This window comes from Anas acuta, chromosome 5 (genome assembly GCF_963932015.1).
Source record: "Anas acuta chromosome 5, bAnaAcu1.1, whole genome shotgun sequence".
NCBI classification, from domain to species: domain Eukaryota; kingdom Metazoa; phylum Chordata; class Aves; order Anseriformes; family Anatidae; genus Anas; species Anas acuta.
In genome coordinates, this window is record NC_088983.1 from 3,650,693 (window position 1) to 3,876,406 (window position 225,714).

At 45.6% G+C, this 225,714-nt stretch overlaps 5 protein-coding genes and 3 long non-coding RNA genes across 30 annotated transcripts; 3 read left to right on the top strand and 5 right to left on the bottom strand.

Annotated features, from left to right (window-relative positions):
- Nucleotides 1-10,047: 10,047 nt before the first annotated feature.
- BMP4 (bone morphogenetic protein 4) lies at nt 10,048-14,064 on the bottom strand. Of its 2 annotated transcripts, none has more exons than XM_068682309.1 (3): nt 13,549-14,064; nt 12,091-12,470; nt 10,048-11,129 (listed from the first exon to the last, which is right to left on the bottom strand). In XM_068682309.1, the coding sequence occupies exons 2-3, from the start codon at nt 12,461-12,463 to the stop codon at nt 10,288-10,290; spliced, it is 1,215 nt and encodes a 404-aa protein (XP_068538410.1). In that variant the 5' UTR covers nt 12,464-12,470; nt 13,549-14,064; the 3' UTR covers nt 10,048-10,287. The 2 variants fall into 2 exon arrangements, with proteins under 2 accessions (XP_068538410.1, XP_068538411.1); XM_068682310.1 differs by lacking the exon at nt 13,549-14,064 and adding an exon at nt 12,812-13,004.
- A 2,697-nt stretch (nt 14,065-16,761) lies between these two features.
- LOC137856696 (uncharacterized) lies at nt 16,762-46,402 on the bottom strand. Of its 2 annotated transcripts, none has more exons than XR_011096701.1 (16): nt 43,033-46,402; nt 41,548-41,913; nt 40,908-41,061; nt 40,483-40,614; nt 38,848-39,042; nt 36,458-36,554; nt 33,510-36,338; nt 29,262-33,404; nt 25,616-28,026; nt 25,211-25,467; nt 24,697-24,834; nt 23,291-23,482; nt 20,956-21,042; nt 20,399-20,532; nt 19,777-19,938; nt 16,762-17,709 (listed from the first exon to the last, which is right to left on the bottom strand). It is a non-coding gene; the product is annotated as an uncharacterized lncRNA (long non-coding RNA). The 2 variants fall into 2 exon arrangements; XR_011096700.1 differs by lacking the exon at nt 16,762-17,709 and adding an exon at nt 19,009-19,360.
- A 10,292-nt stretch (nt 46,403-56,694) lies between these two features.
- Nucleotides 56,695-167,260, bottom strand: LOC137856699 (uncharacterized). 17 transcript variants are annotated; one of them, XR_011096708.1, is made up of 10 exons: nt 167,070-167,258; nt 112,832-113,002; nt 77,584-79,989; nt 70,301-73,966; nt 69,354-69,569; nt 69,105-69,172; nt 62,016-63,547; nt 60,127-60,452; nt 57,930-58,003; nt 56,695-57,510 (listed from the first exon to the last, which is right to left on the bottom strand). It is a non-coding gene; the product is annotated as an uncharacterized lncRNA (long non-coding RNA). The 17 variants fall into 17 exon arrangements; XR_011096717.1 differs by lacking the exons at nt 56,695-57,510; nt 57,930-58,003; nt 60,127-60,452 and having other exon boundaries at nt 61,124-63,547; nt 70,301-71,474; nt 71,893-71,984; nt 72,669-72,709; nt 73,682-73,966; XR_011096714.1 differs by lacking the exons at nt 56,695-57,510; nt 57,930-58,003; nt 60,127-60,452 and having other exon boundaries at nt 61,124-63,547; nt 70,301-71,474; nt 71,893-71,984; nt 72,669-73,966; nt 167,070-167,259.
- A 4,051-nt stretch (nt 167,261-171,311) lies between these two features.
- CDKN3 (cyclin dependent kinase inhibitor 3) lies at nt 171,312-177,634 on the top strand. Its single transcript, XM_068683286.1, is given in 5 exon segments — nt 171,312-171,751; nt 171,915-171,970; nt 173,409-173,453; nt 173,549-173,760; nt 174,095-177,634. Coding segments are annotated over 5 exon segments (606 nt in total). The 5' UTR covers nt 171,312-171,719; the 3' UTR covers nt 174,356-177,634.
- Nucleotides 177,635-178,702: 1,068 nt separating this feature from the next.
- On the bottom strand, nt 178,703-184,514 carry CNIH1 (cornichon family member 1). Its single transcript, XM_068682316.1, has 5 exons — nt 184,332-184,514; nt 184,180-184,248; nt 181,117-181,229; nt 180,039-180,182; nt 178,703-179,523 (listed from the first exon to the last, which is right to left on the bottom strand). Exons 1-5 carry the CDS (start codon nt 184,410-184,412, stop codon nt 179,496-179,498), a joined length of 435 nt encoding a protein of 144 aa, XP_068538417.1. The 5' UTR covers nt 184,413-184,514; the 3' UTR covers nt 178,703-179,495.
- Nucleotides 183,299-187,012, top strand: LOC137856700 (uncharacterized). The gene is made up of 2 exons (XR_011096719.1): nt 183,299-183,993; nt 185,360-187,012. It is a non-coding gene; the product is annotated as an uncharacterized lncRNA (long non-coding RNA).
- Nucleotides 185,448-204,540, bottom strand: GMFB (glia maturation factor beta). Of its 4 annotated transcripts, XM_068682312.1 has the most exons (8): nt 204,417-204,540; nt 203,123-203,219; nt 202,534-202,583; nt 201,533-201,584; nt 200,380-200,460; nt 198,555-198,628; nt 187,663-187,788; nt 185,513-185,641 (listed from the first exon to the last, which is right to left on the bottom strand). In XM_068682312.1, exons 1-7 carry the CDS (start codon nt 204,417-204,419, stop codon nt 187,705-187,707), a joined length of 441 nt encoding a protein of 146 aa, XP_068538413.1. In that variant the 5' UTR covers nt 204,420-204,540; the 3' UTR covers nt 185,513-185,641; nt 187,663-187,704. The 4 variants fall into 4 exon arrangements, with proteins under 4 accessions (XP_068538415.1, XP_068538413.1, XP_068538416.1 ...); XM_068682314.1 differs by lacking the exon at nt 187,663-187,788 and having other exon boundaries at nt 185,448-185,641; XM_068682315.1 differs by lacking the exons at nt 185,513-185,641; nt 187,663-187,788 and adding an exon at nt 190,886-191,137.
- A 1,080-nt stretch (nt 204,541-205,620) lies between these two features.
- CGRRF1 (cell growth regulator with ring finger domain 1) lies at nt 205,621-218,768 on the top strand. Of its 2 annotated transcripts, none has more exons than XM_068682324.1 (6): nt 205,621-205,802; nt 210,764-210,903; nt 212,187-212,364; nt 212,559-212,706; nt 216,013-216,120; nt 217,482-218,768. In XM_068682324.1, exons 1-6 carry the CDS (start codon nt 205,699-205,701, stop codon nt 217,827-217,829), a joined length of 1,026 nt encoding a protein of 341 aa, XP_068538425.1. In that variant the 5' UTR covers nt 205,621-205,698; the 3' UTR covers nt 217,830-218,768. The 2 variants fall into 2 exon arrangements, with proteins under 2 accessions (XP_068538425.1, XP_068538424.1); XM_068682323.1 differs by having other exon boundaries at nt 205,627-205,802; nt 217,479-218,768.
- Nucleotides 218,769-225,714: the final 6,946 nt, after the last annotated feature.

Genomic DNA, 225,714 nt, shown 5'->3' on the forward strand with positions numbered 1-225,714 from the left:
CTGCCGGATTTCGCTGCCTTCCCTTGCCATAAGGATGAAGTCATGGGTACCCTGCGCTCCGCGCGAGGCGCTCAGACTTTCCTCCCTCCCCACCGGCAATGGAAAGTTGTTGGAGTGAGATGGGCAGCGAGCTCCCTTTTGAAAGCCTTTCCTTCTGCAAACACATGACTGCGCCACTGGACGCTGTTCAATCCGGCGGCGGCGTTAAGTCAGGTCGCCTGAGCAGTTTTGGAGCTGCTCTGTCCCACCAGGGCAGCATTACCCAACATCAGCAGTACCCAGCAAAGCTGAGGCATCTTCCCCGGGCAGATGGTCTCAGTATGTGTTTGTGCTCCCATCACTGGTGTGTGAACACGTTCCCAAGACAGGACGCTCAATAGGGCTGATGTGCCACAGCCTGAACAGCAGCCTTTCTTTCCACCTCACCTGTCCCCAAAACAAGATCTTTTCAGCAATTTCTGATGATTGTAACGCAGCGGTGACCGCTGAATAAATAAACTGGAAGCCCTTAGTTCTGATTATATTGCTCAAGAAAGCAAAAATCTCACTTACCTGAGCATCCCTCCTAACCCAGCCCTTCGGGAGACCCCCGTTTGTATCAGTTCCCCCAAGTACCGCTCCCATCTCTGGTGTGGTTCTTTGAGTGGCCTCCCTGGGGTGTCCCGGTGTGGGACAGAGCACGGGGGGCTAGCACTGAGCACAGCCTGGGGCATCAAAGGTGTTGTCCTGCACAGGGATCCTCATGGGGGCACAGCCCCTTGCCCCAGTGCAGCTCTGCGCCCCCTCGGCTCCCCACCCGCAATCCCCGAGTGCCGCGCGCAGCCGAAGGAAATCAGAGCACGGGCTTGAAAGGCTGCTTGGAAAACATTAGCAGCTCATTACTGATCATCTGTTTAAAAATCCCCATTAATGTATACACATACGTCCCTGGACGGCACGTTTACCCCCAGCTAATGGCACGGAGGGGAAGCTGGAGGGATCTGTGCACAGCGGCTGCGGCGCGCTCCCAGCCCGCCCTCATTTACAGTTTTCCCCGCACAGGCTCCTTCTGACCTCTTCAAATCCCATCCCAATTACAGCCTCCCACTTACCCTTCAATGTAAATAAATCCTGCGTGGTGGGACCGCTGCTACCAGCGCAGATAAAAGCCGTGATGTTGATGGAGGAAAAGCACAACCTGCGGCCAGCTCGCAAGGCGGGCAGGAAAATTAAGCACGGGGGACATCGGGGCTGATGGAGGGGATCGGGGGTGATGCCCAGAGCTTGGGCACGATGGGATCAACATCCAGGGATGTTGAAAGAGAAGCTCCAAGGCAGCAAATGGCTGTCCCTGAGATGGACAGCAGGGAAATCCTGTGGGATACCCACGCACCTGGGACTTCTTGCTCAACATACGGGAAATCCGCCTGGGGGACCACCTGTTTTCTCTGCTGAGACTTGGGGGGAGTTGAGATAACCCCATCCACCCACCACACGTGGGAGGATGGAAACCCTTTGAGAATCTGCATCAGATGCAGTTTTCCCGTATGTATTAATGAGGTCTCGAATGAAAGGAAGCATTTGGGACACTTTTAACTCACTGCTGTGCCGCTGACTGTGCCGGTGTTACACCGCTAGAGCCCTGGACCTTTTCCCCTTGGGAAAAAAAAAAAAAAGATTTCTCCAAAAGTATCCAACAGGCCTGGAGACAGAAAAAGCTGCATCTCTGCTGGCTCCTGAGGATGTCAAAAAGCTCTGAAATCTCGTTTCCAAATGGATCTTCCCCAGCCACGGGCAGCCTGCCCCAGGTGGGACGCCAGCATCTCACCGCGGTTCCTGCACGAGCCACCACAACGTCTTCCAGTTTGGTGCCATGGGGTGTGACAGCAGGTCCTGGGCTTTGGTCTGCTGGGTTTGGGGGCAGAGGAGAGGGGTGTCGTGTTCAGTTTGTTGTTTTTTTTTTTTTTCTCAATCGTGGTCTTAAGGTGGGGGCTCTTCTACCGATCATTAAATAATTACCGTGTGGTTTGAAATTGTTTTTAGCGAGAAAGGACTAAATGATCTTATAACGTCCTGAAACTGTCAACATGATATATGGGGCTGCATTCAGCATAAATTATAGGCAGTTTCCATGCCACAAAAGCCGCACAAGCTCACGGATCCAGCCAAAACATTCAGCAGAAAGTTCTGCCAGGCCGCAGGGCCCGCTTTGCCAAGCCGTGCAGGTGTGCACCGCCGAGAGCCGCCCCAGCGCCGACCCGCGCCGCTCCCCCTCTCCTCCCACCCTGCTGCGCTCACCTCAGCTCACCTGAACCACGGCGTTACGTGAGCCCAGGAGCCACGGGAGGGATTTCCAGCTCGGAGATGGCACGTGCTTTCATTTCACCTGCAGGTGCAGGAGCTGGGGATGGAGACGTTCACAGATGCTCTTGGAGAGGTGTCCAACCCCAGCGCACAGCACCGGGGCTTTGTGCGGCTGTGGTGACCCACGGCCATACATTTTCTTGGTGCTCCTGTGCTTGTGAGGCAGCATCTCCTTGGCCAGGTAGCTCACATCCTGAAATATCATATATATATACACACACGTGGTCCTGGAGACAGGGTGCCCAGCTCACACGCGTAGCAACACAACCTCCACGTTGGGCAGTCCCTCAGCAAAGCACAGGGTCACCATTGCAAGTCCCAGAATCATGGTGCCCATCACATCCATCACTTCATGGGGCAGTACCTCCAACCTAATTGTGTTCCCCAAAACACCAGCAGAGGCTGAGGCAATCACGTCTGTCCTCTGAGCACTGAATTCCCCAAGAGCTGAAGGGTTGCAGAGAGCCCGTTCTGCTCCCCCAGAGAAGGATCGAGTGAACCCTCCATTGGTTTGGTGCACCAAGGGGGCTGCTTCTCTGCTCAACCCAGGGGGTGAGAACATGACATGACCCAGCTGAGCCCAGTGGGATGTCCCCGTCTGTGCCACCAACAGCCCTGAGATGGGACAGGAGTGAGAATCCAGAGAGGACTTTGCCTGGCCCTGCCTTTTCCAGGGCGCAAAGGAAGACACCGGTGTCATCGCGCACGAGCAAGGTCAGGAAATTCTTGCTCTGTCCCTGCTCCTGGTTTTGCTGAGTCCGAAGCGAGTTGTTCAGAACAAGATAAGGACCCGGCGGCAGCGGATGCGGGCAGGAGGCCGCGGGCTCCGTGCAAAACATCCTGTTGGCCTCCGCACTGCACCGCGGCGGGGACAAACCTCTTGTAGGAGGTACAAAATCCTCACCCTGTGCCCTTGTTTGGGTGGCCTTCATCACTGGTTTTGGTGTTTGGGGCACTTGGATGAATGCAATGATTTGGAGATGTGCGGCAGGAGCAGGGAGGGGAGGACCTTTCCCCCCGAGCACCAGCTCACAGTAGGATCTCCTGGATGTCCCATTCTGCTCCGCAAACACCCTTTTCCTACAGAAAACCCTTCCCGGCCCTTCTCTTCAGCGCTGCTAATCATCACTCTCCCAGCCTCTGGATCAGGCCCAAACCAATCACATCTGCACCCAAAAAAAGAAAAGCGCCCGCTTGTGTTTCATTTACTTTTATGGGAGCGTTAACGGGTTTCAGTCACATAAAACCTTCACCTTCAAAAGGGAAAGGGGAGAGGCAGGAGAGGAAAGCCCGGCACGTAAGGCGGGCGGCTTAGCCCCAATTACAAACCAAGTGGCACCAGCACCAGAGGAGCTGACCCGCTGCATGGGGGCTCCCCGCACGGGGTTTAGGATCAAGCACGGGGCCAGGGATGATGCCAAGAGGTAAAAGGATGGGATGGGGACCAACGTTGTGGCCCCGTTGTCACCAGAGCGTGGGGACGTGCCACCAGCAGCACAGCCCCGGGCAGCCCACAGCTGCGCGCAGCTGCCCTGACCCCATCTGTGGGGTCTTCTGCTGGTGGCTTGGGGTTTCTCCGCTGAAGATGCTCCTAACCGAAACCAGATTTGGTTCCCAAATAGCCCCAAACCCCCTGAAAGCTTACAAATCTTCCACACCTGTGTTTGCTCATTCCTGCTGCTCAGCCCTGCCCTGGGAAAGGCGATGTTTATCCCGCTCCTCCGCAGTTATTTACAATGGGGTTTTCGGATGGAGATGGAGCACATATTTGTCTAATGGCGACAGGGCAGCGAATTTAATTCTCCTCGTTAACAGTCATCAGCTTAACGGGAAGCAATAAAAGATTTTTTTTTATTATTTTTTTTTTAATAGCGGGTGCTCGAGAGGGGTTATTTCTTGCAGTTGCTGTCAGCGGGATGAGCGCATTCCTGGGCTGCGAGGGGGGAAACTGAGGCACGGGGCCGTTTGCTGGCCCACCCGGGACCACACAGACGGAGGTGGGAAGAAATCTCGGCCCTGTGCTGCCCCCGGGCCACACAAGCCCTGTTATTATTATAAGCCATTATTCGACCCGCAGCCAAAGCAATTTGTGCAGCGTGCCGGGGAATGGCACCAGCACCCGGGGGGGCTGCTGCAGGGCCCCCCACCCTGCTCCTCCCCGTGTTGGTCACCTCCAAATCTTCTCGTCTGGTTGAGGACATCCAGGAAGGGACAGGTTTTGGCCCTATAGTCGCACAGGCAGCTACGGGGGAAATCCTCGCTCTGTCTGACCCGGGTTGTGTCCCGGGGGATCCGAGCTGGTTTCTGAGCAGCGCAGAGCCCAGCTCTTTATTTTCTGCCATGTCCAAGAGCTGCTGATCCCTGCTCACCCTTCACCCCGTCCTTACCCCAGCTTCACAGGTCCATCAGACCGAGAGCAACGGGTCCAGCTCCGAGGTCGAGCTCCGAGCTGCTGCAGGTGATTTTGTGGGTCCCAGCAGCTCGAGGGGACCCCAGCAAAGGGCTGAGCTCCCGCCCAGCCCCAACACCTCCCTGATCCATGGGGAGAGCTGCACCGAGCAGCAGGGCTTGGTGCCTGGGGAGCGCGTTGTAAGAGCATCACAGCCACGACCTCCTTCCTTCCTGAGCATGCAGGGGGATTAGAAGGGATAAACTCAAAAAAAAAAAAAGGAAAGAAATTATATGAGTGGCTCCCCATTGCAATCTCTACTCCTTTTGCCTCGGAGGTAACTGCTCAGCATGGTGTCCAAGCTGAGCATCACTTCCACGTGCATGATTCCCTATGAGAAGTGATGCACCCCGTGCCCAGCGAGCAGGAGGCAGCCCCTCGTGAGCCCCAATTTCCAGCAACAAGCAGCCAGGGGAGCAGAGAAAGCAGATGGGAAACCCTCTCCAACGCCACAACGGAGCTGCCATCAGCCAGGCCATTCCCAAACCCCAAAGTGTAAAGCGATGTTATTTCTGTAGGCACGGATGCGTGCGTTACAAATGTATTTTTGCAATTTCTGCAAGCTGATTAACGCTTGGTTATGTTATGGTACCAGTGGTCTCCGTCCTCCACCGCTATTGCCCAAATCCTGCTGGCCTCCTGGGCTCGGCAGAGCTGGAAATAGCACCGAGAAGGGTAAGGACCAGCAAGGGGCAGCTTCCATGGAAAAACAGAGACCTAAAGGCCAGGGCACAGCAGAGGAGGAGGGCAGCAGGCATGTAGGAACAGGGCAGAGGTGATCTCTGGGTCAGAAGAGGCAGCTCGCTGTCCAAAACCACAAGACCTGCTGGGCATGGCGATGGATTTTTAGGTTTTGCTTCCACAGCCAAGAGGAAGAAACAGCTCAAAAGGGATATTCGGGTAAGCTGAGGAACTCACTGGCATAGGATCTAAAAAAAAAATAAGGTTTGTAAGGTAATTCTGTACTTCATTTATGGAAGTAAAATCCAAGCCAACCTATTAAATACAGCAACCCTAATTTGGGCTCAGGATGCCGGACCTGTAAAGAGTCGGATGCTGGTGGGTACTTTGGATGAACACCACCAGTGGCTCGCTGGGTTCCTGCGTGCTCCTACAGCATCCTCAGAAAGGAAGCAGCACCAGATGGTCCCCTGGAAAGAGTTAGCACGGACTTTTTGTGAGTGTAGAAGAGCATCAGCAGCTTTCCATCCTTACCCTGCTAAATGGGAGAGTTTTGCAGCTGAATCTCAAGGCAGGGGCTGAGGTGGTCCCATAGCTCTGCTGGCTCCCCACATGCACAACCCAACGTCTCCACCCGAGACCCTCACCCACAGAGGGGCAGCAGCATCTCCTCGTACCCATGGGGGTCCCACGGCTCCAGGCTGGGACCGTGGCTCCTTGCGTGCTCGTGCAGTGCCTCGCACAGTGTTGGATCTTCAGGTCCACTGCCACGTGGAAAACCCCAAGGTGAGGAGCACAGAGAACCTCCCAGTGCCCAGGTGCAGCAGTTTTTTAAGCCACCAGAGCTGGGCCACGCTAATTATTTTCAGAATGGGTCAAAAAAATCTTGCTGGAGGTGTCCGAGCAGAACAGGCACATCAAGAAGGGTCTTCCTTTGGTGGATCCATAGCACAGCCTCTGAGCTCGTCCCACAACAGCGATGTTCAAGCCTTGGTGCTCCTCTTCCAGATCAATTTGCATTTTTAGAAGCTAATTTGCAATGCCTCAGACCCTGTGGCCACAAGCAGAGCCTGGCTGAGCTGCGCTCCTCCCATGGCATCTCCAGGGCAGCGCCTTTCCCAGAGCGATGCTCCAAGGCTTGACCTGGGGCTGAGTTTGCACCTAGAAGAAGAAAGTCCTGCCAGAAGGCTCTCGGGATCCTACAAGCCAAGAGAACAGGGGTTGGGGTGAGACCAGGGCGAGCCCAGGTCTCTGGGGGGAGCTCCTGGCACGCGGCAGAGCCCCTGCACCCTGACCAGGTGCTCCAGGGACCGCGTTACCACACTGCGCCCGGTGGTACCCACCAAAAACCACAGCGAACAAGTGGCAAAGGGTGACCAAACCCTGCTGAGATACTCTGCTCATTTCCTACACCCGTAAACCACACGGACCGGAGCAAACCACTACTTCTACCAAAAGCCACAGCCTGCTGGAGGTGGGCACGAAGACGGAGACGCATCATGGTGAGTTTCAGGGCATCTACTGTCCAGCTTGTGCTCCTGGGATGCTAAATTTTGGGTCACAGCTGCCAGGAGGACACTCAGCATCTGCTGAGCAAGAGGGGGGATTAAATCGACGAGCCTTATCTCAAACCTCCGTGCGCCGGGGCTCCGGAGATTTCGGTGCCAGCCCCCGACGGCGAAGCGCTCGCCCGCTCCGAGCCGAGTTGGGTCTGCGAATCCATCCCACGGCGCAGGGGAATCGTGGAGCTTCCAGAGCAGGTTTATTTGTCACTCTCTGTAAACACGGCTAAACACTGGCTGCCCGAGACTAAACCGACCTCCAGCTCTTTGCCACGTGAGCAAGGTAAGTTTCCAAAACGGATAAACCAGGGAGGAGCCGAATCGGCGTGTCCATGGCAAGCAGAGCCCTGGTGACAGGGACCTGGCCACCAGGCTGACTCCAGAGCACACAATTGCTGCAAGAAATGCTCAAAACAATGCCCAGAAATGCTTCCTCGAATTCCTGGGTCTCCCCACACCAGCGCTTCGCTCGCAGCTCCCCCAAAACCACCTCTCGGCCCTCTCCCGAGGGGAGCTCTGATCAGCACCAGCAAACAAACGATGGGGAAGAAACGCCTCCGGTTATCAGCTGGAAGCTGGAAAGGGGCCCGATTCTGCCTTCCCTAACAACTTTGTTGTAGTTTCCCAGTTTTTAAGCAATTTATCTGATTCCTGACTTCGCTAAATAGCTCTGGGATCAGAGGGGGCCGTGAGACCGCCTGCCACCCACGGGGGACAGAGGGATGCGGGCGCATGGGAAGGGAAATCCTCGGCCCTGTGCTCGGTTTGTGCAGCACGCAGGAGTTTGGAGGTGTCCCCTGGGTGCACCCAGGAATATTTTGTTATGTGCATCACTTTCAGCACCAGCTGGTTTACACACACAGTTTAGACCCCTAATATATATATAAGAAATTGAAATGTCATGATTTAAAATGATAAAAATAAAAACAAAGCACAAAAAATCAGCAGTTTCCTACAGTTTCTGGGCAGAACAGCCCTTGTAGGATCTCACCCCTGCTCAACCCTGTGCCAGGGTGGAAAAATCAAAGGAAATGAGGAGCTCCTGAAGCCACACGCGCACCAGGACGCCTCCCCTCGCAGCACCTATGGCAAAGCAGGTGCCTCGGCCTCCACGGGGCTGACGCTTTGATTCCATCATGGAAACACAATGCAAAAAAATCAACACCCAAATAAACAGACCCAGAAAGCGGCAGGAACGCAGCAAAGCAGTCGGAGACGTCTCACGGCGCTACGAGAACGATGGAAAGCTCAGAGCTGCCTGCACACGGGCTGCTGGGCTTTGGGGCACCATCGGGATAACCCGGGGTGCACCAACAGGCAGGGAAACAAACCTGGGAGAAGCCTCTTCGACCTTTTTTCTTTTTTTTTCTCCCCCTTTTGGGGAAAATCAGAGCGATTTCCTCGAGGCAGGTGCCAGGGCTGCTGCGGGTCCCGCGGGGTTACCTGCGGCGGGGCCGAGCGGAGGCACGGCGCCCTAATTGCCCTGTCAGGCAGCTGAAAGAAGCCTTTAGCTGATGCCACTTCAAAATGAAATTCTTTCTCTGGCATGGCTATGTCTGATATGCAGGCATCAAAGGGGAGGCAGCAGGTCGCCGATGCCCCGGGCCACGCATTTCCCTTCTAAAGGCAGGAATGAGAGCCTCAGCTCGGGCCGAGGGGGCCCCCCTGGAGACACAGCAGCAAGAACCACCGCCCCTACACGCTTCCCAGGTTGTGGGGCGAGCCCCCCCTGACCCAGCACGGCCCCACAGGCGCCGTGCAGCCCACCAGCAGCAGAAACCCAGTGCCAGGAGGCTGCGCAGACCCGGCTCTGGTGGCCCCAGGGAGGCACGGAGCCACCTGGAGGCTCTCCATGAGCGCAGGGGACACCACAGCTTGTCCCCGTGCACCGGTGCCCGGTGGGACAGTGGGGTGGAAAAGCCTGGCTGGCACAGAGGGGCTCAAGGGGTGGTTTTTGTGTGTTTTTTTTTTTCGTGTTGTTGTTTCCAAGAGAACCGCGGGGCCATGCTCGCCTCCCCCCGCGGCTCCCATCTCCTCTCTCCACCTGCACTCTTCAGGGAGCCAAGGCTTTTGGCAAGCTTTCCAGTCCGGTTTTTATTGGTTTCAGCTAAGCTGCCCCTTTTGGAGGGTTGGAGAGCTTCAATCATTAAAAGAAGGAGAAAAAAAAAAAAAAAAAGAAAGAAAAAAAATGCATCATGCACCCTGCCCCCGCTCCCCTCCCTTCCCACTCCCACAAGGGCTGAGCCCCGTGCGCGCACCCCGCGGTGCCACACGGCCCAGCTCCCCGTTTCCCAAAGCAAACACAGCCCCTCCACGGCGTTTGAGCCAGGAATTTCGGGCCCCAGTTACCTCTCCAACCATACCTGTTTGGCTCTGATCACCTTCCTGCTCGGAAGCAATTTGGAAAGGACGCAGCACAGGTAGCTATTAGCTAACACGTATTTAACTGCTCCAGATATCTTTTTTTTTTTTTTTTTGGCATTGTAATGGGGCGATTTGATCTTCAAAGGACCCGTGCAAACCTTTGAAGCTTCCCAAAGAAGCCAATCTCCAGTGGGGAGGGGAGGGGAGTAGGGGGGGGGGGAAATGTTAATAGTTTTAAAACCTGGGGAATCCTGAAGATGGACGAAGGGTATAAAACCCAGTGGGTTTAGCATAAAGCCCTCAGGTAAAATCTTCACCTTCTTTTCAAATGCATTTTTGGTGGGTTGCTTTGCAAACGCTTGGGCCAGGTTAGCAAGGTCGGCTCTATTCCCAGCGGCCGGGAGCAGCAGCTCTTAATCTCCAGGGACCCTCATCTCCCACGTGGCGCAGCCCCAGCACAGGGGGATCCACGGTACCTCGGCGAGAAATAGAAAGACTGAAATTTGCAAAGCCTTTTTTAGGGGAAAAAGGGAAAGGGGGGGGAAGGAAGCAGGGACAGGGGGGAAGGAAAAGAGGAGATACATCCCCTGCTGCACTCCTGGCCAGCACAGCCTCAGCAGCACCCTGAGAGGTGAGACACAAAATGCGTTTACCTTTAAAATAATGACTCATTTTATTTTTTTCTTTTAATATGTAGTTATAAATATATTTTGTCAAAATATATGATCATTATTGTCAAAAACATTTGCACATAAAGTCATAAATAAGGTCAAGGTGAACGTTTAGTTTAGAGAAAAAAAAAAAGAGTCCAGCTATAGCAAGCAGTTCTGGGGTGGGACGGGAGGGAGAGAGAAGGGGAGGAGAGGGCGGCGGGGAAGGGGAGGGGGGTCAGCGGCACCCGCACCCCTCCACCACCATCTCCTGGTAGTTTTTCAGGACCACCTTGTCATACTCATCCAGGTAGAGCATGGAGATGGCGCTCAGCTCCGTGGGCACGCAGCAGGCCTTGGGGATGCTGGAGTTGACGGAGTTGACCAGCGTCTGCACGATGGCGTGGTTGGTGGAGTTGAGGTGGTCGGCCAGAGGGAAGGGGCAGTCCCCGTGGCAGTAAAACGCCTGGTAGCCCGGGGGAGCCACGATCCAGTCGTTCCAGCCCACGTCGCTGAAATCCACATAGAGGGCATGGCGGCGGCAGTTTTTTTTGTTCTTGCGGGAACGCTGGTGCTTGGGGCTCCGGCGGGCTCTGCGGGTCAGCGCGTGGCCTCGCCCGTCGTGCCCGAAAGTGACCAGGAGCGGCCTGAGCTGAGCCCAGTCCCCGCGCCCTTGAGGTAAAGATCGGCTAATCCTGACGTGTTTGCCCTGATGAGTCTGTGCGTGGTGGAGGTGGGTCACCTCGATCACCAGCCCGTGGTTCGGCTGCTTGTCCTTGGTCCACCGGATCACGGCCGGGCTCACATCAAAGGTCTCCCAGCGCGTCACGTTGTGGTGCACCAGCCGCGTGTCCAACAGGCGCGTAATGGCCTGGGCGCGCTCCGACAGCGGCTTCATCACTTCGTAAATGTTTATCCGGTGGAAGCCCCTCTCCCACGCCGCGCTCGGCTCCTCCACCTGCTCCCGGTACAGCCGCAGCTCCGCCGAGGAGATCACCTCGTTTTCCGGCACGCTGCTGAGGTTGAAGACGAAACGGATCCAGGGAGCCTCGCTGGGGCCCGGGACGGTCTCCAGGTGCTCTGGAGGGGAGCAGGGCAGGGGGAAAGCGGTACAAAAAAAGAAAAAAAACAAGAGTATGTCAGCCTCAGGGCACCCAGCCACAGCTCCCCAGCGCGGCCACGGCTCGAATCCGTGCTTCACCTGCCCGGCACCGCTCCGCTCCCCCGCGCATCCCTCCCGGCGGTGCTGGCACCGCTCGCTCGCCCTCTGCACGCTTGTGCCCGGACGGGGTCTGCCCTCCCTGCCTCTCCCTTTCATATTCAGGGAGGTTTTTCCCCTTTTGCTCCCCTCCCCAACCCAGGGCTCCATCTCCAAAATCATCTCCTCGGAGCGGTGCTGTGCCAGGGAGCACAGAGGTGCCTTGTTACGGGGCGCAGGGGGCAGGGGGAGAAGGAGAAGCAAATTCCAGCGCCGTAATGATGCGGCTGGATTAATAATTCAGATTTACTTTGGAAAAGAAACATCCGCTAGGAAACATTTGGATCAGATTACAAGGGCCTATTGAATAAACCTTATAAACACACAGCTGTAAGTATTAAATTCGAGTAGGGGTTTTTGGGATTTTTTTTTTTTTTCTTAAGAGCAAAACCAGGCAGCGATCGCTTTGATAGTTCAAAAGAAACACACCAGGGGCGAGAGCCCGCCCTCGCTTTACTCCCGCATCCGATCCAGAGCCATTAAATCCACGCGAGCCCGGGGAGCGACCCCGAGGCGGAGGGACCGAAGGAAACTCGCTCTTGTCAGCAGAGGCACGGGCACCTCAAAATATCCCCAAAACTCGGGTTAAGCACAGGATGCTGGAAAAAAAATACGGGGCAGCGTGCCTGTCAGCCACACGCCCGGCAGGCTTGGGAGGGAGTTTTTCCTCCCGTAAGTTTAGAGCCGGGCACGTCCTGCTTCTAAACACGTTCGTGAGCTTCCAAACACATGGAAATCCCGATCGCTACCGGGGCTGGGAATCTACCTCCTCCCATCACTGACCTTCATGGTGGAAACTCCTCACGGTGTTTGCCCGGCTGGTCGATCTCTCGGGGTACTGCAGGCTAATTTCCTGGAGGCTTTCCTCCTCTTCCCCGGACTGGAGCCGGTAGAGATCCAGCATGTAAGTAGGGATGACGGCTGACTTGCTGGGCTGAGGCCGCCTTCGCAGCCCAAACATCTGCAGCAGAGTTGTTTCGAAACCCCGCAAGAGTTCATGGCTTTGGGCAGAGCGGCGTCCGGATCCGGCTTGTTGTCCCTGAAGCTCGGCGACTTTCTTCCTGCCGGTCTCGGGTATCAGGCTAGCATGGTTGGTACCTCCTAGCAGGACTTGGCATAGTAGGATGACCATCAGCATTCGGTTACCAGGAATCATGGTGTCTCTGGGGTGGGAAACACGCAACAACAAACAACAAGGAAAGTCAGGGTGAGAAGCGAGCCCCCCCACCCGAAGAAGAAGAAAAAGAAGAAGAAGAAGAAGGAGAAAACTTAAAAAAAAAAAAAAAAGAAAAAAAAAAAAAAAAAAAAGGGTAAAAGGGAAAGGGAAGGGGAAGAAGCCCCCGGTGGGTTGGGGGCTCCGGGGCGCATCGCGGGGCTGCGGCTCCCGGCCGCGGGTTCGAGTCCCGCCGCCGGCGGCTGGAAGAAAAAAGTTGAACTCAAATAATTAAAAAAAAATGAAAATCAAAATTAAAGCCACGGCGAGGAAGAAGAGGGCTGTACTCACTGACAGCAAGCAAGGCATATCAGCACAGTCCATGATTCTGGAGAGCCAGAGCCGGCCCCAGCGCGCCGAAAGCCCCCGGGGCAGCGGCTGCCGAGCGCCTCCCGCGATCGCCGCCCGGGCGCTGTGCGGCCGCCGCCGCCGCCGGCCCCGGTTTTTCTCCCGGCCCCTCCGTCACGTGGAGCCTCGCACACCCCCCCTTTAGCCCGGCCCGGCACGGCCCGGCCCGGCCCGGCCCTGCCCCGCCGCCCCCCGGCCCGCCCCCGGCTCGCCCGGCCCCGCGGGGGGACGGCCCCGGCCCGGCCCCGCCGCCGCCAGGCTGAGGCTGAAGGGGAGGGGGGGGGGGTGGATTTTGGGGAGGGTGTGAGGGGTAATGGGGGGGACAGCGCTGAGCACGCAACCCCCAGGGAAAGCCAAGGGGTGAGGGGCTGAGGGGTTGGGAGTTTGGGCTCTGGATGTGGCTCTGCCTTCGTGTGAGGGGAGCGTGGAGCTGCTTGGAGATGTAGGGAGAGCCCCCCTGTCCCCCCCTGCTCGCACCCTTTGGGCACAGCGAGGTGCCCCTAGGGATATGAAGGGGCCACAAATGATCCCTGTCTTCACTCCCCACCTGCCCTGTGGGTTTTCTCTCCCTTCTCTTTCCCCTGTGACAGCCAGGCAGGTTCCCTGACCCCACAAGGACACCTTCACGAGCCACCCCGGGGCTGCACGTGGCCACCACGGAGGGCTACCGACAGGCTCACCTGGAGGAAGGATGCTCCTGCCGCACAGCTCAATGCCTGCATTGCCAAAGATCACTTCGCAAGGCCAGATTTGGGGTTAGGAGTGTAAGCCGGGCATCCCAGGGCTCAAGGTTGTTCCTTGGTGGGGTCTGGGTCCGTCACACATCAGCTGGGCACGCTGTGAGCAAGGCGTGGAGACGGCAGCTCCTGGGAGAGGATGGGAAGCCACAAAGTGACAAGAGGCAGAGTGAAACGACCCTGTGATAAAAAAAGAGAGCTCCACCAAGGCGTTAAAATACCATCCCTTTGCCTTGCTGAGGTGCCCCTCTGGGTTGGACAAGGCATCATCTGCAGAGGGAACGGTTTGTAAAATTGTAAGACCAAAAGACACGGTCAGAGGGTTGGCCGTGGGGACTCCCCAGCTGGCAGATGAACCACAACCAAGAGCCGGCTGAGAAATGATGAGTGGAAAGCAGCAGAGTCCCACAAACCACCAGGCTGCCGTGCCCAAGCAGGGAGCGAGAGCTGGGCAGCGCTCGTCAGCTTCCTCACAGCCCCGAGGCACTGCCCCGGAGCTCACACAGCCAGCAGATAGGACTTCCTTTCATATTTCACTTCTTTTTTTAAAAGCTCAGACCTGACCCGTGCATTACAAAAGCCCGGGGATGTCACTGAGAGGACACACGCAGATAAAAGGCAGTGCTGACACTGTAATATCTCTGAGTTATTCCTATACCACTCCGAGTTTAAAAGAAACATCTGTTAGCAAGGTATTTGGACTATGAATCCATCAAAATTTGTGAAATATTGCTATCACCATTTCAAATGTATCACACTGTGTGTTATTCTTAACAAGGGAAAACAATTTTTGGAGTAGCTGCTGTGCAACTTTTTAAAGTCGAATAACATTTTCATTGAAAATATTCCAGTCTAAAAGCAAAGTTTACGCAAGGGCCTGCACAACGCTGCTCTGAAAACAGACCTCTGGATAGGGAAAAGCAACTCGCTGCCTCTTTGTGGGAGCAGCAGCGAGATGTGACTCTCCTCGCCTGAAGACCTCAGTCAGATTCGGGTAGGATCAGACAGCGGCTGCGCTGGAAACGTTTTGTCGCTGAGGGATTCAGTCCCACAGCATCCAGTGCCTCCTCTAGGAAGCCGTCCCGTTCAAGCGAGATCCAAAAAGTTACTTATGTAATGCTGGTTAACCATGCCTCTGTGCAAGGAGGTGGCCAGCTGGGGACAGAAAGCCAGCGGAGAGCGATGTGGTTTAGGCTCTTGTAGGAGGCAATGGTGTATTTGAGTAGCTTATTGGTTACTAAGAAGTGTTAGTCATGGGGAAAGCTGTAGTATTTATTCCGTAAAATGTAAATACATAACCCAAACCACAACGGAATAACCATGGATGGAAATAGTGTAGCATTTACTGAAGGAGCTGAAACGCGTTTCTACAGAAGCTGTATTTCCTTAGCCCCATAGAGAGCAATTTACCTTGAACGTAGCTTCTGCTCAAGCCCGTGGAGTTACACATAGGCTGAACTCGGTCCAGGCACGCTAAATAACTGAGTGTGTTATATATTCCAACCAAAAAAAGTCAATGCCAAAATGGAGCTAAAAATACAAATGTGGAAGGTTTGAAAAGCAAACACTGCTTAATTCAGTGGTAGATACAACCTCGTATGTTTTAAAGATCCAGCAGATCAAAAATAGAGAAGGTTACGTCTCTGCTCTGCGCAAGGCACACCTCAGCCAGCATCACATCTTGCGGGGGCGAGGGGGCACTGCTGAGGTTCTCGCCTGTGATGGGTCCCAGCCGTGCTCAGGGCTCTGCAGCCAGGTTTCTCCCTCGTTGATCTCCACGAAAAACCTTCCAGGGGCTTCTACAGCTGGACAGCAAGGCTGCTGGGCTCCTCTGGAAGCTGGGCACCAGCTCACCGGGGATGTCACCCTATAAAAAATGGCCAGACAAGGTGATTTGTGCACGTACAGTCTGCAACTGTGAGTGAAGTCTTGTTTTGTTGGTGGAAGCAAGAAGCCCAGGGGCTAGCAGGTCTCCTGGAGCCTGGGTGCCCTGCTCTGCTTGTGGTGGACACTAGCTGAGGGGCAATTAGTGTTCTCTTCTTGGATTTGCCCAGATGTGTTCCTGATAAAGTCCCAGCCACTAAAATTTGCCCCGTTCCCAGGTTTCTTGTGCTCAAGACTTACCAGCGGGCACTGCAGGTCGACGTTCGGCACCTCTAGAAATGAGGCCGGCTCTGTTTACAAGGCAAACTTCTCCCCTCATGGCAGCATTTCAGGAGATGCCTCTGGACTCGGGCAGAGCGAAACCTTCCCAAACCAGTTCTTGTATCCTCTGTTATTTTTAGAGCAGCTGCACCTTTTGGGCTCCAAAGTTTGCAAACAACCTGCCTTGGGAAAAAAAAAAAAACTTGTCTCACCAGATTTGTGCTTGAGCAGAAACAAGCCTAAAACCATAAATAAATAAATAAAGTCATATGTCAGAGACGTTTTAATGACATGAATTACAGGAGGAGATGCCCATAAGTGTGCTAAGATCAGTTCCCTCCTACCCTTTCCTTTCAACCGCCTAAGCTTGTCAATTAAAACAAAGGGAACCGAGCAAACAACTCCAAGGGATTACATTTTCCAAAGTAGCTCTTCACTAAAGAGCCAGACTCCAGCCGGTGAAAACAAGTCCAGCTGCCTGAATGGCGAAAGGAACATTTCTTACAGCCACACCGAGATTTTTAGGATTTCTCTGAATGCTCCAGAGCTGGCCTGTTCTACCAGTGTTTGCAGCTTTCTCTTGAAAAAAGAAATTTGTACCTCTCCTGAAATACAGGACCGGGCCCAGCCTGGAGTTTCCTTCAGCTTTATATGTAAGTGTCTCTCCTGAGGTCAGGATCACATCTAGAACTGCTCCTGAGAAAACAAGAGAATCAGGTTTAGGGCTGCTGTGCTATTCCATACAGCTTTGCTGTTTTTACAAATAAATATAAAAACACTGTGTGGCAATATTAAAAAGTATAGGAAGTATAAAAGTATACAAGTATAAAAATATATAAAGGCGGTCTTTGGTAATCAGATACACAGCAGCTGAAGCAGTAGGATTATCCACTTCTTTCTGGTTTTAAATTTGAAGGATTAATTTTATTGTTTTCTAAATCCACGAGAAGGTTGGCTGTCCCACGCAGGGAGAATGATTCCTGGTTTCACTTGCTTTGTTCACTCTGCCACTTTTGGAAGATGCCCAAGACTGAGCAAGCCTAGAAACTTCACACCTCGCTTTCCCTCCATACATTGTCTGTCTGCTCCATGAGAGTGTAAGGCCTCTGCAGCTAAATATTGTCCTTATGAGATGCTTGTGTAGTGCATCAAAACTAGGAGGCCTGGTCTTGGGGAAGTGCTTCAGGAATATAATTCATGAAATAAAGCTGAAGCCGTTTTAATGGTCGGTTATTAAAGTTCTCCTGATCTGTGTTATGAGCGCCTCTTTAAGCCAACTGTTGAAACATCATTTATACATTGACTGGTCTCACCCCTGAGAAGCAAGAAGGACCTCCAGAGGATGAGAAATGCATCCTTCCTGTTCCGAAATTGTAGCTGCTCCTAATAAAGACCGTGGCTCTCCTAACGAACACCAGAAGGCCATGTGGATATCTCAGATAAGCAGGTTCCTTGCAGATCTGTTGAGTCATGAATACTTTTGGAGCACACCACAAGAGCTGGCAGCTCCCTCAGCGTACAAACCACTTCAGTGTGTCCCCGGCACCGATACGCGGCTGTGTCTGACTTCGGCTGTGACTCTGATATTTCAGATGCTTTGCTCTTCCTCGCTGTCTAGCAACACTGCCAAATCTACCACGCCGCACAACCACATGGCACCTCTGAGGTGTTGACATCTGTCTTTGTCCTTTAATTGTATCTCGAGATCTGCTATCATCAGGAGCTTTAATGATTGCAAACACTAGCACGAGGCATAAATAAGCAGAGCAGGACAACTGCTGCAGGAACAGTTGTAAGAGAACACGCTGGGATTTAAGTGAGTTTGTTCCGAGTGTGTTCACATCTGCTCTATTTGATTCTCAGCAATAGCAAAGGAGTTCAGGGGTAAGCACTATCACCAGTGCTCAGAAGCGTCAGCACATCTCTGGATTTCATATTCCTTAATGTGAGCATCCTCCCCTGAAAACAGAGAGGAGGAATGCTCTTAGGGATTCCCATCTGACCCCAGGTGGGAAGCATGGACATGCCTTGTGGCTTCCACCTCCAGCAATGAAACTGTTGGGGCTTTGTACCTTTGTACCAGCTGCCTGGTGACTGAGCACGTGCTCACAGGCACTCAGCAGGCCAAGGATCACTCTTGGAAAGTACTCACCCAACAACCTTACACTGTGAACGTGTATGAGGATGAGCTTCCCCCAGGTACGTGATGAGCAAGAGATCAGTGCAGAGGGAAGGGCTGCTTCCCCACAACCTCTATACAAGGCTGCAGGTTGGATGGACTTTTTAGGTCAAGCTAGTTCCATCTGTCCTAGTTCCAACCAAGTGCCCTGTGTGCTTTTATAACCTACTATATTATATTATAACCTTTTATAACATATATAAACATGCACACAGATGCAGGGACACACACGTATCCATCGCACTTGGCTAAAACTTACCAAGTGCAGCAGGATCTGACCAAGGCCCTCAGTGGCTTCTCCTAGCACAAAACAATCCATGTCAGTGCAGCACCTTTGTCAGGGCAACCCAGTTGACTACAGATATCCTACAGGTTTGCTCCCTGTGAAAGGGGTAATGCCCTGTATACCAGAAGGAAGGAGCTAAAAGAACCCCCGATCCTTCCTGATGAACCTTTTAGCAGGCCATCACTACAGTGCAGAAAGGCTGTTTTATTATTGATAAAGTCAGCCAAGGAGTGAGGTGTTCTCTGGGTTTATTTTCAAGGTAGAGGCGTTCTTACTTACTGTTACCTGCTCTGGGGCAACAGAAGACACTTGTAAGTAGCACCAAAGCCCGCCATAGCCTTTTTGTAAGTAGCCATTACCCAAAAACACCTGAAAAGGAGCACAGCTTGTCTCAACAGCAGCGAAACGTAATTTAATTTTTGGTGTTTTCCTCCATAGGCAATTAGCTGTTTTCCCCTTCACTGCTTCCATCGCATACAGACACTGACTCAGCAGCCTAAAGCAGGCCTTTAGCTCCCTGGGAAGTTCAAAGGCTCGGTGCAGTGCTGCAACTGCTGGGATGCCTAGAGGAAGGCTGGCCTTATGATGAAGGAGTTGATTTGGACTTCAGAAGGTCTAGGTTCAGCTTTGTGTTCCTGTGACACTGGCTGAGCCACCAGGAACCTACTTTAGCCAAGTGGCTAAGCATATGCTTATCAGCAAAGAGTAATTAAAAAAAATGAGGAAAGGAGAACATTAGAATGAAAGGCACGTCAGAGCCTCCCTTCTGGAAGAACAAGAGTGCTTTGAACCATTCTCAGAAATAAAGCAAAACCAAACATCAGTTCTAAACAGGTCCTCACACTCCAGCTCAGTGAAGAGAAGGCTTTCAATCTATTTTGGTTGGACTCCAACCCTTGGGAGCATATTGGGAGAGCAACAAGACCCAGGGATGTTGCCTGATCTCTCATTTACAGCACATGAAATAAAAGTGGTGTTGCTGTCAGAGCATTCACTGCCCCATACATCTGGTGCACCATCGTGGAGGGACATCCTCACATCTCTACTGGAGTAGAAAGCCCTGGGCTGATTCTCCCTTGCATCGCTCTGGCTTGAGAAGAAGAGCAGAAGGGAAACGTTGCTGGGAGATGGAAGCAAAATCTTCCCTGTAAGAAAGAAGCAAAAGTGAATATGCCTGGAAACCAGGAATAAAACACATTGTACTCAGAGGTGGGTTTCCAGCATTTTCCAGAAATAGTCATCAGGGCTTTAGATTACTGGCTGGCAGCCACGCGGCCCCTGAACTGAAGGGAGGCCAATTTCTTGACCTGCCGGCCTCAATGCAAAGACAGTCTGTGCTCCCTGATACCTTATCCAAATGATGTGGGCAAACCAATGCTGTACGTGTGCACCGTGCGTGGCTAATCCCCCAGGCAAACCAGGCTTTCTGCTAAAGGCCATTTGCAGGACCTACTGATGGTATTTTGAAAATCCCAGTGACCAAACAGAGTATGGAGAAATAAAACTGAAGAACGGGGTCATAAAAAAAAAATGGGAGAAGAGAGACTTTGAGGAGAATTACCTGAATTTGTTTGAAGAAAGAAGAGAAACTGCAGGAAGGCAGCACATCTGAGGACATCCCATGCCTCACTTTTTCTTGTACGATGGGACCTTGGGCACAAGGGGCTGCTCATCCATGCGGAGGTTCATCCACTTGGGCAGAAGGGTTTGCAGCGCCAGACCCCTGAGGATAAGCAGGAAGACAGAAGAGGAGAGAAAAGCGATATGGGAGAGAAGTGAAAACCAAGAAGGCAAATTCAGTCTGGGCAGAGGGCCAAGGCAAGGCCAAGTGCAATTCTAGAAAATGGGGCCGAAGCCAAAGGCACCAAGGTGTCACAACAGGCAGCGCGGCTCTGCAAAGGCGACCCAGAATGGCACAGCTGGCAGGTGCACAGCATCACCCAGCCATGAAGAGATATGGGCTGAAAACTTGGTGTTTGAGCAGAGGGCTCAAGACGAAGGGTGTAAAACGGTGATTTCTGTGTCACAGCCACAGGTAACACTGCTGTGTCTCAGCACCAGCCCCCTGGGCAGGCTGGTGGTACACTTTGAGGCACAGAAAAACAGTATTGAGCTAAAAATGTTTTGGCTGCCAAAAACACTCATCTACCCCTTCTCCAGTGGCCCTCAGCAAATCATTTCACCTTCCATCTCTCTTTCTCCACGCAGCAGTTAGGTGCAGAGGCAAGGCAGGGCAGGAAATCCTGCTGCCTGTCCACTTCACACCAGGCTAAGCATGCGAAGGACAGAGGTAGGGCTGCGCAGGTTTGGGACTTGACTGCAAGGAGAAAATGGAGTGGATTAAGACACACAATTGGAGAGCGGAGCATAAAACGAGAAGGCAAAGAGGACTGAGAGCCACTATTGACTTGGGTCAGGGATAGTGTACCCAAACCTCTACCCAAAACACTTTTTCAGAGGCTCCCCTGGAAGCCACCAAGAGCCTAAGACGAGACCACAGAGGAGGAACCATAAAAGGGATGGCACAACTAAATCACCTCCACTGTCTGCTTACTCAAAGCAGGTGTGTGAGTGTATTTACAGTGCTGAGAATGGCTACACCTGGAGGCAACACCACAGTCACCAGAAAATTGGAGACCTAACTGGTCTGTCTGTGCCTGCAGGAGCACAGCTCTGCTCTTTCAGAGATAGCTCCCAACCCCCTCTCAACCTTTTTCAGGATATGGAGAATTTACCATACCTAGCACCATCCCTTTCCACGCAGGATCACCTTCCCCTGCTGGTCAAAAACTCCTTTCACCCAAAACAGCAAAACTCCAAGTCCAGTCTGCAAACAAAACAAAACAAAACAAAACAAAACATCCCACCACAGGCATTGGACAAAACTATGAAAGCATTTTTTAACAAAAATAAATAAATAAAAGCAGGGCTTTGGTTTCTGTTCTGTTGCTGGACGCATGTACTTGCTGCGTTTGTTCATTTCTGACTCTTCCCAGCTACAGAAGTCCCAAAGGACTTTGTCTCCACAGGGTGAGCAGCTCCGTGTCTCCCATGGCAGAGGGCACACATGGTGATCTGGCTCGCGTTACTGAGCAGGATCAGATGATAGGTGAAGATCCGTGATGCTGAGCAGCAGGTGCAGCTGGTCAGCAGCTCACAGGTCAAAGCCTTTTCCTTCTGTCTGAAAATCCTCCTGCACCTTTCTTTTCTGAATTTTCCTTCTCCAAAGACTTTTGTTGCTGTCAAGCTTTATACATTTACACATCACTGCATGGATTTTAGCACAGGGCATCGGCACTGTATGTTTCAGCTCGCATACACTTGTTATAACCAAATGTTTTGTAAAATTGTTCGTTTTTACTGTGCCATGAGAGATGAGTAACACAGCAAAAACTCTGCCTTCAAAGCCCTGGGTCTTAGGAAATGTAGGTTGTCACCGTTTGCTGCCTTTGTATGCTGTTAGATTTTCTCCAAGTAATTTTATGCTGCTCAGCCACCTAATGACCTAAGTGGTCCCAGGAAAGGGGAATTGGCTTCCTCTTTGAAAAGCCTGCTGTTTATCTGCAATTTAGCTTACCTGACTTGTTTAAAGTGTTATCAGAATGCATCCACCTACTTTCTTTTATTCATTTTCACTTGATATCCAAGATTTGCTTGAATTGAGAATGTCTAAAGCCTCAGGCATGATCCTGGGTGTTCTCAAGTCTTAAATGCCACTGCTTAAAGAGTTAAAGATCTAGATGGCTGCACTAAGAGGATGATAAACTAATCACTCAGTCACTGCTGGTGAGCCTGGTGTCATTTACTGAAACATGGAATGCATTTAACAATGTAAGAGAAACTCCATGCAGTGCAAAAGCCAAAGATGATTGTTAGATTGTCAAGGTTTACTTTGGAGAAAGTCCTCAGTCTAATTACCTACGTTTAAGCAACAGAAGTATTTTTCCACTCATTGAAGAAGTTAACATTTTCTTTTCAAGCCAATGTGATTTTTCTAACGTGACTGAGGACCAAAGATTCTGTTCAGAGGACTACAGAAAGTTAAGACAGGGACTGGGTTTCTCACAGTAAAAAAATAAACTCTTCTAGGGGATAAGTAAGAAATGTGTCCTATCTTCATAATCTCAGATATCATAATTACAGTGCTATGACTAAACATTTACCTATTGATCTCTATCTTCTAGTTCTGCAAAACAGCTTGAAAGGAAAGGACAGCTCTCAGCACTCAGCAGAAATAGTTTTCTTTTTATTTAAAGGCCAGGCTCTGTTTTGGTGTTAGAAGAAGGAAATGCTTCAAATCATTTTCCTTGCAGTCTCTGAACCATGAAGGAAAAGAAAGGCCAGGTCCAACTATTTGGTTTTGCATTTCGGAGTTTGGAAAACATTGTTGTGTTTTTTTTGTTGTTGTTGTTTTTCTCTAGCCTTAAAATGGGGTCTCAGTTAAAGATCAAGATATCAAATATGAATAAAACATCAAAGGAGTTTTGGGGGCTCACCCACTAAGCAGCCAAGCTGCAAATAATATCGATTTTTTATCTTTTGTTCTATTAAACTTAATTCAGAAACACCATTGTGCTAAGCAGCTGGTACAGGACCTTTCCCACCATACCAAATCCCAGAGCTACTGTCAGTGGATTCCACCAAAAGTCTTTCATTGATGAGGAAGTAAGGCCTGGGGTGACAGAAGGTGTTCCTCCAGAGTAAAATGAAGGTGTCACCATGGCACATCTTGGCAGATCAGTGTCAGTTTGGCCTGGCAATATTAGGCAATGCAGGCACATGGGTTTTGCACGTACTAACAGCTTAACCATTCTCCAGAGACCCTGGCTGGGTACTCTGATGTGGCTGTAGCACATCCTTGCAGACCTGTGTCAATTTGACCTAGCAAACACAAGTAATAAGAGAAAATGAAGCAATATCAGCTTAGCAGTGCTAATTGCTGCCCAGTTCTCCAGAGACTCGAGATGGGCGCTGTGCTTGCTAGCTTGAGCAAAACTTTTCCCGTGGCTCTGGTACTGCAACCCAGATGCCTTCCTCCAAAGAGGCAGAAGCACATACATTATAATCAAATCTACCTTCATGACGTGCCTGACAAGGTGGCACAGGATCACTTTCCCCGCTGGGTTATGGCTGATGGCTCAGGTGTGTCTGCTGATGTTGGGGGCAGTCTCTGCAGAAGCAAGGAAAGCTTCAGCCTGGCCCACGGGATCAAAACTCAGGTGGAAATTCAGCAGATCAAATGCAGAAATGTACAGCATCCACTCATCCTGAAATAAACATCAAAAATAGATCAAAATGCTCTTGAAAGGTGGCTATTTCCCTGCATGCCTAAAAAGGGAAACCAAATGAATACTCAGGTGTTGCTGTCTACACCGTAGAGATCTAAAGGCAAAAAAAAAAAGATGAATGCTATTCAAGGGAACCTGCTGTTCCTGTTGCATAAACCTTTCTCTCTACAAAGAGACAACGTTCATGCTAGGAGCTGTCTCGCTAGCTTCACTGCACTTCATGAGAGAAGGAGAACAAACACTTTAAGATCAACAGGACCAAGAAATGGTTCTACTGACAAGAACTGGGACGCTTTGAAATGTGCTCACAGCTCCAGAGACCGTAATCGACACTTCAAACTATTTCTACCTTGCCTCTATATGCACGCGTTTTAGGAGTTGAAAAACTGCCGCTCTAGTACTTCTCAGCAGCTAATAAAAATCCTTGTTAGCAACATCTGGATACAAGATAAGGGAACCTTGCAAAGAAACATGAGGTATTCCGCAAGTTTCTGCGCTGGGTTCATCATCAGTCCTCTGAGGACTTTGCTCCAATGTCCACTGAGGTGTCGGGGTGTTTTTCCATTGACTTCACCGGGCTCTGAACCAAGACCTAAAGCCTCCCTGCTGTGTTTTGGACATTTATTTGTGTTTGATCTGTAATAAGATCTTTCATTTTTCTTATTTCTGTAAAAACAAATAAAGCCCCAGTGCAGGAAAGCAACTAAACACATGCTTATCTTTAAGCGTGTCCCTAAACCTAGTCACTTAAAGTCCTTAAATCCTACGGATCCCTGAGAAAGGAAAGCACATGCTTAAAATTAAACACGTGCTTAGGGGCTTTGCTAATTAATGATAGCCCCATGTCTTACAGGGCCCTAAGCACATTTTAAAGCATCTGGGGTTTTAGGGCCCATATGGGAAAAGTCGCATGGAAACCATCTCAGAAGTACAACTTTTAGTATTTTATCTGATGCTGGAAGCCTGTCGTTATGAAAGGTGACTGCTATTAGACCGATTCTGCTACGGTACCGTTTACAACCGGTTAAGAGAAGTGCTGTTGCTGGGATATTTGTCAAAACAAGGCTATCTAAAACCAGAACCTTCTCTTGGCTATTACTACAATACAGCTCCACCACGATGGCCAAACTCATCAGAGCAAAACTGCTTTTTGGAATGTGTTTACTGGCATCTCACGAGCAAATGCGTCCCACCTCAGGCACAATGTTGTCCCTGGCCTCCTTCACTTTGCTAGAGGAAGCGCTCGGGCATCCTCTCGAGTCTGGTTTTTGGCAGATAAGCGAGCCTTTGCCATTGGATCAGACAGCGAAAGGAAGACCGGTCCCAGTAATCTGCAAGGAGCAAAAAGCATTTTTTTCTTCACCACACCTTGTTTATTTTGGACCTCTGCTAAAGAATTTTAGAACTCTCAGCTATCTTGATCACAGATAGGGCCTCAAATTTAACAGCTTTGACAGGTCAAATCAGTGTCGTCTCTGGTGAGAGAACATCTGGGAAGTTTCTTTACAAAACAGTCCTTTCAATACAGTTTTTCTTCAGAACTACTTGCTCTTTCTACTGATTACTTCACATTCACATAGGTACCACACACCAATACAAAACGACACAAAACCTTTTGTAGCAACACAAAACCTTTTGCCTTTACAGCATCATCTGTGCAAGGACCAAGACCTGCCCTTCTGTCACCTCTACACTCCATCTCCTTACCTTTAAACATATCTTCTTGAACTTCTTTTTCAAGACCCATCAGTGCACTTCCCTTTAAGATGCTCTTGGCCCTCCATCTCTTTCTATAAAATTTTATGCTGTCCCACGTTTATAGATTCATTGTTCCGCGAGCTGAACAATGAGGCCATGTTTCCATGTCTATTAACGAGGAATCTGGATCAGATGTTTGCACACACAATTCAAGTTAGCCAAAGCATGCAGTCTGGTGCTCCTGCTGGCTTTACTATTTATACAGACTGGGGAAAGAAAGACAGGTGATATCTGAGCCCAGCATAAAGCCTTCAGAATAATTTTTTTCAAGAAAAGTGATTGTTTGAATGCTTCACATCATGTGGCTGCAGTGTCTTTGATGTGAGACTAGATTTACCACAGCCTCACACTTACCTTTGAGTAAAAGGCTGAGTCGATGCATCACTCATCCCATGCACCACGAACAAAAGGATGCTGCAGGCTTCACCTAGAAGCATTAGCAGGATAGGACACCTCAATCCAGCACCTAAAAAAAAAAAAAATAGTTTCAGTCCAGCCCATAATACTTTAGAGGACAAAAAAGAGTATAAGCTCAGGAAACTTTTTATGGATCCTTCTGCAGCCCTGTTTTTACGTTAGCAGTGGTAGGCTCCTAACTCCTTGCTTCTTCAGTGTCAGACACAGCTTACAAGGACTCTACAGAGAGATGAAACTTTCCTAAAAGAGTGATGATCCAGTTTTAAACTGCTTTTTGAGGACCACCTACATCACTTGTTGGAGAGCAAGGATTGGTACCGCTGCAGGCAAGTGGATTTCAGACAGTTTGTGTGATGGACATAAAACACGGGTCAAAATGCCCTCACTGTGGTATTGTCCCTGATGCTTTTCCACAGACCACCTTCCACACAACCTGTGGAAATGAAACACTGTCTTTTTTTCTGGTAGCAGACACACAGAAGATTTTTCCCAAGGAAACTTGGGGAAAAAATGTTGTTCGGTGTACTTCCTGATCCCAAAGAACGGACGGCTGAGCTCTGAACAGACCTCAGCAAATTCACTTCTTTCACCACCAGATTCCTGTTCCCTCCGCTAACTCTAACCTCTCTGTTTCCCTTCCTTTCTGCACAAGATTGATTCACAGAATTTGATTTAAAGGATGTTTATTTCCATAACAAAAATGATCAGGGGTCTAGAAAACATGACCTATGAGGAAAGATTGAAAGAATTGGGTTTGTTTAGTCTAGAGAAGAAAAGACTGAGGGGGAGACATGATAACAGCCTTCAACTATGTAAAAGGTTGTTGCAGATAGGAAGGTAATAAATTGTTCTTCGTGTCCACTGGGTATAAGACAAGAAATAATGGGTTTAAATTGCAGCAAGGAGGATTTAGGTCAAACATTAGACACGTTTCCTAAGAGGAAGGACAGGTGAGCACTGGAGTAAATTAGTCGGGGAGCTGCAGAGGCTGTCACTGTTGAGGCAGATTTGCCAGGAATGGCTCAGACCTGGCAAATCTTGCCTTGGGGTAGGGGGATAGATGATCTCCCGAGGTCCCCTCTGGCACATTTCCTACTAGCGTGTATTTGTAAGAGCCAATGTCCTCACAAGTACCTTTGTTCCGTGGTAGGGAAAGAAAAAACCTTTCTTGAACACTCCCAGAGATTTTTGCTGCTGGTTTTATCTGCAGCAGCAGTGCACTTGAAGACGTCCACAGTTGTTTCTATCTAGACAATTAAAGGATGATTTTTACAGACCTGTCCCCTGCACGTGTTTTCTCTTACGGTTCATGCTATAAAATGCCATTTCTGCACCCCATTCAAGAGCTTTTCTCCAGATAAGAGGTGCGGGGCTCCCAGACAAATGGATCCTGGCCTGTCTGGGAGCGATGCCTGCAGATGCAGGCAGCATGAACAGCGTCTGGCTGGGGGGCTTCGTCCTCCTCACCTCCTGCTGGGTGACTCCGTCCCACAGCGCGCACAGGGTTTGCATTTTGAAGCCCAGCTCTGTCAGCACCAGTTGTGCCAGCCCAGCCAGTTCACTCCCAGTGCAAAGGGCAATGGAATTGCTTTCAAAATGCATCACAACTTCCTGCCACTGCAGGCAGTCCTTCACCATAAAAGCCATTTGCTGCCTCTTCAGCCCAAGCTGTATTCAATATACACGAACAAGGGGATGCTCCTCTGCATACTCAAGTATTCAGGGACATCGTCTTCTTAGATATACAGCTAGAGGAATAAAATCCAGTCTGATTAGTGAAGAAAATACGAATATAATCATTCAATGGTGAAAGAAATTTCCAATTTTCAGCCTCAAGCAAATCAAGATTGTTTCACAAGCTCATGGAACATGAAAAGGTTAACAAATATGTTACAAAGAGAGACTCTCATTTGTTTTCAGATCTTTCTTTCCATCTTCCTTCCATTTACATTCTCCCAGAAACAGGGGCTGAGGCTCGGCACAGCAAGGGAAGCATTTTCTTTTGGTGTTAAACTTTATGGAAGCAAAGTAGTTCAGGATCCATTCAGGACTTTTTTTGTGTCATCTGGAGAGCAAGATTTGCCAACCTGAGGCATCTTTTCTGCCATTTACAGCCTGAGAAAGCTGTTGTCATTTTGTTTTCTTGCACTGCTGCAATTTCTTTTCAAATGGCATTAAAATTAACTTACCTGTGGAAGTCTGGGTTGATTTCCTAATTCAGGAAAACCACAACCATCACGCTTCAGCCCGATTAAAACATTTCAAACAACCATCCCATTCACCAGAAAACACTTCTGGTGTGATCAAGTCCAAGTGTTAACCTGGGTCAAGTTTGGTGACAGCATTCCCTCTACAAAAAGGAAAAAAAATCAGTAAAATGCGAGAATATTTGGGTAAATCTTGTTTAAATGTTTTGATTTTTCATCTGAATAAAGGTAACGTAACTGCACTTTTCATCAAGGCATGGACACACATATGCAACCCAACCAAAATAAGTGAAACATTCCTGGCCAATGAAACATCCAGTATGGTACCAAAGGATTTTGCTTTTTTTTTTTAAGAAGACTTCTTCTATCCTTACTTCACGCTATTCAGCATGTACAGACTTAATGGCACACAACACCTCACCAGAGTTCCTCCTTCGGGTTTCCAGTTCAGGTTCCTATAAAAAAGCAGTGATTCCTTCAGGTCTTGCTAGACCAGGTTAGTCTGATAACAGGGTTTGTCTCCCTCTGCTGGTGTTGTTTTAGCTTTTAGAGTTATGAATGGCTGGAAAATACTAATAATATTTTCAGAAATATCTGAGAAATCCAGGAGATACTCCTCACCCTCACTCAGTTCGCTAATTCCTAACTGTTATTACTGAGACCAAGTAATGCCTGAAGGTGCAATTAAATCAAATCACAATGATGCATCAATGTTGATTAGGAATTGGTATTTCTCTCCACACACTGGTTTAAGATTCTTTGTTTGCCATTGCTCAACCTCCTCTTTGAATCAGAGGCTAAGGAGTTTATACCCTGGGGTACAACCTCTCCATCCTCACCACCCAAGTCAGATGACAACCAAACAGCCACACCACGATGTGCATGGGTCTGCTTAAACCAGAGAGCCAGACTGAGGGCCTTAACTCAAGTTCATCTTCACATTTTCCCACTCTGTGAGAGGGACAGCTGAACTCCAAGCTCGGTTCATGCATGAGTGGACAATGCTCTGCTCGTGGGAGCTGCCATCCCAGCTAGGCAGCACAAATAGCTAATAAAGAGCAGAGAGGAAATGCTGATCAGTTTAAGACAGGATATTCCTGGTCCTGAAGTTGGACAGCTACTGTAGGTGATCCTGTAGGGGAACTAGGTCTCAAAGCCATGAAGCAAATGCATTTCTGTTCAGGATTTGTTCCTTTTGCATTGGACTGGTAACACTGTCAGCATTAAACAAAACTATTTCCCTCCACTGCTGGAAAAGTGTGAGAACTGCAGGGATGGCTACCTACCATTTTGCCACCTAAAGCTCTGAAAGGCAAATCTCATGCCATATTCCTGAGCTATTAATTGCAACCCCTAGGTCCATACCCATTGATTACCTGTTGTCTTCTGGATGTATTTGGCTGCTGAAGGATCTATCCCAGCGTGTCTCCTCCCAAGGCACAATCACATGGAGCAATCTGGCAGCACATCTAGGAGCCAGGGGAAGCTGACACATGATGCCGTGGATATATCACACGGCAGGATTCATCTTACCTAACTCTATCCATCTGAAAGACAAGCATCAGGTCTAAGTTAGCCATATTAGCTCCCTGAACAGTCAACAGTGACACGCATTGCCAGAGGGCAACTTCTTCCATGACTTCAAGCCACCTGCCTTTGGCGAGATAAACCCAACCCCAAGACAACGTTATCACCTACATTTTTCACTCCAGAATAGAAGATCCTTGTCAGCCTTCCTGCCTGGCAAACAGCAGGCCCGTTCTGTTCTGTACTCATCATTCACCTGACGGACACATGAGGCTTTGCAGAAGGCAATGGGAATGCCCTGAATTACTGCAGTGGAAAAATCAGTCATAAGAACAACTACCAGTGGTTCCCTGGATTGACCCCACAAAACTTTTGCATCCATTTGTGTATGCAAAAGATATTTTAGGGAAAACTAGTCTGGGCATAGCTTTGGTGGATCAAATCTATTGCTTTCAGTACGAAAACAGGAGCTGCTGCAGCTAAATCTCCCGTCTAAAAAATGAAACATTACAGTTGCATGTTAAAAAAAATGATTACCAGAATGTTTATTTCCTGGACATAGGAATTGGGTGTGCATGTAGAGTATTGGTGCTTAAAGAACTTCCCCCTGTTACTTGTTCCAGCAGTGATTCTAACGATGATTACCATTTAAGTCACGTGCCAGATCCTCACGCAGGCTGCATTTACTTGTACATTTAAATGCATCCACGCACATAAAAGCGGCCATCAGAGTGCCATTACATCAAGAATATAGCATTACATCAAGATTTATTTAACTGAATCCCCCATAATTAGGTCATAACGTATGATTAAGCAGTTGTTAACTGTGTCGTAAGGAAATCTACAAAGGGAATGAAATATTTAAAACAGTAATAACATACCTAGCCCGCCTTGCTATTTACGCACAGTTACACACATAAAAACAAAGGAGCAGCTCTTAATTACAAGGACAATTTATTTCGCTGACCTTCTTATTGGGACACAGGCCAACCCCACTGGGTTGATTTGGTTGATTTTGCAGCACAAATATTCCGGCCCCATTGTTGGAGCCTCTGCAGTCGTCTGCCCGGGGAAAGCAGAGCGCTTGGCGCTAATTTACAGCCGTCACAACTGGTCAAGGACAGCGGGGAAGTACACAAATTACAGTTAAAAATAGAGATGGCTTTCTGAAATCTCGTCCTGAAAGGTGAGGGGCCAGGAACACGTCCGTCTCATTCCGCGCTGCCTCTAAGTCCATTTTCGTCTTTTTACTTTTCCCCTTGGATCCTGAGCTCCGCTTCAGTTTTGAACTTACATAGGAAGGCAGGAGGTTAAACCAAACTGCTAACTGTGTCTCTTCAAAACTGACATTTAATACAGGGTATAAATCACTGTGGGAGCCTGTTATTCCTTCAGGAATGCAATTACATAGGGTCAAATAAAACATGAAAGAACCCAACAAGTTTTAAAATGTAGTATGTTCTCAAAAGCAGGCAAGAAGGAATGCAAAGCAGTCCAAATATGCTAACATCCACATGTTGTCCTGTATGAGGGGGATTAGAAGGAAAGGTTTCTGTTCTTTAATGATTATGTTGTTAAGCATAGGTATGTATGCAGGTTCAGGGCTCTCGCTGAATACCAGTCCATTCAGGAGCTTTGGGCAGATTACTGTATTTATTTAAAGCAGGTGTCTTTTATGTATCTCATTATTTTAATTGCCACTGTAGCCCTATTTAAGATACCACTGCCATTTAGCACACAAATGGGATATGCAAAATGGACATTCACCTTTTCCTCTAAGGCTCTGGGCGCAGACCCTACCTGCCTTTCATGTGTGCCTTAGCACTGGCGTTGTCGGGAGAGAGACCATAGTATTGCAAAATTATCTCTTTGATAAGCAAATGCCTGCCTCGGTCTGATTTAGGCCACTTCAATCTCTTTCAGTCTCCTTGGCTCGCCTTTGAAACAACGATGGAGAATAAGAGGCAAATACATAAATAAAACGTGGTGCAGCCTGTTAAAATCTGCACAAAAGACAGATTAAGCAGGTTCAGCACCTCCTATAAAATCACTCCCTGTCACCATTCAAGTTTCACTCCTAGTTCTCCGAGCACAGAACGAACCTCCTGCTTTTATATTTCAGTTACGTGGTTAAATAGCCTAGAAAGAAATGTTGTGTGGCTAGAAAGTCCAGCAAATTTTAGGGTCAACTTTTGCCACCGTCAATTTCACCAGGCAGTATTTTACACCTCGAATAGTTAAAGTAAGCAAACTTTGAAGTTCCTTAATTGAAAACCTGGGATTTATTGAAGGCAACAATTTTATCTGAAAGTCAATTTTTTTCTGCCCAATGGGATTTTTTTTTGAATTCCAAATGAAAGATTTTATAGAAAAATAAGATTTTGAACATCTTAATTTGAGAATTGTTGGAAATGTTCCCTCTTCTCATTTAAAAAAGGTGACTCCTCCCTAAGAAGGAGTCATTTTTGAAATGCATGTATATATGAGAAAAACTATTTCCCTTTTAAAAAGTCTTAAACTTTTAACTTGCTTTAACCTTGAGTTTAGATTTTGATTTTCACTTTTGAAAATAAAACTTTCACTTGTTGACCCTCTCCCTTTCTAAGCAAGTAACACAAATAATACTTTGACTCTTTTTTTTCTAAACCAAAAATATGTACATAAAAACAAGTACATGAAATAAATCACTACTCTTTTTCTTTTATAAGCAAGCAGAAAGAGTGAAAATAAAAACAAAAATTGGGTAAAAAATAGGGATTTCCTCCAGATCTTTTTTTTTTTTTTTTCCTAAAGCAAATTTCCTTATGGAAATATTTCAAGTGGGGAATTTTTCCTATAAAGAACCCATAGCTCCAGCTAGCTGGAGTCATTGATTTTACATACATTAAGACTGCCAGAATAAAATCTTAGATTTCTTTCATTTGTTTTATAGCAGCCCACTGCATTACTGTTACGTGGGTCACCGGTCCTGCCAACACTTCCATATATTCTCTGAACAGTGCCTGTGAATAAGGTTTAGCAGAACAAAGGCTTTGTTAAAGGCACAGATAGCTCTGCTGCCTATTACAAAGATTATTAAATACTTCCTATTGTAAGAATATGGCTTTAGTTGCTTAAAACATTGCCCTACTCCAGGCATGTGAGTGAAATAACTCACGCTAATCGTGTGCCTTAGGGTTGGTTTGTGTGGGGGAAAGAGTTTTTTCATTATTATTTTTTAATATCAGCCAGAGTGACTCACCTGTTGCAGAGAAGGAGGTCTGGGAAACAAACACTGCTCAAGGGTTTTCTCAAATAATCTCTGAGCCCTTCAGTTTACAAAGTTGTAGTGTCTTGATTCTTTGCAACAAGGCGTAAAAATTGCTAGCTAAAATTTCTCGTCAGATAAAGAACAGACCTTTCACTTATCTCGTGATAATGTCCCCAGATACAACCGAATTTTAAGTGTTTGTAAGACTGCAGCTTGCACTTCCAAACGAATTGAATGGTGTGACTGTACGGAGCTGGGGATCTGCAGCACCACTTCCCAGGCAGGGGAAAGATTTGCAGAGAGCAACTCTAGAGGAAAAAGAATGAACTAGAATAGCAGATAGTAAATACGAATTTCAATTATAATCTGACATTGTCCTTCACATTTAGAGGATTCCCCATTCCTAGTACTGCTGCTCAGAAAAATGCTTACAGTGAATATGTCCACACCCTCACAGAAAGCACCCCCAAAAGCTGAGGACACACTGTTTTTGCCAGTTCAGGGCTGTTGCTGTCAGAGGTGTAGAGTTTGTGTGATGCTGATGACTGGAGCACCATGTCAGACTCCAGTCCTGGTGCCTGTGGCACTCTGAGAGTCTCCCACTCTGCTTCCACGTGAAATGAGCCTGGGAGACACTAATAACCTGGCAAAAGTTTCACCATTTATCATCCTCTCCAGAAAGTCACCACTCCTCCACCTGCGAAAGGTTATCTCCTTCAGGTCTAGTTTCTTCAGCTTTCCTCTGATGAAAAAAAAAAAAAAAAAACAAACCTAAACCAACATACAAAGTTACAACAAGTAGAGATAACATCCCCGCACCTCAGCGATAGCTCCAGTGTGTTCATACCGGGTTACAGACTCTCTTCATGTCTGCAGAAGGGTTGCCCTGGATCTCAGCCATTCCGTTTGCCAATTCGTGACAAAGATCCTTTCATAACGGATCCCAGCTCATCATCCAGAGAGGTCTGATGTCGAAGGAGGCTTATTACAGCCATGCTTTCAAATTAACATTGGTTTGCCTTCCTCCTGCAGCGTGTCCTGGAAAGGTAACAGTCTCTTCACATGCTTGACTTGCAGTATATGAAAACTGCAGATATTAAAACCCCTCTTTAGCAGGAAAGTGAAAGGTTTCCTTCTCTAGAGATGGAGCTAACAAAAACATGCTATGTACATACATTTTACCTATGCCTTAAGCCTGTTTTAAAACATCTACACACAATCTTGGTGACAGCGGACATGCTGCTGAGATACTTAACTACCTGACTGTAGAAACCCCACATCCACAGCATGTCTCTAGAGAATAAAAAAGTAAAAAAAAAAAATAAATGTGTGTGTACAAAGTTAAAGATCCTTCTCTTTTAGCTGCACTTGGTACATCCCAGACTGCAGCAATCCCTCAAGGAGAAATATAGAAGTCACTCACCCAAGCATAACTTAAAAGCTGAATGTGCTTGAGCTGGGAGGAAGCAATGTCAATCCAGCTCTAAATACTGAAAGTCGTAACACATGGAGTTACAAACCTGATAATAAGATTTATTATGCTGAAACCGATAATTTAAAGAAGAGGAAAAGCAGTGCCTTTATCTAAGGAGAAAAAAATGACTTGATCATATACAGGCTCACAACAGCAGTATCAATATTATATAAAGCTTCAGAAGAAACACTGGGTACAGGACAAAGAAAGCTATGGCAAAACGTGACCTAAGGGACAAACTTCAGTCCTGGATATAACAACAGCAGCCATTTGTGCCAAATCTATCCAAAGACCAGGGAAACCCTTGTTATGTTGCCACACAAAATGACTAGTTAAACTGGAGACAATGGGGATAAGACAAGTGCAGTAAGGAGGATAATAAATAGGCTAAAATGGAGATGAGAGCAAGTTGTACTGTCAGAACAGCTGAACTGAAGGGAGGTTACTGGAGGAATTCTCAATATCAGCCGTGGGATGTCTGCATTTAACACTGCCTCGACCAGTGTTGCTGCAAAATGTAGCAGCATTTCTAACCAAACGTGCTGCAGCACAGTTAAAAGACATTACCAGTACCAGGAAGAAGGGAACAACATCCTACGAAGTTCTCTAGTTTTCCAGTGCTGCTGGGATGGCAGAGCCACCCTGCGTGGACACAGACAGAAAGTGGCTCCTCAGGAGTCATTGCTGTTGTAGAGGGCACTGGTGATTCCTCAAGTCTTCTGTGATCATTCCTGTTTGAGTGAGATTCATTCAAACTGGGAAACAAATGGAAAACAGGTGAAAATGCAGCTCGGGGAACAGGAGAAACAACTAGGCAAGGGTCAGCTACAGCGGTCTAGCTTGGTGAGGTGGCTCAAAGACTTGAAAGAGTCACCTCAGGGAACAACCTCGAGACAGCAGAAGGATGGTGTGAATGAAAGGTCAGTGCTGGCACCCGTGGCAAGGAATAAAGGGGGAATAAGGATTTCTATGGATCATGGTAGCAGGGTTCACAAAGAGCACCCCGAGAATAGCACCAGAAGTCTCAAGCTACAGCCTGATCGAGTCAGGAGCAGAGTTATAAAATAAGGTGCCTGCTCTCATTTCTGGGCAGTTCAGCCAGCAAAAGGGCAAGACATAATCTCAAAAACCTGATAAAAACAGCGCTAGGTGCAGGTTACTCAGCAGGAAGAGGAGAGTGTTGAAAGGAGGAACACGATCCAGCAAGCACTTAGAGATGAGTATCTGTGCTCTGCTGATAAAGTTATGGCTCAAACTCTATTGCCCATTTCTGAAACGCTTTGAGTGAGCACACTCTTCAGAGCAACAATCAGATTCCAGAGGCACTGCATGTTAGATAGGATTTTCATGCCCTGGAAAGAAACCAGCGTTGAATTAGAACTGCCCCAGAGATCAGCAAACGCATGAATTACCAGGCACTGTCATCTTCAGATTTAAAACAAGGTTCTGATTTGGAAAATCCAGGTCAAATTCAGGATTTCCGAGGAAGTCCCACACCACGTGTGCTGGCAGTTACTGCGTATGCCAGATACAGAGTCTGAGCTGCAGGGGCAGATCCTGAGGTCTGTACGCGGTGCTCTATCTGTCTTATATCACTGGTAAAACTGGCTTTTGATTAAGTATTATGCTAGGGATCCTCGCTACACACACACACACACACACACACGCATGCGTTTAGGCAGGCAGTCTCATAAACTTTAACTACACACAGAAAGCCCCACATTACCTCTTGGATGGGATCCAACACGTGAAGGGCACGCTGGCGGACGATCAGTACCCGCCAGGTACAAAGCTTTCTCTTTTCTCCCTGGGTTGAGTGCTGTCGTGATCTGCCCTATTGTCTTTGCAATAAAACTCATCAAATTCCACCAGGATAAAGTAACGAGCTGTAGCCCTTCTACCAACCTCCATCTGCTGTTTAAACCAGGCCAAGAAAACAACCAACAATGTCAACTCTTCATTCTGTTCCTCAGATCATCAGCTCTCTGAAAATAACAAAATCTGAAAGGCATATGGACCTTCTCATAAAAACAACAAACACACAAACAAACCCTCAGATGAGTTTCCCAAGTCAGCAGGATTTGTCTGCTAATTATTACCGTGCAGAGGGTCCAACAAGCCCAGAGCCAGGAATTCCCCAAGAAGAGGGCAGAGTTCTTCACCCGAAGAGGGACAGTTTGAGCAGGCTGAACTCCTTCATCTCTGGGGGAGGGGGAAATGCAGGGGATGGGGATTTAGCTCCCCAAATCAGCACAGCCACCGAGACCTGGAAGGCCAGCAGGGGACTTGTGGTGAGCAGAGAGAGCTGCTTTTACCCTTACCTTCCTGCCAGTGCCCCTCAGAGGTAGAAGGACGGGCTCTGCAGTGGCAGGGAACCCCACTCTGATTTGGGACTTCTCCTCGAGGAGAAGTTTTGACCTGATGGAAAGAAATACAGATGGATGAATTATATCAGGTCTGGAATTCTAGGGGAAAAAAAAAAAGAGGGGGGGGGAGCCTGTAGGTACTGAATATTTGGGCCCTGAAGTGCTCTCTCCCTCACCAGCCCTCTCTGACAACTTGGAAAGGTGTCCATGGGGCATGGGAGAAAGGAGACAGGGACAACGCAAGCTACAGCATCATACACAAACATCTTCCCCACAGACCTGCTGGGACCTGGTCTCTCCTCTTGGCAGAAGGGAATGATGAGAACCAACACGGCAATCACCTTCAGCCAGCGGACCCCCACGTCTCAGCTCAGAGCTGCTGCCAGCCCTCTCTTCCAGGGAGAGGACAGAGCTCACCTCCCCATCCAGAAAAAAAAAAGAAAAAAAAAAAGAAAAAAAAAAGTAGCATCTGTGGGAGAAAGACATATGTCTGGCCTCCACCGTGAACCCTGCGCCTGGCAGGAGAAAGCGATGCCGATTCCAGCCCCAGCTTTTCATTCCTGTTGTAACAGTCATAAACGCCTGCTGAAACCTAAGAAGAACAAGACTGTAATCCTAATAAAACAACATTCTGGAACCCTGAAAACTAGATGGAGGCTTCTCAGGCCAACTTTAAAATTATATTCCCCTCTCCAAAAGCTGCGCTTTTCTGTGCGCCGGCTGGATGGATGCTGTTGGGCTGACCCCAGGAAGCACTGTGATGTGATATTGCAGCAGGGGAGGCACAGAAGGCAGTCTCAGCAGCACAGCAGCCATCCTGTCCCCAAAATATAGAGAACCTACTGTGCCCGGACTCTCAAGGTCCCCTCCTAAAAGCAAGGCAGGATCTTTGTCTCCAAACCCAGCTTTCTTTTCCAGGTGCCCCTGAAGCCTGAGCAGCAGAGCAGGCACAAGCTGTGCTTGTCTGGATGCAAAAGCTGGTGGAAAGGCACAAGTTTTCCATGCTGAAATCTTTCCCTTCTTATTTAGACAGTTGCACTGATCATAAGCCCTGGGGCTTTCCTCTGTGCACCGGCCACCCCTGCAGTGAAGAGGAGCAGGGAGGAAGGCTTCAGCTTTCCCTCCTCTCCATCATGCAGAGGGGAGCTCCCCAAGGAGACGACTGATGTCTGTGCTCACTTAGCTGGTACCTGCCTCCAGCAAGGTATCAAAGCAGCTAGCGCTTCTCTGTGGTCCCAAAAACACAGAGGGGACTGACCAGCAGCGAGCCTGAGGGTGGCAGATCCTCTGCGGCTGTAAATTCGCATCCTTCCCCTGGCATCGGCGGAGCTGGAGCAGCACCAGCGAGGGAGCTGCTCTCTGGAACGCCTGCGTGGCGAGCTGTGCCAGCCCTTTCAGAAGGAAAAGCCCTCTGTTGCCAGCTCCTGTGATTTTCCTGTGAATCTTCCCCGATGTTATATGAAACCCAAGCTCCCGTGGTGCTCTCTCCAGCACTTTCGCTTTAAGAAAAAAAATCTGTGGTCCCTACGGTCTTCAAGAAAAAACTTCAGGAGATGGCCTGAACACATGCGAAAGGCTAAAAGTAGCAGGCACAGAATAAACCCATCTCATGATTTTTTAAAAGACTCTTGGCATTCTGGAGGCCCGGCTTGTGATCTGGGGACTGGCTGCAGAGAGCCCAACAACGAATTGGGAAAGTGCATCGTCGTCTGATGACAAAGCCTTGGGTTTTGGTGGTGGAAAGCACTTGACAGCCCTCTGATCAGCTCTCCAGCAACACATAGCAATGACACGAGTCATCCCCTGCAGGGAATAGTACATTCCAACTGCAAATGACCACGGGGTGCTAGTAATTTATCCGGTAAACAGCTTTTTTCTATCCTCACGTGCTCTTCCAAGCATCAATTAATTAATGCTGCTAAGTCCCCAGTCAAGCAGGAAACTATTTGCAGGCGGTGGCTGGGGAAGCTCTGCAGGTGCAGCGATGCTGCGTGGCCCATGCCCAGCCTGGAGAGGTTATCGGGGTCAGGGCTGGCTCCTCTGGAGCTCTTCAGCTGCTCTTCAGCAGCAATTCCCCGATTAACCCCCTTCGTACTGAGCTGCTGCAGCAAGCAGCCATATTTTCAGCAGAGCACAGCACCTCTGTGTGCACTGAGCTCTGAAAATCTCACCCAACCATCCCCTGTGGGAAACGAGGGGCTGAATATCTGCTCCCAGCCCCAACGTACTCTGAAGGGCTCATCCTGGTGCCGACACCGAGGGCCTCTTTGGCCTCGGGTGAATCATTTAACACCCACATAAACATACCCAGCCACGCAGCTCCTCCCCACGCCACAAGCCCTTACCTACTCATTACATTAAGCTCGCTCTCGATTTCCTCGCTCGGCCCTGGCTGTGGGTGCTGAATTCTTAGAAATCTGGCCCGGAGCTATTTTGGATTGGCCCCGCAGAGCGCAGCAGGAAAGGCAAACCTCAGCTCGTGCGTGCAGCGTGCAGGGCACAAAAGGGGGCAGATCCCGACGGATTCACAAGAGCCTCAACTGTGGAAGAAAAGGGAAAAGTTATGTGGGCATTAGGGCACTGCTTCTGGTTTATTTTGAGTCTTTGCTGAGTGGAGTCTTTAATCTCCGCTGAGTAGAGCTTTTGTGAAGAGGGTCTTAAAGACTGGGAGAGAAATCGACAGACAGAGGCAACATCACAGACCAAAATCATAGCATGCGTTACCACTGGTCATAAAAGAGTGAGCATTGCTAAGCGTGATACCCAGATGGAGGAGATTCGGCCAGCAGTGCCTCTCACACACCACATTTTTCCCTCTTAGCCAGTACAGGCATCTCATCTCCCCCGTGCTTCTTTCTCAGGATCATTTCTGCACTGGAAAACAAGCCGTGGAAGTCACATTCCACGTATTGAGTCAAATCAGCTAAGTAGGATATTGCACGGTGTTTCAGTCCAGAGAGAGGGAAGAGAGAGAGCTCTTTACACTGAAATAACTAAAAGCTTCTAGCGTGACACAAAGGCAAACTTCACTAACCTTTAATTTTCCCCACTTCTTTACTGCGCACAGATCCAATGAAATCAAATGAGATAATCCCAGCCTGGTGCAGCCTGGAAGCAGAGGTGAAAACCTCCCAGAGCTCACACAATCAGAGCGGAGCTCGGACATTGTCGACTTCCCCCTCAACTATTTCCAAATAAAACACTTTTGTTGCTTGCTTGCTCCTGCCAAATGAGCTAACAATAAAAGAAGGAACTTGCAAAGCTCCTATCCACAGGAAAAAAAAATAGAAAGGGAAAAAGAAGTTGAGGATCTTAGGAAAAAACAAAAGGAAAAAAATATTAAAAAGAAAAAGAAAACAAGAAACTAGAGGCCAGATCCTCTGGCTGGAGTAAAGCAGCGTAGGCCCAGCTCTGTTGCTTTACCCCAGGCAAATTGTGGCGTGGTGCTATTCTGCATTTCTCAGGGGTAGGGGGTGGTCTCCACTGGAAGATTGCGACACTGCAGGATACTTTTCCATATTAAAAAGGCGCTTTGGAGCGTTTTGTCTATTGCCAGGTTTTGGGTTTATTGAGGACTCATTTGGCAGAGCCATCCTGGAAGAACAATACAGATGTTTTATGGAGAAATAAACTGGGACTTGGGCTGGATTCTTTCAGCGCTGAATTCCACCTAATTTTGAGGGAGGAATGGCTCTTTTAATGAAGGGTGCAATCAAAACCTGTAGGAAAAGCCAATATGCCCTGGGCAAAGAGAGCAAGAGATATACTGCCCCTCTCTGCTTCAGCAGCCCAGTAAATTCTGGTCTCTTTAGCAGAGAGAAAGCCTCCCTTCTCACACCCCTCTTCACACAGGGAACCGGAGTCACCTCTTCCCTCCACAGCCTCAGCTGAGCCTCATAGAGGGAGTGCTGGCCTCTCAGCAATGAAAGGTCTTTGCGAATTACCTCTGCCACATCTTTACGTGGAGCTGATCCATTCACCTGTGTAGAACACAGGGCTTTGTGAGCTCTCCCTCAGCAGGGATCCACAGTCCTCGTCTTAATTGGCAGCATTTTTCGCTCAGCAGCTCCTGGAGCACCCAGGGATGATGCAGGACCTTCACTCATGAGAAGCTGCAAGGGAAGGGCTGAAAAAGTTGAATCTCCACTGACAGACAGCTATGGCTGGGCAGGCTGGACTCCCTTCCTCGCTAGGAAGGCAATGCCAGAAGACTGAAATCTCTGGGATTGTTGTTTACTGTCAGCTATTTCTTTTCATCAATTGTGCCTAATAAAAACATCCAGCTTGATTCACTGCCTAATCCACTTTTTTTTAGTCCTCACTCCACGTAGATGGAAAGGAACACAACGTGAGTACCTGTTCAATTGTGGCAATTGCCATCTACAGAAAAAAAGCGTTTGCCCACCTTGTGCTTCAGGTCAGCTCAAGTGAGAGGAAAGCTGCAGGCTACAAAGCCTTCTCTGGCTTTTCTTTGGCTTCCTCGTTCCTTCACATCACACAATTTTTGCTCTTTGCATCACTCATCTCTTCAGATCTTTGTGGGGAGCTCAACGCTTCGGCTAGCAAAGGAAAGGAAGAGAGACGTGAGTGTTATCCTGACATGCTTTCCCCAGGGTTATTAGAAGTGGCCAGATGTGCTGGGCCATGCTATGGAAATGGCCACAGCGGAGGACTCCAACAGTGAAATATGGGAACAGAATTCACACAAGCTCCTAAACACGGTGCTGGGGGAAACTGCAAGGTACCAGAAAATAACCTACAGATTAGGCAGCTCCAAGTATTTGATAGCTTGCAAGTCGGGGAATTGCCTGATGGAAAGACAGAGCTTTCAGGAATTGCTTTGGGCCAGCATCTAGCGAGGTGGCTTAGCCTGGCTCAGCTCCAGGAAGCCCTGAAGCACATGCGTAACTTTAACCCTGCAAGAGCCACTGAAATCAGGGCAACAATCAGCACCCGCAAGCTGCACGGACAGCCGGGTGCCTGCTGATTCAGGGAAGCCTGGCTGGCACTTTCCCAGCTGAGCCAGAGCAGTGAAACCAGCTCACCTTCCCTGCTGGAGGCTTGTTCCCTGCTGGGATGCCTCAGTGCATCAGGCTGCATGGAAGGACAGCAATCTCCTTTCCCGAAACCATTTCTAACTTCTTCTCATTTGTTTCACTCTCTTTTGAAGTTTCTCTTCCTTTTTTTGGTTGGTTGGTTTGGTTTGGTTTTTCTTTTTTTGGACAGCACGCGGGTTTTTGGAAATCCTTTGGAAATTGAGTTTAGAGGGTAGATATTCGGTTTATTTCTCAGCTCTGGAGTAGAAAATGCAACATTTAAGGCAAGGGTAGAAGGTTCCTTTGAGCTCCATGGAAAACTTGTTCAGAGGACGAGGGACACAGCAAAAACAAGGCATTGCTTTTGCCTAGCAGCTGAAAAATGACAATACTCAGAACTCATATTTATCTGTTACTGCTACTTCAGACCTAAATACTTATTTTTAGTCACCAGTGACAAGCTAACAAGTGCACTCCCCGCTCACTACTGGGTTAATAGATCCCATTCCCTGTTTATCTGACAAATGCAGTGATGGCCAGTTGTGCGCTATGCAATACGCAATTTTTGGCCAGGCCTTCCTTTGGTGTCTCTGTTTGCATTTGCATTAACCTGAGGGTATTAACCGGGTCACGTAGACACCCAGGAACATAAACCAACCCGAACACCCGAAAAACACACACCACACACAGAATGAACACACAAAACCACAGGATTGGGTGCAGTATCCATTGACACAACCAGATTAATCACATACACACCAAGGGAGTCAAAATACAAACTGTCTGATTCCCACCCACCTCTTTCCGCACAAAGCTGGGTAAGGAGTAAAGCACCCTGAGACATCACCAGTTTACTGCCCCTACCAGGTAACAGGAGCTTTAGTCCCTTGAAAATAAGGTCCTGTCCAGGTAGGGCAATTCCTAGCCCTAAAAAGACTTCTGGTATGACCCCTGGTGTAAATCCCACTGAAAGCCAAGTCCTTCGAGGCTCAGCACTCCCCAGGAAACAGCCCCCAAAGTCTGCATCCTCCAAGCCCAGGTGCTATCATCCTTCCCACAAACACACCAAGTTCCTTCTTATAATAAGGTGCTATTTGTCCCCAGCTCCTCCTGGAAGGCTGTTTTCCAGCCTCTCTACTCCACATGGTCCCAAACCTTCCTCTAGGGATGGGGCTGGGGGCAGCCTGGTCTATGGGGAGGTGTCCCTGACGAGGCAGGGGGTTGGAATGAGATGATCTTTAAGGACCCTTCCAACCCAAACCATCCTGCGATTCTCTGATTCTCTCAAAGACCTCTCCATTCTCTCAAAGAGCTCTCCATTCCCCCAACATCTTCACCGTCTTTTTCTGCATGAGCCAAACTCACACTTCAGGAACAAGGAGACCAGAGTCATCCACAGGATGCCACGTGAGGCTTTGCCAGTTCCTGGAAAATGCCGTACCTACCTTCTACAGGAAGAAATACCTCCCAGGATACATTTGAAGTTGCACATACCTTTTCAAAGGCCCCATCCTGCGATGGAGCAAGCCACACGTGTTTCTTCTCCTTTGTCATTTACAGCTGACAAGTCTCCAGTTTATAGTGGAAATTCTTATTACTCCCTAAACTCATGACTTTGCATTTTGCACTACTGGATTTCATCTCATTTCTATTACTCCAGTCTTCAAGGTCATCCAGTTCTTTCCGTATGGCACGCCTCCCAAGTTTGTGTCATCAGCAGGCTTCAGCAACACGCTCTGTTTTGTGCCAAGGCCATTCATGAAAATATTAAATAAGATCCGTCCCCAAGATGAATCCTTGAAGCACTACGCTCATATACCCAGCCAGATAGCTTTCCTTCTTATGCTACTTACTGTTGTCATGCAGTCAGTTGGACTCACACAAATTATTCAGGTTGTTACCTCACTCATTCTGCCCATGACTTCTTCTGATGTCCAGTTTCCTCAGGAATGGCAGATCCACCGGCCTCAATGGAAACTCCACGATGTAGGCACCCTCTCGCCAGCTGGTCTGGGGCTGTGGAGCTCATTTCCAGCAGGAGCAGAATGATCGTGAACCTCAGTGCTACTGGAATGAAAAGAAAATAAAAAACAAATGCAGTCTAGCCCTTAAATACAAAAACCATTTGGACTATCCCAGACCAGCACTCCCAAGTAAAGCACCTCACAGTGAGACAGTCCTGATATGACACAAAGACACGATGAGGACAGTTTCACTACAGTGGGTGGTAGGGGGATGGACCAGCTGATCTTGAAGGTCTTCTCCAACCTTAATTTTTCTATGTTTCTACAGTCTGGTAGGCAAGATCCTACACCTGCCCTGTTGTGTCGTGCCAGGCTTTGAGGAACCATTATGCCACTGTGCATTAAAATTAACACTGTTAAATGAACCTCGTTAAAGCACGAAGCAAATACCTCTAATGAAAGAGGTGTTAGCTGAGTTACTGTAATTTTACCTAATGCAGTAACCCCGTTACGAAGGAGGCATATGGTTTGATGCTTGTGCACATCGCTGCCTTTACGTGCTAGCATTTTATTATTGATCAAATCCACTGGGGGATTTGATCAATAATAAAAAGTTGCACGTGGTTTTGTCTCGTTTTAAGCAGGGAGGAAAAGAAAATGGGATCAATCCAAAGGGAATAAAGGTGATGTTGCTTTCCATTGATGACGCTGAGAAATAAGCAGCTTGCCATTCAGAATTCAGAGATATTTCTGTAATAAACACGTTTCCTGATGTATGCATGTGATTGTAATGAGCACGGTACAGAAATGACACTGTAATTTAGGAATAAGACAAACGCAAGTGATGTAGTTCAAAGCTCCACGGCTCTCCCTGGATTTTTGTTTGGTTTTCTGTTTTGTTTTTAACTGACTCTCCATGCCCACAAAAGCAAGGATAGCCTCAAGGGTTACCCCAGCTGAAAAGCATCTGAAGTGATCCCCGCTGACCTTTCTTTCTGATAGCACCCCGCCTGCCTTTTAACGGAGGCCTGAACCGAGTCAGAGGTGAAACAGATAAATGACTGAAGATCCAAATGTTTTCTCAACGGGCAAGTTCCCACATGCTCAATTTTCTTTTCCTCCATCAAGGACAAGAGGGGAAAAATTGCAAGTGATTAGCTAATGAACATCTGTTTCGCTTTATTTGTGCTTCCTTGCAGCCAGGAGTTGCATTTACTAATTTTTATTTCCTATTAAAAACAAAAAAAGGAGCTTTTTTTCTTTTTTTTTTTTTTTTTTCCAAAGCCCGTCGAGGAGCAGGGCTCACAAGTGTGGCCATTCTTTCCAGCGCTGTGATTACCTGGCCCGCATGCCACGTCCTGTGTGGTTACCTTCTGTCCTGAACTTTTCATGTGGTTTGACATGTCTTTAATTTAGACAATCAGACCACGTCTAACCTGAAACAAAAACACTCTTTGGAGATCCTGAGCCCTTTTTGAATTCTACAGATGTCAACCCAGCGGGATGCGATGTCAAACCGTTAATTATATGCGTAAACAGGGCCGGTGGTAATTACACACTAAACACAAATATTGGCTGATGTAAATATAGACTGATTGTGCCTCCGCACTACTAACTATTAAAAATAGCTGATCTAAGGCCAAGCTCTGCACCAACTTCAGATTTGGGCAACGCCATTGATTCACATTGACCTGTGTGTGCCCAATTCAGCTCTTGAGTTTATCTCCCTGCTTCTTTAATTTCAAGGCTTTTCACAGATCTGAACACTTGATCTTGCACAAGAATAACCAGAAGTGGTGTTTATGAACAAGCATCTCACCTGGAAATGATGATTTGGTGATCTGTTTGCCATCCAGCTCATAGAAATCAAGTTTTCCAAAAGGGCTTGACCACTCACCTGAACTCCCCCAGTCCTTCCAGCGTATTGCAAGCAGGTTCCCAAAATCTATCGCTGCTTTGGAGAATTACAGCCTTGCTTTGTGTGCTCACTTCAGTTTCAGAGGCAACTTTGGCTCCTTCATTGTTCACTGTTGCCCAGCCTTGAACCAGGGTGAAGGAAATAAATTCCTAGCCGTAAACCTTTTAAAAACATGTTCCAGTTTCTTCCTCCTGCTCCCACAGATTTCCCTTCCATTTCCTTTGCCATTGAGTTGCACGCCCCAGCCTGTCTTCACAGCAGTCACAAAGACACCCAATTCTTGATGACTTTTACTCAACAGAACTAACTCCAAAAATATTGCAAGGACCATTTACGGCACATCTTGGAGCAAGATCCATAGCCAAGCTGCAGCAGTGTAAATCTGGAGGGACACTCGTTTGACACTTGTAACTGATATCATACTCTGCCCCATTTTATCACCCCCATCTTTCTTTATCGTCAAACTATCCGACCAACTTGTTCTCTAGAGAAGGATCATAAACCCACAGGTAATTGCAGGATGGCCACACAGACAGTAAAAAGAAAAAGCCTGCAGACGGGTAGTTCAAAGAGAGATTTCTCAAAAAAACACTAAACCACTGAAAGGAGCCAAGCTGTGTCTCATTTGCAGATGTACTGGGAATCTATAAGTTTATTTAAAATCAGCCATAGCTGCAATACGCAACGCCTATCAAAATCAGACATTTACCCACAACTGTGGCTTTTGAAAGACGTGATTTACATCAGAACTGAAGAAGAAATAACAGGGCTTTTAGGCAGACTAATAAATGTATGGCCCAGATACATTTCCAGTAGCATATTTATTGTCCAAGGCCTCCAGTCAGCAGCACACTTAATTTTAAGCACATGCTTAAGTGCTTTACTGAACAAAGCTGAAATGGGGACCTACCGGGCAGCTCAAGAAAGGTACTTTCACATTAATTATCCTTCACGAGCAGTGATAGCAACCGAGCTTTTTACCATTGTAAAAATTTGTATTTTTGTAAATTTGTGCATTGTATGCACAGGCCAAGCTTAGATGCAGCTTTGTCTCTTGGAGCTGGAATCTAGCAAGGAAGGCAGCAAGCTTGGAGTGTGAGATGAGCCTTCCTTGCCTCTTAGGCAGCTCCATATGGCCCCTGGATGATCCAGCACAGAGCCCTGGAAAGGTTTCATCCAGTGCTGCGGGGGCCTTCTTTCAGAAGGTGCGCAGCTTTCAGAGCAGATGGTGGTACTGACTTACAGAAAGGTAAAGGAGGCAGGATTAAACAAAACTACAACAGCACTGTTACGCCAAATGACTTCACGTGCCTTGACACACAGCTGACAAGATGAGAGGCTCACCAAGTCTGAATGTTGCTTAGCATCCAATCCACCCCGGCTATTTAGGTAGGGAGTCAAGGGAAAGATCGAGGGTGACCACATGCGTTACAGATGTGTAAAATCCTCCTTGCTGTCCTTAGTGGAAACACGAACACCTTCCTGAGTGAATGCACTGGGTTAATGTTCTGCTCCAAGGATCGTATTTGGAAAAGACACTGCCAGGAACTCTGCAATCTTTAAAAGAGAAAGGAAAAGTAATGGTATCAAGTGAAACCCTTGTCAGTCAGAGGACTGCGGGGCTTATTCTGAGGTAAGAGACAATTTCAGAGAAGTGAGATGTTGCCAGGAGATAATGATTTCCTGCCAGATTGAGCAACACTGAGTAGTCACAGCTCCTCAAATAGCACGTGAGGCAGGTAGGAGGATTCATTTCCTGAGGACAAGACTTTGCACAATAGCGGGCAACTACTGGCGCGAGCAGTCCCACAGACTTGTCATTACTCTGACCTCGCTGGGGTCACTTGCACAAGAAATTGCTTGATTTTATATGTCTGGAGATCCCCAGAACGACTCTCAGAGGCTGCAGACTGCCTCTCTTCACTGAAGTGCACACACACGTAGAAGAACAAGCAGCTACATTAGCTCTGGGCCTCAGGAAGCCTGGGTCTCTTTAGGATGATGCTCTGTGGATGACTGAGTGCTTGACCAAGTCCTGCCTGCAGCGTGAACTTGCCCTGTATAAGACACCAGAGAAGCATCCTGGTCTCCCAGAGAGGAGTTCCAGCTGAAAGAAAGTCATCACCCACTCTGCATCATATTAAACACTAGAGAATCCACACAAAATTACTGCTTTAATTGAAGGGTGGATTCTCTGGTACCTACTCACATCACACCATGATCTCACGTTTTCACCTTTTCTTGCTCTTCTCCATCTTCTGATGGCTTATAAGGGTTGAGTTCAGATTTCTCTGTGCTAGGAGGAGTAATTAGGTCTCTATCCAATGTTTGGCCATTGATTGGTTTTGAGACTCTCTCAGATTTTGGTGAAATTGGCCTATGGACAGAGATTGATAGGGCAAAAAGCAGAGCCAAGGACCCCACAAACCTGAACAGTCATCCTGAGCATGACTGCATAAAACTTTGTTTTCCCTTAGGAAATCAGGCTAAAAACATGGACCAAAATGAAGAATTTGTTATTGTATTGCACTCCCACATTTAGCACAAGACTCTGTGACAAATCTGGCGTGTGGCAGTGCTGGAAGGACTTGGCTGAGACAAATCTCATGCCACAGTCCATGCACACATACCAAGAAAACAGTTTTATTCTCACAATTTTTTAGTCTAAGGAAACTGGACTGGCAGAAAGTTGAAGAAATACAGGATTGCTGCCCCCACTTTCAGAATAGGTAAGGGTTCAGATCCACAAAGATGTTTAGATGTTTTGTTCCCATTTATCTCAGTAGGAGCCCAGCTGCACTGTACATTTGCAGATTTGGGCTCAAGTCACTTGTCCAGTGTTGCTCTGCAAATCCGAGGGAACCCAGCACTTTGCATGTGCCGCTTCAGAGCCTTCATTGCAAGAGCAAGTCTTTTTTTCTGAGCCAGTCATGTTCGGCACACCAGAACTGCAGAAACCCTACAAACACCTTAGTGCTAGTGTGGACTGCTGCAGAGTAAACCTGAGCCTTCTGACAATTTTCTCCGTTGACTTTTAGAGACCCCACAGGGGCAATGTGCAGGCCCTAGAAGAGCGACCAGTTATAAAACACCGTTCTTTATGCTCCAGAGCCCGACTACAGCTGCTCCTGGCCTGCCCTGGTTTTAAAAGCCGCACAGGACATGCCGGCTGCTCAATGTGTCGCGTGGGGCCCAAACACTTCTGCCTGACCTGGCTTTCAAGCCTTCCTCCCACAGGTGAGGGGCAATCACAGGAAATAAATTCCCCAGGCCCAGTCATGTGTGCAGCTATGGGATGGCGGAGTCAGACCTTCCCAGTCCAACTGGGAGCCTCCGAGCAAGAGACTCGCCTGCTGTCCTGTCCTTTTTCTTTTTTGGGTTTCTTAAGTCCCCTATAAATGCCATGAGGCAAGGAGAAAGATGGCAATTTTAGTGCCTCGGGTGCCCTGAGCCTGTCTGATTTTCAGGTCCCCTTCCTGCGTGTCCCACTTGCCTCTGAGGCACGGGGAGAAGGGGCTGAGACTCACCAGGATCTGCAGCACCAAGGAGATGGGTGCTGTCCTCAGGGTGTAACGAAACCCCAGGGGCCTCAACAGAGGTCTGGGGACTGATTCGAGGTGAATTAAATCAAAATCTTCCTGCTGGTTCTGGTGGCTTTTGGATCAGAGGCCTACGGGCCTACTCCGCCACTCAGCTCGCAGCAGGGCCGAGGAGAGATCCCAGAACTCCCAGCCCCCAGTAATGCCTGCAAAACTTAAAGATTTGCAGAGTTTACTTGCAAAGCCTTTTAGAAGCAGAGACGAGTAAACAAGAGTGAAAAGTTAAACAAAGGAAATACATTTATGCTTGTACTGTTTTCAAGTTTATGCAAACAATCCATTTCTAAAGCTGTCACTGACACTCCTGGCACGTTCTCATTCCCCAGCTCAGAGTCATGTTGGAAACTGAAATCACAAGCATTTCTGAGATGCTTTGGGCAAAATACCTCCCTCAGCTCCACCAGCCGAAAATCAGTGAGTCCACTACAGCCGTGGAGCCGTGGCAACGTCCTTGTGCACTGACTGACTCTGGAAGGAGAGAGAGAAGAGCGTGAATTTCTCTGCCCACAGTGGCCATGGAGGAAGTTGGTTTAGGGTTAGTCAAATGAATTATGAAGATCAGTTGAAGCAGTAACAGCAGGAAACCATCAGGCAGAGCAGGAATTAGAAAATACTACTTTCTAGCTGGTCAGGCAGTAAGTGGATCTGCCACCAGCGTAACCTTTTAGACGTGAGTTGAGCAGGGGAAGGAGACGAGGACAGCCTGCTCTGCACTGGCAGAGCCCTCCGAGCTCCACGTAGGAAGGAAAAGGCACACCACTGGACCAACGTGCTACCATGAGAGTCACTGCAGAGTGTTAATTTCTCTAATAACTCAGAGGCATTTTCCTGCTCACATGAATTCACCTCTGGATGCTGGATTCTGCAAACGGCACAGCAGACAGGGCAGGGGGTGCGGAGTGCTGGGGGTCCTGTTTGGAAAGATAGGGGTGTCCCCACAGAAATCCAGAGGGGTGAGGAGCAGCCAGGGCTGGACTCCTTCCAGCCTCCCCAGGCAGCCTTACAGGGGAAAGAGGGAGCAGTCCCTCTGTCAGCGTTCACAGCAAAAAATAAAGGGTCACTTTCTGCCCAGGCTGCCAGGGGTAGAGGCCGCTGAGGTCAGCAAAGCCACAATTTCCCAAACTACGTCTCCAAACGTGGTATGGGTTTAACTCAAAGTGAAAGCATGCGCATTTATGACGGGCAAACAGCACAAGTGGCACTTCAGCTAGAAGACAGCACAGTTGCCATTCAGACATCTCCTCACCCTTCTTCCTCTCCTCCATTCAGCTGCACGAGCCAGCGTGTTTAACAGCTGATCCATCTGGAGGAGAGCCTACAAAGTTAATTTCTAGCTTTGAGATGGTTACTGGTAATTGTAGGTAATTTCAAATATAATTGCAATCGAGTTGAAAAAGCTCTGTTTGCAATGTTTATGCTCATCACTCTAATTTAAGACCTCGAATGCTGGATACGCTGCTCTTCAATACACACCCATTTTTCATCTTCCTGATTTCACCACCAGTGATTATAAAAACAGCCCCAGCAAACCACAGTCTGCAATGCAAGACCAATGTTTGAAAAGTTGCATATAAAGTTTCAAGCCAAGCTGCTTGAAGGTTAACGACGGAGCATGTTAATGATTATCAAATAGACGGGGGAAGCCGCAAAGCGCTTCGAACACCGAAACGCAAGAGCCCCTCCGAATGACTGGTGGCTAACCTTGTTTAGCATAATGCTGCTCTTCAAAGAAGTGGAACTGTTGCATGTCGCAAATATGTCCACATGTCGTTTTAATACAGGAATAATTACCCATGGCATGTTTGTTAGTGGAAAAAAGCAAAGGTCTCCTGTTACTTACACATAATAAAACCTGCATTGTTTACCACGAAGGAGTTATATGAGACTGGTAATAAATAAGTGTTGTAACAAACTTTGGTGCCCAGGCCTACAGACTGAGCTTAATATCTGCAGTTTGGTAGCACCTTGAGGCCCCCGGTAAGATCTGGGCTGCTGGGCCTGCTGCAGAGTAAGAAATTGCCTCTGTTATGAAACACGTCAAAGATGGTACAGGCAGAATAACAAGATTCAAACCCCTGAGCAGGGTGACTCTAAACACGCAAGCATCTCCAAAAAGCACAGCAGAGAGGGACGCGCTGCAGGTGGTCTTGCTGCTCCCTCCACAACATCCCCTACGTTGTCAGCCACGTGGGATGAAAGCAGGCAGGGGACAGAGCAAAACCAAAGAGCTTTCAGCGCTGTGTGGATGCTACCAAAGAGGCAAATACACCGAGCTGCTCAGATCTGCAACTGCTCGCAGGCTTCAGGCTCTAATGTGACCATTTTAAAAGCTAGACTACACCCTTGAAATTAAAATCAACAGCTGCATGCTGGCTTTGTACACTTAAAATAAAAAATCTGGTTCTTCAAAAATACACTTGGTTTTCTACAGTTGACAAAAGTGCTTTGTAGTTTTAAGCTTTTTAGTGGCTAAAGTTGTATCTGCCAAATCTATGCATGGATCAGAGTATCCCTGTCTGTATCTATAGCCATAGCTAATCTCTGTGAAAACGTGACTGCTTAAAAAAAAAAGAAAAAAAGAAAAAAAAGAAAAAAAGAAAAAGAGAAAAAAAAAGAAAAAAAAAAGAAAAAAATAAAAAAATAAAAAAAAAAGAACCTCAGCTTGCTATGTTCCTGACTCAAAACACCAAGATAGCTAAAGGAACTATTTAAAGGTAGAGCTGCTCAGGAAACGATTTGTTTTTCTATGAAAAATTTAGAGGAAAATGAAAAAAAAAATGTTTTTCCTCAACATTTTCCTACTTTTTGTTTTAAAATGAAAAAGTATCTTTACTTAAACTGTTTTTGTTGGGTTTTGGCAGCCATCGAACCATTTGAGAAGTGTTGCAACAGAAAATTATCCCGCCAGCCCTACTGAGAGCATCAATTCTGCAAAGATTTGAGCACTTGCTTATTTTAATGCAACCCACAAAGGTAAGCCTCTTTGGAGAGCTAGGACTGAAATGTCCTTAAAACAAAGTATATGTAGTGTATCTGAAGCAAACTTTAAAAACCTGCTTTAGTAATGAAATGGCCTTATTTTAACTTCGCAGTAAGTTGCTTTAAATAGAGGAGGACGCAGCTGCAGAAGAGCTGGTAGAGGCTGCAGATGATTTGTAGCTCTGCACCACTTGACCCAAGGCAGATGTCGCTCCAGGCAACGTTAACTGCTCCTTCATTCACTCCCAAAAGTGCAAGCCAATTTTTCTCTTCCTTTCTGTTTCTTCACTCGAAGAAATAAGGAGGACAATCCTTGACCTTAGTCTCAGTGGAAGTCCTAGTCACTTCGTTTTGGGTGGGAAGGTTTACTAAAGCTGAGGAGCTTTAAGGAAAAACAAAAGAATAAAGCAAAGGAGAAAAAAATCAAGGGAATTATTTTCATGGCAATCTTACAAGTCAGCAAGGCTGCTCCGGACTTCTGCAGGAGACAGCCCAAATGTTAGTTAGCTTCACATGAGGTCCTGATTTCACAGGCATCAAACCCTCCCTGCTCACGTCCTTCCCCAGCTGCTTGTCTCAATGTGTTAGACCCACAACCCCAACCAACAACCCGATAAAGGTGGAAAAAGGAAAATCTGAACGATTTACGCTCAGGAGTCACGCTGGTGGCCACCAGGACCCAAGATTCATCAGCAGAAACTCCCTCACCGCTTCACTGCCACTGAGCTCCAGATCCTCCTCCGCAGCAGTCACGGGCAACCACACAGGAGGACTGAAACCTCCAGCTCCTGGGGACCAGACCCACTCTGTTCCTTCAGCCTTGCGAAGTCTGTGCAGTGCTATCTGTGACTACACCATCAAATAAGGCTTCACTGAGAGGGCAAAATAATAGAGGGGCCTCAGAAACATGATAATCAAAGGCAGCTGCACGCAAGGCATTACGCTCCAGCTCTAAGAATAACCATTAATTGTTTGCACGGGTCAAAAAAAAAGAGCTCCCATGAAAACTGAATATCAATTCGTGCCTAATGAGAGGCTGATTAAACATAATAGAGAAATGAGAGCAAGGGAGAAAATTTCAGGACCTTGATTCTGACCACCTGGCGGAACCAAAAGTGATGGTGAAACTGGCTGAGACAACGAAGCCTGGTCTTTAGGAGCTCAGCCAGTTGTGTTCGTTAGTTCCTTTGTGTTATACAACACCTTCCTGTTATATAAGGGTGGCTGGAAAAGCCTACAGTGTTACTCAAGGGAAAGGGAGCAAGGACCATGAGTCCTTCCCCAGGATTGCAGAGGATTTTGGAATGGGATAGCAAGAAGAAATAAGGAAAAGGTTTTTTTCTTGCCAATTTTGTACATACTGAGCGTCCCAGAAAAATCTCTCCGAGAACACAGAGAGCAGTGCTTTGCAAGGAGTGTCTTCAGCTCACTGATTCGTTTTCTCCCTCTGTACTGTGTTCTGTCTTGCCATCCGGGCTGAAGGCACTTCTGCATACCCTGTGAGCCAAAGAATAACCTTTATCCATCCACAGGGGTCTACGAAAGGCAGAGAAAAAACAGCTAGAGCTACCCTGCCACCTCAGGTCATGTCTTCAGCACGGCTGGCAGAGTGTTTAGCCCACGGTGATAAACCTGCAAACTTGTCAAGACAAATCTGAAGCTACCTTGCCTTTACCTCCTAGCCTGCCAAGCACTCCTGAGTACAAAAGAAAGGCAGAAAGGATCAAAATCTGAAGCACAAAGTGAACCTACTGTAAGGGGCATGCTTTTTCCCCTTCTAAGCTGCAGCAGCACACTGAAATGGAGGGCATTAAAATTGTCCTGCCCCAGATGCTGCTGCCACTTCTGCCGAAGGCTGGGACACCAGCAGATCCAGGTCTGTGCTCCTTGTTCTCTGGGAAGCAATTAGCCCTGAAAGATGGCCACATCTGATGTCCTTTATGATCACAGCATGGTCCAGATGGCAGCAGCTAAGGAATCCCAACGTGTCCTGGCTTGCTTTGGTCGGAGGCGGCCGACAACACCACAAGACCACGAGATGGGAAACGGTCTCCTCTTTATCTGTGTGTGAATGAGGATCTGGTAGCCACATGCCTGGGAGGAGGACGGCAGGGACAATGCGAAACCACGCACCGTTTGAGCGAGATGTTACTGCTCCTCGCTGGAGACGGATGAAACCAGCCAGGGAACTTGTTCCTCTCGTGAAACCTCCCCATTTCAGCTCCGCCATCTGGTCTCTGAGAGAGGCAGTGGGTAATGGATGGGTAATCCCCAAGGAGCACAAGCCAAGTTCCCAGACTTATTTTTCAAATGCTTTGCATTTCACTGTGCAAGTTGGAACACCAGAAAAAAGACCTTTCTTGGTAGCTGCTCTTCTATTCCTGGAACTTGGCAAAGAGACACTCAGTGATGCTAGAGATGCTCTAGCGTTCCAGAGGCCAATAGGCAACGCAAAATATTCGGAGAAATGCAGCAAATGCAGGGCCAAGGAAAAATATTTCTGGTGACAAAAATCAACCCTAACCTTTGTAAAATGCATGTCAACAACAGCATTGTTTATTATTACCAACTATAGTCCGGTTGTTACTTTTGAGCTAAGAACTGGTCCTGATTCATATTCCATCTATGCTGTTCTGCATCGCAAGCCTCCATCCTTCTGCCTTCTGTTCCACTTGGGAAACTTCCCTCTAGCATTTAACAACTAACTCACTGTATTTCGGGTCCTCTTTTCATCCCGAATCACGTGGAAAAAAAGAAAACCTTAACCTGAAAAACCTGTGGTCAGGCTCTGCAGTTTAAGATTTACCAGAATTATGCAGTGTATTGCATAAATAGCCTTGAATTATAGATGTGACTTCAGCTGATCCCCGCACCTATTAATCCAGATATTTGTATTTGCTCTGTACTCTGAATCACTTGACACAAGCTACTGTTTCTGATTCGGTAACTAAAGCTATATAAACAGAAGGCTGTTCCCTAAATTCATACAGTTTGATTCTTTCTCTGAAGTCGCATTAGTACCTGCATTGGCAAGTATTTCACTTCTGGGCACAGCCTTGTAAGAATTCATTCATTTAAAAGACGGAAAAAGGAGGTAATTCGTGGCTAATCAAATTCTAGACCTTTATTTGAACAAAAGCTTTCTGTCCCTAGGAGCCACACTTAAAATGACATTTAAAAAAGTCTGCATTTAGGTTTCAAAATCAAGCACAGCAAACGAAGGGAAGTGGATATCTCGCTACAACTCCCTTGTGCCTATGTCTCATGATGTGCTCCTTCATCACAGCATCATTTCAGACCATTTTTGCATTCAAACAGGGTGAACAGTGCGGAATGAACGGGCAGCTATTCAGTATTTCGCTCCCCCCCTCACTACACGCTACGTCTGTCTAGCCCTTCTTTTGCAACCCAAACCCTGCTGAAGGCAGGGTTAATCATTTCTCTCTAGGATTTCCTAAAGAGCATTTCAGTGGACACGAGCGCTTGCCCAATATTCATCAATCACTCTGCAAAACGGGAAAGTGGTACGCTTGTCGTTGTGTAGGCAAGGAGCTGAGGCACAGAAGGGAGGCCAAAAGTGCCCATCAATTTTCAGAGCCCGATTCGATATGCCCTGGCCGTGATTATCCATGGTACTTAGCGTTATGCACTGCGTTATGCATTCAACATACTGCTCTTGTCGAATAAAGTGGCTGCTGGTGGCCCTGTGTAATCTTGCCTTATCAGATTTGTAGGATCGTAAGTCAGGGAAGGCGATCAGCACACAAACAGTGGCCCCAGGACGTGTCCAGCTAAGGGATGGCCCCACCTAGGGACTGCCCCATTTTCCCAGGCAGCGTTACAACACCTTAGGGTTGGGACCACCCAGTCCCTCGTTCATCACACAGTTTCCTGCTGAAGCACAGGCAGGGAGGAGTCTCACAGACACCACACCAATGGAACAGGAATTGTTCCCATGCATTTCTCTCCGTTACAAAGCAGGGCAGTGGTCCAAGGGCATGGCAGCACGTAGAGATACAAATAATGGTCCCTGTCCTGGTGCTCATGTACAAGGGGTCACTTCGAGAGCTGCTTTGTGCTGATATTTCTTTCTCAATCTGGAGAGTTGATGCAAGGAAAGGTTTAGTTTGGTCCGTTGGATTTACAGTAAGACGTCCTCATTATCATACTTTGTCATCATCACTGCAATTTTTGTCCTCATTTTGTCATTGTCATCCTCATTGCAAATACTGTTCTAGCTGATTATTTTTTTAAAAGAAAAAACAGGGATGAAGATTTCCCCCCTTCCTCACTCCACCTGTTCCAGTGCTGCATTTCCCTCCTAGAAGGAAGTTTTCCCAATGTCCAACTCAAACTTACCATGCTGCAATTCGTGTCCACTGCCCTTTTATACCACCTGCCACCACCAGAAGAGTTTGCTCCCACCATCTTTGCAGCTGCCCCTCAGGCAGAAGTACTAAATGTGCTCTTAGCCTCCTCTTTGTGTGGTTGCAGCCCTGAAGGAAGCAGGGTGCCTTCTCCTGGCCCAGCCCTGAAGGCTCTGCTTGCCCCAGGGGCCAGCCCAAGCACCTGCACCATCACCCCCAGGCTCCCATCTCAGCTGTAAGCTGGAGTTTCGAGCTGGAGTTTCCCCTCCCTGCAGGCAGCAGAGGAAGAGAGGAAGGTTTGTCAGTCTCTCCTCGGTCTGACATGGATTGGGGACATGGCCAGAGCCACCATCAGCAGGGACCAAAGGAAAATTCACATCTTTCGGACTCCAGCACACAGGCAGAGGGATGGAGAGGCACCAAGACCATGAACAGGCAGAGGCAGCACCCTCTTAACCACTGAGGAACCCAAAAGAACCAAAAGAGTTGCTTTCTCCAGGTACCACCACAGTCTGGGAAGCATACCAAGAGGCGCTCAGGCAGGGAGGGAGTTTAGCCCAGGTACAATAGGGGAAGAGGCTGGGCTGCGGGGCAGTTAACCTCTGACAGACAGCCCGTAATATACCTGACAGAGAAAACAAACCAGGTGGTGCCACTGCTCAGAAAACACCGAGGTGCAGCGGGGGGGGACTGGGGATGGAGAAGGGGACAAGGGAAAACTTGAGCAGGGGAGAAGGAGAAGGGAGAGGGCAGGAGTCGTTAACCCCTGCTAGCAAGGATAAAGTATTTCACTCCCCATCTCACTCATTTGGCTGTCTCAGCTCCAGGAGGGCTGCATCCAGTCCCGCACATAAATCTAGAGCCAGGTTCTCTTTTAAAAAGGCCAGACACTGGCTGTGCCAGGGCAGTCCAGCTGCCTGCCCCACAGGCCACAAAAGCTGGGTTTCCTAAGCTTTCCGTCCTAGGGGCTCTCGGAGTGCTCTGCTCACTTGTAGGAGCCGGGGAGCTCTCTGGAGCACCTTTTGGTTGACTCATTTCATCGATCATCCAACCTCAGGGCTCCAGCGTGGTCTTCTCAGGCATCTGCTCACAGGGGATACGAGGCAAGACAAATCGCAGCTCTGATCCTCTCTGTAGAGCCAACCCTAAGGAACAAATCACATTTATAACCCATGTTTAAAGCAGGGTATGATGCTGAGAGAAAGAGCTTTCGACAAATGGCTCGCATCTGCTGCTGGTCTGGAGCTAATGAAGTTATCTCTGGGCTTCCAGCTCGAGGGGCTCATAACCACGGACACAGAGCCCCCCATCCTGTCCCATTTTTAAAACTTGCTCAAATCAGAGCTTTGGAAAACGTAGGAAACAGTTCTGTCCTCACACTCTAATCTGCATTTAGATGGCAAAGCGAACGATCCCAATAAAAGAACAAGGGCACCAGATCCAGCTGTTGTTACTCCATCTGCCTGTGGCTAAACAGCATTGTTTTTCTTTGTGAGAACTGAGCAACATCGGGGAAGTCGGATGGCCTTCCTCGTGCGGAGGTATTACAGGGCACCTCCAATACCTTGGCATCGTGTGGCCTTCCAGTACATCGTTTTGACACGTCACCAATCTGACTTTATGGGCATTCTTGTGTCACTGCAAAGCAAACACAAAACTCACACGTTACATGCAGCCAGGTAGACTGAAGAGAAGATCACCAGCGAGCAGAACGTTTTAAAACACACGAACCATAAAGCGTTTGTGGTGGTTTACGATGGCAACATTTCTTTTAGGGCCTGATCCAGGCCTCTTTGAAGTCAACTGGAGTCTTTCCATGGACATCAGGGGGTGTGGGATTTGTCTCGCAGCAACTTACACCAACGAGAACAATATTTTGCTCTGAAGTCACCGCTTTCTGCCATGGCTGTTTTGAAAACAGCCCATCCCCTGACAACACAGCCTCGAGGTACTGACAGTCCCCGTGTTTTTGTTAAAAACGAGACTTGGTGACGGGCTCAGCTGTTTAGGAAAGGTAATATTTTTCTTCAGCACGCCTCCTATAAAGGGAATTAGCAAAATCTTCTTCCAACTGCAAGTAAAACATAAGGGCACAGCTGCCCCGGGGGAGTACAAGGGCTCCCAATGTAAACTCCACTGATATCATCGCCATCAGAAGGTCATAAAATTGATTGATTATAAATACAGCCCTCATTTGTTTACAGCTTGCATTTTTGGGTCCCGGGTAATTAGCACATTAGCAATCTCTCAAAGTGAGCGCTTACAGGTGCCGCTCCGAGATAGCCACAGCCAAAAAAGTGCCCGAGAGGAACCCGAATTTCCTTAAACACGGGCGCGTTAGGGCGGAGGGGAGCAATGTCAGTTCTGGAAGCGTTTAGCTACTTGATCACACCTACCCAGGAGCCAAGGGCATTACAATGACCTGTTAATTTCCTTCAGCAGTAAGGCAGCACCCAAAAAATGAGAGACATGTCAGCAATGTGAGGGAGATCTCCTCTTTGCAGAGCCTGCGGCTGCGCCAATCTTTGCAGATTCTTTTCCCTCCACGCAGGCCAACAAAGGGAGATAAAGATCGCCCTATTTGTGCTAACTGGTACTTAGTTCCTTTCAGCTCCGCGCAAAATAAACTCTCTTTTGGGTCTCCAAAGGTTTCGGCCTGCAGACACAGCACTACCGAGCTGTAAGCCAGCCCAGCCACCTTCCCCTCAGCCTGTCCTGGCTCCAAGTTCACGACTACTCCGCTCGCAGGACATTAAGCTTTAAAGTCACGTTTTATTTGTACAGCTGGATGCACCAGGTTCATGCTTATTGTCTAATTAGCCAGCTAAACCACTTCTGAAAGGGTTCTAACGCTTTACCCCCAGTGAGATCTCCGTAGTGAGTGTGTGTTGAAATGCTAATGGGGACGAAGGATTCCTTTTTGGAGGAATTTGCAGGATTTTGGATACATCTCCTGGGCCAAACCTTCAGCCACTACGGCTTTGTTGGAGCTGGGCTATTCCCCGGAACAGATGTGGAAGGACTCCTGACATGTAACAGGATAATGGAGAAGCTGTTCACTAACCTCATTTTAAGGTGGTTTAAAGCCTCACAGCCAACTCCCAGATTTTTGTTACCTTCCCCAGAAGTGTGTTAGAAATGCCTCCTACAGTTAGGCTGAGATTCCCCAGCCCGTCAGCTATTAAAGTATGCAGTGTGTGCCCTGGCATTCAGACAATTTTACAGATCAATTCTTTCAAAACACTTCTGCTGGCATTACTTGCTGCAGCAGTAATTTGGAAATCTCATACCAACGTTTTTTTCATCCACGAAACATGAATGGCAAGCGAGCAATAAGGTCAGGCATTGGCAGACCCTGAGTAGCAGCCAGTGTCTGTGCATTGGAGAAGAGATCTTGCTTTACATTTTGGTGGGTATTTCTGTTAACAGTGTTCCTGAACTAAAACAATTTGGAGAACTGTGCTTTTTTACATGTATGTATTTGTATAAGCTATAGGGAAAAGCAACTCGAGAATGGCCTCTAAATATTACAACACTGGTAATAAATAATGCTAATAACCTGTAATTATGTGCCTTATTTAATTCCTCTTTCCAAGTGCCATGAATGCTAAATGATAGCAAATTGGCTCCAGAAATATTCATAGAAAGTTGCTCAGTTGCTCTTGCTCACCTACTTGGAGTTCAAGGAGGCGTAAATCCCACATAATAATTACCAAGACAGATATGAAATTAAGAATAACTAAAATTCTGCACCACCATACCGTGCTGAACACTGCAACAATGCTCTCTTGGTCTGAAGAATTCACTGTTTCGCAGTGTTCCCACTTTGGCCGCGATGCCTCCTTATACAACTGCCTCATGACCGAACCAGAGAGGAGAGGATCAAGCAACTGATTCCGTTTCAAACCTTGGAAATTGCTGGGATTTCTACACTCACGCCAGTTGCGCTGCTAAGCCAATAAACACAGCTTCAGTGGAAAATCTGATGTGTTTGATCAGATGGTGTTCCTGCAGCCGTGATGATCCAGCAACATGAGCACAGCAATTTTTCTAGCTGGAGAACCAGCTCCAATCCCTGTCGAACCAACTGATACAAAGGAGAACAAAAAAATGACAAGAGGAAGAGATTTGTTCCCAAAGCTGTCCATTCCCCCTGCTGCATCACCCGTGTTAACCCTGCCCTTCCTCACAAGTTTTGCTTCCCATTTGATCTTTGCTAGCACTAAGAGAAAGGGGAGATAAGAGATGAAAAAAACTTATCTTTGCAAAAAACAGACCGTATCTGCAATTTATCCCAGAAATCTCTTCTGGCTATCCTGAAATGTTTTGCTACCATTCCCCCTCATTTGTTTTTTTCACACTGCTGTCCTGCTGCACTTTGGAGGCTGGATGATCACTTAATGTAAATTGTCACCTCCCCGCTGAAGTCAATGAGTTGAGTTGGTTTATAGCAGTTAAGGATCTAGTTCCTGACAGCTAGACTTTGGCAAAGAAAAGGCTGAACTGTGTTTTGCAAACAAGCAATCCAGTGAACTTCATTCTTTTTCTCTGTTCACGAACCAACATTGGTTTGGTAAGAGATATTTGTTATTCAAGTACTTGTTGGACAGCCTGGATCAACAACGGCTCATTCCAGAAACAGTTCATTTCAATTTCTTGCTGCTCATGGGGTGAGAACTGTCACCTAAATCAGATGGAGCTGATTCTAATCTTTGAGGGGATGAGTAAGCCTTTTAAAAATAGGAGAACAAAGGCTGATGAAGAACAAATACTCTTGTTCACATGTAAATACAAGTACACATACAAAGGACAACCATTTCCCAAACTAGCATGCAAATAAAAATCTGTCCAGGCGTACACAGACAGTCACCCAGGACCCCAACAGGCTCAGTCTGGCAAGTCCAGCTGCAATAAAAAGTATCGAGGGTTGAACGAATTGTTAAAACCAGTCAGATTCAACTTCTGTCCCAAGGGCAGTGGGATTCCAACCTCCAGTTCCTGCTTGTACCCCACTCAGCTGTGGTTGAGGTAGGGGTAGAATGCAGCAATGTTGCATTATTCAGTGTTGATACTTGTTTAAGTTTTGATGTTCAGAACTGGTCACCTTGAGGTTCCCACCTACCAGTTCATGATATTTCTTCTGCTGCTGGGTTAAAAATCCCTGCTGATGTCTTTTCGTGATGGACAGATGAATTAAGTTCACTCTTTGTAATCACTTGCAGTGATTACAAAGACCATCTTGCAGTACTTGGCAAGCATCTATTCCTAAACTTTGGATGATTGAGAAAATTAACAAAAAAATAGGAAAAAAAAATCAAGTAAAGGTCATACTTCTTGTGACCTTCTTAGGGAGCATCAGGATGAAAACAATGTCCCCAAACTGTACAACAATTGTGTGCTGGGGATTCTTATGTTTTTTCAGGTATGTGGGCACAGGCAGAAAAACAAGGGATTTTACAAAGCTCTGCCCCATTAACTGCCTTGTTAAAATGGCATTGCATATCCTGCAACCTCATTTACTGCTCTGTATTGCTTCTATACTCACACCACTCTCAGGACAGTCTCTTTGGCTTGAGTATCTGAATGGCGAGCCAAACCAAACTGTTTCAGAATGTTTTATGAAAATGTTCATATTGCTTTGTTGCATTACCAGGCAGATGTGAAGTCCTTTCCACTTGAATTTCGACATCGTGGTGTTGGTGTGTCAGTGCATATGGCCACATGCAGCCTTATGGTCCTCCTCGTAAGCCTGCACTGTCAGAACGATGTTATGGCAAACAAGAGTTTCTGCATGCCATCGCTGCAGCTCTCACCTCATCAAGAGCCAAACGAAGGAAGAAGGAAAAATTCTAAAAGAAGAAACTAAAAGTGAGCTGGAATTAATTTCACTGAAATAAATATTTTCGTTAAATCAGCTGTACAAGCTAAGCTGTTACTACATCACCCAGGAATGAAGATACACTTCAAGCTGCAGATCATTTCTGTGGATTCTTCTGAACTGACCATGACACTACATCTTCGCCACACTTTCTCGTTGGAGGCAAGGTGTAACATAAAGAACTTATCTTACAGCCTGGGCTATAAAAGCTCCTGAGCACTAAGTTAACCCAAAAGTGGAAATCAAACTTTCAGAAATGGCTTTTCAGACACAAAAAATACATTTTATCTCCAGATAGCCACAGGATGCTCAGAGTGCCCTTTGAGTTTGACGATGGGCACATCCCTGAAGCTACCAGGAATCCACAAGACTAAGACATCCCGCACTAGTATGCCTGCTCATGTCTATTTCTAGCACTGGAAGGTCTGTCCTGCACAGATTCAGAGAGCTCCTGCAGAGCTCTCACGTGGAACGGCAGCGGTGTGTAACGGGCAGATCTCAGGAAACCATCTGGGAATTCCCCCCTGTGCCCCTCAACCACGAGGGTTACCCTGCCTTGGCTTAATTTAGCCAGTTGTGGTCTCTGGAGAGGACATCCTTCTAAATATATTAGTGACTCACCCCCAGTCATAACTTACCATTGTAGAGAAAATTTGTTGTTTATGTCTAGGGAAGCCAAAAACATTTTGCCAAGTGCTTCCTTTGGTAACATCTTATACATTTTAATGTCACAGCTGCTGCCAAGCCACGGCCCTAATGGCTCCATAATGATGTACAGCTCGCCGAGCACATCCAAATCACAAGGGTGCCCTTGAACTGTCCGAAGGAGCTGCTGCCTCACTGACCCTACTGCAGCCAAAGCAGCCTCTGCAGTCCTTTCCCCCGTGGTCCCCCAGCTGATCCCATGCTGCTGTACAGGACACGATGCGATGAAGACATTCCTGCACGTGGCAGGACCAAGCTCTTCAGAGGAGAAAAATCAGGAAAACCTTGAGGCTATGGCAGTTATAATTCTCAAACATGTTTTGTTCCTACGCTGTGTTTTTTTAATACAACTGAAAATAGTTTACAGCTTCAGGACAAAGAGGAAAGCAATTATATTCTCCTGGATGTACATTACCACTGCCTCGCAGGAGAACTAAACAAACAGACTCTGCCACGCATTGCCGTGGAAGTGAGAGCCCCCGGTCCTGCTCGTGGGGAGGCAAACATCGCAGGGGGCTGCTCCCTCTTCTCCCAGGGAGGTGGTTGCATGGGACGTGGTTGCAGGACACTGTGGTGCTCAGCTACTTGGAGCTATTCACCTGCATGGAAACAGAAGCAAAAAAAAGCATCATTTTTCAAAATTGAGAAGAGGAACAGACTTTTCATCGATCCCCGCTGGTACAGATTTCTAGTGAGCCTGGCATTGTGGAATGCTGTCACCAGTGCTAATTACTGGGATAATTCACTTTTTTTTCGTGTGCAAGTTTATATTTCCCTGCCCTAGCTTACGAGAAGAGGCAGTGGCATTGGTTTGCACTTCAGCATTGCCACCAAAAGCCATCTTTAGCATCTCAAAGTGATTAATCCCGGGTAAGGTTCCCAAGGCAGAGCAAACAAAGCTTTGTTCCCCAGCTTGCCCACCAGATCGCTCAGCAGCAGCAGCCAGGCTCTCCACACCCCTGCCCTAGGCTGGCTACGTGCAGCCCCGGGCCACCAGCCCCGGGCAGCTGAGCCTGCAGGGCTGAAGGGAGCTGGCCCTGCTCCTCCTGCCTTTGAGACTGGGGCAGCCGGGACCCCACAGCGAGAAGGGGATCAGGAGACCCCCTGATCTTGCTCACACCACCTTCTGGGAGTGCTGGTTCTCAGCCAGGAGAAAATCACACGTGGAGCTTTCAGACCGAGGCGTTTTCCAGGTGGCGTTGTCCATGCAGGTAGAAAAGCAGTTCTAGAAAACGTACTTGAGGTTAAAATAGATCTAATTGTATCTCCCAGGAATGCTTTCTATGACTCCAACCCTCCCTGAAAGCTCTCTGGTCATAGAAAGCCATACATGAGAAACTGCTTCTTGGAAAATCTTGTTTTGATAACTTTAAAAAGGCGAACAAAACTAGAGAAAAATAAACACAGACACGGGTTCCCAGACCTGCGCACGCACCCTTCGCAATTTGCTTTGACGTCAGGCTCGAGCTTCTCCGAACTAATCGTCACTGTTTCAGGTTCCTATTTTTCATCGCCCGGTTTGGGGCCTGACTTTCAAAGAACAAAGAACTTCCTGAAAATCCGTTCCTGAGGTTAGGGGCTGGCTGTTAATTAGGGACACAGGTGCCTCGGCGAAGCATCTAATTGGAGACTTTTCACGGCCCTGCTCCGAGCCATCGCCTTCCTCCTCGCTCATCAGCCGCGTATCGCGCCGCCAGCGCCGTCATCGCAGTTAAAAGCAGCTTCCAAAATGAAAATAAAACTTCGGAAATGATTCTCTGGCAAGGGCAACAAATGTAAGGCTGCTACCGATGCAGGCAAGGTTTATTTTATGTTTTTTTTTCGGTGGGCAAGATGAGCTCTGAAAGAGCGATCCCTATTAGAATCGCGTTGGCATGTAAGTGACATTTTGGCAAAACACCATGGAAACATTTGGTCACATCCTCTCAGCCCTTAATTTCTTCCTTAAATGTGCTTTTTAATATGTCACAGTTGTTAAATTTGTAACAATAATTCCCTTGAGACTAAACAACCGTGCTCGGTATGTGAAAAATGAACAATGCATTTACATCAGTAAACCAAGGGGAAATTTTAAATAAACGTTTAATTGAGCACAAATAGCCTGAATGTTACTTTTGTGAAATCTGACCGTTCTGTAGGCTGATTTTAGCAGCAGGATGTCCTAAATAAACTCAACTAAAACATATGCTGTCATACTCCTGCTCAGCTGTGACATAACTCCCCAGATTCGCCTCTCCTGATGGCTTTATTGCTGGGAGTCAAACATCGCCCCGCCGAAAGGCAACGAAGCACTTAAATTAATTGAGGAACTTTCATTTTGTACAATGACCAGCAAAACCCTCCAAACAGACCTCGGAGCGCATTGGCACTCTCAGCTTTCTGTGATGGAAGGGAAGAAGAGTCAGGATTTGTATACAAAAGGACTCGTAGAAATTCCTGCTCAATCTAGTCTGGAATTTGACTGCACAAACATTGGGTAAAGCGATGCCCTCGGAGCAAGGGGCTGCTCTGGGCAGGCAGAACACAAAGGTGGCGTGTTCCCTGCTCTAACTGCCCTCACGTGGTCTGGCATCAAAGCTTCTGCCCTTGCTGCGTTATAGAAATCTTCGGGAGAGGTCATTAACAACTTCTTTTATTTGTCGTGCAAAGCACCGAGGACATTTCGAGGCCCTGTGTAAATGCTAGAGCTCCTATTAACCTGCGTGCTTCTCGGCCAACACAAACAGCTTTCAGTATGTCTGCATCTCCCCCCGGGGCTCTGGGCTGGAGCCCTCCTCGTGTTAACGGGATTTCTCGTTTCCTAACAGAGCGCTCGGTGTGGCGGCAGGACCAGCCGGAGTAGGAACCGATCCATTTGCTTTTTCCTTTCGAAATCAAACCAACCCGGTTTGGGTCCTGCTTTCTGGGGCAGACATCCCACAGCGCCTCGAGCCTTGAGCATTTACTCAGACCTCCTCTTGGCTTCAGTACGAGCGCAAACGGCAGTGCAATTTCGCAGATCCTTCAGTGCACTGGGATTCAGAAGCGCAGCCGTCGGCTCTGCCGCGAACCATCGCCACCTGCTTTACCTCTCAGCGCTCCTGCTCCTCTCCCACTCTGTCTGCCTCGTCTGGTCGAACTGCGAGCTTCCTAATGCAAATCCCATCTTCCTGCAGCAGTCTTCAGTGCCCGGCACCGGAGCCTTGATGTCTTTTGGGACCATCTAACACAGAGAAAAGAGGAATACGCAGACAGCCCTTCCCTCTTGGCTCGATTAATAAACATGGGTATTTCAGCCCCGTGCTCCCCACTCTTGTTATCTCTAATTGCTTATCTGCTAAAGCTGTTCCTTTCTGGACGCTGCAAACCTTCCCTGTTGCTCTGAACTATTTACCAAGCCTACGTTCAGCGACTGTTCGTGCAGTTGCAAATTCAATCACTCCGCACTTAAGAGAATGCACAGATGAGGATGGCCCATGCCTGAAGTCCTCGGGGTGCAGGCAGCAATGTCCAAGTGTTTTTTTCTGTGCCCAACATATTATTTTCTCCCCCAGCCTTAGGCATTCTCCATTATGGGTAGCGGAGGTGGAAGTCAGGTGTAGTGGGATGGGGTGTCCCTGGAGAGGAAAGGGCACAGCTTCCACACCCAACCTCACTTCTCCACCTTATCACACCGTCTCCCTCCCTCGTCCCATACACAAGCACATACAGAGATTTCCAGCGCTGAGATTTGCCAAGCTCCAAGCAGATTTTTAATGGCATAGCAAAAATAAAACCTCTCCAGAAGCGAGAGAAATGCACTCCGTGACCAAGTGATGTAAGGAAAGCTTCCTGCGTGCCGTTCTTCTGAATGAAATTCTTGTCCTCGGTCACCAAAGGAGTACCTGCTGCTTCTGGGCAGATATTTATAAGGCTCTTGATTCATTAATTGCACTTCACCTGATAAGTTTCTGGGACGGCACCCAAAATAACTGTATTCTCCGCTCAGACATAGTTTGAGAGGTGTCATGTGATGATGGGGCGAAGGGAGAACATGCAGCCACGTAGCCTTCAAAGCTCACAGCCCTCATTAACCTACACGACACAGCCAGGTCTCGCTGGCTGAACCTGGCAAAGTTATCAGGAACGTTTAATACGAGGACTCACACAGGAACAAAGCCACTTAACGTCTGCCCACGTCACCTCTGCTTGTCGTGGATAGCACGAACGTGGTTTTGATCTTTCTGTGTTTGCGATAAAAAGTGGCGTGGCTTTAACCAAAAGCATCATCTGGCACGGCTGGACGGACTTCCAGCACTGCAGAAACAAACGGCAGCTAACAGCCTTATCACCCAGACAGAGAGACACCGGCACCTTCCCTCACTGTACCTGTTCTGGAGACTGGATCCCATCTCTAGAAACTAAAGCTTCAGGAGAAAGCCAGCTGCAGCAGCCCAGCCCGCGGCTATGCAGGTAGCAATTCCCCCGGGAGGCACTCACACAATGCTACCGCTCGTTAGGGCTGGGTGGGACAGCAGGAATGGGAATACACATTTCCCTTCATTCATCAAATTGGAACCAGAATGAGAGTTCAGAAAAAAAAAAAAAAAAACAAGCACTTGGCAAAGTCAATGACTGGGGACAAATCGGGAGGAAGAGAGACTTTGATCAGTAGAAGTGCAACGAGTGAAGGTTAAGAGAAATTGTTACATAAAGGGGATTCTTTAGCTACAGGAATGTTTGATCCAATTCGCAGCTAAGGATGTGCACCCATTTAAAACGGAAAATCCTTTCGCTTTGGTATGAATTTATCTAGCCCGCCAGACAAATTGCTCATATCAAACTGTCATTTGGATGTGCAGCCATCGAAAACACAGTTAAAGCACGTCCCTTAATTAGAAACCCCCGTGGAAATGCAAACAAGCCTCTCTGGCATCTAGCTCCCCGGGATGGTAAGTCGGACTTATCATCTGGCACGGCCCCCTTCCTGTTGGCGTGGGTGGACCGAGGCAGACGTGAAATGCCGCTCGCCTTCCAGCAGCCCTCCCGTGCCCAGGGCTGGGCTCCCCGAGCTCCTCGCTGCACACACGGGGCCGTCGGGATTAGAGCTCGGTGCGAGAGGCGTCTCCGGCCCAGTGGGGACCGAGGGGAGCTTAGGGGAGGCTTTTCTGGCTAAGCGCATTTCAATCTGTTTCATTTTGCGATCTAGTGAGCGCCTTTGATCCGGAGGCATTCGTTTTCCAGCAAGCTGTCTTCGGTCATCTGCTAGGAAAAACAATACGGCTCGGTCGTTATCCTCTCCTGGTGGAAAGGACTGGGAAATTTGGCAGGATCAGGCCTTCCAGCTCCATCCTTTTTATTGCCGGCCTTGCATTGTAAATGGTTTGTTCAGAGCCCCACGTCCCAGCAGATTACTACTATAGAAGAATGCCAGGCTCATTAAAAATGAAAACAGGTCTCCAATCCTCAAAATTGTCAAGAAAATCTTAAAAGATGGATTCCAAAGGCTAGAAAGCAAAAGGGGCACTGCTAGAAGCGAGGACAGTTAACCATTGCAACAATTCATTACGGGATAGGCTCAGTTCTTTCTCCTTTGAAGTATTTAAGTCGAAGTGGCATGACATTTCCTCCTGTAGCCAGGCTGACACACAGGCTTTTGAACTCTGCCCAGGAACCACACAGTGAAATTCTCTGGCTTGTGTTTTGCTGATCAGATTAGAGAAGCACAACGGGTCCTCAGGACCTCAGACTGCCACCGGTGGGAGGTGAGCCCAAAGGGCTCCAGTCTTGCTCCTACAGTGAGAAATCCACGAGCTTCCAGCGATACCAGCTGGCAATGGGGATTCTTGCTTTCTCTGATTTCTTTGAAAACCTGTTTTTGTTTACAGCCCGTTTAAAGAAAGCCTGGGACATCTCTCACTATGCAGGATTCAGACTTCCCAGGCTTTACGCAGGTCACAGACCAGCTCCATGGAGGCTTAGTAGGAAGGCTCCTATCCCACCAAAGGACCTGAGGAGACTGACGAAGTGACATAATCATCTCCCACACAGACTCCACGTAGGCGGGCTCAGAAGTGTGAAGACAGAAGTGGAACGAGGGGAATCCACCCTGTGCCAATCTTTCTCTGGGAAAGATACTCATGCTGTGGGACTAGCTGAACAGATTTGGTGTGGTTCTGTTCCTTTTCCATCACTCACCCCACCAAGAAGTTCCCTCTTGCTTGGCTAAGCTTCCCGGGACGCAACACAGGCTGAAGAGAGATCGACTGCAAGAAGTAATAAAAATAAGAGCAGGGTATTAAACAGGACATTGCTGCAGCGTAGTAATAGGAAGGGTGGAAAAGAACGGGCTCACGCATATTACAGTCCTATAAAAGAGAAAGAATTCTTAAATGAGTATTAAAGAGGGCTAACTCGGTTACAGCATGAGAACACTAGTTTAATCACCTATTGTGCAGCTGTAGTTAATTTCGTACGGATTTTACAGACATCCCAGCTATCGTGCAGTGCTCCACACAGTCGCGGGGGGTGACGCTCTGCTTTCATCGTGGGTGCTATTAATGATGCCATCACCTGGGCGAATCCTCCAACAACCTCAGTTGGGTGTTTCCTGGAGTCACGCCTGAGGAATGGATGTGGAAGGAGGACGAATCTGCTTCCTGACTGCATGGAAGAGAAACACGTGGTGTGTGGGGATACATAAGCACATGCACACACTTATTTTCCACCCAGACGACCTCAGTCGGATCAGCTCCAAGCATCTTTGCAACAAACCTTTAACGTCTCTCCAGTGAGGGGTGTCTCCTTGGGAAAGCCATGGAGTCGTAAAGTCGTGAGAGGCCTTGCCTGGGAACACACACTGTTTTCTACAGATTGGGCCTGAAAATACGCTACTAACATCTGATTCATCTCCACATACACCCGAGCTATGCCTGAGTGATCAGACAACCGATAACTTCTGATGGCCATCTGAAAATCTAACCGGTAACTGGATGAGCAAAGAAGCACCTGGCAGCCAGAGCAGATGATCACTTTGCAATCAGCTCAGTTGCTGATGTTCATCAGACACCTAAAAGACTAGTGACAAGCTAACTGGTAAATTTTCCTGAACCAGTTAACTGCTTGTTAAACCACTCGTAGTCAAACCACTTCACCAAGCCCTTTCTTAAATCCGAAACAAGCTGATCTGTTTTCACAATGCTTGTTATAAAGTGTGTGTTAGAGCATGTCACTGTATGCAGAACATGAAGGCAAGCCCCAAAAATGACAGAAATCATATTTAGCATGACTCACTCAAAAGGCTACCCCTGGGCAACACGTTAATTAATATAGAGAGAATAAGAGCCATCAGAGCCTGGTACAGGCGAAGCACTGCAGTGACTCCTGCGACTTACCCTGGCTTTAACGCCCCGGCGTGCAAGCACTTGGGCGTATCAGCACCTGCTGTCCCCAGACCTCAGCGCGTGCTACCAAAGGAAGGCCAGCCCTGTCCCTGGGGCACTGATGGGAAATTGCAAGAGGAATCACTGATGTCACCGCTTCTGATGTGGGAATCCACTGTAAACACGCTCCCCTGCAAATGCAAAGTTCTCCAGAAGAAGAGAGGAAATTCTGCTGTTTGGGAAAAAATGTCGGATGACTTAGCACACAATACTGAAATTTCCTTCTGACCATACTAAAAACAGTTCATGGGCTGGAATTGTCCATATGGGTGGGTGCACGTGTTAATCCTAACCCAGGGGCTGGCTGAGCCTCTCCTGGTGACCCGCAGTAACAGCGGGAGCCATTTTGACTCTTTGATTTTCATTCACATTCTTCTATATCTTCCTCTAAGTCCTTCAAACGTAGTGACAGGCTTTGGCTAACCTGCAGACACGTTTATAACTACTACTTCCCACTGGTCTCTTACGTGCTGCAACCACTGAAGAAATGAAAATGCCAATTTTCTTTTACATCAAAACGAGGAAGAAATTGTTTTGCAAATGGTGAAACGCAAGCTGTCGCAGCTGTTTTGATGTAATCCTGAAAGAGACGGGCTTTTCATTACTCAAGGCCTTGTCTGTGTTACTGGGCAGAAAGCTCTCCAGAGCAGGCAAGCACTTTCCATGTCTGCTTTTATCTTCTTCTCCCATCATTCCATGGCGATCCCCTTCACCCCTCGTTCGGAGGTTCCCAAACATGTAAAATGAGGAAGGATCACAAACCTGTCAACACAACACGTATTTCTAATCTGACAAGAATTTCTGAAGATTCTGATGTGTGTAGCTAATTTTCTCTCTTCCAATTGCTGTTTCCTCTGCCTTTTTTTCCCATGATAACATGTGAGATCCTTTATCTAAGAATTATAGGGATCACAGCCTCTGAGGTTAATACTGCAGACTCCTTTGCTGTTCTTCCAAAAAGTCCTCTGCAGCCAGCTCAACAGTGGAGAAGAAAAGTAGCAAGATATGGTTAGCTTGGCTTTAGCCATCTTCTAGTCTTTGGGAGTTATCTAGGCGTTGACAGCCCAGCTGTATCATGGAGCTAGAGGCATGGAGAGGGAGCAGTTGGACAGTTCCTAAGTGTACTCTGGACAAAGAAGCAAAAATTCCTGGTGAGCACTTAAAAACACGATCCATGAGATCAGCTTATTTCCATTTCCCTGCGTTTCTGTGAAGCGTGGAGCCATAAGCCTCCTGAATTTTATCACTGCCATTATACTGAGGCACTGACATAAATAGGAATTAACAAATTAAAGTCCATCATAAGAATCATGGGATATGGGAATTATGGCAACCTGAAATAGTAAGTGGCATCTATGCCCACGGCAGGGGACTGGAGCTAGATGATCTTTAAGGCTTCTTCCAACCCAAGCCATTCTACGATTCCCTTAATTGTTACAGCAACAGAAGAGATTCCTTAAAAATCTTAAATTCCTTAAATCTTAGATTCCTTAAAATTTATTTTCTTAACAGTGGAAGACTCAGAAAAATCTACAGCAAGTTACCTTTTGTATATCCAATGAGCATGCTACAGAAAATTCCAAAGATCTTGTTAGTCCATGGAAAAAGTGACCTGGATGAAATATATCCACACTCCCTAAGTATGAAAACAGCATCGGCATCACAACGAAACCTTCCTGCTCCCGGATTCAGTAGTGAAGTTCTCACCTACCTACTTGTGCTATTGATTATTACTAATTAACTGCATGTAGAATTTTGCATTAAACCTCCCATAAACCTCCCATGTTGCTATGCTGTTTAACCATAAAACCAAACCAATCCATAGTAGCTGGCATCTAGCATGGCAGGATCTATATTTATCTGGCCTATAGATAGATCCCTGGAAAAGATTCTCTAGCATCAAGGTAATACATGAAAAGAAAATGACAGCTGCTGTCCCCACCTGCCCTCTGAAAGTTTATGATCTGTAGGAATATTTGGGTGAGCAGCCTAGAATACATAGAATTTTATTTGTTCAATAATACCCAAGTAGAATCAGGAGTAATATCTCTCTTTCCTTCTCGCTCCTGCAGTAACACCTCCCTGCAGTTTGCAGGACGAGTGGCCACAGGACTGTAACAGACCCGCACAGATGCTTAAATGCTTTGCTGAACGGGGATCAGCAGCACCACCAGACAAGCTCTGACACCTCCATGACAATCTAACAGTGGGAGAGGGAAAAGGCCTTCAAGTTTGGTTAATATTAAAGGCTGTCATCTCAACCTTCCTGTTCCAAGTCAGAACCCAACAACAAAAAAGGAAGAGAGAAGGTAAGATGCACCTGGACAAGGCATTCTGCAAGCACACAGCCAGAGACAACTCCTAGAGACAGAAAATACAACAGGTGAAGTGATTTACCTGGGGACGTGGGCCGTGTTACCTACAGACCTGCGTGTCCTGCCTTAGGTATGCACCCACAACCCTACAGAGAATCAACCTGTGCTGATAAAGCCCTTCAGGCAAGGAAGACCCTGCCAACCTGCATCACCCAGCGGGACGGGGCTGCAGCTCGCTGGGAAGCTCACTGCACGTGTGTGGTCAGCCTTGCAAATGTAATAGTGCAGGAAGCCTATAAAAGACATATTGCACTCAATTTTTCCAAGGATGATGTAACTGGGTGGGGGCACTACCAGGCTGACGATAAGCTAAGAATAATGATACTTGAAATAAAACTTTTGCATGTAAATTTAGCTCCTAAAATTTATTAGCAGCAGGAAGATAATGGTGTAAGAAGTTAATGAAGAGTCACCATGAGATCATATTTATATTAATCTCGAGCTTGTAGGCATTGTTTCTTGGAGGAAGTACTCATTGTGTGTAGTACAGTAAAAGCTGCTTTAAAACAAAGAGATAAAATAGTTGCCTTAGCACAGCAGCAGCATTGTCACTGTAAATCTGCCGTGCCACATATTTTATTACATTTTCATAGCAGAAGAGGGAATTTACGATGTGATACTACAAGCTCAGCCAGCCTTCTTCTGTCAGTGGGGTACCTCTCTTAACTCATATCTAAAATATTTGCTGATACTGAAACGTGACTGGGAGACACAAAAACAACCTTTTACAACACAAGAGCACATTATATTCATCTAACTTCGAGCAAAAAGAAGAAAAACAAATAGCTTGAGCATCTGTTTCTGCAAAGAGTGGGCATTGTGCTGCAGAAACTTCTGCTCTATGGAAAGAACAAAGGGAGGGAACCACTGCTGAGCTCAGACTGCTTTTGGGGATGAAGGAGCAACATAAAGATGTTATTACTGTTGTTACCAGATACAAAGTGATGCCCCGCCTTACCTTTAGGGATAAGAGTCACCCACACCGTCTTTGAGCTTGATCTCCTGTAGCCAGATACTCACCTCAATGTTGTCAGGACATTACAGGCGTTCTTTATGGCTTACACTAAGCAACATCTTGTCCGATACCATCAAGGACTCATCACTCACTTTCTTTTGAGGGACCATTCACGGTGTATTTTGGATATTCTTGCACAGATAAGTGTCACGTAAGCATGAGGGGACCACATCCATCCTGCACAGAAGCTCAACCTTCAGGTGATGAAGAATTCAGGATTAGGAACTCCTATTGATGAATTAGAAAAACACACGTTTAACCCTGTAAATGCAATTTGAGCACATTATTCGGCAGGTTTCTGTTCGCATTGTAGGTACAGAACTTGGTGTCAAGAAAATCCTCCATGCAAAATGGGCAAAAGAGCTAAGGAAAAGAGGAACTTGGTGCATGGCTTATGAATAAAACACCAGCGACAGGAATCTTGTAGGTCGGTTTAAATCAAGAGGGAAATAATACGAAAAAGGACTTCAAAAGCATTTGCAGGGAGGAACATTCCACCAAGACCAAGTCATCTGTCCTGACTTTCCCAAAAGCAGCATGATCAAAGCTGATTATGGGATTTCAGGCACTGAGTGTTTCTTTGTGTTGCCCAAGCAGAGAGTGCAAACGCTTTTCTGATACCAAAAAGACAAAAGGAAGATCCTCGGATATTGCAAAGCCGGGGCCGGGATTTAACGTCTTGAAAAACACGACGGTGCCTCCAGCCCACCCGCACGATGACGTGAGACACGGCCCAGCACCGTTGGGGCTGGCCGTGGGGTTTGGGGTAACGCTGATAGAACACTAAACAACAACATATGCACCGCGTTCGTAATGAGGTTGGACTTTTAACCTTCGAAAGCAGTGGGAAACAATGGGGCTTTTAAAAATACCAGCTCAGAGGTAAGGAGAGGGTCAGCCTCGTACAATTTATAAATATAAAACCAGTCGCATAGCTGAGCTTCACTTGAAAACATAAATTATTTGGAAGAGTAAGAGGAAACCAGAGGAGGAGGGAGGAAAAGAAAGCTGGCAAAGGGGAAAGGACTGGGAGACAGCGGAAGAGATGGGAGAGGAGAGGGGCACTTGATGAGCTTGGAGACAACCACTCCGTTAAAGCTCCACGTGCCCACAGTGTCAGAGAAAAAAATAAATAAAAAATTGCTGCTGTCTCGGCCAGTGCAGGCCAGTGCTTTGGGCCATGCTTCAGCATTGCTCAGTACCACAGCCAGAGCTGCCTTTGGGGCAAGGGGATGGCAGGCAGGTCCTCCCCCCTGCTGCTTCTCTCTCACTCCTCCTGGCTCCCCTCCACTCCCCAGTTTGGCCCAGCACAGCCCAGAGATCAGCTGGTTTAAGTGAAAGCCCCTGGATTTATTCACATTTTCACGTGCCAGGCTAGTGGCTGTTTCCCTTACACCAACCCAACGCATTCAAACAATGGCAAAGCAAAGGAGGGATAAAAAAGGAGCTAATAATAACAGAAAAAAAAAAAAAAAGAATCCAACAAACAACAACTGAGGATTCAAGGTGAGCAAATTCTGGCATCATTTTTGGCAGAAACATGGGCCTAGACAGGATGACACTGAACTCAGATCGCTGTAATCAGAGCACACTCTGTTTTGGGAGGACCCAAAGGACATTAGGACATTTCCTTCACGTACCATCAGACTTTACAGGCCGCTCAGCACCATTACTCAGCACCCTACTGAATTCCCCCAGCCTCCACGCAAGAGCTCCCCGTTACCCTCCAGCCCCGCTGCCCTCAGTGGTTTGCAGACAGCCCTGCCACAAGGCCATCGGACCCTGGGGGATAGGACTGGGGGAAAAACCCTATTTTAAGCACCCTTATCTGCTTTCAAATCATGGCACCTGCCGGGCTCCAGCTCTCCTCCACGGCACTCAGAGGCGAGCAGCACCGAAGCGGCCGGGCACCGCAGTCCCTCGTCAAGCAAAACGACTCCAGGAGGATTTATTCGGCAGGAGAAAGAGCAGCAAAATCCGACCCAAGTCAGATGCAGCTCTCCAAGAAATTCCTTTTCACTTGCAAGTGACACGCAGGCTCGAGCTGCCTTCCTGGGACTTCCCAGCACCCTCGTGCCAGGCGGCATTAGGATGGAGCCTGGCACCCAGGGGTGTTTTTCAACAATACTTCGTGGCCTCTTTCACCGTCTTCTCTTTAAGCCACTTCCAAACTCCGCTCCTTCTGCTCCCTACTCGGATCAGACTAATAAGAACATCACCTCAGGGAAAAAAGACTTGTACACAGACAGACTTCCTCTTCAGAGGATCAAACAGCCCAGACTGTTCCTTTTCAAGTTTTATTAATCCTGGTTCATAATTTCCACCACATCATTAGTCATTTCCTATTATTGAATAGCTGGTAGCAGCATCATCGCCCAGTAAACAGCAAGATAACCATGCCACCTGCGATTTCTTGGCCGATACCTACCCGCAGCCACATCTGGGTAAAAGACGGAGAGGTAAAATGAAAAGCCAAAACCACGTCGACTTTTTTGATCTGTGCCTCATTTCTTTTATTCACATCATCTGCTCAGCTGGCTACGTAAAGCTGCAGCAGACCTTGTTGCAAAACAGCTCCAGAAGATTAGCACTCAGAGCAGTAGTGATGATTTTCACTGGAATTCCCGTCGGCGAGGCACACGGGGTCTGAGGGGAGGTGGCTGCTTATCAGGGCTTATTATTCGTTGGGTTGCCTGAGCTTTTCCTAGCTTGTCAACATCCTGTAGGTAATTTTTTGCCACCAAAAATGGGCTGAGAATTCAAATGCCTTGAAGCAATCTGTTTTCTATTCAGTTTTTCTTGCCCTCGTCCCCAGTAAAGCGTCTTTTTCTAATAATATCCTTTTCTTTCTACCATCTGGCTCCGCAGACTACCAAGGAGACAGCACCCCGGGCTTTCCAGTCTCAGTGGCACATCTCATACCCGACTTTCTGGAGCGTCTTTTTGGACACCCTCCCTTCTTCCTTTGCCAAAAGGGTCTCCTCCTCCCCAAGTTCAGGCTCGGGGTTTCTACATGTCTCCCTTTGTTCGGCGGAGCTGGACAAAGCCCCAAGTCCAAAGACCGAGCCAGAAGCGTGCAGCTGCCATCCCCAAGGGGCAGCGGGTAGAGCAATGAGGGCTGTTCTCTGCCCAGGCAGTGCCACTTCTCCTCTCCCCTCGTTTCCCATTCTCTCAGTGCATTTTCCAGCTGCAGGCCCTCCCTCTGCCCTGTGGTTTCCCCACAGGCTCTGTGGGAGAGCCTGACAGCAGCTCCACGCCAAGCTCGCCGAAGACAATGAGCCTTCCCACCATCTCCAGGGCAGGCAGCGGAGTCCCCAGTTCCCAGGACTGGGGAAGGATTTCCTCCTTTTCACTCCTGGCACACAGAGCACAAGCACTGGGGTGAAGCGTGCCCCTCACAGGAAGGAATGGCTGAGGGCCGATGGCAAGGCAGGTCGCTGCCTTCCCGCGTGCCCTTGGGCAAGAAGTCACTCGCCATTAGCCTTTGTCAGTGCTTGTTTCAGTGTGTGCCCCGTTATTCTGAACGCAAATATTGTTTATCAGAGGTCAGCTGAGTGCTAGGTGAAAAGAGGCAAGTAGATGCCTAATGACTAATGGGTTTAGCAGCCTTTTGGGGAGCTCTGCACTGCGCCTGCGAGCGTGGCTGCTTTTATCAGGGCTTTTGAGAAGTGTGCTCTGCCAGCCCCGCACAGCCCTGAGCAGATTCCTTCCTCTGGGAGCTCTACGGCCCTGCCAGGTGGAGCTTGGCAAAGCCAGGAGCAGGGTTACGTGACTTGGCTGCGCCAGGCTGTGGCAACGCCTGCGGCACTGGCACGCCCTTGGCTCCTCACCTTACCCTGACTCACCTGCACTCGGAGCTTCAGCCTGCCCGCAGGAGGAGGCAGGAGCTGCCGTGCCTGCGTGGGTCCGTCCCTCCTCGCACTACCCACACCTGGTGCCGTCTGTCTGCACCTACAACGAGGAGAGAACAGTCCTTCATAATCCTTCATAATCCCCACTGGGCACATGTTTCTTTCTGCTTATGTGTGTTTTTATCTCTCTTATCCTCAATATGTGTAAATGTATACTTCCAACATACACGTATTTATGTAATATATATTATATAAAACACATCTATTTTGTAAAATAGAATAAAAGCTGACTTCCCACACCCAGCTTTCAACTCCCTTGTCTGCTCGGGTGCACAACCCAGCCCGACCCGTTCCCTTTTCTCCTGTAATGCACAAGAATTGCTCAGGTATTGCACTTCTCTATCTGCCCACCCTCCAAACTATCATTTTCCTCTTTTTCTCTGACCCAGCACCCTAATTCCATGTGAGCTTTTCATGTCTCTGTCTCCTCTGAGGTGTAAGTAGGTGGAATTATTCCCCTCTTGAGCAGGGAATGGGGAGGACATCGCCACAGGTCAAACATACTGCACCTCCATGGCGTGATATTTCAGCACTTTGCATTTTACAGCATTTCTGATTAACACAGTGTGGAGCACTGAGCTCACCAGCAACGGAGACAGAGCCCAGAGGAGTACCCAGTAAAACACCGGCACGTCTTTAGGGCTTTCAGATGAAAGATGGTAAAAGCATCCACCTTGTACAAGGAAACAGTGGCAGCAGCAAGGATCCATCTCGCTACCCGAATCCCAGGACCCCTTTTTCCTTTCCCACTCCTGCATGTCTTACACAAACCACGCTCAGCTCGGACAGGAGCTGCTTTCCCCAGAGCCACCCCCGCCCTCAGCTCTCCTGGCTCCTCACAGCTTTGCCTCACCTCAGTTAGGGACCTCGAAAGCTGCTTTTAGTGAGCAGTGATTTTAGAATCATGGCTTTTGTTCTCCCAGCAAGTCACTTTGTGCCCTTCTGATGGAATTCCTGCAGTAACGACGGGGGCAGCGTGTAATGGAGAGCGATGGGCATCCTTACTAGCAAAGCTGGGCACACGAGCCAGAGATCAGAGAAACAGATCTCAATAGCTCAGCTAGGACAGAGAAAGCCTGTTGATTCTGATGTTCTGTACAGATGACAGAGCCTTTATTTTAAGATCCTACAATGCTAAGAGTTGGCCAAAAGGAAGGAATTGTTTCTATTTCAATTTTTCAGGCGGGAAACTACGGCAGTGAGCAACTGATCAAAACCATGGAGTCCAAGAGAGGACTGGAAACTGAGCCCAGATCAGGCTATAAGCCACTTTTTTTTTTTTTTTTTTTTTTTTAATTTCCCAAGGAAAATTCTGCTTTTGCCAGGACCCCAGCCATAAAGCTGCTGTGTAGCTGCTCCGTGACAGCAGCCACCGCTGAACTCTGCACCAGCATCCAAGGGTTGGACCCCTCCTATTGTCCTCCAGCCCCCTGCAGGACCAAACCCTGACATCCCGATTTTGAAAGCCCAGCATTTCACGTTCCCCCCCAGACACGAACAGGTCTTAATTCAAGAGAGGGCCAGGATGTAGCTCATTATAACAAACTGGGAGAAGGGGAAGGTTTGCGATGGCACGTAATCACTTAGCAGTGCTCTGCAAAGCTGCCTGGCACAGCCTGCCCCTGCAGCCAGCACTTTCTGCCCTAACAGTGATCCCGATGGCTGGAGCTGTCCCGACTTTTATCAGCAGGGCAGCCTCGCACTCTGCTCAGAGCCAAATGATCAAGTGGCCTTCGCAGCTGCCACCGCTTCCTATTAAAAGACAACAAGAGGCCTGTGAGATTAAGGAAGGATAAAAACAAGCGCTTATCAATTGGGAAGTCATGTCGCTGGTTATCTGAAGCAACGCAATTATATCACGAGCTTTATCTGTGAGTGGCTTTTTCCTTCCAGGGGGTAGGAATAGAAAAACTTTTCACTACATAATGAGTCCTATTGAAACCCCATTTTGCCCTTGGCAAAAGGCCATTATCCAGCAGCAACATGTAATCATCCTAAAAATGCATAATGGCATGGAAAACGGACAAGTAGTTTCTTGAAATATTGTTTGTAAAAGGCCTAATTTATAATGGGGATTGTTTGTGTTAGGGCCTTTTGGCGTGTATGGTTAACAAGAACTTGCTGTTCTGCTGCCAGGTCGCTTCATCAAGAGGGCCTTGTGCAGGCCGCGGTCGATATGGCCGTGGAAACAATGGGAGCTTTTTCCAGCCCTGCCCCATCGCGACCGAGGGAGCACCCCGCTGCTTCGTCCGACGTTGTCCTTCGTGACAGACGCCACCGCTGTGAAGGTGCCGCAGCGAAATGTACACCCGATCAGATCCATCACAGTGCTGCACCTATCTGAAAAAAAATATATATTAGGAATGATCTGGCAGTGCCATTATTTGAGGTTAATCATGCACTTGTAGCTTTTTGTAGCAATGCCGTTGTAGGAGCAGCGCCTTCCCTGCAGGAATGGAGCCGCTGGGTCGGGCTCTCTGCTGCGCGAAGAAACGCAGCACGTGCAGGAGGAAATGTTCTCCAACGGGAAAAAAGGAAGGCTGCAGGAACTGCTCCTCACTTGCTGGTTTATCAGAGTCGGAGCACGCTTTGGTCGCATTTTGTATCCACAAAAAGGAGGTAGGAATGGCCCCACTGGGTTTACTTTTGTAGACACGCCAGGCGTCCTGCTCCAAGGAAGCTCTCTCTGGTTCGTAACCTCTGCAGATGCCCCAAAAACCTTTGTAATCCCTCCAAGCATCTTCCTTTATGGCCAGAAAAGCTGCGTTCAAGTTCCACAAACTGCTCGTGGCAGAACCAGCACCCGGCCCTGACGCCAGGGCACAGGAACTCTACCCCAAAGCCGAGCACCACGCAGGGCATGGGGCAGCCCGGGCACCATCCAAAACCACTCACGCCACCGAGCCAAGGAGCCAGCTGCAGAGGGCGAGGAGGAATCGTGGCTTTCGAGGCTCGTAGTGGCAGGATCTCGGGCGGAGGAGCTGCATCTCGTTACACAAAGCAGGCCCTGGCTGCGGCTACGGCAGTCGTGCCTCCAGGCCTCCAGCACAGCCGAGGCCCTATGGTGCCTGGCGCTGCACCCGCGGTTATTTTAAGCCGGTCCTTGCTACCAAGGGCTTAAAATTGACACCGAGTGGTATTTTTAACCAAAGCACAATAATTGCCACAACTAAAATGAAAACAAAGCTGTAATTTGGACAGCTTGACAGCGCGCGAAGGCCTTCTGTAGAGAAATGTAATTCGAGGCATTTATTTTTTTTTTTGTCTTTCGGGCGTTTTTGCTGGATCCCCGGGTATCTCCCTAACGTATGGAAATAAGAACCCTCCTTTATTTGCTCCGAAGCTGTGTTTGTACAGCAACTGCTGAAGAAAGAAGCTCCTTCCTTCCACGACCAAATAAAATGATCCCTTAGGGTATTTATAGTCCTCACGGCCCAAAGGCATCGCTTGGCTCTCTACCGCAAGCCCGGCTCCGTGTTGCTATATTAAACAACGCGAAGACGTAATTACGGGGTACTCAAGCCAGTGTCTGCAGACAAAACCTGCCAGGAGTGAGGAGGCATTTGCCTTCACACGGAGACAAGAGCCTGGATTATTCCCCCCCTGCAGCCCTGCATGTGGAGGGGCTGATGCTGCCAGGCCAAAAACTCCTGGTGCCTTTGATTGTGCAGTTTTCTTGCACCTTCCTCTCCTCGCCTGCGAGTTTCTGCCCTCCGAGTGCTTCTTACTGGCCTTGGGCTGGCAGCTACTCCTCGCAGCAGGGCGGCAAAAGGGAAATGTGCCCCCCTCGTGGTTTAATCCAGCTGGGCCCTGCGGGGATGCAAGCACCAAGCAGCCAAGCTCCATCCCCAGGCACAAAAAGCCCCAGGACACCTGCCCAAGTAGCTACGAAGGGGTGAAGGTACGAAGAAAGAAAAAGCTCCTCGGGGCGCATGAGCTCTGGCAGGAAACTTTAGAGAAACTCTGGGGGAGAGATAAATCACGGGGATGATGAATCGCCCACTGGCCTCCCAGCCTCCTTTCCAATCCCACTGTCCTTAGGAGGGTTTCCTCGGAGCCGAGCACAAAATCCTCCTGTAAATGCTTCTTCGGGGTGAGGAAGCCAGGCACACAACCCCCAGGCAGGCTGAGCATCAGCAGAGCTGACAGCGAGGCAAGTCGCTCACCTGCTCCTTCCTTCCCAGGCCAGCCTCCTGTTCCTGCAGCCTGTTGGTTTGTCCCTTGTTGAACGTCACTGAAAAAAGCTGAGAATTTGCTGGCAGAAACCAACGTGAGAGGTAGGAGCCCTTGTCCCAGCCCAGCACAGCCAGGCCAGCCCCAGAAGGGCAGAAAAGCAAAGTTTTGCCCATTTCCAGCTCAAAGCAACCAAGTCTTGTACACTGCCCAGCCAAAGCCAAGAGCCCCTCTGCAACACTCGCCCTGCAAACCTCCTGCCGAGCTCATTTGCTCCGAGAGTCTACAATAAAACGGTGACTTTCAAGGTTTGGCACTTTGATTCTGCAAAGAATGGGACAAAAATCTTTCAGGGGGACGATGAGACACCGGGATGCCCCCTGCGCCCTCCCACCACTCACACCCAGCCTGCAGCTTGGCCCAGTCCTGCTCGTGGATTTCAGCTCGGAGCCCTGTTGCCCTTCCACGTCCCCTGTGCCAGGCAGCGTCTCCTGACTGCCAGATTTCCCCCACTTTTCCTCCCTGGCCGGGCGCGGAGGGGACCTCTCCAAGGCAGTATCCGCAGTGCCACCTTCTGGCCTGCGACACGAATCCCAGGCACCCAGCGAGGCCCTGCTGCCAAGCCTGGTCCTTCAGCCTGTCCCCACGTTGGTCACCAGCCCTCCTGGCCACACGGAAAATCGTGTTGGGCGATGGGCTTCACTGCACAACGGCCACCCCGGTGCCGGTCACCGGGCTGAAGAGCTCGGGGCACTCAGCCCTTGGGTTGTGCCCCACACCAGCACCACGCCGTGGCTGCTCCGCTCCTCCCCGTGGCACGGCCAAGTGCCACCACCCTTTTCTCCAGCTCGGGAATCCCCGCGCTGCTTTCCTCCCCAGGAAGATGTATAAGCGCAGGAGAAACCGCCAATTCCCGCTGCTTTTTCTTGGCCTGGCGTCCCAGAGCTAGAAATAGGCTGCTGCTCTCGCTGCCAGCAGCAGCGTGTGATGTATGCTCTCGGATCAGATCGCTGCAGCCCAAAACCAGCAGCTCTGCAGCCCTTTTCAGTGCCCGAGGCTCTCACCTGCCCTGCAGCAGCTCCTCAGCTGCCCTGGGCGTACCAGCAGGTGCATTTCCATCAGGGATGATCTCAGATCCCTATCCCGAAGCACAAAGACGAAGGGCTCCAAAGGAGGGGGGAAAACACGTCGCCAGGAGCCTTTACGTTGCCCGCTGGACTTCTGTATTCCTTCTCCACGACGTTATTTACAGCCATACTAAAAAATTAAGTGCTTCATGGAGCTTCTCTGTGGGTTTTGGCCGCGTGGAACAAATGTGATTTCCTGATGCTTGTATCAGGTTGGCAGCGTGTCAGCGATTTCAATGCATCTCTCTAAATAAGGACTTAATGCTCATTTATTATAGGCCCCATTATACCACTCTCAGCGGCTAAAAGGGCCTGGGTTTTTGGCAGAGATGTCCTTTACACCCACCTTATGTCCTTTTGACTGCCTTCTGATCTGATCTAAAAGAAAGAGGCAGTGTGTTGCACAGCTCCAGCTTGCATCCTGGAAGCCAGACGTTTTCCACTGCCCCTGGCTTTGGCCAACTGGGAAGACATTTCAAACCAAGAGCCCAGCCTCCATCAATACACTCATTTTTCGCTTCCTTGCGTCTTACCAAGCCCCTTATAAAGCTGTATCAGCAGGGGAAAACAGTGTGGCAAAATCCTTGCCCGCTTTGTCCCTCCTCTTCTGCTCCTTCTCTATTAAAGAGGCAGGGGTGATGCGTTCCTCACCGTTTATTCCTCAGGCTCTAAGCTCTCGGAGACAGGGATCGCCTCCTGCACGCATGGACCATGCCTGGCACAGAGGACTCTGATCTTGGCTGGCCACTACAGGAACACACAATAATATTTGGACGAGGAGAGTTTACACATGTGGGAAGTCCCACTGGCTTCTAGAATAAGTCTCCCGACTTAGCCTGGGAACTGCGATTGGGAGATGTAATCATAACAAAACACAGCCTTTATCTCCCAGCGGGAACTCTTCCAACTTCCATTTTTCTTAAACCTTATCCATCCCTTCGTAAAATATACGTCTTTAAAAAAAAAAATGAAGGACTTTCCAACTGAACTCACATTTCCAAATATGATTTTTAAATTAATGCAGAGTTTTGGGGAGAAATTGGCCAAATTCCAATCGAGCTATCAGCACGGCAATTAAAGTGATTTTTCCATCCGAATATATCCCTGACATGGAAAGAAATTACACTATCACTGCATAAAGCTGTTCTGATAGATCAGTTCCCTCACCGAGCATATTTTATACTCATCAAAACTATTTATACATCCTCACATATCAAAGCTATTCTCGGAATGTCGAGTCTGAATAATATTAGCCATTCTTGAAAGCACAAACACACGCGGTACCCTCGCTAACGCAGAGCATAGATCCGTAAGAAGAAACAGATTCCCTCTTCTTGCCTGCTGGGGTGCACGCCTGCACGGATCACACATCCCAGTGCAACCCAAGATTCTACTGAGCTTAATTAAACAGCAAGAAAAGAAAGTGGTTTCGGTCTCTTTTTAAGCAACTATGCGCTAAATGTGCACCATATCAAAACTCCTTAGCACACACTCTATGAGATTTTGTAAAATCCAGCTTAAGGGAATTAGGCACTCGGATCTAATTGAATTTCAGGGCGATACAGACACCTAAATCCTCGAAGCTCCTTTGGAAACTCCTGTCTTATCCAATACATGGTTCCCTTTCAGCTGAGAAATACCTTAGTAATGGTACACTTAACACTCAACAGCCATTTGACCTATTTTACTAATGTGTTTGGGAAGGAGGTTAATTAACGGTGGATAGCTATATCCTTAAGCTTAATTTTTCCAACAACCCTGCTCATAAAAGGAAAAATTGAGTACATATTAAAGGAAGCAAGCAATTAAGTTGCACAAATAGTGAGCTCATTGAACTGCAGCTGACTTCTATCATGTCAAAGAACAACTAAACACAGAAGCAATGAAAAGATTGTTGCCACGACCACCACTGAGAACTGCCTGGCAATAAAGATGAATAACTTCCTACTTGAAGATTACTGATTAAAGCTCTCAGAAACCAAAAGGTTAGACATAGGCATATCTGTAGCAAAATATTTTAATGCATGTTTGGCAGATTCCGTAACGTATTTACAGTGGATTTAAAGCAAAGATTTATACATCCCCAGTAAACTCTGTTTTGAGCAGCCTTTAAAATCACTGCAGCTCCAAACATCAAAAGTACAGGGGGAACCGGCTCCTTCTGATGCCTCAGTGATGGAGCTACCCCTACTGTTTCCTAAATACAGAGGTGGGGAAAAGGAAAGGCGAATATTCATAGGCCTGAGCGCAGCGTGGGAGGGCACTGGGCTTCGCTGGATGAACGGCGTCCACAAAACGCCTGCTCAGCACCAGCTGGGGCAGAATTTCTCATCATCCCTAGGTAGAGGGAGACGTGCAGATGTACAGCCCTACAGCCAATCTGTGACTTAAAACAGCAAAATCGCATCTAGGGCCTCTCGGCCCTTGATCTAGCATGACCTGAGGAGTTAAGGTCTGGTGTCGGGCACGGTTTACTGAACCAGGTGGGACATTGCTGGGGGAGAGGGGAAACGGAGCCCTGGGCACCTGCTTGGCACGGCGCTGCGCCCCTGGGCGTGCAGGCAGACGGACAGACAGACAGCCTTACACACAGACAGCCACACAGCAGCCTCAGCTGGTTGATTCGGTTGCCTTGCAGCAGATCTCACCGCTGTGTATGTCAAAAAACACCATCACTGAGGAGGGGTCAGCCTGGACAGTGCAGGGGCATGGTGGAGCTCATCACTTAACCCCCTGTTGAGAGCAGTGAGCAGGACTGGAGGAGGAACTCTGCCTGGGGATATCTGCTTCCTAAAGCTCTCCATAGCCAGCGAGGTCCTTTTGGACAGCCAGTACAACGTGATGGCCATTACAATGACCAAGCAAACAAACGCAGGCCAAATAATCAGCTGTAGGGGATGCAGCGAGCTAGTGTTTCGCATGGTGTGTTTGCCCAGCAGCAGCAGAGCCCAAAGCCAAAAGATAAGAGACCCCCGTGGAGATGCAACTGGTGCTGGGGAAAGTTCTGCTCCACAGCACGTGGAGGTACAGTTAACCAAGAACAGCAGGGAGCGTCCCTATTTCCCCCTTATCCATACCAACAAAATCAGCAACTCGGGAAGAAAAATTCCCTGAGCGCTGTTGCGGAGCCATTTTTTTCTATTTCTTGTTATGTTTCCTTGGGATGTTTCCCCAGGAAGAACTACTGGTTGCTTTAAAAGGATTTTTGTTTTTAATGCTGGTATTGCACAGCGCGTTCCTGTGTGCCTCTACCTAAAAGCTGAGCTGTGTGCCTCTGCCTCACCTGGCTCCCCAAGGCTAAAATAACCCAAACTGAGCGCCCCGCCACTGTGACAGTTGTTCTGTTAGCAGCACATCAGCAACCCTACCATCTGGGAAGTTCTAAATGAAAAAGGGAAATGCTGGCTGCTGCAGGAGAGACTGCTTGGGATGAGTATCTCTGTGCCAGAGGAGCTGCTCTGGGACATGCCCATGGAGTCGGAGCTGCACAGCATGCAGTTCCTCCTCCTCCTCCACGATGCGACTTGTGGCAATGCTTTTGGGATTTCCAGCCCTTAAAAGTTTTACAAGGGAGCGCAGGGCATGTGCTAGGAAATCCAGACTTAACAAAGTGTGCTTTTCCTGGTGACATCTCATAGAACCAGAGAGGCAAACTGTGACGACCTCCTCTTCCCACAGATCGAGACTCCCTGTGCCACAGCCTGAAAGCCACTGGCCTAAATAGATGTGTACAGACAAGAGAAAGACACTGAACAAAGCTGTCGTGCCCCGGTGGTGGAATCAGGGCAATGAACTATGCAGAAATGTAGGGAAAAGAACTGGAAAGGCACTTTGGCTGGGAACAGAGAGTGAGAACATTCAGGCAGAAGAGTCAGGAAAATTTTATTCAGATAAATTCTGATTATTTGCAGCCTCTGAGCAAATATCAGGCACCTGCAAATGCAATAGAGCAAAAATCTACAAAGCAGAAAGCAACTTCATCCAGTGTCCAGGGAACAACTGGCTTGGCCTAGCAAGAGGCACTTCATTTTAGGTAGGCCAGGTTGAGAGGCTATTTGCAGTTCCATGACAAATGACATTAACCATGATTATTGCTCTCAGCCCTCACTGTAAAATACTTCTGTGCACTAATGACACGAATTTGAAGCCAATGATTTTAAACATCGGATCCAAACAAACAGAAAGAAATGTTCAAGCCACAATTAGCCCGTTGGCTTTTAAGTGCTTGACCTTTATTTCTCTCACGCACACCTCCCCCTTCTAACTCCTTGAAGTCAACTGGCATCTTCTCCTGAGTTAGGGGCTTTTGGTAATGCCCTCAGGGCAAATATCTTATTACTTCCAATCCCTGTACGATGATGGAAGCAAGGCCTGCTCTTGTAGTTCTGCTCAATGTAACTTTAAAAAAAAGAACTTGGAATAAGACCTCCATTTCCACCTACTTGCTCCGCTGCCTTGTGTCTCTCTGCCCTTGAAAAAAATTCTGAATCCGTGTTCCCTGCAGTGAATCACATGAGGAAGTAAAAATCTTAATTGTAACATACAAGTAAAACAGCAAGACATGACTTCATTACAGTGGAGATAAAAGGGCAAGGGATTACAGGCATTTTCACCTCATCTTAATGTATGGGGTTTCTTGGGATTGATACAAACACATGTGAGTGCAGGGAAGAATTATTTTTTTTATGCTTTTATCTGCTTCAGGCTCTTTTAGGGCCTTTCCCTGCCTAGATCCCTCAGCTGGAGCCCGGAGATTCAGGAAGTGGAGCACATCAGTAACACAAAGCACAGAAGTGTAATGGCATCTTGACCCAGCCCAGGCAAGGTTTGCACATCCAATGTGCCCACTTACCTCTACCAAGGTAACAACAAGCATTTAACCAGCCAAGGAGCGTCTCGTTAGCACGAAGGTGAGACAGGGAAACATGAAAGGGAGGCAAGATAAAAGGGCAGCAGTGGGAAATAGGTGAACTTTAATTATCTTAGTAGCAGGAGAAAGAAACCCAAGTGATTTGCTGTGCAACTCACTGATGAGCACGTGCTGTACATCCCCATCTCTGTCCAATGCAGACACCTGAGGATAGTCGTGCCACTGTCCTTCCTGGCCCAAACTACAGGCTTCCCTGTGTATAAGTTCAGAAATACCCAATATTGGCCAACATGCCGCATGTTAGAGACACAGAACACCTCAATTGTCCACCACTACCCTTATGATCTATGAATCTTCCCTATGTTTATAGGAAGGAAGCAGTTTTTCAATAGTTAAGGCTTTCTCTGATAAGGCTAATTTACAGCCTCTCATTACCAAACACACTAACTTGTTTTTAAAATATTCTGCTGTGCAGTTAGCATCTGCAATCACTGGCCAGTGGGGTATTTTGGACTAAATAAAGGCTGACTTATACACAGCACTTCCGATCTGTGAATGTTTAAAAAAGCAAATAGCCATGGTGTGTTGCAAAGCTTCTGAATTTTCTATTTCAGAAATAGCTTAGCAGAGAAACTTCAAATATCCTTAAACTTCTGGGTTTTTCTTTTCAGAATATTTAGGCTTATGTCTTCAGATGATTCATATCTTTTAAATCTATTCCTATTTGTCAATACATTAAACTGTATTTGTCTATGTGGCACTCAACAACTCATTATGTTTTTCCAAGAGTATCGGAGCAAACTGATTCCCTGAGACACACCTACTGTGACAAGAGGAGCTGGGAGGAAACAAAAGGCTTTCATGCACACTCACAGAGACAAGCATATGCCCGGTTCTTCTGGGAAAATTCACGACATCTCAGACATATGGATATGGATACTTTTCGTTTTCAGCGTTGTAAGTGCATGAATAGCCACTTTTGTGTGGAACTTTCTGAATGACAAATGTTTTACCAATAAAGAGGGAAGGCAGGAAAACCAATAAGGCCAACTGAAGCATGCTTCCAAACCAGGTTTTCATGCTCCTTAAACCACATAGGAGTTCAGGTGTGCTCGTGTAGGCTCAGCTCCTCATATCGTACTAGTTAGACAGGGTTGCGAAATCTACTTTGAACAGCTAAAAATTCAAGAGAGAACCATAAAAAAGTTTCATTCAAGTAAATGAAAGGAAAAATACCACGTACTGCTTTGGCTGAGTGTGTTGACATGAACAGCACTTCTGGAGATCCTGCATGACGATGGAAGCTCCGCAAAGCCAGACAAGGACAGATCCCAGGCACTTTGAATTTAGCAACAGGTTATTATTCGTGCTGAAGTTTCAGCTAAAGCTGCCAGCCAAGGATCAGGGTCCTAGGGCTAAGGTGCAAACTACTGCATCCATCACAACACTACAACAAATCGATGAAAGAAAGAAAGATGAAGAGAGGTCTCTTAGGTGCTCAGTATCCAGCTGATGACAAAGCCAGACCAAAGGCCATAGGAGTGGCTTTTGTGGTAATTCCATAGGAGGCTTTAATCAATGGCATCTGCAGAGGTGACACAAGTGAATTACATTTATTTAATCGCTGAAAAGCCTAATTCCGTGCTGAGATAACGTGGCACGACTGGTTGCTGAGCAGACAAGACTTCTATAAGAACGAGAAGGTATTTTGCGGGGCCAGAAGACTTTCTGCTGCAAAGCTCTTATCTTACCTAAAACAGAGCTTTGAGTAAAAGATAACAAATCTTTGATAAAAGATTTGAATTTCTGCTTAAGACCCAAACTCAATCTTATTTATTTCCATGTAAAAGACCTTATATCATGAGAAAGAAAAGGGAAAACGAATACAGCATAGCGTATGGGAAGAAAATCATACCCTCTTCCAAATTGCATCTGACTCTTCGGCACTGGAAAACTCAGCAGCAGCAGTTGTGCTTACTGAGCAAGACCAATATCCAGCTAGCTCAGGTAGAGTCTGCAACAGCAGATGCAATTTTTTTAGACGGAATTTAAACCATTTTTCTATAATCATTCACCACATCAACATTCCTGGCAAACAAAGGCCATCAATGCTCCCCTTCCTTGCCAGCTCGCCCTTGGAGGGGGATGAGAGAAGGGACAGCTCTCGGCGCGGGTGCTTCTCACCTCCAGGAAAACAGAATGGAAAGAAATACACAGTATCTGCTTGTCACACTAGAAATTGCAAGGGGAAAAAAGTCAAACTCATGGGATTACTGAAAAGTACCTCTTTTTGGTAGAGGCATTAGTCCTGGGCTCATTATGAGGAACTATGAACTCAGTTTGACCACTGTGTTGGCGGGAGTTTCTGCAGGAATGGGGGGAGCTGAAGGGGGAAAAGGATATTAAATATACAGGATTATGATAATAAACAATAAAGCTATTTTAATGCTATTCTAGGATGTTTTTTTAAGCAATTTTAAAATTCATATGAAAAATACATGCATAGAAGGAATTTAGGGTTAGGTTTCTTCGTTCTCCACCCCCCGCCTGCAGCTACTCGGTTTCTCCTGGGCCGCAGCGTTTGCCGAGCACTGTTAGCTGTGAGCAGTTTATCTCCATAGCTGTTTTGCTGGTTTGTTTGTGTTTAGCTAAAGTTTTGATCCTTTCTGGTTAGCGTCTTTCACTGGTAATTACAGGCAGTGTACCGTGAAAAGGTTAGTTTGGTCAGTGGAGCAGAGGGTTGGGCGGGGGGAGAGGGTTAGGAGAGTTTATCGAATGATCAGAGATGCCTTGTTGGCGCTCATCCTTTGTAAACAATAAGAAATGTCAGCGGTGCTGGTTGCTGTCACTGCTGACAGTATAAAGAGCAGAGAGCGCAGCATTCTTTTGGAAAGCTGGTTTACTGGGAGAGGAAACAAGGCTACGGGATGAAGGCACTTGGTGGATATCCGAGTACCTTGGGAAAAGAGAGGAGTTTGGGCTTCTCACTCAGCAACCTAATGAAAACTAGACAAATAGTCTTGCATTTAATATATAGTTTCCAGCAATTCATGCTTCTTTTGTTAGGAACAATTCCAGTCTGTATTGGAAAGAGACAGTTAAATATAAAGAAATCATTTCACATTGACAAGCAAGTTTCAAATTAAGAAGCCAAAGGAAGTTTATGAAAGAAAAGAGAGCTGCATTCAAACAGGTACATTTCCACTGCCCGGCCTCGCGTTCCTTCAATTTTGTAACAAAAAGAGAAAAAAAATCTGATGCCTGAACAAATACTCAAATGAAAATCTGGAAAACTAAATAAGCCATCTGAGACTGAAACGCCGCGATACAAACAGCTACAAGTAAAGCAGAAACTTTTAAACGTCTGTGAAAAAGGAACTGCAGGAGAAAATAGGACCAACGTGAACCAATTTCCAAACACAAAGCTATACCTGCAGGCAAACATTTATCTAAAGGAACAGAATGTTCCGCTATTTAGGATCTCATAAGAAAACATGTCCTGCAAAAACACAGAGACATTTCCAGGATTCAGCCGGATCAGTAAATCCAATCTGTGTTATGCAGCATTTCTAATACAGCTGATATGCTAAAGAAAAGAAAAAAAAAGGCAGATTTCCTCCAACAAAACCAATTACACGTGTTGAGCTGTAATAAACAACCTACTGTCAAAACAGCATTATTTAAAACAACTGACAACACTCTGTATTCGCTGCTGGTTTGACACACAAAGTACTGGATGGATTCGGAGAGTTATCAGTCTATCAGTCACCCTGGGAGATTTATTGCACTCGAGTCAAATAAAACTCAGGGAACTGTTTAACTCTTGATCTTCTAGCCTCTGCAGAAGGAAAAGGAGAATGAAAGCAGTCTGGGAAAACACAAAGACTCTCTGAAGCAGAACTTTTGCTGGTGTTAATTGTCACAGCTCCATTGCGTCCTACTCCTAAATCCATCTGTCCATAGAGATGGCACTGCCACATGGCAAATACACTCGTATACCCCAAACAGACAGACATTTAGAGAAACGGAGAGAATATTTTCAAAAGCTCAGTTATTCTAAAACCCAAACTTGGGAAAACGGTGCCAGAAAGGCACCTTCCTCTGAAAATCCCTTTCAGGTGCCCTAAACATCAGTGTTGTTGTGTTTCACATTCACATGTTCCACTGTGAAAATGTGTTTCTCTTTGTTCCCTGGGAAAATGAAGTTTGAATACTGGTACAGGCCACTGGAACAGAGCCCCAAAGACCCCAGGAGCCTGGAACTTTCCCCTTTATTCAGACACGCTGCTGAAAATCACAATGGTAAGTGTGCACGTCAGCGCAGACATGGATGAGGCCTCTGTGCTTCTACCTACCCTGTTTTAGACAACTGAAGGCAGCGAGAATGCCATGAACTTCCCTGGGCACAGGGACAAGCCCACACCTCTCAGAGCTTAAACCTCCTTTCTTTCCTGGGAAATCCTACAGCCAGTGAACTCACCAGGAGCTTCACCTAAAAAACTTAACTCCTTTTAGATTTTTTATTTCTCAACGATAATCTCAAAACAAAGCAAGCGTTATCAGTGACCTAGCACTGCATAAGGGTAAGCAGAACTCCTAAAATATTTCTTTTCCCTTTCTTTTCTTGTTCGCTTTTAATTGCGAAGTAACAAAAGGGACTCTCACTGTTTGGATCACTTTCATGAAGAGCAGTAAACCCACAGACCCGGTCTTAAGGAACAATTGTTCCTGATCTGCTTTCTAAAGCTAACGAATAGTAAAAATAAAATAAAATAAAAAAGATTTGCCTGTCATGGGAGTTGGTCAATAAAATGCAACAGTGTTTATTACAACATTTAAGGTCTGTGATTAAGAACACCAAAAGGCCTAAACTAGAAAGGGTTTTAGCCTGTAATTTCCCTACAGTCCTGGCCTGTACTTCCTTATGAGCTAGCTCAGCAGGGCTTTTCTTCCATGTCCATCATCAGCTTGTAATTATTGCCATTCTCAAAGCTATGCCAGATGGGCTCTTTAGAAACCGGCATGCAGCTTGTTTATGAGAGAGCGAGCTGTAATATTACTCTACACAGAGACCTATCTGGTCCTAGTCAAAGAGCCATCGTGTTCCCCCCTCCCCATCCCTCCTCACTCTCCCTGCTTCCCTACACAAACCTCTCGGTTTCAGCCTGCTGCCCCCTGCGACTGGGGACAGCACGGGCGAGACTGTAACCCAGCACGGGGAGGCTGCTCGCTGTCCCTCACCCTATTTATTTCTCTATTTATTTCTTATTTCTCTATTTATTTCTTATTTCTCTATTTATTTCCCTATTTATTTCTCTGTATTGAAACGGTGCAAACCAGACACTCAGCGAAGACACCGGCTTCGGGGCTTTTTCCTGCTTTCTCCCACTGCCTTCCTCCTCTCTTCACTTTCCTTCCTTCCTCCAAGCAAGCACTGGAGTTTAGGGACAGGATCTCCCCTCGCTGCGCCTAGCGGAGAGGATAAACATTCGTGGCGAGGTTGAGGTTAAGCAGCCGTGCACGGCAAGGCAGGGAATGGCGCGAGCGAATAACCCGGAGTTCATCTTGTTCTAGGCGGTCAGCGTTAGATATCTTGGAAGGCCAGGACAGTGCTTCTATCAGTAGTTAATGAGGCAGGACTTGCAACAGATAGCCACTTTGAGCTTACAAAAGCTTTCAGATGGCTCTGTTTACTTTGATCCATTTCAGTTCATCCGAGCCTTTTTTCTTTTCCTTTTTTTTTTTTTTAAAACCTTCCCCCTCCCCACAGCCACCCCAGATAAACTGCCTTCCCCCTCTCCCCCCCGACTCCTACCTCCAACAATAGTATCATTTACCGACTTTTATACTTCACAAGTTTGAAGATCTTTAGTCAAGTTCTGCTACAATGGCATACAGAAAAAAAAAACATGGCTCTTGAGAGCACCACCATAAAGAGCGCGGGAGGGGAATCTGGCTGCAGAAACGTAATTAAAAAATCCGACTGCCGAAAGATAAATGAAAGGAAAGGGGGGGGTGGGGGTGGGAATAACAGGAAAGGCTGCATTTTCAGGAGAGATTTAAAGTTATTTGTTCCTGATTGGGGGAACTGCTCATTCTTTTATCCCTTGTTATTTTATCCATGTGATGCCAAAAGAACTTTCTTTGTTAAAATGTTCTCAGAACGGATAAAACTAATTTGCTGGAATGTGAAATAATCCAGAAAGTAAGAGGACTGTGCCTAATGTTCACAGACGGAGAATGCCAAATTAACCGGCCACGGTTTCCAGTCCCTGGGGCACAGGGCTGGAATTTAAAGCTTCCGAAGAGAGCCCTGGTGCTAATGGATTTGCATGAAACTTGGCATGCTAATGGAGATTGTCTCTTGTAATGAGCTTTTAATTAGGTCTGCTTGGTGCTTGACCTTCTTGTAATATGGGGCCACTCCTCAGATGACAGCATTTCAAACCCACAGGTGTGGAGAAACCGTGCTTGTAAACACGCAGGGCTTTACCCAGCATTCTTCAAATCCGGACACTTATTTCCCTCCAGTTGCCTGCCTCTTCATCACTTATTATTCTTTCCCTCCCGTGAACATCCTTGCTTCCTTGATTATTATTTTGAAAGAGATTTCATGTCATTTGTTTTCGTTTTCTTGTCTATTTCAAGATCATGTTCCCAACCAGTGGGAAAACAAAAAAAAAAAAACAGCAACAGGAACCTGATGGAAGCATACATGGGCAGCCCCAGCGTGGCATGGGTTTGGGTTACAGGCTCTGAGAGCTGTGATTCCCACTGTCCTTTCAGAAAATGAATGTGGGGACAAACTCCTCTGCTGAACAGGCAGCCAAAACAGCTATCTCTGGACATACACGCATCAGCCCAACTGCTGAGGGCTGTTTGACATTCTGAACAGCTCTGAACACAAGTAGCTGTACTTGTGGCACATGTATTTTATATGTAGTATGTGCTTTATGCGTGTCCTTGTAGTATAAGTTATACCATAAACAGTTTCTTACCCCTCACCGTGGCTGTCTGAAATCATCACTTCTGCCTTCCATGCTTACCGGCTGCCCTCCAAACGCTGCCAAATGCGGTAACAGACTGGAAGGCAGCGCCTTGGGGAGCTGTGTGCATCCCTTCGCACAGAACCGAATTCTCACAGTGCAGGCTAGCAGTCACCATGCTTTCCCAAATGCTCCAGCTCCTCTCACAGGCTTTAAAAAGAGAAAAATCTCTGAAAGGAAAGAAGTTGGGTGTGAACCATATCAATATGTCATTAAAGAGCAATGGATACCAGTAAAAAATGTAAATCATTCTTCTGGAGCAGCCTTTTCTGCCGATTCTGCCTTTTAGGAATATAATTACCAGTCGACATCAGAGGATACATATTCATAGATTCATAGAGCATGAGGCCAGAAGAAACTATTAGATCATCTCGTGTGATTTCCTATGTATCACAGGTCATTAACTTTCACAGGGTTACCCCTGTGCTGAACCCAATAATTTGTATTTGACCAGTGTCACTTGTGGCTGGCCGGCACGTACCTTTTACAAAGGCAGCAAAACACAGAGAACCTGTCAGTTCTTTAGCTCCCATCTTTGGGTTGTTTTAATGATTAAGTTCCCCTTTCATTAGAGAGTCTCATTTGCAGTTCAAACAACTCCGTATTTGGCTTCTAGCTAGCAAGTCTCATTATGTATTTCTTTAATAAATTAGAAATACCACCTCATGAAGTATTTCATACCTGTGAAAGCACTTCTTTGAGACCTATCCACCTTCTTTTCACAAAATCTAATTGAAATTAGGAAGTCTTTCCCCATAAGGCATACATTAAGCAAGGACTGCAGAGCTACTGTCCCAGCAATGAAAGTGAAAAGGCTCCCAGAAACAAAATCTATCGAGCTCCACAATGGAGAAAGCTCACTAAGGTCACTTTAGATATCTACATTGGTGATATCCACCTTTGAGCTTGTCAGGAAAACAAATGAAATAGGCAATTTAGGAAATAAATTATCTGAGCTGTTTCAAGCAATCATTACGGGAAGAAACTGATACGTCGTAATTCTCTTTGCTCGTTATTTGTGATGCTAGATAAGTAGCTCAGGTGTGGACAACTCGCTGTTAACATCTGTATGTGGCCCTGCTGTATTTACATCCGAGTGAAAAAAAACATCCCTTCATGCAGAAGCTAATTCACATGAACCTGAAATTGAATAAAAACAGCTTTTCTCTTTAAACTTTACACACAAAAGTAGGAAAAACTTAATTGCCTTCATAAATACCGTGGCTCTATCCAAAATAACCCTCAAAACCTTATATTGCCAAGGTTTGAAGCTTCCCTTTTCTTTCTGGAGCAAAGACTTCAGATGGAAAATCTGAAAATGAACGTTTCAGTCGAAGCAAAATTCAGACAAAAACTCTTGGCAAAGCTTTGGATGAAGATAAAGGGCAAGGATAAGACAAGTTTGTCTTTGTGCAACGAGTCGCGGGACGATCAGCTGTCAAGGCCTACAACTCATTCAGTCCTTCTCACAGATGGTTTTACAATTAAGAAAAGTGACTTGAGTGTCAAGTGGGAAAAGGAGTACTCCCCCAAGATTCATCCATTAGCTCTGTCAGCAATACCCCAAGCCTCCACATCAGAGCAGGTTCCTTGACTGTTGACAAGACAATAAAGAATGACTATTTACCATATGGTAATTGTAGTTCAAGATGTGTTGTCCACATGGATTCTCCTTCTGCATCTCGTGTATCCATACAGAGTTGAGGTCTGTCGGATAGCAGTGCCTACAGAAACATCTTTATGGCTGGATCCGAGTTCCTTGTCTCCTCAGATAACCTATCACAACCACAAAATAGGTGGTGAATGCCCCAGGGCTGTGAGAAGGTCAAAGAGAAAAACCCATCCTAGAAGCCTAGGGATATATCCTTACAAAGCACTCGAGGTACTTTCTGTAAAGTAAATGAATGAGATGATGAAAGAAAATACTTTGCCACCAACTCTGTAATGAGGTATTAGGGAGGAGTGTTGAAAAGACATGGGAAGTTGTTGAGATACTCAAAAGATATTCAAACCCCAGATGGGGAGGGTAAATCTTTTTTTTTTGGTGGGAGGGAGGGAGGGGTGCATGGTGGTGGTAGAAATAGCAGGAATATTAATTTAAGAAAATAAAACAAAACTCCAAGGGCATCTCCTCCAGATCTGTAAGTTATACAAGAACCTGCAGTGTGACTGTAGATGAACAAGTGCAGAGAGCTGAGAGAAGGCTCTGGGAGATTTTGTGTCTAGCACATTGCTAAGAGCAACAGTCACGCTACAAGTCAGCTTCTTCTTCTTCCAGAGATTATAAATCACAAACATACTCCTCTGCATGCTCCCATGTGTTACAATGGTTGTTAAACTTCCTTCTCAAGACAGCAGCAGCTTGGATGTTTTGATGATGATATATGTGTGAATGTATTCACAGTGACAAATGATCAAAATTAGAATTTTCTTACAGAATTTTTCTCCTCAGATGGCCTAAGCCCTCCTGGTAAAACCAGCCACAAAGTTCCCTGTTCGTCTGGAAGCCTGATAGGTGACATCCACTCTAGATACAGAAGAAAGGCAAAATAAAGATTCTTGGTATGGAAAAGGCTTCACCTCTCATTCTCCAGTAAGCAACATTGGCAGGACCTAAATGGCATACTCCAGTTAATTAAAGTGATGTTGTCTCTTATACATCCAGCTTATAAAACTTGCTGATGTCCCTGGTACTCCAAAGTTCCAGCAAAAACAACTCAGACACTTATTACTTGAATATTTCAGGTGGAAAGTTAATAATTTGCTGGACGAGAATTGGGGATGATTCTTAATAAAATGTCTTCCTTGTAAAAAAAGCATATCGATCTGCTCCTACTGATTTTCTCTCCATCCTTACTTGTTATTGCTTAGAAGAAATTTGAAATTCCCTTCTCCAGGCCGAACCCCCCCAGCTCCCTCAGCAGAGGGGCTCCAGCCTCTGAGCATCCTCTCTATAAGGTCTGTGTAGTGTCAGAATTCAGCTCGGGTTTGGAAGGGAGCAATTCCTTTGCACTTCAGCAAGCCCTCTTTAAGCCTTTTATTGACCTTTTTACCAGAGGTGTGGAAGCACTGAGCATCCTCAAGGACCTGCCAGCTGAAACTGTACTGAGTTCACCAAAGGCTCCTTACAACCAGCAGGTATTGTCAACTGTTCTGAATCTGTTTCCTAGGTAAAGACAGTGGATGTCAGCAAGCCTGGACAGGAAATAATCTCTTTCATTTAGCTTCAAGGTGTACTGTTTTCATCTTCCCAGGTAAGGAGGCACTTGTTTAAGGAGGCTATGTTATGCACTTCAAGAACAGGCTGACTTTGCCTAACGAAGTTGGCCACTTACTGGTTAAACTGGGAAGTAAAAACAACGCAGGTGGGGATGGGAAGTCAGCTAGGTTATGCTGGTATCACATCTTCAGTGAGGAGAGCCATCATTAGGCGGATTATCGGGTTTTACAGATGAGCAAACCGGTACAGTTTTGTCTACCAAAGTCTCTCCAAATCTTCTTAGCACATCCTTGTGCATCAGGAAAATATTATTTCAGGAATATTCTCAGGGAGAGTATTCTTTTGAACTTCTTTCCGGGGTTCTCCATAGGAAGAGCAAAAAGTAAATGCTGTTTTGAATTTAAGGTCCAGAGCTGAACTGCGTCCCCAGGACAGAGATTAGACCTTGCCCTGCTAAAGTAAAACACAGGTGTGAGTGTGAATGTCAGATGTCTGTGATGTTTGAAGCACACACAGGTGAGAACGTGAGGATCATTACACTGGGCCAGAGCCTTTTCCTTTCATGATTTTCAAATCCCTGTCCTTTTCCAAGTAATGATGCTAAGGAGACACCCTGAGAGAGTAAGAACAGGGCAATTCACTTGCCTGAACACTCTTCGAGCTTACACCTCTGCTCAGCCCAGTGGATTTCATGGCTTCTTCTGTTTAGAAACACTTTACCATCTCCCCTGAAACCTATTTTTGCCATCTACACATGCTCTGACACAGCTCCAAAGATAAAAGCCCCATCTCTAGTGTCTGGTTTGAACAGACCCCCCCTTAGCTGCACAAGCCCCCCATTGCCCTGTGGCTCTTGTACTGCCACACGAACAGCTGATCCCCATCAAAGTGCCCCACATCAGCCTTCTCAGCTTTGCTGCGTTAATGAGAACCAACACCACCCCCGACATTTATCAGCCCCGGCCTTCTCTGAAGCTTTTCTAGTTCTGTTTTGTTTCCAGATGAGGGACCAGAATTGAATACCAGACTGAACGAGCAGGCAGCAAGTGCATTTATATGGTGCTGTAAGGATCTTTTCATCTCCCCTCCCTTCCTAGTAATCCATAACATACTTTTTTTTTTTCTTTTGAGTGCTGTTGAGCATTGAACTGACATTTCTGCAGAAGAAGAAAACTAGTGATCAGTGCATCTTTCTCCTGAGTAGCAAGGCTCCTCACCTAAAGCTCCTGGCTCCACACGGCAATCCTAGCACACCTTCCCCCAATTAAATCCTGCCTTACCACCAGATTCTCTCACTGCTCCTCCTCTCCTCCCCTGACCCCTTTGGATGTGCAGAATGGCACTGGTCCCAGCTCAGGACTCCCCTGATGAACTTTGCTGACCACGAGAGCTGACCATTTATTTCCTCTCTCTGTATCCTGTTGTTTTCAGCTGGCTCTTTATCCATCCAACGAGCTCCTCTGCTGTCCCATGGTCGCTACATTTCCTTAAAAGCCCTTTGTGGGAAATTTGGAGTAGAGTCTTTTAGAAAACACAAACAAATTACATCCATTGCATCAATGTTGTTCACTTTTTCATTGATTCTTCGATAAAACCTTCAAGATCTTTGTAAGATGGGACTTCCCTTTGCAGGAGCCATGTTGACTCTTCCCAAGTAGGTCATTTTTATGCAGGTGCCCATTTTTTTTTTTAATAATTTACTCATGTGAACATTTGCATTACAGTTCTGGAGTTCCCTTGCTGAAAGGCTGATGCTACGCTTGACCTCCCCTAGGCTGGAAAAGACTGCTAAAGCTGGAAGGGACAGGGCTCACACAGGTGACCGAAGGAATAGTTGGTAGCAGAGTGCCTTGGCGTCGCAGCCCAGGTGGCCAGAGCTCAGCCACACTGCTCTGGTTTAGGCCCCAGAGATCTCAATTGTCAGGACTGCTACTGCTGTCTGGGTTGTAACTGTGCTTACAAGCACTGCACAACATCCGAAACTGAAATCCCACTGCTCTACCCAGACACCGCCAGTTCACGTCCCCAGATTTTTATATTTATGTAAAATCTGAGTTGTCGTGGACTTAGATTTCATAAAAGCAGACCATTAGGACTTTGTTCAAGACAATGCAAGTAAACCAAGAAAAAAAAAAATCAAGACAAAGACAGATCCCAGGGACAAACAGTGTAGGGTCATCTACAGCATTTTGCTCTCCCCTCCATATGACTTATGACATATGACACCTCCCTGTTCCTTCCACCTCTGCCAAATCCTTTCCAGCAACCCCAGCTCCCTGCCCTGCCCATCTTCCCCATTCCTCTGCCCCATTCATCCCCAAACCTAAAGTACCTCATTCATTGCTTCAGTTCTTTCCAAACTGTTCACGGCCTCAGGGCAGATACTCCTCTTATTGGGCCCTCTGCATTATAATGGCTGACTTAACTTTCCTTTAATTCATTATGTGCCTTAGCAATGAAAGGCTCTTACCGCTATTTTACGCATGACACTCAGTCACAGAGAGGCAAAGTGACTTACTGAGGTTCACACAAAGTCTGTAACAGGGCAGAAAGCTGAACACACACCTCCCAAGTCCAAAGGAAACGCTTGTACCACGGGCCAGCCCTCCGCTCTCAGGTGGTGAGCCCCCTGTGGAAGTGGCAGTGGCACATTTCAGAGAGAAATTAATTATTCTAAATTCACATTTGTCACCTCTGCAGCACCTTGGTCCACATTCGGAGCTTTGTGCAGAGTGGTCATATCAAGGGCCCTTCAAGCACACACAAATACGTGATATGGTTTAGTGGAGGACTGTTAGTGTTAGGTCAGAGGTTGGACTCGATGATCTTGAGGTCTCTTCCAACCTAGAAATTCTGTGATTCTGTGATTCTGTGAAAATAGCAAAAATGGAGAGCCTGCAGCACCATCCTGAGACAAGCCATGTCGGTGCTCTGTAGCTCAGCTCAATGAAGGCATCCAAAGGAAATAGTGGTGCCAGCAGAGCAGGGCAGAGATGTTAGACAAAATAACTCTCAGCAGCGGGTAGCCCAGCAGCTCTGGCAGCACCAAGCTGTTTGTGCTAACGATGACAGCTGCAGAGAAGTGGGCATGCTTTTCACTTCGTGTTTCCAATCCTAGCTGCCCTTTTCTGGAGCGCTGTGGAACTGGAACGGCCCGAGGCCTTCTCTTACCCCCCCTGAAAACGGGAAGGCAGCTGCTGCACTCCACATCGTGTACCAGTGCCCTGTAAAAAGTAATGCTGTGCAGCTGGCCGTGACCAGGATGGCTTGCTCGAGCTAGAGTCGCACTCTGGGGCTGGTGTGTTTGTCCTGAGCCTGTGCAATGGAAGGAAGATGGGTCTCAGCCTCAGCACTGAGCTCCTGCTCCTGGGTGCAATGCCCGGGGAGCACTTGTCATGCAAGCATTCCCAGACAGATCAAGGAACAGCGTCAGATTTTCTTAGATTACTCACATGAACCAAAGAAGCAGGATTTGGCCTGGATACAGGAATCAGTCAGTTACCCACCACGACAATACAGTGAATAATTGAAGATGAAAGGCAGCTGTAAACAAGCAGCGGACCGGCACATTGCGCTGCTCAACAGCACTGGGGCTGAGCAGCACACGGAAAAGGAAATTCCTATCCATACGAAATGGCAGGAGAAAGTTTGATAAACAGGACGTCATTATCAAATTATGAGTCAGAGACAGTGTCATCTGCCACGCAGATGAATGTTGTCACAGTAAAGGAGGCCATGCCAGGGACTGGCCCCTCTCGCCTGGAAAAAGAGATGGGGTTGAAAGCCAGGGAGGAAGGGAAAGGGGAAAAGAGCTGTGGATAATCGGGTTTGGTGCTCCTGCTGGAGAGGACAGCAAGATAGCTGCTGCTTGCTGCTGCTGGGAAAGGGCAGCAAAAAACACCCCACTGAAGCAGCAGTGGAACTGCCAGCTCTCCAGGGACAGTAGGTATCTGCTGCTTGCCCTTACAGCCTGCCCAGCAGCAGAGCAATACCTCCTGGCATCCTGTGACGTGCTGGCCCATGGCACAAAGGGCCTGCTAAAACCCACCGTCCTGCCACGTGTGCATCTCCCAGCTGGGCAACTCGAAAGATGTGCCAGGTCCTGCACAAGGGGACACACCGGCTGGCAGGTGTTGGCGCCCTGCACCACGAATGACAAGGCCAGCACGGTGAGGCTGAGCTTTGGCTCAAAGCCTTGGCTGTGGTCACTCCTGCAGCACCCCCAAGGAGCTGAGAGAATAAAGGACGAGCCCTTCCCTGCTCACCGCTTGTTGCCTGAGGCTCTTCAGAGCCTTCTCCATCATCTGCCTTCCCTCTGCACCATCTCTCCTGTCCCCTCACCTCTGGGACAAACGAGGAGCCCGAGGCTGACAGGCTGGGAACATTTCGCATCCTGGTGCAGCTCCACTGTGGCTGATCCAGCTGAGCACACACTGCAGAGACCATTCAGTCACAACAGACTCCCCACGTTCTGTGTCTCCTCCTTTTTAAAGCATTATTCTTCAGTTTCCAAGGACAGACCAACAGCTTGTATTAACCCTACAGATATTCACCTTTAAAAATACAGTCCTTTTTTTTTTTTCTGGAGAAATTGCTTTTATGTTTATTCTAAAGTACAAAGCAGTTGTGGTTCTCGGCGTGGTTTTACAGTTTACAGTCCCACACATTTTGCAAACTGTAAAATACGGATGTTTCCCTAGTGGAAAAAACTTCACTGTAAAAAATTCATGGAGTTTCCTGTTTTCTCATGGAGCTTCACTATTTGTTCTTTAAAAAATTATCACCCCCGTGGAAGAATCTGGTAGAGCTTCATGGCAAAGAAGCCGCATTCCACAGATGTGCTAAGTGTCCCACTAAGTGCAGGCGAAAATGATAAGCTCTGTTACGAAAGCTGTAGGGTAATTCAGAAGGCCCTGTTGCTGTTTTCATTTACTGTCTGTCCGTTTATATAAGAGGTTATTTTTCACTGCAGGTTGGCTGTTTCCAACCTTGCTACGTCGAGTTTTCCACTCAGCAGAATGGGGTTAACCCAGCACAGAGCATTATGGGGAGCCAACACCCAGACCCCACAGCAGAGCAGGGAAATCACCCCAAAGGTGGCTCCGTGCTGGAGTCCTAGAGTATGAAGGGTGCAGGACAGGGACTTCACAGAGCAGGGGACCAGGTCAGTCCCTGGGAAAGGAATCAGCAGGGTGCTGAGTGTACAGGGAGCATCTGACCCACAGCACGTGCTGCCCAGGGTCGTGGTAACCGAGGGACAAAAGCATCTTCCCCTGCCCTTTCCCTTCCTCAGGAAATCTCCCCGTGTTTGTACCAGCTGGAGGAGCATCTGAGAGGCACAGGAAAAAAAAATAAAAGTGCTGCAGGGGAGTAATCGAGGACCTGAGGTCTCCCAGGGTGCCTGAGTGGCTGATGTATATCACCCCTATCCCTCCTTACTTGGGGCTTAAAGCGCTTAAAGGCCAAACCTCTCCCTCCTCCACTGCTTCTTTCGCTTCCTCACACCTCCCTTGCACATGGCAGAGGGATTTCCACTCCTGGCAGCAGCAGGGTGGCTCTCAACAGGCACCCCTTAGAGCGTGTTGTGCGTGAGGACTGCTGCCCAGAGGGATGGGAGCGGGCTGCCCGTGGGCTGGAGTGAGACCTGGCTGCCTCGCGGCCTCCTGGAACGGCAGATCCAAGACAGCAGCCACGGCAGCAACAACTTCACGCTTGGATTCTGTGCTCAGTTGTTCTGTGCCCATTTTTTTCTAGCTGTTGGTAGATATTACTTGCTTATCACAAAGCTCGCACGTAACGCTTGTTGCATAACGCCTATCATGTCACGCTGCTGGCATTTTCAGTGCATCTCATAGGAGAAAGCCACCAGCTAGGAAAGAAATCTTCTCCAGAAATCCTTTGCACTTGGAAGGGTATCTGCAAACGTCTACAAAACCTGGGGAAAGGGACGCTTTTGTCACAGAAAGAACAATTGCTTGGCCTGTCACCTCCATCACCCCAGCTGAATGTATCGAACCAGAAAATCCGGTGCTGTCAATGGAGATCTTTCTTGTTCATTCCAAGGCTTTCAATCCAAAATCAGATATTCAAATCTACAAATAACATGAAGCTGCCTGCACCACCTCGAGGGACCCGTGAGTCACACTGGAAGATCTTCCTCAGCTACACAGGAGCCCTGGGAATTCAGGTGAGGAGAGGCAGAAGTTCAGAGACCTCCTACAGCGACACAGCCAGGCAACACAGGGCAAGCAAAGTGGCAATTCTTTTTTTTTTTTTCTCCTCCCTCTCTTTTATTTAAATTTATTTTTGAAGAATCTTACAGTTCTCTGCCTTTCCATACTGGTTTAAAGACTAACCAGAGCTGGGGACAAGCTCTGTAGGTTCTTCAGTATACCCACAGGCTGCCATAGGTAGGCTGAGCAAGAGCGTGGTGCGAGAGCTGGTAGAGGATTTCTCCATACCCAAGACCTGTACGAGGTTTGCTCCTTGTGCTGCAAAGCACAGCTTCAGATCTCAGAACTCAACCCCAGTACAGTTCCTGCTCGCCCTCTGTATTCTCCCCAGACTGTTTTTTTTTTTTCTCTTTTTTACTGAATGGCCATAAACTTCACCAACAGATTCCACCGGGGTTATGTTACACCACCACCCGACCCCAAATCAATTACAGTCCGAAGGGATAGAGTTGCAGGGAGTCTGCAAAGCCCAGTCCTGGCGTTTCCACCAGGGGCAGGGAAAGCACAGCACTGAGAACAGAGCCTGGGGACCCAGCTGAAGGAACGGAGTGGTTTCACAACGGGACTGGGAGGCAGGAGACCTAGGGTTGTGTGCCAGCTCTGCTGCTGCTGCCCATGTGGGATCAATCCCTTTATTTCTGTCTCAGTATAGGGTTATTGGCACACCGCAGTCCCCATCCTTGGGGCCTCCCTGTGCTGATGCTCCAGGATAAAGATGCAGGATGCTTTCTGGGGGACTAAGGAACCGGGAGGGGCTGGGCTTCTGCTTCAGCACCCCTCCAGGCACTGCCACTGTCATTCCAAGAAACACGAGCGTGCTGATCAGGGAGAACTACAGGAACACACCATGCTCATCCCTGACATCCATCATTAGGAGGAAAATCACAGCAACGTAAGGATGGAAGGGACTTAATCCACCGAGGTCTGTTTGCTGCTATATATATAAATATAATCCTTGCCATAAGTCGCACGCGTTTGTTCGGCAGGTGTACTTCACCCGGCTGAACTTGAGGTGTAACGAAAGGAAGCAAAGTAGCCAAACACAAGAGCAACACTTTCCCTGCAAGCCCTCAGCTCACGGCCACGGAGATGAGAGATCAGGCAAGCTGGGGTTGTGTAGATCCCGTGAATGAAGCCCTCCACCACGGCGAGCTGTGCTCTGCGCCAGCTGTGAGCAACCTGCGTCGCTGCTGCCTGCCAGCTCGGGCCTGAAACCTTTGGGGTCGCTCGTTTTCTGCCGATCTCAGCACAAAGAGGACCTTTTCTAATGAAGGAAGTTCAACTCCTTACCCTCTTCAGCTGCTTTAGTTTAAGTCTGAAGTCAGCGAAGCCAGAAAAATCCGAGACTCACAGCTAAAGATCCTCGGTTTGTCTCAGCGAAGTGAGAAAAGCAACAACTACCAGGCAGTGCTGTAAGGGATGGTTGCAGGGCCTGGTAGAAGTGCTGCGTACCTGCATGTCCCGGTGTGGCACAGCCTGAAGTCTTGGCTCGGTTTTAAACCCAGCACAGCTTGGAAGGGTATTAAAGAAAGGCTGATGAAAGAAACTAGGGATTATTTCTGGAGAAACCAGTGGAAGATGCTGTTGCTAAGCACCTGTTAGATAAGTTAAATAAAGAAACACGACACAGCATCCAAGAGCCTAAAGCCAAATTTCTCTCTGGCACAGCTCTACTGAATCAATCAGATTGCACAAGGACTGAACGTGGTTCAAAACACCTCTGCCCAGCAGCCACTCAGGATCTGCCCTTCCCAGTTTTAGCACCCTTTCTCCCAAAGATTCGGGATGTGGAGCAGGGAGTTCACCACAAAGTCAGCCTTTGTAGATTTGAAGTTAAGGAGAGGGGAAGAGGGGGGGGGCACTGTTCCTCTCTTGCCTAACCTGCCTTGAACTTGACTGCAGGAACTCAGGGAAGCAGCAGATGTGTTAGCGCCTCTCGGCGCATTCAGCCCGACATCGGCACAGAAAAAAAGAAAAAAAACAAATCTTCACTCGCCAGCTTTTGATACGACCTGGACAACAAACGGCTTGGAAGAGTTCCTCTTTCCTCGGCGGCGCAAATCGTGGTAAAGCACCATCTTGATAGTTCCCAAAGAGATTCGTTTACAAAGATCAGGATAGGGGAGGCTTGTTCGGTCTCCCGAGATGTATCTCATCCTCTGACAATTCACTGAGACCTTTGCTGTATCTAGCTATATGTGTATAATTATCTGCTCGGATACCTGAGCTTCTATGCAACGGCCTTGCTCCAAGTAACCCAAACTATCCCCAAGGCATGGCACGCACAGAATGGCCAGGGCAGGGAGGGGAGGAGGGGCAGGGGACTTCCCTCGTTTGCCGCTGGAAATCGGCATTTTAGGGCCTTGTAGTCATTTCCTTGCTAGTGTGAGGAACCTTTTTGTACATTTATATAAAATAGGAGGCCAGGAGTGCACACCCCCATCTTACTTCCTAATATATTATGTCCTCCCCTGCCGAGTCCTGGGACTTAGTCTGGATTTGGTAACCGAAGTAATATAAATGTTAGCTAAGAAGTATTCCAGCAATATGGTTCCAATTTAAGCTCGTTTTGAAGTCGAAAGGACCAATATGTCTCAGCGATTCTTCACTGGACGCTTAGCTCTAATGCAATTTGGGCAGGAGCGCGCGCCGCTCTCCAGAAGCCCTCGTGCGACGCTCCAGAGCTCGTGCCCCAGCAGGATGCGGAGCAGCCGCGAGCGCCGGGCCCTGGCTGGTGGCTCCCTCTCCTCTCCTACCTGGCGGGGCTTTGCTCAGCACCCGGCACTGTGCTGGCCAGGCCTCGTAGGAAAATGCAGGAGCGCAGGGCCCCGTTTCCACTCTCCTTACCCTCTCGCGTTGCGGAGGCGACGCGAGGCACCTCGGAAGGAAGCCATTCCCCGCAAGCTGTCTGCGCTTCGCGTCCACGCCGTGCTCCTCGCGGCGCTGCCTTCCCTTGTGTCCGCACACTTTTCTCAAGGTTCGCCTGCCCCCTTTTTCCTCCCTCACACCCCTGCGGAGCCCCCTGGCTGAATCCAAGTAATGAGCTAACCCATGGAACTCATTGCCCTTTATCTTGCTGGGGAACGTGCACCTTTTGAACTGCCATCTGCAGATTGTGTTGATGCACTGACTTGTTAACTGTGCCATACTGTGAAGGAAATGGCATGATTTAGATCAAGTGCTCTGGACGGCTGTTCATAAGAAACACTTGAGCCAAGCTGTTACTGCTCAGGATGTGCCCTGGGGAGAGGGGTTTCGTTTCGGGTCATGCTCTTGCCTTGTATGAGGGCAGGCGCAAAGTACTGAAATCACAGTCCTTCCCTGAAGCTGAGGGGAGGGGGGAGGAGAAACATTATGAAACCATAGAAGCGAAGCTGCCAAATTAACTTCTCACCCTTTCAATCACACTCCAGAGGATAAAAGCCTAACATTTCTGCCTCAGAAACAGGCTCAGTTTACACCAAACAAGTTATTTCTCTAATTTATCAGCCTTGCCAGCTATCATTCTAATTATTGGAAACCTCAGACTTTTTATGAAGTCAGATGTACAGCATATTTGCATGGCTGTAACGTATCACTAGATAAATAGGTCTGGAGGAAAGAAAGGCTTTTTGAAAGGAATCTGCAGGTTTCTTTACACGGTTAGGGCTTTAAGGACACTATCACCAAAAAAAAAAAAAAAAAGGTTCTGGATTTAATTTGCTTTTTTTTTAAAAAAATGCCACTTTCGACATAACACAACACAGCTAAAGTCAACAAGAGAGGAGGAGGCTGTGACGGAAAGCTCATCAAAAGCCTCCCATGGACTTTCCCTGGCTCTGGGTCAGGCCTTCATTCCTTCTCTTCCCTTGCATAGTAGCAAAGCCCGGGGACAGGCTGACACCCGGCAGCCAGGCCGGCCCGGAGGAGCAGCCCGAGAGCCATCGAGACAGAGAGCTCGCCCAGCCTTCCCCAACACAAACCCTGATTTGTCCATTATATGTAAATGGATGATTAGAGTCATTCTCTAAGACAAATTTACTTTTCTGCACACTCTAAATCTGTTTAGTCACTTTAAAGGTGTCAATTATTGGAGCATGCTAAGACTATGAATTTCTTAGTAATAGCTTTAATAACATTTTGAAATGAAAAGCAGATACCTTGAAGTTGGCTTACTTTGAAAAGACATATGAGTAGATCTGGTTTTAATTTATGTCCTATTCTACATCTGGAATCCCTTATAATTAAAACTAAAAGCTGGACTACTACTTCCACCTGTCAAATGATGAAAAGATGAATGCACTAATAGCTTACTAAATAGCCCAACATGATAGAGTTTACTCTCCCGTTCCATACAGTAAAAAAGGATTTTGGACAGGAGGCTAAAGGTCTTTGGTCATTACTAATAACACGCTTTCAGTATTAACCTACGTACCCCACTGCCACCACCATCAGTGCCTTTTAGCACCGAGATCTCAAAGCTGCACTTTGCATTTTCATTAGGTGTGTTTTCATCTCTGTGCTGCGGTGTTTCAGGCCTTCCCAGCCTACAGGTTGTCTGCCCCATAGATCCTCTCTTCTCTAACTATTTTCAACCACTCCACATTTTTCTTCCGCTCATTTTATTTTCTCATCTTAACTGCCTTAATCCATCGAGTTTTCCATTTGTATTTCTGAAGCACTCTTCTCCCAGTGACAGCTCTGCCATTGATGTGGGCAGTCTGGGACATGTGACAACTCAGACCCTATTTTGCATCTTCTTGTGCCGTTCCTTTGTGATCCCACCCCTTCTGTTCCTGTAGATTCACCTGTCTCATCTTACCACACTGTCTGACTTGGAGAATTTCAGTGCACACATCTGTAGAGAATCGAACAAAAGTGGACCCTCAAAAGATGCGTAGGGCTTTGGGGTACAGACACAATATTAAAAAATGACACTTGTTGGATAAACATTTTAAAATTTCTCTCTTACAGAAACACTGAGCGCTTTTTCTCCTGTGTGTTTATACATCACTCATGCACAGCCAGATTAGGAACCTTTTACAGGAATCCAGGAGATTCCAGCTCTGCAGTGTGAGCCTACAGCCTCTTCTGGCCCATCACGGCCATTCTCTCTAGCAAAACGTTGCCCATTTATCTTCAAAGTTGTTGCAAAAAAAAACAAAAAAACACACACAACAGAGGGGCGAACCCATTTGAAGTGCTACACATCACTTTTAAAAATAAATGAAAAGCAAAGGAGTTTGTTTCATAAGGAAATCTTTGGTTCCGTCCTCGCACAGCCCTTGCAGTAGACAGCCAGTTGTGTGGGCAGTCTCCGAAGATTAATCGTCTCATCGCCTGCTCTCGTTTCCTCTGTCCACAGAAATATGAAAATATCCGATTTGGAAAACAGGACTGAGCTTGAAAAACAGTTTGGAATAGTCCGAACTGCGAAGGCTCTACTCTAGATGCAGCAGTCTTATTAACGCTGTTGCTGGTACGATTGCTATCCTAACAGCTCTTTCTAGTGAACAACCACAAAACGGTGATTCCTGCAGTTCTGGGTAGTGCTGAATGAGTTATTTTCGTATTGCTGTGTTTCCCCAAGGAAAAGGGGAGTCTTGTCTCCCTATCGAGCTGCCCAGATGCCTCCTTGGCATATCGATGCCAGGAGCCGTGGATATTCAAGCTAAATATTGTAGCTCTGGCAGAGAGTTATGGCAAAAGCTGTCCCAACTATTACAAACGCGCAGCACTCGACTTCTTACGTCAAAGCAAAGAGTAATGTTTCAACGGCCCCAGCAAGTAGGAAATGATGCAGGTATTAAACATTATTACGAGAACAGAGACACATTAGTTACTGTTTATCCACCAGGACTGTGAATGGAGCTTTTTGTTGTGAAGGATTTTCCTGGGGAAAGTTAATACACTTTGTCCAGACCATGCGATGGTACAAATCAGTGTAGTTCCATCTAAATCAATGGATCAGTGTTGATTTACAGCAGCTGAGGATCAACCCCCTCTTTTGGGGTCTGCTGAGGATTGGATAACATATACTGCCTAGAAACACTGATGACAAATTTGAAACTGTGTAGGGATATGCTGAACCGAAAGCCTGATTCAAACCCAAACTGGCTACTCTCCTTTTAAATCACGGAGAGCTGCTGTCTTAAACGGTACTGTCAAACCAGCATTTTGAAACATGCATCAAAACCTGGCGGCTGCACCCTCTGCTCTGCGCCGCGCACGCTGCATTCCACACAAACTCAAACCCGCCCAGTGCCGATTCATAAATGATGTGTTGGTTTAATCTATTTTTCACAGGGGGTGTTTCAGAGGAGGAAAATTAGAAACAGGTAGAGGGGACTATTATTACTGTCTCATAGTGTGCTCTTGTACATGAGGATTGGATTAAGATAACATCTGGTCTATATTTCTTGAACTATTTCCCTTTTATCACAAGAAAATCGGCAACCCATCTCACAACTGCTCCTAATTTAGATCTAAATATCACTGATGAAACATTGTACAACATGCTGTTATCTATTAAAATGATTTCCCTGAAGGAACAGTGGATACTTTTATATTTTCCAGCCAAGCCAACCATATTCCCCCTTAGCACTAACTAGTTGCCTTATAATCAAACACTCCAATGGTAACTGCAAAATCCCTTTGGAAAAAAACAGTGAGTCCTCATCGAATATTCAGCTGGTGGAAATTCATGCCTGTCCACTGACTGAAGTGGAGCAATGTCCCTTTACACCACTTTCCTTAGGATAACAACTTTGATTCATACACGGCCCAAACCTGCAAGGTGCTAAATACCTTCTGCACTGACTTGTTTTAGGAGGAGCAGGGTGAAGCTAAATCCAGGCTCCAATACATAATTTAGCAAAAGATTTTAAGCATGTGCTGCAGGGTCTGACTTCTACAGACAGCGGAGGAACAATGAACAGTCCTGAGATTTTCTCTAGGAAGCAGAAAGGCAGAGCACAGCTCGCTGTCATCCCTCCCATTTGGTTCAAACAGAAAAATTGTCAGTGGAATGCAGTAATCTTTTTTTCAGCACTTTGCAGAGTTCAAGTCCCCAGAAAGCAGCCTATTGAGTTCAGCAAATAAAAACTTCTGTTTTCTTCACGAGTCTATAATTCATTTTCATGGACAGTAAATCAGAAAAGGGAGCAAAAAAAAAGCATTTTACAATCTCAAACTATTTTGCATACCTTCACTGCACATCAGTTTTAGCCATTTCCATCGCATCCTTACCACTTAAAATGGGGGAATTAGATAAGCATACATTCCCTGTATTAACTGCTTTAATTTAAAAGTAATTTCCACCATCTGGAATGACTATTTACTGTTGTTTGGAAGAGGGAAAAAAAGGAGAATCTGAAACTGTAGAAAAGATCATCACAATTTCTTTCAAAGAATAACCAGTCTGAAGGAGGGAGAAGCATATAAGGAATGTAATTGATTGTCCACCAGTGAACCCGTGTGTTTTGGAGGGAATTCTGAGAATAAAAAGCCACCAGCAGTTATCACCGGTCAGACTGGAGCCATTCATTTTTCACCTGCTTGTGTTTGTTGTCTGGCAACCAGTCAAGGGTGCTATTAGCAGAATTAAGCTCCAGAAGAAAAGATTGCCCGGTAGGAGGTAAGATAAAGACTGGAAAGTGTGGCTCGTTATCAGTATCACAATAAGGACCAGGTCAGAAAGGATTCAGTGTGGGTTTCATTTCAAACAGGTAATCTCTGCTGAAATAATAGAGTAATTGTTGCTTTGAAACCTTTATGTGCTGCAGCACACTACAGCTCATTTGATACAGATTCTGGACTTAATGAAGAACTCCAACAAGCCTGAAGCAGACACACAGATGAAATAGGAAAGAAAAAAAACTGCAGCAGTGGAAAATGTCTTTATCCTGTAATTCCAGGTCAATATAGTGAAACATAAAATATTATTCAGGGCAGTTTTATACCTTGATTTACGTCTCCCCTCCTTCTCAGGCTGCGTTCTATCTGTCTATAAAGTTTTGGTCTATAAACATGCAGTAACGTAATACAAAATATTGCAAGAGTAATAACATATGTAATTATAGTACCTCTCACAAATCCCGAACACCAGCAATGAATCAAAGATTTCCAGGGCAATTCCTTGAAATACAACTTTTTCTAAGTTTTACTCAAAGGCTTGAAAGAAGTCGCTGGGACAAGCTGCAAGAGCAAGATGCGCGTTGCAGCTGACGTTGATGGACAGCATTTTACATTTTTCTGGCAAACCGCCTAAATGTTTGCCTTGAAAAGTAATTGCTGAGTGGGCTTTTCCTTTTTTTCTTTAGAAAGATAATGCACCTTTCTCTCAGTCATCTCCTTTAGAAATACTCATTAACCGCTTGGAGATTAATCTGCTGTTTGGGTTCATATTGTTTGCAGAAAGAGCTACCCAGCAGAAGAGTTGAACTTCTAAGTCTCAGAATTCAAAGGGTGAGCTGGTAAACACTGCCAAAGCAGAGAAAATAAGGGAAAGAATTCTCTCTTCTATGGCCTCTTACCTCAGGACAACCTTGGGTTTCCAAGCTTTGGAGGCATTTAAAGATAGCTTCACTTCAGTGTGGACATAGTCAGTCTTATACACAGTTCTTTTAAATCCGAGACACAAGGAGGGACACAAGGAAGCCTCGTGGAAACAGGTCAAGGCTTTAACATCTTCCACTGGAGCCCTTCTGAGTTCTGGATGTGGAGCAGAAAACAGTACGTTATGCAGGGTTCTTATACATGGAGACAGCTCCCTGGTCCTCCTGCAGCTACTGCAGGGCTTGTTACAGCCCTCAAACCTAGAGATGATGCATGCAGGCAAAGATCTCAGCCCAGCAACTCAGTGCTGAACCCACAAAATACTCCGTGGGTACAATGCCCACTGTTACGTGATGCATTTCTGAGTTTCTGTGGGTATACACACGCCCACTCCCTCCCTGGCTCCTGCTAACATTAATCATCATACTTTCTCATACCTGGATTATACCTGGATTATACCCTGGATTATATCTTTCTTATACCTGGATTCAGATGTGAGATAATTTTCACTTTAGAATCTTGAAGAGTTGGCCAAGGAGCTCTCAGCTTTTCAGTTTTTATTTAAGAAATCTCATAAAAACCGGGGATTTGCAAAAAAAATAAATAAATTATGGACCAGAATTTCTCTAAAAGAAGGGAATCGTGACTAAATAGGAAACAGTCAACACAGCATCAGTTCCAGGTAAGACTATTATAAAATAGTGATGAGATGAAATCAGTTCTAAAGCTAAAGGCTAGCAGCCCAAATAGTATCAATCCTCTCGATGTAACAGAATACAAGTCTTAAATGCTTTAAATGTTTTCATGACCATAGATTTGTTTGGTAAAAAGCAGTGGAGCTGACAAAATAAATCAGGAAGATCTGCAGGGTACACTTCACAAAACGCCAATTTTAAACAGGTGCTTTGCAAATACTGATTCAGAACCCAGTCTATGGCTTGAATATGGCCCAGAAACCACTCCAGATGGGAAATCTAGTCCAAAGGGGCACAGGACGTTGTCTGGCAGCACCAAAAATTAGGGCACAGGGATATACCTCACTGTGGCCAGTGCCACTCAAGAATGTTATCAGAGTTCAGAAGAAGGGGTACTGCTGCTGCTGAAGTTTGCAGATGGCACAAAGCTGGGTGAAGCAATGAGTAACAGTGAAGCTGTCGATTCTTCAGGCTGAGCTGGACAACTTAGAAGGTGGAACTCATTTGCCTCCTTATATATTTTGCAAAACAACCAGATGCAAGGGCAGACATGGTTTTTAGGATCACACCGTGCAGATCATAGCTTTTAGACCAGCTTTAGCATTTAGTCATACGCATTTTGCAATGGTGAGTGCTACAGGAAACACATGGAATGATTTGCTAGGGTCAACGCAGACACAATAGAAGTTGACAACAGTGATCGATGTGGAAAACACTGTCAGATTTGCCTCTCTATGCTTTTTACCTGTATTCTTTGTACCTTCTCTCAGCACCAAATTAGGGCTGTCAGAACTATAAAGGCAAAGGACTCAGAACTCAGTTCTTCTATACTGCTCCCACTGCCAAATGCAATTTCAGCTATAGGGAAATTGGCCTACAGGGAAATTATTTTCTGGTCCTAGACAGCAAGAAAACAGGAATGATAGGCTAGCCTGGCATTAAGAGCTATCTGCTTCCTACATGGGACACATTAGTTATGATTTTGCTTCTTGAGCAAGGCCAGTCACTCCAATCACTCCAAACCTATCCCAATGGAAACGTTCACACTGGCCTAATGCTGTCTGCACTGCCTACGGATAACACTAATTGTTTCTGCATCCAGGGAGGAGAAAGGTACCAAGCTTGAAGGAGCCTCAGTGTCTCGGCCTTTTCAAGTTGATAGCTGAAACAGTGACTTGCTTGTGCCTTGTATTTTGCTAACCTAGCCCAATTATTCTTTTTGTGATGCCTCGGAGGTAGAGACATCACTGCACAGACCAAAGAAAGATGGAAAGCTCCCTGTTCGTAATAAAACTTAGACTTGGATTCTGAAACGAGCTCCACAGGAGCAGCCTCCAGGCTCTCATGACTCCACTGAAGTCACCGGGGAGCACATGGGCTTGCCTACAGAAGGATCATGGCAGATTTGAGCATATGAGCTGAGGGGGCTGATCCTGCTAACACCTCATACCGGGCACAGAGCCAGGTGCACAGAGAGATTCAAACTAAATCCTAATTAAGTGTCTGAATTCCCGGTGAAATCCATGGGTAGTTCGATGCCTAAATATCAGTGGGGATATTGATCCAGCTGCTTATCACTGCGAGTAGTATCCCACTGATTTCTAGAGCAGATGATGGCGTTTGCCATTTGATTCCAATTTATCTCTTCCTTTTTTCTTTCTGGAATGTGAGAGAAGTTGTGAGGATGACTGCACTGCCATTAGCTGTACATGTGCTAGCACTTTCTCAAAGGAAAGGGATGACATATCAATATGAACCTGAGCCCGGGCAACACAGGAAGAAAATTAGCCTATCACTAGAAAACACAAGGCTTGAAATTTGTAGAGAATATATACTATAAAGCCCTGTAAGAGAGCTAGATCTTAAAGAAATGTATATGGTCTGAAACATAACAGCACTCCATGCTTCTTGCCACATTACCACCGAAATTAGCTGATAAAAATGTTTGGCGAATAAGCCAATATAAAAACATTCTGATTTCACACCAAAGGCATGCTCAGCTCCTAACAGGAACTAAGAATCCTGCACCTATTAGATCATATCTCTGCTACCCACTCAGGGTAAATGATTGATATAACAGACGTGTTGAATCAAGATGCTAGTTCATTCTTCTCTTTTTTTATGCAGGCACTTTCAGCCAACAGATTTTTTCCCCCAGAATATCTGTGATTCCTTAGATTCTTTGAGGCTATTCCCTTAATAATTGGAGGAGCTGCCTGAGCAGAAAGCTGCAGCACAATGCCTGCTCTCTGCTGAGAGAGCTCTCTGGGTTGGAGGCACACGCACTCTGTCTATGCTGCTGCAATCAAACCAGCCCAGCTTGAGAAAGCATAAACACCGTGGTGGGCAGAAGAGCCAAAAGCAGGGGGACAGAAGGGAAAACGGTCAGGTCACAGTTATTTCTTTACCAGATTAGGGCCTGAACTAGGTCCCACTGAAATCAGGGACACACTTTCTATCAAGTTCAACAGAAGCAACCTTTGAGAGTGTGTTTTCTTGCCAACTGTCTGAGTTAATATGGATGGGCCCTACAGATTTCCACGGCAAAGAAAATATTCCTTCTCTGTCTCCCAACCTATATGGATCTTTGGCTCTTTAAAAAAGCAGCATCTTCGGGAGGTGGGAGCCCACTTGTATTCCTCCTGTCCCCAGTCCCTCTTTGCATATTAGGACTCATTAGTGGGGATTTTCAGGTATTTCAGATGTGGGACACACCTTTAAAGAAAGCAGCAACTCTTCTCCACGGGCATTTACAGGAGCAGTCGCTCTTTCTTCTCATGTCTGGAGAGAAGTACAGGGAATCTGCAGACTAACAACTGGGCAGTTACCTGACTGCGCTGCAGCAGGTGCAAAGAGCTACACCACCCAGACTTCTGCAAACCACGAGCAGATGCTCACAAGCCACAGGTTTTTAACTTTTGCTTAGAGCATCCCCTCTGCGCCGACATGCTGCCTCTGTCCCACGTGGGCCCAAACACGGGGAGGCACCTCCAAGCTCCTTGCTCCTGAGCGTCCAAAAGCACAGGCATCAGCCAAACGTGGGTAGGACACGAGTTGGAGCTGAGATACAGCTCAGAGCACACGAATGCTTTGAGCTTCCTCAGGGCCCTTCGCTGCGCCTAGTGGGAGAGGTTTCTTTCAGCTCAATATTGCCAGTGCTGGTAGCACAGCTGCTGAATTGATATTTTACACCAAGAAGCTTGTCAAAAGTCAGAGGTGAAATGTAACTCACTATTTTATCAAATTACTAGGGGTACACCAAAACGGCCTTCAAAGACTTTCAAAATACAGAACTGTTTCTTGTTGTGTCCCTTTGCATCTTCAGGGGAGAAATGAGCTTTTATTGAATAGTAAGTTTAACTCAAATTAGACATTTGAGAGGAAAAAATTACCCACATCATTAGTATCAGGAAACGTGGCACATTAAGAATGCAGGAAGACATTTATTAACAGTGTAAAAGAGAGGGTTATTAGTCTGGATTATCCCAAGAGGTGTTTGTTTCTCACAAGACTCCAGCAAATTCTTTTCCTCTTTCAACTCCCAAATCAGCATACCTTTGGAAAACACCTACTTTTCCCCAATTACTTTCTCCTCCCTCTAATATGTTTTTACCCTAAGACTGAGGAGCTTGCTCTTCCCCCAGAATAAAAGAACTCCTTGGGGATTTCTTCCGAATAAATCCTGTGTTTGTTAGGACTTAGCACGCATGGAAATGAACGAAATAAATAGAACAGCAAAAACAAAGGCAAGGCTGCTTTCTGCTCTATATGCGCTGTCTGCATATTCAGCATTCATAATCAATAACAGTTATTCTTGGCAGATTCCTGAAATCATTCCACGTAGTGCCTTCCCACTGCACCTTCCTGCACTAGTGCTAAGCAAACGCCACTCACCTGAGTGTGTGTCTGTGCCTCGTGCTGGTTGTATGTGGATGGAGAGATGCGTGGATGGATAAACTGCGGGCAAAGCTGTGAGAATTCACTGTAGCTTTGGAAAGCTGGATGTTAAAGAAGCAGTTTCTTATGTCAGAAAAATAATTTGGATCCACAGATCATTTTCTGTATACAGACTCATGTTCTAACTAAAAATACTTCGGTCCGAGGATGCTATTTGTTTTCTACCCCTCAGTGCAAGCAGCCTCGATCTACACAATCTGGACAGAAATTATAACCAAACTATTCTGAGAAAACAAATCTTAAAAACAATATATGCAATACAGCTGTTTAGTAGCTCCCCGGGGCTCACTGGTGCTTACTGCCAGCTCTCAGCTCTTTTTGCTTTACACTGGGAGGGCCAATTTCTTTAGATTACCTTCTGGAGTATGTATGTCTCTCTCCCCTCCATGCTGTCACCCTAGAAGGCTCTAACAAGCCTCCCGCTGCCACATTCTTGTTCTCAGGAAGATCTGTTAACATTTTTGTCTCCTTTTGATCTCTGGACTCTTCTCCCGACACTTTTCACAGCCTTCTGAAAATGGGATTCTTGAAGTCAACACTTTGCTTATTGTCTCCCTAATGTAAACTTCATTTTCTTTTTTCATTTGGGAAGCTATTTCCGTATTTGCTCTTTCCACACCTACTGGATTCAAGCTACCTGCGATTTAATAATCACTCTACCTGAAACCAACCCTAGCACCTGTTTATTGCTCAGCAACTCATTTGCATATCAGCATTTGGGGATTTATAGCTGCAAGCTCCTTTCCCTTGTGCTGTTCAGTTCAGCTATGTTGAGGTGCAACGGCTGACGGTGGGTTTTACACGTCAGGATGTGATAGTAGAGGAGACCTCTACAGAGTCCATGCCTTTGGACCTCGTTGCGGGATGGAAGCCGAAACAAACCAGCCAGCATAGTAAGAAAATACTTCTCAGCCTATTATATTCCCCCCAGCACCACCACCCCTCCAATTGGTTAAAATAGCCCAGTATTCGGTACCACAAAGGGCTGTAATTTGTATGGAATGCCAAGCACTTGGAAAGCACAAGGGGACACTGAGTGGGGAGGTCCCACCCCACAGATGCTCTGTCCCTTTCAAGCCATGGGAATCCAGGCTGCCTCCCTCGACACGAAATGCAGCCTTAAGAGATGAATGCTGATCCCAGCCCCAACAAGAATAAAAAAGATGTTTCCAAAATGGCACAGCTCTCCCTCAGCCCAGAATCTTTCTTTTAAGACAATGAAGCTTTTAATAGGTTGCATACAAAGGAGGAACATGGAAGGTAAGTTTACTCTTCATCCACAAATGAAATCTGATTATCCAAGGCTCAGCTGTATGGGACAGAGAAAGTCTGAGCTCCAGGGACATTAGGCCACAGGTGGTACCCCTGCCACTTCCAACACTACTTGGCATGGAAGGAAGACTAAAGAAATAAGAAGATACTGGAGGGTAAAAACAGGAACAATCGACCTCTGGACACTCAGGCTTTGCCCTTCCCTGCAGGACAACTTCATGAAGATTTGTTCAAAGTTTTCCTACGGTTTCCACTTGATTCACACTATTTTAACAGTTGAACTGGTTTAAAAACAAGTAAAATCAGTTTTATAAAAGACAAAATTCTGGTTCAGAAGACAGGAAGACAGATGCTCTGCTTGTTTTCTGCTCTTCTGACTGGTGACAGTGGGCACACGGAGAATACGCCATGGTTCTGCATGGATTTTCTGTCTTGTGCTGGCTTTTTTTTTTTTCCTCCTTCACTGAAACTCTCCTGCATCCTAACGGTTTCACATCAGTCACACTATCTTCTTCCTATACTGTAGTGTCAATGGTGGTAGCTAAGCCACATCACCCAAGCTACTGTTCCTCCTGTGGAGCTGTGCCTGCAGCTGAGTGGTTGGGTGGACAACGGGGAATTTCCCACTTTAGCCTTATCAGTTACTGGAGGCTAACTGCCGTAAGGACCACAAATCAGAAGCCTACAACAGCTATAAGCAGTGACCAGGATTTAAAACCTGGATATAGATTCTACTTAGATGGCACAACCATAGCAAAACTGTCTTTCTGCTTCCACCATTCACCATCCTTGCTGGACGACTAGAAAATCTACTACTGAGATATTTTTTCTTTGCATAAAGACTGAAGAAGGAAGAAGACTCCATCTCAAAGACTCAAAAATTAAACCACGATTAGAAAAGCAAAAATAGCAAAAGAATTAGTGACGTCTGCTACTACTCATTGTATCTCTCTTTCATAAGGAAAGAAAATGCTACAGGTAGCACAGACAGCGTGAAATCAATTAGTTATGTCACATTTGAGAAATTCCATCAGATCTCGTGAGCTGTGCAGGTCAGGCAGGATCAGGTCTCCCAGACTGCAGCAGGTGATGCTGCTGAGCTAGCAGCTGCATCCTGCTTTTTTTTTTTAAGTCTCGAGAATAGATGACCCCAAACGGTATTAAGGGCAGCTGCTGGCAGAGATGCTATCCAACACGAGATGTGTAAAATCCAGGTTCTTAACACTTTTGATCATTAAAATCAGAAGGTACTTTTGCAGGTGAAAGGACACCAGTTGCAGTGTTTCAGATTCCAACTGCTGAGGTTGTGCTGTCCTGGGAGCAGGGAAGCAGCTGGGACACTCAGGTCTGGGAACCTCACCTCCAGTTGTTTTGTTTGAGGCTCATGGAAAAATCCCCTACCAGAAGAACTCCGAGGAAGCTGCACGTTCTCAATTCTTCCATTTCCAAATCCACACCTAGGAACAACGTGAGATGAGGCTCACAGGGTGTGGAGCACTGTGCTGTGATATTTGGCCTTTTGGGAAACAGGAGGTCAGATGACCTTCTGAGGCAAGCTCTGCCGGCAGGAAAGGATCCTTCACATTACAATATTATTTGTGTGTTCCCTGGCTTTCCCCTGGTGCAATTCACTTACCCTGCAGGAAAATTTTTGTCCCACCTAACCAAAGAAAAAGAGTCATTTTCTCCCAGGTTGGTGAGTTGGTTCGGCTTTTACCATGCAGTCAGGCAAGCACGAGAGCTGCTGCAAGGAGGAAATGGATCACAGAACCACAGAATGGTTGAGGTTGGAAGGGATCTTTAGAGGTGACCTGGTCCAGCCCCTCTGCTCAAGCAGGGACACCTCCAGACACCTACCCACAGAGTTGGGAGAAAGGGGAAAGGAGTGGGACTGCCCCTTTCAACTAAGTGAGCTGTTGGACTGGCTCAGTCTTTTCATGTAAATTCCCTCTTGGTCCCTCTTCCCTCTAGACAGAGAAGGTGACTCGAGGCATAGATGACCTGACAACCACAAAGAGGAACCTCTCTTCCTCAGAGGAGAGTGCAAGCCTAGTACAGCAACCTTCCTGACTTAAGACTGTACTTAAATCTTTTGCCTAATGGGGGTAGAATTAAAGCATCTCCAGTCGGTGAGGTAAATATGGGCCGTGGTATCTGTGCTTTAATTCATTCTTGCCAAAAGGTCAGTTTAGATGGACCCAAAGGGAGGACTGCATTATACATCTCATTTGAAACAAAAATCTTACTTTTCTCTTGAATACAAGCTTTTTGCTCTTCTGACTAGGCACACCTGTTTTATCTACTAACGCAAATCCTTGCAGCCACGTGTGCCCAGGGGAAAGGGGGAGTGTAATAAATAGCAGAAGCAAATAATTTACCCAGTAAAGAGCATTCCATGCTTTCTGTATGCAAATTCTGCATAAAAATTCTACATATATGGTGCAGAACTGCTCTGAACTCAACTCTAAAAATGTTCAATGCAAACACAGCTGTTATCAAGTGTTGTTCTTTCCAAAACTCCATTCAGTTTGATAGTTATCGCTATGCCAACAGCATTCCCAGTACAAATCTCTCTTTCCAAGACTTTAACAACTGCTTTACACATGAAAAGTTCACCCTGAAAGTTGGTGCTCTGGATCTCCACCCAGTTGTGTGCTTCTCCCTCCTAACGATAACAAGTCAGCCCAAATCAGCTCTAACAGATCCTGACCAAAGCGGTTCGGCTAATTTAGGTTTTTTAGAACTACAAATATTTGTAATTTCAGGAGATATTTTATAACATCCCTGTTCAGCAGAATATTTTAGTGCCTTTGAGTACATACTCAAATCTCGCCGGTGTCAGAAGACATATGATATATGATGTTTAACCACAGTATCTGGTAAAATTTGCTAAAGTGTTTGGAACTGTAATAACACTTTATTCAAATACCAGTTTTTGAGGGCTAGGGTAGATCAGAGCAGTATTTTGGTTGACTGGTTGGGTTGTTGTTTATATTAGCTTTTAGGAAAATATTTTTTTTCATCCAGCTACAGAGGATTTTATTTTTTTTTAAGAATCAAAAGTCTTTTAAACTCATAATTCTACAAAACTAAAGAGGAAAGCACTTCACTTCTACTTCCTTCAGGGGGCTGATCACAGGATCTAGCTGTGCATTGTGTTCTTGAGAAAACATCTAAAATAACTCAGCAGCTGGCATTTTTAAATGTCACAGGGACAGTAAGGTCAGCTCCCCAGCTGAGGTCTATTTAACTCAAATCAGGACCTGAACTGTTGATCACAGAATACGGTTTAATATTATATGCATGTGTGTGATTCAGAAAATCTGAGCTGATTCATTTCAGTGAATGCCTACAAGGGAGATGGGAACTTACTGCTCCTTTGCGTCCTGCATTTCCTCCACCCTCATCGAATTGATTTCTGTGTAGGAAGCAGAGCTGGCAGCCTTGTCAGGGCTGCCGCTCCTCATCCCTTTCAGATGGGTGGACCTTTTAGGCTCATCCTTCCCAGCACACCAACCTCTGCAGAGCTAATGAGGTGGAGCAGGTCATCTGCACACACAAAAAGAATGGGAACAAACCTCCTTCCACTCTGAAGCAAAGACAAGCATGTGCTGCAACCTGTAGTACTTAAATGTAGCACATCTAATACCAAGCCTCAAGAGAAGGTAATTCAGAGTGCCCCAGAAATGATTACAACTGTAAAGCCCAACCCTACAGCTGAAACTCCATTCTTAAGAGGGAAGGAAATTCTCCTCTGCATAGCTACAAACTGCTCGGGATAGCCTCTTACTGCAGCGTGTTCCCTCTCCCTCATTAGCTCACCAAGCAGCAGCAGCAGAGGCAAGCTGGGGGTTACTGATGCATTGTAATTACCAACTGATAGTCTGTCACTGGGAAAAGCAGAAGAAAAATCTCTAATTAATGCAGGCCAATTACTTTAATGCTTCCTTTTGCTGAAGCACAAGGTGGAGCTATGGTAGGGAAGATCAATAAAAAGCCTGTTGGCTATTTCCATCTCTTACCACTGGTAGTAATTTAAACAGGTTTGACTTCATCTAGGCACAAATATAACTTTGAGAAGAGCAGAAAACAAAGACATATGGGCCTGCCCGCTAGCAACCCAGCTGTTAACCTCTGACTCTAAACAGTGATCACACAAATAATCACAACTAAGGAGTCCTGGTCTGACCTGGCAGCAGGCTGAGCTCCATGATACCACTGCCTTCAATATCAGAAATGGAGACTGGAAAGCACTCCCTCGGGGTCTTTTGGGGTTTTTGTGATCACTTCTGGGATTCTTGAGTGGTCGGCATCAGGTACAAGTGTTGTAAGTTCTGACTTTGATTTCTGAAGCTTATTTGTAATGTTTCACATGGGCATTGTGCTGAGGGAATACAAACTGTGAGAAGGAGCTGTCTGGCAGCGGAGTTTCTGAGGGTATTCCCAGAGCTGAGGTTGAGACTTTACTTTGTAGTGCAGTTTCCCATCAGCAGCACAGACGGAGAGTCATCGGCTATATGCCACTACACTGGATATGCCAAATTTCAGTTCTTCCTTGAAAAGATAAAAATAATTGCCTTTATGAGGTAGAGCTAACAGTTCAGGTGGAGGAGAAATTTGCAGAGGAACTCCCTTCCTCATTAGGCAGGTCCAACTAACTCCACAGGGACTCTCAGACACTCTACCAGAAGAATCACATAAAGTCACAAAAATGACTGAAACTATGTCACAGCAAGGAGGAAGCCTGGAATCTTTACCCTGGGTGTGTTTAATTATATCTGCTATTGCAGGCATATGGAGAGACTGCCTTGCAAGAAGCTGGAGGAACAAATTGAGAATTAGCTCTGGCTCAAATCAGACAGCCTTCAGAGGTCAAAGACACAACCCTCAATTTACCCACATTGATAGACAGTCCTGTTTGAGAGCTCCGTGAAGGAATCTGATTGAGACAATCTGAAAAAAAAATAAAAGGAAGACAACAGAAAAGCTGGTAGTTTTCCAGGAATGAAAACAACATTGCTGAATGGACACGGAATGATTTCAAAGTTCAGGAGGGACTTCTTCAGTTACAGTCCACGTTGATACCCATGACATTATGCCAGGCACCATCCTGGATCTCTTGACAGACTGCAGGAAAGGGTTTGTTAATGATCTCAGAAAACCTTCCAAGCAAGGACAAGTATAGCAAGTGAAAATTTAGCTAGTTAAGTAAGCAGCGAAGGAGGGGAGAGTTGGTTTTGCTGAGCAGTGAAACCATTGCAGGGAAGAGGGCTTTTAGTCTCACACAGAGGGTTAACAGCCGCTTGGAAGATAGGCTCAGTCTTTATACCAGCTATGTCATGGGAGGTTAAAAATGGGATAATCAGGATACAAATGCCTAAACGTGTATGTAATCTCTAATTGGTCAAGAGTTCAACCAGCAAATAGCACTGCAATTCAAGGCATTATCTAGCCCGAGGATATCTCCCTACTCCTTTGCTGGAGGTTACCAAAGCACAGCTCAGTCAGTAAGAGATCAGCCATTTCCTAACGCAGAACCAGCAGTGCAGAGAGGCAATTTCAGGGCATGGTTAAATGGTACCTCCGAGCCAATCTAACAGCAAGCTGGCAACAAAAAGGCTGGTTCACCCTCCTGCCTCTCCTCTCCTGTGCCATGTCTCATGCTCATCTACGTGCACGGTGAACTCGTGCAGGAAATTAAGAGGGCAGTTACACGAGACAGGTATTTAGCTGCTGAGAAAGTGGCAGGACTGTACGGTGGGAAGTGGGAAGGTACAAAACTACCTGTTCCAGCAGAAGGGCAAGATGTTAGATCAGCTTAACCGTATCACATAATTTTATCATCAGTTCTCCTAAAAAGAGAGAAGGAATATCAGAATATAGATGGTTTGAATCACCTTCTAGGGATTTCTTCCTAAATCATAAAAGGAACCTAATGTGATTGCATCTTAACCCTTAAAAAAAAGTGTAATTATCAATGCTTTTACCTTCCCCAAGCTGCCTCACTCCAAAGTCTGTTGACTACTATAATTTATGGCAAGAAGGGAATAGGAAGAGCAGAGAAGAGCATAATGCTAAGGCAATTCTGATTCAGGGAGAGCAAAACTGTTGTGGATACACATCCTAATTTAATCCAGTTTATTTTTGTTTGAGCAAATGTGCAGCTATACAATCTGTACTGCTTGCAGAGCTGGGGAAGAAGCAATCTTTACGTTATAGTCCTGAAGAGCAGCTGAGGATAATAATGTCTTAAACTGACACAGCTAGATGTACAAGACAACATCTAAAGGTACTTTAAAGTGCTGTGGTTTGAGAGAAACTAAGCCGACAAACCTCTGTGTTGAAATAATAGGAAAAATAGTAAAAAGGAGGTGTTTGAGATCTTTTTATCTCTATCCTTATATTAATAAGAAATAATAAATATTGATATGGTTGAAACTTGGAGATAAGTCACTCAACCTGAAGGTTAAAATCAGTAAGTGTATCTCCTTCTGTAAAGACAAAAGGAGAAAACAGACAGTGTTTGATTCTTTGCAGAGACACTTACCTGTTAGGCGGTCAGGGGTCCTATGGAAACACACAATACACAAGCCTGAATGTGTTCAAAAAGAAAAACTGAACCATCATGGGTGGATCGTTTAACCATTTAAATACCTAGGAGAACATAATGTGTAGGTTTTGCCGGGAGGATGGGAGACTTACTCAGAAAGCGGTAGTTCAGGTGAGGATTCAAAGGGCAATGGAAAGACACAAATCTCAGTGTGATGCCGTGGCAAAAAAAAAGAAAATAAAATTGTAAATTTGATCTTAAAATGTCTATTAAGTGGAAGCAGAGAAGCACTATTGCCTCTGTGAGACATTTAAGTTCTGATGTTTTGAAGGAGACTGGAATATTCCTCAGGTATTCAAGGAAAGACTACAAAAACATTCAGATACCAAAAAGGAAAGCTCATCGTATGAGCCTTAAGAAGTTCAGTCTATTGAGCCTGATGCATGGAGAAGAGACCTGGCAACCGGGAATTTCTTGACTAAACAACAGCAAAATCCTGTGGCTGGATGCAGTGGAGTGGAGCCAGATGAATTCAACTCTAGAATAAGAAGCAATTTCCTTCTAATAAGTGCTATTACATATTGGAACATCTTAGTAAAGTATGTGGCTGACTTTGTTCTCCTTAGCCTTTGAGCAAGACCAGATACACTCCTAACACAATGCTTTAATCTCACCTCCAGAAAACACCAGACAGCCTATGGGAACAGGAGGCTGGAACGAGATGAGCAGTGGTCCTGTCTGCCCTAAGAGCCTGGGTACAGGTAGCAGGTACTTCTTTACAAAAATAAACAAAGACTCTCTTTAAAAGCCAGAGCATAAAGTGATCTGATTGATGTGGTCTGATGCAACAGACTTAGCTTTATTGGCTAAACCAGCAAACTTCATCAGCTTCCCAGGAGTCCCATGAAACCATTCTAATGCTCGCCCTTTCAAGAGCATTGCTTAAAAAGAACTTCAGCATGAGCAACTGCTAAAAGGCAGATCAGGAGACCGGAGCTGTTAACCTTTGTGCACAGTAGTTAAAATACATGGTTTACAGATGTACATTCACATGCATGAAGCCAATATGAACCTGTTTGTAAAACCCTGCTGCTCCAAGGTAAAAGAATAATCCTTTGAGCAAATAAGCAGTACGTAACAGCTGCTCACAAGAAAAACTTGATTTTGCTACAGCGCCCAATAATTTATATAACTGATTTTCAACCTGTGGTCAACGGACAATTTTTAAGGAGTCAACAGCATAACAATAACAGCAACCTTTTTGTCACAGGCTTCAAATCACCACGCAAGAGGCTGTGCCTCCTCTGGGCGACTTTTCAGAGTCTGTAAAAGTTGAGACGTTTGGAAACCTCTAGGTTTGATTTTCAGAAGCCAACAACTGCCCTAATTTTTAAAAACAGCCTTGTGATTTAAGAAAAAATAATATTAGGAGACAGATCAGTAGAAGTATTCCAAGTTTTCTGCAAACTGTACTCCTCTAAAGAGCTTTATACTCAAAAAGTGAAAAATGAGAAACATCAGTTACTTTTATTGTCCCAGCTAATTGTCTTTGTTTGGTTTTCATTTTCTTTTCTTCCTTTGTTTTCTCCAACGATGGAATAAATCAGAAAAGCTATCGTATCATATTTGATAAACAAAACCTTTAGGAAAGAAGGCATGTGACCCCAAAAAACAAGGTGAAAGCTCCCTAACAACTGGCTCTTCCCAGGGCTGGGACATCTGCACTGTCAGCTATTCTCCAGACAGGCAGGTCTGAAGATTTCTACCCGCACAGCACACACCATGTGGGCTCCCAGCCTACAGTACAGCTCCTGAAAGTAGATTTTGATGGGTCAAAGCCATTTTATTGAATTAGCCCTTTATTGTTTACATTAAATCCAAGTGAGCTCACAAATACTGACTTATCCTTCTGAAAGGCTGGATTATACCGCGTGGCTCGGATGCAAAAAAAGCTTAGGGTTTTTATACTAATTACTTCCAGCATGAGGAGTGCACGGCCCAGAAGAGCATCAGCTTCAGAGACATTTCTGCTGGGTGTTTCAGCACAGCAATGTTTGCTGTCTTTCCTTGCCCCAGGATGACTGCTGCTCCGTGACATAAATTTGGAGGGGCACACTGTCATTAAACCCCATGTTGAGGATTGCTAAGTCTGGGGCAGAGGGTAGGAGCAGCCCTTTCCACGTGTTTCTGGTTGTTTCATCCACCCTCCCAAAGCCACTGTTGCTGTGAAGTATGTTGTAGCATCACTTCCTACTCCAAATCACTCTTTCAGAAAGTAAGAGAAGAGAAATGTATTAGCTACTTGTTACTAAGCGAGTTTTGGTTCATTTACACTTAAGCAGCTCCGTAATCCATCGTGGGCAAAGTTTCCCAGCCTACAAAACTGCAGGTACTTTCAGCAGCCTGAAAAATTAGAGGTGAATACAGACATGAAGATATTGGAGATGTGATTTGCCAGGATCACTGTCATTGCTGGACATCACAAGCGCTACAGGAAGACAAGATGGACAGACAGACAACATGCACATGACTCCCATTATGTGTTTGCTTCTCTAAACAAACCTTCATCTTTCTCATAATTAAACAGGCACCTGCTTGTGCAGAACGGACATTGAGTTTCTGGGCAGCTTTCATGGCCACCAATGGAATTCTTTCAGAGGCAAAAAAATCTGTCAAGGAGTTTAACATTTTGTATGGGCAAAACAGATGTCCCAGAAATGCACGCAGCTTTCACTGAGTAACTTTGCACAAAGTGACATCAGATCTTCTCACTACACAAATTACTACCTGGGGCCTGGGGTCTGTTGGTATTTGTTTGAGTGATGATACTCTGTGTAGCTTGTGAAACAGAACAAACAGAAGGCTTAAACGCAGCCTAAAGATTTGTGAGCTGCTGATCCTACAGAAAGGACACCTTTTATTGCTTTTACATCTAGCAGCGTGCAATACAACGTGGGTTTTATGTTTGTTGTTATATATTAAGCAAAACCTTTGCTCAAACTCTAAATTTCGGCGAGGAAATGTACAGATCTTTATGTGGGCACAAGCTGTGATGTGGAAGGTAAGGCTCACAAAAGGGGCTTGTTTTAAATCTCGCATTCAATAAACTGCTAGAAGAACAAAATGAAAACAAGCTATTGTGTTAATCTCCAGATTAGCCCTCATAGTCTGTCAATTTAATACTGATTAGTAAACAATGTCCATAATTAAGCTGTTGTTGGAGACACAAATGCCCCACGAGCCCGAACTAATGCGTAGTATTCAATCCTTTTACAAAGGATGGCAGATACAATTCCAGGAATGTTAATGCTGTCAAGTATCCATGATGCACATAACAAAAGAGAAGGCAGGGAGTTGAGGTAATTAAGCTCACACTGGCCCTTCTCTCCAACCTGTATTTGTTTATTGACTAAATGTTATTAGGTGTAGTAAATAAAATGCCACCGAGTCGTGGGAGCTGGGACCAAAAATGACACGAAGTTTATGGGGCCGTCAAACCCTGGATTCCCCTGGCATCAAAGCGCACACATACCCTTTGCTAAAGCTAGTGACAATAATGTGCATGACAGGGGTCCATGGGGCCGTGGTCCCCTAATTGTTTAGGAGACCTTTTAGGCTGGTTGCAGACTGCATGTCTTGGTATTTGTGGAGCTAATTGCACTAAAATCCGCCAGCACAGTGCTTGCAGTGATGGGTTAACTCATTTATCCTCGGGATAATACTCAGCTCTTTGTCAGCCTGGTCTCCCGCATTCGCTCCTAGACTCTCACCCCAGATGCAGAGGAGGAGGAAGCAGGCTTCCCACGGTGCTGTCGATGGAAATTCACTGACTGCACAGGTGCGAGAACATAAACATTTAAATATGAAACAATACCGCTTTTCTGAGTGTTTTCCTTCACTCGTAACCCTTTCTGCTTTTCTCATGGGGGCCGCAGAGCCAGGTCTGAAGTTTAGCCCCTCTCAAACTGCAACAGTTGAGAACAGCAGAGGGGCTTGGCCTGGGCTCCTCTTACCAGCTTATTTTTGCACCCTGAATCTCATGGATCGTCAGTTCTGAATTAGCGCTATTCTGGTGCAGAAGAGCCCAGAGAGGTTAACGTTGTTCCCTGTGACGTCCTATTCTAAGCTCACCTAAGAAAAGATGGGGGTGGACATAATTATAAGCAATCTTCTACATTGCTCTCAATGCTTTTTACACGGGGAGAGAAGTGGCAGTAGCCACAGTCTGAACAGTGACATTATGCAGAATATTTTTCCCTAATATGAACTCTGAGATTCACAAATTTGAGAATGAGAGAATTACATTTTGACATTTTTCCAGACTTCTTGATTTATGACACTAAGACTTCTTGCCCCCATGTTTGCTAACATCCAAGCAACCACCAAAATCATAACCACAGCAGTCCACAGCGGCGGAGCGCTTCTTATCCAAGGATCTCAAAGATCTTGGCCCACATTTGGTGGCATTGTGCAAGTTTCCAATTGGATGACATCTACTGATAGTCCCATTGCCGTTTGGACTTTATCACAAATTAAATTGTTTTGCCAAAGGTCTGAGAGAGTGTAAATTAGTGGTAGAACTCAGAAAAATCCTCTGAAGTATCTTCCCCTCTCTCCTTCCCAGACTACCCATCCAAATGCCAAACGGCACTAACTGGCTTCCTCTTTCACCATGTGGATTTGATTGAGGTGGGTCACAAGTTCTCAGGATCTCTGGACAGGTGGGGACGTAGCTTCTTGAGAGCTACACGAGCACAGTACCTTTGCCATTCCTCCCCATCACACGGCAAAATCCACTGCACGCAGGGTGCAGCCCTGCCTCTTCCACAGCTACAAGGCTTGCTAGAGCCAGCAGAGAAAGGAGAGGGGAGCAGATGGGAGTTGGAGCATGCAAGTAGAGGTTAGAGGTAGCGCTAGACCACAGCACACCAATTTCTTTTGGCTGAAACAGCGATGGAATCACAGGCTCAGTGGAAAATGCTCCTTCTAGAAATAGCACAGACCAATCAGTACCCCTACCCCTTGAACAGACTGCTGTCTGACATTGCTGGGACGCCGTGCTTTATCCCACGCATCAAGCTCTCTTCCCACTACAAGGTATAAATTCTTTTCCATTTGACACTGGAGAGTCACACAAGAGACTCGAAGAGCTTTTACTGAGCCGTGCAGGAGATTAAGAGAGGAATAACCTACTTCTCTACTTACTCTCCTACTTAGAGAGGGAAAGGCTTTTGAGATGAAGACTCCAGTTCTGCTGAAGAGAGCATATTTGCCAAATAAGCCCCATTTTGAGCACATTGGCAAAAAATCAGGAGTAAAACTGTAGTTCCACTTCTGGTTTCAGGTTGGTCAGAATAAAAGAGACTTCTCATTGCTCAGCAGCAGTGGAATACGTGCTTGTGTCTGATTCATAGAACAGGAGCTATCCCTCATCTCCTCTTATTCTTCTAATTGTCTGATCATGCAGCATACAACCGATTTGATTACAATTTGCAGAGGACTTGGGACATACTTGGATGAGACATGCAACACAGGACATTTTAGAAAAGCATTACCTCTTCTCTCTGTAAGGATAATGAATAGACATAAAAATTGCTCTCTTTCTTCTACTGGCCACAGCCAAGAGCTACTGATTCATGAGGAAAATAAGAATGTCATAATGCACTAAACCAGATGTGAAAAACTGAGAATGGAGGTGGTGGTGGACAGCTGTGCTTAGCTCCTTAGAGCTGCCATTATCTCTTTCCTCGAGACCTGCAGAGGAAGAGTTTAAAACTTCTCTGTATCGAGACAGACCCTCTTGGTAAGAGATTTTTAAATTAAACAATTTAAAATTAACAATTTAAAAGTAATTTGTTAGCTGGAATATTCTCTAGACTAGCTATAAACTGTTTGAAAATCTGCTCTTTAACATTCACACGGAACAGAGAAGCTTTCATATGTCAAGTGCACTGCGAGGCAAATCATTACCTGAAGCACCCTTCACTGATTCATACCACTGAGCTCCTCAAGCAGTCTCAGCACATGAATAAATTCTGCTAACAGCAGCTTATTCCTGTCTCTTCCAACACAGAGGCCTGAAGAGAGGCTCAAGCAGAAAGAAAATGTGCAAAGTTACCTACTCTACAAACATCCTCTGCTGGATCCAGCAAAACCCATGAAAGTGGGTCAGCCTTCAGCCCTGTCAGCCTCCCAAGCCAATTATTCATGGAAGCGCTGTATTGCACACAAAATTAGTGAAGATTTCTATTTATTCTATTCTATTTTTATCATTTAAACTAACCCAGCTCTTTTTGCCTGAAACAGGACTCGCACAGGCACCTTTGCTGGCATAACTGGAGTGACTGTGGCAGGCAGCAGCTGGAGGAGGCAGGTGGGTGGTGCAGGATCTGTCTCCACCCAGGGGAAGGCAGCCTCTTGACCAGGGTGCAACCAGGTGTAGGGAAGCCAAGAACTGCAGTGTGATCTTGGACAAACTGCTTGGGCCCAGATTCTTCAGGAGACTATTTTTCACCTTGCCTTAAGTTATTGCTAGGATTTACGTACTTAAATAGTTTTAAGATTCCATCCAAATTTCTCTGTGTCCCAGTTCTTCACGTGAAAACTAAGACAGCAACCCCTCCTTGCTTCCCAGGAATGTTATGGGTATAAAATCAAGTCTCTGAGGTGCTGGGGTAAGTATCTACAGAAAGAACCACTTCATAAAGTGAACAGAGCTTCTATTAAAATGCCTTTTGGGAAAACAGGGAGTTTTGTCTGTCCCCTCCACAAACATCCCCCACTTGCCGATTTCAGCCATATGTGACTGGACTGAGAGGCTTTAAATCTTTTAAAAGCAGGTGCCTCTCCTCTATGGTAGGAGGGATAATTCAGCAGCACGAGGAAAAGCTCTGAGGACACATGGTGTGACACGCTCAGCCCTCACCAGAAATCAGGAACCCACAGAGCAAAGAGCCCTTACCTCTGCCCCAACACATAAAAAGCTTCAGTCAGGTTTTGCTATTTCATAAATAAAAAGATCCAATGATGAGACTCATCAATATAGAGACCATGATTAATTGTTCTACTCTTCACTGAACTTGTTAAAAAATCACTTTGCCTGGCGCTGACCTTCCTTTTGTGAACATTTGTACTTGATACAGGGTTACCAGCCTGCAAAGACAAGTCTCCCCTTTTTCTTGATCCATCAGTTAGCTCAGCAGTAACAATAAGGCTGAACTATTTGGTTTCTAGAGTCTCACATTCACTGTGCACTTGTCCCTGACTCCTTGACTGGTACCTCTCGTACCTGAAATTCCTCGGTGGTCTCCCATCCCAGCTGACAGAGGTTCCTGTGCTGTGTCTGTAACCTGTGAAGTCTCCACAGCCCTTCCTGGTAGGCTGCAGAGGTCATCTGGATACGCAGTGCTGCTGAGGCTTCCTTCTCCAGCTGCTAGACTGTGACTGAAAGATAATTAAAGTGCACTTGGCACTTTCTAGGATTGCTTCCTTTGATGAGTCAAGAACACAGGTGCTGCAGTTACTGCTCTGCTGCAAAACGAGGAGGAAATGGTTTCTGTGACCATCCAGAGAGGATATGGTCACCGTGGCTACAAATGGAAGTGTTTTCACACACAGGCTTCCACAAACTAAAGCAGCATGATAGACATTGATTAGGATTAAGAATAAGCAGCTCCACATTTAAAGCGCACAAGAGCACAGGAACTGCCTGCTAAGGCAGACCTAAAATCTGTCTAGTTCAGCATTGTCCCCAGGAGAGGGAATGTAGCAGATACTGAAGAAGGATTATATGATGCAGGGCAAATACAGTACAGTTCTGATTGAGCTTCATCAGCTTCCTGCAATGAAAGGGACAAGGAGTTTCTGAGCCAAGATTGCGCCAAACAATCATATGTAAAAGCCACCGAGTAACACTGTGGTTCTCTCTAATCTCTTCTTCAACTCCACTTTTATTTTTTGCCTTCTTATGCTGCTGGCAGGTTTGTTACAATCTGTTCCACTTCATAAAATACTCTGGACCAATTTACAATGATGTTATTTGTTCAAGTCAGTAAGAAAAAGGTAAATTGCCTTATTTCACATCAGCCAGTAGTTTCCATACTGCATGATATCTGCACACTGATTAGCTGCATTAAATCATTGGTTCTTACACAGATCAGCCAAACCCATTTGAATAATTCTCTTCTCCCTTTGCAAATTAAGATCCAGCCTTACTCCATCTCCCGTTCTATAAGCTTCCAAGAACTGGCTGTTGTTGCAGTTCACTGTCTGACCCCCAATAAATTTCAGTTTCCCATTTCTCCTGCACTTCATAGGGAAAATTCCCAGTTTGCTCAGAAGTCTCCCAGATTGCCTCTTTGTCCTCCAACTCTGACTGCTTTTCATTCCCCAAACACAGGTACATGAGGGATGCCCTGAAGCAGAGAGAAGGAAACACATTATCCATAACGTTAGCAAGTTTAGATAGAACTGCGAGATTGTATTTTTCTGTAAGCAAGGCCCCGGTCCAGTAAGAGCTTTTCACTTCAAGGGACTTCAGATTGTCTCACAGGTGAGGTGAGCTGAAGCTTTTGTGTCAGTTCTCATTTACCAGGCAACAACCATAATGCAACTTTCACACCCTGCAAGGATGGAGGTTACAGAGCAGGGGATTCACAGGGAGCATCACCAAGCCCATCACCACTGCTGGCAGTTCCAGCTACCAGGAGTTAAGAATGCCATGGAAATTCATATTGCTCCTGAAGGCATTCCCTAAGGCAGAAGGAAAGTAGGTTAGAATTTGCTGCAAGAATAGTGGGTATTAATCCATCAAGACAGGAAAAAAACGTGATATTGCAAAGGAAGATTATGAAATCAGATGCCATCTTGTGGCCAAAATCCATTAAATTTCTATGGTAGATACAATACAGTCCACAAACTATGCAACAAATACAGAGACAAAAGAGAAGAAATTAAAGCTAAAAAGACTGGTAAGCTACTATGGAGACTTTTAATCTCCAAACCTGTAGGACTCTCTTTAATGTGCTTCTGTCTGCAGGTGTACAGTCAACTCCTCTGCACTTCTGGCTGATAAAAACCCATTACAAGATAGCTGTAATTACTGAAATTGTCCCCCACATGTTGTCTGTATAAAAAATTGCTCTATCTGCAAGTTTGCTCGCATTCTGGCTGAACTGAAGCAGGAGGCAATGCAGGAAACCATAAACAACGTGACCACTGCATGCTGGCACCCGCTGATACAATTAAGTGGCCGATGGCGGGGTCTTTCCCACAAGACAAACGCTAATGAGGATGTAATTGTTGACTCCAAGACCTAAATGCTTCTTTGTTTATAAACAGGAGAGGTAGGAAAAAGGCTGCACAGAGGAAATTAGGATACAGATGATAGGACACTGAAGGACAGCGAGGATAAACACGTAAAGAGATGACTTCAAACTATGTTCCGTATGTTACGGAGGGAACAGAAAGCATTCTGCCAATCATGGATGTGAAGCAGGAATTTCTTGAAGGTCCATCCAACTTGCGTTACACTGTCAGAGGCATGGAGTCAGTAGCACGGCCCACACCCTTCTCCTTCTATTGAGCAACCTTTTTCCAGATCCATCTTCCATCTTTGCTTTTCCTCCCCTTTCCCAGCTGCCAACCTGCCCAAATCTCTGGATGAAGATCATTCACTCCCGGAGCAGCGAGAGCTTTACAGTGTGTTATTTCATGCCTTACACAACAAGAAATGAGAGGTTTACATCATTGCCAGGGAACATCACAAAAATTTGATGCTAGCTCTTCCAAATCTTCTGAATGATCACATATCTACTAATAGAGAAGCTACTTTTAGTCATTTAGATGATTTCAGATCACCTTCCGTGCCCCACACAGTTGGCTGTAACTAAATTACCTGTGTGGTCTGGGCAGCATACGAAGCCACCGCATGGCCAGATAAACCCTCTCGTGGCCCACATTTTGGATGACTCTCATTCTTCTTTCACAGTTTTGCTAACCAGAAATCATGTGGCTGTCTCACTGCACTGTGGGAGGACCCCGATTCCTGACTGTGCTCATCACAAACACAGAAATACATTTCTAATGTAAACGCAGGCATCTAGTGACACTGAAAGCACCTCACAGGATCAGAGACATCTGCACAGCACTGGCAACACACCACAGGACCTACAGGAGATCCGTGCCTTTCTCCAGATCACCAGCTGGAGACCAGGTGGGACACCTACCAACACCTACAGTGGTCCTACACACCTATGCTTAGGCAAATGAGCTGCTCCCACCCCATGGGAGCACACAGGTCTATCCTTCTGAACACAAAAAGAAGTGCATTTAAGCTGGTAACAGCAGCAGTGGCGAGTAAGGGGTTAACCAGCACCATTAGTATATCGAGGAAATTGCCCCAACAGAAGTATAACCCACATGGTGGAAGACAAGTGTTATTCGCAAGTTATTAATAAGAGCCCCAAAAGAAGGCAGCGGTACACTGTTCTGTTAATCTCATAAGCCCAGATGTTCGTGAAATGAAAAACAGCCCGAGTACATGACCTTTCATACTGATGTAAAGGAATGTTTAAGATATGATGGGATGTTATATATCACAGGATGTTAAAAACATCATGGAAAAATTCAATATGGATAGCAAAAATTTAAAGAGTCAAATACTTATAAAAACATATATCTGATAAGATGCAAAAAAACCCCTATCAAATCAGATTATGCTTTTCCACAGGCATAATTTTACACACTTTTATAGACACCAGTGCTTGTAAAGTGTCAAAGTACAATAACGGCAGGAATTACTGCCTGTAGAACTGCTGCAGTTTCTTGCACACTTTCTCCTAGCCCACAAGAAACCGTTCACTCTTGGGAAGATGTGCTTTATTCTGGCTCCTATGCACAATAAAACGTTATGCAGAAAGCACCCTGCAGGCAAGAAGTCTGCGGACTTTATTGCAACCTGCTCTTGGAGTCAATTCTCAAAGTAATTGATTAATTTGGAAACAAATTAATTTGTGGAAATGAGACTCTGAAATAAAATTTTATTTGACTGTCGGTCACCCCCTTCTCTTCTAGCACTGGTGAGCGAGCACAAACCGAGAACCGGAGGTATTGTTGGGAGCTGGGCAGGGAAAGTCTGTGTGCAGACAGCAAAGAATTCAGACATAATCTCTTGGTCTTCTCCCTTGTTTCTTTTCCTTTCAGATGCTTCAGCGTAAAACATGTGGTTTACACTCATCTTTGTGTAAACTTCTCTGGAGTGAGTTTCAGACAGAGGGCAGTCCCTCTGTAAACAAGATGGACAAAGCTGACACTCAGAATGTGTGGGAACATGTGTCTATTGTAGCTCTTCGTTACTCACACCACCTGCCTGGCGTGCATTCTGCAACCACACAGCGCTACGGGAAGCAACGGCAGACAGAAGAAGAAATTCACCGAAATCCAAAAATTTGCCCCCCACTCCCTGCATGCCCACCCTGGCTGACACTGAAACAATCTGGCCTAGATGAGGGGAGCGCGGGGCAAGTTTGGGAGGTCAGTTTACACATGGGTCAGCTTATACGTGAGTGTATACAGTATCGGGGTCTGTTTTCTATTTGCTTGTCAAATACCAACACCATAAAGAAAGGAATAGTACTAAATCCACCATTTTAACCTTACACATACCCACAATTACAGCTGAAATAACTCAGCAATTTTTGAGTTATACGAGTGCAAAGAAAGCATCTGTAACCAATCACCTATTTTTTGTTGGCTTTTTTTTTTTTTTTGGCAATTCTATATCTTAAAAATTGTGAATGCAGTTCTAGTTGTTTTTTTTTTTTTTTTTAAACACAACCTTGTTAAAAAAAATAAAAAATAAAACAACACATGTGCTCTCAGGCTGAAAACACACATGCCAAATTCAGCCTGGAGAGAATTTTTACGGCTGAGTTATAAAACCCTGAAAATGGGGATTTATAATGGAAATGCTGACAGACCATTAACTACAATAATAACATAAACGGAGCAATAGAATTTCCAAGTTATCTCCTTTTTGTTTGTGTCAGCATTCCTGCAGCGAGAGGCTGCACAACGCACAGGCAGTGTTACCAGCACGTTGCTTTGGTCCTCTCCTACGGCGTTCGCAGAACACAGCGAAGCAGCAAAGCATCGTGCACGTGCTGTCGTGTCTCCTGGTGTATTCCGTTCTTCAGTCAGCTCCTAGCATGCGATTTTGGGGTCTGTGCTTTGAGAGGAATCTTGCCACCAAGCAAAGCCAAGCAGCGGGACACCCGTTCACCTGTTTTGCTCTGTGTCCTGCCAACGGGAGAGCAAGTCACTGTGTGCTGATGCCACGCCACAATTTCCACTGCCCTGCACGAGCTTTGCTTCCAGCTTTCTGCGTGAATGCCCAAAAAATAAAAAAGAGGGCGATGATAACCACTCGTGCTGGCTGGTGTGAAAAGGGGGCGCATCAGGACCCCTAAACACTACACCTACACACCGTATGCCCTTCCTCTAAAAGCACAAACTGTGTCTTCTCTGGGAAGAGGAATATAATGAGAACATGTAAACTATCAGGCCGCTCGAGATAATTTGCTCCCTATTACAGCCAGGGACAAGTTGTTTAAAAATAAAATAAGCAATGGCCCACGCTACAGAATCTGTGTACTCTTACAAAAAAAAAAATAGCTCTTAACGGTGAAGACGTGTTTAGCCCATTGCTAGCATGTTGCTAGTTTATTACGAAGCACGTACTCCTAATGGAAACAGAACCTCAAATTCACTGGGAATGAAAGAGGATGACAGATCCCTGAACGTTTACAATTTTGGCAGATTTGGGGTTTTGAAAGGTACTCCATTTCACTGGACTTCTGACTCGCTCCCTGTCTCATTTGTCCTCTGCATCCTAAAACACCTGACATAACATAGCCAGTATCGTTATTCCCATTTTACAGATGGTTAAAGCAAGGCACAGTGGTGAAATAAATTCCTAAATATTAAATATCAGGTTGCTTCCAAAACCCAGGAAAAGGACCCAGGTTTTCTCCTCCTTATTTAAGTAATGTCTGCTGTACAACCACAGATTTCAACCTTTTTAAGGGTAAAAATGCTAAATATGATGCATGAATTGACAGAATCCATCTGCTTCAGAGAAGCCCTGGTTCACTCCAACAGTGACTAGAAAGCTGCAAAATCACTACAATTATCTTTTCACAATAATCCTGTACAAAACCGGCAAGTTTCAACAGAAGAAGAAAGTAGCAAAGCAGTCCTTTTCTGCAAGCACCATCAGTGACTTCTGACAGCCCCTCCCTGCTCCCAGCCGCTCCTGACATTCAGCAGCTCCCGCGGAGGGGAACCGTTCTCTTCAAGCACATTATTCTCCTCGCTTATCTGCATCAAAAGAACGAAAGCTACTAGTGGCCAGAAATCATTCAAGCTGCTTCCCTAAGTACTTCTGCCACTATTGCTTCCTTTTGTCCAGCACACGTGTCTCAGCCTTGTCTATGCTAGAGATATTTGGCATGCTGATCAGCTTTTGTCCCCCTCGCATGCCTAACACGCTGCAGAAACGCTCCCAATGGTGCGCAGGCGCTCCCGCCACTGTTTGGATTAGAGGGCTTGTAGATGACACATAACTTTGTCTGTTGTTTACAGCCCAGGATGATACAACAGACATTCAGTTGTCCCAGTGTCTCGCCAAGATTAGCACGTGGAAGAGCAGGAGCCGGCTGAGGCAGCCTCAGCAGGACAGAGGTTAGGCTTGTGGGCAGAGGGAATTGCTCCGAGGAGCACTGCGGTTCCCTGCGAGCGAGGACACGTGCTCACAGATTATCGAGAGCCATCCACGTTCTGAAAGCTTTGTTGACTCCTTGCTGATGCCACCCCTAAACCAAGGGTTATTGCTCTGGAAACAGAGCTGCCAGGCTGCAGAATGTTTCCTGCTGTAGGCAAAGCTGCTGGAAGCATTTCCACCTTCCTGTCCAAACCCATCCTAAACCTCTCCATCCATTTGTACAATGCACAGTTCAACTCATCCAAAAAACAACAAAGGGATCCCTCCCTCCATTAACTTCACTTCAACATCTACACAATCTAGGCAGGTCCATGCTTGGAAAGTGGAGAGAAAAAAATTGAGTTTTGTTTGTTTGTTTTAAAAATAAGTGATGCAATTAGTGGACAACGGAGTGCGTACCCGGCAAGCTGACTGCACTGGGGAATGGCAATAGGGTGGCTATTCCCCGAGGAAACCTTACCTCAACAATCTCCACCTTGCTGGCACTGCACAGAAAAGGTTGGCACCTTGGAGCTTAACAACACGGAGCTCCTCACGTTCCTGTCCTATGCACTCATCATCAAAATCCAACAGCTAAAACTAGAGAAGCAGGAAATGCTGAATTAGGGTAACACTTCCCCCCCACCAACCATCACACAGCCCTAATTCTGTCCCTGCAGCAGTGCCAACCACCATAACTCAAGACTGCTCAAGTCTGTTTGAACTCCTGATCGGCCAGCTCCAAAGTGAGGAGTAAGTGCATGGCTCCGAGCCACGTTTGCAGTACCTCCCTGCCAATTTCTGGCTTGTACTTCATACTCCCCAGATGCAGGTTCATGAGCCATGACAAAATTTGGGGGCAAAGAGGAACAGATGCACAGAATCATTTCTCCTGGTTTGAGGTTTCAGCAGGAATGCTCCAGACAGCTTTGGTCAGGGTTGAAGAGAACAGGCAGGCAGCGCTCGGTGGTGATGGGAGCTCAGCACCTGCCCTCACCCCGCTCTGCACTCAGCGGTTTCACTGTGTCATGTTGAGAAGAACAAACATTTGCTATGTGCAGGCCTGGCTTTTAAAGTTACAGAACTCTATGTGATTTATAAGGTGTGATTACAAAGCTGTTTGAATTTTAGAAAATTAGAGGGGCTAGATTTTTTTTTTATTTAGTGCTTAAATTGGTTTGGCTATTTGTTTCATTACGGGAGATCAAAAATAATCCCGGTACTCCCAATGAGAAGTAAAGAGCGTTTGAATATGTTGGAATAACCTTAAAAGCAGGTGGCTACCTTATTAAGTGTTAAATATTCAGAGCTGAAATACGAGCCCGTTTCCATCTAGGGCGTGCAGTAAATGGCTTCCACATATGAATAGCAGCCCATTAGCACAATAAAAAAATAATTAGTTATCCAGTTGAAATTAGAACAAACGTTCTAAATGCAAGAATTTCAACGGGTCACTTTTATTTCATAAGCCATTGTGCCAGCTGCATAGCCACGGTTCCCCTCATCTAAACAAATAGTGCAAAATAGAAATAACTGCTCTGAATTGTTGTACCCACAGTTCGGTATTTGTGGGAGGGGAGATGAGGGGGACAGAGAGGTTTGGATTCATCACGTACACAACAGAGTACCTCCAAATGCTCATTTCCTAACAAGTGCAGGGATTGCATGGATAGAAAAGCAGCCTTCCAGGATAAGGTACTTGCTTGAGTCTCCAGAAACCCTAACCTAGTTCAGTGAGGAGAACTGAGCTTGCTCTCAACATCTCCATGGAATACTAACAGGTCTCACCCCTGCACGCACCACCCCACTTGTTGAACTCCTGATTCTTTTGGAGTGAAACACTCACTGGCAGGTGGGCTCTAAAGGGCCAAGTGTCCGGGGTTAATAAACATGCAGTCTATCAGCTTGCCTGCATTTTAATAACCACAATAATTTCGTAGGTATTCAGCAAACCCCAAATAATTTTATTTATATAACAACCTGTGAGCAGTCAAATAGGGAATAGGGCGGTCTAACACTAGAGTAAAAGTCCATAAACTTTTAGTCATATATGCAAAACTAAAGTTGTAACAATAAAAGCCATTTAGTAGTCCCTACTCATCCATTTCAGCTGAAGGGAGCTGTTTCTGTCACATGTTCCTTTCCTCTTGAGAGTTATGTTTGGTATTTTACACTAACTTCTGGCACTGTTTTCCCCTTGTTAATTGGAAACCACAATCACTTGTGGTGCAGTGCTCTGCTCTGCTTTCTGTATTTCTGATTTGCACCTAACTGTCAAATCTTTAACGGTGGAGAAAAACCACCTCTATCATTAGGGCCCATAATGCCACTGAGATAGCCCAGGAAGTGTGCCAACAAGTGAAAGAAGTTAGATGATGACGTACTTGTCCCAGCACTCCTCAAAGCTGACCTTCCAGTGAGTCCTGGCCTCCACACGTACCAAAAGGGTCCTTAATGGAAAGACAAAACCCAATTCTATGACTTGTGTAAGAATATGCCCAGTCAGGGCAACAGCATTATTATCCACTCACACCAAGACCCAATTCTGCAGCCAGATTCATCAGAAAGTGTTCATTTTGTATTCTAAGGGGAAAAAAAAATTAGAAAGATACAAGTCTTCCATGAAAGAGGTCAACATTAGGTTTTGGGTTAATTAGGTACAACTCCCAGCCTTGCCACATAATATAAAATGCCCTGTGTGATATAAAACTTTGCTGACGAGATTGTAATCATGGACACTTAAAATCAACATTAGTTACAGTGACTGCAGGACTGTGGGATCCCATAGGCATGACACTACATCTATATTGGTTATTCTTTGTGCCTCAGCAATGAACCTCCAATTTTAAATCCCACCACCTCTCTACACTTGTAATAGTTACCACCAAGGGAGGAAATTGGGTCATCAATACTCTGCCAAAAAAATGTTTGGCTATTTAAACCATGCCTGGAAGTATCTCTTCCAAAGTTTCTGTGAACAAATCTAATTTTCATTCCGTGTATATGGTAAAAGTACAGTACATTCCAGCACTATCTCCCCCAGCAGTTAAGCGCACACAAAAAGCACAAAATCTCCTTTAATAGGACAGCTTCCTACATACCCTCGAGGAATCTGCACAGCTTTAGTTTCCCGATTTACCTTTTTTGTTTACCAGGAACCACACCCGGACAGTTACTCCAACAGCATGTAGGGACATCTAGTGACCAAAGGAGATATTGCACATAAATAAATCATTACATCTGCTTACTACACACCATTTTGTTAAAATCCAAGGAGCAAAGTACTTGAAAATTAAGAAAAACACTCTCCACACATTTTTTTTTTCCTTGACATATTTTCTACCCATTAAAACAGCCAAGGCTATGCCCATTCAGCCACTGTCTTCACATGGCTTAGATCTCATTAGGGAAAATCAGGAGGTAAAATATTTTTAATTTTACTCTACAAAAAGATTTGATTTTCCTTGAAGTACATGCCTTCTACGAAGACTTGTCTTTGCACTGAACAACCAGAATACTGAGCTTATTAAGAGGACATTCAGAAGTTTGGTTTCATTACACACTTCTGCTTTCAAAAATGCAACATTCTGTATCACTATCATCTTTCTTCTTCCTTCACCTCTATAAATACTCTCATGAATATGGCATTGCTAAGTAAACCCATATTTTTGACCTGCTGCATGTCTAACATTTCTTCTTTAATAACTCCACGAGCATGGCAGGCTCTTCCTATTAACTACATTACATCATCATTATCAAAGACTAAAGGAAATTAATTTTGTTTTCCAAAGCCTTGGCAATGAGTTGGTTCTTTACTTCATCAGACATCTGCTGTTTTTCTACGTATGTCATTTGTGAAGCAGAGTTTTCCTTATGACTTTATTCTCGTAACAGTTTATCATGCCACACTGTTTACCAGTGAAATAAAGCGGAGCGGGATTTCTCATTCGCCATGTAAAAGTGTAAAGCTAACTGAAAGCCAACGCTATCATCTCTGTTTCGCTTTCAAACACTTTCCTGGTTTAAAATAAAGCTCACCAAAGACTGTCATGAAAAAATAACCTCTCATGGTCTTTGCTTGAAATTTATTGCTGGTGCTGCGGTACTTTGTTTTAACAGATGGGACTTTATCAGCAAATTATGTGGGCAGGCCACCAACTTCCCTCAGGAATGGAGGAGTGCTAGTATTTACTTGGGCTCTTATCTATGTACTTAAAGCCATATTCTAACCACAAAATTCTAGTATCATTTATTGATATAAGACAAAACACAGAGAATCTTCTGTTCTGAAGCACGCTGCATTCCTAACCTTTGTCTTCCTCATGCATGCCATAGGTTGCTGCTGTCAGATATTTCACACCAGCAAAACTTTTTCTCTTTTCCTTTTTAAGGTTGAATGCACTTTGCAATTTGTATTCATGTTTGCCATATAACTCCATTAATGCTGCGCAAAAGGGGACCATTTAGATCACTTTTCAAAATATTTATTTTGCTAAATAATTTGTTGTGGTTTTGCTTGGAGTTTTTCCCTACTTAACTACACTGTCACTTGCCCCATAAATTGTATTCTAAAGAGGATTTTGCTCATGGCAAGTGCTTCTAAACTACAGCAACTGTTGCATCAGGAACTAGGAGGTTTGGTGGTGAACACAATAGGAATGGGGGCCAGTGCACCCTGGGTTTTCTTTGCTGTTGCCCCGTTGAGCTACTGCAACAGCACAGAAGGGCTCAAAGGCCCTGAGCATCTGTGAAACATTTTTTTCTTCTTCTTTTTTTTTTTTTCTTTTCAGCAAACTCATGTATCACCTTCTCCTGCACAGAGGAGAACAGAGGGGTCTGCTGGTGGGGAAAGAGGCAGCTACAGCACTCTTATCTGTTCTGAGCAGACAGGAGATGGTGCAGATCCACCACGGCTTGGGGCTGCTCTAAACGCAGCACCCAGCTGGCAGTCAGCAGGGTGGGATTACAAGCCCGGAGCGATGCCATTCACCTTGCCACCGGCCTGGCTTGCACCTGTTCTGTGATGCAACCTAGAAAATAGAATATTCCAAGTTGTAAGGGACCCACAAGCATCATCAAGTCCAACCTCAGTGGTATGCTGTTAGCTCCTGCTGATGATCTCCATGAGAAACAGGCGAGGGAGATAAAACTAAAATAGTAATTTTAGGGAAAGAAAGAAGCAGCGATAAGCAGAGTGCCACCACTAGCTGCCAGCTGCTGTTTCCTGTTACAGAACCTGGTATTTATTCTTACTCCTAATCAGGATCTATCTAGATCAGAATTTATTTTTGAAGTGCACCCTCAAACAAACATCTAGTGGAGGAATTTTGAAAACGTGCATCCTTTATCTTACAGGAGTCCATTCACACTGCACTCAGAAGAGATGGCATTCTGAAAACATGACACATAACTTATTTTAATATTTTCCCAATAAAATACTGTTTAACAACAGTTTGAAATAATAAAGATACTAAATTACTGATTTCAACTGGGAATGAAAATTACTAGAAAAGCATGCAAAAACCTGCAAAAATGTGTCCGTGGATTTTTTTTAAAGTATTTTGCTTCAAAATAGTGAAAGTATCATTAAAACTGAACTATGCTTTCCTATTGGATGTAATTTTTTAATTTGTATGTGTCTATTATAGAATCTATACCACAGAACTTGATCCCGTCGTGATTCCCACACAAGCAACTCTCGTTTATTTAACATATTGTACTATATTCTATCCGCTTCTACATTTTATCTACTTCTTGCACTTCACTTTGCGTATTGTTTCAACAAAGATGCTTTTACGGACTTTTTTTAGGTTATAAAAATTATCCTTGTGTGTTTATTAAAAAAAAGCACTAAAATGAGTCTCAACATACATCAGAATGTTGGACTACGTTGGACTACTGGAATTTCTTCATGAAGCCCAAATATTAAAGCAATGGATTTAAGAACCATCATTCAGCAAAATGAGGTTCTTTGTTAGACCTCCACTGCACTCAGTGGGTATTGGATCAGATCTTGATGGCCATAGTCTGCTTCTTCTGCCCCCAAAATGATGAATTCCTATTCCATAGGGAATAAGCAATAAAATGTATCAAAAACTGAACCTTAGAGAATAACTGAGTAACACGCATCTGCAAAGCAACCTCAAGAAGATTTGGTGATGGTTCTAGCCCATTTATATCTGAATTTCTAGGACTCCAAAGTTTGCAGTAGAGATATAAACCAAGTTGGGGGTATGGATCACTGTAAGGATAGGGAATTTTTGGTAAACAAGAGCTAATATCTTTCTTAGAGAAAATAAATAATTGCCAGAGTTATAACTGGTATGAAACCAGCGAAGTAAAGGCAAATTCCAAGATATTTTAGCTGAATATTACATTCAAATTCTGACATACAAGGATAGGACCTCATGTGAAAAGTGGGTCTGGATTTAAATTTTAAACTTTTTGCCATTAAAGATCAGGGTACATTTAGGTCACAGCTCAGTGCAGGTTTAGATCTCTACGGAATATCAGGTTTTTAAAGATACTTTCCATTTTCAGATGTGACAGTTAAAAAATCCTGGGTACAATAAACCATTTGACTTGGGGGAAAAGAAGTTGAGCTATAAACTGAAACCAAAGTAGCTCAACTTGGGAGTGTCCCAGCTGCAGAAAACTCTTAATTTTAAAACACTTTGATTGATCCCCAATCTCTTCGAATTACACTGCAGTAAGGACTGTGCGCCCTTCTGAAATCAGGCTATGCTTCAATTACTTCATCTGCGTATAAATTTCATTGTTATTTGAAACATATGCAAAACGCAGATACCAGTATTCTCTACAATTGATTAAATATCTACCTCATTAAAGTACAAAATGTACGGGATAGGAGGCCCTACTGTGAGGGTTCACTTTGCATTAAGAATGCTAAACCTTGCCAGAGAAATACCACTCTGGAGCAATCCAGTTGAGCTGTACAACCTCTGTATTTTAGCAGCTGGACACTTAAACCACCAACACCCTTATTAAGGTTTTCAGCGAATTTCTGCTGACAGAGTAAAGACAAACTGAATTCTGCAAGCAAATTCCACTCACCTGATTCACTCAGCTAATCCAAATGAGCAAGGCAAGCAGAAACTGGCCTCAGGTAAAACCTTGCAGTGAAAAGCTTCATCCTACAAGCCAACGTCTCTGAGAACCAAATGTGGATCAGAGCATTTCAGAACATTTTATGAAGTCAAAATTGACTTTGGGAAACATGAAACCTGACAGGCTATTAGTCCGTTCTGGGGGACTATTACCTGCCAGACAATTATTTTCAACATTTAATTGTGAGGTTTGGAAAACCCTTGTGCAACTTCCCACGAGGATTCCCAGTCTGTTGGCCAACTGTTACTCTGCACAGTGATCCTTCGAACGTGCACAGTACTACTGCGCTTGCTGCCCTTGATGCAACAGACCAGCAGCAGGCATTCACAGACAGGTGGAAAATTTCACACTCTTGTTCTGAGATGCTATTGGAAAAAAAAAAAAAAAAAAAAAAAAAGAAATAGCTGATAGAAACACAAAACAACTGTCCAGAAGGATGTAGGTACAGCTGGTGCCGTCCTGGCAAGGAAGCAAGCTAAGCAAGTAGCCTTCAGACCTTGAGGTTGATTGGACCATTTTTTCCCGTCCTTCCTCTACAACCCACCAAGACCTGTGATGCCTGAATAGCAAGAACAGTACTTCCCAGGGCTTTTTAGTTTTCCATGCATGCACGTGTATGCAGGAAAGCCTCCAGGCATCCCAATTTATCCTTGGAAAAAACAAACCCATGGAGGTACAGATAGATCAGTTTGAACAGCCTGTTCCTGGCATCCTTCTTTCCAGAGGAGAGAGGACTCGGGAGGATACAAACTGCAGGTGTGAACTGCTGCAGAGGTAGGAGCCTGCATTGGGCTAATGCTTGTCACAGGAACTCTCTTCTGGCACCATATAGCCCATGGATGGCAAGTCCATGAACCCCACAAGAAAAACAGAGGGTCACAACCATGCAGCTTCCACCAACCAAACAATTTCTGAAGCCATCTGTCCACCCTCTACATGCTCCTAAGCTGCTGCCTGAAAAGGTGGAGCAGGTTGCAGGCTGGTTTCTTTCTCCTAGGGAGCACTACGTGGCCTAGGGACCACAGGCTGAGCACCCCTGCAATTCAGGACCTCTCCAGCCAGGTATCTTTCAGCCCTATTTTGTCAGGATGCTGTGAAAAGCTGTACAGCTCCACACTGCTGCTGCGCAGAGCAGTGTTTAGAAGGTGTAAACCAGCCTTTGGTTAAACAAGGAATTTGAATGCATACTTGGTCAACAGGATGAGTTACAGAATTGTATCAGGTTTAAATCAACCTCTTTTCAACAAAGCACTTAAGTATGTGATTACCTTTAAAGATGTATGCTCCTCATTAAGTTGCTGGGGTTAAGTATGCCCTTAATGACCCAAGAACGATAAGAATATGCTTAAGTATTTTACAGATGGCAAGTTTCTCTGAACCAGGGATCTCATTACCGTCCTCAGTGAGCTAACAAAGGGACTGGCCGCTTCTGCTGGGGGGGAAATTGGATTTGTTCTTTCATGATACGAGTATTAAATGCAAACACAGGCTCCAGAACAAAGCCACTCCAATCCCCATGCACATCCTCGCTATGTTACCGCACTTCTTCATTCCTGAGCTCTGTGGGCACACCACTTCTGAGTGTGCAAGCGAGGTGAGTGCCTACCCACACGGCTGCAGGGGCAAAACACAAAACGTGCGTCCTTGGAAGATCAGTTGTAAACTTGGCATGAGGTTTGTTTTCTGAAATGCTGCTGTGAACAATTTGTCAGTGATTCGAAGCCTGACAAACAAGCCCCTTTAGGCTCATTCGGAAAAAGATTAGGAATGCTTCACTGCAGCTCAGGATGAAATACAGGCTTCGAAGGCATCACTTTTACTTATGACATCCAAAAACTATGTTAAAATAACAGTAACAATGCAATGCCAAGAATTCAAAAGTTAGGAAATGCCAAAATTAAGGTTGCCTGTACAGACTACAGACTTCCTTCAGCTTATTTCTGAGCACACTTCACGACGCAGGTTTTCATTACGTGATCATGCACAATTTTTTCGCACAGAACCATTGCCTCCATCACTGTGAGGTACGAAACAGCTTGAGGAATGAAGTAGGGTTGTCAAGGAGATAGCTGTCTGCAGAAACCCTCGCTCTCACAGATAACAAGCAATTATTCAACACTTTTTTCAATTCTTCCAGCCAAATTATAGCCCCGGGCTCTATCTTATACATGGCCTCTAGACCCTGCTTTTAGTACAGAATTATTCATTTCCTCATGGCCATCCCTGTGGCCCTACTGGCTTAAGTCTTTCACACAGGATAAAAAGGTTGTCTTCACAGTAGATAAGCAAGAACAGAATTAGTAGCTTCCATTCAAATTTTCTATTTCCTGCTACTTCTACTTTCTGATCCCCTCCCATTTTTTCCATTGAAATTCACATCAGGTATTTCTTCCCCCCCTTTTATTTTTTGGTCATGCCTACATACTTCAGAGGGAGAGCTATCAGACAAGCAGAAAAGGAATTATGAAAAAAGTGAGTTTGTTTGTTCAGATGGGAACTTCAGAGAATTTAGCTGCCAAACTCTAACAAGCCTCTTCTAAACATCTGTGAACATCTGTGAATCTTCTGAGAGCCATACAACTCGGCCAGATTTGGATAAAAAATTTACAGGGATGCCAAGAGATCACAGATATCAGATGTTCTGATATCAGAATATCTTCCATTTCCAGGTCAGATTTCAAGTATTTGTCCAAAGCATCATTTAAAAAATATTTTCAATTTGAGCAACAACAAAAATGTATCTTCCTGTAACCTCAGAAACAAGGGGGTTGGCTTGAGCCATTCCTAAAAAAGAGTGACAAGGATATAACCAAGTGGTAGCACAATGTTACAACATACAGCTCCAGGTAATACTGCAGATAGCGTTACTTACTTTGCATGTAATTAAGGAAATGGAACTGGCAAGTACAACGCAGACATCTTCCAGGTATTTTTAACAATACCAGAATCAGATGAGAAGAATTGTTTGCCTACTGACGCAAAGTAACCATTAACAGAGATAAATGCTGTTACCACTAACACGAGGCGCACTCTGGAAGCTGTTCTGTTCCAAACTTCATAAAAGGCTGCTGAAAGGAGCGAGTTCACAGAGAGCCCACAGCAAGGCAGGTGCCGTGTCTCAGGGATGGGGTTCAACAGCAGGGAAGAGGCTGCTGCGCCACCAGGCAGCAGGGGAACGGGTACTTACTTCTGGGCGAGTCCCCTCCAGCACAGCAGCCAAGTCCTACAGCTGCCTGGAGCACAGGGTGAGAAACTTTATCAGTTACAAATGCTTTCTTAAAGCGATGTGATGGGAATGGACAAGCCCTTCTGTGTCTTGTACGCAATATCATTTTTTACATCTTTCAGTAAGAGTGAATGGAGTGCTGCTAATTAAAAAGTTTAGAAGTTGGAGCAGGTATCAGTGCGATGTGTACTGAAAGCATTCAGGTTCTTCTGCTGATATCAATCCAGATTCAAACCAATAAAGATTTAGGAGTCAGGTTTCTTGAACGTAAGGGTAAATAATACAGAAGTACATTAGACTTTGCAGTGACTCCAGAAGCTGAGACTTTCAGAGCCATATTAAATGAGTGCCTTGTGATAACAGTCTGTCCCCTCAACTTCTCATGGAGAAAACTGAGATCATTCACTGAGAGTTTTCACCTGCAGCCTTTTGCCTCTACAGAGCTTTTATTAAAAAATAAGAAAGACAAAATAGTCTAATTGCAAGGCGGGAATTCTAAGGCTTGAGTTCTTTGTTTCCTTTCACATTTAATTGTTTAAGCCCATGCAATTTTCCTTTCCCATTTTAGCACCCTAAATCAATCAAAACCTTTCTGGAGATGAACTTGCATCTGACCATTTGGCAGGACCCATTACACACAGGAGAAAGGGATTCGTTTAATGAAGGCTTGCAGCGCACATTTAATAAAAACTGGGCTCCATCGTCTCAACCACCGTAGACTTAATCATTGTGAGGTTAAGTCCCTGATGGTGGCTAGCTGACCTAGAAAAGAGAAGGGACTGGCGGTGTAAAACGCTGCCACCCACAACGTGAGGGTGCTGCTCACAGCTTGGTGTGGTCATTAATGGCAGGCACAGCCTGTAGAGGAGGCAGGGCACTCAGTGGTCTCCTCTGGGCATCCTCCAGATCTAAAACTTCCACCAAGCACCAAGGAGATCTGACAAGCACTTCCTGGCAGCTGGGGTTGGATTCCATTTAGCTGGGAAGCTTCACAAAGGAAACTGCACGATAGTGCTTTTTCCTGACCTAGTCCAGCTATTTTCGAGTACCTCCTTCTTCAACCCCCACCCTGAATTTCTGGGTTGCAATAAAAATATAAAAGCCAAAAAGCACTTGAACATGCCAGGAAAGTATTAGAAGCTTATTAAATCTGCTGGCAAAATGGTCAGTGCTATTCCCCTTCCTGAAAATGTCAAGAAAAGGTAGTCATTTCTGACAAATTTCCAAAAGAAAATAATGACTTGCAATCAATAACTGCCAAATAATATATAAAAAATAGGTTTTTAGTGTAAAATACACGTTTTGGGGAATTTAGTCAAAAATTTTTATGGAAGTAGAAATTTTCTACATACACAAAAAGTCAGCATTTTTTTTTTTTTTAAAGAAGAGATTCAACAGCATATTTATGACCAACTTTAACATAATGGTTATTCTTTAATGCAACCTTTTATTTTAACAGCCCAGTTTCCTCACTGTCCTTTTTTTTCAGAGCCACAAAGAACAGCACCTTTGTGACTCCTTTCACAGCAATGCAGAGAGGGATCCTGGAGGGCAGCCAGTGGCAGGGTTGCAATAATTCCTTAAGGATTTGTGGCTTTATTAGGGGATTTTTGTCCAGTGGACTCCAAAGGATACTCTTGAGTACAGCTTCTCCACCCAGGATGTGTGCCACATGAAGGATAGATGCATACAAGGGCAAACAGGAAAATTATTCTAGATGCAAAGGAAGATGAAGCAGATAAGGCAGTGATGTTAAGTATGCTTCCCATTAGCTTAACAATGCTTTTAAAAAATAATATATTTACCTCTAATGCCTTTTAGAATTGAGCCTTTGTGGGGAGGACTGCAGATGAGAGACACACTGATAGTGAAGGCAGATGCTGCTAGCTAAACATAAATCATTAAGTATGACAAAGTTTTTTCTTTGAAATAACTCTGAAATCCAATAAACATGTTTTTAGTAAGCCCAAGTATAAGATTCCTCCCTTTCTTCCGCCTTCACTCCTTTAGCCAGCAGTGAAGTCCCGCACCCACGGCCACCCATGGGGCAGGGCTTTACATCACAAGGCCCCAACACTGAACTGTGGAAAATAGTCTTTCAGCAGCAGGAACAGCATCTGGCTTCTTGGCATGCTCCACACGCAGTTGTGCTGACAGATCTAGACTTGCCTTGCACAGTGTCATCCAGGCAGGCTGCTAATGTGATGTCCCTCCCCACTTGTCCTCCTCCATGTCATTTTTCTTCTTCGACTCATATTTAGCTGTAATGAAGCCGCGTGCATTCATCCCTACAGATGTGCCAACCCCCTCGTTACGCTTTGCAGCCAGCTCAGCCAAACATCCACGCTGAGGCAGCCTTCTACACATCCCTGCATGAGATTTCCTTACGAGATTTCCTTCTGGTATGCATCCAAAACCCAGCCCAACAAAGCAATGGGCTTTCCCCCACACCTTCATATCAGAGGACCTTAATTCCAGCCCAGCATCACAGCAGACCGCAGAGGTGCCAAGAAAGCTGTGTGCCACCCCAGAACTCCAGTTAGCTACAACTTTGACGTGAGTCAACACCACTTCGTATCATTTTCATGCATCTCTAGTGTCTGAATCTGGGATACTGGCTGTAACCATAATTCACAAAGCAAGCTGAAGCTGCACTGATAAAGTATTTTTCTTATTTGTTCGGTATGTTGAATGTTTAAACACAGAAAACATCTCGTGTACGAACCTCTTCCTTTGTGGACAGAACCGCTCTATGGAGGTAAGGCCATTTTCTAATGTCACATCAATGAAAAACTGCACTGGACAACAATCTGCTGTGGATCCATTGACACTGGTTTACTGAAATACAGGACAGTACTTTCTAAACTTATCTGATGTAACTCACCTGAGTCTGACCACCTGTTTGAACACAATTTTTCTAATAGATGTCATACATATTTCACCTGTATATGCTAGTGGTAAGTATCTCAAAAAGGAAAAAAGTCCAATTACAAAAAGACTTAAAGACTTCCTAAGCAAAACTCTTCAGCATATCCTCTAATGCTACAAACTTGGACGAAGCAACTTACATGAGGCAAGAATCTGGTAAGCCTTTTAGAACTGAATGACCATAATTCCACAGCACCTGAAATAATTTTTCTAAAAGAACTCGATACGAGCTCAACAGATTGCAATGAGTATCTTACAGGCCTGATGTTGCATGATAAAAACTATATTGGCCATTTTCCAGCAAAGAACTTGAGCATGTGCTTATCTTTAAGCTTACGAGCAGTCCCATGCTTCATGCCTGAAATTAAACATTAGCTCAAGTATTTTGCTGGGTCAGGGCCAATGCAATTTTGAAAATGCCAACTCCAAAAGCAGGGATTGTTTTGGGAACAGTTATTCAGGTGCACCTAGCATGAGCTCAACTGACAGTTGCAGGAAGGGATGAAAGCATCGTTACCTTCCTGCTCTCCAGCAAACTCAGGGCCTGACAGTCTCTCATTTAACCCCTGGTATAAAACAGAACAAACTCAGGACTAGGTGAGTTTCTGCTGGATAAAATTCCATCTGGTCTGCCACTTGCTGTTTGGAGCAACTCTGGTATGGCAACTGATTAGCTCCATCCCACACATGTCTGAATAGAATTGAATCGTCAGCTGCAGAGATTTTTGCTGAGCAGGACAGAGTTCTTGATCTTTACTAGTACACAGCAAAAACTGGCCACTCACTAGATATTCTGGATGTGTAGAAGAGCCTTAACCTTCACGATGCTACCTAGCCATCAGAAAATAGTGACAGCTCCAGCTTCCTACAAAGAAGGGAAAAGGAGTTTAAACTATTATTGTTATTTTCAGTTCTTTACTTCATGTGCTAATAAAGGATTGCTTTCAAGTTATTAATCTTACTAGGAATTTAGTAAGTGAATGTAAAATGAACCTTACATAAATTGCCTTGCAAAATACACCACAGGTAGACTTATCTCAGGCACCCAAAGATAGAGGAAATTCTAAAACTTGGGCTTTAAACTAATTGTTCTAGTCAATAACAGAGCATTTTGCAGCATTAAGCTGCAACTTCAGCTATTAAAGTAAATCAAAGAGAGAGAAGTAGAGATGGAAATCAGGAAGAAGAATTAAGCACTGCAAAGTTAAACCGTTCTCTTTCACATGTGAAATTCAGTATAAAATACTTCCCTATAAATAGTTGTCAATAAACACAACTGCTGCAAATGTATTTGGTAAATGTTGAGGTCAAAGGCCTCAACTGTTTATTGCCTTGTAAACTCAAAGGCAAGTAAATTTATTGCCTGAACGAGCTTCAGAGTATTGGCCATCATAAAAACTCTGCATCCAAGGTACAAAATAGCCCATCAGCTAGCACCACAGCCATTCCACACGTAACTCAGGGGCCACCATGTGTACCATAACTCAAAGTATCAGAAAGTCTAGCATTGCCATGCTGAATACACACTGCCACGGGTTAGCGCTGAACTGTCTGTCATTACTGCTAGAACTACCACTTGGTGAAATTATAAATTGTTGTGCTTTTAAAGGCAATTTGCCTCCTGCATTACTGCAGCAGAATGGAGCAGCGCATTTGCCTGGCATCCTTGTGCAGGATTGCATTTGTACAAGTCCCCAGCTGAAATTGGAGAAGCACCATACTAAGTGTTGTGCTAACACGCAGTATGCAGCAGCTTTTACCCCAAATGTTTGTAATCTACATGAAAGCTTACAGACAGATGATGAGAGAAAGGATGCATGTCTCTCTGGACTTTGCAGCTGGCAGAATGGGTTTCAGAGAGTTTATTTGATTTAGGTCTTGCAAATAGATGAGCATTACTTTAAACACGTACTCCTTTTGGCTAATTTTAAAAAGTTCTAATTGGTTTTACAGCGTTCCATAAAATAATTACAACCATGGTTAGTGCCAAATCCTACCCTCAAATCTACTATTCATGACCATACTTCCAAGATTAATATGTTGAGAATCTTATTCTCTTCCAGCTCCAAATCTTAAAAAGTCCAGTTCAGGAAACATCAGAGTGCGTATATATATACACTCAGTAAGTGTATATAATATATATTTATACATACATACATATATATATATATATATATAAGAAACTTTATACTTCAGTCCTCCAGAGTTAGAGCCCAAGAACTACGTGAGTTCTATGTCCTTCCTCAAGCATTCCTTTCTCCAGTCAACGTAAATTAGCAGAGAATAGGTACAAATCTATAAAAAATGGATCAAGAGAAAATTCAAAACTCAAGCTAATGCAGGATATACTATAAAATATTTCACAATCAGACTGTTTTTGTAATTTAGACTGTAAACTCCTCAGTGCAAGAACTGATTTTTTCCTCTCTGCCACGGAGCACACAGCCAGTGACAGTCAGTTTGGGGATAACTCAATTTTTTGATTCTCTTCATTTCTGTGGTCAAAAGGAGCTGTCCGGCTGCCCAAAGCTCTGCTTGGCAATTTAAACAGAACTGCAACCTGCCTTTACTCTGTGTGTCCATTCTTGAGCAGCTGATAATACCAGCAGATAACACTGTGCAGTGTTATTTGAGAATAAAACTGTTGTCAGAGAATGAAGCACCTGACTGCATCTGCCAGTCAGAAATCAAACTAGCTACACACTTCAGCTGAGAACATACACATGTGGATAGGCACATATCAATACACACACACATATGAGTACCCCATATAAACAGGAAACCTAGAAATGAAACACAAACACCAGCCACACCTAAAAAAAAGAAATAAAATAAAATAAAAATCCACAGCTTAAATCAGAGATCTAAATGCAAAAATATTCAGGAAGCTACATAGCTACATCTAATTTCCCAGAAAACAGCGGCACCAGTGAAGCAAAGCATACAGATATTTGTTTTCACTCTGGATGGACCTGTTTTCCAATATTGTTCCCATCACATAAAAGAAAATTGTCTCAACTTTCCTCCAGCCACTCTTCTGAAATTTTATACGACAGAAACCACTGGTCCATCCGAGAAATCTACCCTAGTAAATTCCATTTGCTGCATGAACATCTTGTTAAATTCAACAAACTGAAATTTAAAATGAATGGCACTGCGTGAGGTGGTCTCATAGCAGCCCTCTATAACCCTTTTCTGTTTGTATTTGTAGGTTTTATAAATACATGATTAATCCAAAACAAACACAGCATACGACAAGGGTATTACTGAGATACAGTTACAAATGAGTGGACAAATCAGAAGATTTAACAATTTTCTCCACCATCCCAGAATGGCTTTATCCCGTGCTGCTGACATACAGGTGGCCAAATCTCTGAAAACGCTGCACGCTGAGGACTGAAGCCTACCCCGGATATTTCCATCTACCAGAAATTCAGGGGGAACTCCGTGCCCACTTGCACTCTGCTAGGAAGAAACAAAAATGGAAGAGACCTCGAAGAGTCAACCAGCAACACTTCACTGCCTGTCACTAGGATGCACACAACTGACCCAAAGCTCGCAGGTACAGCTGTGTCCTCCAGCCTCAGCACAGGAAACCCAACTCAACTGAGAGAAAGGGAGAAATGTTTTTTCTACTCCTTGCAGTTGGGCAGGTTGCTGCCCTTAATTCTAGCGCAGAGGCCCATCAGCTTATGTTTGCCTGACTGCACGCAACAGAAACACCAACCTTGGGTTAGAAAATCCATCTACAGGGTGTGATGTGAGCAGTTACATATTTTTCTGTTCTTGCTTACATCACACATGACTCCTCTCCACACCAGGACCACCTAACACCCTCACTGCTGACAAGGTTTCACTTACAGACATTGACTCCTTGGAGAAGAGGCTAAGAAAGCAGTACCTCCCTCCTCAGTATTACCTAGCAGGGTATTAGCTAACACAGAGCACGTTCTTTGGGTTAGGTGGAAACGTTTAGTGACTGGGCAGCATAATGCCCTGGTTCACAGCTGGTGCCAGCCCCAATCTCTTTATTAGACCCCTCAGTCACAGGTGTATGACCCATCTTCTGCCTAAGCCTTCCCTCACGAAGAGTAATAATCCTGCACCCCCACAAAACCATGTTCTTGTAGCTTGTTATTAAAAGTTTGTGGGTTTTTTTGGCAAAACCACAACCGTTTTTTATCCTCGATGAAATTCTCCATCAATTTGTGCTGTATTGTCCAGCTAATCTAGAAAATAATTTATTCTCATGCCTGTGCAGGGCACATGATGCCACATGATGGAGAAGTAGGGCCTCAGCATCAATCACTCCATTACAAATCATGAGCTGAGAATAGCAGATGATGGGAAGAAAATCACAATAAAGGTAATGGGTAGAGCAGTTCCACTACCATTGATGAAACTATTTGGTAGATTGGGTAAGGTGAAGGAGAAATACAGTCCAAATTACCCCAGGAGAAAAACAAACCAAACAATCATAGAATCAGAGAATGGCTTGCGTTGGAAGACACCTTAAAGATCACCCAACTCCAACCCCCTGCCATAGGCAGGGATGCCAGATGCACAAATATTAAATAGGGAATACTTTCAGGTACTTCTGTTCTTAAGTCTTTTGGGTAAAAGTTAAGGGAATAACAACTAAATTATATTGCATCTCCCACCCAGCACACTTTCACTCAAGAAACAGCACAGCCACGAACTTGTCTGCGCATAACACGGGATATGAATGGGGTACTGTTGCTTAATCATTCTCCTAAATGTTTATAGGATGGAAATAAGATCTTAATATAGCTGGAGGGGCCACAGGAGGGACACTTTAAAGGTTGCACTACCATGTGTGTCAATATCAAGAGCCCAGCAACATCTGGTTTAATTCATTTTTTGAACTGTTTACTAACTGGAGACTAGGTGTTATTTCCTCTTTGAGATGGGAAATGCCTTTAATTGATGCTGGTGCATCTCCCTGATGCCAAATGGGCACTCAGGAGACCCTATGAAAACCAGTTGAGCACTGGTGGTGGAAACGGGCTGAGATTTTTCTCTAGCATCCATTTAGACTGCAGGCCCTCAGGAAAAAAGCTCTCTCCACATGCATGGCAGTACAGCACTTGGTTCTACAGGGCCTCAGTTCGCAAAAGGCTTCTAAATGTAACTGGAACACGCATATATAAGAAGATTGCAATTTCTAAAATATATACCATCCTTCAAACAAAGAAAATATATCACTTTAGCATCCTATTCTCCAAAATATCCTCCAGGACAATGTAGAGGCTCTAATGAACTACACCTACCAGACATGTTTAGAAAGGAAATATTTGAAAACAATCACCTGTTAGCTGTGTTATTTTCATGTGACCCTCTGATAAGTTAGAGTCAGTCTGTCTTTCAAAAATAAGTTAAACATTATTAAAGCCACTCATAAATAATTGTTCAGAAGAAACTTTTTTCACATCCAGGTTTGGTTTTCTAATCACAAAGGGAAAAGGGAGTAACAATTTGAGGCAGTTAGAGAGAAATCAAACTTTCCTCAGATTATCTGCACCAGCAAACAAGCTCAAAGTGCAGCTGCAGCCAGGCTGGGTAGAGAGGCTCTTTGTGCATTCACACAAACATCAAACCACATTAATAGCCATAGGAACATGCCAGAAAAGGTCATTTGAAAATCATTATGTATTCATTGCTAAGGGTAACACCTTGAGGTCCCCACTGTGAACGTGGCTATACTGCAGCCATTTCCTTTCATGTCAGAAATATTTTGGGATGTTTGGCACAGAATCGCACTAGTATTTTTGTGAAGAAAAAAAATCAGATTCCACAGCAGGTAAAAACACTGCAAACAGCAGTGTAATGTAAGCCTTTGGATTTTTATCATTTGCAATCCAATTTCAGCTTTGCCTTACGTCACAATAAAATTGCTTCAAAGCTTATTTCAGCCCGGTCCCAAGAGAGCATTTGTCCATATCATGAAAAACAGTATTTAATTTAACACGATTACATACACATGCTGGTGGGATGCCCGACTGGAATTGCAGAATTAAGACAGGTCAGGATGAAGGTGCACTGGTGGGGCTTGGCAGGGAACCTGCTTTTAGTGCTTTTGGCTCTAGCAGACAACATCAGTTTCTCATTGGTGAGTTCTGAAAACAAAGCTCTTTCCAAAGACAAAAAGAAGTGAAATAAAAGAAATCCCTTCACAAACTCTACTGTGGGCAATTGTGTATGAGTGTCATAACTTAAAATCAACAAGCCATACAAAGGAGGTGAATCACAGTTAAACACATATGTGGACGTTACATTCTTTGATTCTGTTTCTTACACCTACTTTTGAAAACAGACTTCTGAGGCATTAGATTCAGCTGGCAGAGGCACTTCAGTCAGTTCTCCCAGCCAGTGCTCCTCCACAGGTATTAACTCCCCCTGGAGAATGCAGGCACAGAGGTAACAAACATATTCGTTTCATTACAACATCTTAAAAAATGTAAAAATTCTAAAAAACCAACTGTAAACTGACCTCCAGCCAAAGTACACATTAATTATACAGCTTAAGTCAGGCGGATGCTCAAGGAAAAGAGATATAATGTTACACCCAGCTGGATACTTTGTAGTTAGCACAAATGTAATATAAAGCGTACCAGAGTTTGTCAAGTGTCTGTCTGGATTTTCAGTTTTCATTAGTACTATAATTAAAACCACATTTTCAGCTATATTACCTATAACAAGAAAGGAATGAGAAATGAGGTTGTCAAGGTCAGTCTCTTTCTGCTCTTTATACTGAGTATCTGCAGGCCACAAGTTGTTGAATTTGGTGTAAACCAGAGTAATCGGATGGAATGTCACGTTACAACCAAACCTTTGTGGTTGAAAAGACAAACTTATGAGGTCACTTCCTTTTAATCACCAATGGAGCATATTTATCTACAGTAATATAAGTCAGGAAGACAGGCAGGCAGATGACAGACAGACTGACAGATATATGGAAATACAAGCACGCTAAACACGGCTACGACAGAACTGATGCACAGAAACATTCCTTTTTAGAAAGCTGTGCTTGATCTTAGGCTGTCATGGCCTTTCCCATTTCTAGCTGACACCACCGTAAATGCATTTTATGTGCTCTCTATTGCTTGTCACAGAAGACACAGCAAAGATGAAGAAAATATGAACAGTGCATAACTTGGACAGGAGCAAGCTAAAGAGCTTCAGACTCAGATTCACAATTCTAACACTTTCAGAGTTCACAACTTTGCCTAAAACCTACACAGCAAGGCAAGCAGCTATCAGGCAGCAGGCTTCTTAGCAGGACATAAAGATTCAATCAGAGAGGGTGCCTTCGTCAGCTATCGGTGCTGAAAGGCACCAGAGCTTCACTGAAGTCAGAAGAGGTCAATATCTTACTATGGATCTGGCCTATAAATTTCAGTACTGGAAGTATAACTTTGTAACATTCAGGTACAATAAGAGCTTGAGGCAGGCAAGGCACCACTGAATGCAAACGGGGGCACAGATGAGCAAATGGTCTTGAAGGCACAGATGGGTTCAGCTTCCAGGAGAAAAAAATAAATAAAAGCAAGGCAGCTGATCATCATGCTAAATATAAGTGGTACTAAAAAGGGATTTTAGTTGAATTTAACAAAAAAAAAAAATCTGCTGTGAAGGAGATGAGTGAACTATTACGAAACTGAAAGACTTAAAGACGATACCCCAGGAGATAACATTCTATGAATAAAGTGAAAGAGCTCATATAAAATACAAAAGGTGTGTTGTAAAGAAGGATCAGAAGGGCAGACTTTGAGCTTCATCTAGTCATAAATCAAAAGCTTGTTCCCCATCATTCTTGTCTATGAGGTCAGCTTTGATTCCCAAGCTACAATTCCCAAAGGATGGAGGCATTTCTTTCGGCAAGTACGTGTCTTTCTTCCCCCAGGCTGGCTCTGCCAGCCCTGCTGTCACCATGAGCTGTCATTATCTCAATCTCTTTACTGCCCAGGATTGTTCCATCCCGGAGCCATGGGGAAATGTCACAGGACTGTGAGAGGAAAACACAGGTGGAAGGTTGTGGGCATTTCCAGCAGGTTAATTCACAAAGTTTATCAAGACAGGCCATCTACACCAATTCGGTCATTCTTAGTGGCCAAATGTTTTAGCACACTAGTCACCATGAGTTGTGTCAGGAATATAAAATGTTAGGCAAAATTAAAGTAATGTTTTAAAAAACAAACAAACACCACAATTAAAAAAAAAATAATCTGCAACTGAATAAATACTGAGAAGTACAACTATCTACCCAGTCACCTGCTTCATTTTTGGGGGGGAGGTTGTTCAGGTAATTTTAAACATCTTTTAGATTTCAATTAAGCCAACTGCCCATACCTCTAAGAAGTCTGTAAACAGCACTACCCACTTGAATACCACTTGCTGGCTTATAAGCGCACCTCAACTTGCAGTCAGCCAGATAAAAGCCCAACACTTTTCATAGAGCAACTTTCACAGAATATATACTTAGAGTGTGTCTCCCTGTTCTTCCTGTAACATACCAAATTAAATAATTATCAGTTTTATCTACATTTCATGAATCAGAATATTTTCATATTTTTCCTCTGAGCCTAAAACATGCCAATTTCAGCACAGTCCTTGGGCACTACTCAGTTACAGCAGGCTTTTACAGTGTCCTCGCACAGTGGGCTCCATTATTTGTTCTGTTAGTATTATAATGGTTTTACTTCAGTAATTCTCACTTAATCTAGAGAAATGTTGCTGTGTGGCATAAAACCTGATAGTTACTGCTAGTATCTTTAACAAAGATAACATTTACAGAGAATAATACAGACATTTGATCCTATATGTTTCTACAGATAAAATCCTTCACTCTTTCTGCAATGATCTGTAAAAGCAGGGCATTGATGGGCACCACGTCTAAATTTTTAAGACAAGACTGCCCTCTACCGCTCAGAAGACAGTAAAACTATGAAGGATCATCCTTACCTTTAGAAAGTCTTGCCATAACCAAGAAGAGCTTCTCTAGCCCACTGATGCTTTAAAAAACCTTTGTGGCATCACGATCTTGGAACTGTTCCCTCATTCACAAGCAAACTGCTGCGTGAACACCGCGGGGCTCCGCAGTGGCAGTGAGTGCAGAGCAACAATTCCACAGCGAGATGCTGCCAAGCACAGGAGGAAGATCATTTACACACCCCGTCCTCTGAAATTCATGCAAAACTCCCTTGAATACGGGGCTGGTATTGGCCCACATGTACAGTTTGCTTGCCCTTTGCTGCACATAGGCCTGTTTTCTCCCTTAGCTGGTGCTCCGTGCCTTCCAGAATCCCATGAAAAGATACTTATTGCTCAACTGTTTAACACTCTCAAATGTTCTGAAAATTGCTTACCAGTAATAAGCCCGTAAATCCAAAGCATATAATGGAATGGGAAGACACGCTAAGCCAGCAACAGGGCTGGGTCAAAATCACTCCTGTAATCAACAGAATTGCACTAGAAAAACTGGCCATACGTGAATTTGACCCTGTTCCCTGTAAATCAAGATTTCAATAATATCATAGAAACTAAGCAACAAGACACACACTGAAGAATTATTTTGTTAGCTCTTTCATCAGAGCATATGAAGAGGGAACAATGGAAACGGACTATAATTATACCCTGGTCTTACATTAAATCAATGCCGCTGAGGTTTTCAATGCCCCCACACCAAGAACTACAAGGGCAGAATTTCAAAGGAAAGTTTGGGCAACAGAACTAAAAGTCTGTGTTTGGTTTTTGAAACTGACATTTGCAACCTTATTACAGAAAGCAGATTTATATAGAAGTGTGATTGTATACATATATATATTTGCTCTTCTCTTAAGAATTCCTACTGTTTGACTTCTAACATCCACTGAGCTTAACTGACATTTAGAGAAACGCTCCCATTGACTCTGAGATCTTATTCTCGAGTGCTAGTAACCAATAAACTGAGTGCTAGTAACCAATGATTATGTGCAAGTATGAGCTGTTTTCCTTGTATGTGTTCTTTTGTACTAACTAATCAATACTGACATTCTTCTGCCAATCCACAAAGTTGTGTGGTCCACCCGTAATTCTCTGCAGCCAGTTCCGTTCTGGCTGCCCTGACTGGTTACGCTCAGCACACCTTGTAACTTCAATAGTGCTCTTTTCAAGAACACTAGGAGGATCCAAAATAAGACAGCTCTGAGACTCATCAATGACCTGTCTCCATTCTGAAAACTAACCATTAACTCGTACTTTATGTGTCCTGCCCTGAACGCAGTTACTGATATCTGAGAGGATTTGCCCATTAATCAACCCCCCATGGCACTTCAGTACCACAGCCCTAACTAAAGCTTTCAAGTACAGCTGCACTGGGGCAACTGAACAGGTTTCATTCATGTTCCTTGATTCTTCCCAAGAACTGTTACCAGTGCTTTGAGGCCTGATTTCCCTCTATAAAACCCGAGTTTACTCTTTGCCATCATATCTTGTTTTCCCAAATGCCTATTCTACATTTATTACAGCTTTGACCAACTTATATGGCAGTCAGGCCCACGTGAATCTCTTGGATCCATGATAGCAAGGCTGCTGCTAAAAACTGCCTTAGTATTTGTCGCCTTCCATCCCACTGATCTCAATTCCATTTCAAGAAGGCAGCAGCAGCATACCTGAGCAGTTTGGTGAACTCATTACGAGATGCCTTTCAAATTCTTGAATGAAGAGCTTCTACTTCTAATAATTTATTGCTCATTTCCATTGTGGTTTTTTAAACCTCTTCTACCGACACTATAATTTGAGGCAGTTCCCCTGAGACACTTTGAATAAAGAAAGACTCAAGTCTTGGAAGATCCCTAAGCTACTCAGCAAAGAACACTGAATCAAATAATTCATCTGGTCTTCAACTTTGACCTTATCTTCACTAAGAATTCCTCTTACACCACTGTCAATAGGCCATAAAAATTCCCTGGCAAGTTCTCCTGCTTCCAATGTGACTGGAAAAAGCATATTCATAGTTTTTGCATCTTCAGGGAGTTTGCTCCTCAAAATCATTTTAGCTGTCTTACTATCACCTTACATTTAACTTGGAGCTTTTATTTCCTTCATCTGACAGCATCTTTGACTGATGTCTGGTAACTTCCAACAGTATCTCTTCTGCATTCTACTGCTTAAGTTACCCAGCTTTTTTCTTTGGGTTATTTTGGTTCTTAAATATTTCCTGTGATACAACTGCAGACTCCATGAGACCTGCACCACAGCACCCGGAAGATGACACCTCCAGCTAAATTTTGCTGCGTTTTCCTACACTGTGCTCCACCCAGCTGCTGATCAAACCTACTTAAAAGCTTGAGTTGCACTGAAATCCAACCTCACACTGAGGGGAAGTACTAAATACGTTCCAAGTGAATCATGAATTACTGTGTGCAGGATTCAAGTTTTTAAAAATCCAAGTAGAGAATTGCAAAATCTAGCTCCCAAAATGTTTACTATTGAGCTAATATCAACGCTGTCATACGCACAGCTGGAGATGGAACTTCAGACAGGCTGGACAAAGTGCTCAAGTGATGCATTTTGCTTAGGGATATTATGATTGCATTTGGAGCCGGGATGATTCTCTCTGAAGTGCAATGAGCAGACACCCAGCAAAATAAATGACATACCTGCTGGCAGCATGTAGGTGTAATTCATCCAGTCATTTTCCTTCCATTGCACAAACTTCTGGCATATATGGCACTTTGATCTCTCTGCCATCACCACCCAGCTTCATTTCATGATCACTGCCATCCTTTTGTCTGTTCACAGCTTTTGACAACACTATGGAGATGGCTCAGTGAAATTTATTAGCGTGTGTTACACAGGAGATACGATAAGGCACTTTGATAGTCCTATTGCTCATAGATTCCCAGATACAAAAGTAAGGTTTGGAAGCCATATGAGAATTCTCATGCATCTTACTGCATCAGCCACGCAGTCTAGGTCATTTCTGGTCAAACTCTGATTTTTTATTAACTGAAGAAATTTCCTAAACCACATGGAGAACATTTCTGAGTAATTTTTTTAATTAATTAAGATGAGAAAATAATCATACTTATCATAATCATGCTTAAAAAAGCATTTCAAAGCCTCAAAACTAAAATGCCTTTATATTATTCTTTGCCCCAAATTACATTTTTATTTTTGGACCCATTCCAGTAACATCCTCAGGGCAAACCCTTCTTTGCAACATGCAGTTTAAGGAAACAAAGTAAGATAAATGACTACAGAGCTAAGAAAGGAGAGAATCTGCAGACTGTGCACCCAAGGCTCTAACTTCCCTCACCTACAGCCACTGTGCCTATCCGCAGACACAAACAGCAAGAGACAAGGTTATATAGTTCAGCCGCTGAGCATACAGTTGCCCAGCCATGGCACTGTCTTCAACCATGTCTCCCCTTCATTCCTCTGCCCTCCCAGAAAGAGTCCCTTGAAATCAGATTTTACAGTTTGCAAGAGGTAACTCGTTACTACTGTACTTTTCCACTCTGAATTGCATTTGGTAGCTTAGAACCCTTACTCAGGCTGAAAATTCGGGTCTATGAATGTTTAAGCATCTCATAAATCACTCCACTCTCACAGAGTGGAGTTAATTTTCACTACAGCTCCCTGAAAAACAACAACAATTAAAAAGTAAAACTGAGCAAAAGAAAGTAAATATGTACATTTATTCAGTGCTATGCTGCGATAATATTTCCTACTAGCATGTTACAAAAAAAAAAAAAAAGTTTCACCACGCCAAAACCTTCAAAAACTTTCCTGACTATCCATGTTCAAACATAATTTAAGCATAAGCCCATTTATTAAATATTTGGGTTGGTTCCTTCATTACAGTTCATGAAATTATTTCACAGACACTTACTCAAAACTTCACATCCTGCTGTTTTCACAATGAGTAAAGCAATAATTCAGCTGTCTGTTTGGGACTTCATATCTTCTCTACTGCAAAAACCTGTGCTGTCATAGCCCAAATATTTAATATCATTGAAAAGACAATGTCTGGAATAGCAAGCCAGAAACACACAAGAGCCCTAGCCTCAGGCTTGCCATTCTAGCTTTCTTATGAGCCATTTGGGAAATGCAGTCAAAAAGAACAAATTCATCCATATACAATATTTTCTGTTTCATCCTCATTACCATAAAGGAAATGTCAATTTTAAAAGTTCACATTTACATTACCTGAATCAGCGATAAAAAGGAGCGAATCATCTATAAACCAGATAAAAGAAGAAATAAGAATTTCTAGGAAGAATCTGAAGTTTGTATAAACCAGAAGTCACCAAATGTGACCTGAAATGTGGTCTCAGCTGAAGACTTGGCCTTCATTCACACCTTTGTTCTTCCCTACAGTCACTGCTGTGTCCTGTTTAGATCATTCTTTGGAAACTTCACATTCATCAAAACCACAAATGCAGAAAAAAAAAGGATAAAAATTCAAATCATTGTGCTTGCAAACTGAGTCTCCACCCTCCAAAGGTTTTACAGTAATTGTTGTTAGATAAGAAGGGATTAGATTTGAAGGGTAATAAAAAACAAGTAGGCCCCATCTTGAACAAAAATCTACATGGCCACATATAACTTGGAACAAAAAAAATACTCCCATGTCAAACCAACAATAGATGCTCAGCGGGCAACACCGTATTTGTTGCAAATTTGACTTTATGCCTTGTAAAACCAGTAACTGCACATGCAAGCGTGCTGCAGCACACAGAGTGGTATAGGGATCCACGAGTGACTTGCTTCGGAGCAGTAAGATAAAATCATCACAGCCTCCTCTGCTGTATTGTTGCCTATAAATGCTGTTATTACTCGTCTTCTGGTAGGGCTCATATATTCAAACACTAATCAAACCACACTGTTATAATCTGAATTAAAATTATTTTTAGGTTTTATGCAATTGAACAGGCAATTTCAATGTGAAACACAAAGTGAATCATCCAGTGGGGAAGATCTTGCTTTTAAATAATCACTTCTCTTACAATAAATTCTTCAAGGTTGTAAACAGACACTGCAGGAAGAAGTGATAGAAACTGAAATTTTTCCTTTTTTTTTTTTTTAAATTATGGAAGCTTTCTTTACCACAGTTGGTACAATTTTTATGTATTTAATACAAACTATAAAAAAAAAAAAAAAAAAGAGAGAACTGCAGTAAAAGAAGGGCAGAACCAAAATACACACCACTTCGCACCAACTGCACAGGATGGACAATCCTCTACTCCAAACAACACTAGAACCTTTCTGGATCTCTACAAGACTTCACATTTCATTCCAGAATAAACGGATTTGCCACAAAGACTGCAAGTAAAAATATCCTGATCCCAGTGACACTTATGGCATTTGTCTCAACAAAAGCAAGGGCTGCAGCCTGCCTAGAAAAGCAGAAGATACCTCCACTCGCAGTGTGCAGTAACCATCAGAAAGCTGTGGAGAATAGTATTTTATTTACCTGTGCCTTCAGCAGTTACCCTACGACACTGTTCTTTATCACCAGCTTCAGAGCCAAGTCTCAGCTCTGGTTTTAATTCAACAGACAAGCAGGATTTATAGGGCTAGACAGAGCTTAACCCCCTCTGTCTTTCTTTTAGCTCCTAGCTCCATGGTACTACCCTGGCAAAATACCCTATAAATCCAGTTCTATGGCCACAGCAGCACACCACACCATACTCACAAGAGAGGCACTTCCCAAGCCAACAACTGCTCTCAGTCGGCAGGGCATCTTTGCTCAGAGCTCCAGGAGCAATCAGGGGGCTGCAGCCTCACCGACAGACGAGGGCCCGTCAAGGAGCCCCGTGTTCCCTGCCAGCTGGCTGCCACAGAGCTATCTGGGTTGTGATGGAAAGCAGCGAGAAACCGCAGGCACATGCAGAAAAAAAAAAAAAGTTCCCTCAAAAAATTGTGAGTAGGAGGGTAGTTGCTCAATATTTTGAAATAACATATCTTGCAGAGTATCTGCCTTCAGCAAACATGTTGGCTTGGAGCCAGTCACCACCGGACAATCACCATTCAGATGTATTTCTATCAGTAAGTATTTTGTTGGCACAGTTTTAGAAGAAAATCCTAACAAAACATAGTCAAGCATAGCTAGAGAACTAAGTAATGATGTGGAAAACATACAGAATCCCCCAAAATTGTGCTCGCAATTCTAAATTTTCTCGTGTCTTTAAGTTAGGACTGTTTCTCCAAACATTGCACAATTTTATCTCGTGTTATAAGAATTTTCCTTTTATTTCCTCATTGTGAGGTGCAATGCAAAACTTGCAACATAGTGATGCTCAGCTTTCAGCAAACATAACACATAAAATCAAGGAAAAAAAAAAAGATGCTTCAAAATGCTGAAATTGTTCCACCTATTTTTTTTTTTAAACCTCCAAAACCAATACAAAAAATTGAAATGATGCCCCACGGGATCTTCTGGTGATATCACCAGTGGAATGCTCCCAGAGACATGACAGTGCATCTCTTGGAACACTGCCTGTATTAATTACTTCTGCTAAAACACAACTTCCAGAAACACACATGAAACGAGAGGTGACTAACAAGTCTTTGGCACTGCGTGGGGTTGCTTGGAATAATCAGTTTGCGAAGGCCTTACCAATGAAAATTATTTTGATGTTTTGGCCATTTCAGGCCTCATTTCAGCTCTTTGCAGAGAAAGAACACAACTTGTTTGTTAAAGGTTTGTCTTTGAATGTGATACGTGCTAAGACCGTATACACCAAGTTCCCTCACTCCTTTTTTTCCTGACTGTCCCCACAGTTCGTACTAGCTCGCTCCCAGGCTTTTACCTGCAGCACATCAATCATTTATTTTGCCTGGGAAACCTGAGTGCAGAAGAGCAGACAAGAGATAGTGCATTTATAAACCCCTCCAGTGTCCCTGGGGATACGTGCTCATTCCCTGACCCAAGGACAACAAGGCCAGGTCAGGTTTAACCATGTTTCTCTGCCATTCTGAATGTTCACACTTTACCCACACGACAGGCTATAAATTCAGGGCACCATCGCTTTGTCTTTGCTTTGCTTGAAAGTCTTTTGCACAGACTTGAAAGCCAGGTGTCTATTTAAACCAGAGTAATTTCTGAAAGCCAGCTGGCCCTCAGGAGCCTGTTTGCTGAGAAATGAGACATAAAAACAACCTGAAACCCAAACAGACCTGCAGAGAATTGCTTTCACAGCAGTTGTGATGGGGTCCATGAGAAAACTCCCAGCTAACCCACCAGACTTGCCTGGATTTTCATCCACCATTTTCTTACATTACAAATTCTGTATACACATTTTGCTGCCAGACCACAAACCCATCCTATGTCCATGTATTTACAGCCTAGGACACAGGGCTGCTTGGAAAAATTCCACTGACCGATCTACCCCACTGCACATCATTTTTAGTATCTCTGGGAAGGTACTTAATGCTGCAAAGGCACAAGTGTTGTGCCATGTAAGGTAAACATTCTCACAATGATCAAGCAAGCAAACCCCTGAGCAGCCACAAACTTACCGGTCAGATTCTTATCGGTTCTTGTCAAGGTTTTTTCTTCTCAAAATTTAAAGAACATCAGGAACGTATAATGCAATAATGAGACCCTGGGATAATGTAACTCATGTAGACTACAAAAAAACTTGAATTTTTTTCAGGAACTATTGGTATAAATCTTACGTATAGCGCCAACATATAGATAATGCAATACCTGGCACAAGAGATTGATAAATGAATGCGGGCAAACAGAACCACAAAAATATCAGCCTTTACCAACAACTGCCTTACCTTGGTATTTTCCGTGCTTGCAAAGAAAAACTGTTTGAGTGCTACTACATGCCCACTGCATATCTGGTATAGCTCAACATAGGTAAGATAAAATCCCTACTTGAAAATGAGCGAAGACTAAATCCTCCAAGCGCTGTATTTCAGCCTATGCCCAGGACTGTTTTTCTGCACTTTGCACAGACCTCCAGTCCTAGAAACTAGCAGAAATTTCCAGAAGGTAAAGCCTTGATACTGATGAGTTCCTTTTCACATGCCAAAAGGATACTTTTTTGCAGACCAACAGCTGTTAGTCATTCCTATAAAATAATATCACACGAAAGGATGACTTAGATGTTTTAGCACACTATAACTTGATGTTCTGGGAACAGTTTAATATAAAGACACACAAACAAATAGCCTTAACAAGTAGTCGGCTAATAAACATAACAGTTACCATTTACTGCTGCAAAATGCCCAGGGTATTAAGGAATCTCAGGGGATCTCCTCAGGATTTGTTTATAATTTTTCCATCCCACATTTCCCCAGGTTTCACACTTGCATCCTATATGTGTTCAGTTCTACCACAACAGACCCAAGCTCTGTCCCCACATCTTGCAGACTCATTGCCATTCCACCTGTAATTGCCATTTCAGGTTTCATGCAATGCTATGCTGATTTCTACCAAACCCCAAAGAATTCCTCTGATCTTCTCAGAGAACAACCAGGTGCATTAGCACTGTTGCAATTTTTTTTGCATTTATCAGTCTCATGTCACTGCTTTCATATAATCCTCCGAGTTAAAATCTACAATACTTTTCGTAGGAATAGGCAAAAGCAATGGAAAACACGTGGAGAATTTCACACATACCAAAACAGTACAAGTGCTACAAACAGTCTCTAAGGGGAACAGAGTTAAAAATATAGTGAATAGAAGCAAACAACATACCTGTTCCTTCACACAGTCGCCGAGAAGTTAGAATGATGTTTGCAGCTACGGTGGCTGGCTCTTCTCATGTTCCCTCACTTCTAAGGCTGTATTTCTTCTCATTTATCATCTTAGTCAGCAACCTCCACAGCTGCATTGTTTTATTTCTCCATTACGGGCACTAATGCAATTTTTGTACATGTGCTATCAAATTCTCTGTTTCAATGAACGGGTCCTCTACTTGATCCTCTCATCATCCTTTTCTTCGTTCCCTAAACCTTCCCCAAATCCTGCCATATCAAGCGAATTGTTTCTGCAATCCCTCTCTGACAGGTTTCATTAACATTTCATCCAGGCTGTGGAACGAATGTTGCTAATGCAGGACTAAAATCTAACAACTTCACAGCTGGAGGGCTTGCTCTGGCCCTGTTGGGAATCTCACCAAATTCAAACTATTCACGGAGCCTGGACACAGCCTTTCTTTTGCCTATAAACATCATCTTTGAAATACTTCAAGACCAAAGAATCACTATTCACATCTGGCCCCTTCACAGCACAGCTCTCCACATATCTAAGCATAGACTGTAAATGGCTTCAACCCCATTGTCTAAAACAAAATTAATCAATACCAATTTATGCATTTACCTGTTAATGAACAGGCCTGCATTCCTGACTCATTTGCTGAAATGCTGCAAAAACAGGACTGCCAAAACACCTTAAGTGTGGGCAACAGTGAGCTCTTAACATTATCATTTACATACTAGAAAAGTGGAATGTGGCAAGGGCAGGACGTGGACATGACAGTTGCTCCAAATATGAGTCTTTTAGCAGCAGATCTCACAGGATCACTGCAGTTTTCTTTCCTAACAACACACCAGTGAGGTCTGGCCATCCCAAGGCCCTACAGGTCAAACTGCTGCAAGGATATCTGACATCTGGCCCTTAATTAAAAAGGGCAAACACTGCTTCCTTCTAGAAAGCTCTGGAAACCTCCAAGTGGCGATGGACAGAAGGGCCAAGGCCCCTTTTTCCCTCAGAACAGCTTCCCGGGTGGCCAGGGCAGCAACCACATGGAAGCAGAGCCCGTTCCAGCCCATTTTTCTGTCAGAAAACCGACGCTGGACACAACCACAGGGACGAGAACACCTCCCTCACCTCACCCTTCGCGCCCAAGGCTCCCTCTGCCTCACACCACGTCAGCCCCGAGCCCCCTCTTCCCGCCTCCCGACCCCTAGCCAATCAGCTCAGCCCTCCAGGGCCGCCCGCCAATCAGCGCGCTGCTCCTGGCAAGAGAGGCGGAGCCCCGCTGGCAGAAGCGCGGGAAGAGAGAGCCAATGAGGTGCTCGGTGGGTGGGCGGGAAGAGCTCCACAAGGGCGCCGCCATTTTGTGGGCGGGCAGCGCCGCCATTTTGTGGGCGGTGAGGCAGGGGCGGGACGGGGGGGGCAGTGCTGGGGGCGGAGGGCGGGACAGCTGCTGAGGGGCCGGACCCGGGATGAGCCCCTCATTTATCCCCTACCGCAGCCAGCCCAGCGCAATGTAGGCTGGCTTTTGGGACTCACCTGATGACGAGTCTGCTGAAGTGACCGACAGCGGCCCCGGGACAGGGACGTGAGGGGTCTGTTAGTGCAGAAGGGGCCGGGTTCCCTCTCCTGATGTTGCACAAAGTTCCCTTTGAAAACTGTCCGTGAGGACTTGTAACTACTGTTTCACCCTGTTTCGTTCTTAAAGCGCTGTCGAGCATAGTTAACTTCTCGTGGTCCCACAGAAAACGAGTGTCTGGTGGTAAGTTACTTCCCTTCAAGGTACCAAAATGTTCTCTTCTGATTGCTTGTTTTGTTTCCTGACAGGTTGTCTTTGTCTCCCGTCTACTCTTCTAAGCTCCTGGGAGTGTGTTCCCTCCCAGGTAAGGAGCATTCGCTGGATTTGGAGGCGTGTTCAAAGCTGAAGAGGCATAATGCTCTGTACCCCTAAATTCTGCTTTCAGTTTATTTGGCAGAGTGACTTATTTTGCAATTGATGATTGGAATAAATGTTTTAAAATACCAGGGCTAAGTTAGAGGGTATCTTAATGCAGTATGCTCTAGCAGAGTGATAAGATGTCTGTTTTCCACTATCAGTAAGGTTAAAAAGCCAAATATTTTCACTGGTTATAATGAGCAGCAACATAAGTGAAATAAGACTGCTCTAACAAATAATTCCTTTATATCTGCCTTAAATTACAATTACTTGCTGTGCTGACACTTCTGTACCACCTCCCTGAGTATCTGGGTTGCATTATTGTTTGCTTACTATGGCCATAATATAAAATAAACATACAGGTTTTCACTATATTTTTAACTACTCAAACTGTTTTGTAATGAATCTGCTGTGCTCACAAAAGAGATGAGGACAGCTGGTGGTGACAACATGAGGTTTCCCCGCTTCATTTAAAGCAATTACCTAACAATCAAGAACCAAGCCCAAGAAATGCAAGCCTAGCACTGATTCCACACTAGAGATCTAGAAAATAAATGCTGAATAATGTTGGGTTGAATTAGATGACGTCCAGTGCTGATGAGAATCCCTCTAACACTTGAACACTGAGCAAACTTTTATGCTGAAAGCAGCTGCATTGCCATGTTCAGCTGCCTGAGCAGCCTCCAGTCATGGCCCTGCCCATAGAGCTCTTCTGCAGGACTCTGCTCTCCTGTTCTCAGAAAATGTTTCAAGAGAGAAAACAATCTTTTGAGGAAAGGAGACAGACAAGGGACACAGTGCAGATACTTTGAGCAATTACCTCTCACAAACTAAACAATAGCTGTGAGTTTTGTAGGGTAGAGTTCTGTAGGGGTTGCAAAAAAGCCTTAGTAGCATGACTTGAGTTTAAAAAATTGAGGTTGTCATCTGTAGATTATTAAACTAGAAGGATTTTTAGTGTGATTCCCGATGTTACAGAATGGTTCAGAATTTATTTTCCTACTAGACAACATAAAGCTCTGCAGTGATCCCTATCCAGTCCTTTTATTCATTGTTTTGGAAAGTGGATTGGGGTGGAGGAGTGTTTTTACGCATTTTTGCCACGTGTACCTTGATTTTAATATCCCAAGCTTTTCATCTGGAGGATGCATAACAGTTTAAAACCTTGGGCAGATTTTAAAATCCGATTATATGGCAGTGTTAAGCAGATGAAGGTGTTTAAACTGTCTTCTGCACTAGTGATCCACTTGCAAAACTAAGGACTGTCGTTGGCGGTGTGGCTTTGGTGTTTTCTTTGGTGTCCGTTTTCTGTTCTTTGGTTGTAGCAGCCATTTCATAAGTGTCACTTACCTGGGGCCATAATCATCACTCATAATGTGTTTTAGGTTGCACGTTTAAGGATGTTAGAAGGAATCTTCAGCAAGATATTGGTGAGTCTTCTGACCAGTGCAGAAGTGCCTCTCGTTTCCATGGAAGGGGTAAGAGCAACCAGCAGGTAACTGAAAGCACGAGTTCCTCCTTACAGGCCAGAGGCTTGACTTAGCCTGGAGGCTGCTGGCGTTGCTGTTTATCTTACTTGGGCACAAGGATCCAGGCGCTGTGTGTTTGAAACACAGCTTGACTGAGAAGTTGTGGTGCTTTATTTTTCCTCTTACGGTGGATGTTACAATGTCCCTGTACGTGTCCATGATGTTCTCATCTTCCCAGAGAAAAGTGAGATTGTGTAAAAATTTGTGTTAATATTCAGCTGTAAAGGCCAGTGGAGACCAATAGTAAGAAAATTCTGTTGGGACAATTGTAGCTGGAGATGGGATGGAATCGTGTTTAAGCTAGCAGGAGTTAACAGGACTATTTATAGAGTGGTGATCTCTAGTGAGGCTTGTCTCAGGGCTGCCTCTGAGCTGTGGAAATTCCTCTCGTGGATGGGGTACCTGAAGGCAGACGTAGGCAAGACTTGATGGAAGTAAACACCGCTTAAAGCAGAAATGGTAACTTCTGTTGTCTGGACTTTGAAGATTAAAGAAGGGGATCAGTACCAAGAAGCTTATCTGTTCATCCCTAAGCTTGCTAGGCTTTTATTTGCAAGTGTCTGAATCTGTTGGTAGATGAACTAAAGAACTATGGGACACAGGATGGATTTGTGCTTTGTACCACAGGAGAACTCCTAAAATACTGAGTACCAAACCTTACAGACACCTACCAGCAGCACAGGATCTGCGTGCACGGGGACGCTCCTGACATTGCCGAGTGCTGCAGAATTCTGGAGGAGCTCAGGAGCTGGGTATCAGCTGTACAGGGAGAGCTGAGAACTGAAGCAGATGGCAGAGGATAACGTAGCCCCGGGCTGTTTACCAGAGGCTCGGTGGGTTCTAACAGTGCAAAATTCTCCTCAAAATTGCACAAAACTGGTTTAAAGCTGTATCCTACAGCATCTGTAGCTGAGTTTGGGATAGAGCTTTCCTGGATCCATGTTTCTTGAAAGATCCTGCTGCCTGCTCCCCAGGCAGACATCCACTGAGCATCCTGGGCTTCCTGCTGGTGCGTAAGCCTGCTGCTATCATTAGCTCAGGACGGTTTTTGAAGCCTTAATCTGGAGGAGGATTTAAAGCAAACTGAGATTTGTTCCTCTTGATGCCTTTTTCTGCTTTCCTGTGCCCTTGGGACTATTACCAAGAACAAAGGGGAACTTTAAAAATTGCATATTATCTTAAAAAAAAAAAAAAAAAAAAAGAGGGGAAAAAAGACAGCAATAAAGGAAGGTCTGAAGAATAGATGGGAGTTAGCCTTGTAAACAGTAGCAATTCTGACTTCCTTGTACCGCTGATCCTCTTGATTATATTAAGGCAAGACCTGTACCTCACACAGCATGCTGAGGGGGCTCTGGGTGTCGCAGTGTACCACAGCCTGTTACAGCCTAAATCCTCTTCTCTTCCAGCTGTTACAGTGGCCTTGGACACTTGTGTCTCAGTAAGTAGCTGCCTTCCCCTCTTAATTCCTAATTAACAAACCCACTTTGCACCCCCATTCCCAAAAGGCAGCCCTGTCTGAAGGAGCAGCTGCAGCAGACAGGGCCAGTGCCTTCAAACAGGATTTGGTGAAGAGTCTGCTACGTTCATCTGTGAACCCTGGCGTGATGGGGAGTTTTCCTAGAGGGGTGAATGAATTCTGCAGCTGTCCTGCTTGTCTGCTCTTCACCATCACTAATAACTTGTTGATGTCTCGTCCTTAGCCCTGCTTACAGCTTGCTGAGCCATTGCTCCTCTTTCTGGTGTCCCCATTCTCCTCACAGGTTGGACATCTGCTTGATCTTCCTGCCTCGGTTCTCTTACATCTTTCTAACCAGCAGATGTTTGTCTTCTACAAAATGCACGGAGGTGTATTTTTTTTTGTTGGTGGTGTGCTGGGGGCTGGAGCGCCCAACGAGCTTCTTGTTGATGCAGAAGTGGCTCACACCTGGACTGGGTTGTGCTGGGCATCAGCTGGTACAGCCGGCATGGCCGCTGCCACCCAGCAGGCACAGGGGCTGTTGTGACATCCCAGGGCTGCTCCGGTGTGGTTACCAAGTGGAAGGGAGGCAAAACACAGCAGTAACACAACTCTTTAAACAAAAAAAAAGTCAAAAAGTAAATATATAATCCTCTGTAGGCTAGAGCGAGGATCCCAGAAACATGCCTGCAGCAGGCTGCCTCAGTCATCTGTAACTAGATCCACTCAAAGACCAGAGAAGTTGAGTAGAGAGGAGAACATTTAACCGTGTCCTGTTCTGAGGGAGCGCTGATCATCTGCTGCAGTGCTCAGGTGCCCTCTGGCACTCTGTGAGGTAAGCGGTGGCTCTGGGAAGAAAACCTGCAGCACCCCCGCTGGGCCTTCTCTCTGAGAAGCAGCCTCCTGACCCTTCTGCACCCACCTCCTGTTTCCTTGTCAGGATTTCTGTGAGCCCTGCCAGGCCCCGCTTCCTTCCTTGTGACCCAGTGGTAGCACACCCCTTGGTGCTGCTGTCCTGCTCTGAGGGTCACTTTGTAGCCCCCAGCTGCAGCCCCCAGGGACATTGATGCTTGTGGTGCATTTTGACAAAGTTTCAGGAATTTTTCAAGTTACAAGTTATGTTGGGAGCTGGTGCCACAGCGCATGTGTTTTGGGTTGAAGTAGAACTGTGTGATTAACTTTAAAATGTGTGGCTGTAACAACTTGTTTGAATGCTGCCACGTGGTTAAAGGTGATTTCTATTGGCTGTGTTTAATTAGCTCTTATTGTCACTCCTCTGCTCCTCAGACAGACAACAAGAACTGTTTCTTTCCACAGTTTGGAAGCACCAAGAGAATAATTTCCTCAAAATGTGCATTGTTCTTTCCCTCATACTGCTCCCCAATGATCGAACAGAAATCAGGAAAACAAATTATTTTTTAAGGTGGCTTAACAGAAAAGTTGCTGATGGAGATGTTACTTATTTTCTCCCTAATCTTTTGCCTTGTGGAACTCCAAAAAACAAATACCAGACCCACATTTTGATGGTGAAATACCGAGTACTTTGGGTAGTATGTGCTTTTCTGCATGCAGCAGTTCCTTTCACAAGAACCACTCGGGTAAAATCCAGATCTGGGGCTTGCATCCCTGGGTACAGAGAACTTTCACACAGACCAGAAGCCGGATTTCTGCCAGCACGCAGGATCTTTTAAAAAATAAAAGTGCTAAAAACACTTTCTAAACAGCCTTCTCTGAAGGATGCTTTATTTGGCAGGGATCACAGCTCAGCTCTCTGTGCCATATTCTCATAACACTTTTGATTTCCAAACTTTAAAAGGCCTTTTAGTGAGATTATTGAAATTCTCCAGTTCTCACATACTTACGCACAGCACCCAGACAAAGTAAGCCTCTTGCTCCCAGAGTTAGCTGTAAGTTCAGGTTGTCCAGTGGCTCTGCACTAGCAAGTTAACTCCTGTTTTCATATTTGGATTCCTATATTCAGGATTATACTTGCACATCTACTTCAAGAGTGTCTAAAGCCTTATGTTTTGTTTTTACTGGAGAAATCATTTTCTTCTATGCAGCTGGCTGCACTGGGTCGTGCTCTGGGACTCAGCCCCAGGACAGTGCAAGTGTTTGCAGACATTTTGTTTAACGTTTCTAAAGCTGTTCCACGGCTAGCTGTGTTTTTCAAGCTATCAGTTTGAACTCAGTAGATTCTGTGTTGTTTATTCCAGCTGAACTCACCCAAGTACCAAGGGAGTTACAGTCCTTTTTAGAAGGCCACAGGGAGCTGGGGGCTATGAGGCAGCCACTAACTCAGTTCAATAACAAATAAACATACACAAGGAAGGGTTATTTAGCTTTGCTGATGCAGGCTTGAGTCATCTTTACAGCAGTTTCTGAAGGAGCGAAGCAGCAGGAAACAAAGATGATCCAACAGGAACAATATCAATGAATTTCCAAAAAGTCATTCAAAAACTTCTTAGCTAACTGTTCAAAATTAGTGTTACATAAGGAAGATAATGGCGAAAACACAGGAATGAGATAAAACCTGCAACTGTTGCAAAAGTTCAGGGATGATAAAAAGAAAACCTTGCAGTACTAAAGCATAGGGAATGAAGTTTCAATAAAGGCAAAGAAGAAACATAAGAAAAATGATCTTCTATACACAGTAACAAGCTGTCAGGTATCTATTATCACAGGACAGAGACTTGGAAGGTCTCACAGCTGAGATCGAATCCCCCAGCAGTTCATTACAAAAAGGAAACCAGAAGCAGAGAGCAGGAAACTGCCCCTCAAAATCCCCATGGTACCCAAAGCTTGTGTGACGCCAACAGATCTGGTCTCCTCCAGTTTGGAAATGAAAAAGGAAAAAAAGGACAGCCACAAAGCTGCAGAAGGCCCTCCAGCCACTCTGAAAGGTGACACAACAAATGCCTATTTGATCACACCCAGCATAAGATACAAAAGGCAAAATTTTCATTATGTCTCAAAAACAAGAACTTGCAGGCATCAAATGAAATTAACATGTCATTTTTAGTAATTTTTTTTGTTTGTTTTTTAATTTGTTTCTTTGGTGGTTTGGTTTCTTTTTTAAACTTAAAGTCATTCCATTACAGAACTCTCTGACTTTTGGGGCATCTTCATCCTGGGCTATAAAATTGCCCCTAAAGCAACTAAATTAACAGAAAATAATTCAAGGGCTGTTTAAGATGCCAAACCTCCAGCTCAGGACATCTGTAACACGCAGGTTTCTGAACACATTCTCCCACTACCCAGCACATCAGCATTGGACTATATAGATTTCTAAGCCATTCTTACAATCTTCTATTACATCTAACACCTGAGAGACAAAGGGAACAAGTAAACCGTTTATACAAAAATGTTTTTTTACTAAAATTGGGACACTATTTCATTTTTCTCCCAAACAAGTGAAAGATTCCTAATTATAACTCCTAAATTAGTTAGCTGTTCACAATGACAATTTACAATGCAGTCCTACCAGTTTACTTGAAACATCCTCCCCACTGTTTATCTGCAGACCCACAAAAACAAACAAACAAACAGGAAATCAGAGCTTCCTTTTTCCAGACGTAACTCAATTCTGTGTTCTATTTCTAAAAGGTAATGCAATTATTCATCATAAAACAGATGACTACACCGAGGATCTGTTCAATTTACAAACAAAACAAGGCACCAAAACAAGTAAAAATAAGTATTTCTGAATTTGAGACTTTTTTTTATTTATTGCACTAAGGAACAGCAGGGCAGTTTCACAATCTCACTTTCTCCTTTGAAAAGGACTGCAGTATCTCTTAAACCCAAGTGTATTTTCACCACTGAACATAATAAATGTAGGTTTGTCCATTTGTTAATAAATTTGTTCTTAGTGTCTCTGCACAGACTTTAAGAAAAAAAAAATCTAAATTCATTCCTTTGTGGACAATTCAACATTTCCTATCACAACAACAAACGCCTGTGATTAAAGCAAGGCTAGTGTTCGGTGAAAATACAGAAGTCTCTGAACCATGCATATACAGGGAAAGATTAACCAGATAGGGGGAAAAAACAGAGAAAAGAAAGAAAAACAGAACTACTGCTTCTGCAATTGTGCCCAGGAATTCAGCTCCTGAGACCGCCATCCCCTACAGGTAACATCGCGAGTCCACGAAGCCCAGCCCAAAGAACCCCGCACAGTGACAAACGCCCGCTCGAAGGCTGTTCCTTATGGAGTGCAAAGTCAGAACTTTTCAAAACCCAGTAATCCTTATACTAATGTACATGTAATTCTTTAATTTCAGTGTCCCAGTAAAATATAAGAAAACAGTCTTTCCACAAGTATAAAATGTGGAAATAGTTTAAAAATAGGGGAGCCATTGTTTTCTAATGCAAATGCAATCATCGGATTCCGTATTTAATCTTGGTGAGACGGCCTCATTGTAAATAATCCATGTTTCATGGCTTTTGCATGCACTTAAATGGAACAAAGCTTGCTGAATGTCTTCTTAAGAGCTCACCAGAACATAAATCATGCTGGAAGGAAAATAAGATAAAAACATTCAGATGCATGATTTTGAAAAAACATTTAATTACACTGTCTTAAGTATTCTCCCGAGGAACAAATCTGCGTGAGCTATGTGGGTTGTGACCGAACATTTTAATTCCACACAAAGTCACAACCACGTGAGGGGCATTGGAAAGGGAGACACAAACAGGGAACAGCCAGATGTGCCCGGACCAAGGGACGCTGTAACGGGGAGTCCTGTAAAAACTCCGTTACTACAGGCTGGAAGCCGCTTCTGGCTTGAAAGAAGCGGAAGAAAGTACAAGGAGGTGGCACTAGGTTTTGTGGCTCCCACCCCTTTTTACTCAAAATGACTCTTCTACCTTTAACTTCGACAAATATTACAGTATTCTTCTATTTATTTTTTTTTTTCAGGGAAGTTGTTATTAGATATATTCCCACGTACAAAATGTCTCTTGTGCACTCAGCCCAACCAAAAAACTACAGACTAACAATGAGATGGAGGATAGAGGAAAAAACTTACCCATATAAGTAGTAAAAAAAAGATAGAAGGTAGAATGCTAATTTGCACCATCCCTCTTTCTGGCAATAGGCTAAGATGTCTGCATTCATGATGGTCGTAGGGTCGTACAGACCGGGGCCGCTCATCACGGGCCTGCTCATGTACCTGGAAGCGACACACAATCAGTTTGCTAATTAGTTTGCTCACGCTGATGGGAGACGCGGGTTCCTGCACCCCACTCACTGCCTGACCGCAGAACTGGACCAGGAATCCCCCCCTCGCAGCCCAGCCAGGTCCATAAGCTCCACGCAGGAGGCTGCCAGCTGCAAAAGCAGCTTTGGGAGCCCCGAAACAAGCAGGGCCATCAGAGAGCTTTTACAGATGGCGCTGCGAGAGCTCACCTCGGCCGCAAACCCGGCTGAAGTCTGGTACACCGCAAGGAAATGGCACCACTTCATAAATTTGGGATGGGATTCCTTTGCAAAGGGTTTAGAGGTGGAGAAGAGACCACAGTGTAACCCCGTGCAGCCTCCAGCCTCTACTCGTTATAAAAGGCATGCTGGGGCCACGCTGAGGGACTACTCGCACAGGTCAGTGTAAAATGACCCTACAGATGTCACAAAAAGCAGGCTCCCTGCACAGCCAGCACTCCGACCCCTCCAGCTCCTGGTGCCCGGACCAGCACAGGGAAGCCAGGCAGGGAAAACTCTTCCACTGGGCTGTGTTTTGAGCGGATCCGCTCCCTCCGGCAGCTCCCTGCGCAGCTGCACAGCAGAGGGAAAGGCGGTGCTCGCGTCTCACTGGTAGGAAGAAGGCAGGGTTGCCACTCCTACTGCTCGTCCACACCCCGACGTGTCGGCCACCATTAATGTGCACGGCACGGCTCTTGCACAGCACAAGAGAATAATGACAATTAAAAAAAAAAAGTGATAAAGCAAAGCGATGGTTCTTATGTTATAGCCACGACGTAAACTTTCTCACTAGCGTATCAAAAAGCATCTTCATTTGCCAAAGACACAGAACACTCAACAGGAAGCACTGCGACAGGAGAATGGGGTACAACTGCCATGAGGACAGATACCAGACTCATCAATATTACCTCCAAATATGATAAGCCAACAAAGGCATATTGAGACCCAGTGTGAGCCACTCTGCTGCACAGAGAAACATAACACAGAAGAATGCATGGATGAGGTACTCTGGAAGTACAAGCTGGAAAAGAAAAAGATGAGTTAGACATTTCGATTACTCAAAGCAAAACGTGTGCTGTTTAATCTATTTTGGAGGTAAGCTATTGCTTAAAAATAATCACTTAAAACAAACGCTAACAAGCTCAAGACTGCAGACGGTGAAAAGAGCAACTAGCAGCATGTGCCTTGCTGTTTTCACCTGGTAATCATAAACCGAGAAGGAAATTTTACCAAATGAAATGCTCAGATAAAGAAATCTTTATTGCTTCTGTTCACTTAAGGGCACTGTTCACAGATTCCTCGCTTTATAAGTGACCTTCATAACACGAGAGATCGTTGAGATATTTCTTCTCATGCAACAGAGAAATATCACCAGGAAACATGCTCCACACAATGGTCGATTGGCAAATAGATCTTTTGGGCTTTCCTACTTTGCAGTTTTGATTTGATACTTGCACATAGGTGGCTGTGCGGATCGAACTACTGCCAAGACGTGGTGCCCTGGGCAGGGCCGCACCGCACCGGGCCGGCAGCACGGCTGCTGAGCACATTGGTGGCCATGGGCACTGCGCTGCCTGCAGCACGGGAGGAACAGCCCCAGCTAAAGGGCGCAGGAGCCAGCTTCGCTCTCCTCCACACGGACCTACTGTGCATGCTTGGTAGCATCATGCTGTCCAGCAGAAGGCTGCAGCGCTGGGTATCGATTCCTGGCAGGTCACAGAAAGCATGAAATGCCGGCTGGGATTAGTGTTATTAACAGGGCTCGCATGGAGAGAGCCGTAGATTAAATGCATGCAGAGAGCCAGCAAAACCTCACACCCACGACAAGACTGAAACTTTCTAAAACAAGTCACCCCGAAGTGGTGTCATTTACTCTTTCATTACACGATTCCGAAGGAAGCAGATGAAGCTTTTGACCTCTCATCTCAGGATCACTACACCATCTCCTCGTGGAAAACTGCATTTCTACCTCAGAGCTTTAAACTCTGGGTAGTAGGACTACTCCGTAGGGTGGCTGCATTGTCGCATCCGTGTTTTGCATTTTTTTCATTCTCTCTAGCCAGACACTTTTTTTAAAGCCCCAAAATAGATTCCTAGAAACCTAAAACCCACCCCCAAACAGACATTCTCACCACCCACTCTGCTACTACATTCTGCTTCTGGAAGCAAGAAGTATCAAAGCAAACTTGCATCAACATCAACACAAATAAGCTGTCATAAAGGAAAGGTTTCAGGTAAATATTTTGTCCAAATCCTTCTTGGTATACTTACCATTCACAACTTGGCAATTTTTTATAGCAGAATAAGAGCCCTACCCAAAACAACGCATTTGGCAGCCTGCTGGGACAGATTTACCAGGTCTGACACCTGCAGTTTATTTCACTACACATCTCAAAACATCTTTGTCTTTATCTTGTTTGTTGTAGCCGACTCCCACAGCAGAATTCCTGTCTTGCAAGCCTGCCACATTTCAGCCTCCCTGCCTGTCCCAAAGAAACTCTGACTTAATCGTATTTGAGCGTGATTTTTATCACCAGGTGAGGGAGGAAGGCTGAGAAGAGCCACTACTGTAGCAGGAGCAGGGAAGAGACAACATCGAGAGCACACTAAGCAGCTGCTATTTCGAGCTAATCTTTCTCTGAGGCACCAATTCCTACCGGGATTTTTGATTCTTTTCCCAGAAAAGCACCTCGGTGTGTTCATCCAGCGACCCTTTACCAGGTGCCTGCAGGAGCCTGGATCTTAGCTCCACTTCCAGCAGCTGACCTAGTGCCAGGAGAGCAGCCAGCACCCATTTATCCATCTCTTTCAGCTCACCCAGCTGTCGTATCAATGAACTCCGCATGCAGGTGGGTTAGCGGAAGGTTAATACTTGCTGTAAACATGCGCGTTAGAGTACTCGGAAGTCTGTGACAAGATCATGATGCATAAATGCCATGAGGATTTGCCTTCCCCCACGCCGTAGCAGAAATGACTGTAGAACAGACCAAGCAAGGGAAACTGTTAGATGCTCAGCTCGGCAGGCATCGGCCCTCTCTGCGATGCCATCGCCTCCTCGCCCCCTCTTGCTGTCGATTTGTGCCTAACAAACCTCCCCCGCTATTTTAAATTCATTTTCCATTTGCATGATTTCCTTCACTCTCTAAAGCACGAGGAGGAAGTCCAGGCCGTGCTGCCCGGGCACACTGATTCAGTCTGGGCACGCCAAGCCAAAACCAAAATCAGGAGAAATGGGCAAAAAAAAATAAATCTGTGTTATCAAACTGTGTGCTCTTTAACAAGCTCCCCTTTTATTATCGGCCTGGTACAGATGCAAGCAAATAGTTTGCCTCGAATGCTTTTCACAAACCCAGGAGCGTCAGAGTTGCATCCAAGAGAGGACACCGAGACATCCCTGAGGCTGGAACATAAAACAAAGATGTGAAGGCAAGGCCTGGCACCTTGTGCTGGCCGAAATCCTCAAGCAGGAGCAGAATTTATGCAGCCAGTGCTTAAAAATGACTGGCCTCTTGTCTTCCCAGGCTTTAATAAATGGTGCTGGGGAAGCGCCCTTTGTCTCTGTCCGAAGCTGACCCGCAGGATGCGCGTACCGGGCATGTAACAGTTTTCCCCGCTTCCCCGCAAGCCAAATCGTTTTTGCACAAGGTATGGAAGGGGATTCATGGAGCTGCCGGAACCCGGCGGACAAGTCAGAAGCGGATGGGCAGGCAAGAGAAACGAGACGCCTGAGGGGTGTTAACAACCATCCTAACAACACGGCCCCAAAAACATCGAACCGAGCAGCGGTACACACCTTTAACGCAATTTTGACTCTTTTAATCTTTTTGACCTTTTCAACTGTCTTTTGTGCCGAAAAGGGTGGAAAGCAGATTGAAAGAGCGTTAGTAGGAGGGCGGGGGGGGGGAAAAACCACCAGCAGGCAGAAAATTCGGTACGAGCCGAGGGGGCCGCGCGATCCCCGCGCTACTTACGGGGTTGAGCGTGTTGCACTGGTCGATGGGGTTCTTGTAGTCCGTCTTCAGCTCGTCAAACGCGATGATCTGCAAGGAGAGAAGGGACACGGCGGTCAGAGGGGGTTCGGCGGGGCCGGCGGGGCAGGGCGCCGGGCCGCGGGGGCACTCACGTGCCAGATGGCGAAGAAGATGAGCGCGGCGGTGAGCAGCAGCGCCAGCATGTAGCAGAACGCCGCGAACGTGAAGGCCATGGCGGGGCCGGGACGGGCCGCGCCGCGCCGCGACTGGGGCCGGGCGCCAGCGCTCGCCGCCGGGAGGGAGCCCGCGGAGCACGCAGCGACCCCTGCTGGGGGCCGCCGGCAGCGCCCAGGGGAGGGAGGGGAGGGGAAAGGAGGGAAGGGAAGGGAGGGGACGGGAGGTGGGGACGGGGGGGGGGGGGTGGCGCGGCACGGGCGGGGCTGGGGCCGCTCGGGTCCGGTCCTGTCCCCTGCCTTTCTCCCTCTTTTTCTTCTTTTTCTTCTTCTTTTTCTTTCCTCTTATATTCTTTCCTTTATCGTTTTTTCTTTCTTTCATTTATTTCTTACTTTTCTATTTTCTTTCTTTTTTTTTTTTTTAATTTTCTGCTTCTTTCTTCTTATTTTTTCTTTTTATTTTTTTACTTTTTTTTTCATTTTCTTTTCCTTTACTTTTTTTTCTTCTCTTTTTTCTTCTATTTTCTTTTCTTCTCTTTTATTTTCTTTCCTTTTCTTTTTTCTCTTCTTTCCTCTTCTAGTTTTTCTTTCCTTCTTCTTTGTTTTATTTTTTATTTTCATTTTTTCTCTTTAATTTTTTCATTTTTTACTTTTCTATTTCTATTTTCTTATTTTCCTTCTTTTTATTTTCATTTTTTCTTCTTTTTATCTATTATTTATTTTTTTCCTTTCCTTTTTTCCTTTATTTACCTTTCCTTTGCTTTTCATTTTCTATTTTCTTTCTTTTTTTGTTTCTTTTTTCTTTTTTCTTTTCTATTTTCTTTCTTTTTTGTTTTTATTTTCTTCTTTCTTTTCCTTCTTTTCTTTATTTTTCATTTATTTATTATTTATTTTATTGTATTTATTTATTATTTATTATTTTATTGTATTTATTTATTATTCATTTATTATTCATTTATTTATTATTTATATTTTATTCTTTTTCCTTTCCGATAACTACACCGAAGCCAAAGAACAAGGCGATGGCAGTAACATCCAGTTTGAAAATGGAATTTGGCCCAAAGGTCGAGGCAAAGAGCCTTTCCTTTTCAGGTGGAAAGGGATGGGGCAGCACCAGGGGCCAACTGACGTGGTGCCATCCCCACATCCCCAGTGGGACCCGGCAAGCAGAGGTACGGCTGCAGACAAGGGGGATGCCAGGCGTGCCTTAGGATGAAATGCTTGGGAACAGGCTCCAATCGTGCCCAGGAAAGGAGGAACGCCAGCTCTTGCTATCCAATCAATGCATTCTGAAAGGAAACAGCAAGAAGCTAAGAAAACAAATAGTTTAAGGAGAAGCTCAACTAATTCTCTTCCACAGCTTCACATAAAAGTCCTTCCAGTTTTGAGCAGGAATACTTTGCAATAAAGCAAACCTGCAACCATTGCTTCCAGACACATTGTGCAAATAACGAATCCCATAAAATTAGCAGCAGCCAAATGGCAAATAATATTTCCTGGTGACATTTGCCAAAAAGCTTTACACACCATTAACTGAGTCTCACAACGAGCAATCAGCAGGAGCTTCGTTTCCTCCAGCGCAGTAAGAGGGGACCCCGCAGCACCGGAGCTGCTGCAGACGTGAGGCTGATCCCCACAAAGCCTCATCCTTGAGCCGTTCCCACGCAGGGAGTAGTGCCGTTAGGACCCACAAAACTTTGATGTAACCCCCAGAAAACAGTTTTAAAAGTGAACCGCAGCAGATGCACAGGAAAGGGGAAGAGCTGGGAGCACAGGGCGCCCCGCAGCCCTCGAGCTGCCCCGGTGACCACAGAAATCCATCCGTTTACTTGAAAAGGTGCCTGGAGATCGTGGCCTTCACAGGATCCTGTTTCAGGTGCCTGGAGCCCCCTGGCTAGGCCAGGTCCTGCAGAACCAGAGATGTTTTGGCACCAGGTCTCTTCATACAGCCCATGAGGGAGATGTGGCTCACCACGAGTCCCGCTAGAAGCCAGCAGGCTCACCCATCACACAGGACACACAACTAAGCAGAGGAACCCCCGTAGGATGCTGCCAAGCTGCTGCATGTCAGGGAGCACCCAGGACCACCACCACGGAGCTGCCAGCAGCCTCGGGCTGTTTGAACAGAGCTGCAGCAGAGAGGTTTCCTTCACGGCACTCCAGACACAGCAGATGCTCACGATTCGGGATATACGATCCAGGGTAGGTGAAGCACAAGAGCAGAAGAGGTAAACAAACTGTTCTGCACCTGAATAAGCAGCAGCGCTGCTGTGTTGCTGATGATGTTCTGGGTTCGTGCACAACAGAATGTTTTACCACGGACGTGTAGCAGCAGAAATATCAGGGTGTGTCAGTCACGTATTTGTATTTGCAATTAACGCCGGTTCTGCCTCGAGGAATGCACCGTTTTGTTACCTCTAATGCTTGCATGCCATTCATCTGCAATTACCGTATCAGGAAAAATGGAAGGCAGTAATTCTGTACCACAAAGATTTTTGTTCATTGCAGGAGTTCTTGAACTAGAGAGTGTCCTTGTAGGGTAATAAAAAATGAAATGAAATGCAAATTCTGTAGAAAATGACCTAATCGCTTCTCATTTCATACATTTATTTGGGATCTCAAGTCACCCAACTATCTGCTCAGAATTCTCTCTGATTGAACTTTCTCGAGTCCTCCTCCTTGCACAAATCATAAAACAGCCAAAAAATCAATACAAGAAAGACAGTGGAGATCTGGAGGTGGCCTACAGCTTTTAATGCACTTTCCTCTTAGTCTGGACTCATCGAGTTTAATCCTGATTGGAATCCCAAGGGAAAATGTCAGTGTCTGTTCGCCTCATCTTAAATCCCTCTAAAGCACTTGCTGCTGCCAGAAAACAGCCACATAATCAGTCACAATTCCGTGCTACAGTCTGTTCATAAGGAAGATTTAACTGAAGAAAGAAGACTCTGGCAGGTCATGACTATAGAGAGCCGTGATGGAAAGTTACAGAGCAATTTCTTTGAATTATCAGGGTAGTAATTCATGAGTTAGCCATGTTCTTCAACACCACAAATAACATTTCTGGAAAAATAGTCACTTTGCAGTTACAGAAGAAGAATCTACTGCTATTGAACTCAGTAACAGAAACGGTGCTGGCTTCAATAGATTTAAACTTCACTTACCAGGTACATAGGAGAGAAAAATATTTCTCTACAATTTAGAAGAGACTCTCCGAGTACCTCTAACGCAGTGTGGCAGAGGTCACGTTTCTGCACACCTTTTATGTACACGTGAGAAGCAAAAGTACACAATCTCTGCTCTCACTTACCTCATTTATGCTCCATCAGACATCAGGATGTAGGATGCTGGTTCACTGCTCAATCTGATCGGCAGGATGAAAAGGTCCCTGGACTTGTGAGTGCACCAACTTCCCTTCCTGGGCAAACTTCCTTTCCTGTTGTGATAACGAACTCTTTAGAATAGCTCATTAAACTCTACCATTATGTATGTGACCACATTAATTAATGTTATAAATTCCTTTGTATATGAAACTAAGTCTCAAGAGAAACAAGAATTACATTTAAAGCTCAATTTCAACACAGAGATGCTGCCAGGCATCTCACCACGTCTCATTGTGGAACCCACTTGTGGCCTCAATCCCTCCAACATTTGCTGTCAGATGGCAACACTTTTCCTTTAAAAGGCCAAATAATAAATGTCCTTTCAACAAGGTGCTTTGTTTTGCTCTTGTTTTAGAGAGCTCCTGTTAACAGCAGGATCTGTGCAACTCAGAGCCCATGGCATAATATCAGCGCATGGCTGGGCAAAGGGACCAATAACTGCTTTTTTATTTTTCCCAAGAACTGTTTCCTAACGTGTTTTGGGATTTAGCTGCTCATTAACAAATTGAGAGGAAATTTCCAGACATTCTGCATTAGCCTGGCTCTAGCAGTGATGACTTTGAAAATCCCATCCTCAGTCCACAGCTTTAAATTCTGATCCAAATAAAATGCTGCTATTTCAGGCTGAGTAAGGAGAAGCTGAAACCATAGGCTTGGAATTTTAAGATGGCATCACACCTGGCATGTAATGGGAACAAATCCCCCTTTGTAAATTGCTCCACTGCTAATTGTTTTAGTAGAGCACAGTCACTGCTGGTGGTAAGACTGTACCCAGGTAGTCAGGCGGCTGCTCACTGAGGCAATGAGGCATTCACTCCTCCAGATGTAACGTCACCACTGCCTCTGCCCAAATGCAGAAAGATTCATCAAGCAGCCAGAAGATGCAGCCTGGTTATCAGAATGTCACAGTTCCCCCAGAAAACTCCTGCAGTCCCAGCAGGCGTGCAGCAGGCTTGAAAATTTGGGAGGGAGAACAAAGAGTCAGCGTGGGACACGGGAGACTTTGGTCTCTGTCCTCCCACAGGCATCCCACGTGGCCTCGGGTACAGCACCTTCAGGCCCAGGGTGTGTTTACACGCTTCAATCACACTAAGGAGGATTTCCAAAAGCCTTCGTCTACATCTAAAGTCTTCTAAAAGTCTTGCATTTGATCTCCCCAGCTGTATTGGTATTACCAAATCAGCTCGAGGCCCTACCAGCGCTAGAAACCCACCCCCTCTGCTCGTTCAGAAGCTTTTGGGCTGCCCTGTGCCGTTCTCCTGCTGAGGATCGGCAGCAGTGCTCCCATCAGCAGCCTCAGGCAGCAGCAGCAGGGAGGGGCGGCTGACTCACGCTCCACGTCTGCCTCTCCAGTCCACGTGGACAAGGTCACGGAGCCAGGAACTTCACGATCTTGTGACTGAACTGCAGCAAGGAGACCAACAGCGGCACCGGCACAGGAATGAAGGCACAGAAGCTCTGTAAAAGGACAATGCTCTGCTTCACCTCGCAGCCAGGAAAAGGAGGCTCGTGTCAGCCTGTCCCTACAGCCCTTGGAAAGGGGACATCTAAGGAAAAAGGGTTGCTGAGCGAGCGCATCTATTTTATTTTTGTTCTTTCACGAACACAGCTGCACAATTTGTTTTGTACTTCCGAAGCAAGCAACTGCACTTTCACAGCTGGGGGTAGGGTATAAATATTGTCTCTAGCTGATCCCTTGATCCGGCCCTCCTGGCTGAATTAATCACATTCACAAATCAATCCGGGATTTGCTGCTGTCAGAGCAGATGGCCAGGCGGGCACGTTCTTCTTCCAATTATCCAGCAGCATTTTCCAGCGGCGGATATTTAAAATTAGACCTTTTTCTGAAGAAATGCTAAACCTCTCCTGTTCCTTTTTCAGCTCAATGAGGGCACTGACCCCTAACTTTCTGCTCCAGTTCTGCCCTCCCAGCCTTTAGTCCATGTATAGGATCGCTGGCGCCCCTTTCCCTTTCAACTGAATATTTTCTGCCCCATTTTCTTCCTGTCTTCTGTAGGAAAGAGGTGACAACAGCAGATGCTGTACGGCGTGGGGATCTCAAGGCTGCATTATGTTAATTGTAGAGGCAAATACTACAGGAAAGGGAAGAGAAGCTGCATTCATGCTACCAGCAGCCTTCCATGGCATGGACCAGCAGGAACGGCGACCAGCGCGCCTTTCACAAAGCCCTGATGGGACTTCCCCACCACAGCAGTAAATTTGCCATGAAAGACAGTCCCGCTGCTTTCCCAGCGCTCACATCTGTTCTGCATTCAGTGTCTTTCTGGCTGATAATTGCTCTCCTCTCCTCTCTGTCTCCTGCTGAGGAACTGCTAGAGCTGTCAGAGGCATTTGGGCTGAGCTCCATCACGTTCAGCACGAGATGCCTCACTTCCCACCAAAGGTGAAGGAGGTTAACTGAGAGGATGTTTGCTGTCCCCGAAAGAATGAAACATTAGAAAATAACCCAGAGGAAACAATCCCCCTGGGGTGTCACAAATCCAACCACGCCGATTTACTACATCTATGCAAATGTATTAAAATCATCTCCTTTGCTTCATGGGTCCAGTAGAGAGACACAGAACCTGGCCAGATCAAGCCACGGCTGCAGAAGATGCTGCATATCCACAGCCCTGTCCCCAGAGGATCACAGAGCCTCGGTATCACCAAAAGGAAGAGCAGATAGGGAAGGAAGCCTGAGGGGGGAGCGGTGGCCAAGTTTACACAGCTGTAAATACAGCTTCACATGCCAGCAGCGTCCTAACCATGACCAGGGAACATTCGCTGCTTTGTATTTCGGTGTTTTCCCTCACTGTTTTCCACAAAATGAAAATGGAGTGTTAGGACAAAAATGGAGGTAGGTAACTGCTCGGCCCTATGGCCGACATTTCAGTGCCCTGATATCCAAATGTATATTCACTGGAGAAATCAGAAGCTAAGTCCAGGGTTCCTTGTGCTTCGGAACTGATGTGTTCATTAAAACATAGCTGGAAATGAGGTTCCCAAAGCCTCATATGCAGCACAATTCAAGCTGTGTGTCTTGCACAACGGCCCGGATAGAGGTTGCCAGCTCCCCAAGACTGACTGTTTATTTTGAGAACCAGAACCCCTTCTTTCACGCACACCCACATGCAGCATGGCAGGACCTTCATCCGTCAGGAGATGGCGATTTTTGGGAAGCCAGGTTGTATTGGAGCCCACAGGGAACGGGGAACAGTAGGCACACACACTCACAGGACCCTCTGACCCTTTCCAGTGCCAGGAGACTGACGTACACGAGCAGCAATTACCCCAGCTCCTCCAGAACCGACTGCATTTCTCTTCCTGCCTGCCTTACCCCCGAAGGCCATGCCAAGATCTCAGCAAACACCCTAGGCCCGGGTCAGCCACCTATTCACACACCTGGAAGAGAAAGCACAAGCTGTGTATGATATTCTTGCTACACACACATTGCACATTTGTACCATTGCACAGGAATTTCCCATTTGTTCCCTATTCCCTTCTCTAGCTTTTACTTCAAGAAGCACCCAACTGATGCTTTCATACAACTATCACGAGTCAATGACCTTCCCTGAACGAGAGCAGCTGCCCTCCAGCTCATATCCCGAGACCTTCCTGTAATTCATTGTAGTCAGCTTTTTTTCCCCAACTATTTTGATCATTTAGTCTCAGCAAGCTATCTCCTCATTTATTAATTAACCATACTCAACAGACAACAGAACGGAACTGCCCAGGTGACCTCTCTCTACTGCGAGACCTTTTTATTCCTATCCTTCTTTCTTTCTTCCCTTTAATCAAGCGTTATTCTTGAGAGCCATTCTTTTCCCACAGCAGCTCAGCCACTTGCTTAGAACTTTTTGGCAACAGATTTTGCTGCGACACACTCGGGTGACCAAGAAGCCCTTCAAGAGGCAGATGCACTGTAGCAGGTGTGCATCCAACTTCACAGCTGCTAGATTCACACAGGGCTGCCCACACCCGAGGGAGAAAGGGGTTCCTTCTATCACATTTAACCCGTGGCCCATTAATTCTGTTCTTCAGCATTGGCAGGAACAATGCCAGCTATTGGGGCTGAATTCCTTGCATCATCTTTTAATAGCTTGTTGATTTTTTTTTTTTTTTTTAAACTAAGTAGGAAAAAATCTCCAAGAATCAAGAAAAAAAACAGTAAGAACGAGGAAAGGGAATACTTCAGTCAACTTAACCTAGTGGTCTCTCAGGCAGGAAAGAGATGAGCCAACAAGTGAAAGAAGGAAGAGGTACAACTGAGTTCCTTTGTCTCCTTCAGGCCATGGGGTCTCCTTGACAAATCCTGTAGCTGCCCTGTCCTCCCCCCTCCTGCCACCCTTCATCACAGGTGGAAAGAGGAATCCTTACATGCAGAAGAGCCACAGAGGAAGCATATTTAAGACCAGAGACCACGCTACAAGTTCAAAGCAAACTCCAGGAAGCTGAGGAGAAGCATCACGCCTAATAGCATTGACCCCTCCCCACACACGCCTGTGCTTGATGTGCTACTTTGCAATTAAAACAGTGAGACAGAACCTCTTAATTAAACATTTTATTTAAACCAATACAAGCACCATGCTTAGCAAAAAAAAAAAAAAAAAAGATTTGGTTTAAAGTAAACATGCAAGGTGAACTAGCAGAGACTAAACAGCATATGGAAGTTGTACTGGTTACTGATAGCTTCATGGAATTGTCGAGTTCCCAAGACTGGCCACAAACCCGCACCGTTTACCACCTGCAGCACTGGTGCCAACCCTGACACGTCACATCGAGTCTGGATCACGTAGCAAAAGCAAGAGTTTCACTTCTTGTGTCCCATTACGCAGCCATTTCACAGCTACTAGATGGATGTATCAATGTTGCTTAAAATGTCTTTTGAGCACACCGAAGCTAGGGACAGTCAGCATCCCTTGCTTTTGCCCGTTTGACTCAGACCCCTGGTTTCAGTTTAACATTGTTTCTGGACCATTTTACAGTTAAAGGTACAAAAAAATGGGATCTTGGTACAAATGCTTAAGATGCTCCTTTGGAGAAGTGGAATGGTGTCAACACCCGCATTGCCTCTTCTAATAAATTGGAACAGCATTCATGATTCTAGAAACACACTTAAACCGTCAAACATCAGCATTTAAACTTCGTTAAAAAATATTTGAACAGTACAAGTTCATTTTATTGGATTTCCATGCAAACTCATGCTTCAGTTCAGCTTACCATCAATTAACAGGATTGCAAGAGCTGTATCCCAGCCAGCTATTCGATATTTATCACAAAACAAGTTTATTGTGGCAAGTCTCTCTTTGTGAAAGACCTTTACATTTAACTCTGGGCCAAGGATTTTATGGCCAACTCACTAACTCCTGAAAAATAGGAGTTCACCATGGAAAATGCTGACTCTCAGACCTTTAGCTACAAAGGCTCCCATAAATGGCATCATAATTTGTTGCTTGAACCCTCTTTAGAGATCTGAAAATTCAAGACAAGCGTCTTCAGAGACAGGCAACTCAATAGGAAAGCACAGTCAGAACGCACTGGCCTTCTGAACACAGACACATCTGCCTCCTGCTGCTCTTAGGTGAGCAGCAGTAAGAAAAACACACTTCTACGGATAAGGTGGGGAAAATATGAAAACAAATATTTGTGCCGGACGGATTTGGGTATAATTGATGTCTTTGTTTAACCAAGTATTAGCACTATCTATATCTCAAGGGCCTAGGACAGAAAGCAGCAGAGAGTTGTGCCAAAGCACTGCTTTAGAAACAAGGAAGCCACAAACAAGCCTAGAATAGCAAACATCCTCTGCACACTCATTCTTCAAGTACCTGCAGCTGCTTCCTCACTTCCCCAGCTCAGAGAAGGGAAGGAGGCACAGCTACCAAGCAAGGCTGTTCGATTAATACTGGTGGGCTGAGCAGCGTCAACATCGTCTCCCACACAAACGTGGGCTTTAGCACTCCCAACAGGATTTGGTGGCTTTCTACCAGACTCGAGGGGCAGCACCCAGGGCAGAAAGTCCTTAAGCGGAGGCACCAAGCACACACAAAGTGAATGGCAAAGAAGAACTCTGACTGAAGACTTCCAGCACGTGGACATCATCTTTAGTAGCATTTTGCTTGGCAGAAGGGGGAGGGATCCAGAGATGCAGAGCCAGGCTCACCCATCTGACTGCAGCAGCTCCTTCCTCCTCCTCCAGAGAGAGGCCCCTTTACAGCCACTGTTGTTGAGACCTGTGCAAGCAGCAGTTGGATGCTGGCAGCCCCCCAGTGTACAAAGTACAATGGCAGAGATTATTAATCCAGTTTTCCCACTGAAAATCAAGCTGAACGTTGCAAGTGGTAGCTTCCCCTCACCCACCCTGTACTTTGATATGCCTTACCTTTAGCACAATGCTAAGGGAACGAGATTTTTGCTGTTTCAAGACTGAGACTGTGACTAACATCCCTTTTAAGCCAGTCTTACTTCTACAATGTTCATCAAAAAAGTAATTTTTTATTGATCTCTAGTACAGAAAGACCGAGCAACAGTTTCATAATCAACATTTTGTGTCCAGGGAAATGAAATGTTTTTTTTCCAGTTCAATACGTTAAGAGAAATTTAATTTTAATTACAAGCATTTCCTTCCAGCACTGAAAGATCAATTTAATTGAATCATCCTAGCATGTATTTTGAAGAGCTCCTCTCAAGTCAGATTTGTATACAAATAAATGAGCAGTAACATCAAACTAAGAAGAGAGATACCAACACTGAGGACCCCTGCAAATAAATTCCTTGTGATCTTACAGGAATTAGTGTTAAAACCGCTAACACAACATATGTTTACAAACAAAAAATAGACCTCCTTTCAGCAAAGGTTTCACAGCATGAAATACTGGCCTCCAAATTTAACACTGCATTCCTTCTCACCAAAGAAATTTGTTAGGGCAGCTGTATTTTAAGGTGTGTTATCAACAGGAAGCTGCTCTTACGCAGATTCTTGTTCAGTAGCACAACAAACACTCATGAGCAAGATAGTGAGATACTGTCACGAGTACTCCTTTTGCCACTGCATTGGCTGAACGTGATGTCCCCTATCAGACAACTATTCTACTCATTATAAAACAGACCTGTAAAAAGACTCGTCATTTATAAAAGTTAAATACTATATTCACATTAGAATCTTTACTGTTTCAAAGAGATGAACCGTAAGTAAATGAAAATCAAATCACCACTTATGCAAAAGCTTCACTTGGAATGTACTTTTGACCAACAAGCAGTTAAGAAAGTTAGAGACTGTCATTAAAATACTCAAAAAGCTCTGTGTGGCCAACTTCTGTAACAAAAAGAGATATAAATCATTCAGTATCATGAAAAGCTTTAACCTCCCAGACTCCTACAAATGGAGCAGATGACTGAAATTTCAAGGAAAATGAGGTTAGCTTTTGTTTTACAGATGTCAACTGCAACACTAGGCACTAGGAAAAAATGTTACTTGGATTCTTTAACAAAGATTTTACCAAATTCGTAATAAGTGGCAGTGTAAAATTCTCAAGTCATTTTAAAGCTAACAAATTAAAGGCACACAGTATTAACAGGTGTTCGTATAAGAGGAAATGAGCAGAGGTAAACTTCTTAACAGTGTCATATGCGCAAGACATCTGGTATGAAAGCAACCAGAGTTGTAATTCAGCCCTTAGTTATCTTCTAGTTCCTGCAAGACTGCATTAGCATGAGAACTGGACAAAGCTTTGCCCTGAAATTTAGTTAAGATTGACTCAGTCAGCTGAGGAATTACTGGAATGACAAAAATTAGTTCTGAGAACTTGAGAAATTTCATATGGACTCAATGAAGGGATAAATGGATGGGTTTGCTGTACAAGGGTTTTGTCTTTTTAATACTAACTGCTTCCAGGGAATAGTTTCCAAAATTGAGAAGACATTAGGTCAAAAATTCTGACGAGTAAGTGACAGTACATGATTTTTGCATATAAATGGCTAGTATACCTCATTAGGATGCATCTGTAGCTCAGAAAAGTTAGCGTCAGCTTCCAAATTATGGTTGTATATAGCTATAAATCCCGAACTGAACGATTTTAGTTATAGAAATATTAGTCACAAGAGTGCAAAAGGATTCCCTGCAGAGAAGTATTCCCTTTTAACAGGTACACATAAGGAAACACCTGCAAAGATTTGTTACTTCAAGGAGACAGACCTGCTATTCTTTGCACAAACTTTGCACAAGAGATGTACTGCAGGAAACAGATGTAAATACAGTGCATTTTTAGATGTAAGTATTCATGTCTGGTTCCAGTATTATCAGGATGGTACATAAATACTTATTACAGAGGTTTTCTTAATGGAAGAAGCCAAGTTTCTCACGCAGCCATTCTTCAGTTAGGTCTTCTGTATTTCTTATTTCAAATACCTAAACAAAATTGTGTCACGTAAATATTTGACGTGCTGGTACTTCAAAAGGATAAGCATACAAAGCAATCAAGAGCTTTCCACACAAGTTGTCTGAGCTGTAATAAACCAGTAACCAAGTTAAAGAGTTTCCACTTGTTTTCTTGCATGAATGGATTATTAGACTAATGTAACATCAGTTGAAAATATACTAAGCAGAAAATAGACTAAGCAGCCAGGAATATTAGTAACTTGACAAGTTAAAAATTCTGCAGCTCCTGTTTCTAGACATCATTCTTGTTGTTTAAAAATATATCTGAGAACAGCACATTTACTACATTTTAAAGTTGCTCTGAAATCGCACCACCTCATACATAGTCTTCTTTAAATATCTAAGCAAGAGGATTGTCTATTTGAACAAAAATGAATTTAACCTCCAGGCTGAATTAAGCCTAAAGTTTTGAAAGCATTCTCAGTACAAGACAGTTACTTTTTCTATGAGTTACAGTAAAATCATAGCATCCAGCAACATGTTTGCTATATAAGAAGCAAGGCTGGGAAACCTCAGAATAGAAGGCTCATAAACAGCACCAACCTAACGCTTTGTGCTTATCTTAAACTTTTAACACGGCCTTGAAACAAAAAAAAAACAAGACCAAGGAAGCCAATAAATTCCTTATGCTCCATGTGGGCAAGTGACTTCAGTTCTGATTTTAATAGCCTTGATGAGAGGGTAGGTAAATTCTGTATTGCTAAAAGGAGCCTTGGAGATGCCCACAAGCAGGTAATCTTTTCAGAAGAGTCCAGCAAGTAAAATCCACAGGTCTTCAAGAATGTTCTCCTACACAATGAAAGCAGTAAAATACTTTCCTCTAGTCTACTGTTCCTGTTTTGACAACACTGAAAATAATCGATTTACTGCTGAAATAGGTTTATTTATCCTGGTAAGTTTATAGAGTACATAGCTGTAAAAAAGCACATTTAAGCCAGCTGACCAGATGGCTTTTTGCAGGACTCTCAAAACAAGCTTCTCAGGGAACCTGCTGTTTGGAACAAGCTCATAGCTAGTCCTGCCTACAGTCATTTTACCATTTTAATCCTCTTCACGAAAGAATTCAGGATTTGTATCATTTTCCAGCTCTGATGGACTGGGCTCTGGACACTGCTCCTTGTATTCAGGCAGTAATGCTACCAATTAATGCTGACTTTTTAAGTAAAAGATTTAGGGCAGGGCAGGGTGTGAGGGGAACAAAATTCCACGTTATAGACATGGAACAGCTTAATAGAAGCCAAGCTAATATGCAAGCCACAGAGGAAAATAACAGGCCTTAGCTCACATGCAGAAATAACACCAGGAAGAAGTCACGGCATTAGCTAGAGTGAAGCAAGGCTCAGTGATGGAAGGAATAAAGCACATTTAAAGAGCAAGTGAACACCCTGAACTGGAGACAGGCTAGGACCAGCACCAGAAGGAAAATAATCATGGACTTCTGTGCCCACTGAGGCTTTCATTCAAAAGTACTTCAGACCAAACCAATTCTCCCACTTGACAAGCGGTAGCCACTCCAACACAGCTAGTCCCCAGGCTTTTGCCTTCCCATTAAGTCTTCCTCCTCACTCACCAGAACCAACTGCCTGTCTCCTCCCGAAATTCTTCTCCCTTTCTTTCAGATGTTGGAGTTCTCAGACCTTAAAAAGGTTTCCTTGGGGCTGTAGGTATACTACTTCTGCCTCAGCTTCTGCTTCCCTCCCATTTACTCCTGTCAACTTAGTCTAACTTTAAAAAGAGAGGGCTTTCTTACGAGGTACAAGAGGTAGATGTTCACAGTTGTGCTTTTGCCCTAATGCGCATTTCTAATGGGATGTTAAAGTACTCAGTCAAGGAAGACTGAAAGGGAATGGTGTTGATGGGGAATTGTGAAATCATTTCACACTATGAAAAGCCTGAAGCGACCATTTAATCTATTTAGTTTTATTGGTCAGAACTAAAATTTTGAGAAAACCAGGTGCCAATAGTAGAGGAGGCAAACACAGGAGCATTTAGAATTGTTCAGCACTTGCCACTTGTTATATACTCTGATGGCTATAGTCTGTAAACATGCAAACCCATAGACCATGCAGCAAAACTAGTCCACAGAATTCTAAGGCTTCAGTGTATACTGCTCATTAACATACTGCTTCCCCACAGTGAAGTTATCTCTTACTAAATGACATTTCAGTTACACAGCTACTTTTTGGAACGTCGTTCTTCCTGTCCCCTAAAAATCCAGAAATCCCCAAATATGCTGCTATTTTCAGTCTTCCCAAAACTGATTTTATTCGCTTTAATTACAAGGTCTCATAACATCCTTGTTTTGATTTCAAGCAAGACACAAAGCAGCTTCTGCAATATGCATGTAGAGGAGGGACAGTTACTTCAACTAGTCAAGCATACCTTAGTGAGTTCAGCTGTCTGTACAAGCTTATTCTTGCTCCCCGCATACATCATCTGCTGTTCAGGCTTACATCCTGTAGTTGTGTGGGGAGAAAAAAAAAAGAGTGCTTGGTTATTTCAACTGTAATATCTCAGAAGATTTCAAAAAAATCCAGACTGAAAGCTGAATTAGGCCACTTTTTCATTCAGGAAAGTGACCTAATTCTTAATGTACAGTATCAGCCTTGCTCATACTTTCATATTTGGCACTTGAAAAGCATTTCCTGACAGCATAGTTACACAGGTTCAATTGGTGGTCTCAACACACATCTGTATTTCTGCTTAGAAACATCAAATATTGCAGCAAATAGAATCACAGTTCAGAACAAAACAGCCAGCAAAGCAGTAATTCCCACTGCTGCAGTAGCGTGCTGATTACATTACATCCAATTCTTTGCCATCCTGCTATTTCTGGAAGATTCCCAAGGCTCTGCTAGTTATACTCCTATGGATCTTTACAGCATATGCCTTTGAGCTAAAATCGCACTAAGAACAAACCCAGGCAGTTTGAATGTTGTCTTTTCCCCCCAAATTTCAGCCACAATTGAAGGTAACTGGCTGCTCACGAGTCCTAGCTAATGGTTCATTGTTTCTGACTGCAGTATCAGTCTAACACCTAGCTTACTGTACAGGAAATTTTTTGAAACAGAAAACCTTGAGAAAAGATTTTCTTTTCTTTAGAAGCTTCTCATTTAGAAGTTTCTAGGTACAAGCGTACTTATAAGTTTTATATCCCATAAAGAACATTGCCTCAGTTATCTTTTTTTAAAGTACTAGAGGTTTGCTTGCCTGCTTTGCTATTGCCAAGCCTCCCAGGAAGCTTCTTACTGCTGCCCTAAGTCACAAAACATCTGTCCTTCTGGAGAGAAATAACACTCAATACATCCAAAGATGCTCCAGTAACCACAGAAGTTGCTATTAGCTGCCTGGCTACCCTAGTTCTGAGTGCTGAAGGGTAACACAATGCAGGTTATCTCCTGGAGGATCATGAGGATAATCCACTGAGAGCAGCGAGCTGCCCTGTGACGATTCAGAACACACAGGGAAGCCACAGGAGCAATTCAGCTCTGTAAGTGCAAAGCAAGTCACAGGTTCTCTGGCTCCTATTAAAACTGCACAGCTCTCTGTGCATCTGCAGCTGTGACAATCCTTTACACAGCACAGTGCTGCTGAGTTGCTGCCCATCACATACAGATCCTCTAAGAAATCCTTTTCACCTCCACCCTAACCCTTTTACATTGTCCCAGTCCTCTCACAAGTAGACGCAGGCTCCCCCGAAGGAGAGGAATTGCCTCCCGCCTAGTTGCTGACATCCCAAGACGGACAGAGGTGTCCAAAAGCCTTCAGAAACAGAGGTGCCATCTTCTAGCTCTCTCCTCTCTCATTTCCTGAGCTCAGTCTGGTCATATTTTGACACCTCCGCAAGATTTGAGGGGAAGCCAACAGGAAACACATGAGGCTACATCTACACGAACAGATGCAGAGCACTCCAGGCTCCTTTCACTTACAGGAAAACGCTGCTGAACACGCCGCTGAGATCACAGCGGGCACATTTAGATGCACCGTTTGGAGAGCGATGCAGGAAAGTAACATTTCTGTTCAGCCTTCAGAAACGGAAGAGAAAGGATCTCTTCTATCCCCCTTACCAAGTCCCTTATGGCACCTTGATTCCAGCACTGGCATAAACTCAGACATCTGAAGCATTACTTGAGCATTAAGCACTTCGATCGCAAAGAACACCCCCAAATTGACAGCACATAGCAGCTACCATTCAATATTCACTCACCAACTGGACTGGAGAAGATAAAGCACAGCGGGTAGGAAACTCTTCCATCTTCATGCTGATACTTGTAACTATACACAATAAATGTTTTTTCTGAGGTTAAAGAAACTAGGAAAACAATTGTTTTGTTAGGATATAATCCTCAATGAGCAGAGCCTGAGGCAGGCACAACTAAGTCACGCGCTCCAGATGCCTCAATTTTGCTAATTAGTCTCAGTGTCTTTTATTTTCACTTCCATATTTGACTTCCAGAATTGGCCCCGCCTGTTTTTACCAACTTCTACTGCAGCTGGGGGGAAAAGGTCATCTTTGTACTACTGCTGCACATCAGAAAGCTAAAATCACCCCTTCATTACAAGTTTTCCTACCCTAGCTTTGTGAAAAGGCTTCCCACACCCACCACTAAGTTCCTGGATTTCTTTGCAGACCAAGCACTTCATCGTTTCAGGTGTTTTGGTAAATTTGACCTCAAGTTTTAGCTCAGATTCCTGCTTTACAGCCTCCTACTGCACCGTGGTCATGAAAGGAAAGATTCAGAACAGCACCTGGCACATGGCCAGCCACCTTCTAAGGATACTGGATGGGGATATTTTCTTTGCTTGTAACTTAAGGACCCCTCTTACTTCACCTAGTTATAAAGAATAATTTACTTCTCCCCTTGCTCTTCTCCCTTCCTGCATCCCCCACCCTCCCACCTCTTTTATTAGTACATGCACGTGATTTAGGGAAGAATCCCTACAGGACTCCCAAGCGCAGTAACCGCAGCAAAACAGCAAGGGGCACGTGCTGAGATTGTAGCAAAAGGGATCCTACACTGGCAGTTGTCTGTAAGTAGCAACATACGAAACTGGCACAATTTACTCACTTCTTGACATTAACAGCAGCATGGCTTCACTTCCCCAAATGTTACAGAGCATGGTTTAAAAGGAAATAAAGTCTTGGGAAAGGCTTAACTGTATCGGTCATTGCTTGAGTAAGTCTTTAAGTGGGACAACCAGCCAGTGCATCGTGAGAACTGATCCCTAGGATACCTCACAGATAAAATATTACTGAAGGCTCGCTACAGGCAAGCATTGGCCTAAAAAGGTGAAGTCCAACTTTGAACGTCTTGAACAGCTTCCAGGAGTAAGCCAAACACCAGCAGCACAAGAAGGATATCGAGGTTGTCTCTCGGGCAGTTCATCCTTTAGCTCATCAGGAGAAATACCCTGGTAACGTTAAACAAAAGAAATATTTGAACAAATTAACTTGCACTTGAGGGTGTAACTGAAGGCTAAAGCAGAAGAGTGGGATAGCGAAACACCTGTAAGTTAGATACACATCTATGGTTTAACTGATAACGATCTCTCGTACAAGTTACTAGAGCAGTTTAGGAAAGCTTGCCTGCTAAGAAATCCCTATGACTAAGCACAGAATTAATGTTAGCATGAATAATCATTCCTATTTTAGGCATAATGAGTTTAGAAAACATTTTGGCTCTGGCTCGATGCGCTGGCAGCTACTGTGGTTTTCTTACTCTAGCATTAAACAGAAGTAAGCAAGCACACCCAAAAAAGTACCCGTTAAAATCCGCTACATAAAAGGTGCTTTTGAAAAACTGCTCCTTGTGCAAGCAGAGAGTCCCCATCCTGTTCAAACACTGCATTCATTTCTACATTGTAGGGAGTAAGAGCTGCGGTTAATGCTCAAATCCCTTGCAAGGATTTCATTTTGCCCTACGTACCATTAAGAAACACTACCCACTGGGCTGACCTTATTATGCCACCTATCAAATTTAGGATCTGCAGAGGATTAGCAACCCTAGCCTCTAATTGATGGCAGACCAGTTCGAAGCCACATATGCAGATCCACAGAGAAATGCTGCAGAGCGCTCTTCCAAAAGCCAGCAGGTGCCAAAGGTGCCTTTTTCCTACAGAGTCGTACAAGAACAGCTCTAAAATAACTTATCTTCTGCGCCATTAATCAAATCCATTGTTTCTGTGCAGTCCCACTATTAATAGTGCTGTGCTTTACATGCAGAGTGACCATGCATTTAAATAAGCTCATGACCCAAATTAGATTAAGAGTTTGATAACAATTTGAAACTAAGGCAGTACCTTAGAGACAACAATACATTGCAGGCTGAAGATACTCTTATTTACAATTCATTTAACAAACCTCATGCTCCTCATCCAGTACCACCAACTGCTTATCCTTGTCGATTTTCACTACAAATCAAAACAAAACACAGATCAACTTTCAACTGATTTATACAACGCATGCATAAAGCTTTTTAACACACACACAAGCACGTTCCTCATCTGCTCTGTTTCTTCAGTTCCTAACCCAAGGCTTCACAACATCCCTGAAGGCACAAGCAGTACGGTCTAAGGCTGTTCACCGCAATAAGTTTTTTTCAAATTACAAAAACAAGCATTAAACCCTCCTACTTAAAGGCTAGGAAATTTATGAACTGAAAGTGACCATGCCCTGACATTTTTTTGCTATCATTTTACAGCCAGACATGGACTCTGAGCCACAGCTAGCTACAAAAACTCTGCTAAGAGCAGACGAAGCCAAGCCTTCCCTCCTTAAAACTGTGTTTTTCTACTGTTAAAATTACAGGCAGAATGGAAGGTACTGAAATTCATAGCAGTAATAGTCTCCTGGATCACGTTTACCTGTTACAGCAACAAAATTACACAGGAAGGAAGAGAAGATTTTCTGCAAAATCTTGCAGCTTTGGCCAGTTGTGTTTTAAACTTACTTATAATGGCAGCATTGTTGGTTTCTTTACGAAACCGGAATTTTCTCAGTTTCTCCACCAGGTCTTCAGCAACATCACAAACCACCAGAGATTCACTCTACAAAAGGGAAACGGCAGAGGAGAGGGACTGATAAGGGAAATCTTTCTAGTAACACTGAAAAAAAATAACCCTATGTCATCCACATCTGCCCACAGTTCTTATGAGGTGGAACTACAAGCACTTGTCTAAAGTTTCCGAACACATACTTAAACCAGAAAAACCATGCATGAAGGCAAGTTTTAAGAACAAAAAGCTGCTTATCTGTTCTTTTATCTGTCCTCAAAGCCACAAGGTTAGTTATAAAATTTGTAGCTACTCCTGAAGCGGGATGTTTTTGTTTTTAGATCAGGGATTCCTGTTTCTGATAGATAGTTCTTAGAAGCAAAAAAAAATGTTATTTCAGGACTTCACTTGTGAAATAAACCATAAGGAAGCCTTGCCAGTAAACTGATTAAAGTAATGTAAGCATTTAAAGAAATAGGAACTACTGCTGACATTTCAGAAGACAGATCATTGTCAAGGGCCACTGTTTTTTTACCCAAAAAGCATTAACTGAACTTTTCAGATTTACACACACAACACATTTAAGACACTTCTGCCAAAAAGCCGTGGGTTTTTTTTCCTCGAGCCCAACTTTTCAGCAGCAATGCCCAGAGAAGGCTCCAGCAGTCTCCCCGCTGGGGATGGGGAAGGAAGCGAGGGTTTCACAAGCAGGTTATCTCCCATTGCACACGCAATCTCCTCGCCTGCACCGAGCCAGCCCCTGCCATTTCCTGAGCAGCATTTCACACACACACCATCATCACCTCAGCTACGAGCTGGCCTGACGAGGTAAAAACGATTTCCCACCTCCAGCTTGCTCCTGTCGGTGTCTTTGTAAATTTATTACCGTATTAAGACTTTTCCTGACAGAACAGCTGTACCTCGAGGCGTTTTTAGCGAAGGGACTTGCCGGGTTACCACACAACCCCTCCTGAGGTGTCCCAGCACAGCTGAGGTACCACAACCCGGGCGCTATTTCACCCCTTCAGTTTTCCCTGCTTTTATCCGACCACCACACTCCTTCCCCCCGATACCGGCTGGGAGGAGGCAGCTCTCCTTCCCCCCGCCCCCAAACCCCTCGCAGATATCCCACTTTTGGCGTTATTCCCCAAAAACCTGCGCCCCCCCCCCCCCCCCCCCAGCCCCGCCGCGCTGTCCCCTCACAGAGCGCCCCCTCCCTCCCTCCCCTCAGGCGGCGCGCGCCCCCCTCACCATCTTGCGCGCGCGCCGCCAACGGAAACCGCCGCCTCTCCCCCCCAACCCCGTACTGCGCCTGCGCCGCCGAGGCCACGCCCCTCCTCTCTTAGCCCCGCCCTCCGCCTCCCAGCCAATCAGCGCGAAGGCTCGCGGCCCGCGGGGGAGGGAGGGGCACTCCGTTGTCATGGAGACCAAGCCCCGCCCCCTCCCTGTTGTCATGGCAACGAGGCCCCGCCCACCCCGCGGTATCCTAGCAACGGGGCGGGGCCGTGTGCAACCGGCCTGAGGCTTCCCTCAGGAGCGGGCCCCGCCGCTGTGGGACAAATTTTGGGGTGGGAAGGGCTGAGAAACCCCAAACCTGCGGGATCCGGCCAGCCCCGGGCAGGGCGTCGCCATAAAGGCCGCTGAGGTCCCTCAGTGAGCTCAAAGTTTTGCCCCTTTGCCGAAATAAGGGGGAAAATCCATGGAGAAATGACACAGCCGTGAAAAAACCGCCCTGGGGTGGGGTTTCCACCTGAATAAGGAGCAAAAAATTCAAACGTGAGGCAGGAGTGAGGCTCAGTGCGGTCTGCAGCTCAGGAAACTTCTTGTTTGTACGAGCTGAGCGTGGTTCTGGACGTGAACCAGGACTCGGAGCTGGCAGACCGCGAGCCCCAGCGCCTCATCTCCCATAACAGGCATCAGGCAGGGAGCCGGGGGAAATATCTGCTTTTTGTCACCCTGCTGAGACCTTCAGCTGCCGTAAGGCTGACTCCTCAGACCTCCCACAGCACCAGGAGTTAAAAGGGCCATCCTTTAACCGCCTGCAAAGTTATAAGCTATAAGTGAAAGACACCACCTGCGAGTTATAACAACAAACACCACACCCGTAGGACAAAACTGCACATTTTCAGGCAGAGTTTAGCAAACACCACAGAAGAAGAGAGCCGCCGAGTGGCTGTGGGCACACCCCTTTACATCTTTATTACACGTTTTCACCTCCCTACGCCCTATATCACGCTCTCTAGGCAGCTATTTCCTCACAGGGCACCGCGTAGGGGGCTCACACTCCTTACAGCGTGCCAAGGGCGCTCTGCAGCCCCCAAAAACCCTCTGAAGAGCCAAAAATCTCCATAGGGCGGGCTACGCAAACTGCGCAGCGCCCCGCAACCCGCGCAGCGCCGCGCAACCAGCGCACCCTCCCTCAGGCCCCGCCCACGTGAGGGCAAACTGAGGGCAGCGGCGGCGGCTTCGGGCGGCGGCTTCCGCGCATGCGCCGTGCCACAGGGCCGGGCTGCCTGCCCGTGAGGGGGCCCCGATGGCCGCCGTGTTCCTGGTGACGCTGTACGAGTACTCGCCGCTCTTCTACATCGCCGTGGTGTTCGCCTGCTTCCTCGTCACCAGCGGGCTGGTGCTGGGCTGGTGAGCGCTGGCGGGGAGGGCTCCGGGTGGTAACGAGGGGCGGGAGGGGGCTCCTCAGCGCCTCAGGCCCAGCCTAGGGTGCCCCCGGCCCTGCCTGAGGTGCTGCGGGGGTGGGGCAGGGCCTCGCTGTGGAGAAATTCTGCCTCGTTTTTAACTAAACCTGCACGATTTTGGCTTAAAGGTATCACCCCGTGTGGTATCATCACCCCCCGTGACACAGAGCCGCCTTTAGGCCCTGTGAGGTCTCCCCGGAGCCTCCCCTTCTCCAGGCCGAGCACCCCCAGCTCCCTCAGCCTGTCCCCACAGCAGAGGGGCTGCAGCCTCTGAGCATCCTTGGGGCCTCCTCTGGACTCTCTCTGCCAGCCCCGCGTCCTCCTCGTGCCGGGGCTCAGAACTGAACACAGCAGCTCAGGTGGGGCCTCATAAGAGCAGAGCACGGGGGGGGGAACACCCTCCCCCCCACAACCCCCCTCCTTAACCCTCTTGGCCACACTGGTTTTGGTGCAGCCCGGCATACCATTGGCTTTCTGGGTTGGATGTTTTCCTGCTCAGCTGTAGGGAGCTTGCTTTTAGCAGCAGGGTTGGACTCAGTGATTTCCAGAGGTCCCTTCCAACCCCTACAGTTCATTTCGTGTTGAGTTTTTCATCAACCAGCATCCCTAGCTCCTTCTCCTGAGGGCTGCTCTCACTCCATTCCCCGCACAGCCTGTGTTTGTGCTTGGGATTGCTCAGACCCAGGTGCAGGACCTACCCTTAGCCAGGTAATGGGATGGCACGGTGTGGGAGGGGAGTAATGGGAGCTGGTACGTTGTAGGGAATGTGTTCTGGAGGTGTGGGGTGGGTGCATGGGGCCTGGAAGTGTCCAGAGAAGTGGGGTTGTGATGAATGTAGGTGGTGAGGAAGGACAGCACTGAGCGTAGTGCTCAAATGCCCATCCTCAAAAAACAGGTCCTCAGATGTCCATCCATGGCACTGCTGTGTTTGCTTTCCTGCTGGCTCGGAATTGCCTGGATGTAAACACAGGCACACGCCAAGCAGGGGGCATTGATTAGCGATCAGAATAATTTACGCAGTAATCGGGGAGACACCACACTTGTGTGGTTTCTGGAGAGAGTAAAATTGAGTTACTGCGCTTCCTATTGGCTTCACATCCATGCCCGTGGTGCTGCTGAGCTTCGGTGTTCTCCTCCCTTTGTCTCTCTCCGAATTCCAGGTGCTGTAGCTGTTGCTATTTGTTCTTTTGGCAGCTTATAAACACTCTGCCTGACTTTTCCTCTAGAGCAAAGTCTTGCCCTTGTTTACACCACTTTGTTAGCTGCCGCCTCAGACATGTGCCATCTACTGCTCTCAGTGTGAATGCAGTTATCTTTTGATCTTTCAGATGGGTTTTGTGGAGTTTTTGTTTTTGTTTCACATTGCCTCCCCTAGCGTTGGGCAGGTGGAAGGGAAGGCGAGGCTGGCTGTTGTCTGCTGGACCAAGCTCCACCTCGCTATTTACTTGTAGAAATCCTTTTCACAATCCTCTCTGTCCCGCTGCAATCTGACAGGATTATATTGCCATCCACTTCTCTTCATTTTAACCTTTCTCACTTCACCAGTTCTTAAAAATATGATCATTTAAACCATGGTACTAAATCAGGATTTTGTGTAAACATACCTGAAGTGTTCCCAGCCTACCCTTTTAGCTGACTAAGTGCAGCAGCGTGGAGCTTAGCACCAGCTCCGGAGATATTTGCAGCCACCTTTGAGTTCTGCTGTACCCCAGCTGTAAGACCAAGAGCTCCCAGCGTGTCGGCTGTGCTGAGACCCCCTCGAACCTCCTAACACATGAAAAAAATGTGATACAAATCCCATCCTGCTACAAATGCACGTGGTGTTGTGTGAAGACGTGATCCTCGCTGCGCTGCTGTAACGTCTTGTTTCCCCCATCATTTCCAGCACCAGTCACCAGCCTGTTTTATAAACGTGTACGTGATGGTGGCAGGCAGCCCGAAAACCACCAACTGCTTAGGAATGCTGGTGCTTTAATTAGCAAAACCAGGCACGGACTCGAGGAGCGTCTGTTTTTATGGCCAGCCCCGGACACCTGGGGCTGTTCTTAGGGAACACGTGTGGGTTTCTGAGCAGGATGGTGCCTGGTGCCTTGGCTTTTCCTGGCAGGGGCTGCCGGGGTGGCCTCTGTGAGCAGAGCCCAGCAGCTGCCCCAAATCTGATCAGAAACAGCCCCAAAAGGGATCCCACGCGGAGCAGGGGCAGGGAGTGATCGCAGCTCCCCTGCACCGCCCAGGGGAAAGAGGTAAAAGAGGATGGGTGAGGGGAAGGTGATTTTAATTTTAGTTTCTCACGGCTCTAGCTTCTTAGTAAGAGGCAATAAATTACATAAATCCCTACGCTGAGTCTGTTTAGCCTGTGACAATAATTGTTGAGCAATCTCCCTGTCTTTACCTCAATCCTTGAGCCCTTTCCATCGTATTTTCTCCCCTTTTCCAAGTCGGACTGCTCTTTGAAGAAATTAACTCATGACCAAAGCTGGTGGAGCTGTGTGCTTTTTCTACACGAGCCTGGCTCTGAAGAAATTCTTTGTCCCCTCTACCAGCTAACGATCTAGGCTGGTAGAAAGTTAAATGGTAAAATAAGAACTTTATTCATCCTTCATGCACTGAGTACTGCCTGAAAATGTACAGAAGCACTGTACATTATTGTTGAGCAGAAAGGGCTTTTTGCCTTCAGCTGCTGCTCAAACCGCCCTGGAGGCTTTTTTTTTCTGTGGCTGCTTTTCATGGCGATTATCCTGTCGCTTTCGACCAGCGAGGAAAGTTTCCAAAGAGCGGGGTTTGTACTTCAGAATGGGCCAGATGGTACAAAACAGGAGGCATCTTTATGTGTGGCTGGAGAGATTAGCTCCATTGAGCCTTAGACACTGAGCAAGCCCAGCAGCTGCTGCACCTGGTTTCTTTCTGGGTAAGATGTTAGACTGGAAGATGTTAAACTTCGTTACGGCCCCAGCAAAGTCAGCCTGGCTGTTTAATTGCGTCAGGTGAGAGATTTGCCCCTCCATGTGCACAAACTGAGCACCCTGTGAGAGACCATCGCAGGCAGGAATGTGTTGCCAGCAGTCTAGCAAGCCAAAGGAATTTCTTAAAGATGCCACGATGAGAGCAGACTCTTTTCTATCACCTTTCTTCTTCCCTTTTGGTGTATCTGTGGCACTCAGGCAAGACATCGAATGATGAAGGCAAATATTTGTCAGGCTGCCAGGAACAGGTTGGTGCTGTTGGGGATGGCTTTGAGATATTTTTTCTGTTTCCTCAACTTGAGTGTTGCCTTTGACTGATGTTTTGCTGTTAGCCTTACACAGGGCACCCTCCAATGTGAATTACGAGGCAATTTTACTGACACTTAGCTCTGAAAAAGCTCAGCTTTCCCTCTTGGTTTGACACCCAGGAGTCCAAAACGATTTTAAAACCAGGCTAAAAGTAGCAGTAAAAGCCAAAAAATCATCTGTTTGGCTCAGAGATGTATCATACGTGAAATTACCAATTTTCAAACAGATTTTACACTGGGGCAGGTAGTGCCCTTCTCAGCTGGGGTTGCTGATATGAGATCCATCTTATTGAACAGCTGCTGGTTCAGTCTGCGAAATGGGAATGGTTGGTGCAGGGCAGAGGCGATGCTTCCAGCACCCGCCACGCTGCTGGCTGCACAAACCAAAATTCAGAGCTATTAAATTGGCCACTGCTCGAACAGCGCCAGTGATGGCAGCAGCAGCACAAATGCATGAAGTACAGCCTGAGCTAATTAATAACTGTTTGCTAAAATGCATTAACAAAGGGCCCCCACAGCTTCTCCCTGCTGCCTTGCTAATGAGACAGGGCCGGAGGGATGCGGTTACAAAAACCTCTCCGTTCTGTGATTGCGTGTCTGCAGTCTTCTGATTGTGTATCTGGGCCAGTTTCTCTAATTATCCTTTGGTTACCGAGCGTTATTGCTGTCACCTTAAAATTGAATTATTTTTAGCCAAGTGAGAAGTATTCTGCAGAGCTCATTTTGTAGATCCTGATCTTCTGCAGCAGCTCCCTTAAAAGCCCTGGGCGGTATGAAAACCTTGATTCTTTTTTTTAATTGCTGTCAGAAATCATCCTGAATCAGAGAACAGCTTGGGTTGGAAGGGGCCTTAAAGATCATCAGAAGTATTCCCTCTTGGCTTCTTTGATTTTCATTTGATCCACAGAATGTTTAAGTAAATGAAGCAAAGCTTTAGAAGTTATCCTTTCAGAGGCAAACCACCCTTTGGACGTTTCTAGCATGTTAGTTTCACCTTCAAAGGGGTCTTAAATTGCAGCTTTGATTCAGAGCCTGGACTATTTTGCATCTGGTTACTGGCTCAAAGCAGAGGCTGGGAGACCCCAGGTTTGATATCAGCATCTTGATTATAATCAAGGATAATGTGGAAAATTGGGATCTTAATCTTCCTTCAAAGCATCTTGCTGGCTGTAGTTACAGCTGGGTGTACCTTGGGGTTGGGTGATTTACTTTGAGGTCTTCCTACCAAGCACCCAGCCCGTGAAGTCTGTTCCATCTCTGTCAGCAGCGACTTCTTCTGTCCCAGGAGTGGTTGTGGAGATGTCAGCTGGGAGAAAACTTCGGTGAACCGTGTACCACTAGAGGGCATCGACCATCCTCACTGATTTCACACACTGCAAATGGTGCAGGAGTAAAGTATGTTGTTTGTATTCCACCACTGGAGAATATACCCTATCTAAAAAGGTATTTATTATTTTTTAGCACTGAGAAGACTCCTACCTTCTGCCAAAAAAAGCTGGAGCTGCATTGGCAGGCTGGATTATGCACGCATCCTAACACATTCCTCAAAGCCAGGTCCATTTGTTGCACTGCTTGATTCAGACACGCCAAAATTAATGCATAACCTGCTGCTTCTGTTTTTTTTTTTTCATTCTTAGGTTTGGTTTGGGCGTTCCTGTTATTCTGAGGAACTCGGAAGAAACAGAATCCAGCACAAGAGTACTGAAAAAGCGGATGAGACAAGTGAAGAATCCTTTTGGGTTAGCAATCTCACATCCCGACGCAGCTTCAGTAACAAGTCAGTAGGTTTCTGATGTGCTTCATTTTTGTTAGTTTGTGTTCCTAAATGTAGTACTATCCGTGTTTCTTGCTCTCATCCTTTTCCTTTACCAGTAGATCTGTAGAAACATGCTTCCTCCCATCATTGCTATAGGAAAAAATCAATTTTTAGCATTTCATGTGTGCTATTTTTAAAGAGAAATATTTGGATATTTAGCACAGTTTAATTCTTATTAATGAAGCTCTTCCTGCTATGACAGATTTTAAGTAATAAAAACATTTGCAGCTTGCCAGCTGCTGTGAGCAATTTTTGGTAAACTTTAGAGAATTGTAGAATTCTACAGAATTCATTATAGAATTTATCTCATTCCATCAAAAATTAAACTTCAGATCTCCAGTGATGTTTGGAAGTGCACAACTTGAAAATATCTAAACACACACACCTGTGCTTCAGTGGAAACTGAAGTGAAATATCTTTGTGTATCAGAGTCAAGTGGTCCCTAACATCCTTGAAATCACCCATGCATGAAGCAAAATTTGTGCGCTTCTGCCTTGTTGGGAGCAGTAAGCTGGGCTGGGCATTTTCCACTAACACAGATGTGAAGCCTTCCTGTGAATGAGAAAGGGACTGCAGCAGTTAATGAACATTCTTCATCTAACTCATCCCCCCCAAACTAAAAACAAAAAAGAAGAAAAAGGAAGAAAAGAAAATAAAAGGAAAAATCCTCAACTTAATCTTCAAGTAATGTGGATTTTTCAGGCTGTTTGAGCACTTGAATTTGGTGGAACTTCCCAAGAGTTGTGCAGGAAGCATTTAGAAGTTGGTGGGCTGGATAGTTGGTTTTTAGAAAAGAAGTGCAGCACACAGATCCTCTTTTTTCATCCTTCTGCTTGATCAATAGGGCCTTATTCTTTGTGACCGCAGCAGGTGTTGTAGGCCAGTGATCCAAGTAATGCCATTGTCTAAAGAGGGAGTGGACTTTGGGCTAGAGGTTATGCTCTTGGGCCTGCCAGTTTGCATGTAAAATGTTACCAGAAGTTAAAATTTACTCTTCATGCAATGCACGTGCTGCTTTTGTTAGCTTAATCAACCATTATATCTCCTCACAACCATTTCATCATCATCGTTGGCTTCCATGAGCACCAAACCTAGCCAAAGGTTTTAAAGAATAGGTTAAAATCTTGGACACTGAAAGTTGTTTTATGCCTGTTGCCTTTTAAGAACCTACCTTAGTACTTCCAGAGTTCCTGAACAAAGGTGAGCTAATGGAATTAATGAAATCCTTATCTTCTTTCTAAAAGAGGGTGTAACACTGACACCTGACTGTCTGGAAGACTGTGTTCTTACCTGCTACTGGGGCTGCAATGTTCAAAAACTCCACGAAGCGTTGCAAAAACACGTCTACTGCTTCAGAATAAATACTCCTCAGGCGTTAGAGGATGCCCTATACAACGAATACCTCTATCGACAACAGTACTTGTATCCTTTTTTAAAGTTGTTTTGACAAAATATGCTGATTTACTGGCGCAGGGAGGGTTGAGGCTTGTGAACATTAGGCAGTTCTTGGCACGGTGTATTTGTGAACAAATACGATGAAAAAATATTCTTTATGCAGCCGTCACATTTATCTACACTTGCTCTGACGCTGATTGTTTTCCTTGACCCAAATCAAGCATCAAGAAAAATGAGAAGGAAGAAAAATATTGTCAGTTACCAGAAGATGCCCAAGTTGTTGATTTTGGCCCAGTGCCTCGAGCTCGCTACCCATTGATTGCACTGTTGACGTTAGCTGATGAAGAAGACAGGGAAATATATGATATTGTAAGTAATTTAGGAATATATTGTAGGGTCGCCGTATTTAAGCACTGAATGGTTCAGGAGACAAATCTAGGCTTGAATAAAACAGTTTGTTTTCCCTCTCCCCTTGAATTTGGTCCCTAGTTTGGTCACTGACTCCAGGGGAGCGAGGATAATTGTTGTATAAAAACGTATGTGTGCCATTCAAAAGCCGCTTGTGGTTTTCACACAGCTCTAAGCTCTGTCTGCTAAAGGTCTCCTCTGCGGAAAGCCCTGTGGCCAGAGGAACTAGGGTTGGGGGAGGTTACTAAGATACTGGTCTGATTTTTCTGATTACACAGACCTGTGGTGGAGCTCTTGTGCTGATAACAGCCTTTCAGGTTGCTGTTGGCAAAGTAGATTTTTTTTTTAATGTCTGACACAGATATTTGAGCTAATTGTTGACTGGAATGCCAAGAACGTGGATGTTACCTTTCTGCATCAGGCCTGCATAATGCAGTACGTTAAGTCTCTCAGTAGCTTCCCCAGGTGGTTTGCAGCAAGGTATGAAGGTCCTGCACTAAACTGACTTGAGAGATTCAGCTCCTCCTAATAGAGTTAAAACAACTTCAGCCTTGTCACATCTCTTCTAAGCTCCTAACTCATACTTAAATTTTCTTTTTGTAACAATTTAGAACAACTTTTTATCCCCCATCTTTTCCTTTCATTTGGTTGGTAATTTGATAGCTGTAATTGCTTGAGCAATAATACCAATAAACTCAGAAGTGAATTGCCTCAACCTGCAGAATCCTTTTCCCTGCATTCACTTGGAAATTATTTGAGATCCTACAAATACCTAAGAAAACTTGTATGTTCCCTTTCCAAGTGATGCCAGTCCCTGGCTTCTTGTCACCTGACAACTGGACTGCTATCCTCCTTCCTGTCCCCCTTCAAGAGACATTTTTCTCCCAGCTATTTCCCAGATTGGTACATGCATATATGGTTGGAGCTCAGCTCAGCTTAATATTTAGTATTTGAATGTGTTTGACGTTAGCATGGGAGTGAATTGGCAATGCTACTCTTTTGTGCTCATTAATGTAGAAGAAAGGGATAGAAAGGAAATGAGGGGAGGTATTTTTAACCTGGTGTTGGAGAAGAGGAACACAACTGGAAATTGTTAATGTGGCCAAAGGAGTAAATCCACCTGAACGTGCATGACAAATGTCAAATTTGCATCTGATGCTGAAACAAACTTGTGTAAGTGTACTGTGGAGAGGGATTTTTGCCGTTGTGGCAAGTATGATAATAGCACATAGGATATGATTTCTCATACAGATGCATCAGGCTCCATTCTCCATCTTGTCTTATGTTTTTTGTTTTTTTTTTTCTCTCACTGCTGACAATGATCTAGAACCTCATTTCTCATTTCTGACTGGTCTAACTTTCATCCCGAATGTGTTTGTGGCCAGATCATACCCATGTGGTTTTGTGCTGGAATTTTCCTCTAGCTCCAGACAATTAGCACGACAATAGAAAAGAGTTACAGAAATGATTTGAAAAACAGCAGGGCTAAAGTGGAAGACTTAAGATCTTGGGCTGCGTGTATAAAACAGATTGAAAAGTAACTTGGTTATGACATACAACTATTTACAGAGAAAATGTTTGGTGCTCAAAGGAAAGGGAAGCTAGAATCAAACTCTTTACTGTGAGGGTGACAGAGCACTGGGACAGGTTGCCCAGAGAGGTTGTGGAGTCTCCTCTGGGGATATTCAAAACCCACCTGGATGCCATCCTGCACAACATGCTGTAGGTGATCCTGCTGGACATTTGGGTTGGACCAGATGATCTTCAGTGGTCCCTACAAACCTCATTCTGTGAACCAGCACTGGATTTGTGCTAGGTTGTAGTGTCCCAGTATTTATTTCTGTGCTGTGGCATAGGATAGGATACCAGAGGAGACAATAGGTTGAAGATTGAGGCACTTCTGTTGTGAACTAGTTCTAATCACTGTTCAGAAAGTTGCCTGGGTGTCTGAGCAAACAGTGAATTGAAGACATGCATCATCCTTGAAAAAGCACTTCTGGTGAGATGACATAATACAAATGCACCAAGAGCAGTTAGCTTTTAAAATCTTATTATCAAAACACAAAATCCATCATTTGAATGGAGAATTGATGGCTTTCAGGTTCCAAAGCTAAGCTAGTACTAAGCTGTACGAATTTTTTTGAGGCATTGTGATTTAGGAGGAAAAAAAAACGTATGCAAGAAGGACAGGAAACTCAGTATAAATGCATAGGTATGTATAGATTTAAACTCTGTGTGTAATTAGCCATGTAGTTGCTTTTGAAGTGTGTCTGATTTGCATTTATTTATTTATTTAAACAAAGCAGAGCTCTCTGCTATAATTTCATTTCTCTTTTGACAGTTTCTGAGAACTGCGGTAATACTGAATCTCACTTATTTTTTCTTCAACTTCTTAGAGGCTATTACATAATTTGAGCAGGGCAAGGGGTGTTAGACACAGCATGCAGGCTTATATTGCTTTTGTTTTCAGCAAAGTGACTCTAAAGGCAGCCCACGGGGTCCTTTTGTAATCCTTGTCAGTGAAATTTGTCCTGTGCCTACTCAGTTTACAAGCCAATCAGTGATGCTTCTCAATACTTCTCAGAGTCTTAAAAACTATGGTCTGTGTGTTTGTGAGGGAAGTGACAGAAGGCAGAGAAAGCCATTTATGTGCTGCCCCATGAGTCTGCGCTCTGCCTTCAGCTGATAGTGTTGTGTCTTGTGCTGAAGACAGCCTGGGATGCAGCAGGGTGTGTTGTACGGGACCGAAGTGCATGCATTTATAACATCATCAAGGTAAAGACCTCTAGGATCATCTGGTCCAAAGCATTTGCCTGCATCTTGGTTGCTGTAGGAAATTCCCTGCAGTTCATCAGCTTCTCTCCCACCTTGGAGATGCTCATCACAAATTGGTCTGTGCTCTGAGGGGTGTAGGAGCTGCTGCTTCTGCTTGAAATCATTTATGCAGGTAGCCTCTGAGGCTCATGCATGACTGTAAGCCCTGCCTCAGGCCTAATTCCATCAGGTGAGAGCAGTCAGTGAGTCTCCACTGTAAACTGATGATGGGAGGGCTCCATGGAGGATTAGGGCAGAAAGCTGAGGCTCCACAAGGTGCTGCCATGTGCCGCTTTCTGTTTTTACCCTGTCCAGCATTTTGTTCTCCTCTGTTTTAAGTCAATGTCAGTGAAGTCCTGGATGTCCAAGCAGGTCAGAAGTTATAACAAAGCAAGTAATGTTTAAAGGAAAGGTGTTAAACACAACTTTTTTTCCTTATTTTTTTCTTGATAGATTTCAATGGTGGCTGTGATTCATATTCCTGATGAGAGCTACAGACTTTCCTGCAGAATATTGTATCAGTATCTGCTTCTAGCTCAAGGTCAATACCATGATCTTAAGGTAAGCCACGTCTACCACATCTTGTTTCATTTGGCTGACAGTGTTTAGTTTGGGGGTGGGGGGGCTTTCAGGATTCTAAATTATTGTTGGACTTCTATTGTTATTGTGAAGAAATGAGTAATAGCTGAAATTATTTTATCAGTTGAGTAGTTCCAGCCAAAGTTAGTGTGTAGAATGCATGAAAATATTCAAGATTTCCTAAAAAAAATAACTTGTCTCTAGTCTAGGAGGCCTGGGTCCTACCCGCTTGTTAAAGCAGTAGTAACAAATTAACTACCTGTTGAATGCTTCTTCTCTACAAAACATTTACTTCCTTGCTAATCTCTCAAAGAGCACTTTCTCCTATTTTGCTCTACAATTGGAAAAGCCTCAGAATAACACTTACTAATTTCTTTTTACCACAATACCTGTACAAAGATAGTACAGACCGCTGTCATATGAACCAATGTTCTCGTTACTCTTTTTCAGTTTCCTTTATCTGTGCATGTTGTGGGACCATCTTTGTCCTGTGTCTGTGTCAGGCAGTTGATGATGTGATTCTCTGCCACTTTGTTACGATGATAATAAAAATAATGTATAATATTGATTAGCTAGAAATTGTGCCGAGTCAATTCTATCAACTCAGCATTCATTCAGAATGGATTTTTCTCACTAAATGCTTGTCCTGGCCATGTTTTCTTTACCGATGTAGTTGATCTAGGTACACTTCCCTGTTGATCCCCTTTAAGCTTTATTTTCACGTTACCGTTGTAAAAAATACTGCTTACACTGAACAGAAACAACTGTGCAGCAGCACTTTGTAGTACAGTTGTGTAGTGTGCTCCCTGTGGGCATCTTTGTCTGCGTGGTAGTTCGCTGGCTTTATTAACAGATCATGCCCAGAAGAATTTGTGCTTCACATAAAATACGACAGAGAGGAATAGAGAATTTTAACGTGAGGAAGAGCAGAGTAGGTAGAGTGAAGTGGATTTGAAGGCTCGCTGGGATATATGTTTGGTAGGAGTGGGTAGAAGCATCCCTCAAGGCACAGAGAATGATACACCAGAAACAGAAACCTGAGCTGTTGGAAACCTGTGCAGTTCTGTTGAAGTTCCTGCATGCACACCTACTTGATTCAGCTAAGATTTGACATCTTCTCCTTGATATTTTGCCTGTGGTTTACATATTTTTATGCTTCTGAAATACAAATCACTGAAGGCCAGGAAACTGTCTTCACTCACAGAAGGAGTGTTTGGTCCTGTTTGACCCAGCGGATCTGAGAATATTTGCTGCAATGGAACTTGCATGGTGTGTGTGTTCAGGTATCAGGAGAGAATTTGTTGGATTCTGCTAATTTTTTGTGTGTATGTGTATTTTAGCAGCTCTTCATGTCTGCAAATAGTACTGCACCATCTTCGTGCGATACCTCCCCAGGTGAGAGAAGCATCGACAAAAGCTTGCTGGAAAAGGCTGGACTGGCTGAAGATGAGCCAGAATTGCACGAAGAAAACAGTAAAGACTGTGTTGTGTGCCAGAACGGCCCGGTGAACTGGGTGCTCCTACCCTGCAGACACACGTGCCTGTGCGATGGCTGCATTAGGTATTTTCAGCAGTGCCCGATGTGTAGGCAGTTTGTTCAAGAATCTTTTCCACTGTGCAGTAAAAAGGAGCAAGATGAAGATGAATCAACCCAGATCTTGGAAGATGTTCTTCCTGGGAGAGTCTTTTAACGGGGACAAAAATAGAAGAACTGGGTTGTGTGCACCAAGGTTAAATGCAGAGAACAGACTGTTTATGGGAGGATGTGTAGCATTAACTTGGAGGGTTTGGCTTTGCATTGCTAGGTAATTTTCAACTTCCTTACATGTCTTCGCTCCATATGCTCACAGGAACGCTACATTTATCCGTGCAATGTGGACAGAAGAAGTGCGTAGGAGATCTTTGAAGGATGTGATTATTTTTGTAACTTCTTACTAGTTTTTCATGGAGTACTATTGCAGGCTATTTTGATTACTAAATTTAGTTTATCTACTGAAAAAAGAATAAAACTTGCAAGTGAAGTTGAAGTGCACGCAGCTCAGCTATATTTATTGTATTTAAAATATTAGAGCAACGTTTTAATTCACTATAATTTAGCAACCTAGCACTTTACAGATTGTAACTAATGAAGGAAAGGATATATTCTTCATTGTTAAACCCGTGTATATTTATTTTGTAGACGAAGGAGCTGGAAGCTGAAGTTGTTCAGGACACTGTTTATGTCAGTTTTGAAAGTATGTGTGTGTGTGTGCATGCGTGAGGGACCTGAGCCAAAGCCTGTCTGAATGAGTGGAAAGGTTTTTGTTGATAATTGTTGGCTTGAACTGAACCTTGCTGACACTTCCAAGCCTGAGCCACTGCTGTGTCCTCTTGAGACAGACTGTCAGTCTTGCTGGCAGTGGCTGCAAGAACTTTTTTTCTCCGTGCAAATGTTAATTAATCTGTGGCGTTGTTACTTGGGCAGTTCTGCTGTGCTGTTCTTACCTGAGTAGCCTGCTTTGGGGAATTTCCAACTCTTTTCACTTGCACTGTCAGATGGGATGACAAGTTGAACATTTATGTTTTCTTTTATCAGTAGTCCCAGGAAATGTGTGTACTCTAATAAAGAAAGAAACTGAAGAATTGCAGAATGGTATTTCTTTTATTTCTCCCAGCGACATATTGTCAGAAGCAATAAAAATGGCTGTGAGGACCTCTAGAAAATGGGGAGTAGCAGCTCTCTTTCTTCCGTCTTGTTCCCTTGTGGTTTTGCCCCACACCCAGCTTCAGGACAGCTGCTCAGGGAGAAAAAGCCATGCTCCAAGCTCTTCAGTTGCACTTTCCTGCAGCTCCTTTATCAGTGCTGTGCTGGAGCTGGCTTCTGTGTGCCACACGCAAGGTGCTGCACACCTCCAGGACAGGGAAGGAAGCTTCCCCTGCTCAAGGTATTCTGTTTCATCTAATGTTCTGTTTTCTGTTTGTTTTGCCATCATCCTGCTTCCAAGTTCCTGGCAGTCACCTCTGAGAAAAAGATGTAGGTGATAATGAGAGGAGCAATGCTTAGTTGTAAAGATAGGGGCTGGGAATTGATGCATGTGGCCGCAGGTTTCCAGCCGGTGATCCGTGAGCTGTTTGCAGAGCTGTTTATCTGCTCTACCTGGAGTGACCTTCCCTGCCATAGACAACTCCGGAATAAACGGCTGGCCGAATCAGCCTGCAGTTTGCACTGTGAATCAAAAAGGAATCAAAAAGGAAGCTGGTGTCTTCACTGCTCAGTGTGAGCCACAAAGGCATGAGAAGGATGTGACAGACAACGTTCCTCGCCTTCTGTTTCCCTGTAGGCAATCTTGACCGGACCATTTGGACACACGTCTTGGTGCTAGTGAGTATGTGAATGTGCAAGAACGAGTGGGTGAGGTAAGTCTTGAAAATAAAAATCACCTTCCCTGGCTGCGTGGTCCTGCATCGAGCCTTGCTAGCTACAAACCTGATGGAGGCAGTTGCTGAGTTCAGCCTCCCCGGCTGCGTTGCTAACTGTTCTGCCACGAAATCAGGGCGGCCAAGGTGGTGATGGTGGAAATAATTGCTCTTCAGCCTTCTCTTTGTGTGCGTGTGTCACTTGTGGAAGGGAGAGCTGGTACAAGTCGTGCTGTGATTCTGTGGGCTCTCAGAAAAATTAATAAAGACCTCTCTGCAGCTGCACCAAAGAGCCGGAGCAATGACAATAGCTGTTCCGTACGGACAGTTTGCCTGTATTTGGGATGGAGAACACACCAGAGCAGTTTAGTGCTGCACTAGCTCCAGTCTGGATTTGGGCACTTTCATTGTTAGCAGGGACTTGGTTTTTGTCCACGTAAGATGATCAAATAAATGGCTTTATTTTCTTTTTCTCTTTTACTGATTGAGCGCAGTAGTCAGCAGCACCACTACATTAACGTTTCCCAACAAGACAGTGTGATCTGGGCTTTTTTAATCTCAGAGTGAAATGGTATTCAAGTCAACTCCGCGGAGAATTGCCTGCTCTGTCTTATCTGTCAACCAATCGATGCCAGTATTAAATAATAATGGCAAACAGGATGTAGCTGTGCTGAACTTCCAGGCCGTGTATTTACCATTAACTCTCCCAGCTTTTCATTTGTTTCATGTTCTATTTTTAATAGCATTTTCCAGAGATGCTTAGTTGCTTTATCAGATCTAACAAGCTTCCTTGCTGGCCCAAATCAAAGACCTGACTGAGAGTTATAAAAAGGACAGAAGCTGCCTTGCTATGTTTGCCCTTCTTCTAAGAAGCCATTTCAAAAAAAAAATGGATCAGGTGAGAAGTAAAAGGAGCAGCCCTAAAGCTGCCTTGTGTGTCCCTGGGTTGCCTTAAACAGGGACTCGAGACTGTAACAGCAAAATAAAACCTTCCTGTGAGCCACAAAAATGGGGAATACTGACAGAGGCTGTTCTCCTCTGCCATCCTGCTGGAATAAATGTACCAAAAAATCATTTCCCACTCGTCGTAGATTACGTTTATGGATTTGGCGACATCAAGGAACGCATGCAGACTTCAGGCAACAAGATCTGCTTCTTTCAGCACTGCTGGGTTGTTACAAATTCGTGATGATTTCTGCTGCAGGGCGTAGGTGGGAGTTAATCCTCACCGCTTGGTTTGGGTCATGGGCTGTAATCAGAGCTGAGGCTTTGAAAGGAGTTGCCCAAGCTAAGGGATGGTACCTGGGGCTGTCCCGAGGTGCCAGCGGGCTGTGAGGCAGATATCTCCCTTCTACAAAGGAAGGCGCTCGGCTAGGATCCTCCTTCCTCCCCCCTCTGTCTCCTTCAAGCAGGGGACTAACGGTAGGAGGAAGACAATTTGGGTCAGTTCATCCTAAAATGATGAATTACAGCAAGGCGTTTTGAAAAGTGGTGAATTCCCTGGCCCCTCCTCTTTATGGGATAAACCAGCGCTGCCTTCTACTGCAGACCCTACAAAGTCTCACTGTCACCACCGTGGCTGTGTGCAGGGCTACCAGCCTGGCACAACCCTATTCCTATTCCTGGGAATCCTGAAAGTTTCTGCTGAAGAGCGTGGTGCTCACAAAGACTTGTGAATGGGATGCTGGGGCTGGGTCATGTTTGTATTGCTGCTGCTCTGTCTTGTCTCTGATCGATGGGGGTAAAGGGGTAAGAGCTTGTAGTGCAGGGACGGTCACACCTGTAAAAGGGGCTTCTCTGGGTTGGCTCCGTAAATGTGTAGGAACAGGCAACACCTCCATAAAGGCACCTCTGTCTGGATGCAGCTGCATCTAAAGTAAGATCCTGCTTTAATTGTGCTATATTGTAACAGGAAGGATTTAAAACAGTAAAAAAATATTGTGTCAGTGTGTTCCTAAGACTCAATGAAGTCCTTAGTGGAGGTTGATGCCCAAAGCGAGCAGTCTGTTTCTCTGTAAACCGCTTTTCAAAAAAATTTTGGAATTTTGTTTCAGAAACCCCAAAAATTCCCCTCTTCTTCCCTACACAGGTACCCCTCAGCCACGGAAGGAGCAATGACTTTGCCATACTCATTGCCACGGTCACTGCATTTCCATTTTTCAGAAAGCCCCCGTACTGCCTGCGTGGGGTCTGGATGCTCTTAGGGTGAGGTGAACCCCAAATTTTCTCTGTGGGACCAGCAGGAAGTTACCTGGACAAAAACACTCCCCGTGTTTTGTATCTTCAGCCTGCAGTGCCCTCATATCAGCAGCAGGTTTGTGCCAAGAAGGCCCCTGCAGGTTTTAGCTGCCTCCTCCAGGTTTTTGCCTACTTGCAGTGAGGGTTTGGGGCAGTTCCTAGCTTTCTGTGCTCTCCCGTCGCAGCCACTTGACATCTAATATTTCTTGGCAGAGTTTTCAATAGCAGCCGGAGTCAGGGGACTGGTGGGAAATCTAATGCATCACTTATCTCTCCTAGTGCTATTTATTTAGCGTCTATCAGCTCCTCGTGCGCAGCAATATGCGAACAAACAGGCTGGAGGGAGGGCTGCTAACTTGTGAATTATCTTGATAGTTGTTCCTCTTCGCTTTTTCTTCTCCCTCTGCAGGTGTTATTGAGTTCGGAGGCAGCGAGACCTCAGAGATTTCGGGGGTCACTGTGCATCCACCTCCTGCCACCAGAACTGGCTGGGAGATGCAGATGCTCTGCTGCTGCTGAGCTGGGCATGCACAGCACAGACGCCCTCCCCTAGGCTATCTGATGTTGGTCTCCAGCTCCTCAGGGTTCTTGCTTTCAAGGTTTTGCCCTGCAGGGAAACAGCCCAGACCACGAGCTCAAAATACACCAGCTTGCAGGAAGCCTGGGCTGGGATTTTGGAGGCAGCGAGGTTGAGGATGCCCACGGCAAGCGGGGAGCCAGGCACTGCATCTTCTCTACGGTTTCATCCATCAAAGCAGGAGCAGGCCGGCGATTTATGGCCTACAGCAGCTCAAAAATCAACTCTTTTCACCAGGTGTTGCCATACACAGAGGCAAAATGGACAAGCCAGCTGCTGCTGGGCCTTTGAAAGCCAAATTCTTCCTCGGTGGTCAGCACCAGACCCCGGCTGCAGCACCATCCAAACCCCCCTCCGCTTGGACAACTCGCTCCAAGGCAGCTTGGATCCCACGAGGAGTTACCCCTGCTATAGGACCAGAGAAAGATTAGTTGCCAACGCGTCCTTCTTTGATGGATTCGTGTTTAGGTGAACGTGAACAGCTAAAGCGATAGCTTTTCCAGCCTCTCAATCTTTAAGCATCTTCCCAGGACGTGAAAGCGCATAAATAAATCTGCCAGCCACACTTTTCCCTCTCAGCCCCAACTTCTTAACAAATACTGAAAAGTCTCCGTCAAGCCCATCAGGATTCGGTGCTCCATCACTAACATACCATTTGCTTTTCTCCTGTCCTGAGAAAAGGTTTGTGATGATTTAAGGGCCTCTCGACGCACCGACGTGTTTTTATGGGGTCGTTTATCCCCTTCATTTCAGCAACCCGTACCTCGCTGCTCCCAAGGCACAGCTGATGCATCCAACTCACTGCAGCACATCAGACGCTCATTCTGCAGCACCTTTTGGGCACAGGAACGTGCAGGTTTCATAATTCCTTTTTGCAGAGCTGCACCCTCGGCACTACTTTGCCACTACTTTTTGCTGGGTTGGCCGGGCAGGTTGGCTGATTTCTTTGCCACTCATCCTGCTCCAGCCAGCGTTTCTCTTGCCCCATGTAGTCCAAAGGCTACTGAAGGAGGCAGGGAGGTGGCTGAATGCTCCTGAAGCTGGGGACAACCCCAAAAAAAACAGGAGCTTGTAAGGCTTTGCCCTGAAGGCAGCACCAGGGGGTGCAGCCACCTACGCTGGGGCACAGTGTGCAATCCCGTGGTTTATCCGTGTGGATAAACAGAGCAGGGCAAAAACACAGGGGCAATGCAGTCCCAAGGGCATACCCACCGATTTTGGGGTTTTGGAGTCTTCTTTCTCCAAATGAGCTCCTTAAAGTACAAGGGTAGGAATGATTTGGGGTCTTTTTGTGTCTCTTACTAGGAGCACCATAACCCTTTGTAGCGGGATGCAGAGCTGGACCTTGGCCAGGCAGTGACCCCCTGGCACAAATCTGATCCAGTAAGCTGTCCTCATCCCTTGAACATCTCATTTCCAAGAGCTTTCCTCCTTTTCTGCCTCCTGTTAACTTGTTGACCCCTTGGAGCCACGGCTGGGAGTTTGGGAGCGTTGGGCTGGGCATTGCTGCCAGCGTCCCTCCAGCCCCACCACCAGGTTCCTCCAAGCAGCAGCGACCTCCACCTCGCTCTGCTGGGAGGGGATGAGCTGAGTTGGGTTCTTTACACTTGGCCATTTGTATTTTTTCCATTTATTTTTTTTAAGCACATCAGAGCAGCAATTTAAGCAGGTGGCAGGGCGTTGTACGACACCCCCCGTTTCCACGCCTTGTTCCTCAGTTTGCAGCTCCTCCTGGGGACTGGGGCAAAATGCAAAACGTCCCTTTTTGAATGGAAAACATCCTTTTTTGGCCTCGGTGGGTTATCTGCATTTACACCTCTTCTAGCTGCACACACACGGGTGTGATTTCCCTGCAGCCCGAGGTGTTCCCTCCGCAGGTGGTGCCGAAAGCCGCGTGCTGGAGGCAGGGGCAGCTCTCAATGGGGGCAGTGTCCCTCGTGTTTGCCTTCCATGCCCGGACTCCCGGCCGTTTCGGAAGGTGCAGGCACGGAGGTTTTCCTCCACCCTGAAACCTGACCCAGCCTGAGCAGCTCTCGCTCTCTCCTTTAAGGAATTTCTCCTTCAATCTCCATCGCAAGACACGTCTTCGGCTGGAACCAGGCTTCCAAAGATTTAGAATTGCTTGAAAGGCGCAGCGAGGGAGGAGATTTCCCCGGTGCCATGTCCCGAGGCACATCTCTAAGCCTGCCTGGGAGCTGCTGGGAGGGAGCAGCGCCTCATTTCGTCGGGACCATCTGCTCACAGCAGCCTCAATCTGCCCCGAATCCTCCACCAAGCTGCTTTCCTTGCCGGCTGGAAATGGGGTGAAAAATCCCAGCGCTGTAGGTAAGCACAGAAACATAGCCCCGTGTCGGTTTGGGGTCACTTTTTGGTTTTACTCTTTTTTTTTTTACCATCCCTGGAAGTCTTTAAAAGACGTTTAGATGTAGAGCTTAGGGATATGGTTTAGTGGGGACTGTTAGTGTTAGGTCAGAGGTTGGACTCGATGATCTTGAGGTCTCTTCCAACCTAGAAATTCTGTGATTCTGTGATCCTTCTCCAGACAAACTTGCCATCAGGTAGCTTCCACAAACTGCTTCCCAGGAACTCGTCAGCAGTCAGGATCCGCTAATTTCCTTACACCACCTCCTGGGCTGATATTACCACTGGACACACAACCAGGACAGCGGGCACGTTGCCATATGGAGCCACCCCAACCAAAACCCTACAGCCCCACAGCAGGGTGTTTTTTCCACAGCTCGTGGCGAGGGTTTGTAATTACCATAGAAACCTCCAAACATCGCAGCGAGGGGGAGCGGCGCCGTGCTCCTGCAGCGGCTGCTTTCTTGGGATGCTTTGGGGTTTTGGTGGTGTTTTCAGCCCCGCAGAGGACCATGTTGGATGTCTCAGCCCCAAATATTCTTCTCATCACTGCTGTTACTGCCATTAGCAACGTGCTGGTGTTCACCAGATCCCAGGACACGGGGATCCCAGTGCTGTTGAAACTCTGGGGTTTTGGGGAGCCTCATGCCTTGTCCCCATGCAGGGGGACAGCTCAGCCTCGTGGCTCCGCGCCTCCTGCCTGCACGCCGGGGCCGCAGGAGGGGAAAGGGCCCTGCGATGGCCCGTTTATTAGGATGGAGCTGTAGGATGAGACAGATGGCTGCGGTCTGTTGGCAGGGAACCCCGCTCGTGTTTGTTTAATTAGTCACAAGCCAGACTGAGCAGGCAAACCCGCACGCGGGGTGAGCCGGACCCTTTGTGCCTGACGTCCAGGGATCCCCCCGGCCACCCTTCCTGCAGCACCCACCAGTTTTGGGGAGCCGATTTGGGGTGAGGGGGCTTGTCAAGGCTTTCCCTCAATCCCTTTGCCTCTCACTCCCCCT

Bases quoted from the DNA above. Each gene is read 5' to 3' on its own strand.
- BMP4 (XM_068682309.1), bottom strand. From the start codon at position 12,463: ATGATTCCTGGTAACCGAATGCTGATGGTCATCCTACTATGCCAAGTC. The intron at 11,130-12,090 runs GTCAGTGATGGG...GCTCCCCTCCAG, and splicing joins GAGGAGTTTCCACCATGAAG to AGCACCTGGAGACCGTCCCG.
- CNIH1 (XM_068682316.1), bottom strand. From the start codon at position 184,412: ATGGCCTTCACGTTCGCGGCGTTCTGCTACATGCTGGCGCTGCTGCTC. The intron at 180,183-181,116 runs GTAATATTGATG...TGTCGCTTCCAG, and splicing joins TTGGCTTATCATATTTGGAG to GTACATGAGCAGGCCCGTGA. The intron at 179,524-180,038 runs GTAAGTTTTTTC...TTTTCCTTCCAG, and splicing joins TTTTTTTACTACTTATATGG to CATGATTTATGTTCTGGTGA.
- GMFB (XM_068682312.1), bottom strand. The intron at 202,584-203,122 runs GTAAGTTTAAAA...TTTGATTTGTAG, and splicing joins CAACAATGCTGCCATTATAA to TGAAAATCGACAAGGATAAG. The intron at 200,461-201,532 runs ATCCTTCTTGTG...CAGAAAAAACAT, and splicing joins GCCCGAGAGACAACCTCGAT to TTATTGTGTATAGTTACAAG.
- CGRRF1 (XM_068682323.1), top strand. From the start codon at position 205,699: ATGGCCGCCGTGTTCCTGGTGACGCTGTACGAGTACTCGCCGCTCTTC. The intron at 212,707-216,012 runs GTAAGTAATTTA...TTTTCTTGATAG, and splicing joins ACAGGGAAATATATGATATT to ATTTCAATGGTGGCTGTGAT. The intron at 216,121-217,478 runs GTAAGCCACGTC...TGTGTATTTTAG, and splicing joins GTCAATACCATGATCTTAAG to CAGCTCTTCATGTCTGCAAA.